The sequence below is a fragment of the Scyliorhinus torazame genome, chromosome 3 (genome assembly GCF_047496885.1).
Source record: "Scyliorhinus torazame isolate Kashiwa2021f chromosome 3, sScyTor2.1, whole genome shotgun sequence".
Taxonomy (NCBI): Eukaryota; Metazoa; Chordata; class Chondrichthyes; order Carcharhiniformes; family Scyliorhinidae; genus Scyliorhinus; species Scyliorhinus torazame.
In genome coordinates, this window is record NC_092709.1 from 183,321,986 (window position 1) to 183,610,343 (window position 288,358).

The 288,358-nt window shown below is 49.2% G+C and overlaps 1 protein-coding gene across 1 annotated transcript; it reads left to right on the forward strand.

The window, feature by feature from the left end:
* The first annotated feature begins 2,277 nt into the window (after positions 1-2,277).
* nwd2 (NACHT and WD repeat domain containing 2) lies at positions 2,278-243,441 on the forward strand. The gene is made up of 7 exons (XM_072496551.1): positions 2,278-2,942; positions 122,308-122,396; positions 129,214-129,330; positions 147,351-147,554; positions 192,761-192,905; positions 205,812-206,401; positions 226,832-243,441. Exons 1-7 carry the CDS (start codon positions 2,792-2,794, stop codon positions 230,768-230,770), a joined length of 5,235 nt encoding a protein of 1,744 aa, XP_072352652.1. The 5' UTR covers positions 2,278-2,791; the 3' UTR covers positions 230,771-243,441.
* The last annotated feature ends 44,917 nt before the right edge of the window (positions 243,442-288,358 follow it).

A 288,358-nucleotide genomic window follows, 5' to 3' on the forward strand; every position in this document is an offset into this window, starting at 1 on the left:
AGAATGTGAATGTTTCCGAGCACACAACTTTTTGAATTGAGTTTATTTTTTCAAAGTTTGTTCTTCAGTTTTCTCCCCTCCCCGCTGTTTTCCTGTGAGAGAGGTCAGAGGTGGGTGCAATTCCATCGCTACAGGAAGCTTTCAATGTCATTCCCAAATGGTGGATGGTGAGCAGGGACACTCTGTGGGCTTTTTATCTGTGGCGAAGCGTTACCGAGGAAGAGTCCATGTTGCACTAGCAGTGTAGAGTTGAGAGTTCAAATCCCGCCATTGCAAATCGGGCACCAAATTCACTGAATCTGGCAACGGGCTAGCACCAGAATAAAATGATGCCCATATCTGAAAGAAGAACATTGACACTTTCCAGTGCCTCTTCGACTCCAGTTTTTGCTGCAGTTGTCACCGATGGATACGCAATATGTACATTTCAAAGTAGGTTGCAAAATAGTCATTATTGAAAAATGTTAATTTGTCCAGCATTGCAATGAAATCTTAATACAGCAGTAAAGGCAAGTTCAGATAATAGTGGGAGAGCTGACGTTTTTTAAAAAAATGGAAATAACGGAATTCCCGGATGAGTAAAGTACAATAAATTGCTAAAATAAAACACTTGCATGTGCACTGGAGTTGGTGGATACATTTAGCACATTTGATAAAATCTGTACTGGGATAGCGAGGAGAGTTTAGAAAACGCATAAGGATTCGACGTCCAAGAAAGTACACGCTTCATATTGATGGTGATGATAATCATAACTGTGTTAATTAACCAATTCACCGATTCATCTTCCATGTGTATCTTCCTATCCTGGTATCTGGAAAAAGGGTGACTGTTCCGCTATTTCCCCCTTGCGTCTGTCCAACCGGGACTTCGTGGAGAAATAACACTGGTTAGAAATAATGAATCATTTGATTGAAATCTGCAGCGTCAGCGAGGGTGTCCATGCACGACTGGGTCACACACTGGCCCCATTTAACTCGAGTTAAAGAAAAGCTCGTGATGGTGTGGATCGAGCATCTCTGCAGGAAGACAGTTCATGTGATTTGGTGACAGTGAAAGCAACCTAAAGAAGCTGATTGGGATCGTTCAAATTCAAGTCAGTTTTAGCACCTGCCAGTAAATGTACATTTATCGGAGTAAATATTACCCCTTAACATCAGTACAGATACTCCCGTTTCCCCCAGATGTTGTGATATAATCATGACCTGGAATGAAGGTCTGATCTAGGTTTAACAGTCACAGTGCGCACGCAGGTTACTGCCCTGGAAGAGACATGGGTTTCAGGTGATACAATTTTCTTTGGCACCATTGAGATGATTGTTTTTGCCTTTATTGATCACCTCAGTGTGGTTTTTTTAAAAAGCACTGGCAGATGTTTGAACTAGTTATTCAATATTTTTCCTGTGACATTTAACTCAAAGCTGCCATCTGTGTCCCACAGTTCTCATACTGATTACGTTTATTAAAAATTAAATTTGACTGGAATGTGAGCCGGAGATGAAGAGATTTCAAAGGGATCTGAATGCGAATATTAAGCGCTCTGGATGATAGATGTGGCTATCCACAGTGGTGCACCTGCTGGGTTCACATGTGGCTTTGCTGCAGCCGATCGCATTTATACCGCGCGTTCGTGCTCAGCGAAAGCTCAGTCTACTCTGAGATCCAGTATCTATCTGCTCACTCGGAGAGGTTTGCACCGCTCCCTCAGCCCGCTGTGAAAGAACTGGAAATGTAACTGCTCTCAGCCATCCGACGAGTGATCCAGGTGACCTTCTGCTCACACGCAACATCTGTGCATTGGCCGCTCCTCATAAGGCGTTCAGAGATTGTTGGAGGAGGCACCTCGGCTGGGCTCCAAGCTCCGGCAACCTCGCTTTCTGCCGAGACTCGACCAAAAAAAAATACAAGAGACAGACCGGGATATTTCTCCAAGCAAAGTACCTGCCCTCAGAAATCAGGCAGGCGGCGTTTTATCTCAACTCCCTGCTTCCCGACCCACATCTCCGGGGCGGAGGAGGGAAGAGCCGTGTGCGAGGGAGGGGAGAGGGAGGCTGAACGGGTTATCGATCAGAGACAGTGGCGACCGCAAGCGGCCGGGAGGAGTGAGGAGCGGCTCAGTGCTGCTATCCGCGGGAGGGTCACCTGCTCCCAGCTCTCCCGCCCCGCCGCGCCACTCGCCCTCCTCTCAAAGCCCCGCGGTGATGAAGCTCCTCCTGGCGGGGGGGCACAGGGTGTCCCGTCATGTCCTGTGAGAGATTCCTGCCCCCCCCCCCCCCCTCTCTGAGCTGTCATCTACTCACCCCCGCCCTCAAGTCAAGTTTCTGGCTGTTTTCCTTTTGAAAACCATGAGGTAACTGGACCCGGCGGCACTTTGAAAGTCGAAGTGATTGCTCATGACAAGAATTTGATTTCCTTTCATTTGTAGCATTGGGCTGAAATTATTGGAACCCCCCTCCCCCCACAAAAAATCATGCTGCTCTGAACTGGCCCTTTCCTGAATTATTGTCCTGCTCTTGCCGCTGGTATCGGTCACAAATGAAGTGAGATTTTGGACCAGTCGGACCTGTTGGATCTTGCCTGGGTTTGCCCGCTTCAGTACTGGGATGGCGGCTGGGGAGCCCCCCGGCAGCTTCCAGCCCCAGCAGTAGCCGCCGCCCCAGCCTGCCTGCACTCGCGGGCTCTCTGCCACCCAGCCTGCCGCGGCTGGCGTCCCTTTCCCTGCATCCTTTTTTTTGGTTTTAAAACCCCACATTTCGCCCCCACCGCCTTTTTTTGTTTTAAATCGCCGTGAAGATGTTGATGTGGTCGGTGCCAGGCTCCAGGCTGCCCTCTCCCCGGGACTCGGCGCTCCGCCGGGCGGCACTGACTGGAGCAGTGGCCGCTCTCCCCCAGCATCTGCCGGGCAGCAGGAGCATCAAAGTCTTCATCAGCTCCAATCCCGAAGGTAGGAATTCCAGCTTAACTCTTTCAAACTTCACAAACAGCACTTGCACCATCGTTTTAAGCCCTTCAAAAAAAAAAGTTTCGTGTCCAAGTTTAACATTTTAAATTTTAATTATGTTGCCCAAGTTTGGACTAAGGATCATCAGTTAGACAGAAGACATAGGAGCAGAATTAGGCCACTTGGCCCATAGAGTCTCGGTCATTCAATCATGGCTGATATTTTCTCATCCCCATTCTCCTGTCTTCTCCCCATAACCCCTGATCCCCTTATTAATCAAGAACCTATCTATCTCTATCTTAAAGACACTCAGTGAATTGGCCGCCACAGCCTTCTGCAGCAAAGAGTTCCACAGATTCACCACCCTCTGGCTGAAAAAAATCCTCCTCATCTCTGTTTTAAAGGATTGTCCCTTTAATCTGAGGTGGTGTCCTCTGGTTCTAGTTTTTCCTACAAGTGGAAACATCCTCTCCACATCCACTCTATGCAGGCCTCGCAGTATCTTGTACGTTTCAATAAGATCCCCTCTCATCCTTCTAAACTCCAACAAGTACAGACCCAGAGCCCTCAAACTTTCCTCATATGACAAGTTCTTCATTCCAGGGATCATTCTTGTGAATCTCCTCTGGACCCTTTCCAAGTTGTTGTTTGGCCGCTACCATCATTACGTTTAAGTCGCTTTATTACAGATATCAGTGAAATCTGAGTTGTGGTATCAATATTATTTGTTGCTCTTACAGAACTGAAATTCAGTTGGCTTTAACTCCATCAAATTATGAAACATTTACCAGCACGGTTTTGTTTTACGTAATTCAAAACTTTAGTGAATCACGCACTGTAAACAAAGTGATTTATGGTTTTAAAAATTATTTTTCGTACTGGAAATTTCACTGAGGAAAAAGTCATTGAAAGATAGCTTAATTAATTATATACCTGCTTATGAATTATGTTTGACCTGTCTTAGTCAGCCACTGTCAAACAAAGCTGAGTGCAACCTGTTCTATTTATTAAATGCAGCAATTGGGAATGCGGTTGAGTGAAAGGTTACGTGTGCTAGTAGCTGTATAGGAGATCCTCCCTACAAATTAAACTATCCCACCTCTTGGACAATGCCATCTTCCACCATTATTTCACATTACCAGTCTTCTTCCATTCAGTCTCAAAACTGTGGCTGCAATTTTGTGGGTTTGATTCTTTTCCACTGCAAAGCTGACTGAACTTGAAATTGTCCATGGCTTGTTGCTATCATTTTTGTCTTAAGAGGCAAGTTATCAGGTAAATTGACACTGGTGAGTGTAATGACATGACTTAACCCAATCCTTTCCAGGCACCACAGTCAGGCTGCAGGCTGGCTGGAATGGCCAGCTGCTGCATGTGACCTCTGCCCAACTGCACAATGGCAGCCCTGGCAGGGCAGCGAGGGTGGTGTTTTGCTTCCAATTTTTCTTAACCTCATATTAATATTTGATAGAGTATTAATAACACCACCAGTAATCATTTAAAAGAAGTAGCATTGAAATATATTTATGTGAACATTATGGATTGGGAAATTGGAACTATGTTTTTAACACATGAAATGTTTGTCATGAGAATGTCACATGATGTCTCGAATGAGAGGAGAAATGATGGGGATAGAAAGCACTGCTTATTACATGAAGCTGAGAGAAATTGGTCTCTTAATCTGTAATAGATAAGGTCATGCGAGAAATATATAGATCTGCTTCACGAGCACTATTGTGTTCCCATTTTATACATTGTGCGCGCACTTTTTAAATGTATTTTTTCTGTTTGGGGTTTCAGGACTCAAACATGAGCCTGTAGATGATGTGATAATGATGAGGATTGTGAAGTGTAAATGTTTATGGAGTTGAGTGCAATTCAGGTGTTTGAGAGCATGAATGCTGTTAATTGTTTCCAGATTGAAGTATGAAGTTAGTTTTTTTATTTATAAAATCAAAGATTGTTCAAGAATTAACATCTGTAAATTAGCATCATATAATGTAGATTTAAAATGTTGATAACATATTAAGAATTGCACATGTGGTTAAGAAGGCTCAAGTAAAAAGTTCAGTTTCTGCAATTTGGCAATGTTACATTATCAATAATTAGTTTTAGGGTAAAAATATACCAAAACACTCCTAATTGCACTTACAAAATGTTATCATCAATTGGAAATTTCCAGTTTGCTCGACCTGAGTGTCATGCTGCAAAATATTTTAACCATTTTTCCACAGAAAGGTATTGGGAGGGAAAAAGTTGCATTTTCATTTTTTTTAGCCAAAGCGTATCCTCACAAAGTTTAAAAAATAAATAAAATGGATGGAAACTAGTTAATATACTAACGGGGAGTTGTTTAACCCAGAGGGTAAAGAACAAACAGTTCATCCAAAAATAAATCTTACACCGATTTGGATAACTTTGGCATTGCATAATTGTGTAGTCAATGGAAATAAAAGTCAGGCAGATTCAACACAGGCTGCTGATGCACTATTGCACAGAGTCACAATTACTCCGATTGTGTCGAGAAGTCTTTGATCCCTCTGTACCTGAGAAAGGATCTACTGTGGACCCAGATTTATCACAATGGGATATCGTCCTCTCTGCTAAGATAGTTATGTGCCTTTTTTCTTGGAATTTTACAATCCACCGACTAGCAAAATAGTGAGCACTCGGAGTTTTAAACGGTTGATTCAAACTGATTTTTAAAAGCATGAACAACACAAACCACTTAACTGCAATGCACTTGTATTAATGGTCCTTTTTGTAGCTAATGCGCTATTTAAACAGTGAAATGGCAAAGTTTTGTAACATAAGATATGTGATGCTGAGCAATGAGTCTGAAATGTGCATTTGATGTATGAGTCTGTTATGGCCAGGTAAGAAATGGTAGAGTGGCTCCCCTTTCTTCCGCTTCTTGCTTGACTGCAGCAGTTATTTCTAAAATAATGCACTTGTCAATTTAGTGAGTATTTAACGGTAAAGTGCTTTGTCTGTACAAGACATACGCAGACAGGTTTTCTTGTAAGTTTCAAAACAAAAAGAATTGTTATTTATTGTCTTCAACATCCAATTGATGGGGACTTCCAGTGGTGGCATGCAGGAGGAAGTTGCACGCTGGGTTTCTCCCACCGGAGTCCTGAGTTTTAGGCCCCTTTCATCTGTTTTTTGTGGGGAAATTTGCATGAAAAGCTGTCCTTGTCGAGAGCGGTTGGTGGAGGATGGCCAAGAAACAACGGAGAATCAGGGGAGGAAGGATTCGAGTGCTAGTCCTCCAGGAGGTTCGAGCACAGTGAAGCATGTGTAGGCAGGGAAGATAACGGATGCAAATGGACCAGATGGGATTGCCTATATAATGGTGGATATACTGACAAAGGTGATGGCAGTGAATTTCGAACGGCAGTTCAAAAATCACTTTTGAGAGGAAAGAGAGGAAGATGCTGGAGTCCCTCAAGCGTTCGGTGGAGGACTTGCTGGCCCCCATAAGGGAGACACTCGGAAGAACGTTGGAGACAGTGTGGGAGCAGGACGAGGTATTGAAAGGGGTGGAGGAGGCACTGTCGAGGCACAGTAACCAGCTCACCTTGCTTGAAGCCGAAATGACCAAGATAGAAGATCGGAATAGGAGCGTGAGAGCAAAGGTGAAGTACCTTGTGAACCGGACTCAGAGGTAGAACTTACGGATTGTGGGGCTGCTGGGGGACGTGGTGGCTCCGAAGCCAACAGAGTTCACAGCAGAGATGCTGAGGAAGCTGATGGAGGAGGAATAAAATGCTTCCCCCGCCCCCCCCCCCAACTCTGGGGCCGAAGCCGCGGGTGAATGAGACACCCTGGGATGGGCCAAGCAGACGCAGAAGACAAAAAGTGGGAAGACACAGTGATTCGAATTTACCAGGATCTCATGGTGGATTTGGTGAAAAGGAGAGCTGCCTTCAATAAAGCAAAGCCAGCACTGTAGAAGAGTGGAGTGCGCTTTGGGGTGGTCTACTCGGTGAAGTTGAGTGTCATGCACAATGGGAGAGACCATTATTTCGAGACTGCAGATTCATTCAAACAGAAGGGCTGTGACTTGACTATTCATGGTGGACAAGAGACATTGATGGTGGGTTGGGGCTGGTGAGGGCTAATGTTTTGATAAATGTGTGTGTTTTTATTTGCCTAGCTGTTCTAATACCCGTAGTTGGAGGGGGTAAGAGTTAGGGGCTGGTCCTTGAATGTTTTTTGTTTGGGTGACAGGGTTGGTGGGTGGGGTGGAGAAGTTTTGGTCCCTTTGTTTGAGTGGGGGAGGGGACTCTGGCGGAGGGGCGTCCACACTAGAAAGCTTTGGTTAGATAGCAAACGGGAGTGGAATGGAGGGAGAGGCTGCGGCCTGCTAAATCTGTTCAGACAGCTTTCGGTGAGCCTCGGAAGTGTGAATAGTAGGCGGATGGGTGATGTTGGGAAAGAGGTGATTTTGAGAGGAAGTGGTAGGAGGGTTTCTGGGAAGGGGTGATGTGTTAGTTTATTGACAGTGACTGGGGGGGAGTGGGTGTACCACCCATCGGGTGGTGTGAGGTGCCACCTTGTATGGGCCCAGCACGTTGAAGATGAAGGGGAGGTGGGAATATCCCCCAGATGGATGATGGCGGAAGGTGAGAGCCACACGATCTGGTTGGTGACCTGAAATGTCCGGGGGTTAGGAGGCCTGGTGAAATGGGCAAGGGTTTCCGCGCACTTGAAGAGTTTGAAAGCTGATGTGGTGCTGTTGCATGAGACCCACTTGCAAGTAAAGGACCAGGTAAGGCTCCGTAAAGGGTGGGTTAATCAGGTGTTCCATTCGGGCTTTGATAGCAGGGTGCAGCGTGTGGCAGTTCCAATAAACAAAAGAATCCGGTTCCAGATGAAGAAGGTGGTGGAAAATCGGGGTGGAAAGGGATATATGTGATGGTGATGGGAGTGCTGGAGGGTAAATCGGTGGTTTTGGGAGTGTTTACACATCAAATTCGGATGACGTAGGCTTAATGAAAAGGAAGGTGATGGTGATCCTGGGCATGTACACACACCAGTTGATTTTGGGGTGGTGATCTTGAACCGGAAAGAGGACCGCTCCAGGCAAAAGTCGCTTACCGCTCTGGGTGACGAAGGTATTGGCGGAGTTTATGGCAGAGATGGGACACAAGGCGATTCTGACATCTGATGGGGGAGGAAATTTTCCTGCTTTTCACTTGCACATACAGTCTACTCGCAGATCAATTTTTTAATAATGGGGTGGGCTCTACTGCCGGGGCTAAGGAAAGCAAAGTACTCTACGATTGCAATTTACGACCATGCTTCCCACTTGGTGGTTGTAGTTTTAAAGGAAGGAAAGCTGGATGGCTGGTGCGAAGTTTGGATGTGGGGCTGTTAGTGGACCTGGGTTTTGTGTAAAGATGGCAGAGAAGGCCTTTGATAGGGTGGAGTGAAGGTATATATTCGCGGTGCTGAAGCAATTCGGGATAGGGCCGGGCCGAAGTTTCTTCAGTGGGGTAAGTTGTTGGACCAGGAGCCAAAGGCTAGTGTCCAGACAAATTATGTAAATCTGGGCTACTTCCGAATGTATAGGGGAATGAGGCAAGGGTGCCCTATGTCCCCTCTCCTATTTGCATTGACTATTGAGCGTTTGGCCATCGTCTTGAGGAGCTCGGATAAGTGGAGGTGGAGAGTGAGGGTCGGGGGACAATAGGGTGTCTCTGTATGCTGACGACCTGCTGCTGTATGTCACCAACCTGGTCCCGATAATGGGGATACTAAAGCGGTTTGGAGCTTTTTCCGGGTACAAACTGAATTGGGACAAACGTAAATGCTTTCTGGTCACCCCGCGGGAATGCAAACTAATTTGTGAGTGTTGCCATTCAGACTAATGCACTCTCATTTCAGGTACTGAGGGGTACAGGTGGCAAGGGATTGGGCGCAACTTCAGAGGCTAAATTTTACAAGCTTGGTGAGCAGGGTGAAAGCAGACCTATTGAGATGGGATAGTCTCCCACTGTCGTTAGCTGGGCCAGTGCAATCGGTGAAGTGATTATTTTGCCACGGTTTTTGTTCCTGTTTCAATGCCTGTCGGTGTTTCGACCAAAGGGGTTCTTTGTAGGGGTGAAAAGCATGAATTTGTCTTTTATATGGATAGGGAATGTGGTGAGGATCCAAGGAGTGGCCTGCAAAAGGCAATCAGGAGGGTTGGGGCTGCCGAACCTGCTTTACTACCATTGGGCGGCAAATGTGGCGAAGATGTTGGGTTGGTGGGGGGGTGTCAGTTTGGGTAAAGTTGAAGTCAAGCTGTGTAAGGGGACAGGATTGCGGGTGCTGGACTTCCGTTTGAGCTCTGTAGGAGAAAGACATGCACGGGGCAGCTCCCGCTAAAGGACTAAACGTTTTGGGTTTTTTTGTGTTTGTTTAGTCCCGGGGGTATTTTTGTAATTTTGATTTTTGGATTTTTTAATGAAAAAAAAAGAACCCACACAGTGCTCCCCCAAAGGTACGAGCAGGAAGCAAAAAGCTGCAAGGAACCGGACCGACGGTAAGCTGAGGCCCGGGGGAGAGAGAGAAAAAAAACAGAAAAAAGAAAGTGTGCGAGAGGAGCCGGAGAATTTTTTTTTCAAGCGCGGGAGGAGCCGGAGACTCCAAAGCGGCTGAGGAGAGTCGCGTCCCATTCCCTGAACAGAATGAACAGAACTTGTGCCTAAGAGCGCAAGCTTGCCCGACCGAGCCCCTTCCCCCCCCCCGCACAGAGTGCGGCGGAGAAGAGAAGCGGCAACCCGGACCGCAAAGCTAGAGATGCGAGCTCAGGAGCAGAGCCAGCGACCAGGAGAGAGAGACTTCCTCCCTTCCCACAGACCGACGGTAACTACGTGGTGAGCATCGAGACAAAGAGGGACTCCCGTCCAGACCAGGAAACTTCTCTCACGAACCCCCCTGACCCAGTGAGAGGGTAGGGAAGAGAGAAGGAGTAGGGAGAAAAAAAAATAAAGAGAAAAGGAAAGAAAGAAAGGAAGGGAACTAACCACAACAACCCCCCCACCAAACAAAACAAAAGGAAACCGAAGCCTGAGGCAGACCCTGCAAGAGCAGAGGAGAGGGGGAAGGAAGAGCAACCTCAGGGTAAGGAACAGCAGCGGGGAAAGAGAGAGACAGACAGATGGCTGGAGGAAAGAAAAACACCAAAGCGAAGGAACGGCGAGACGCCAGCGGCAGCAGCAGCGAGGGTGAGGTGCATGAGCGGCGGACGCACAGGCAAGCGGCCCCACAAGACGGGACGGACGTTTAGGCGAGCCTGAAAGGGAAAACTATGGCGGACCAAACAGCTGAGAATGGGCAGGACACAGCGACCAGCATAAAGGAGGCGCTCTGGTCGGAGCTCCAAGCAATGATGAAGGAGGCGCTGGCGGAGACGACGCACAAAATGCAGCAGACCATCGAAGGCCTGGAAAGGGAAGTGAAGGCACATGAAAAAACAATTCTGTAGTTGGAGAGGGCCACCTCGGACCAGAGCGACAGGGTGATAACCCAAGAAGCCGAGGTGAAAAGGTTAGTAACGACCCAGGGGAGCCTAAGAGGGAAAGTGGAGGACCAGGGAAATTGGTCCAGACGGCAGAACATTAAAATAGTGGGTCTGCCAGAGGGGATAGAGGGCAGAGACCCAACAGGCTGTGCCACCCAAATGATGGGCAAGCTAGTGGGAAAGGAGGTATTCCCAAACCCACCAGAAATAGACAGGGCTCACAGATTGCTCCGACACAAACCCAAAGCTAGGGGACCAGCCCAGAGCGATTATCGCGAGGCTACATCGGTTCCAAGACTGGGAGAAAATCATAAAGTGGGCCCGGCAAACGAGACAGAGCACGTGGGAAGGGAAGATCATAAGGGTGTATCAGGACATTGGGGTGGACCTGCCAAAAGAATGGCTGAGTTCAACAAGGCAAAATCAGCACTGCACCACATACGTTTGAAGCGTTGCGCAGGTCAAAGAGACACAGACAGAGGGAGAATTTGAAACTTGGTAATTTGGTGCAGTGAGGTAATTCGGTGCAGAGTGGGAGAAGGTGCTTTTTCCCTACTGTCTGGTTCTCTCTCTTTCTTCGGGCCTAATTTTGGGAGCCGTTCGGAGTAGGAGGAGCAGTCTCTGTGAGTATAAAAACCTAACGGTAGCTTCCTGTTTTCCAGTTTTTTTTACCCAAAAGTGACGTCAGAGGGAAGCTGTGATCTGATTGGTTGATAGCAAATCTGCCCCAAATTTTAAAAAAAACTGCTAAACCCGTAAACTTAAATTAAGCTAATTAATTAATTAGAGATGGCTGGTCAGGTGATGTGCTTGAGCTGCTTGATGTGGGAGCTGGAAGATCCCATTGCGAGCTGCAGCGACCACATCTGCAGTAAGTGTTGGCTGCTCGAAGAGCTCCGGCTCAGAGTTGATGAGCTGGAGTCTGAGCTTCAAACACTGAGGCACATCCGGGAGGGGGAGACTTACCTGGACACTGTTTCAGGAGGCAGTCACACCTGTCAGAGTAAGTAGTTTAAGTGCTGCCAGTGGCCAGGGACAGCAGGGTGTGACTGCAAGTCAGGCAGGTAAAGGGAACGAGCAGTCAGGAACTCAGGAGCCTCAGCCCTTGACCCTGTCCAACAGGTATGAGGCACTTGCTCCCTCATCCCATGTGGATGGCGAACAGGGCTGCAGGAAGGATGAGTCAGCTGACCAAGGCACCATGGTTCAGCAGGCCATTCAAGAGGAGGGAGTAAATAGGCAAGTTGTAGTTGTAGGGGATTCTATTATCAGGGGGATAGATAGTATCCTTTGTGAGCAGGAAAAAGCGTCCCGCATGGTATGTTGCCTGCCCAGTGCTAGGGTGCGGGACATCTCTGACCGGCTTGAAAGGATACTGGAGAGGGAGGGGGAGGATCCAGTTGTTGTGGTCCCTGTCGGTACCAACAACATAGGCAAGTCTAGGAAAGAGGACTTGTTTAGAGATTATAAAGAGCTAGGATTTAAATTTAAAAAACAGGTCCTCAAGGGTCATAATCTCTGGATTACTGCCCGAGCCACGTGCAAATTGGCATAGGGAGGCAAGAATAAGGGAAGTTAACACGTGGCTGAAAGAGTGGTGTGGGAAGGAGGGGTTCCTTTTCATGGGACACTGGCATCAGTTTTGGGACAGGGGGGGACCTTTGCCGTTGGGATGGTCTCCACCTGAACCGAGCTGGGACCAGTGTTCTGGCGAAAAGAGTAAATAGGGTGGTCAATAGGACTTTAAACTAGAGATTGGGGGGGGAAGGGAAAGTCAGGGAACCAAGAGGTGAAGTAATCAGTGGGAAGCGTAGCTGCTTAGGAATACAAAAAAGCACGAAAAGACAGAACTCAGGAGAGGTTACAATAGTCCCCATCTCACAAAATATGACACAGTGTATGGAAAGGCTCAGTAAACCAAGGTCCACCACACGAAGAAAACAAAAAGGGACCGTCAATAGAGAATTAAAGGTGCTATATTTAAATGCGTGCAATGTACGGAACAAGGTCGATGAGCTTGTGGCCCAGATTGTGACTGGCAGGTATGATGTGGTAGGCATCACAGAAATGTGGTTGCAGGGGGTTCAGGACTGGCATTTAAACATCCAGGGATTCACAACCTATCGAAAAGACAGAGAGGTGGGCAGAGGGGGTGGGGTTGCCTTGTTAATTAGGAATGAAATTAAATCAATAGCACTAAACGACATGGGGTCAGATGATGTGGAGTCTGTGTGGGTAGAGTTGAGGAACCACAAATACAAAAAAACCATAATGGGAGTTATATACAGGCCTCCTAACAGTGGTCAGGACCAGGGGCACAAAATGCACCACAAAATAGAAAGGGCATGTCAGAAAGGCACGGTCACAGTGATCATGGGGGACTTCAATATGCAGGTGGAATGGGTAAATAATGCTGCCAGTGGACCCAAGGAAAGAGAATTCACTGAATGTTTACAGGAGGGCTTTTTGGAACAGCTTGTGATGGAGCCCAAGAGGGAACAGGCCATTCTGGACTTAGTGTTATGTAATGAGCCAGACTTGATTAAAGATCTTAAAGTAAGGGAACACTGGGAGGCAGTGATCATAATATGGTAGAATTCAATCTCCAATTTGAAAGAAAGAAGGTAGAATCAGATGTAAAGGTGTTACAGTTAAATAAAGGTAACTACAGGGGCATGAGGGAGGAACTGACGAAAATTGACTGGGAGCAGAGCCTAGTGGAAAAGACAGTAGAACAGCAATGGCAGGAGTTTCTGGGAGTAATTGAGGACACAGTACAGAGGTTCATCCCAAAGAAAAGAAAAGATATCAGAGGGGGGATGAGGCAGCCATGGCTGACAAAGTAAGTTAGGGAATGCATCAAAACAAAAGAGAAAGCCTATAATGTGGCAAAGAGTAGTGGGAAGTCAGAAGATTGGGAAGGCTACAAAAACAAACAGAGGATAACAAATAGAAAAATAAGGAAAGAGAGGATCAAATATGAAGGTAGGCTAGCCAGTAACATTAGGAATGATAGTAAAAGTTTCTTTAAATACATTAAAAACAAACAGGAGGCAAAAGTAGACATTGGGCCGCTCCAAAATGACGCTGGTAATCTAGTGATGGGAGACAAGGAAATAGCTGAGGAACTAAATAAGTACTTTGCGTCAGTCTTCACAGTAGAAGACATGAGTAATATCCCAACAATTCAGGAGAGTCAGGGGGCAGAGTTGAATATGGTAGCCATCACAAAGGAGAAAGTGCTAGAGAAACTAAGATGTCTAAAAATTGATAAATCTCCGGGCCCAGATGGACTACATCCTAGAGTTCTAAAGGAGATAGCTGAAGAAATAGTGGAGGCGTTAGTTATGATCTTTCAAAAGTCACTAGAGTCAGGGAAAGTCCCAGAGGATTGGAAAATCGCTGTTGTAACCCCCCTGTTCAAGAAGGGAACAAGAAAAAAGATGGAAAATTATAGGCCAATTAGCCTAACCTCGGTTGTTGGCAAAATTCTAGAATCCATTGTTAAGGATGAGATTTCTAAATTCTTGGAAGTGCAGGGTCGGATTAGGACAAGTCAGCATGGATTTAGTAAGGGGAGGTCGTGCCTGACAAACCTGTTAGAGTTCTTTGAAGAGATAACAAATAGGTTAGACCAAGGAGAGCCAATGGATGTTATCTATCTTGACTTCCAAAAGGCCTTTGATAAGGTGCCTCACGGGAGACTGCTGTGCAAAATAAGGGCCCATGGTATTCGAGGCAAGGTACGAACATGGATTGACGATTGGCTGTCAGGCAGAAGGCAGAGAGTTGGGATAAAAGGTTCTTTTTCGGAATGGCAACCGGTGACGAGTGGTGTCCCGCAGGGTTCAGTGTTGGGGCCACAGCTGTTCTCTTTATATATTAACGATCTAGATGACGGGACTGGGGGCATTCTGGCTAAGTTTGCCGATGATACAAAGATAGGTGGAAGGGCAGGTAGTATTGAGGAGGTGGGGAGGCTGCAGAAAGATTTAGACAGTTTAGGAAAGTGGTCCAAGAAATGGCTGATGAAATTCAACGTGGGCAAGAGCAAGGTCTTGCACTTTGGAAAAAAAAATAGAGGCATGGACTATTTTCTAAACGGTGACAAAATTCATAATGCTGAAGTGCAAAGGGACTTGGGAGTCCTAGTCCAGGATTCTCTAAAGGTAAACTTGCAGGTTGAGTCCGTAATTAAGAAAGCAAATGCAATGTTGTCATTTATCTCAAGAGGCTTGGAATATAAAAGCAGGGATGTACTTCTGAAGCTTTATAAAGCATTAGTTAGGCCCCATTTAGAATACTGTGAGCAATTTTGGGCCCCACACCTCAGGAAGGACATACTGGCACTGGAGCGGGTCCCGCGGAGATTCACACGGATGATCCCAGGAATGGTAGGCCTAACATACGATGAACGTCTGAGGATCCTGGGATTATATTCATTGGAGTTTAGGAGGTTGAGGGGAGATCTAATAGAAACTTACAAGATAATGAATGGCTTAGATAGGGTGGACATAGGGAAGTTGTTTCCATTAGCAGGGGAGACTAGGACCCGGGGGCACAGCCTTAGAATAAAAGGGAGTCACTTTAGAACAGAGATGAGGAGAAATTTTTACAGCCAGAGAGTGGTGGGTCTGTGGAATTCATTGCCACAGAGGGCGGTGGAGGCCGAGACGTTGAGTGTCTTTAAGACATAAGTTGATAAATTCTTGATTTCTCGAGGAATTAAGGGCTATGGAGAGAGAGCGGGTAAATGGAGTTGAAATCAGCCATGATTGAATGGTGGAGTCGACTCGATGGGCCGAATGGCCTTACTTCCGCTCCTATGTCTTATGGTCTACACAAAAGCCAGGTGAAATTTGGGATGTTATTCCCGGCCATACTCTGGGTAACATTTCAGGGGAAAGAGCTGTATTTCTTTATAAATTTATAGTACCCAATTTATTTTTTCCAATTAAGGGGCAATTTAGCATGGCCAATCCACCTACCCTGCACATCTTTGAGTTGTGGGGGCGAAACCCACGCAGACACGGAGAGAATGTGCAAACTCCACACGGACAGTCACCCAGAGCCGGGATCGAACCTGGGACCTCGGTGCCGTGAGGCAGCAATGCTAACACTGCGCCACCATGCTGCCCAAAGAGCTGTATTTTAACACCCCAGTGGCGGTTGATGAGTTTGTTAGAGCAAACAAACTGGGGGTGGAGCAGATGCAACTGCGATGAATGCCATGGGTACGGAAAAGGGAGGGAAAACCAGAACAAAGAACGGAGGACAGGCCGCAAACAAGGACAATGAGATCATAAACTGTGCACATGTGTTTTATGTCTTGCACGGGACTGTGCTGTCTCGTTTCACAGCTTATCTCCTTTCTCAATGCAATGGGGGGGGATTGGAGCGAGGGAAATGTGGATGAGAACAGCAGACAGGAGGGAGGGATAAGGGCCAGTAGGAGGAAGGTTGAACAGGGCCAGAACTGGGCGAATACTGGGAGGAGGACCACCGTACAAGCGAGGAGGGCCAGCCCGGGAGGGCAGGAAGGAAGAGGGGCCATGGCCCATCTCTCAGGGGAGATGGAGCGCCTGGCACCAGGAGGAGAGAGGGGGGGGGCAGAAGGGGGGGAAGAACACAAGTGGGGGACAGAGACTCAGGGGCTGGGAAGGGGGAGAGGAGTCTGGGGGAGAGCGCAGAACAAAAGTGAAGCAAAGAGAAGGGTGAGATAGTGAAGCAGTACAGACATAGGCCTCGGCGGGCAGGGAGCAGGGCGAGGAACCAGGAGGGCACTGCAAACAGCCACTCGGGAGGGCATCAAGGCGGAGGGAGACCCTGGAGTGCAGGGGCGCACCCACATGGCATACACACAACTGGTGGCCACATTGGGTGCCCCCTGGACAAAAGGAAACCCCGAGCGCTGGGGCCCAACCCCTGGTGAGAGCGGCGACCCTGACCATTTTGGACGGCCTCCTAGCAAAGGGAAACCCCAGAGTGCAGGGGCGCATCCACCAGGTAAGTATGGGTGATCCCGCAGGACGGGGAGGGTCGAAAACCCGCCACCAGGATTGTTACCTGGAATGTAAGGGGACTCAACAGCCCAGTGAAAAGATCCAGAGTCTTCGCCCACTTAAGAAGCCTAAAAGCAAACATAATCTACCTACAAGAGACACACCAGAGGGAAAAGGACCGACTGCTGGTCAGGAAGGGCTGGGTGGGCCAGACGTACCACTCATGCTACGGGACGAGGGCTAGGGGGGTAGCAATATTAATTAGCAAAAGGACGAGTTTTACGGAAACCAAGACAGTTACGGACCCAGGGGGACGGTACGTCATGGTCAGCTGTGTCCTGGAAGGGGCACCGGTTGTACTGGTAAATGTGTACGCTCCCAACTGGGACGACACAGAATTCATAAAGAAGACCATGGCGGAAATCCTCGACCTTGACACACACCAACTGATCATGGGGGGCGACTTTAACTGCGTGCTGGACCCACTGACCGACCGATCAAACCCCAGAACGGGGAAAACATCTGGCATGGCTAGGGAGCTAGGAGCCTTCATGGAACAGATGGGGGCGGTGGACCCATAGAGGTTCCTGCACCCGGGAGAAATGGAGTTCTCGTTCCTTTCACGGGTGCACAAGATATACACCCGTATCGACTTCTTTGCAGTAGGGAAATCGATGCTTCCAGGGATCACGGGAACGGAGAACTCCGCGATTGTTATCTCTGACTACGCTCCACATTATATGGATGTGAGGTTGGAGACAGCGCCACTCGTGGAGGCTGGACACGGACCTCCTGACCAACAAGGCCTTCTGTCAGAAAATATCGCGGACCATAGACGATTACGTTAGCAACAACCAAAACAGGAAGGTCTCACCCTCCACGTTTTGGGAGGCACTGAAGGCCGTGATCAGAGGAGAGATCATAGCCGACAATGCAAGCAGAGATAGGGAAGAGAGGGTAGCCAGGCAACAGCAAGTGAACTCCATTCTGTAAGTCGATAGAAAATACTCCGAGGCTCCGACTGTCGAGCTGCTAGCGGAGAGGAAAAAGCTGCAAATGGACTTTAACCTGGTATCCACTAGGAAAGCAGTGTACCAACTCCGTCAGACACGGGGGACCTTTTGCGAACACGGAGACAAGGCTGACCGCTTATTGGCTCACCAGCTGAGAAAGCAGGGAGCCACAAGGGAAATAGCGCAGGTTAAGGATAGCAAAGGCAGACTGGTAACAGAGCCATAGGAGGTCAATCGGGCATTTGACACACACTGATGGACAGGCAGTTGGACCAACCAGCACACACATAACATTGCAGCCAATCACCAGTGAGAGCACACGCACTATAAAACAGGGAACACCACAGTTCCCGCTCATTCTACCAGGAGATAGCTCAGAGCACAGAGCTCACAGCATGCCACTCAGACATAGACCATGTGCTGTGTGCCTCACTAAGATAGTGATAGGGCTGGGTCCACAGGTTAGCTGGTGAAGCACGTACCCAAGCCAGCAGTTAGTTGTAACCGTTGTTAAGATAATAAAACAGAGTTGTACCATCTACAGCCGTGTTGGATCATTTGTGCAGCAGAACACCCAACACGACAAGATACCAGTAGTGGACGCTAACCAGCGACTGTGAGACCTACCTACACCTATTCAGAAATCCGCCATCCTGCTCCATGGAAATTATCAGCCCGCCGCAGCCGCTCCGAATCGCTGGAAATCTTGGTGTCAACTGGAAGCTGTTTAAACAGCACTTCCAGCTCTTCCTAGAAGCCACAGACAGGGAGAATGCATCGGACACCAGGAAGATCGCCCTCCTCCTCTCCACGGCGGGGCAACACGCCATCCACATCTATAACTCCCTGGCATTCCGGAAGGCAAGGACAAAACAAAATATAAGACGGTGCTTCTCAAGTTCAACGAACACTTCAGCGTGGAAGTCAATGAGAGCTTTGAGAGGTACCTCTTCCAGCAGCGCCTGCAGGGTAAAGATGAGCCTTTCCAATCTTACTTGACACACCTCCGTATCATCGCGCAGTCCTACGGCTATGAGGCCACCTCCGACTCCATGATACGGGATCAGATAGTTTTTGAGGTCATCTCGGACACCCTACGCCAGCAGCTCCTTAAAATAAGGCACCTCACCCTAGCAACTGCCATCGAGACCTGCGTCCTCCATGAGAACGCGACCAGCCGGTACTCCCAAATCCAGACGGCTGAAACGGCACGGCACAGGTCCTACGAGGCAGAGCGGGTCCAGTCGATCGAGTTCCTCCCGGCCCGTGTCCCGGACGAGGGCGGCCATTTTGCACACTTTCCAAGGCCTCCCGTGCTTGTACGCGCCAAAAGAGTGGACATTGACGCAGAGGGACGTGATGCGCAGGCGCGCTCTACGCAGGACTGCACCGCACATGCGCGGTGGCGCAATGAACGCCATGACATCACGACATGCGGCAACTGTGGCTCCCCCCACTTAAAGCGCCAATGTCTGGCCAAAGCGCGACAATGCCTCCGCTTTGCAATGGCTTTGCAATGCCTCCGACAATGCATCCTGCCTGGCAGGATGGGCCACTACGCTGCCTGCTGTCGAGCAGCTCAACCTGCCAATTCCCAACAATTCCGCCAGCCTCGCAGGGACGTGCGGGCGATTCAACCCCCCTACACTGAGTCATATCCAGATAGTATGCAGACCAGCGATACCGAAGACAGGGAGCCCTTCCGCGTTGCGGTAATCCACAAGAACCGGATGTCTCCAAGTCGGGACCACCAGCCGCTGCCAGTGCACAGCATTGATCCGGGCGATGGGCGGTGTGCCACCCTAACGGTCAACCGATCACAGATCACATTTCGACTGGACACTGGTGCCTCCGCCAATCTCCTCGCATGGTCAGCCTTCCAGACCTTGAAGGTTATACCACCGATTCTGCCATGCCACTGTCAGCTGGTTGACTACAATGGAAACGTCATCCCGGCCATGGGGTCCTGCCAGCTCGATGTTACACACAACTCACACAAAGCCACATTATCATTTGAAATCGTTGGATCCTCGAAGGACTCTCTGCTAGGCGCACAGGCGTGCAAGATCTTCCACCTCGTTCAGCGGGTACACACTCTGTCTCCAGAAGGCACGTCCGATTTCCCGGATGCAGACTTTAGGGTGCAGCTCCACTCACTCCTCGCGCACAACCAGGAGGTTTTCGAGGGCATGGGCACACTGCCCTACACGTACAAAATACGGCTCAAACCGGACTCCACGCCGGTCATTCACGCACCTCGTAGGGTCCCAGCACCACTCAAGGACTGCCTCAAGCAGCAGCTGCAGGACCTGCAGGACCTAGGAGTGCTTTCCCGGGTCACGGAGCCAACGCCATGAGTCAGCTCCATGGTGTGTGTAAAGAAGCCCTCCGGCGAGCTCCGGATCTGTATCGACCCAAAAGATTTGAATCACAACATTATGAGGGAACACTACCCCATACCCAAACGAGAAGAAATCACGAGCGAAATGGCCCGGGCAAAAATATTTACCAAGCTTGATGCCTCCAAGGGCTTTTGGCAGATTCAATTGGATCAGTCCAGCAGGAAGCTGTGCACTTTCAACACTCCATTTGGCAGATACTGCTACAATAGGATGCCATTCGGCATCATCTCGGCCTCCGAGGTGTTCCATCGCATCATGGAACAGATGATGGAGGGCATCGAAGGGGTACACGTCTACGTAGACGACATTATGATCTGGTCCACCACACCACAGGGGCACATCAGTCGTCTCCAGCGTGTCTTTGCACGGATACGAGATCAGGGCCTGCGCCTCAACTGAGCCAAGTGCTCTTTTGGCCAGACCGAGCTCAAGTTTTTGGGGGACCACATCTCCCGGTCGTGTGTGCGGCCGGATGCTGACAAAGTGGCAGCCATCGCAGCCATACAGCAGCCGTCAGACAAGAAGGCAGTGCTGCGCTTTCTCGGGATGGTCAACTTCCTGGGGAAGTTCATTCCTAACCTTGCTTCGCACACGACTGCTCTTCGCCACCTGGTCAAAAAGACAACGGGATTCCAGTGGCTGCCCGCACACCAGAGTGAATGGGAGGAGCTCAGGGTCAAGCTCACCTCCGCCCCGGTACTGGCGTTTTTCGATACCACACGGGAAACAAAGATCTCCACTGACCCCAGCCAGTCCGGCATTGGGGAGGTACTCCTGCAACGGGACGACACCGCACCATCGGCCCCGGTTGCCTATGCGTCGCGGGCCATGACCCCCACTGAACAGCGCTATGCGCAGATTGAGAAGGAGTGCCTAGGCCTGTTGACTGGCATCGACAAGTTTCACGATTATGTATATGGTCTTCCGCAGTTCACTGTTGAGACCGACCATCGCCCCCTGGTCGGCATCATTCAGAAGGACCTCAACGATATGACCCCTCGCCTGCAGCGCATTCTGCTCAAGCTCCGGAGGTACGACTTCCAACTTGTCTACACCCCAGGGAAGGATCTCATCATCGCAGACGCTCTGTCCAGGGCGGTCAACACACCGCCCGACTCGGAGGGGTTAGTTTGTCAGGTCGACGCACAAGTAGCCTTCACATCGGCCAATCTGCCGGCCACTGATGCACGTCTGGCCCACATTCGCCGTGAGACTGCGGCTGACCCCCTTCTACAGCGTGTGATGAGCCACATGACGGAAGGATGGCTCAAGAGGCAGTGCCCACAATTTTACAACGTCCGGGACAACTTGGCCGTCATTGATGGTGTCTTCTTGAAGTTGGACCGGATCGTGATCCCACACAGCATGTACTGGCTTGTCCTCGAACAACTGCACGAAGGCCATCTCGGAGTTGAAAAGTGCAGGCGGAGGGCCCGAGAGGCTGTATACTGGCCGGGCATCAGCGACGACATCGGCAACATGGTGCTCAACTGCCCCACCTGCCAAAGGTTTCAGCCGGCGCAACCCACTGAGACCCTTCAGCCCCATGATTTGGTCACGTCCCCCTGGGCGAAGGTGGGCGTGGACCCCTTTCATGCGCTCAGCAGGGACTACATTATTCTGATTGACTACTTCTCAAATTATCCGGAGGCCATACGCCTGCACGACACAACGTCATCAGCTGTCATCCGGGCATGCAAAGAAACCTTTGCTCGCCATGGAATTCCGCTCACCGTCATGTCTGACAATGGGCCTTGCTTTGCGAGCCAAGAATGGTCTTCCTTTGCCACTTCATACACACGACGTCCAGTCCCTTGCATCCTCAGTCGAATGGCAAGGCGGAAAAGGGCATCCACATTGCGAAGCAGCTCCTCTGCAAGGCTGCTGATGCCGGATCTGACTTCGATTTAGCCCTGCTGGCCTATAGCCAGCCCAGCTGTTGATGGGTTGCACCCTCAAAACTACTGTGCCGTCCATTGATGCTCCTGACCTCGACCATGCTCCAGTATTGCCAAGGATGCAACAACAGCGTGCTCAGCAGAAGGTGGCACATGACGCTCGGGCGACTGATCTTCCTGCCCTGGCGCCTGGAGACAACGTCCGCATACACCTACCGGAGGGTGGCTGGTCGGCAACAGCCGAGGTTCTCCGCCACATGGCTCCCCACTCGTTCCTGGTTCGTATGCCTGATGGCTCCATTCGCCGCCGTAATCGGTGGGCCCTTCATCTGGTTCCGCGCTCGCTACGAGATCATGCACTGGTGCCACGCCCTCCTGCTGTCCCTGATGTTGACTTCGTTGAGCTTCCTGCCACTCTGCCTCTTCGTCTCTCGCCGTGGCGAGGCCCATTCCTCAGCCAGTGGATCCTGACCCACACTTGAGGCGGTCAACCCGAATTCGTCGCCCACCTGATAGACTTGACTTATGAACCTGTTAGCACATTGGACTCACTGAATTGTTTTACTCTTAACGAGTTTCTTTTCTTGTCGTTCATTGTTCCAGAAGTTTTCTCTTGTCGTTTGTTGATTGCATTTGTTCTGTTATTGGTACAACCTCGTTGTTTTGTTGCACCTGACACCTTCCTCTGTATATAGTTTAGCCTCATGTACATGTTGTAAATACTGCACACACATACTCTGATACACTCAGTACACATTTCTATTTATTAGCATGTAGGCACATATCCTTTGTGAAAGGAGAGGATGTCATGATATCCACATCAGCATATCATGGTGCAATCACACACACACTGATGGACAGGCAGTTGGACCAACCAGCACACACATAACATCACAGCCAATCACCCTGAGAGCACACGCACTATAAAACAGGGAACACCACAGTTCCCGCTCATTCTATCAGGAGATAGCTCAGAGCACAGAGCTCACAGCGCGCCACCCAGATGTCGACCATGTGCTGAGTGCCTCACTAAGATAGTGATAGGGCTGGGTCCACAGTTTAGCTGGTGAAGCACGTACCCAAGCCAGCAGTTAGTTGTAACCGTTGTTAAGATAATAAAACAGAGTTGTACCATCTACAGCCGTGTTCGATCATTTGTGCAGCAGAACACCCAACACGACAGACAGGGCTGCCCCTTGTCCGCACTCTTGTTCGCGCACGCGATCGAACCACTGGCGATAGCCCTGCGGGACTCAAAAAGCTGGAAGGGAATCAGGAGAGGAGACAGAGAGCACAGAGTCTCACTCTATGCAGATAACCTGTTCCTCTATGTCTCAAAGCCACAGGAGGGACTGAAGGCAATATTGCAAATGCTGAAAGAGTTTGGAACCTTCTTGGGCTACAAACTTAACCAGGGCAAAAGCGAGGCATTCCCAGTGATCCCAAAAAGGGGAGGGACAGAGCTGAAGGGGCTCCCGTTTAATACGGCCCAGAACAGATTCCGTTACCTGGAGATCCAAATAGCCAGAGGCTGGACACAGATCCACAAGTGGAACCTGACCAGCCTGGTGGAGGAAGTAAGGAAAGACCTTCAACGGTGGTGTTCACTCCCACTCTCCGTGTCGGGGAGAGTGCAGATGATTAAGATGAACGAATTGCCAAGGTTTTTCTTTCTGTTTAGATCCATCCCGATCTTCATCCCCAAGGCCTTTTTCCAAAATGTAGACAGTCTAAGCATGGCGCTTGTGTTCAGGGGGGGGGGGCGATAAACACCTGAGAATTTCCATACCGACACTGAAAAGAGGATAAGTCAGAGGGGGCTTGGCTTTACCAAACTCTACAATGCTACCACTGGGCAGCAACGGCAGAAAAAGTGAGGGGATGGGTACAAGAACCCAACACAGATTGGGTACAAATGGAGGAGGCATCCTGTAAAGGAACGACCCTCCGGGCCCTGGCTACAGCAGCTCTCCAATCCCCCTCAACAAGATACACAACAAGCCCAATGGTAGCGGCCACGCTGAGAACGTGGACCTAGTTGAGACAACACTTAGGGATAACTAAAATGTCCCCCATGGCCCCCATCTGCGGCAATCACATATTCCCCCCAGCCATGCTAGATACCACCTTCAAAAGATGGAGGCAGACTGAGGCACACTGACGGTCGGCGACTTCTACATAGGGCACAGACTGGCGACACTGGACGAACCGACGAGGAAACTAGCAAAAGGACAGGAATTGAAACACCTCCAAATAAAACACTTCCTCTGCAAAAAGACAGTAGGCGACCCTGGGGCCCCAGAAAACACATTACTAGAGGACCTGATAGGCACAAGCAGCGATAAGGGGGGGGCTATGTGGGAAAATATACGGTCAGCTACTGGACAGAGCCCGAATACCACTGGACGGGGCCAGACAGAAATGGGAGGACGAACTGCCGACAGAGGTAGGGTGGGGACTCTGGAGCGAAACACAGAGCAGGGCGAATTCCACCTCCTCCTGCACAAGGCTAGGCCTAATGCAGCTCAAAGTGGTGCACAGAGCACACCTGACCGGAACCCGAATGAGCAGGTTCTCCCGGAGGTGGAGGACAAATGTGAACAGTGCCAGAGGGGCCCAGCCAACCACACCCACATGTTTTGGGCTTGCCCCAAGCTTGCTGGGTTCTGAACAGCCTTCTCCGAGGCAATGTCCAAGGTTAGAACATAGAACATACAGTGCAGAAGGAGGCCATTCGGCCCATCGAGTCTGCACCCACCCACTTAAGCCTTCACTTCCACCCTATCCCCGTAACCCAATAATGCCTCCTAACCTTTTTGCACACGAAGGGCAATTTAGTATGGCCAATCCACCTATCCTGCACGTCATTGGACTGTGTGAGGAAACCGGAGCACCAGGTGGAAACCCACGCACACACTGGGAGAACAGACTCCGCACAGACAGTGACCCAGGGGGGAATCGAACCTGGGACCCTGGCGCTGTGAAGCCACAGTGCCACTTGTGCTACCGTGCTGCCTTAGGTTGTGGGGGTGATTGGTGAAGCCATGCCCAATAGTGGCAATCTTCGGGGTATCGGAGCAGCCAGAGTTACACATGGAGAAGGGGGCCAACACCCTTGGTTTCGCTTCCCTAATCGCACGCCGGAGAATCCTGCTTGGCTGGTGATCGGCAGCACCACAATAAGCTGCAGACTGGCTCGCTGACCTCTCGAAATTTCTCCGCCTGGAGAAGATTAAGTACGCCATCCGAGGGTCAGAGGAAGGCTTCCTGGACACTTGGGGACAGTTCGTCGTCCTGTTCCAAAACCTTTTTGAGGCAAGCTACGAGGAGTAGGCCAGGGAAGAAAAAAAGATGAAGAACCAAAGGACTACACAACCCCAGGGGGGGTATCATAGACTGATCCAGAGGGCAACAAAATGTACATAGAGTTAGTTAAGTTAAGGACACAACAAATCTCTCTGTAAAATAAAGTAAATTAGCATGGACAAGAAAAATGTAATGAATATACACAACAACTGTTTATAAATATAAGAAGAGCCAATAAAAAGATTTTTAAAAATAAAAGGATTGAGGGAGCTGGTGACGGCCCTGCTCCCGCTCTCCCTGAGGAAGTTTTCAGGTAACCCAGTGGTGGTGGCTGCGCTAAAAATATGGAGACAATTACGCAGCACTTTAAAGCTGGGAGAGGGTTGAAGATGATATTAATCAGGGACAACCATATGGTTGAGCCTGTTGGGGAGGACACCAAGTTTAGGGGATGGGAGGATAAGGGGGTGGCAGTAATGAAGGATTTGTTCCTGAAGGGACGGTTTGCAAGTTTGGAGGAGTTCGTGGAGAAGTATTGGCTCGCGCAGTCAGAGGAATGTTTATTTGAGTTTTCCGGTTGTGCCGCCGGCGCCATTGGCGGAAATGGTACTGTTACTGGCCGGGTTGAAGGATTGTAAAACTTCAGGTATCTACGGGAGGCTGCTGGCGGTGGACGGAGCATTGCCGGAAGGGATTAAGGCAAAATGGGAGAAGGAGCTAGGGACCGAAGTGGAGGAAGGGGTGTGGTGTGAGAACTTATGGAGGGTGAATACCACGCCATCGTGAGCGAGCCTCGGGCTAAAGGTCGTGCATTGGGCGGACTTAACGTGGGCAAGGATGAGTCGTGTGTTTGAGGGGGTAGAAAATAAGTGCGAGCAGTGTGGGAGGGGCCCAGCGAATCACGTACCTATGTTCTGGGCATGTCCTGAACTAGTAAACCTTTGGGGCTTTTTCTTCAGCACTATTTCGCCGATCTTAAGCAGCGAGCTGGAGCCTGGCCTCCTAGAGGCCATATTTGGGGTGTCAGAGCTGCTGGAATTGCAGGCAGGAGTGGGGGCAGATGTTTTAGCCTCCACCTCACTGATTGCTGGCAGACAGGTTCTGCTGGAGTGGAGGTTCTGATGATATGCATAAAGCAATTCTGTATATCATATTATATACGACCTCTGACCACCAGGTGACAGTGTAAACCTACCAAGTGACTCTGTGTCCAGGGAGGTGGGAGTAAGCCGTGTTGGTGGATAGCCTTATTTTGCAGTAGCTCTATAATAGTTAGTTAGTGTTAGTAGTTTGTTATTTATTTATTCTAGTTATTTTTGCAACGCAGTTGTTTCGTAATATATTATTTAAACTAGATGTTCTGTAGTGCATTATCCCTGTCAGCCAGTCTACAGAACATGACATGGTACCAGGATTGATGATCGACTAAGAACCAGAAGATTCTGCAAAAATTTGAACTAGTAAAGATAACTTTGAAGAAGAAGAAAGAAAACATATATTTTCTACTAACCCCTGCAAGCCACTGGCAACGGGTGCTCAAAGCGCGATAAAACTTTGAAGCCCAGGATGGAATGTATCAAGGCACCTCAACAGCTTCAGATTACCAGTGATGTAGATAAGAATTGGCGGGTGTTTAAACAACAGTTCAAACTCTATGTTGCAGCCCTTGCTCTGCAGGCACAGCCTGACGAGAGGCACATAGCATTGCTGCTCACTGTAGCAGGTCCCCAAGCAATTGAAAATTTTAGCACGTTTGTCTTTGAAAGTGAGGCAGACGCAAGAACTTCAACGAAGTTCTCAAACAATTTGATCGGCATTACTTTCTTTTTAAAAAAAAGAAACCTTCGAGCATTATAGATTTTGTATGCGCACTCGACGCAGGTGAGGCATTTGATAGCTTTCTCACCAACTTGCCGTTGAAGGCACAGTCATGCAATTTTGGTATCCTCTAGTTGTCAATGATCCATGATCAGATCATTTTCGGGATCACAAACGAAAAGGTGCAGGAGAGACTTCTAAGGGAAACAGAGCTTCAACTCGAAAATGCTCTCCAAACATGTCAGGCGAGCGAGCTTGCAGCAAAAAAGATCAGCAAATTGGATCTGCGGCATTTTGGCACAAAGGTAGAAGAGGCGGCCAACGCCATTAGTATGATAACACAATCGAATGAAAAACATGCTCCCAGTGCAGGCGGCTATTTTGAGCAGCCGACCCGATCCTCCATTTTATGCCCGCAATGTGGCAAACGGCATTTGCCACGATAATGTTCCAACAGTTATGGCAGATATAATTTTGCGACACTATGCTTTTCCAGGAAAAGGCCGGAACAAACAAAAGTTATCAACACAGTTGATGAAGTGTGCCTCGAGGACACATTTCTTGTAGACATGATTTCCAGTGAAGACAAGGAGACTCAAGTTATGCAAAATGACAATGCGTTTTTAACAATTTGCAGCGATAGCGAATTAAAGGCAAATAATCAAAAGGATAAACGGACAGTGCCATTAAAGATAAATGACACAGTTATAATAGTCAAACTTGACACAGGTGCGAGGGCCAACCTCATCAATTTGTCTGATGTCAAAAAGCTGCGAATTAAACCTCAAGTAGTAAACAAAACCCTATTAAGAGATTACAATGGAAATTAAATCACAATGTTAGGAGCATGCAAGCTAGATGTCAATGTAAAAAAACAGAATTTAAGTTGAAATTTCACGTTGTGGCGGCGGAACATGAATCTTTGATTGTTGTAGAAGCCTGTGAGAAAGCTAGTTAATGGGTCTACAGTGCAGACAGCTCTGCAACAACCCTCATGTCTTAGGATACTCCATACTAAATGATTTCCCAGAGATTTTCCAAGGTTTTGGTACTTTACCATACATGTACAAAATCCAATTAAAGGAGAACGTGAAGCCAGTGATTCACGCACCTAGACGTATACCAGCTCCATTTAGAGATACGTTAAAGGCTGAGCTGGAGAGGATGACAGCTTTAGGCGTAATTAAACGCATAGAATAACCTGCAGACTAGATAACCTGTATCGCTTGTGTCAGAATAAAAGAAGAAACCACCAAGGACGCGGTCTTGCAATGGTGAGAAGATATCTCCATGAAGGATGGCCCAGAGAATCCTGCTCAAGCTTTTACAACATAAGAGCAGAGTTGAGTGATGCAGATTGATTTTTGCTGCGAGAAAAGAGAACAGTAATTCTGAAATCTTTAAGATCGGTGGTTCTGAGTAAAATCCATGAAGGGCACACAGGCAGAAAACAACGTAATAAACGAGCCAAAGACACGGTTTATTGGCCGGGTATTATCCAAGATATTGAGGCAATGTAACAAAACTGCACATGGTGCAGGAGGGTGAACACTGTCTGCACACAGTGCAGGAAGCAAACAAATGCACATGTTGTAGAATGCTTCACTTCCAATTGTCGAAATAGTCCATTACTCCAGAAGTAGAGAGGCAACCACTCTTTCAAAAAAGGAGGCAAAGGAGAGATTTCAGGCCAAATCCACAAAGCGGTTTGACGATGAATCATTGTAATGCAACCACCCGAAGAAGCATGCAACAGTCCTAAAACAGCTGAAGAACATATAGAGCAGCGTATGGAGCAACAACAACAAGATCAAGGCACCACGATACATGAAGAACAACAAGCAGAATCCACAATTACAAAGGAAGATGAAGTAACTTCACAAGGTTAGCAGCCACTCAAGATCAACAAGGCGAAGACGCAAACCCAAAAGACTGAATTTGTGACAGACTGTAAATACTTTAAAGATGTAAATAGTTATGCATATCATATTGAATTGTAAAAATGATCTAATGAATGTAAATAATTACATTTTCCAAAGAGAAGGGGATGTGATGATATGCATAAAGCAGTTCTGTATATAATATTATACACGACCTCCGACCACCAGGTGCCGGTGTAAATCTACCATGTGACTCTGTATCTAGGGAGTTGGGAGTAAGTCATGTTGGTGATTAGACGTATTTTACAGTAGCTCTATAATAGTGTTAGTAGTTATTTATTTATTCTAGCTATCTTTACCACGCAGTTGTTTCATAATAAATTATTTAAACTAGATGTTCTGTAGTGCATCATTTATATTGGCCAGTCTACAGAACATGTTAGCTTCTCCACCTCGTGCCTCAGTCTGGTTGGGGGGGGGGGGGCTGCTGGAATTTTTGTATTTGGATAAAGTTAAATATAGGTTGAGGGATTCGATTGGGAGGTATTTTTACGCTGACAACCGTTTGTTATGTATTTTAAAGAGCTGGTCACTGTCAGCTTTTAGGGGTGGAGGAGGGGTTTAGTGGGCTTTTCTTGCTTTTGCATTCTGTCTTTTTTGTATATAAATTTTAAAATGTTCAATAAAAATATTTGCAAAAACAAAACAATCGACAAAAAAAGAATAAGTGCTCCAACTTGCATGTGCATTAAAGAGACACTCACACAAAGGTAAGTTATAAGGAGTGAAAGTAGAGTAAATTGTTTAAGAATGTCCAAAGGAAAATCAGTCATTTGTGGATCATCGGATGGTAGGCCATGTTCGGTTATTTTTCCTGATTTTTCACAGAGACAGTTTGTGGTCTTTACAGACAATCTCTGTCTTTTCCTCTGAATTCAGCAGCTATTGAAGACACTGTCTGTCGTGTTTGACTGCCTAATATCTGAGACAGGGCTCATGTTTGCAGAATGGCTGGAAAGACAGAGAGGGGAACCATGAGTTCTCTTCTATCTATTACCCACTTATGGTCTGTCTGTCTCCAACCCTGGAAAAATAGTTTCTTTTTTATCTCAAGGGGTTAGCCCCGATATCACACGATCTCCATTCACAAACTTGCCACTTACCAAATATGCAAGCTAGGGAACCTTCTCAGCTTGGGTCCATTGCCCTAAGTGATTAACAGTTCAGCTGGAAAAAGATTATGTCAGGAGGTCTGAGGATAGACCGCTTACATTCATTTAAACTGATTTGTTCTGGTGGGCTACTTCCAGAGTGATGGCATTGCAATTTGTAGTGTGAAGTTATGTACATATTTGGCCATTTTAAGATCTACTGCTTGGGTCATTTACAAAATGCTGCTGACCATTTTAAAAACTTATCCTGTGGGTTCAGTGCACTCAATAAATAAAGTTATTGATGTAAAACATGGTTTTATAACAAGATTCTCAATTGAAAGTTGCAATTAAAAAATAAACGACAAAGAAAAGTTTTACTTTGGTGCAAGACCAGGGTGAAAGTATGAAATAATATTAGCCCAGGTTTTGCAGAGAGCAACAGTGCCGCGCGGTCACCGCTCACCATGATTAAAAGTGAGCCCGATCCTTTTCTCGCTGTTGCAACAGGGATTTCTTGCCCCAGAGTGAGGAGCAAGCCAAAGTCGCAGTGATCCATGAGCAGGACTGGCATGGAGAAGGGGTGGCAAGGCCATACCCTGTTTTGATGTCACCAGCTCAAGTACTTCCCGCCCCAGAGTGAAGAGCAAGTCAAAGTCGCAGTGATCCATGAGCAGGAGTAGCATGGAGAAGGGGTGGCAAAGCCATACCCTGTTTTGATGTCACCAGCCCAAGTACTTCTCTTAAAGTCAGCATGTTGGCAAAGTTATGGTGAGTTTTTTCTGTGAAGTGCTTGAGGCTTTTTAAAACACAATTTCAACATTTCAAAGACTTTTAATTGCTGTGAGTTTGTGGTGGGCCAGTGATGTTACTTGTATAGTGTTCAATAAATGTTTATGGCTTCCTCATGCAGCTTCTACTGTTAATCACTGTTAACCCAGGTGCTACACCTGTGGTTAACAGTTGGAGTATGCTGGTGTAAATTTTTGGGTAAAGCTACGGGCATTAAATCCAAATTTCCAATGCTCAGTGTCATGACGTGGACATTCTTGGAGTGGCTGTGCAATGTAATTCAGCCCATCGAATGTTTCAACGTTTCGGTTAAATACCATGCATGTGCCATGGGTCAGGGTTTCCTCAGTGATGTCAGAAGATCCAGACCATTACTTCCACAATAATACATATGTTTTTAAAGATGTTAAAACCTCTTGGCCGGGATTCCCTGTTTCAGAAACTTGACACTAGGACTGAATCGTTGGACTTCCACGACAACAAAACTGGCGCCATTCCCAGACAATTTGGGAACCGTTAATGGGCTAGCACCGGTGTCACGTGGAACACGATTGATTCCAATGCAGTTGGGATCGAGACGCAAAAGGCTGACAAGCTGCAGCCGCATATTAGCAGTCCCCTCCCCCACACACTCATCCCAGCCAGCAAGATGGCAGCAAGAAGAGTGGCATGCCAGTTCACAGATGCTGATCCCGAGACCCTGCTGGATGCCCTGTGTCCAGAGGTGGGAAGGAGGTTGCCACCCACCACCGAGCACTGAACCTGAGCGCAGGTGGCAGAGGTCATGGATGCCGTGGGCAACACCGCCAGGACAGGCCAGCAGTGCAGGAAGAAATTGTATCACCACCTCAGGGCAGTCAGGGTGAGTAGGCAGCACTGTGCCACTGGCACCAACCCCCATCACCCACACCCGTAACCCCACCCCTCCACCACCCACCCAGAGGGCGACCAAACCCCACTCTGCACCAGTGCCTAGCACCCATACCGGCCACCATGGCTGGGCGCCCTGGTCATGATTTAATATTTTAGCTACCCACACCCTGTGCTGCATGCATCCGACTGCCTAACTATCTTCCACACCCCCTGACACCCCAGGGGAAGGCGGCCCTCAACTGCCGGGAGAGGGAAAAGACCAGAGGGGGACAGCGGGACCTGTGGCCCCTCACCGCAGCACTGCACTGAGCACTGGACCTTGCCGGTGGGCTCAGAGCGAGGTCAGTCACCGAGCTGAATGTTGACATCGGGCGAGCCAGCGAGACCTTACTGAGCTGTGGTTCCTCATGGCACGTGCGTTGCCATCCCCACAACCACCCCCACACCACCCATCCACCAACCCTACCCCACACCCTCCCTCCACCAGCACTCACCACCCCAACCCACGATCCAATCATGCGTTATGTCTCATGTCTTGTAGGATCTCCCGGCAATGAGGCAGGCCCATCTGGTGTTCTTCGACCCCAACCACAATCCCAGCCCAAGTGGAGAGCAGCGAGGAAGAGCTGCATTTTTAGCTACAGTATTGGTGTTTAGTGCAGTTAAGCGACTCGTGAATTGTGACAGCACTACCCCCCCAGGATGTTCATGGTAAGGGATGCAGTGAAGATAATGCTGTTGAACTTTAGGGAAAGGTGGTTAGACTATTTGCTTGGAGTTGGTATAGCCTGCCACGTATGTGTTACTTGCCACTTATCAGCATAAGCCTCCTTCTTGTCCAGGTCTTGTTGCATGCGGGCACAAACTGCTTAATTTGTGGAATTACTAATGGTGCTGAACATTGTGTAATCATCAGCGAACATCACCACTTCTGACCTTGTGATGGTGCGAAGGTAGCTGATGAAGCAGCTGAAGAGAGTTGGGCCTAGTACACCCTGACAAACTCCTGCAGTGATGCCCTGGGGTTAGAATGGTTGGCTTTCAACCACCAGAACTATCTGCTTTTGTGCCAGGTATGAGTCCAACCAGCACAGAGCTATTCCCTTGATTTCCATTAACTTCAGTTTGCTAGGACATCATGATGGACATGTAACAGATGCCCCATTGAAAGCATCCTATCTGGCTGCATCACAGCCTGGTATAGCAACTGCTCGGCCCAAGACCGCAAGAAACTTCAGAGAGTCGTGAACACCGGCCAGTCCATCACACAAACCTGCCTCCCATCCATTGACTCCACCGACACCTCCCTCTACCTGGGGAAAGCGGGCAGCATAATCAAAGACCCCTCCCACCCAGCTTACTCACTCTTACAACTTCTTCCATCGGGCAGGAGATACAAAAGTCTGAGAACACGCACTAACAGATTCAAAATACGCTTCTTCCCAACTGTTACCAGACTCCTAAATGACTCTCTTATGGACTGACCTGATTGCTATTGCATCCCTGTATGCTTCACCCAATGCAGGTGTTACGTGTGTCATGCGAATGTCGCTTTAAGAAATGTTTGGCTGCTCATGTTACTGCAGTGATGTCAGAATGTGGGTGGAGCTGAGCTCTGGCTCTGCTTTTTAGTTTCACTTTGAGAAATGCTTGGGAGTGTCTGTGTCTTTTTGGTTTCATTTTCAGTGTTGGAGCTGAAGCCAGACAAAGCAGCTGTACTGCTGTTCTCTCTGCCATGAAAAGACTGTCTCTTGATCTTTTGGTGAATTCAGAATTATAAATGTTCTGAATAGTGACTTTAACCTGATGTGCTTCTGTTAAAGGTTATGTTTTTTGTAAGTCTTCTGGATGTTAAAAGGACAGCGTACGCATTACTTAGTGTTGTATTCTTTGGGGGTTGTATTTGAATTAATGGTTGCTAAGATGTTCATTGTTTGTTTTAAAAAGGTTAACTTGAATTAATAGAATAAACATTGTTTTGCTTTAAAAAATACTTTTCCATTTCTGCTGTACCACACCTGTAGAGTGGGCCGTGTGCTCCCCATACCACAATCTAGTAAAAGTTGTGGGTCAGGTGAACTCCATGATGCACTTTGGGGTTCTCTACATCCTGGCCCATAACAAATGTTTACATTGTGTACCTTGTGTTGCCCTATTATATATTTCCTTTTCTTTTATTTTCATGTACTTAATGATCTGTTGAGCTGCTCACAGAAAAATACTTTTCACTGTATGTCGGTACATGTGACAATAAACAAACAAATCCAAATCCACATATGTTGGCTCGGTGTCAAGGGCAGCTGCTTTCAACCCCTTTTGGAATTCAACACTTTTGCCCATGTTTAGACTAAGGTTGTAATTTTGCTAACTTTGTGGTCCTGGTGGAATTGTTGCACATTACTTTTTAATGGCTTTCTTGAGGTTGTAGAAGTACGAGCTATTGGGATTTGCATACCATTGGTGAAAACTTCAGGGAATGGTTTTGCACAGTTTTGCAAAGTGTTAATGGCTACTGCAAGGCCTCCGGCCAGACAGCCTACTCCCATCAGGATGCTATCAGGGTGCCATAAGTAGCAGTTCCTCGTGGGCTGCAGCATGGTGGGAAATGAAGCAGAATAAGTCAAGGAAAAGAAGCTGCGGGGAGGAGGGCAGTAGAAGTTTTCAGATTTACTATTTCACTCTCTGATCTGACAGGAATACCGATCTTAGATTTCATGACCTCAGTCTGAGCTTCCACTGCACTGGGATAGTTAGTGACCTGCTTGTGCTGAAATGGAAGCACAGACATTGCCCATCAAATCCCATATCACGGTGCCTCCTTAAGTGTTTTGACAGATTTGTCTGCCACTTACATGTTGGAAAGGTTGGGCAGCAAGCTCTGAACAAAACTCTGTGCCATGTGCCACATTAAATCTGTTACAGCAGTGTTTCTGGTAAGCCCGCCAATGCACCAATCATTTTTGTGTGCATGCCAGTCAGATATTTTCTGTATGCTGCCCAATAATGTATAACCTTGCACAACAGGAAGCTGGCAACCAGTTGCTTTTCCACTTGGCTTGGCTGCCTAATTGATGACTTACCAGCTGCATATACTACCTCTATGCCAACCTCTAATGTGAGCACATCACCAGTATCTGAGCTGCTGCCTGCTAGGACTAGTGACTGAGTATAGAGCCTGAATTTTTGCAATGACGGAGACTGTCTCCACCTTAGTAAAAATGGCTCCAGAGCCCCAATTCCGGAAGTCCAACGCTCAAACCCGGACCCATCATTTCCGCTGGGGATGAAGGTGGGGAACGGGGGTGGTTTGCTGTTTGCACATCCATGGTTCATGGAGGCAAATACCTTCAAACAGGTCAAACTTTCATAAGTGGGCTGTTTAAAACATAATTTGTGGACTTTAGACTTTTAAAGGAAAGGTCTATACCTACCGGAGTTCTTTGGCAAGGTAGGGTACCCTTCTCGATAGATATAGGGCGCCTTTGGGAGAAGTCAGGTGCCTTTTGGGATTGTTAAACACAGATATGAATGTGTGCAAAAGTTGATAAACTCATTGGAACTTTTTGTCAAGGCATATCCTGACCTTTAAATTTTAAAAAGTCTGTAATTGGGGAAATAATCTGTGCTTGCTATTTCACTCTCTCGACATAAGTTTGAGGGTTGTCATTCTAGAATTTATGCTGCATGACTTATTCCACAACCTAATCATTATCACAGTGGGGTGCTTGCCATTTCAAGTTTGGTTAACAGATGCATGTGGTTATAAATTCTTTAATGTGGGGCTATGCTCATGGAGGGGTGTGGGGTGGGGCGGTGGTGGGTGAGGGGGAGTGAACGCATGCAGTTGTTCCTGCACACAAAATGTCCACACACCCTGCTCCAGGCTTTTTGCTGCTCATACCTGTTATATGCCACATTGTCTTGCAAAAGAGAGGGAAATGTGTCAGTGAATGCGGTACAATGTGTTTGGGTGATGCATCTGCCATAGTTGTTTAGCTGGCAGTGTCTGCAAGCTCTGAGATGTAAGTGTGTGACCAACAGCAATGTGAATATGTGAGGGTGAAATGAGATATGAATGTGACGCATGGTTACGATTGATGAGCGAGGTCATTGAGGTTATGTGAGGTCATTAAAATTATTTGCCACTGCATCCGTGTCCTCTGGATTAGACTACTGATATTGATCTCAGCAGCTAACTGCTCCCACTGTCTTATGAGTAAATACCTGACTGGAGAGTCTCCTGACCTCATGAAAAAGAAACCATTCTCTACATGGGTACCCCCTGCGCCAAGGCTTCCAGTGTAGGATCAAGGAAAACCCTAAAGCTTTCTATAGGTATGTCAGGAATAAAAGAATGGCTAGGGTAAGAGTAGGGCCAGTCCAGGACAATAGTGGGAAGTTGTGCGTGGAGTCCGAGGAGATAGGACAGGCGCTAAATGAATATTTTTTGTCAGTATTCACACAGGAAAAAGACAATGTTGTCGAGGAGAATACTGAGATACAGGCTACAAGACTAGATGGGATTGAGGTTCATAAGGAGGAGGTGTTAGCAATTCTCGAAAGTGTGAGAATAGATAAGTCCCCTGGGCCAGATGGGATTTATCCTAGGATTCTCTGGGAAGCTAGAGAGGAGATCGCAGAGCCTTTGGCTTTGATCTTTATGTCATCATTGTCGACAGGAATTGTGCCAGAAGACTGGAGGATAGCAAATGTTGTCCCCTTGTTCAGGAAGGGGAGTAGAGACAACCCCGGTAACTATAGACCAGTGAGCCTTACTTCTGTTGTGGGCAAAGTCTTGGAAAGGATTATAAGAGATAGGATTCATAATCATCTAGAAAGGAATAATCATCTAGCAAGGAATAATTTGATTAGAGATAGTCAACACGGTTTTGTGAAAGGTAGGTCATGCCTCACAAACCTTATTGAGTTCTTGGAGAAGGTGACCAAACAGGTGGATGAGGGTAAAGCAGTTGATGTGGTGTATATGGATTTCAGTAAAGCATTTGATAAGGTTCCCCACGGTAGGCTATTGCAGAAAATACGGAGGCATGGGATTGAGGGTGATTTAGCAGTTTGGATCAGAAATTGGCTAGCTGTAAGAAGACAGAGGGTGGTGGTTGATGGGAAATGTTCAGCCTGGAGTTCAGTTACTAGTGGTGTACCACAAGGATCCGTTTTGGGGCCACTGCTGTTTGTTAATTTTATAAATGACCTGGAGGAGGGTGTAGAAGGATGGGTGAATAAATTTGCGAATGACACTAAAGTCGGTGGAGTTGTGGACAGTGCGGATGGATGGTGCAGGTTACAGAGGCACATAGATAAGCTGCAGAGCTGGGTTGAGAAGTGGCAAATGGAGTTTAATGCAGAAAAGTGTGAGGTGATTCATTTTGGAAGTAGTAACAGAAATACAGAGTACTGGGCTAATGGTAAGATTCTTGGTAGTGTGGATGAGCAGAAAGATCTCGGTGTCCATGTACATAGATCCCTGAAAGTTGCCACCCCGGTTGATAGGGTTGTTAAGAAGGTGAACGGTGTGTTAGCTTTTATTGGTAGAGGGATTGAGTTTCGGAGCCATGAGGTCATGTTGCAGCTGTACAAAACTTTGGTGCGGCCGCATTTGGAGTATTGCGTGCAATTCTAGTCGCCGCATTATAGGAAGGATGTGGAAGCATTGGAAAGGGTGCAGAGGAGATTTACTAGGATGTTGCCTGGTATGGAGGGAAGATCTTATGAGGAAAGGCTGAGGGACTTGAGGCTATTTTCGTTAGAGAGAAGAAGGTTAAGTGGTAACTTAATAGAGGCAGACAAGATGATCAGAGGATTATATAGGGTGGACAGTGAGAGCCTTTTTCCTCGGATGGTGATGGCTCGCACGAGGGGACATATCTTTAAATTGAGGGGAGATAGATATAGGACAGATGTCAGAGGTAGGTTCTTTACTCAGAGAGTAGTAGGGGCGTGGAATGACTTGCCTGCAACAGTAGTGGACTTGCCAGCATTAAGGGCATTTGAATGGTCATTGGATAAACATATGGATGATAATGGAATAGTGTAGATGGGCTTTAGATTGGTTTCACAGGTCGGCGCAACATTGAGGGCCGAAGGGCCTGTACTGCGCTGTAATGTTCTATTGTCTATGTTGTCTATTGTGTGTCATCTAAGAACCTAAGAGCACACTTCTTCGCCAGTGGTGCCATTTCTGTAGGTCATCCTGGTCTTCAACTCTTAGTGACCATTTCTAGTCCCTGCTACAGGCAGAATGCACCTTGCCTTTAACAATTGCTTTAAGTGATACCAGACTCACATGGACCTGGCATCCTCCTTAGGCACACAGCTACTCAACAGCACATTCAATACTGGGCTGGACACCACCATCACTATAATTAACATGCATCATGAGGTTTGTCACTAGCCTCCTTCATCCTGTGCACCGTGAATCGCGCATCGTGATCTCTGCACCCAATTTCGGATGTTATCCATTTTAGCCCATCACTATCAGAGTAAATAAGCAGTTGCTATTATTTTCTGTTAATATTTAATTTCCCTGTTTTGAATTCCATTTTGCACCAGTCTGATTTCTGACTTTTTAGGAACCCGCCTGGGCGTCATTCTCCGACCCCCCGCCGGGTCGGAGAATGGCCGTTGGCCGCCGTGAATCCCGCCCCCGCAGAAGTCTCCGGTACTGGAGATTGGGCGGGGGCGGGAATCGGGCCGCGCCAGTTGGCGGGACCCCCCGCTCAATTCTCCGGCCCGGATGGGCCGAAGACCCGCCCAGAAATTGCCTGTCCCGCCGGCGTAAATCAAACCTGGTATTTACTGGCGGGACCAGGCGGCGTGGGCGGGCTCCGGGGTCCTGGGGGGGGCACGGGGCGATCTGACCCCGGGGGGTGCCCCCACGTTGGCCTGGCCCGCGATCGAGACCCACCGATCCGCGGGCGGGCCTGTGCCATGGGGGCACTCTTTCCCTTCCGCCTCCGCCACGGCCTCCACCATGGCGGAGGCGGAAGAGACTCTCCCCACTGCGCATGCGCGGGAAACTGTCGGTGGCCGCTGACGCTCCCGCGCATGCGCCGCATTTCCGCGCTAGCTGGCGGGGCACCAAACGCCATTTCCGCCAGCTGGCGGGGCAACAAACGCCATTTCCGCCAGCTGGCGGGGCGGAAATCCCTCCGGCGCCGTCCTAGCCCCTCAATGTTGGGGCTCGGCCCCCAAAGATGCGGAGCATTCCGCACCTTTGGGCCGGCGTGATGCCTATCTGATTGGCGCCGTTTTTGGCGCCAGTCGGCGGACGTCGCGCCGTTGGGGGAGAATTTCGCCCAGGTCTCTTCTCTCTGTTAATTGTGGCAGAAATATAATGGAGAGAGAAGCCTTCTAGTCTGGAGGACTGAGTGGGTAGAAGCTTTAATGCCATATGGATGATGTAATTGTGAAAACAGCCTGTCAGACCAAACCAGATTCTTTCTAATATTGTGATGAATGATTTTCATATTTTTCAGTTTGCACAATATGGAAGAATCAAAACAAAGCTGGAGTAGTTATTTTTGTATCTGCCCCTGGAGAATAGTGAGAGGTTCCTGAATGATTCACTGGTTGGTGAACAGACTGGCAAGGACGGAACCATTCTATATAGCATAGACCTTTAAAGTGATTTTTTTAAAATACCTTTGGCAGGATGAGGACATCGCTGGCTAGGTCAGCATTTATTGCCCACCACTAAAGAAGGAAGCCCTTCAGCCCATCATGTATATGAAAGCTCTTTCGTAAAACTATCCAGTTATTCCCATCTCCTTGCTCTATCCCCATAGCCTTGTAAATGTTTCACTTTATATATTGAACCAGTTTGCTTTTGAATGTTATTTTGAATCTGATCCACCACCACCATGGTGGTGCATGCCACCTCCCAATGGCTCGCTATGTTTCTTTGTGTTGTCTCAGTTCTTTTGTCATTCACCGTAAATCTAGAGCTGGATTCTCTGCTCCCCGACGGCAAAATCGCGTTTGTCGACGGGGCGGAGAATCCGTTTTGGCACCAAAATCAGGAGCCGATTTTTGAATTGTCCGCCCTCTGAAAAGCGGCGTACTCTAGGAGTACTCCATGCCGATTATCCACCGCCTCAGGCCATTGCCTGAGATCTGCCCCACGATGCTCCATGCCCGACCAGCCGTGTTCCCAACAGTGTGGGACTCTCATGGTCCCAGCTGTTCGGGACTCTCGCGTGGCTGTTGCAGACTCAGTCCGGGGCCGCCACAGTCAGGGGAGGGCTGATCCGCAGGCGGGGGGGGGGGAGCTTTATTCGAGGCTGGGAGCACTGTCGCCGGTGCGCGTGAGCGACTAATGGGGGCACTACTTTGATGGTCCAGGTCCGTGGCTGAGTCCGCCATTGAGCACTGCAGGCCGCCGACGTGCACATGTGCGGCCTCAGAACCGGCAGTGCTGGGGGCTATATCGGCATCTCGAGCTGGCCTCTACACTGCCTCCCTGTTAGCCCCCAGCAAAACAGGGAATTGGTGGCCATTTTTTGCCAGATTTCCTGGTGTAAAAGACCACCGATTTCACGTCGGCGTGGGAACTTAGTCTCCAAAATGGAGAATCCAGCCCCTGTTCTTTGGCTGCTGCTCTCTCTGATTTACTGCATCAACAATTTCTCCTGATTTCCTCTATCACCATCCTCCAATGATTCTGAACACCTCTATCAAATGTCCTATTGACCTCCTCTGCTGTAAGGAGGACAGCTTGGTCTCTCCACATAATTGAAATTATTCCAAATTTTAATCCTACATCCTAATAAATCTCTTCCGTGTCCTTTGTCATCCTTCCTAAAGAACACAGAATTGAACACAAATTACCATCTGAGGCCTAACTAGTCATTTTTAAAGGCTCAGTATAGCTTCCTTGCTATTATACGTTCATTCACCATTAATAAAACTAGGATTCTGAATTTTTTTTTTTTTAAATAGCCTTCTCAACTTGTTCTGTCACCTTCAAAAATTTGCTTATATCCCCCTATGTTCCTGGACCCACTTTAGAATTGTACCCTTTATTTTATATTCTCTCTCCCTATTCTCCCTAACAATTTTCATCACTTCACACTTCTCTGCATTAAATTTCATCAATCATCTGTCTGTCCATTTCATCACTCTTTGTCCCTTTGAAGTCTGTGACTATTTTCCTCACTGTTTGCCACATATCTGAATGTCATCTTCAAACTCTGAAATTGTGCCCTGTATATCAAAGTCCATGTTATTAATAAGTAATGATCCTAATATATCTGGACCAAATCACAATATATCCCTTCCCATCTGCAAAACAACCATTCATCACTTCTCTCTGATTTCTGTCCCTGAGCCAATTTTGTATTCATGCTGCCACAGTCCCTTTTGTCCCAAAGGCTTTAATTTTGCTAACAGCTCTATTATTGTGGTACTTTGTCAAACACCTTTTAGAAAGTCCACACATAATTCAACTGCATTACCCTTATCAACAATTTCCATTACTTCATTGAAGGATCTGATCAAGTTAGTGCTAAAGACCCTGGAGGCTGAGTAGTTATCATAGATCAGAGAATTTACAGTGCAGAAGGAGGCCATTCGGCCCATCGAGTCTGTACCGACTCTTGGAAAGAGCACCCTACTTAAGCCCGCACCTCCACCCTATCCCCGTAACCCCAGCTAACCTTATTTTGGACACTAAGGACTATTTAACATGGCCAATCCACCTAACCTGTACATCAATGGACTGTGGGAGGAAACCGGAGCACCTGCAGGAATCCCATGCAGACACGGGGAGAACATGCAGACTCCGCACAGACAGTGACCCAAGCCGGGAATCGAAACTGGGACCCTGGGGCTGTGAAGCAACTGTGCTAACCACTTTGCTACCGTGAGAGAACCGAACCATCGCAGTATCTAACCATCGTTAGCAACGCTGAATCCCCCACTGTCCACTTTGGTAGCAAAAACAGGAAGGCAGACTATTATCTGAATGGCCATAAATTAGGAGAGGGGAATGTGAATAAATAGCGTTTACTAAACTGTGATCCAAATCAGTGCCACTTTAGGGGCCATGATGCAATTCAGCTGCATCAAGTCATCCTCCTCAGGGTGGGCCAGATAGAAGGACCTGGCTCGACCGACCTTATCGTCTGCCCAGGGCGGTGTGTTCTTTGCCGATTCTGGGGCCTTGGTTACCGCATGTTCTGCAACCACAGGCTTGGCAATGTCGCTGGTATTCCCCATTGACCTTTGGGGAGGTGTTGCGCTGGTTTGTGGTGGCCCCTGACCATTGAGTCCAGACGCGGCATTGCGCAGTTGGTTGCTGTTTTGGTGGTTATCTGGTCATACGAGCAGTGCCCTGAGAGGACGCTGGATTCCTACATGGGGGTCAACCAACACTATGGATGCTGTAGTCAATGGAACCCTGGAACTCCTGAACACCCTTCTCAGCATTCCCGCAGGGCTGAGCTTGCTCAATGGCTCTCTTCATGTCCAGTGTGGGCTCCGCCAACAACTTTTTTTGATAGATCATGTTCATCCCTCACACAAAGCGGTCCCTTAACATCTCCTAAAGGGATGGTCTGAACTCGCAATGCTCAGCCAGCCTTTGGAACCGAGTTCGGAAGTTAGTAACTAACTCCCCCCGGAGTCTGCACAGCAGTATTGAATTGGTACCATTGCATAATCATAGACGGTGTTGGGTCATAGTAATTAGATACCCAGTGATTAGATACCAACTCCACCAGTTCATTAAAGGACTTTGAATCCGGGGAAGCCTGGTGTACAAGGCTTTTAATTGTGTCAAAGATTAGAACCCGGCAGGCAGTCAGAAGGATTATCTTCGGTCGGTCCTCTACACTGATTGTCGTTAACCTGAAAAAAGTACCGCATTCACCCGGCGCATTGGGCCCAATCTTCCAGGCCTGCGTTACAGGCCTCTAACTTTCCAAGGATCAGGGGCTGGATTCTCCGTCGGCAGGATTCTCCGTTTCGCCGGCAACGCACTCATGCCCGCGGATTTCCTGACGGCATGGGGGCTCCCCCAATGGGAAACCCCATTCATGTTCACTTTCATTTATTTCCCATACTTTTCCAAACGCCAGTTAATTTTGACCCAAATTATTAGGCTGACTGCCTTGCAGTTAGGATTATCTGTCACCACCTTTAGAACTGGTGTGAAACATTTATTAGCCTCCACTCCCCTGGCACCATCCCTGGATCCAAGGAAGAGTGGAAAATTGTGGCCAAGGTCTCTACCTCCCTCAGTAACCCAGCATGCATTTCATCTGGGTCCAGTGAACTTTCTATTTTGAGAATTGTCAGCCTTCCTCTCTATCTATTTTTATCCCATCTCCTATCTGCCTCTTCCTTTGCTGCTACATTGGCAGAATCCCCTTCTTTACCGAAGAGAGATGATTCATTTAATACTGCAACCATGCACTCTGGCTCCACAAGGTGATCTTTTCAATCCCTAATCCACCCACCCTTCCTTTGACTGCCATTTTACAATTTATCAGAGGTTTTTGGATTTACTATTATTCCAAACACTAATCTATTCTCATAATTCCCTTTACCTCTCAACAATGTTGAATGTTGAATAACATCAACATTCCGTTATGTTGATCTCCTGTTTGGAACCCTCCACCTCAGAAGGCGGTTGAGGCAGTGTAATTGTAATTGAATATTTTTAAGGGGGTGGTAGATTGTTTCTTATTAGGGAAGAGAATCTAAGATTATCGGGTATAGATGGGAATGTGGAATTAGGAACACCAACAAGTCAGTCCTGATTTTAGTGAACGTGGAGCAGGCTCAATGGGGCCGAATGGCGTCCTTCTGCTCCTATTTCATATGTTTTGTGTTGTCTGTATGTCGCTTGGTCCTCTGCTGCATTATGAATCTTATATTTGCCATAAGCCTCCTTTTCTCTCTCTCTCATTTGAAGTTCTAAATTTTAGTCATCAGGGGAGCTCAAGCTTGGTACGTCCTTCATGGTCCCCCTCATACTAATATATCTATTAAGGCCTTCACTGCTAATTACCATTTTTGCCTACTACCTTTGATTTCTACCCACCTGGAACAGGTCTCTTTTCAACTCTCTAAAATTAGCCCTCCTCACACTTGATCATTCTTTATCCTTTTCATGTAACTGTTCTAAATCTGGTGCTGTTATTCTTAATCTTCATTACCCAGAACTAGATTTGTTTCTACTTCTTCCCTTGTTGGGCTGGGAACACAGTGACCCAGAAAGTTCTCTTGCACAGATTTCAATAATTCCTTTCCCTCGTTGTTCTTTACACTGTTACTGTCACAGTCTCCATTGGAACATTGAAGTTCCCCATTCTTGTTAGACTATCGTTCTTGCATCTTTCAGTTTGTTCCTCTAGCTCCTACATCCCAGTCTAAAGAATGCTTTCAGAGAGTCAGGCAGTGTCATTTGATCCATCAACATAATGGAGTTGTACCTCATGGGATTGGATCCAGGATTTTACACAGTGATTACACTCATTATAACTGGACTATTAAGCTGGCACAAAATGGGGAAAAGTTTCCCTGTGGGGAAAGTCTGAGTAAAATAATTAATACGTAATTATCACTTCCCCTCTCTATCAGCTGGTGAAAGAGAGCGTTTTAAAAGAGTTTTCACTATTGTCCATGGAGGGTCCCTGGCATTAATGGATGCCACCATGGCAACACAGTGGCACCTGCTTTCACAAACATGCCCCCCAACCACCCTCGTACTGCAGATTGGCTCTGGCACCTCCAGACTCCACCTACCTAGATGTGACCGCAACTTTCATCCATTGTGTCCTTTCCTCTAGTTGCAGTCCCAGTAATAGACACCGCTTCCTACTGCACTTGAAGTTGCTGACCTTCCAATTGGCTCAACGCAGTTGGGCCAGGTGGCCATCCTTAATGGGGTTAGGATTGTAGGTAATAAAATGCAGCCCTAGTTCTTGCAGATGGCCAAAGCAGGTTCGCAACCTGAGGTGCAGTTACCTGGACAAAGTGACTTCAGTAATGTTAATCGTTTCAGTACATTTATATATACATTATCCTGTGCATGATTAGCCTCTCTTATAGTGTAAGTTTCACAGGGCAGCATTCTGGAGGGTGCCACATGACCACCCTCCATGATCAAGTAGTTCACCAAAGCTGTGTTGGTTCATGGGACGCAATGTAATCATGGAGTTTGGAAGAATTCTGAGGTCTTGAGTGCGATCTGGGGGAGATTGGAAGGGTCGGGTGGGGAGTGATGATGTCTGATCACAGTAGGGAGGTGCTGGAAGAGGGGTGTTGGTGTAGGGTGTTGGTCAGCGAGGCACGCTCGATCTTGCAGGAAAGGCACTTAATTGCTGTGCCAGGAGTCCCTCACTGTAGCCTTGGGAAACCTGGGGCGGGATTCTCCAATAATAATAATAATCGCTTATTGTCACAATAAAGTTTTAATGAAGTTGCTGTGAAAAGCCCCTAGTCGCCACATTCCGGCACCTGTTCGGGGAAGGCGGTACAGGAATTGAACCCGCGCTGCTGGTCTTGTTCTGCATTACAAGCCAGCTGTTTAGCCCAGTCAATGGGGCTATATCCCCACTCCAGCCCCAAAATGAGGGAAGTCCTGAGTGATCCTCCTACCTGAAGGGAGCTAGCAAGGCCCCGGAGTACTCCACGCAGCTCTGCCTGCCGACACGGGGCCCTGCACTTCCAGCTGGGAGTCCGCGCATGCGCACGGCGGTGGCCTTCGGCAGCCTCCCTGCAGGACATGGCAGACTCGCACCGCGGCGCGGCCCCCAAAATATAGCCCCCCCCCCCCGAGAACGTGTGCGCCCGCGGATCGGGTCCCCCGATCGCTAGCCTGGGCATCCCTGAGGCCCCCCCCCCCCCCCCCAAGTGCGACTGAGCCCGCAGCCACCGCCGACCATTCCAGACAGGCAAAACATGGTTAGAACCACGCCGTCGGGAACTCAGCCAGTTTTCTTCGGTGAATCGGGGGGGGGGGACCTCTGTCAATGGCCCCCTACCCACGCCGCGTAGACCATGCACGCGCAATTTGCGACGACATGCCGGTTTTCGGCATCAACGCCCATTCTCCGCCCCCGCGCGGATCGTGATTTCGACTCTACGAATTCCGCCCATGGTCTTCAAACGGTGACTAAAAATGAGATACGCAGCCTCATTATAATCGATGCCAAACCACCTCCTGGGAATGCGTTGCCTGCCTGCACCCTGTCTTGCTTCTGTTAAAACTAGGAGTGTGCAGATTAAAGTGGGGATTCAGACGTTGAACATTATAAACCACCCCCACCTCTCCCAATTTAAACCCAACCATTTTGGGGATTAAAATTTCCCCTTTATGCTAATAAAATGTTCTAGTGATCAAGTTAATGTGTACTAATCCTTTCTCAGCATCCCTCTGCCTCCAGGCAGCATTCATTTCCCCATTTCTCTCTGTACTTCCTATAATCTTCCTGCTCAGGCCTAGTTAAGGATGTGTGAATGGGGGAGGGGGGATTTGGATGCGAACAAGCCTAACCATAGCTTGGACCCCAGAAACCTAGACATAATAAAAGAATGTTATTAGTCCTTTAACATGAGATGTTTTGAGGGATTCTGTCCAAACCGCGCCCCCCCCCCCCCCCCCCCCCCCCACCAACAAAAGGTTGGTTATGGGAACAGACAAGTGCTGGAGACTCACCCATATCAGGACATGTGTCTGCCAGCATGCATACAATTAGATAACTTCCTGCAAATTTCATCTGGCTCAGCACTGACGGCTATGCGTCAAACCGAACAGTTGGGATCACAGGGCCATATTTGTTTTAGTCTATTTTTCATGGTGTAAGTGCTCCTCTCTATACGCAGCTGGATGTAGTTGGAGTGTTCCAGGCTTCATGCCTATTCAGGACAGTTGCAAGTACGTCTTCTCACCTGCTATTAGAACAGGTGGTGAGCTGACTGGCAGAGCAGTGACCCAGAAGACTCCCTTACTACAGGACTGTGATGCAATTGGAGTTGGCGGATCTGAGTGCCAGACCTCCGAGGGATTTTAAGATGCAACTTCTGAAGTACCGACTTTCTCTGTGTCGTCCTGTTAAATTACCTTTTAATATTTCATTTTCCAACGGACATGGAAAAGTTGTATTTCTAACAAATTTAACAACTTGCGCAAGACTGGTTCACCAAACTGTTCAGAAATGCTGTCTGAGTATTCATTGTGCAGCGGTGTAGGATTCTATAAAATAAACAGAGTTGCAGATTAAAAGCAAAATACTGTGGATGCTGGAAATCTCAAATAGAAATGGAAAATTCTGGAAAAACTTGGCAGGTCAGAATAGCTAATGTTCCTTTGTTTAAGAAGGGTAGCAAGGATAATCCAGTAAGTTACTGGCTGGTGAGCCTTATGTCAGTGGTAGCGAAATTATTGAAGAGGATTCTTTGAGAAACGATTTACTCCCACTTGGAAGCAAGTGGACGTATTAACGAGAGGCAGCATGGTTTTGTGAAGGGGAGGTCATGTCTCACTATCTTGAATGAGTTTTTCGAGGAAGTGATGAAGATTATTGATGAGAGTAGGGCAGTGGATGTTGTCTACATGGACTTCAGTAAGACCTTTGACAAGGTCCCTCATGGCAGACTGGTACAGAAGGTGAAGTCACACTGGATCAGACGTGAGGTAGCAAGATGGGTACAGAACTGGCTCGGTTATAGAAGAAAGAGTAGCAGTGAAATGAATGAAATGAAAATCACTTATTGTCACAAGTAGGCTTCAAATGAAGTTACTGTGAAAAGCCCCTAGTCGCCACATTCCGGCACCTGTTCAGGGAGGCTGGTATGGGAATTGAACCGTGCTGCTGGCCTGCCTTGGTCTGCTTTAAAAGCCAGCTCTTTAGCCCTGTGCTAAACCAGCCCCTAAAAAGGGTGCTTTTATAAATGGAAGGGTGTGACTAGTGGTGTTCCGCAGTGATCAGTGCTGGGGCCTTTGCTGTTAGTTTTATATATAAATGATTTGGAGGAAAATGATTTGGAGGAAAATGTAACTGGTCTGAAGTTTGCAGATGACACAAAGGTTGGTGGAATTGTGATTAGCGATGAGGACTGTCAGAGGATACAGCAAGATATATATTGGTTGGAGACTTGGGAGGAGAGATGGCAGATGGAATTTAATCCTGAGAAGAGTGAGGTGATGCATTTTGGAAAGTCAAATACAGGTGAGAAATATAGAGTGAATGGCAGAACTCTTAAGAGGATTGTCAGGCAGAGGAATCTGAGTGTACAGGTCCACAGGTCACTGAAAGTGGCAACGCAGGTGGAGAAGGTAGTCAAGAAGGCATATGGCATGCTTGCCTTCATCGACCGGGACTTTGAGTATAAAAATTGGCAAGTCATGTTGCAGTTTTATAGAACCTTAGTTAAGCCACACTTGGAATATAGGGTGACATTCTCCGACCCCCGCCAGGTCAGAGAATCGCCGGGGGCTAGCGTGAATCCCGCCCCTGCTGGTTGCCGAAGTCTCCGGCACCGGAGATTCGGCGGGGGCGGGAATCGCGGCGCGCTGGTTGGCGGGCCCCCCCGCTCGATTCTCCGGCCCGGATGGGCCGAAGTCCCGCCCAGAAATTGCCTGTCCCGCCGGCGTAAATAGAACCACCTACCTTACCGGCAGGACAAGGCGGGCGATCTGGCCCTGGGGGGTGCCCCCACGGTGGCCTGGCCCGCGATCGGGGCCCACCAATCCACGGGCAGGCCTGTGCCGTGGGGGCACTCTTTCCCTTCCGCCTTCGCCACGGTCTCTACCATGGCGGAGGCGGAAGAGACTCCCTCCACTGCGCATGCGTGGGAAACTGTCAGCGGCCGCTGATGCTCCCGCGCATGCGCCGCCCGGAGATGTCATTTCCGCGCCAGCTGGTGGGGCAACAAAAGCTGTTTCCGCCAGCTGGCGGGGCGGAAATTCCTCCGCCGCCGGCCTAGCCCCACAATGTTGGGGCTCGGCCCCCAAAGATGCGGAGCAATCCGCATCTTTGGGGAGGCGCGATGCCCGTCTGATTGGCGCCGTTTTGGGCGCCAGTCGGCGCCATCGCGCCGTTTCAGGAGAATTTCGCCCCTGGTGTTCAATTCTGGTTGCCACATTACCAGAAGGATGTGGAGGCTTTGGAGAGGGTACAGAAGAGGGTTACCAGGATGTTGCAAGGTATGCAGGGCATTAACTATGAGGAGTGGTTGGATAAACCTGGTTTGTTCTCACTGGAACGACGGAGGTTGAGGAGCGACGTGATAGAAGTCTACAAAATTATGAGAAGCATGGACAGAGTGGATATCAGAAGCTTTTTCCCAGGGTGGAAGAGTCAATTACTAGGGAACATAGTTTAAGGTGTGAGGGGTGAAGTTTAGAGGAGATATGCGAGGGAGGTTTTTTACACAGAGTGTAGTGGGTGCCTGCTGGAGGAGTTGGTGGAAGCAGGTACGGAAGCAGGCAGTGCCGTTTAAGGGGCATCTTGACAAATACATGAATAGGATGGGAATAGAGGGATAAGGGCCCTGGAAGCGTAGAAGGTTTTAGGTTAGACGGGCAGCATGGTCGGCAGAGGCTTGGAGGGCCGAAGGGCCTGAAGCTGTGCTGTACTTTTCTGTATTTTTTGTCTGACAGAATCTGTGGGGAGAGAATAGAGTCTATATGGCTCTCCAGAAGATGTTTATTTAAGAAATATAGTTAATAATTATAAAACGTGGGTTTAAATCTAGACAATCTTTAAAAAAACAATGCACCCCTCCACTCCCGCTATCAGCTACATGGTTTTTGTTCCAATACTAACCAAAAGTAAAGCCTAGTTTTTGTTTGGAGTAGTGAAAATGCTTTTCTTTAAAGCATCCTTTGGTATCTTAAGGCCAATTCTGACTCCTGAAACTGAGGACTTTCATCATGACCTTTTCACTCAGCTCCAGGAAAATAATATGTGCTGCCAACAAGATTCAATGAATTGTATAAAGAATAAAGAGAGATATCAGAAGTCGCAAAGTTCAAATTTTGCCAGAGAGCAAAATAAGATTGTATTGTTTAAATATTGCAGTTTGACATTTTAAACCAGTATGACAAGACTTCCTAAAATCAATCTTTTCAGCGTAGCATCTGACAGGTTCTGTTATTACTTGTTATGAGATCGCAAGAATAGATAACCTGTCTAATTATTCACCAGTGAAATTAATTTTGATTTTTTTTACCTGATGAAGCTTAAGGAAGAATTGTCCACGCCCACATTCTCGCCATGAGCAGATATTGGAAATTCAGTGTCCACTGTGCGCAACTTTTAAGCACTAATTTAAATCATCAGAAGACCAGTTTTCATACACTCCAATAAGCTCTCGCATTGTTCGAGGTCCTCTGCCATGACTGTAAAATCAGAGATTATCCCCATTAGGTGTTTCCATTCTCTCAGAGATTTCTGAGTAATTCTATGAGCTCATTCTAAAAGCCTGCACTGCTGTCAAGAAGCCTCAAATTCTTATGCACGATGCCTGTGATTTTTATAATCATTTAGAATATTACATAGTTAGATTATATTTGCAACCCAGAAACAAGTCATCCAACCCAACTGTCCACACAGGTATTTCACACAGGTATTTATCCTCCCCACACTACTTCAACTAACTAAGATCCTGAAACATTCAATATAAATCCACTGTCATGTCCTTCTATTTCTTCTTCCCTCATGTGTTTGTCCAGCTCCCCCTTACATTGGATTGGATTTGTTTTAGTGTCACGTATACCGAGGTACAGTGAAAAGTATTGTTCTGCGTACAGTCCAGACAGATCATTCCATACATGAAAAAAAACATAGGACCTACATTAATACTCAATGTAAATACATAGGCATAGGCAACGGGTGAGCGTTCGAAGTGCAGTACTAGCAGTAGAGAAAATGTGTGAAGAGATCAGATCAGTCCATAACAGGGTCAGTCAGGAATCTGGTAAAAGCGGGGAAGAAGCTGCTATTGAACCTGCTGGTGCGTATTCTCAGACTTTTGTATCTCCTGCCTAATGGAAGACGTTGGAAGAGTAAATAACCCAGTGGGAGGGGTCTCTGATTGATTATGCTGCCCGCTTTCCCAAGGCAGCGGGAGGTGTAGACAGAGTCAATGGATGGGAGGCGGGTTTGTGTGACTGACTGGGCTGTGTTCATGACTCTCTGTAGCTTCTTACAGCCTTGGACTGAGCAGTAGCCATACCAGGCTATGATGCAGCCAGATAGGATGTTTTCTACAGTGCATCTGTAAAAATTGGTAAGAATCAATGTGGACATGCTGAATTCCCTTAGTTTCCTGAGGAAGTATAGGCACTGTTGTGCTTTCTTGAACGTAGCGTCGACGTGGGTGGACCAGGGCAGATTGTTGGTGATGTGCACACCGATGAATTTGAAGCTGTCAACCATCTTCACCTCATGCATCTATGCTCGTCACTTCAACCATTCCTTGTGGTGGAGAGTGCCTCATTCCAACCACACTCTGAATAAAGAAGGTTTTCCTAAATTCTCTAGCGAATTTATTAGTGACGATGCTATTTATCACCTCTAGTTCTCCCCATAAGTGAAATGTCTGTACATCTATCCAGTCAAACAGCTTCATGATCTTAAAGACCACCATCGGGTCATCCCAATTCTCTTGTTTTGATTCCACATGTTCTGCTCGTAGTCATGAATCTATTATATGGAATGTGATCACTGATATTAACAGTTCACTTTAAAAATGGTCAGAAGATTATGAGACAAATGCAACCAATTTTTAGAACTTTGTTTCCAGTGATTAGGTGATGCAGGAGACATTCATTGCAGATCTCAATTTTCCTGAAATGGTAGTATTGAGCTTTCATCGTGAAGTACAGCAGCTCTATTGCTTCATAGCAACTGATTACATAATTGCTTGGTAGGTTACTTTAGAAACTATTAGGAGTCAAGCAGATAGTGTGACTGGAATCACATGTAGGCCTGATCAGGTACATTGTAACTCCTAACACCGATCAGCCAGGCTTTTCTGCACATGCGCACAGTTCCACATTTATAATTAGCTTGCACTGCGTTTACAGGAAAATGTTGTTTCTTACACCACTGACAGCATTCAATGTGTGCTCATTTGCCGGTGCCAGTACAAGTTTGCGCCTGTGCATAGTGATATCATCACTCTTGCTGCCTGCCGTTCAGGGAGCCATTGTTTCTGCTGTTCATCCGCTTTTCTGCCTTCCTGAATGCTCACTGCCTCTCTCCCAAGCTGCAATCCCCATTTCTCCTTTATTAGCAGACGTTCTCTGACCAGTACTCATTTCTGTTCCATTCACAGATATTCCCTGGGAGTTCTCACAGCTTGCTATTGCCCCCTTACTTTTCTGGCAGACATGAATCTGGTAACCATTCGCCCTCCCTCCCTTTCTGTCTTCGTTTTGGCAACGTTTGACTACACTGCAGCATCCGAGGACGTCACTGGCTTTGACGTCACAAGCACAGCAGTTACATGTGCAGGTGGCATGCCATCTGCAGTTTCCCCAAACTCACCTGATCAGGTACTGGTGTGTCATAACCCGCAAGGGACTTATGACTAATGAAACTCCCCAAGAGCCTCGCCGAATATAAGCTCCCCTGTTAAAGGGGGCGGGGAACCCTAAACCATGTATAGTTAAACCTCTGTATAAAGTCGGCCAGTTTTGGTACTGACAGAAAGGAGAGACCCAGCTGGGATCTAAATAATAGTTATTGCAATAAAACTTTATTTCTTTCTACAACTCTGTGGGGACTCATTCGTAGTCTACAAAAGGGTGACATATAGAACATTATTTAACCAGTTGGTTTCATGAGTCACTAAAAGCTAGTGTGCAGGCGCCGCAAGCAATTAGGAAGGCAAATGGTATCTTGACCTTCACTGGAAGGGGATTTAAGTACAAGAATAAAGATGTATTGCTGCAATTGTATTGAGCCTCGGTGAGCCCTCACCATGAGTATTGTGTTCAGTTTTGGTCTCCTTATCTGAGGAAGGATATACTTGCCATAGAGGTAATGTAAAGGAGGTTCACCAGACTAATCCGAGGGTGGCGGTATTGTTTTATGAGGAGAGTGTTACAACACCCTGGGCCAGTACGCAGTCAATTCCAGCCCCACAGGCCCCGGAGTCCCAACACATGTGAATTAACCAATAATTTGCATAAAGGTTCGGAGATCTTTGGTCCTTGACTGATCTAATGACTTACAAGCACCCGAATTTTAAATGAAACAAAACAACTGTCTATTTGTAACAAATTTAGAGATAAGACACTCAATAATTATTTTTAAAAAATATATATTTTATTGAGGCAATTATTTTAACAGAATAAACAACCACACACCAAACAAAAAACAAAACCCAGCCAACATGGCTGACTAAACAACCCCCCAGCCACAATTCCCCACCAACCCCCACTGTTGACAGCTTAATGTTTCCCAAATAAGTCGATAAACGTCTGCCACCTCCAGGCAAACCCTAGCATCGCTCCCCTCAGGACGAACTTAATCTCCTCGAGCCGGAGAAACCCAGCCATGTCACTAACCCACATCCCCGACTTTGGGGGCTCCGAATCCCTCCATGCTAACAAGATCAGTGTCCGGGGACATGCAATAATTATAATAGAATAACGGCCAGCTAATGTATGACTCTCCCCATATACCGTCCCACCCTCTACCCAGACACACACAAAACAGACACACACAGAAGGAGGGGGAGGGTAAAAATAATAAGAGGGTTCACATGAAATGGAAGATGAGTGTCCTTGCTCGGATGTTGAAGTCGTTGCAGCTGCAGGCTGTGCTCCCAGGATGCAGAGTGATTGGAACCACTGGTTGGATTGCTAACTAGGATCTTTTGTCAGGAGCATTCAGTCAGAACCCCCAGGCTGTAGGGTTTCCTCTGGGGGAGTCATTTTAACTTTTATTACCCTAGGCCTTCACTCAAAAGTATAGCCTCAGGCCTGTGTAATTCTTATTTGTTTCCAAATCCACCAGAATGACCAGCAGCCTTTCTGAAATAAGACCGAGTTCCCCATATAAGATTTTTAAAAGGGCTTTTAAACAACTGACCCCGCTTTCAACTGGTGGCTTGTCTGGATTTCTTTAAGATTATCTTTGTCTCCCCTCAAACCCAGTTCGCAGCCTGAGTCTTACTTGGTTTCCAGACTCACTAGAATGTCCTCCAGCTGTACTGAGGAGAAAACAGTCTCCAATCAGGTATCTGAGAGAGACTCACCATTTCAGGGAGAGAGAAATTCACAAGAATCTCCTTCAGCTCAAAATGAAACTAAAAACCTGAAAACACAGTCTCACAGAGGAAGGAACATTCCAGAGTGGTCAGCACCAATCAGCATCGAGTATCAGTTTATTGTCCACCAGCCAAGTCCATCAAGCGGTGTCATCACTGATGTCAGGCCAAACATCACATCCTGCTGGAGTCGCCTTTTAAAAAAAAAATATAGGTGAAGTCTATCTTTAAAGGTATAGGTCCCATTAATTGTCCATGTACAAAAATTTAAATAGCAGAATAACAGAAATTAAAAGGAAAAACAAGGGACAGACAGGGATTAACAGTCGGATCCCTATAAGAGATTGAGTAAACTGGGCTGGTATTCTCTAGAGTTTCAAAGAATTGAGAGGTGATCGCATTGAAACCTACAAAATTCTTACAGGGCTTGACAGGGTGGATATAGATAGGCAGCGGAATTCTCCGTTGGCGGGATCCTCTGGTCTGCCGGCAGCCCACCCTTGCCCGCGGGTTTCCCGACAGTGTGAGGTGACCACAATGGGAAACTCCATTGGTCGTCTGCGGGAACGGAGAATCCCACTGCTGGTGGTGGTGGCCGCGGCAGAAAACAGGGCTGGCGGACCAAAGAATCCCGCCCAGGATGTTTCCACTGGCTGGTAAATCTCAAACCAGGTACACAGTATCAGAATAAGAGGCAAGCCATTTAAGACTGAAATGAGGAGTACTATCTTCACTCAGAGGGTGGTGAATCTTTGGAATTCTCTGCCCCAGAGGGCTATGTTACTTACTATTTTTTCCATAGCAAACTAGCAACTTGTATGGTCTCTCTTAGTTTCCTTGTACTAGCCTCCGTTACCTAGATAAATCGGGAGAATTTTAATCCCCTGCAGGACGTGCTGCTGTTGGGGGACGTTGTTGGCTTTATTGTTTCACAAATCAGAGAATCCCAATCTACCTCCGGCAGTTTTGGCAGGTAGCCTTGCATGCTAGCAACACATACTGAAAACTTCAGTGGGCATTGCATACAATTGCTCAACCAGTTTGTCGCCCGAAGTTAGAAAATATAAGGTTGCAAGTTAAAACTGATACATGAAATATAATCATCCAGTTTGGAGCACCAAGGTTGATGTGATTCTGGCAGCTCAGCATGCAGTCTTTCACCTTCGAGCAAAGCTGATGCATTAAGTTATACATTCAGTTGTATAGTTGGATTGACCTGCTGGAGATAAACTTTGAGAGATGCTCAAAATTTATTTATGGAGCTTTCTCATCTTGGAGGCTCAACGCTGAGCTTCTTAATTTCTCATGAGATTGGCTGCCAGTTTGCAAAGCACTTTGTCTTTCAGCTGACTAAAGGTGAAAATTAACTTAGCCCAGGTGGGTAACAGATGGAATATTCTCCTGTTGGGTTGTGGCTTAATCGTCTGTAGAAATGAAATGTGTGATGTGGATTCTTTGCCATCGTTTCACATTTATTCAAACTTGATTTTTCAATGGTTAGAAATGTCACTTCAGGGAATGAACAATGGAAACAAGAATGTATACCACTCCGAATGCTTGGAGTAACTCCAGGAGGGGCTGCACCAGGGCTACCAACACCTTGTTAATTTTGCATTGAAATGCTCATATTGGAAGACAGTGTGAGCCAGGAGTACAGATTCTAGCAGTCGTTTTTGTTTTAGAAAGTGCATGGTTGTTGCCATTCCTTTTAATTTATAATCTTGATTGACTGCTGTTCCAAGGAAAGAAAATTGAATTTAGTGTTTGGCTAGCAGCAGATAGATCTGTTTGTCTTCAGCACTATCAAAGCCAGAAAAATCGGTGCCATAGAAACCTTAAATTACTTTGCCCATCACAAATCATTTTATTCTGAGAAACCTGAAGCTGGGTTACCACCACACACTTCATGCAGCATTACAGCAGTAGAGCAAGTGCAGCTACAACAAAATCTCCAGCCTGTGTTCTTCGATAGTCATTAAGGTTTCATGATCAGAAACGTTTTTATAAGTTTCAAATGAGAAGTCTAAGATTCTATTTCCCCTCATTTGTTCAGATCCATGTGTGTCAATTGCCTTCCACTGCATCGCCAATCGTAGCTATTCTTAATATAAAAGCCTTTCTCCATTTAAATTCCGAAGTGATATCCAGCCACTTACTGTCAAGGTAGATTATCAGAAGTGAAATGAACCAGATACAATGGGCTGTATTTAGCCATAAGCTTTGGGGGCCTGATGCCTGGGTCAAATAGAGGCCCTGAGTCCGCACTTGCTGTCTTATGGGAGAGGTGAGCACTGCTGAGGCAGGTCAGGGACCACGAGGACAAAATGCCAAAAAGCCTGCGAAAATCACTCCTAATTTAGATCCGACAATGAAACCTGTCTGCCTGCTTCTGTAGAGTGGCAGCTGATCTGTACCCCAGCGTGCCCCAGGAAAGCTTCCAGGCAGCAGGAATGCACGTGGAGCAATCATAATATGTCCCCCCAACACTTCTTCAATTTTCCTGACACCCCATCCCCCAGGCCTGTCACCAAGGAGCCAGGAGATTTCAGCCCAATGAGGGATCCTTGTTTGAGCAGACTGGTGCCTTTACATGCCAGCCCCATTTTAAGCAACAAGAATGAATTACAAAACAGGAAATAAAACTGGCTCCATAAGTTTTAAAACATGAAATGGGATACCTGCACAATTTGCTTAGCTCTTTTACTGCATAATGGCCTGGACTTTGCAATCGGCAGCGATGCAGCAGTCCTCGCCACTGACCTTGAGGAAAGTTGCTACCAAAAATCTAGCGAGCTCTGCGGCATGGATTTCACCTTTTCCAATTTTAATTTTATTCCAGAGTCAGCTATAGGGAATTTCTGGTACCCAACAACAGTTATGCCCTCAAGCAGACTAACCATCCAATCCAGTGAAGAATTTGCACAGACAACAAACACGATTAAAAAGCACTGATTGTCCTTCACTTTTTAATCATTTTGCAAAGAGTAAAATGAAGATAGGGATTTACCCAAGGAATTAAGATCAAAGCCTAAATATCATAAACTTTAAAAATGATTTGTTATTTTAAAAATCTATAGGTTTTTTAACAAGGGGAAATTTGACAGCTGTTAGGAATTAGATATAACTTTAGAATATTTCTATTTGTATTTGTGTGTATTGGGCATAAGCTATAGCTTTAAGTTCACGCTTCATTTATAGTCGGTTAAGGAGACTTGAGTTTTCGTTCCACTTTTAAAAGGTGGCAGGTATTCCATTTCATGTTTTGAAACTTGAACGTGAATGGAGTTCATTTTATTTCTTGTTTTGTAATTCATTATTGTTGCTTAAAATAGGTCTGGCATGAAAAGGCACCAGTCTGCTCAAACAAGGATCCCTCATTGGGCTGAATTCTCCTGGCTCCGTAGTGACAGGCCTGGGGGACGGGGATTCAGGAATGAGGTTTTATAAATTTTTAGGGTAGGAAATCTATGACGTTGCCGAGCAACTGGGGTCCACAGAGACAGCAAAAACAGTCTTAGTTCAGTTGGTGATTATGCTCTTGAGGTGCAAGGAGCAGTTTAAGTCTCTCTATAACTGATTCACTGCTGAAAAAAATAAGGCTAGGAATCTTAGATGGGTTGCTCTAAAGTTGAAGTCACAGTGACTGCCGAGTGAGTTCTGGATCTCAAACGAGATATGATGTTGTCACAGTCTACTGGGAGAAGGAACTGAAGGGGGCAGGTCCTAAAGGAAGGTACTTATCTCCAAGAACTGGAATTTGGAACAGATCCTGTTCAGTGAAGTTAAGAGTGAGGAGCAGAACAAGACTCCCAAGTTAAAAGACAAAGCTGCACAAAGTAAATTTAAGCAATATAGGCAATATAAGGCAACCGAAGGTTGGTAGCTCCTTAATATTGGCCTGTGAAGCAGTGGTGGTACAGCAAGGTATCTGACAGTATGTGTGTGGAAGGTGAAGCTTGAAGGCATGTGGTAACCCAGGGGAGAGGAACATCGGAAGGAGAGATCAAAACCCTGGAGTTGGATCCTTGGTGAAGACAACTGTGAGAAAGTGTAATTTAGGAGAAGATTCCAAGGCATGCTCTTCGAGAGAGGAGATTGAAAACCCTTGTGTGAAGGTCAGAGTTCCGGTGAGACCAGTTTTTTCACAGTGTGACAAACATCTGAGGGATTGTTGGGGGAGTGGGGTGGGGTGGCGTGCAATGCAATTGATGAGAAATCTATAGACGTTGTCTTGGGTGACATCAATCACTTGATTTCAGAGCGTGGGGTGACTGACCACAGGTTGTCTATTGGCTTACATGGACTGTATACTTAGCATAAAATAGATTTGGTAACTTGTGTGGTCCTTATGACTGTATATATCTGGAAATATATTGTTGGGGTAAACCATAGAATAGAATTCTTACATTGCAGAAGGAGCCTATTCGGCCCATCTAGTTTGAATTAGCCCACCGAAAGAGCAACCTACCAAGGTTTGCTACCCCGCCCTATCCCCATAACCTCATAACCCCATCTAGACTGCACATATTTGGAATCCAAGGGGCAATTTAGCAAGGCCAATCGACCTAACGTGCACATTTTTGAACTGTGGGAGGAAACTGGAGCAACCGGAGAAAACCCAGGCAAACATGGGAAGAACGTGCAAACTTGAACCCGGGTCCTTGACGCTGTGAGGCAGCAGTACTAACCACTACCAGCGTGCTGCCCACAGAGTAGTGTTCATCATTTCTGGGTTAATAAATGATTTACACTTTTGTTAAAAGTTGCTCAGCAGCCTCTGTGACTCTGTTCAGTAGCCACCTTCCCTGTTTCTAAACAAAAAATAGAAGTTATGGGTTCCACTTTGGGATCTGACTCGTCCAGTAGTAGCAACATTCTGCAAAAATAAAATTAATCTTCCAGGGCCAGAGAAGTTGTTTAACAGTGCACCATTTTAAATCCCAGTTACATTTCATTCAACAAGATACAACCTTGTCAAGGGTCCTTACAATGGAATTAATAGGGTACAAGTGGAAGTTCATATCAAACCAAGTGTTTCTTAAGATTTCCATCTGCAAGGGCTTCAGCTGTACCCCCTGTGAAGGAGTGAGGGATCACTGACAGCAGCTTATGGTTTTCTGTGTTTAACAATGTTTGTGTGGATGGCAGAAGTTGCTGTCAGCCTCTCAGTTGTAATAATGGCAAACATTGATGGTTTCACCCTCGTTAAACCACAAGATCCAGGCTATTATATAATCGGTTGTTCTGAGTGCCTCATTATCTTGAATGTGTATCATACATTGGTCATACTGTTTCCAGTCTGCCACTATGTTCATACATTCTGATTATTTTCTCACCGAGTTGTGGGGTAACTTTACAATTTGATTATAAAGGAGCACAATGGTCAATGGTGTTCGTTTCCACAAGAAACTGATGAGACAGATTCAGGAGTTACACCACCAAAACATTTGAAATGTTTCTGATGGGTCCACTTGGTTGAAAAGCTCACGGCTAATAAATTCTCCAGTTTGGATCCAGAACCTTGAGGACAAAATCTGCAGCATGAAACTGTAGCTTTTGTCTGTGTCTGGGGTGTGAATTCTACATTCTGTCCTGGTGAACATGTATCCTTAAGACCATAAGAAATAGGAGCAGAATTTGGCCACTCGACCTATTGAGTCTGCTCCACCATTCAATCAAGCTAATATTTTCTAGGGGCAGCACGGTGGCACAGTGGTTAGCAGTGCTGCCTACGGTGCTGAGGACACGGGTTAGAATCCTGGCCCTGGGTCACTGTCCGTGTGGAGTTTGCACGTTCTCCCCGTGTTTGAGTGGGTTTCACCCCCACAACCCAAAAATGTGCAGGATAGGTGGATTGGCCACGCTAAATTGCGCCTTAATTGGAAAAAATAATTGGGCACTCTAAATTTAAAAAAAAAGAAAAAAAAGCTGATATTTTCTCAACCCCATTCTCCTGCCTTCTCCCCATAACCCTGATCCCCTTATTAATCAAGAACTTATCTATCTCTGTCTTAAAGACACTCAGTGATTTGACCTCCACAGCCTTCTGCGGCAAAGAGTTCCACAGACTCACCATCCTCTGGCTGAAGAAATTCCTCCTCATCTCTGTTTTAAAGAATCGTCCCTTTAACCTGAGATGGTGTCCTCTTGTTCTAGTTTCTCCTACAAGTGAAAACATCCTCTCCACGTCCACTCTATCCAGGCCTCGCAGTATCCTGTAAGTTTCAAAAAGATTCTCCCTCATCCAACGAGTACAGACCCAGAGTCCTCAACCGTTCCTCATACAACAAGTTCTTCATTCCAGGGATCATTCTTGTGAACCTCCTCTGGACCCTTTCCAAAGCCAGCACATCCTTCCTTACATACATGGCCCAAAACTGCTCACAATACTCCAAATGGGGTAGGACCAGAGCCTTATACAGCCTCAGAAATACATCCCTGCTCTTGTATTCTAGCCCTCTTGACATGAATGCTAACATTGCATTTGCCTTCATAACTGCCGACTGAACCTGCACGTTAACCTTAAGAGAATCGTGAACAAGGATTCCCAAGTCCGTTTGTGCTTCTGATTTCCTAAGCATTTAACCATTTAGAAAATAGTCTATGCCTAAATTCCTCCTTCCAAAGTGCAAACCTCACACTTTTCCATTTGCCACTTCACTACCCACTTTCCTAGCTTGTCCAAATCCTTCTGCAGCCCCCTTGCTTCCTCAATACTAACTGTCCCTCTACAGATCTTTTTATCATCTGAAAACTTAGCAACAGTGCCTTCAGTTCCTTCTTCCAGATCATTCATGTATATTGTGAAAGTTGTGGTCCCAGAACAGACTCCTGAGGCACACCACTAGTCACCGGCTGCCATCCTGAAAAAGACCCCTTTATCCCCACTCTCTACCTTCTGCCAGTCAGCCAATCCTCTATCCATGCCAGGATCTTACCCTTAACACCGTGGGCTCTTAACTTATTTAACAGTCTCCTATGCGGCACCTTGTTAAACCAACTTGTTATATTACCTTATGTAATACATATATTATTCTTTTGAACCAGCCGAGCTGTTGAAACTAATTTATTGAGTAATATAAATAAATATTGTGAGTTCTTTTATTTAATACTCAACTAGTAAAATAAAGAAACAATTGTAGAGATAACTAATTAAATTATGCAATACAATGCTTCTCTCTCTAGCTTTACTATGTCTGTTCTCTCTGCACTCCTGATACACATTCTCCTAAGAAAGAGCGGGTAAACTATTAATATAGGTTCTGATAGTGAGACCTCTAGTGTTCAATTGCCTGTACTGTACTAACATTACATATATTGATCATGTATATTGATATACAGAGGTCACTACACAACTCAGCTCAAATACTTGGGCCTCAGAATTCAGCCATTCTGCACCCATGTTATGGACACAAATGAAGCTGTTAACATTAAGCATTTCCAGTTAGAGATGCACTTCTGGTCATATTGAAAAAGGATAAAAACTATTCTGCTGGAAATCGGCATTTGACACTTTTAATCTGAAGATAAGGGGCCAAATGTCTCTTAGCAATCCCCATAATAAGAATGGTTTGCCCTGAGAGCAGCGAGCTCTTCACTTCTCATTGGCTTTATGAAAATGAAACCCAAAGATCATTGTTGCTGATTTTTGGGCTTTATTGTTCAGATGAGGAAAATATCCCTGCAGCACTTGTAGTTGTGCCTGAAGTTTTAGTTTTCTCTGACCATTCTTTGGAAATTTACATGCCACATTTCTATAGATTCCAACAGTTATAGAATCATAGAATATCTACTGAGCAGAAGAAGGCCATTTGGCCCATCGAGTCACTGACCTTCTGAAAGAGCACCCTTCCTCGGTAGGTCTACGCCTAGTTTTTAGCCCTATCCCCGTGACCCCAACTAACCTACACATCTTTGTGATACTAAGGGGCAATTTTAGCGTGGCCAATTCACCTTTCGTGCACATCTTTGGACTGTGGGAGGAACCCACGTAGACATGGGAAAAAAGTACAAACTCCACACAGCCAGTCACCCGAGATCGGAATTGAACCTGGGTCCCTGGTGCGGTGAGGCAGCAGTGCTAACCACTGTGCAATACTTGATTTCAACACATTTCAGAAGAAATTCATTGAAGTGCTCCAGGATATTCTGACATTGTGAGAGGTTTTGTATAAAATAAAGTTTTATTGCTTAATCAATATTTAAAATATTGATGTCTGAAACAGTGTTAACCGGTGTCTTTTGTTCAGAAATGATATGCAATTTGAACTGTTTAAAAACCAATTACTGTTTTTACTCTTTGATGCCCCATTTACTGTTTAACTGTTTACATGATGTGGAGATGCCGGCGTTGGACTGGGGTGAGCACAGTACGAAGTCTTACAACACCAGGTTAAAGTCCAACAGGTTTGTTTCGATGTCACTAGCTTTCGGAGCGCTGCTCCTTCCTCAGGTGAATGAAGAGGTCTGTTCCAGAAACACATATATAGACAAATTCAAAGATGCCAAACAATGCTTGGAATGCGAGCATTAGCAGGTGATTAAATCTTTACAGATCCAGAGATGGGGTAACCCCAGGTTAAAGAGGTGTGAATTGTACCAAGCCAGGACAGTTGGTAGGATTTCGCAGGCCAGATGGTGGGGGATGAATGTAATGCGACATGAATCCCAGGTCCCGGTTGAGGCCGCACTCATGTGTGCGGAACTTGGCTATAAGTTTCTGCTTGGCGATTCTGCGTTGTCGCGGGTCCTGAAGGCTGCCTTGGAGAACGCTTACCCGGAGATCAGAGGCTGAATGCCCTTGACTGCTGAAGTGTTCCCCGACTGGAAGGGAACATTCCTGCCTGGTGATTGTTGCGCGATGTCCGTTCATTCGTTGTCGCAGCGTCTGCATGGTCTCGCCAATGTACCACGCTTCGGGACATCCTTTCCTGCAGCGTATGAGGTAGACAACGTTGGCCGAGTCGCACGAGTATGTACCGCGTACCTGGTGGGTGGTGTTCTCACGTGTAATAGTGGTATCCATGTCGATGATCTGGCACGTCTTGCAGAGATTGCCATGACAGGGTTGTGTGGTGTCGTGGTCACTGTTCTGAAGACTGGGTAGTTTGCTGCAAACAATGGTTCGTTTGAGGTTGCGCGGTTGTTTGAAGGCAAGTAGTGGGGGTGTGGGGATGACCTTGGCAAGATGTTCATCGTCATCAATGACGTGTTGAAGGCTGTGAAGAAGATGACGTAGTTTCTCCGCTCCGGGGAAGTACTGGACGACGAAGGGTATTCTGTCGGTTGTGTCCCATTCATGTCGCATTACATTCATCCCCCACCATCTGGCCTGCGAAATCCTACCAACTGTCCTGGCTTGGTACAATTCACACCTCTTTAACCTGGGGTTACCCCATCTCTGGATCTGTAAAGATTTAATCACCTGCTAATGCTCGCATTCCAAGCATTGTTTGGCATCTTTGAATTTGTCTATATATGTGTTTCTGGAACAGACCTCTTCATTCACCTGAGGAAGGAGCAGCGCTCCGAAAGCTAGTGACATCGAAACAAACCTGTTGGACTTTAACCTGGTGTTGTAAGACTTCGTACTGTGCTCACCCCTGTCCAACACCGGCATCTCCACATCATGTAAACAGTTAAACAGTAAATGGGGCATCAAAGAGTAAAAACAGTAATTGGTTTTTAAACAGTTCAAATTGCATATCATTTCTGAACAAAAGACACCGGTTAACACTGTTTCAGACATCAATATTTTAAATATTGATTAAGCAATAAAACTTTATTTTATACAAAACCTCTCACAATGTCAGAATATCCTGGAGCACTTCAATGAATTTCTTCTGAAATGTATTGAAATCAAGTATTGCACAGTGGTTAGCACTGCTGCCTCACCGCACCAGGGACCCAGGTTCAATTCCGATCTCGGGTGACTGGCTGTGTGGAGTTTGTACTTTTTCTGAGGAGTTCGGTCCGGTTTTTCGCTGTGGCGCGTTGGAACTGTCGATCGATGAGTCGAGCGCCATATCCCGTTCATACGAGGGCATCTTTCAACGTCTGTAGATGTCTGTTACGCTCCTCCTCGTCTGAGCAGATCCTGTGTATACGGAGCGCTTGTCCATAGGGGATGGCTTCTTTAATGTGTTTAGGGTGGAAGCTGGAGAAGTGGAGCATCATGAGGTTGCTTCTTTAATGTGTTTAGGGTGGAAGCTGGAGAAGTGGAGCATCATGAGGTTACCTCATGATGCTCCACTTCTCCAGCTTCCACCCTAAACACATTAAAGAAGCCATCCCCTATGGACAAGCGCTCCGTATACACAGGATCTGCTCAGACGAGGAGGAGCGTAACAGACGAGGAGGAGCGTAACAGACATCTACAGACGTTGAAAGATGCCCTCGTACGAATGGGATATGGCACTCGACTCATCGATCGACAGTTCCAACGCGCCACAGCGAAAAACCGGACCGACCTCCTCAGAAGACAAAAATGGGACACAACCGACAGAATACCCTTCGTCGTCCAGTACTTCCCCGGAGCGGAGAAACTACGTCATCTTCTTCACAGCCTTCAACACGTCATTGATGACGATGAACATCTTGCCAAGGTCACCCCCACACCCCCACTACTTGCCTTCAAACAACCGCGCAACCTCAAACGAACCATTGTTTGCAGCAAACTACCCAGTCTTTAGAACAGTGACCACGACACCACACAACCCTGTCATGGCAATCTCTGCAAGACGTGCCAGATCATCGACATGGATACCACTATTACACGTGAGAACACCACCCACCAGGTACGCGGTACATACTCGTGCGACTCGGCCAACGTTGTCTACCTCATACGCTGCAGGAAAGGATGTCCCGAAGCGTGGTACATTGGCGAGACCATGCAGACGCTGCGACAACGAATGAACGGACATCGCGCAACAATCACCAGGCAGGAATGTTCCCTTCCAGTCGGGGAACACTTCAGCAGTCAAGGGCATTCAGCCTCTGATCTCCTGGTAAGCGTTCTCCAAGGCGGCCTTCAGGACCCGCGACAACGCAGAATCGCCGAGCAGAAACTTATAGCCAAGTTCCGCACACATGAGTGCGGCCTCAACCGGGACCTGGGATTCATGTCGCATTACATTCATCCCCCACCATCTGGCCTGCGAAATCCTACCAACTGTCCTGGCTTGGTACAATTCACACCTCTTTAACCTGGGGTTACCCCATCTCTGGATCTGTAAAGATTTAATCACCTGCTAATGCTCGCATTCCAAGCATTGTTTGGCATCTTTGAATTTGTCTATATATGTGTTTCTGGAACAGACCTCTTCATTCACCTGAGGAAGGAGCAGCGCTCCGAAAGCTAGTGACATCGAAACAAACCTGTTGGACTTTAACCTGGTGTTGTAAGACTTCGTACTGTAACTGTTTACAGTAATAGCTGCCACTTAATAACTCTTCTACCTTCTACCTTTTCACCAAGCCAGGTGAAACATAGAAATCACAGAATCTCTATAGTGCAGAAGGAGGCCATTCAGCCCATCTGAAAGAACACCTCACACAGGCCCCCATCCAATAACTCCAGCTGACCTGCACATCACTGGACATTAAATGGCAATTTAGCATGGACAATCCACCTAACCGGCACATCTTTGCACTGTGGGAGGAAACTGGAGCACCCGGAGGAAACCCACGCAGAGATGGGGAGAACGTGCAGACTCCGCACAGTCAGCCAAGGCTGGAATTGAACCCAGGTCCCTGGCACTGTGAGGCAGCAGTGCTAACCATTATGCCACTGTGCCTTCATTCTTGAGCAGCAGGTAATCTGTGCCTGGCATTTGGGATTGTCAATTAATTGTCAGTTGGGTTGGCACAGTGGTATAGTTAAGGTGGTTACGAGGATGGGGTGGGGGATTCGGCCCAGTTAGGGTGCTCTAATGGAGCAAAGGCCAGTGCAGACACGATGGGCCAAAAGGCCTTCTTCTGCACTGTAGAGATTATTATTTCTATTACCGCAAATCTTTTAATCACCACTGATTTGCTGAATCTCTACGCACTTCATACTTGCTAAATTGGATTCAAAACTTTTACACAACCATCTCGCTCAGGATCTGAGACCAGTGAGGTTGCATAATGCCCACATGTTTCACAACATGCACATTTTAGATGTTGTTGAAAAGTAATGGGATTAGAAGTACTGGCACTTTACACATTGCGGTGCAGAACACCAGTTAATAGCATAGGGATATCACACATCGGTTGCAAGAGAGTAAAGCATTTAAAAGAAAGAATTGATGTGGAGCATTTTCAGGTTGTTTCAGCTAATCGTTTACTGTGTGATGAATTGGTAGCATGGTGGTAATCCCTAATCCAGAGACGGAATGAATGCACCAAAGACTAGTTTAAATCCACCATGGGTACTGTGGAATTATCACTGAGCATGTTTACAGTTTATCATCTACAAGATGCATTATGGCATATGGGACACTTGCCTCTTTCAATAGGGGCATAGATTACAAAAGCAGAGAGGTCATATTTGAGATGGATAGAACTTTGGTGAGGCCACAGATGGAGTACTGTGTGCAATTCTGGTCATCACATTATAGGAAGGATGTGATTTCACAGTGGGGGGTGGGGGGGGCAGAGGCAATTCACCAGGATGTTGCCTGGGATGGAACATTTAAGTTATGAAGAGATGTTGGCTAGGCTTGGATTGTTTTCGCTGGAGCAGACAAGATTGAGGGCCGACATGATCGAGGGGAATGGATAGGGTATATGGGGAACAGCTGTTCCCCATAGTTGAAGGGTCAGTTACGAGAGGGCACAAGTTCAAGGTGATTTCAAACGTTTATCCAGAGAATAGTGATGGTCTGGAATGCACTGCATGGGAGTGTGATCAAGGTGGGTTGCTTCACATCCTTTCAAAAGTACCTGGATGAGCACTTGGTACGTCATAACATTCAACATTAGGATTATGGGCCAAGTGCTGGAAAATGGGATTAGGTAAGCAGGTCAGATGTTTTTCACGTGTCGGTGCAGATTCGATGGGCCGAAGGACCTCTTCTCTGTTATATTATGCTGTGATTCTTCTACAATGGCGCCTTCCTGGCCCATAACCTCTACTGCTTAGATGAACAAGGGCAGCAGCGGCATGGGAAACCATCACCTGCAAGCTCCCATCTAAGCCACACACCATCCCGACTTGGAAATATATTGCTGCTTCTTCATTGTTGCTGGGTAAAAATATATATAGATAATTGGTTTATTGAAAAATCATCATGCTAACAGGTGCTGAATTTTGATGGTGATACAAATAAAACAAGTAATCATAATTCAAAACATTTATAGGCAATCATTAAAACACAAAGATTACACAATTATTAACATTTCAATAGATACAAATTACAATATGTTGTAAATTGCAGGTCTCCTTACCTTACAGAATAAAAAGGAAAGATCTGCCACACTCTGTGTTTTGTATTAAAGTCCATAAATCTTATATTGTCAGATTGAGTTTGTTAAATTTGTATTTATACTTCCGGTGGTATAATGTAGGGGGAGGACATGCACAAGGTGGTTCCCACTGAAGTACCGTGCTTTTTGCCCCTTTTCTCAGTACCACAGATTTTTTACTCTCAGAAACCCACATAGTTATTGTAATGAAAATCTTGTATGACTGAGATGCCCAAAAATGCCAGGGGAAAGAAGGCTGAGAGCAGGAGTTTGTCGACGGAGTCTAAGGCCTCTCAGAGCTCGTCGGCAGGAAAAATGGTAGAGTTCATCTGTGGTACTCCAGCCGCTCTCCAGCCACTCCACTAATGGCTGAGGTGCTTTCTAGTACCTTGGCAAAGAAATTCAAAGAAACATCAATGAATTGTGTCGGAAGACCTCAGGGAATCAATTGAAGAGGCCGATGCCCCCATTAGAGTGGATCTGGGGGAAAGTAATCAAATCGTGGAATCCCATGGAGACATGATCAAACACATGGAATTGTCCATCTCGGGCCACAGTAATCGGATTGCCTCGTGAGAATCACAGCTGTCTTTGGTGGTCGAAGCGAATAAATCATTGAGGGCCAAGATGACTGACCGAGAGAAAAGGTCCAGAAGACAAAATATTCCATCCCCCAGAGGGGGTGGAAGAATCATAGAATTACCAGTCCAGAATAAGGCCATTTGGCCCATCGAGTCTGCACCGGCCCTTGGAAAGAGCACCCGACTTAAGTCCACACCTCCACCCTATCCCGTAACCCAGTAACCCCACCTAACCGTTGTGTACACTAAGGGTAATTTAGCATGGCCAATCCACCTAGCCTGCACATCTTTGGACTGTGGGAGGAAACTGGAGCACCCGAAGGAAGCCCATGCAGACACAGGGAGAATGTGCAGACGCCACAAAAACAGTGACCCAATCCGGGAATCGAATCTGAGACCTTGGAGCTGTGAAGCAACAATGCTAACCACTGTGCTGCTGTATGGCCCAATGCCCACAAAGTACTTATCAGACATGTTCGATAAGATACTGGGGCAGGGTGGATTCACATTGCCGCCTGAATTGGATCGAGCCGATCATACACTCTGACCGAGGCCTCGTCCTGAAGATCTTCCGCGTGCGGTGATGGTGACGTTCTACAGCTTTCAGGAGAAAGAGGCGGTTTTAAGATGGGTGAAGGAACACCGTAACGTTAGGTAGGATGGCCATTCTATCAGGTTCTTTCAGGGCATGGATGTGGTGCTGGTAAAGAAGAGAGCTGCGTTCGACGGAGTCAAGGCCGCCCTGTATAAAAGTGGACTCTGGTTCAGTTTGGTCCACCCTGCTCAGCTCAGCATAACTTTGGAGGGAAAATACTTGTTCGATGCAACAGAACAGGAGGACTCTTTTGTTAAAAAACACAAGTTGGGCGCGGTGTAATTGAGTTTTTGGTTCTGTTGATGGACATGTTGAACTGTTACGTTGTTGGTGTTTGAAGTTTATTCTTGTTTGTTTCTTGTTCTTGTTGGAGTTGAATTCTTATAGTTCTTGTTTAGATTTGAGGGTTTAGCTCTATGTGGGGGTCTATTTGTTATGATATTAAATAGCTCCCTTTCATAGCACAACGTACACAGGGTTTTGGTATTTTGTTGTTTCTAACCATTTTTCTCTATCTCCAGTCAGGAGCCCCCTTGTTAACTTAAAAGTTAATTAACGGGAGCGGTTTTGAAGGGTTCGGTGCAGCTCATTATAGGATTATTTTTTAGATAATGAGCTAAGAGTATTTGTTTTGATTGGGATTGTTAGAAGTAGACTTTAGGAAAGGGCGCAGACAATGAAGATAACAGTGCTGCCAAGGTTCCTGTTTATATTTCAGAACCTTCCAATCTTTGTTCTGAAGTCATTGTTTAAGATGGTTAACGTGTTGATCTTGGAGTTTGTATGGTCGGGGAAGACCCCACAGGTCAAGAGGGTTTTGTTGGAGTGAGGGGTGGGGGTCGTTGGCATTGCCGAATATAATGAACTACGACTGGGCGGCTAATATCGCTATGGTCAGGAAATGGATAGTGGGGGAAGGATCAGTATGGGGGCAGATGGAGGGGGCTTCTTGTAGGGAAATGAGCTTAAGGGCATTGTTAACAGCGCCTCTGCCGTTCTTGCCAGCCAAGTACTCTGTGAGCCCAGTGGGGGTATGGGGGCAGTGGAGGCATTTGAGCATTTGAGACTGGAAGGTGCCTGGGTGTGGGCACCGATTTGTGATAATCATAGGTTTGCACCGGGGGACGGGGGGTGGGGGGGGGACGTTGAATGCAAAGTTTCGGGGGTGGTGGCAGGCAGGGATTGAACGATTCGGGGACCTGTTCATAAAGGGCAGCTTTGCGAAATTAGAGGACCTGGAGGAGGAATATGAGCTGCCCAGGGGGAATGGTTTCCAGTACTTGCAGGTCTGGGATTTCATGAGGAGGGAGGTGCCTTCCTTTCCCGGGTTGCCGCCCTTGGAGCTGCAAGATAAGGTGTTGTCGAGGGAGGGGGTAGGGGAGGGGAAGGTGTCTGAGGTCTACAAGGAGCTGATGGATTGGGAGGGTGCCTCGATGGGGAACATTAAACGGAAGTGGCAGAAGGAGCTCGACAGGGAGGTGGAGGCCATGACATGGGAGGAAGCCCTGCGGAGGTTGAATGCATCCTCATTGTGTGCAAGGCAAAGCCTTATTCAGTTTAAAGTAATCCATAGGGCACATATGATGGCTGCGTGGATGAGTAGGTTCTTTGAGGGAGTAGGGGACAGGTGTGGGCGGTGCGTGGGGTGGCCCGCGAATCATGTCCACATGTTTTGGGCATGACCCAGGTATTAGGGGTGAAGGTGGCCCTGAGTCCAGAGGTGGCGATATTTGGGGTGTCGGAAGACCTGGGAGTCCAGGGGGCGAGAGAGACCAATGTCTTGGCCGTTGCCTGCCTGATAGCCCGAAGACAGATTTGCTTGGGTGGAGGGATTCAGAGCCGCCGAAAGTGGGGGGGTGGGTCAGCGACCTGGCAGAATTCCTGAGATTGGAGGTGGTCACGTTCGTCTTGAGGGGGTCAGTCGATGGGTTCACTCAGAGATGGAACCCATTCATTGACTTTCAGGAGGATTGAGGGGTGAGCAGAGGGGGTGGGGGGTGTTAAGGGAGTTAAAAAAGGGGGAAGGCAGGACGGAAGGAGCGGGTATGGCAAGTGAGGGAGTGGCTGTTGGTTATTTATTAAGTTGTACAATTTTACTTCAGCTCTCATCTGTTTTATTTGTTGTTTGCATCTACAAATGCATGAACAAAATACTTTTTTAAAAGTAGACTTTAGCGTCTTTTTTTGTCTCACTTGTATTTGTACTTGGGTGTAGTTGTGTTATAGAGGAGCAGGGGGCGGAGTAGTTTGCTGCAGTGTCTGTAGATTACTCTTTGCCCAGTTTTTTGACTTGGTTGACTTGGGGGCTGAGTGGAACGGAGGGCATGAGTGAGTGAGGGGAGGGGGTTTGAGAAGAGGGGCTGCTGAGTGAATGAATGAGGAGGCAAATAGGAAAGAGGGTCGACTGATGGTGTGTGTGCTAGGTGGGTTGGGAAGAGGGGTGAGTGTGTGTTGTGGGGGGTGCAAGATGAACTGGTTATGATGTGTGAGGCTGGCGGAAAGGGCCTTCGCTCAGTCTTCTGTCACCATAGAATATGACAAAGCACAGATTTCCATATTTATGTATTGTATTTTTATTTTGTGATTTAAAGTACGTGAACACACCCGAATATTACAATGCTGCTTTATTGTTGTTTAAATTTTGTCGGTGTCGGGGGTCATGTTAATGAGTTTCTTATATATTTGTTCATGGGGTGTGGACATCATTGGCAAGGTGAGCCTTTGCCTGACCGATGCCTAATCATCTTGAAGGTGCTGATGAGCTAGAATGGTCACACATTAGAAATCAGTTTGCAAAGCATTGTTGCAGTCCTGTGCTTCGTTTCATGGGCGTCATTCTCCGACCCCCCGCCGGGTCGCAGAACGGCCGTTGGCCGCCGTGAATCCCGCCCCCGCCCCCGCCGTAGTCTCCGGTACCAGAGATTGGGCGGGGGCGGGAATCGGGCCGCGCCGGTTGGCGTGACCCCCCGCTCAATTCTCAGGCCCGGATGGGCCGAAGTCCCGCCCAGAAATTGCCTGTCCCGCCGGCGTAAATTAAACCTGGTATTTACCGGCGGGACCAGGCGGCGTGGGCGGGCTCTGGGGTCCTAGGGGGGGCGCGGGGCGATCTGACCCCGGGGGGGTGCCCCCACGGTGGCCTGGCCCGCGATCGGGGCCCACCGATCCGCGGGTGGGCCTGTGGCGTGGGGGCACTCTTTCCCTTCCGCCTCCGCCACGGCCTCCACCATGGCGGAGGCGGAAGTGACTATCCCCAATGCGCATGCGCGGGAAACTGTCAGCGCCCGCTGACGCTCCCGCGGATGCGCCGCATTTCCGCGCCAGCTGGCGGGGCAACAAACGCCATTTCCGCCAGCTGGCGGGGCGGAAATCCCTCCGGCGTCGGCCTAGCCCCTCAATGTTGGGGCTAGGCCGCCAAAGATGCGGAGCATTCCGCACCTTTGGGGCGGCGCGATGCCCATCTGATTGGCGCCGATTTGGGCGCCAGTCGGCGGACATCGCGCCGTTGGGGGAGAATTTCGCCCCATATGTACATCATCCAGCAAGGTCATGTTCTGGTATTAGTATGGACTTCATCCTGTATTACATGCACTAACAACATTGAATGCTGAGACACTGGTGATTTGATACAAATATGTCAGTCCACATTCTTGACTGTAATAAAAGGTAAACAGGGAAAACTAATATTTTCACTGCCGCAGTGGAGTGTGCAGCAGCGGAGCCTGCCACAGAGGACCAGGAGGCAGCTGCCCAGGATGGAGAGCCAGCTGCCCAACAGGCCGAGGAGGAGGAGGTGCCACAAGATGCCTTGTATGTACCGGCAGCGGCTGTCATTCGAGAACCTGCCGGACTGGACATGCCATCGAACACTCTGGCTGAGCAGGGAGACAGTGTGACATATCCGGAGGGCACCATCAAGGTGATGCTCACCCTGAACTTTTGCGCAATGGGGTACTTCCAGGTGCCAAGTGGGGACCTGTACGGGATCTCACAGAACTCGGTGCACAGGTGCATCCACGCCGTCCCGGAGGCCCAACAGACCCAGGCTGCTCAATACAACCACTTCAATGTGGACCAAGCCCACCAGGATGCCTGGGCAGCGTGGTTCGATGGGATGTCCCGGGTTCAGGGGGTTATCGATGGGACTCGTGTCCCCCTACGAGCACCTGCAGATGACAGGCCGCTCTACAACCAAAAAGAATTCCACTCGATGAACGTGGAGCTGATATGTGACCATCAGCTTTGTATCATGCACGTCTGCCCCCAATAACCCAGGCAATGTGCATGATGCCGTCATCCTGGCACACGCGACGATTCCTGACCGATTTTAGATGCCCCCTCCCCCTTCCCCCCATCCCCGGCTGGGCGGTTGGCTCCTGTGGGCGACAGAGGTTATCCACTGCGGTCGTGGCTGATGACACTAACCGGAAGCCACAGACCGACGTGGAGACACGTTACAACGATGCCCATAAAGCAGCCAGGAGCATGATCGATTGATGCTTAGGCCTCCTGAAGGTATGGTGCAGGTGCCTGGACTGCTCAGGAGGGACACTCCAGTATGATGCTGAGAGGATCGCCCGCATCGTGGCAGATTGCTGCGTCCTCCACAACATCGTGCAGCAGAGGGGCGATATGCTGGAGGAAGAACGCCAGTCCTTGTCCGACTAGTAGGATGCGGGGGAGGGGGAGGATGAGCAGAACATGGAGCCCAGGCTGGCAAGGGAGGACACACCAGAGCCAACGCGCAAGGGACGCTCTGATCGCCTCCAAGTTTACCAGTTGTGGGGGGCACTGGCCAGGAACACGGACACCGGATCCCATCCCCACACACCTCCACCCCCCAGCCATTCCCTCGCCTGCAACTCCCTCCTTGATACATACCTGCCGCACTACGGGGTGGGGGCCCTGGGTTGGGAGTAACAGCGGGTCTGGTCCATGGAATGGAGGGTGATGACAGCCCACTTTGTGATGAACTCTGATGCTCTGCATCGTTTGACAGCATCTGACTCCTGCCCACGGTCACACGTTCCACCATCCACCTGGGTGATCACTGCATGCAAGCTGGTCATTCCATCACATGGTCCCATCGAATCCCTGGGGTGACGGTGGTGGGGACGGTCGAGAGGGGGGAGGGCGGAATAGGGAGCCCAGGCCTCCAACAATGTCTGTCCATTCCACCACCACCCAGCACCTCTGTCCGGCCTAGACCAGCCCACCCCTCAAAGCCATCTGACAGAACAACGAGACAGGTTGTAACAGTGTGAACAGATGTTTAATGTGACAAAATATATACAGATTTGTGTCCTAGCCCATATAACTAAACTATGCCCTGCACCGGTGCCAACTTAACTGGTGTCTAGCTTTCTGGCCTTACGGGCCCCAACGTTACGTCTTCATGGTGCCCAGATGGTACTGAAAGAGGTGGCCTGCTGTGATTCCTGCCCTACAACCTGGGTCCCCGTTGACGGGCATCCCAGGTGATGTTGTGCCACTCTGTTATGCCCGCTGCCCACCAGGCGGGGTGTGGGGGTGAGGGTGGTGTGGTGGTGAGGGTGGTGTGGTGTGGGGGTGAATGTGGTGTGGGAACGTGGTGGTCCGAGGGGGGGGGTTGACACACATGTCACGGGGAACTGTAACTCAGCAGGGTCTCACTTCCTCGCCCACGGCTGAATTCCACCCCGGCAACCTCCCTTTCCTCCGGATCACCAACCACGTCCAGGGCCCTCTGCTCTGCCAGTCAGGGGCCGCAGGTCTGGCGGTCCCCCTCCAGTCTTATTGAATTCTTTGAGGAGGTGACCAAGCATGTGGATGAAGGTAAAGCAGTGGATGTAGTGTACATGGATTTTAGTAAGGCATTTGATAAAGTTCCCCATGGTAGGCTTATACAGAAAGTAAGGAGGCATGGGATAGTGGGAAATTTGGCCAGTTGGATAACGAACTGGCTAACCGATAGAAGTCAGAGAGTGGTGGTGGAAGGCAAATATTCAGCCTGGATCCCAGTTACCAGTGGCGTACCGCAGGGATCAGTTCTGGGTCCTCTGCTGTTTGTGATTTTCATTAATGACTTGGATGAGGGAGTTGAAGGGTGGGTCAGTACATTTGCAGACGATACGAAGATTGATGGAGTTGTGGATAGTAAGGAGGGCTGTTGTCGGCTGCAAAGAGACATAGATAGGATGCAGAGCTGGGCTGAGAAGTGGCAGATGGAGTTTAACCCTGAAAAGTGTGAGGTTGTCCATTTTGGAAGGACAAATATGAATGCGGAATACAGGGTTAACGGTAGAGTTCTTGGCAATGTGGAGGAGCAGAGAGATCTTGGGGTCTATGTTCATACATCTTTGAAAGTTGCCACTCAAGTGGATAGAGCTGTGAAGAAGGCCTATGGTGTGCTCGCGTTCATTAACAGAGGGATTGAATTTAAGAGCCGTGAGGTGATGATGCAGCTGTACAAAACTTTGGTAAGGCCACATTTGGAGTATTGTGTACAGTTTTGGTCGCCTCATTTTAGGAAGGATGTGGAAGCTTTGGAAAAGGTGCAAAGAAGATTTACCAGGATGTTGCCTGGAATGGAGAGTAGGTCTTACGAGGAAAGGTTGAGGGTGCTAGGCCTTTTCTCATTAGAACGGAGAAGGATGAGGGGTGACTTGATAGAGGTTTATAAGATGATCAGGGGAATAGATAGAGTAGACAGTCAGAGACTTTTTCCCCGGGTGGAACAAACCATTACAAGGGGACATAAATTTAAGGTGAAAGGTGGAAGATATAGGAGGGATATCAGAGGTAGGTTCTTTACCCAGAGAGTAGTGGGGGCATGGAATGCACTGCCTGTGGAAGTAGTTGAGTCGGAAATATTAGGGACCTTCAAGCAGCTATTGGATAGGTACATGGATTACGGTAAAATGATATAGTGTAGATTTATTTGTTCTCAAGGGCAGCACGGTAGCATTGTGGATAGCACAATTGCTTCACAGCTCCAGGGTCCCAGGTTCGATTCCGGCTTAGGTCACTGTCTGTGCGGAGTCTGCACGTCCTCCCCGTGTCTGCGTGGGTCTCCTCCGGGTGCTCCGGTTTCCTCCCACAGTCCAAAGATGTGCGGGTTAGGTGAATTGGCCAATGATAAATTGCCCTTAATGTCCAAATTGCCCTTGGTGTTGGGTGGAGGTGTTGAGTTTGGGTAGGGTGCTCTTTCCAAGAGCCGGTGCAGACTCAAAGGGCCGAATGGCCTCCTTCTGCACTGTAAATTCAATGATAATCTATGATTAATCTAGGACAAAGGTTCGGCACAACATCGTGGGCCGAAGGGCCTGTTCTGTGCTGTATTTTCTATGTTCTATGTTCTTCTCCTGCTCCCGGCGGTTGTGAACAGCCTTTTCTTGGGCGGGAGGGGGCCTCAGTGGCCAGGGCACCATCCATGACATACAGTCTGGGGGCCGGCATGTGGTACAGAATGGAGGTTCACCCGCCCTCCGGGTGGGGGAGGTTGGAGGGTTATGGGTGTGTGGGAGGGGGGTTGGTGCCAGGGGCACAGTGCTGCCGACTCACCCTGGCCGTCCTGAGGAGGTCTCGCAGGTTTTTCTGGCACTGCTGTCCGCTCCGTGTGGTGTTACCGGTGGCACTGACCGCCTCTACCACCTTCGGCCAGGCATGGTGAATGGCGGTGGCTGGCAGCCTCCTTCCTGGGCCAGGGTACATGGTCATCTGCTTCTCCTCCACAGCATCCAGGACGGTCTCCAGCTCGGCATCCGTGAATCTTGGGCCGCTCTCCTTGCTGCCATCTTGCTGGCTGGGTGGTGTGTGTGGGGAGTGAAGTGTGTATATGCGGCTGCAGCTTGTCAGCCTCCTGAGTGTCAATCACAAAACTGGCAAACCCTGCACCATTTTTAATTGGATTTGATTGTGTTCCGCGTGGTGTCAGTGCTAGCCCCTTAACAGCAGCAGAATCAATCCAGGTGCGGCGGCGGTTTTGCTGTTGTGGAACTCCACAAATTCTGCGCCGGCATCAACACTTAGTCTCACAAACGGAGAATCTGCCCCTTGTATTACATCATATGAGTCGTATGATGGACCGTAACCTACTCGGACTGGCAATCACCATCGGATTACTATTCCGTACCCATGGTTGGGACGGGAATGAAAGTTAGGCCGCCAAGTGGGGGAAGAGGGGGTATGGAATATCGTGTGGGTTGGGTAGTCGGGGGAGGGGGTGTGCCCTGGGAGGTTACTGGGGGAGGGGGGGGGTTATGGGGGCGTGTGTCTTCAGGTTGTGGGGTGGGGAGGGTGGGGTCCTGTGGAGTGATTGGTCTGAGTGTTTTCAATCATTCCCCAGAAACTAAAAGAGGTTTTAATTCTTCTAACATTTTGGGAATAACTATTAATGTAACCCTGGTGGAACCATCCAAAATTGGCACAATTGTTCAGGAGAAGTTACACTTCTTGTCAATTTCCAAACAAACTCTTACTTGGGAAGTTCCAAGAGGGATTCCAATCTTTTGGGTATCCCCCAAATCCGATACTGGGGAACCCAGAGGTTACAGGCCATTAATGAACAGTAGCGAACATTCAGAATGAAGTCATAGAGTTTTACAGCATGGAAAGAGGCCATTCGGCCCATTGCGTCAGCGCCGATCAGGGGGTGAGGGAGGGCCTGACCATTGGCAGGGGTGAGGGAGAGAGTGACCATTGCCTGGGCGTGAGGGAGGGGCTGACCATTGTCAGGGGGTAAGGGAGGGGGTGAGGATTATCAGGGGGTGAGGGAGGGAGTGAGGATTCTCAGGGGGTGAGTGAGGGAGTGAGCATTGTCAGGGGGTGAGGGAGGGAGTGAGCATTGTCAACTGTGATGCTACAGGCTTAGCTGCTGTTGCTGTCCCCCGAGAGAGCCCCCTCCCTCCCCCCCGCCAACAGTATCCAAAACGGTATATTTGTTTTGCAGGGGAATGGCCACAGAAGCTCCCTGCACTGCCTGACTAGCCCTCTTGCTCTGCCTGGTGGCCACCCATTCCCTTCCTGCCTGCGATGTGACCACCACTCAATACATGCTATCCACTATACTCTCCATCTCCACAGTGTCCCCAGACCTCGCTCCAGTTCTGAAACTCGGGCTTCCAGGACTTACAGCTCAAGACATTTCCTGCACACATGCTGGTCCTAGGAACTGGAAACATTCCTGGTGTCCCACATGGAGCAAGAAGAGGACACTACAGCTTGGAGCTCTCCTGTTATGTCTTACCCCTTTAGGCTAAATCAATCCCGTGATATCAAATAATATTATCCAGTATTAACTAATGTACAATAATTATCACCATATTCTCCTTTTTAATGTAAAAAAAAATCTATATTCATAAATGTAGATTTTTTATTCATAATGCACAATGTTTATTTTCAAATTTAATTGGGGATTGGGGGGAGGGACACCAGGCTGCAGATTTGAATAGTGTACCTAATACACTCCAGATAGTTACTTCAAAGAATTAGAGGGCATGGAATTTTAAATACCTTGACAGCTCCCTTTCATGGTTCAACTTGACACTTTGACAGTTGTTTTTGATTGTTCCAGTGAGATTCACAGTTCCAATGAATTTGTGCACTTTTTACACATATTCTTGGCTACTTTTAGAATTCCTAAAAGGCACCTGACCTCCACAGGACTGGACGAGATCCGAAACGGCACATTCCCTCTCCAAAGGGATGTCCTAGCTATGCAAATGAATCCACAGAGTTCAAACCTGCTCCTACTACGTTTAATCTGCACATCTATAATACCAGAATCACATATGATGGGGACAGCTGCTGATTTCTATGAGCAGTTGCCTCAGAAAATTCCAACCTGGGCCCATTCCAACCCTCTTGAAAGTGGTAGGTGCTGTATTCGATGGCAAGACTTCTCGATTCCAGTCACTTCTGCCATTTTCACCAGAGTAGAACGCTGTCTGTTATGGCATAAATCCAAGCCATGGTCTTGGCCTCAATGGAAAATGTAATAGCAAATAGCTTATACTTTCATTTAAACGGATAATTCTGTGATTTTATTTCCCCGTATCATGTGACATGAATGGATGTTGTGAAGTGTCCTTGTGTAGCTGAAGAGGCAATTACAATGTGTGGGACATTGTGTCCTATTATGATACAGTACGATTTATCAGGTCAGCAAAGTACAGTTCAAGCGGCATTCAAATTCACATTTCTTTTAGACATTGCTTTATCAAGTAGTAGATACAAGAGTGGAGAAAATAAAAATGCCACACTGATTTGGAAATAATTTGTCCAGTAATAATGTTGCACATTTGTTTGGTGACAAGCATGGCTGCTATGAGACTTCTTAATGTAAGACCGTTAGTTACAGTGCTAATAATATGACGTTAGGCTACTTATAAGTTTGGGGGCATTTTCAACAAAATTACATATTTTCTGTGCAAATGATTGTTCTGTAATCTCTTTGTTGAGTACTCATATACTCTGCATAATCCTGGAATAAATTACTTTTGGAAACGCCAATATACAGTGGGCGGGATTCCCCGATCCCCCAGTCGCGTGTTCTCTACGGCCTGTCATTCGCTGGCAACAGAATTCTGTCTGCCCGCCGCTTGTCAATGGAATTTCTCATTGTAGTCAACCCACGCCGCTGGGAAACCCGCGGGATAGGGGTGCTCTGCTGGTGGGAAAAGTGAATCACAACGGCCGGAGAATTCTGGCCAGTATTTTTATGGGGCGATGAGGACTTTTCTTTTCCCAACATTTCCTCAGCAAAAATACATTTTATTTCAACATCCATTTCACAAATATTCTACAGATTATTGGTCTTAATTTTGAGAAATACACAAGTGGAATATAATTGTGTACAGTATAATTTATGGCACAAATCATTACACAACAGGGGAACAAAATCATGAGGGGACTGGACAGCGTAGACATGGTGAAACTATTCCCGCTCGTAAAAGGATCAAGAACAAGAGAGCACAAATTTAAAGAGGTTTGCAAAGAAAACCAATGCGATGTGAGGAAAAGCTTTTTCACACAAGTGGTTCGGGTCTGGAATGCATCGTCTGGAAGTGTGGTGGAGGAAGGTTCAATTGAGGCATTCAAGAGGGCACTAGATGATTGTTTCTATTCAAGTAATGTGCAGGGGTACAGGAAAGGGCAGGGGAATGGCACTATGTTTGTTGTTCGGTTAGAGAGCCAGTGCAGACATAGTGGGCAAATTGGCCTTTCTGCGCCAAAACAATTCTCTGATTCTGTGAACAAGCAGACAGCAACATGAATAAATGTGTAATAGAATGACATGGTTTACTGTCAGTGGTTCATTCTAAACCCTTCATTGGCTGCCGTGGTATTCGTTACACATTTAATAAAATAAAAATCCCAATTTGTTTGAAATTAATAAAAGCAGCTAATTTGATTCAAATCTGGACCCTTGATCTGCCCCAGCTAAACAGCATTGTTTCCATTAGTATCTCACATGAATTTAAATTAGCTTTGATTGCACGTCTTGTTGCAAATTGTGGAATTGTTTTAATTGATCTATTTATATTAAATGTTAGCTTAAATGTAAATCTGTGAGAGAAGCAAATCTTGTGTGTGCTGTACAGTTAATGATTTTGAAAATTGCTGGGAAACACATACCTCCACATTTAAAAAGGTCAGTAGGCATCTAAGTGCCTTTCTGACACCAAGTTATAAATGAGCCAGTACTTTTCTTAACATAGGCAATGTGGTGTTGGGTGTTCTGACACACAGATGAGCCAACACGGTTGTATATGGTACAACGCTATTTTATTTAAACTTACTATGTACAGTTTTGTCTTGACACTCTGCACGTGGGGATTCCCTGTTTGTGATTTTGTAACAGCTCTTCTCCGTGTCTTTGTCCCCAGACCTACTGACCACCAGGTGTCGTGCTCGTGCTTTTTATGTGGTTGGTGTTCTTGTGTGTGATTGGTTGTGGTGTTGTGTGCTCTGATTTGCCTGTTGGTGTGTCCATCATGATGTGTGTGTTTGAATATCATGACATCCCCCCTTTTTACAAAGATATGTGCCTACGTGGTAATAAATATGATCGTGTCGTGAGTGCATCTAAGAGTGTGTGTGTGTCGTGTACAGCATGTGCATATGACGGAACTATTTACATGGGGCGATGTCGGGTGCGTCACATGAACCAAGTTGTACCATAACATAACATGAATGCGAACGAGAGAAAAAAAAAACTTGAACAGTTGTCCAGTCAGACGATATCTGGAACGATAAACAACAACAGGTTATCATGTAAAATTGTGCAACTTGTTAGACATATGAACGGTATTATAAGTCCAGTCTAATGGGCTTGTGACGAGTTCGGGTTGACCGCCTCAAGGGTGGATCAAGAACCACCGGCTGCTGTGCAGGCATGGCCATGGGTGGCGATGGAAAGGGCGTGATGTGCGGCAGCTCCACAAAGTCATCCTCGGAAGCCTGTTGAGGATCTGGCGTGTGCGTACTGTGTGGCTGTGAGCGTGGAAGTCGGCGAAGGGCGCGCCGATTGCGGCGACGCACTGAACCATCCGGCATGCGAACCAGGAACGAGCGGGGAGCCACTTGTCGGAGGACTTCGGCCGATGCTGACCAGCCACCATACGGTTGATGGACGCGTACTTTGTCTCCGGAGGACAGGGGGGGCAGGTCCGTCGCTCGTGTGTCGTACCGACTTTTCTGGCGATCACGCTGCATTTGCATGTTCCGAAGAACCGTCTCATGGTCTGTTGTTGGTGCCAGGATGGAAGGTACCGTCGTCCTGAGGGAGCGACCCATTAGTAGCTGCGCTGGCGAGAGACCCGTGGATAGCGGGGCCGATCGATAGGCCAGCAAGGCGAGGTTAAAGTCCGATCCGGCAGCAGCCGCCTTGCACAGGAGCCGCTTGGCGATGTGGACACCCTTTTCAGCCTTCCCGTTCGATTGTGGATGTAGAGGGCTGGATGTCACATGAGTGAAACCATATGCTGCGGCAAAGGACGACCATTCACGGCTGGCGAAACAGGGTCCATTGTCTGACATGACAGTCCTTGGAATGCCATGGCGAGCAAATGTTTCCTTGCAGGCCCCAATGACTGCGGACGACGTCAGATCATGGAGAGGCATGACTTCCGGGTAGTTTGAGAAGTAGTCTATAATAACGATGTAATCTCTGCCGAGCGCGTGAAATAGGTCAACACCCACCTTCGCCCAGGGGGACGTCACCATCTTGTGTGGTAGAAGCGTCTCCGGAGGATGCGCCGGCTGAAACCTCTGACAGGTTGTGCAGTTGAGCACCATGTTGGCTATGTCTTCATTAATACCCGGCCAATATACCGCCTCTCGGGCCCTTCGTCTGCATTTTTCGACGCCCAAGTGGCCTTCGTGTAGTTGATGAAGAATCATCTGGCGCATGCTGTGCGGAATAACGATCCTGTCTAATTTCATAAGGACCCCGTCTATGTTGGTAAGGTCATCTCGCACATTATAAAACTGGGGGCACTGCCCTTTGAGCCACCCTTCCGTCATGTGGTGCATCACTCGCTGCAGAAGGGGGTCAGTCGCCGTCTCTGCGCGTATGTGGGCCAGACTAGGATCATCAGCTGGCAGATTTGCTGCTGTCAGAGTTACGTGTGCCTCAATTTGACGCACGAACCCCTCCGCATCTGGTGGTGTGCTCACTGCTCGGGAGAGAGTGTCCGCCACGATGAGATCCTTCCCCGGAGTGTAGATCAGTTCGAAATCATACCTCCTGAGTTTAAGTAAGATGCGCTGGAGGCGAGGGGTCATGTCTTTCTGGTCTTTGTTAATGATGTTGACCAGGGGGCGGTGGTCAGTTTCAACCGTAAATCGTGGCAGGCCATACACATAGTCGTGGAACTTGTCCAGTCCAGTTAACAAGCCCAGGCATTCTTTTTCTATTTGCGCGTAGCGCTGTTCGGTAGGGGTCATGGCTCGTGAAGCATATGCAACCGGGGCCCATGACGACGTGCTGTCTTTTTGCAGGAGTACCGCTCCAATACCAGATTGGCTGGCGTCTGTTGAGATCTTTGTAGGGCGAGTCGTGTCAAAGAACGCCAGCACTGGTGCTGTGACCAGTTTGTGCTTGAGCTCCTCCCATTCCCGATGATGCTATTGGTGCCAGTTGAATTCTGTCGATTTTTTTACGAGATGGCGCATATTCGTTGTATGAGAAGCCAGGTTGGGAATGAACTTCCCAAGGAAGTTGACCATGCCCAGGAATCTTAGGACAGCCTTCTTGTCAGCCGGCCGTGGCATGGCTGTGATGGCGCTAACTTTGTCTGCATCGGGACGGACCCCTGACCGTGAGATGTGGTCCCCGAGGAATTTCAGCTCTGTCTGGCCGAAGGCACACTTCGCACGGTTGAGACGCAGGCCAGTTTGTCGTATGCGGGTGAAGACACGTCGTAGACGATGCATGTGTTCCTGCGGAGTGGTGGACCAAATGATGATATCGTCCACATATACAGGTACCCCTTCGATGCCTTCCATCATCTGCTCCATAATGCGGTGGAAAACTTCAGATGCTGAAATGATGCCGAATGGCATCCGGTTGTAGCAGAATCTGCCAAAAGGGGTGTTGAATGTGCATAGTCTTCGGCTGGCCGGGTCCAGTTGGATCTGCCAAAATCCTTTGGACGCATCCAATTTGGTGAATATTTTGGCTTGCGCCATCTCGCTGGTGAGGTCCTCTCGTTTCGGGATGGGATAGTGTTCCCGCATGATGTTGTTATTCAGATCTTTAGGATCTATACATATGCGGAGCTCGCCAGAGGGCTTCTTTACACAGACCATGGAGCTGACCCATGGCGTGGGCTCCGTGACCCTGGATAGGACCCCTTGGTCCTGAAGATCCTGCAGTTGTAACTTGAGGCGGTCTTTGAGTGGCGCAGGAACCCTGCGAGGTGCGTGAACGACAGGGATGGCGTCCGGTTTGAGTCGAATCTTGTATATGTATGGCAATGTCCCCATGCCTTCAAAAACCTCCTGGTTGTGAGCAAGGAGGGAATGGAGATTTGCGTGGAACTCAGCATCCGGGAAGTCGGATATCTCATCTGGAGAGAGAGACATAATGCGCTGTACCAGGTGAAGGACCTTACACGCCTGTGCGCCCAGTAACGAGTCTTTTGATGAGCCGACAACTTCGAAGGGGAGTGTGGCCATGTGCATCTTGTGAGTTACCTGTAGCTGGCAAGATCCTATGGACGGGATGACGTTCCCGTTATAGTCAACCATCTTGAGCCGGGATGGCGTGATGGGTGGTTTGACCTTCATGGCCTGGACTGCAGAATATGCAATCAGGTTGGCGGATGCGCCGGTGTCCAGACGGAAGGTGACGCGCGATCGGTTGACCGTCAGGGTGGCACACCACTCATCGGCTGGATTGATGGCATTGACCTTGTTGACATCGATGACGGAAACGCGGAAGGCATCCTGGTCATCTGCATCACTTAACTGGAAGTCTTGATGCGTGGGCTGGACGGTCCTGACTTGTCTGCGAGATTGTCGGGGATGTGCCGGATCCATGGGTTGAGCCGAACGACAGTGGGCAGCGTAGTGGCCCATCTTGCCACATCTGAGGCACTGTCGGTTTTTTGCAGGACATTGCCCTTTTAAATGTAGAGCTCCACAATTGCCGCACGTCATGACGTCACGGCGTTCGTTGCGCCACTGCGCATGCGCAGTGTGATCTTGCGGTGGGCGCGCCTGCGCAGTGCGTCCCTCGATGTGGCCGTTATTTTTGGCGCGCACCAGCGCGGGAGACCGCGAAAAGCGCGGGAAGCGGCCGCTGTCGTCCGGGCCGTGGGTCGGGAAGTAATCGACGGCCTGGATGCGTTCGACGTCGTGGGCGGCCTGGCTTGCCGATTCGACGGCTGGGGACCCCCTCCGTGCCAACTCGGACGCCTGAAATCGGGCAAAACGGCAGGTAGCATTTTCGTGGAGGACACAGGCTTCCACAGCAGATGCTAAGGTGAGGCTTTTTATTTTAAGAAGCTGCTGGCGTAGGCCACTAGAGGCAACGCCAAAAACAATCTGGTCCCTGATCATGGACTCTGTGGTGGTGCCGTAACCGCAGGACTGCGCTAGAATCCGGAGGTGCGTCAAAAAGGGTTGAAAAAGCTCCTCCTTACCTTGCAGGCGTTGCTGAAAGAGGTATCTTTCAAAACTTTCATTTACTTCAACTTTAAAGTGCTGGTCCAGTTTGAGGATGACCGTGTCATATTTGGATTGGTTTTCGCCTTCTTCGAACACCAGTGAGTTGAAGACGTCGAGGGCATGCTGACCTGCGTAGAAGAGGAGCATTGCAATCTTCGTTTCATCCGAGGCACTCTGTTTTTCGGTGGCTCGGATGTACAGGTCAAATCGCTGCCTGAAGAGCTTCCAATTGGTACCTAGGTTCCCCGCGACTTGCAACGGCTGCGGTTTGTCGGTGCGGTCCATGTCCAGAATGGCAGGTTAGTTGGCAGGTATCGATCCACTCCTGTACCATGTGGTGTTGGGTGTTCTGACACACAGATGAGCCAACACGGTTGTATATGGTACAACGCTATTTTATTTAAACTTACTATGTACAGTTTTGTCTTGACACTCTGCACGTGGGGATTCCCTGTTTGTGATTTTGTAACAGGTCTTGTCCGTGTCTTTGTCCCCAGACCTACTGACCACTAGGTGTCGTGCTCGTGCTTTTTATGTGGTTGGTGTTCTTGTGTGTGATTGGTTGTGGTGTTGTGTGCTCTGATTTGCCTGTTGGTGTGTCCATCATGATGTGTGTGTTTGAATATCATGACAGGCAACACTGAAGCTATCACCTCTAAACTCTTACTCAGAGGCAGCACTACCACAAAAATGGATTAACTGGTCATTCCATTTATGGGGTGTAAAACGGCTGCCACATTTTCACAAGAATAGTAAAGCACAATGCAATTTGTTCGACCCAAGGGATTTGGGACATTTCTCAGACATGCACTATATACATACAAGTTCTGGTTCTCTTTTTTATTTCAGCTTCATCCCTGTTCCTTGCTCAGACTACAGATGAAGGTGCACCATCTGTATCCTGTCTGACCCAAGCAGGGGACAAAGGAATATGAGTTTACTATAGGCGAGTGGTGATCAGGGAGCTAGGAACATGGGGCGCAATTCTCCACTCCCGCGCCGGTTGGGAGAATCGCCTGGGCCGCCAAAATTTCCCGCGACGCCGGTCCGACGCCCTCCCGCGATTCTCCCAAGCGGCGGGAACGGCCCCGTCGAGCTCCGCGCTGTGCAGGCCGGAGAATCGCCCGAGACACCCAAAACGGCGATTCTCCGGCACCCCTGCTATTCTCAGGCCCGGGTGGGCCGAAGTCCCGACGGCGTGACCCCAGTTCACGCCGTCGCCGTTCACATCTGCTTTTTAAAGTCGTCAGCCAGTCGTGCTGGCTGACGCTGAGCAGGGAGGAGGTGAGCGGACTGTTCCACAGCGCCTGGAGACGGCTTACCCGAGAAGGCTGCAGCCAAAGGGGGGTGCGGGAGAGTGTGCAGGTGGGGGGGGGGGGGGAGCGTGCAGGTGGGGGGGGGGGGGGGGGTTGGAGAGCGTGCAGGTGGCAGGGGGGGTGGGAGAGCGTGCAGGTGGGAGGGGGTGGGAGAGCGTGCAGGTGGGAGGGGGTGCGGGAGTGTGTGCAGGTGGGGGGGGTGGGAGAGCTTGCAGGTGGGAGGGGGTGGGAGAGCGTGCAGGTGGGAGGGGGGGTGGGAGAGCGTGCAGGTGGGAGGGGGGGAGAGCGTGCAGGTGGGAGGGTACAGGTGGGAGGGTGGGTGGGAGAGCGTGCAGGTGGGAGAGGGGGGATGAGGGAGCGGCGTGCAGGTGGGAGAGGGGTGAGGGAGAGTGTGGATGGTATCGTCCATCCACGGATGCCACAGGTCAGCCGCCCTGATATGGCAGGACGGTGACAAGGACACGGCCGCAGGGTGCGTGTGGCTGATGGGCACAGGAGAGTGGCACACTGGTGAGCAGTACGGTGTGAAGTGACCGTTGGGCGCAGACAGTGACCAGGTGTTAGGCTGGCTGCGTGTCTGCAGCGCGACCAGGCCACCGGGGCACACAGGTATCCCATGCAGCCCGGCTGACGAGGTGTGGAAGAACCTCCGTGTAACATGTCGTTTCTCTGCCCCCCAACACCATCCTGCAGGTCACCATGTGTGCCAACCAGACAGCGATGTTCACTGCCGTGGTTGGAGCAGCAACTCTGGAGTTTGCCATCCGGCAGCATAGAGTCGGACGGCCCACAGTGGCTGCAGATGCAGCGGTCGCCAGTGCAGCAGAGGGGATGGCCGCGGAATGGTCCGTCATCGCCGCGCAAGCCGCAGGCGCTCAGAACCCGAATGTACAGGGGGATGCTGAGGGGACCATTGACCGCCAGACGGCGAGGAATGCAGAGGAAGTGCTTGTGGGGGGGAGCAGGAGGAGGAGCAGGAGGATCCACTGATGGTGGTGCCAGGGCGCCACAGGCGTCCAGCAAGGCCAAGGGTGTACCGTGACAGAATGTCGTTCGAGGCCCTAACGAACATCACATGCAGGAGGAGACTACGGTTCAGAAGGGAGACGGTCGCACATATATGCCAGCTCGTGGCGCACCTCGCACCATGTGGAATGGGAGGAGGACACGCGATACCAGTCTCCGTCAAGGTGACGGTGGCCCTAAACTTCTATGCGACCGGTTCCTTCCAGGCGCCGAGCGGGGACCTATCCGGGATATCACAGGCATCGGTCCACAGGTGCATCAGGGCCGTCACTGACGCCTTGTACGCCATCGCGGACAGGTACATTCAATTCCCCGAGGACCGAGCACAGCAGGAAGCACGGGCATGTGGATTCGCCAAGGTGGCCGGGATACCGATGGTCCAGGGTGTCATCGATGGTGTGCACGTCCCCATGCGCCCGCCTGCAGACAGCAGGGACGTGTTCATGAACAGGAAGGGCGCATACTCCATGAACATTCAGGTGGTGTGCGACCCCCACATGAAGATCATGCACGTGTGTGCAAAGTACTCCGGCAGTGTGCATGACGCCTACATTCTGGCACAGTTGTTCATCCCCGCAATGTTCGATGGATCCCCCCCCCCCGGCTGAGGGGCTGGTTGCTGGGTGACAGGGGCTATCCATTGAGGTCATGGCTGCTGACGCCAATACGGAGGCCTCACACCAACGCGGAGAGCCTATACAACGAGGCACATGCAGCAACCAGGGGTGTGGTGGAGCGGTGCTTCGGGCTGCTGAAGATGCGCTTCAGATGCCTGGACCGATCAGGAGGGGCCCTGCAGTACCAACCCAACAGGGTCGGTCGCAATGTTGTGGTCTGCTGTGCGCTGCACAACATTGCCATGCAGAGGGGAGATGACCTGGTGGAGGAGCCGGAGGGAGGACCCGACGGCACCAGAGTCAACGCAAATGAGGAGAATGGGGAAGAGGAGGATGCGGAGGATGAGGATGATGGGGCGCATCAGGGTGGGGGGAGGGGCGCGGGTCGTAGACACTGCCCGGCTGCTCGTTACGTCCAGGAGGCTGCGCGACGGCACCGCCGCGGACAGCGGGCACGCGACGCGTTGGTGGCCGCACGGTTCACGCACTGTGGGGGTGGGATTCGCTGAACACTGCCACTTGCACCGTCACTCCTGTACACGGGCACCACACAGCGCCCACCACCCCCCCCCCACCCCGCACCCACACCGCGTTCACGGCAACAATTCCACATCACCTTACCACTGCGGCACTACGGGATAGCACAACATTGATGATTGTGTAAGCGAGTGTGATCAGTGCCATGTTGAATGATGACAGCCCGCTCTGCGATGAGCTGTGTGCTCAGATTCACCAGCCGAGGTCTGACTCATGGCTATAGCTGAACCATGCACTCCGGTGGTCACAGCCTTCGTCACGGATATTTCACCACATGCCGATGGGGTGGCTGGCGTCGGTGTACCGAGGACAACGGTGTCCGATTATGGGAGGGCGGGAGGGGGGGGGGGGGGGGGCGGGAGAGTCAGCACATCCGGAACAGACCTTGAACGGCTCGTATACCACTACGCCAATCGGGCACCCTCACGTGCCCCCTGGCACCGGACATAGCACACAGTCTTACAAGTCAAATTTAACAGTGCGTTTATTCGTGTGGTAAACATAGGTGCCCTACCCATTACAACTAGACTGTGCCCTGCATCCGTGCCAATTTATTACGTGCCTAACGACTTTGCCTTACGGGCCCTACCACTACGTCTAGGTGTGTTCCCAGATGGTACAGCAGGAGTGGAGGTGGACTGCTGTGAATCACGCCCTTCGACATGGCTCCCCGTCGGCACACGTTTCCTGGGGCGGCCCAGTTTCGATGGGCCAGGCTGCTCTGCGGGCGTGCTGGATGGCGTGGTGCCACCCTGACCTGCCCGCTCCCCACCAGATGCGCCAGGGATGGAACGGGGGGAGGCCGAGTGTACCGGGACGTCCCTTGATGGAGCTACCGGGACGGGCCCCAGAACCTCCTCCTCCCTCGGGGAGCCCGGTGGCCTCACTGTGGGATGGAGATGCGCTCGGAGACATGCCCCGTCGCACCCCCGACACCTGGCGCTGCCAGTCCTGGAGGCCTGCAGTGGTATCGACCACGGTCCGAATGTTCGCCGAGACGGGGCCCAGGGAGTGCCACATTCCTGCCAAGGTCTGTGCGATCTCGACCTGTGAGTGCGCGACGCCATCCATCACGTGCGCCAGGCGGTCAATGCTCTCCGTAACCGACTGCTGGGACTGTGCCATCGCTTGCTGGGGCCGGGCCATGGCATGGTGAGACTCAGCCAGGGCCCGGAGAGCGGAGGCAATGTCGTGTTGGCTCTGTGAGATGGCTGCCTGTGAGAGGGCAGCCCTCTCCTGGGCCATGGATGACGCGTGCACGTGAAGCCCAACGCCTTGCAGAACCTGACCCATGGCCGAAACCCCTTCACCCATTGCCTCCACCGCGGATGCCACCCATGCGGTGTCGGCTTGGGTGGCTGCGATGAGCGGCCCCACTCCCTGCTCCTGGACGCGGATAGACTCCTCCAGCTGCGTGTGCAGGTCCTGGAAGATGGCCCTCATCCCGTTACTCAGTCCCTGGGTGTCCACACGCACCGGTTGTCCGGGTGGGTCAATTACATCCAGGAACCCGGGAACCGTCTGGGTGGCAGCTGGTTGCTGGGCCTGGGCTGCCCTCCGACCGTCCAGCCCCTCGGCTGCTCCAAACTCCACCTGCTGTACCGGTTCGGCTGTGGGGTGCGCACCAGACAGTGACCTGGGAGCCTCATAACTTATATGCCCAACCGAGGTGAGTGTCTCTGCGATGGTGAACGGTGTGGGAGACAGCAGTGCCGCAAGCTCGAGGTCATCATCCGTCAAGAAGACTGGTGTGTATTGTTCCCCCTCATGGCCCGGCGCAAGCTCCATGCGGGCCATGTCGTCTTGACCTCCAGTTCGATCCAGCGGGTGTGTGGCCGTGATGTGGGCTTCGGCATTACTGTCCACCCCGTGCCCCTGACTAAAGTCTGTCGTGGTGGTCTCAGCGTTCTGGTCCTGTGTCCCAGACTGTGAGGTCTGCCCTCCTGTCCAACCAACTGCCAACCTCTGGCGTGCGTCTCTGGGTGCAGTTGTGGTGGGCGGCGTTGCGCTGCTTCCTGGGCGAGACGTCCCTGAAGGTTCGGCGGATGGCCCTGGGGAACATAAAAAATTTGGGGTTCGTTAGACACGGGTGTATGGTGGTGGGTGCACAGTGTGAGGGGGGATGGGATCGGGGGTGCAGTGGCCAGAGTGTGAGGGGGATGGGATCTGGGGTGCAGTGGCCAGAGAGTGAGGGAGGATGGGATCGGGGGTGCAGTGGTCAGAGTGTGAGGGGGGATGGGATCGAGTGTGCAGTGGCCAGAGTGTGAGGGGGTATGGGATCGGGGATGCAGTGGCCAGAGTGTGAGGGGGGCGATGACGGGTTGGGGGTGGAGAGGACATGCAGGGTTCTCTCACTTGCTTCTGCGCCTCCAACCTGGCATGGCGCGACCTCCCGGGTGGCGGATCCCCCAGCGAGGTCCAGGGCCCTCTGCTCGTGCGCAGTTAGGGGGTGCAGGACCGGAGAACGCCCTCCAGTTCTCATGCGCTCCAGCTGGTTGTGCCCTGGCTTGTCCTGGGGGGAGGTGGGGGGTGGGGGTGGGGGGGGGGGGTGGATAAAGCATCACCATTAGGCGGGTATCATCAGGGCTTGCAGGTATAGACAACATTATTGCTGGTTCAGGAGACAGCACGCCATGGCTTCCCTCCAGGGGTGGTCCCGGGGCTCATGTGGGTCGAGTAGATAGTTGGGCATCGTGACCCCCCCAAACCCCCCTGACCCCCCCCCAACATCGCCCCTGATGCCCCCCCCCCCCCCAACACTCCCAACCACCCCCCCCCCCGGCAGCAGTGCCGGTGGGGGGGGGGGGGGGGCCTGGGGCACCCTCATGGCACTTACCCTGGCAGCCCGGGTGAGGTCGTGCAGCTTCTTGCAGCACTGCTCCCCTTCCGGGGGGTCTGCCCCACAGCACTGACTGCGGTGCCCACCTCCCGCCAGCCGCGCCTCACCACGCTGGATGGCTGGCGGTGCCCACGTCTTGGGCAGAGGGTGCCCCTTCTCCGTTCCACCTCATCCACCAGGGTGTCCAGGTCCGTGTCCCGGAACCTCGGTGCGGCTCTTCGGGGCTCAGCCATCTCCTCTCTTCTCCTCCGGGTCCTCTGTGCGCGGATCGCGCAATTTATGACGCAGCGCTGCGAAATTCGGGCGTCGCGCGGTGACGATGCGGCCTTTGCGGCACGCCCCCCCGAGGTTCTTGCGGCCCCGATCCTAGCCCATTTTCGGGCCCTGAATCGGTCGGGATCGGGTCCGTTTCGCTTTGTCGTGAACCTCGACGGCGTTCACGATGGCGCGGCCACTTCGGCGCGGGAGTGGAGAATCGCGCCCATGATCTTCCATGATCAATCTGCATTTTAGAGCAATCTCAAGGTGCAAAATGGTGTTTGTGCTCCTCATCACCTCCTCACTGTAGACCTAGATACATGGGTACTGACTGATAAAGCTTTCTGCTATGGCCTGCTACCCCATTCGGAGTAAGTGTGAGGGTGACATCAATGCATCTCAGTCAAGATTAGATTTTATATTGCTTCCAAGTTGCCATGCGTATGGATTTGTGCAGATAAAATATCTAAATTCTACTTATAGGAACCCAAGGTCACGAGAGAATGGAATGCTTTGCTGGGTCTAATACGCACATTTAGCGTCAGAGCTCTGTATGTCAGCACAGTTTAGCGCAGGCAAAGAATCAAATCACCAGCAGGGTAGACGTTAAGTGTTAAGTGGTACAATTTAATTCCGTGATCAGAAATCAAGGTAGTCTCTCGTCTGTTACCAAAAAAAAGTTGGGCTGCAACCAGCAGAGGATAGAAAACCAAACAGTAAAGGAAATGTCTCAGCAGCTTATTCTGCCTGCAAACTGTTAGTTACCAGATTGCCACAGCCCTGCCTGTCACGTCATACCCTTCCAAGGCCTCTGCATATGCCTTCCCAACATCCTGACCCTCATCATCACTATCTCCTTCACCATTTTCATCTTTGGAAGAGATTTTTTGGTTTTTCATGTTTCTCTCAGGCAAGAGGCAAGCCTTAGTAGCAAGAGGTTATGCAGGGTACAGCAGATCGATCATCAGGTGAGTGAGTATTGGAGAGCACCGCTGGAGTGGTCCAAACATTTGAACCTCATCTTTAGGAGCCCTATCATCTACTCAATTGTGGACCTTGAGGCAGCATTATGCCTCTCCTTAGCAGCACTTTGTGGACAGTGAGCTGGCATAATGATCCAGGTCTTTTGGGGTATCCCTTATCCCAAGGAGCAAGCCCTGCAATCACCAAAGTCCTGAAAACCTTGTGGCACCTCGGAGTTGTTCGGAATGTAGGCATTGTGAGAGCTCCCTGGGAACCGAGCACAAACATGAAGGATTTGTCACATACCAGCTGCATTTCAAAGAGTGGAAACCTTTGTTATTGATGAGTGTGATTGGCCATTGCCAGGAAGTTCTCAAGCCCAGTCAATAGACCTTTGCACTTGTGGGAAACCTCTGATTGCTGGAGATGGGCTGGATTCTCCGATTTTGCGGCTATGTCCAGAGGAAGCGTCTGGTCTTACGACCAAAATGTTGGCGCCTCCACCCCTGCCAGCAAAACGGCTCCCCACCACCCCGCCCCCCCCTTCGACTGTGGCGGCACTGGACACATTCCGCAGCCGCTAAGCTAGGTCCTCGAAAACTGAGGACACGCGACCAACGCCGTCGGGAAGTCGGCCCATCAGGGGCGGAGCATCGGGTGAGGGCCTCAGGGGACGTCCTGAGGCCATACCAATGGTGTGCGGCATACTCAGCGCTTATGCCATTTTTGAAGGGGCGGAGCATCTGAAAAACGGCACCACCCCCCGATTTCAGCCTCGCATTCTCTGGCCAATCATGGAACGTGATTTCGGCATTGGCAATCGGAGAATCCAGCCCAATGTTCTTGCAATCTGGCTTTCCAGAATCAAGCAGAATTGCTGCACTCTCCTGGACATGGGCTCTGTCACCTTCCTGATGCGATTTTGTGTCACTGATTGGGGGATGCCGCACAGGTCCTCCTGGCCAAGGGCTTGATATGGTGGACACAGATTCTTTTCTGCTGATCCAGGAACCTAAAGCACAGGGACACAGTCTCTTAGGCCAATCATTCTGGACGGAGATGAGGAGAAATTACTTCATTCAAAGGGTTATGAATCTTTGGAATTCTCTACCGTAGATGATGGAGGATATTCCATCATTGAATATATTTAAGGCTGGGGTTGACAGATCTTTGGTCTTTCTGGTGTGATGAGATGTATATTTTTATATTTTTGTGATTATGTTTTCTGTGGAGTTAAAGAAAACTGTGTTATGTATGTATGGCCAGGGCTAATTGAACAGTGGAAAGACTATTAGATACATGACCTTCACAGCCATCACCCCCAACCCTCGCAGGCATTGAGGCTCTCCCCTCATCCCTCGCCCCCATGCAAATAAGGGGTACCCACCCATGAAGGAGAGTTACCCTCCTGCCAGAGCCCACTTGGCACTGTCCCTTCCTGCACACCTTGGCACTGCCAGAGGCATTGCCATGGTTCCAAGGGGCAATGCTCAGTCTTGTCCCTTAACCTCCGGGCACTTCAGGCACCTCCACACTCCTGTAGTGGTCATCACGACTAGTGTTCGCTTTTAGAAACCAGTAATGATTCATGCGCGATGTCACACCGCCGGGGGAGGATACGTCGTGGACGGACGTTACAGTATAAAGCCCTTTAATTATATTAACATTTATTTAAATGCATTGAAATCAGGTTTGCAACCTCGCTGGGCATAAACCTGACCACATCACGGGATGGAATGATCTCAAATTTGATCACACCGGCGCAAATCCCATTTCGACCCTCTCGAGAGATTTAGCAGCCATAACAGGATTTGCACCCGTGGAGAACTGGGCCGTTAGATCATGCCCAGATTGTAAGAGATGACAGACTAAAGATTTTATGCTGCTGCATTTGTAATGAGAGGTTATGGTGGCTTTGAGTTGCAGGCGAGTAGTTTGGATCTGAAATTTGCATTGTAGGACGAATGTGGAAATTGTTTTTTCAGCTGTTGAATTGCAAAAGGGAGTTCCGAGGTGACGAGAAACATTTACATCCTACAGGGGTCCCATGAGTAAACAGGGGAAAGGATATTAAATTTTCTTGACCCAAAAGTAAAGGCGAAATAGAAAACATGGAAGATTTTTATATTTGGAGAATTTGAGTTCAAAGGACAATGGAACCTGAGATGACTCCGTTTCATCTATTTAAGAAAATGGATATTTAAATGAATGGGGTTGTATAAGGGAAAGCCCTGATGATTACCAGTCTCTTTGTGTGGGATGCTGAGAAGCTGTGAAAGGTTTGAGTTGGAGGTAGCCACCCAATGTTAAGCCAGGAAGAGTCGTTTGAGGAAACAGTTTGTTTCTGAACCTCCTTTTGGAATTCTACAAAAGAGTGGAAGAGTGGCGGCACGGTAGCACAGTATAGCACAGTTGCTTCACAGCTCCAGGGTCCCATGTTCGATTCCCGGCTTGGGTCACTGTGCGTGCGGGGTCTACACGTTCTCCCCGTATCTGGGTGGGTTTCCTCCCACAGTCCAAAGATGTGCGGGTTAGGTGGATTGGCCATGCTAAATTGCACTTAGTGTCCAAAAAGCTTAGGTGGGGTTACTGTGTTACGGGGATAGGGTGGAGGTGTGGACTTAGGTCGAGTGCTCTTTCCAAGGGCTGGTGCAGACTTGATAGGCCGAATGACCTCCTTCTGCACTATAAATTATATTGTATTCTATTCTATTCTATTCCATTCTATTCTGAGAAGTTGTGAGGTGTACCTTTATTAAAATGGCAACAATTCCTTGACTTGGATAATATTTATTGGATTTTTATAGCTAAGAATCTATGAGAGGTTATTGCCAAAAAGGTAGTTTCATTGTGCTCTTTTGGCCAAGCATGTTTTCTGTTGAGGGTTGTTTTAGCTGTTTTAACCATGTAACTTTCATCTTATCTGCTGAAGATTTTCTTTTTAATATTTTTTTTTAACATTCTAAAGGTGTTACTGGAGTCCTATGCTTTTTAGCTCTTCCTAATCATTTTCGCAGTTTAAAAAAGATTTTAGATCAGTGAGACAGACTTCACTCTGGCATCTGGCTTGCTCAGCAATAACATCAACCATGGTTGCAACACTGGGAATCAAGAGGTAAGGGGAGCAGGTGGGAAAGTGGATGTAAGCTCAAGATTAAACATGGTCCTATTGAATGGAGAGAGGCTCCATTATTTAAATGCATGGAAATCAGCTTTGCAACCTCGCTGGGCATAAACCTGACCACATCACGGGATGGAATGATCTCAAATCGAGATCACACCGGCGCAAATCCCATTTCGACCCTCTCGAGAGATTTAGCAGCCATGACGGGATTTGCACCTGTGGAGAACTGGGCCGTTAGATTACGCCCAGGTTGTAAGAGATGACAGACTAAAGATTTTATGCTGCCGCATTTGTAATGAGATGTTATGGTGGCTTTGAGTTGCAGGTGATGATTCCACCTGCAATCATCAGGTCTTGTATTCAACAATTACAAACCTCTTCCTTTCCCCTCGCTACATGTGGCTCCAACGAAGGGTTTTCTTCCCAATTCCCATTGACCTCAAATTTACCAGGGCTCCTTGATGCCACATTGTTGGTCCATTGTTGCCTTGATGTCAAGTGTAGGCATTCTCACCTTACCCATGGAATTCAACTCTTTTGGCTATGTTTGGACCAAAGCTGCAGTGAGGCCTAGGTCTGAGTGGAACCTAAACTGAGGAGGTTATCGGTGAGTATATACCTTTTGATAGCACCGTTGCGGACACCTCCATTACTTTCCTAATGATTGAAAGATTGATTGGGCAATAATTGGCTGGATGGAATTTATCCTGCTTTTTAGGGATGGGCATACCTGAGCAATTTTCAACATTCTGGGATAAATGTCAGTGCTGTAGCTGGACTGGAACAGCTTGGCTAGAGGAGCAGTTAGATCTGGAGCATCAGTCTTCACAGTATCCAATGTGTTCAGCTATTTCTTGATATCTTGTGGAGTAAATCAAATTGGCTGAAGACTGGACATCTGTGATACTGGGACTTCAAGGAAGAGTCTGATGCATCATCTAGTCAGCACTTCTGACTGAACTAGTTGCATATGCTTTAGCTTTTGTCCTTCGCACTTATGTGCTGACATGTGCCATCATTGAGAATACATCTCTAGGTGAACTAGCTACTTCGAGTTCTGTTTTAAATCTATCCCATTTAGCAAGATGATTAGTGCCTCATAACACAATGAAGGGTGTCCTTTGTGTGTGACTTTGTCTCACCAGGGACTGTGCAGTGATCACTCCTACTAATATATCCATGGGTAGATGCAACAGCAGCAGGTAGATTGGTTTAGAATTACAGAATACCGACAGTGAAGAAGGAGGCTATTTGGTCCATTGAGTCTGCACCAACCGCCCGCCCACTGAAAGCACCCCACCCAGGCCCACTCCCCCGCCCCATTCCCACAAACCCACCAAACCTGCACACCTTGGACACTAAGGGGTGGTTTAGCATGGCTAATCTACCTAACCTGCACATCTTTGTATTGTGTGGGGAAACCGGAGCACCCGGAGGAAACACATGCAGACACAGGGAGAAAGTACAAACTCCACAGAGACAGTCACCCGAGGTCGGAATTGAACCAGGATCCTCGGTGCTTTAAGGCAGCAGTGCTAATCACTGTGCCACCATGCCGCCCCAAGATGAGGTTTGGTAGGTTTTTGCTTCATGATGTTTCTCTTGCAACCGACACAAGATAGCAGATATGTCCTTCAGGGCTCAGTAGCAGTGGCACTACTTGGCTTTTTTGAAAGATAATTGGGGGAAATGTGACACAGGAAGTGTGATACAGGATGTGTAAGGTGACAGGAGCAAGTTCATGTACTATTTTGTTTTAGTTTTAATATTTAGGACATTATTAGAAGAGGCTTGGAGAGGTAAGGCTGTTAAATTAACCATGATATGGAGATGCCGGCGTTGGATTGGGGTGAGCACAGTAAGAAGTCTTATAACACCAGGTTAAAGTCCAACAGGTTTGTTTCAAACACTAGCTTTCGGAGCGCTGCTCCTTCCTCAGGTGAATTAAGTGGTAAGTTCCAGAAACATATACAGAGACAAAGTCAAAGATGCAAGACAATGCTTTGAATGCGAGCATTTGCAGGTAATTAAGTCTTCACAGATCCAGTGATAGGGGTAACCCCAGGTTAACGAGATGTGAATTGTCTCAAGCCAGGACAGTTGGTAGGATTTCGCAAGCCCAGACCAGATGGTGGGGGATGAATGTAATGCGACATGAATCCAAGGTCCCAGTTGAGGCCGCACTCATGTGTGCGGAACTTGGCTACAAGTTTCTGCTCGGCGATTTTGCGTTGTCACGCGTCCTGACAACGCAAATGGAGAACGCTTACCCGGAGATCAGAGGCTGAATGCCCTTGACTGCTGAAGTGTTCCCCGACTGGAAGGGAACATTCCTGCCTGGCGATTGTCGCGCGATGTCCGTCCGTCCGTTGGCGCAGCATCTGCGTGGTCTCGTCAATGTACCACGCTTCGGGACATCCTTTCCTGCAGTGTATGAGGTAGACAACGTTGGCCTAGTCGCACGAGTATGTACCGCGTACCTGGTGGGTGGTGTTCTCACGTGCAATGGTGTTACCCATGTCGATAATCTGGCACGTCTTGCAGAGATTGCCATGGCAGGGTTGTGTGGTGTCGTGGTCGCTGTTCTGAAGGCTGGGTAGTTTGATGCAAACAATGGTCTGTTTGAGGTTGCACGGTTGTTTGAAGGCAAGTAGTGGGGGTGTGGGGATGACCTTGGCAAGATGTTCATCTTCATCGATGACGTGTTGAAGGCTGCGAAGAAGATGTCGTAGTTTCTCCGCTCCGGAGAAGTACTGGACGACGAAGGGTACTCTGTTGGTTGTGTCCCATGTTTGTCTTCTGAGGAGGTCGCTGCTGTTTTTTGCTGTGGCGCGTTGGAACTGTCGATCGAAGAGTTGAGCGCCATATCCCGTTCACACGAGGGCATCTTTCAGCGTCTGTAAATGTCTGTTACGTTCCTCCTTGTCTGAGCAGATGTTATATTAACAACAGTGGGGATAGTAAGGATTTTAGCAAGGTAGTCTTGCAAATGATAAATGACCTCACGCAGAATTCTTCTTCTCTAATAGAAAAATTGACCCATTTATTTTAATTGCACTGCTATCCTATTTGATTTACTTTAAAGTGTGCTAAGATTGCCAAGTAATTTTCACCCTATGATTATTAAGGTAATTGCATCTGTGCTAGTCAACTATTTCAACTGCACCATGCTTCCTGTATGAAAACATTTCTTGTACTTTGCTCAACATGAACTTGCAAAAGGCAATTGGAAATCTCTTTCAAAGAGACGCACAGGCATTATGGGCCGAATTGCCACCTCTTGTGCTTAGTCATTCTACCATTCAAAACCTGGGGCGAAATTCTCCCGAAACGGCGCGATGTCCGCCGACTGGCGCCCAAAACGGTGCCAATCAGACGGGCATCGCGCCGCCCCAAAGGTGCGGAATGCTCCGCATCTTTGGGGGCCGAGCCCCAACATTGAGGGGCTAGGCCGACGCCGGAGGAATTTCCGCCCCGCCAGCTGGCGGAAACGGCCTTTGTTGCCCCGCCAGCTGGCGCGGAAATGACATCCCCGGGCGGCGCATGCGCGGGAGCGTCAGCGGCCGCTGACAGTTTCCCACGCATGCGAAGTGGAGGGAGTCTCTTCCGCCTCCGCCATGGTGGAGACCGCGGCGGAGGCGGAAGGGAAAGAGTGCCCCCACGGCACAGGCCCGCCCGCGGATCGGTGGGCCCCGATCGCGGGCCAGGCCACCGTGGGGGCACTCCCGGGCCAGATCGCCCCGCGCTCCCCCCCAGGACCCCGGAGCACGCCCACGCTGCCTTGTCCCGCCATTCAAAAGGTGGTTTAATCCACGCCGGCGGGACAGGCAATTTATCAGCGGGACTTCGGCCCATCCGGGCCGGAGAATCGAGCGGGGGGGGCCCACCAACCGGCGCGGCCCGATTCTCGCCCCCGCCAAATATCCGGTGCCGGAGACTTTGGCAAACAGCGGGGGCGGGATTCACGGCAGCCCCCGGCGATTCTCCAACCCGGCGGGGGATCGGAGAATGACGCCCATGGTCTCCCGCACCCCACCACACATGGGCAGGGCACCACCGGGCCCGATCCCTGTTGTGGGAAAAATGCCAGCCTGGCAGTGCCCCTGCTAGCCAGGCAATGCCACCTGGAAATCCTGGCAGTGACAGGGTGGTACCCAGGTGGAACTACCAGGTGCCCAGCTGGCACTGCCATGTTGCCAGGCTGGCAGTGTCAAGGTGCCCAGGTGGCATCACCAGTGCCAGGGTTCCACCCTGCCCAGAGGCTGACCACCCGGGGGACTCAGATTGCCTGGGTGAGCCCCCCCCAATCCCAAATGCCGTTCCGCTTGGTGCCCATTTGCGGGAACCAATGCTAAACAGTGCCCAGCTGAAGTCTCCTTGGTGAGGCCAGTAGATTCCGGGTGGCCATTCGATTTGTCGTAGATAAAGTTAAGTGGGCTTCTAAGGTGTCATCGCCCAGGAGCCAATCCCCTAGCCGGGGGCGCGTGTCAAACATGTCAGGAATCATCAAGTGTGCCAAGATGAAGGTGTTGTGTACACTGCCCGAGTGTCGGGCGCAGATGTGTTTGATGCACAGCTGATGGTCACATATCCCCTTTCGCTATGTGTAGAATGGCCTGTCATCTGCTGTTGCCCTTGGGGGCCATGCATCCCGTCAATCACCCCCTGGACCCGGGCATCCCAGCGATTGTGGTGAATCTCGCTGCCCGGGCATCCTGGTGGGCTCGGTCTACATTGAAATGGATGCATTGAACTGCCTGGGCATAGAGGGCCTCCATGACGGCACAGATGCCCCTGTGCACCGATGTCTGTGAGATCCCGGACAGGTCCACACTCAGTGCCTGGAAGGACCTCGTGGCATAAACATTCAAGTCGACCGTCACCTTGATGGCCATCGGGAGTGAGAGTCCTCCCTCGCGGTGCCAGGTGTGCCATCATCTGGCAGATATGTTGCACTGTCTCTCTGCTCAGCCGGATTCTTCGACGGCATGCCCGGTCCGGCAGGTCCTCAAATCACAGGCGGTGCTGCACACACAAGGCCTCGTGCGGCACCCCCTTGGCACCTCCTCCTCCTCGACCTGTTGGGCAGCCGGCTCTCCAACCTGGGAGGCTTGCCACCTGTCCCTCTCTGGCACGCTCCGCTGCTGCACTCTCCGCTGCTGCAGCTTCCTCCTCCTCCTCGGGCAGCGCCTACTCGTATAACCACAGGGCAGCCCCCAGGGCTGCGGTGGCTAGTAGGAAGGCCACCACTGCTGGGGTAAAAGGCTGAAATGTTAGCATTGTGCTAACTCCCATGCCCAACCAGATCCACCAGACTACATGGTGGTCCCCATTAGCACTGCGGGCTCTGCCCACTCTTCCCCCCCCCCCCCTCCCCCATGTCCCGCCCCACCCCACCGCCCCGTCCCCATCACCGCACCGCTGGCCCAGTCGGTGGCCGGCACTGTGGAGGCCTCTAGCCCTGGTGCCCATCTCTGATGCCAGGGGCAGCGTCAGCAGGCACTGCCCTTGCCAGGGGTATGCACCGTGGCCCCCGTAGGGATTATTGTGGGTGTTGCCCTGGGTGTGCCGCCGGTGGGTGGTGGCCGGGTGGGGGGTTGGGGTGGTGGAGGGTGGGGGGGGGTGGTGGTGGGGGGGGAACCCATATGGCTGGTGTTACTCTGCAGAACCATGGGCCAAGGTGGGTGGTCAGTGGGTGCGCAGCAAGATTGCCGTGGTAATAGCGGTCCGTGCCTGGATACTGCTCCAGTCCTATGGGGGGCAACCTGCCCACTCTGCCTGTTACCCCATTCCCCTCTCCCGTGGCCTTGACAGGGCAACCCCCCTACCCCAGCCAGCCAGGCCAGTATCCGGCCCGGATGCTCACAGTCGCTCCTCTCCGGGTCATGCTTCCTGTCTCTCCCCTTCATCAGCCACCATGTCGGTTTCATGATTTTTGAAAGCACAAGTGAACCGCGCCATTGGAAACTTAGCCCATCAGAGGAGGAGAATCACGGAGGCCCCGGAGAATACCTGGTCGGGCCCGCTCATGATATGCAAATGGTGTTTACTGTCCGTGTGTTTTGGTGCCTATTGACGCCGCTTTTGAGGTGACAGAAAATTGCGATTTGGCATCCAATCGGCACCCACCGTGATTTTGGCCTCGGAACCTTTTCTCTGCCCAATCGCATTTCGCGATTTCACCATCAGCAAACGGAGATTCACGCCTCATTTTCTCCCGCTGGAGAATTGCACCTATTTTACCATTCCCCTGGGATTTCCCATTGAAGCCACCCCATGCTACCGGGATACCAGAGAATTCCGGCCCATATCTTTGTGAGTTTAGAATGACTGCAGTGTAATTTTCAGTGCCGATGAAGTGTCAAAAATTCAACACGGCTGAGACTTGCTGTTGGCAAGAATAGTGGATGAATGCTTAAGAAATTTCTCAATCTGCTATTCTAGTAGAGGCATTAACCCATTTATTCCAAATTTGTATTTGAGCCAAGACATCTACTTTATTTTTAGATATTTAAAATGCCTGTAACCCTTGTTGGGTTCATTGGTCAGGCCCCAAATAGTGGCAAACGCATCACAAAAGAGCAAATTTGCATCTGTGGCTGTGACACTGCTGGATTGCATTATTTCACAAAATTTAGCATGAGTTAAATTTGAGTTTAGTCGTTGGTGAAAACTGCATTTGATAGATACACGCTGTTATTGCCCTTCAGTCACAAGTTAATGGCTCTTTTTCGTTTGTTTCAAATAATTATAGAATTTTTTTGTAATTCTATTACACAGTGGCTATTTCATGTTTGCTATTGAGATAACCTTTAATTATTTTTCTTGTCAATGGTCATAGTACTGCCTAGCCTGTTCCAGTGAAGAACATTACGTTGTGTTCATCCCTTACCAGCTGAGTTATTCCTTCACCTCCCTTCCTCCCACCTGACCAAACTGCTCACCCAAACTGCTCAAGTGCTGTTGAACTTGCTGCTGATTATGAACTCCGCATGCCAACACAAACCAGTCATTTGTTACCTGTAGTGGGCCAAACTCACTGTAGAAACCATCTAGCGATTGCTAAATTTCCAGCATTCAAAGAAAATATGACTGAAAATTATTTTGCGCAATTTCCCATTATAAAGGTTATTTTAATTTAAAAAACAGGTTGACATTAAAAAAATTAATAATCAGCAAGTTTTGTTCAAACAAGTGATTTGACCCTTGGCTCACGCTAACTGTTGCATCTCGCTAAATAAGGATTCCACCTCGGCAACAAATAAAGGTGCCTTGAATAATGTAAAAACAGCTGTTTAGCACTTAAGGTGAAATTAATTTGTGAATATCTAGTAGCTGGTGTGAATTACATTGAAAAACAGATGGTTTCTGGTTTCACTGCATATGAATGAAGACAGCAATTGTTGTATCATGCGCATGAACCGCATGGAGTATTCCCTGATGCACAGGCACCTTGGCAGAATAGATTGATCCAGCAACCAGTTTTCTTTTACTGTTTATGTAGATTCATATCAGCACTGTGACAGCCTCAGCCTCTTTTCGATTCTGTGTAAATTTGTTCTCCTATGTTCCACTGGGATTTTCATACCAAATGTTCTCTGGTGGAGGCAGACCAGCCAAGAGAGACTTGGGACTCTGGTTTAATCACCTTCATTCACCCTACATTCAGAGTTTTCCTACCACAAATTCAATCTGTGACGGATTATAATCCAATATAATGAAAGAAACTAAACATTGAAATTTTCAGCATTTAATAAATTAATTTTACAAGATTTTATTGAATTTATTGAACAGACAAGTACAGGGATAGCCTGGATAGTGACTAAAAATACAGAAATCTGTGGGCAGGATTCTCCGTTGGGAGACTTGTGGGTCTGGATTCTCCGATTTCCAGACTAAGTGCTGATGTTGGAACAGTGGCGTTTTACGCCAAAATAAAAGGCGCAACAGTTGCGCCAACCCTCCGTCTGGTGGGGGGCTAGCAGCCTCGCAGTGTAAAGGTTTTACCTGTGGATACGGCCGGAGAATTGCCGGGTCCGTGGCCGCACATGCGCATGGCGGCGGCCATGCCTGGACCCGATCTAACAGATAGTGCCCCCCTGTAACATCCCTGGCCTCCCCCACCAGTCCTGCCCCCCCCCCCCCCTCCAGCCCTCACCAAAGCCCCACCCCCGGACAGCGGCACGGCACCCCTCCCAACTGTGTCGTCGCTGGACACAGTCCACAGCCATCACGCAGGGTCCACAAAATAAAATACAATACATGTTCCGCGCCGTCGAGAATTCAGCCCATCGGGGAAGGAGCATCAGGAGGGCCTCAGGTGTCGTCCTGAGGCCGTCCATACGGTGTGCGGCGTACTCCCCGAATAAGTCGTTTTTGAGTGGGCGGAGCATCGCAAAAGCAGCGCCGCCCCCAATTTTGGTGCAATAGGGGATTCTCCGGACGATCGCCGAACGCGATTTTGGCGTCAGCAACTGGAGAATCCCGCCCAGAGGAGAATTGGAACTGAGTGAAAAGCATGAAGCAATTCAGTACCCCTTGCCATGCAAATTTATGCATGGCATGGAATACGAGGGACTCCCGAGGGAATCTCAACAAATGGTAGCCCGATAGTGAAGTCCTGCAGCTGGCCACATCCCTCCCACACCGCAAATCAGCTTCCCACCCTCCCATCCCCACACAACGCATCGCAAAGCAGCCCCCCACCCCCGGATTTTCTGGGTGCTCCCCCTTCCTCCATGTACGGGGTTGACCCAACCCACCACCCACCAGGGGCCCCCAAAATAAGGAGACCCCCACAGGCACCCCATAAATATGGAGACCCTCCACAGGGGCCCCACCCCCTACAGAAGCCCCCCCCCCCCCTCCCCGAAAAGAGATCTCTGCCTTGAAGCTACAAAGGGAGTGAAAACAATTACAGTTGTAACACTCACCTGGAAACACCACATGTACATTCCTGGAAAAAGAACCAGTGTGGCCCGTGTATTAACCCCTCAGATCCCTTAGCTGCAAGCTATTTCATAGAGTCTTCATAGATTTTACAGTGCAGAAGGAGGCCATTTGGCCCATCGAGTCTGCACCGGCTCTTGGAAAGAGCACCCTTCCCAACTGCACACTCCACCCTATCCCCATAACCCAGTAACCCCATCCAACACTAAGGGCAATTTTGGACACTAAGGGCAATTTTGGACACTAAGGGCAATTTAGCATGGCCAATCCACCTAACCTGCACATCTTTGGACTGTGGGAGGAAACCGGAGCACCTGGAGAAAACCCACGCACACACGAGGAGACTTATTCATTTCTCATCTGTGATTTCCAGCTGCAACAAAACAGCTGTTAGCCATGCTTCATTCATCTTCTTCACTCTAAGTGCTGTACCCACAATATTTACAAACATCAACTACATCAAAGAGAGTTAAGTGTATTCCAATCACACCCCTTCATGCTTGAGTGATTTTGAAGTGCTGAGCTGCAAGTTGACAGCACTTAACTCTCTTTGATGTGGTTGACATTTGTAAACATTGTTGTCTGTTAAGTGTTTTTAAATCTCCCACTTTTTGAACTACATTATAAAAAACTGGCTGCAGCTGTCAACAATTTTTTAAAACAAAAACCACTGCAAGACTGCTTTGGTAGATAGACCAGCTGGGTGAGCATCAATTTGAGCAGTTTCAATTTTTTCTCTTGAAATTTCCTTAAGGTTTATTCATTACAAATGCTTGGCTGAATTTTAAAAGCTACAAATATCTCAACAGAGGGCTCTAGGTTCACAGCCTGATTCACAGTTTAATAGATTATTAAAGGATTAGTGATGAGAACAGAGGCTTGTTATTGTACGAGATTACACCTGAGGTTTAAAAGCTTTGCAGACAGGAATGGGAGTTTTTTTCATAATTGAGTCTGTATAATGAGCTGTATTAACTTTTTAGAAGTTTTTATTTAATCTCCACATGGTTCCTGATGCCTTTCAATGGTGGAAATTAGGTGAGTTGGCATGGGTGGTATCATTGGCCACGGTGCAGAAGTGTGGGTCATGGGGGTGGGGGTGCACTAGAGGGCCTAAAATCTTCTAAAAATAATGGGACCAAATCCCAGAAAATTGATGCACAATTTCTAACCAGCCTTCCTCGGCACTCACTAGCCCCATAATCTCCTCGTATTTGCTTCCAGGTTTAGTGGGCCAAATTCAACCGGTACGCAACCTATTTCTGTCTGGAGCGAAAACCTTGTGATTTAGGTACTTATTTCCAACGTGGGTCCGTCAGGTTGGAAAACTTTCTGACTTGAGTTTCCTGCCTTAAGGGATATCCACAATCTGGCGCCGACAACACAGGGGACACTTGTGCCTCGATCTTGTGATTTGCCTCTAATTATTTGCAAATTAACTGATACTTCCATTATAAGTAAGTGCAAGGTAAACAAGTTAAAATAGAACAGCACATAAACAAACCTGTTGTACACTCCTAATCAGTCATTTGTGCCAGTAATTAAGCCAGCTGTAAATCATAAAGGTGAGTTAAAGGTCAGATCATGTGCTCCCAGCTGGGAGCCATGATTGCTGGCAGAGCAGTGTGAGAAATTCTGGGTGCACAGCCCATGATTTCAATAGGTAGAAAATCACAGGCCTCTCACTCATGATTTCCTACAATGTGTCTGCTGTGATCATGACATAACTTTCCACTGGAAGCAGTGGATCATTGACCAAATATACATAGCAATTACAGCATGGACATTTGTCAGTGTTTCTGCTCCACACGCACCTATTTCCATTCCATTTGCTCAGTGTATCCTTCTCTTCCTTGCTCTCAAGAAAACGCCATTTAACCACATTTTCCTCTCCAGATGTTTTCTTCTTTGCTCTGGCACTTTGTTGAACCTGGTGGCTTATTCCACAGTTTTGTTTCATCAATGGGAGCAGACTGAAGTAAACGGTGATTATTGGCGTGCCACTTAACCTTTTAAGCATCACAGCTAATCCTTCAAATCCTTTTGTTGCCAGGGGAAGGATTTTCCATATGTACCTGTGTAATAAAATTGTAAATTTATTTTTTTAAATTTAGACTGCCCTATTTATTTTTTCCAATTAAGGGCCACTTTAGGATGGCCAATCCACCGACCCTGCACATCTTTGGGTTGTGGGGGCGAAACCCGTAAATGGATTTCTAAAGGGCACACGGATTTGTACAGGCACTTTACAGCATGGCCCAAAGGAGGGAGCTCATACATCAGAAACTTTTAATGTCTTTATGGCTGCCCAAGCTAATATCAGCGAATTCCACATACACCGATTAATTCTGGGAACTTCTCATTAGCTCATTAATAATATTATAGTTTAAAGGTGAACAAATATCTGTAAGAACAGCTAATAATGATGCACATGAAAGGGTTGGGGATGCTGTTCATCGTCATGAATGCATACTGGCTAATAGCTGATGGACATTTTGCATAATGTCATAGTTATACATCCCAAAGTATTTTGGTTACGAAGATGAATATCATTCAACAAGTGACATATCACTGGAACTGCTCTCTGTGATAAATGTCTGCCTTATTTTCAGGCATGCTCAGCGTTCATACTCACTCCTAGACATGGCCATTTTTTGAATTTGCTATTTCCCTTTGTCCTACTTAAGGTGTAAACTTATTAAGGTTCATTTCTGAGTCCTTGCTCACAGCCACCATTTCTTAATGAATGTCTACAGTGTACGCATGGAAATCCACCATTTTGAGATATAACCAAATTATTTGGGGAGGTAGAACTACAAAAAGATACACCCAAGGAATCAATAAGAGAAAATTCCAAAAACCTTTAAGTAATAAAGTTCATGTCAACCTGACCCCTGGGCCCAGCTCTACCATTGGGCGGTAAATTAAAGATCTATCACAAACTTTCAAAAAAATCTCAACTTTCAGTGGTGGTATGATGTTGCAACTCATTGAAAGCTTGAACATACGGTGTTACAGAGTGTTGGATTTCACATCATTCCTGATTTAGCTTTGTTGTTTGGAGTTTCAAACAGCAGTTATATGTTTTCCCCACTGAGAATGAAGCAAAGGGAGGTTAGAAACAGGAAAGGAGAGGTCACCCTGTTGGGAGTTTTCTCTAGGCCTCCAAATAGTTCTAGGGATGTAGAGGAAAGGATGGCGAGGATGATCCTGGATAAGAGCGAAAGTAACAGGGTAGTTATTATGGGAGACTTTAACTTTCCAAATATTGACTGGAAAAGATATAGTGCGAGGACATTAGATGGGTCGTTTTTTGTACAGTGTGTGCAGGAGGGTTTCCTGACACAGTTTGTTGACAGGCCAACAAGAGGCGAGGCCACATTGGATTTGGTTTTGGGTAATGAACCAGGCCAGGTGTTGGATTTGGAGGTAGGTGAGCACTTTGGGGACAGTGACCACAATTCGGTGACATTTACGTTAAGGATGGAAAGGGATAAGTATACACCGCAGGGCAAGAGTTATAGCTGGGGAAAGGGAAATTATGATGCCATTAGACGTGACTTGGGGGGGATAAGGTGGAGAAGTAGGCTGCAAGTGTTGGACACACTGGATAAGTGGAGCTTGTTCAAGGATCAGCTACTGCGTGTTCTTGATAAGTATGTACCGGTCAGGCAGGGAGGAAGGTGCCGAGCGAGGTAACCGTGGTTTACCAAAGAAGTGGAATCTCTTGTTAAGAGGAAGAAGGAGGCCTATGTGAAGATGAGGTGTGAAGTTTCAGTTGGGGCGATGGATAGTTACAAGGTAGCGAGGAAGGATCTAAAGAGAGAGCTAAGACGAGCAAGGAGGGGACATGAGAAGTATTTGGCAGGAAGGATCAAGGAAAACCCAAAAGCTTTCTATAGGTATGTCAGGAATAAGCGAATGACTAGGGAAAGAGTAGGACCAGTCAAGGACAGGGATGGGAAGTTGTGTGTAGAGTCTGAAGAGATAGGCGAGATACTAAATGAATATTTTTCGTCAGTATTCACTCAGGAAAAAGATAATGTTGTGGAGAAGAATGCTGAGCTCCAGGTAAATAGATTAGATGGCATTGAGGTACGTAGGGAAGAGGTGTTGGCAATTCTGGGCAGGCTGAAAATAGATAAGTCCCCGGGTCCTGATGGGATTTATCCTAGGATTCTCTGGGAGGCCAGGGAAGAGATTGCTGGACCATTGGCTTTGATTTTTATGTCATCATTGGCTACAGGAATAGTGCCAGAGGACTGGAGGATAGCAAATGTGGTCCCTTTGTTCAAAAAGGGGAGCAGAGACAACCCCGGCAACTATAGACCGGTGAGCCTCACGTCTGTAGTGGATAAAGTCTTGGAGGGGATTATAAGAGACAAGATTTATAATCATCTAGATAGGAATGATATGATCAGGGATAGTCAGCATGGCTTTGTGAAGGGTAGGTCATGCCTCACAAACCTTATTGAGTTCTTTGAGAAGGTGACTGAACAGGTAGACGAGGGTAGAGCAGTTGATGTGGTGTATATGGATTTCAGCAAAGCGTTTGATAAGGTTCCCCACGGTAGGCTATTGCAGAAAATACAGAGGCTGGGGATTGAGGGTGATTTAGAGATGTGGATCAGAAATTGGCTAGCTGAAAGAAGACAGAGGGTGGTGGTTGATGGGAAATGTTCAGAATGGAGTTCAGTCACAAGTGGAGTACCACAAGGATCTGTTCTGGGGCCGTTGCTGTTTGTCATTTTTATCAATGACCTAGAGGAAGGCGCAGAAGGGTGGGTGAGTAAATTTGCAGACGATACTAAAGTCGGTGGTGTTGTCGATAGTGTGGAAGGAAGTAGCAGGTTACAGAGGGATATAGATAAGCTGCAGAGCTGGGCTGAGAGGTGGCAAATGGAGTTTAATGTAGAGAAGTGTGAGGTAATTCACTTTGGAAGGAATAACAGGAATGCGGAATATTTGGCTAATGGTAAAGTTCTTGGAAGTGTGGATGAGCAGAGGGATCTAGGTGTCCATGTACATAGATCCCTGAAAGTTGCCACCCAGGTTGATAGGGTGGTGAAGAAGGCCTATGGAGTGTTGGCCTTTATTGGTAGAGGGATTGAGTTCCGGAGTCAGGAGGTCATGTTGCAGCTGTACAGAACTCTGGTACGGCCGCATTTGGAGTATTGCGTACAGTTCTGGTCACCGCATTATAGGAAGGACGTGGAGGCTTTGGAGCGGGTGCAGAGGAGATTTACCAGGATGTTGCCTGGTATGGAGGGAAAATCTTATGAGGAAAGGCTGATGGACTTGAGGTTGTTTTCGTTGGAGAGAAGAAGGTTAAGAGGAGACTTAATAGAGGCATACAAAATAATCACGGGGTTGGATAGGGTGGACAGTGAGAGCCTTCTCCCGCGGATGGAAATGGCTGGCACGAGGGGACATAACTTTAAACTGAGGGGTAATAGATATAGGACAGAGGTCAGAGGTAGGTTCTTTACGCAAAGAGTAGTGAGGCCGTGGAATGCCCTACCTGCTACAGTAGTGAACTCGCCAACATTGAGGGCATTTAAAAGTTTATTGGATAAACATATGGATGATAATGGTATAGTGTAGGTTAGATGGCTTTTGTTTCGGTGCAACATCGAGGGCCGAAGGGCCTGTACTGCGCTGTATTGTTCTACGTTCTATGTTCTAAAGTGGCTGATTGTCTGGCCAGGACACAGCTATTCATTTCTGCGTGACTGATTACAGATTGACACTGCTAAAGGCCTGAGCGGAGACACTCACCATCAGAAAAGGGAATTTAAAGAGGAAAAATACCAAATAGCTCACATAGCAGGAAAATTATTTCACAATTAGACATGGGCGTGATTTAATGTTGCACCCGGCAAGGATCCATGCAGGCTAGTTAGATCACGGGAGAGGCCAAATCGGGAACCACACCGGGCGCCGTTCTAACCATCTGTGGCCGGGTGTGAATATCAAGAGCACACCTGGCTCGGTGGATAGCACTGTGACATGAGGCGGGGCCCGTAAGGGCAGTGGAGGGCTCTGGGGATTTGAGGGTCCTGGAGTGGATGCCCTAACTCATTGTCAGTCTCTCTCCTTCTCACATTCCTTCCAGATATAGCAATATGGATGGTATTGTTGATCCTGCAGCAGCTGCCCTTGTGCTGCTGCAGCCCATCCGGCCAGACGTTAAAGAAGGTGGCGGCAGCAGCGTCAATGGAAGCTCAAGGCAGCACCTCATGTGCAGGGGTCTGCAACACACACTGAGAGCCCATCCGTCCATCAGGACAGGGAGGGACCCAGAAGGGACGCCGGCGACAGTGATGTTGGTCGTTTGAGCAGATGACGAACAGTGTGTGTCGCAGGAGGCTCGACCTCAGCAAGGAGACAGTGCGGCACCTGTGCCAAGTTCTTACAGACTTGGCACACCGCAGAGAAAGTGGACGTCCACTTCCGGTGGCTGTCAAGGTCACAAGGGGTACCCGCTGAAGTCTTGACTAATGACGTCAGTACGGAGGCCTATGACTGATGCGGAGACCCAATATAAGGAGGCCCATGTTGCCACCTGTGCTGTCATTGAGCGGTGCATCGGGCTGCTGAAAATGCGGTTCTGATGTCTGGATCGCTCTGTTGGTGCACTATAGTACAGCCCCAGAGGGTTGCCTGCTTTGTGGTGCTCTGTTGTGCCCTTCACAACCTGGCATTGCCATGAGACAACATACTAGAGGAGGAGATGGATGAATATGCAGCCTCGTCTGAGGAGGGGCCGGACCAGGAGATGCTGGAGGTCGAGCCGGGGAGGCGCACAAGCAGCCAGAGGATGGAGGACAGGTGGTGGCGAAGATGGTCTGGCACACCCTGTGGACTAGGGAGGCCATCATCCATGCATGCTTCTCATTGGACGAGGCTTTGTCAGCCTTCTCCCCTCTTCCCCCACTTTCCCTCCCCCCACTCCCCCACCCCCCTCCCCACACCAACTCCCCCCCCCCCCCCCCCACCCCCCCCCACCCCCACTACCCTGTTGCTCTCTCCCAGGATCTGTATAACATCACTCCAGTGTCTTCGGGCTGTGTCGGCAATGTCAGCAGGTCAATATACAAGGCAGAAGGGTGATAACCCGTTTGAGGAAGGCCTGGTGCTCCTCAGTCACCCTCCTAGCACCACCCCTCCCACCCCTATTGTCTGCACTATGGTGTTGATGCCCTCAGCAATGCTCCTCAGTGACTCGGACACGTTCTGGAGAGCCCCAGCAATGTCCACCTGCATCTGCGACACGTCCCTCAGTGACTGGGACATGCTCTGGATAGCATCGGCAATGTCCACCTGCATGTAGCTCACGTCGCCCAGCGACTGGGACATATTGTCAAGGCCCACATCCATGGTCGTCACACCTTGGACACCACCACTCAAGGTGCTGACATTGTGCTCCAGGCTTTCCACTGCGGACGCCAACCTAGTGCCGGAAGTATCTCCTGTGCACCTAGCCTCTGGGATCCTCCAATCAGTTACGCATACGCACCCGCTGGAATGTCACTGACATCCCCTCCTGAATCTCACGACCTCACCCAAGCGCTTGTATCAGCTCTGGGATAACCTTGTCCAGAGGCTCAGCGTCAAATGGCCCAGTCCCATCGGGTGGAGTTCTTACAAAAGAATAGACATGTGGTCAGTGCAAGGGAGGGATCATTTTGTCTGACATGAACAACTCACTTGAGGCAGGACAGCTGGGTGAAGGGGCAATGCCTCCTCACCTCTGTGATGGAGGCCACCCTCGCTGACAGTAACCGCTCTGTCCTCGGCCAACCCCACAATCTCACCGTGGCACAGTGGTTAGCACTGCTATCTCACAGCGCCAAGGACCCAGGTTAGATCTGGACCTCAGCCGATTGTGTGGAGTTTGTATATTCTCCCCATGTCTACGTGGGTTTCCATCGGGTGCTCTGGCTTCTTCCCACTGTCCAAAGATGTGCAGGTTAGTTGGATTTGCCATGCTAAATTGCCCCTTAAGGTTAGGTGGAGTTATGGGGCTAGGGCAGGAGTTTGAGCATAGGTAGGGTTCTCTTTTGGAGGGTCGGTGCAGATTCAATGGGCCAAATGGTCTCCCTCTGCACTGTAGGGATGAGGACTTTGATGGCAAGGACCCCTCTGCCCTTCTGGGCTCTTTTCCACATGTTATGGGCTAACTTCTGTGAGGACAGAGAGGGGGCAGCATGAGTCGATTGCTTGATGCATCAGGGGGCTTACGGCAGTGGCATGTGTGGGTATTGCAACTGGACATGGAGGGGTTGTGCTGGTGGGTGCCAGGGTGTGCTGGGGCAAGGGTGAGTGGGGGATAAGGTGCCAGCTGCTGACGTCTTGGGGGGAGGGATGGCAGGGGGCAGGGGAATGGCAGGCGGGACTGGTGCCAGGGGGCCCGTGTTCACTTAACCTCGTGACCCGGTGGAAGTTGTTGCTTTTCTTATGACATTGGACAGCGGTCCTCCTCGTGACACTGCCTGAACTGACAGCCACTGCCCCTGTCTCCAAGGCGGCCCTGTGGCTGGTCCTCCGACTCCTTGGGGGGAACAGTGTGTCCTATCTCACCTACATGGCATCCAGCAGCCTAGTCAGGGCATTGTCTCCAAAACGTGGAGCTGGTCTCCGTGGTTGGAGGGAGCATTTATGAACAGCGGGGAGCTGCCGGATGTGGTCCGGAGAATCAGCTGGAGGGATGGACAGCTCTGGCATGGGGACCGTGGGGGATCATTTCTGACATTAAGTCCCATTATCCATTTTGGTAGGAATAACAGCAAAAGGGATTATTATTTAAATGATAAAATATTAAAACATGCTGCTGTGCAGAGAGACCTGGGTGTGCTAGTACATAAGTCGCAAAAAGTTGGTTTACAGGTGCAACAGGTGATTAAGAAGGCAAATGGAATTTTGTCCTTCATTGATAGAGGGATGGAGTTTGACTAGGGAGGTTATGCTGCAATTGTATAAGGTGTTAGTGAGGCCACACCTGGAGTATTGTGTTCAGTTTTGGTCTCCTTACTTGAGAAAGGACGTACTGGCACTGGAGGGTGTGCAGAGGAGATTCACTAGGTTAATCCCAGAGCTGACGAGGTTGGATTACGAGGAGAGGTTGAGTAGTCTGGGACTGTACTCGTTGAAATTTAGAAGGATGAGGGGGTATCTTATAGAAACATATAAAGTTATGAAGGGAATAGATAGGATAGATGCGGGAAGGTTGATTCCACTGGCGGGTGAAAGCAGAACTAGGGGGCATAGCCTCAAAATAAGGGGAAGTAGTTTTAGGACTGAGTTTAGGAGGAACTTCTTCACCCAAAGGGTTGTGAATCTATGGAATTCCTTGTCCAGTGAAGCAGTAGAAGCTCCTTCATTAAATGTTTTTAAGATAAAGATAGATAATTTTTTGAAGAATAAAGGGATTAAGGGTTATGGTGTTCGGGCCGAAAAGTGGAGCTGAGTCCACAAAAGATCAGCCAGATCTCATTGAATGGCGGAGCAGGCTCAAGGGGCAAGATGGCCTACTCCTGCTCCTAGTTCTTATGTTCTTATTAAATACAGGGCAGCACGGTGGTGCTGTGGTTAGCACTGCTGCCTCACGGCGCCAAGGATACGGGTTCGATCCCGGCTCTGGGTCACTGTCCGTGTCGAGTTTGCACATTCTCCCCGTGTTTGCGTAGGTTTCGCCCCCACAACCCAAAGTTGTGCTGTGCAGGTGGATTGGCCATGCTAAATTGCCCCTTAATTGAGAAAAATGAATTGGGTACTCTAAATTTATATATTTTTTAAAGTGCCATTAAATACCAGCAACGGTCACGCCGGCTGGCCTGTCGGGAGGCACCCACGAAGTCCTGCCCGCTGAGGCACTTAGAACTCCCCCTGTTAAATCACGCCCATGATAAAGGCTCCAGGTTAACTTTATCAATCGTCTGTCTCTGAAAAGGTAATCAGCAGATTTTACCTATCGAAATGCATTATTTAATCTTTTTGAAGTCCTCAATTAGATTCATGTATTTTTAATTTATTTCTATTTACTCAGTGAAAAAGTTCAAATCCTGCTTCAGGTGTACTTGGAGACGATGGCCAGAATTCTATGGCCTGCCCCTGCTGGTGCGTTTGCAGGCGGAGGGCCTGTAAAATTATGGAGAAGGCCTTTCCAACACTTTCCTGCCTGCCCAACTTCTCTGCAATTTAACAGTGCGACGAGCAAGGTCTAGGCTAGCCCACCCACTCTTACACCAATTGAGGCCCTTAAGGGTGACTTCGAACCTGGCCTCAATTTTCAGGCTGATGGGAAGAGTCCAAGAGTGGGAGGAATCTCAGAAAGTGACCCTGCGCAGGCCTCAGACAGGAAGAGGGTCGACATTGGGCATATCCTATATGTTCTGCCCCCTGTGGGTGCTCCCTCTGCCCCAGGCCTCACCATCAACACCCCTACCATCACTCTGCCCAACCCTCCAGGCCTCATCACGCCTGCCCGCCCTGGTCCTGGGACTTGGACTCTGGGGACTTATTGTAGTCCGAGCAGTGGCCACGATTGCTTCTGCCGCTGCTAAGACTACAGATTGTCCAGTAAACGGCGAGACCTCCTCCCGAGTGAGGTTTTGTCTCCAGCATTAAATGGCTGCAGGGCAGACAATATTGTTGGGGATGTGTTCCCCACTGAGGGTGGCAGGATGGGAAATCCTGGTCTGTGGTGTATGTACCACCAAGCATGTGGACAGGAGGTTACAGCTGACTTTCTTCTATCTGTTTAACTCAATTGAGAGAAATTGAGAAGGTTTCATCAATTGTCTGAGAAACATTATAGAGAGGTCTTGTGGCACAGTGGTAGCACCCCTACCTCTGGGCCAGAAACTCTGGATTCAAGTCATACTTAAGGACATGTTGGTCACAGAAGTTGCTTTCAAAATGTGGCCAAACAGTTTGATTGTCAGCTTGTAAATCCTTCCATTATAGTTGCTGGCAGGCAGTAAGAGAGCCTATAATACCAAACCATTGCAGTACTTTGCCAAACATAATCATGGATCAATCCATTGGGAATCCAAAGTCACCAGCCCCCTCTTAGGGCATGGACCAGAAGGAGGAGAGATAATTCCCCCTGTTCAATTTTCTCCTTCAAGCTCTGTCCAGTCAACACTTTACTCCAAGTGGTAACAATTTCCAAAAGATTAAACAACTTTTCAACCAGTCATGTTGTTTTGGATCAGAATTCTCATTTGCTTCCTGTTGATTGCTCTCCGTTTGAAAAGTATTTTCCATAACTCCACACTTGGAAGAGATGCAGTCTGGAGAAAAAGAGCTACAGTGCTGTGTTACCAGTTCTCCAGCTTACATTCCGCACAAGCTGCACTTTCTGGCAAGATCAGTACTCGCGTTGCTTTGTAGGAATCAAATGTCAACTAACACCAGCTTGCAATAATATACAGATATAAAAATTTTATTTTAGATATACAAAATGTAAAGAAGATCTGAAATTGCTTACCTGGTCGAAATCACGGAGAAATAATAACCCAATAATAACTTTGTTTATTGTCACGTGTACCGAGGTACAGTGAAAAGTATTTTTCTGCGAGCAGCTCAACAGATCATTAAGTAAATGGAAAGAAAAGAAAATACAAAATAGGGCAACACAAGGTACACAATGTAATTACATAACATTGGCATCAGTGAAGCATACGGGGGTGTAGAGTTAATCAGTTCAGTCCATAAGAGGGTCGTTTATGAGTCTGGTAACAGCGGGGAAGAAGCTGTTCATGTGTGTTCTCAGATTTTTGTATCTCCTGCCCGATGGAAGAAGTTGGAAGAGTGAGTAAGCCGGGTGGGAGGGGTCTTTGATTATGCTGCCCGCTTTCCCAAGGCAGCGGGAGGTGTAGATGGAGCCAATGGATGGGAGGCAGGTTCGTGTGATGGACTGAGCTGTGTTCGCGACTCTCTGTAGTTTCTTGCGGTCTTCGGCCGAGCAATTGCCATACCAGGCTGTGATGCAGCCAGATAGGATGCTTTCTATGGTGCATTTGTAAAAATTGGTCAGAGTTAATGTGGACATGCCAAATTTCCTTCGTTTCCTGAGGAAGTATAGGCGCTGTTGTGCTTTCTTGGTGGTTGTGTCGACGTGGGTGGATCAGGACAGATTTTTGGAGATGTGTACCCCTAGGAATTTGAAGCTGCTAACCATCTCCATCTCGGCCCCATTGATGCTGACAGGGGTGTGTACAGTACTTTGCTTCCTGAAGTCAATGACCACCTCTTTAGTTTTGCTGGCATTGGGAGATAGATTGTTGTCGCTGCACCACTCCACTCGGTTCTCTATCTTCATCCTACATTCTGACTCGTCGTTATTCGAGATCGGGCCCACTATGGTTGTATCGTCAGCAAACATGTAGATGGAGTTGAAACCAAATGTTGCCACGCAGTCGTGTGTGTTCAGGGAGTATAGTATGGGGCAAAGTACACAGCCTTGCGGGGCCCCGATATTGAGGACTATTCTGGAGACAATGTTGTTGTTTATTCCTACTGATTGTGGTCTGTGGGTCAGAAATTCGAGGATCCAGTTGCAGAGTGAGGAGCCAAGTCCTAGATTTTGGAGTTTTGATATGAACTTGGTTGGGATTATGGTGTTGAAGGTGGAGCTGTAGTCAATAAATAGGAGTCTGATGTAGGAGTCCTTGTTGTTGAGATGCTCTGGGGATGAGTGTAGGGCCAGGGAGATGGTGTCTGCTGTGGACCGGTTGTGGCGGTATGCGAATGGGTCTAGGCATTCTGGGAGTGTAGAGGTGATGCACTTCATTACGACTGAAGTCAGGGCCACTGGACAGTAGTCATTGAGGCACGTTGCCTGGTTCTGCTTTGGCACCGATATGATGGTGGTCTTCTTGAAATAGGTGGAGACCTTGGAGCGGAATAGGGACAGTTTAAAGATGTCCGTGGCCAGCTGGTCCGCGCAGGCTCTGAGTGCATGGCCAGGTATCCCGTCCGGACTCGTCGCCTTCCGAGGGTTCACTTTCAGAAAGGCCGATCTGACTTCGGAAGCTGTGATGGTGGTTTTCAATGAACACTACAATGCAGAGTTATTTAATTCTTATACTATTGCGATTTTATAAAAACCTATTGTTGCCCAAATCGTAGAAATTCGTATAGCCTCAGTATTCGTGGTCTTATCCTATTTTTGAAATGCAGCTTTAATTTACACTCCATAGTAAAACAATGCAATTTGGAATACCTGTTTGTAGCAATAGGCTAGCAAACAGCACGGTAGCACAAGTGATTAGCACTGTGGCTTCACAGCGCCAGGGCCCCAGGTTCGATTCCCCGCTGGGTCACTGTCTGTGCGGAGTTTGCACGTTCTCCCCGTGTGTGCGTGGGTTTTCTCCGGGTGCTCCGGTTTCCTCCCACAGTCCAAAGACGTGCAGGTTAGGTGGATTGGCCATGCTAAATTACCCGTAGTGTCCATAAGGGTTGGGAGGGGTTATTGGGTTGCGGGGAAAAGGTGGAAGTGAGGGATTAATGTGGGTCGGTGCAGACTCGATGGGCCGAATGGCCTCCTTCTGCACTGTATGTTCTATGTAAACAGCAAAAGAGGGGGAAGGTGTCAAAAAAAAAATTAATGAGCAGTGTAACAACAGAGGAACTATCAGGACATGGGCGTCAGAGTGTTACAAACACAAAGACTGGAAAAAACAGATGGAATGGAAAAGGTGAGGATGAGGTGTAACAAACATTATTTGAGAACAGAATGTTGAGAAGTAGATATTGGAGAAATGAAGATTTAAAGACAGCAAAGTAGGAGTTGGAGCTGAAAGCAGATGTCAGGGATAGTACCCAGATTTCAGGAGTACAGAAATAGGTTTGATTGAATGAAGGACCCCTTCTTGATTGATTGGAGAAAGGTGTACAAGCTTTAAGCCAAGCTACAAGGAGAGAAGAATGGTCTAATAAGGTCTTGACCATAGATCAAAATAGTGGGGCAGGACTGATGACTTAAGTGTTGCCCTTACTATCCACTGGATAGGTACAGTAAGACGCTGACTGGCGAAATATAATGTGAGGTTAAGCCAGTCAGGTAGCAACACAGGCATTCAGCTACAATCAGCATTCTCTATCATTTCAGCTGTCAAATCGGAATATCAGCCCAAAACCTCACTTTCCTTCTGAGCAAGAAAACCTTAACCCCCCCCCAACATCACCCCTCATTAGAGCAGGCTGGGAGGCAGCATGATCGTATAATGGGGAAGGAAGGTACAAAGTCGAAACATCATCACCTTCCCAACCCCCCAGCTGCAGTGAGGTCTGGGGTAAAAATGGTCCAGGACAGCCACTTAAGGGTCTTAACCCGCAGCCGATTGTATTCAACCAGCAGCAGACAGGGGACCATGCCACGTGGTTAGCACTGCTGCCTCACAGCTCCAATGACCTGGGTTCAATTCCAGCCTCAGATGACTGTCTGTGTGGAGTTTGCACATTCTCCCCATATCGAGTTTGCACTTTCTCCCCGTGTCTGAGTGGGTTTCCTCCGGCTGCTCTGGTTTCCTCCCACAGTCCAAAGATGTGCAGGTTAGGTGGATTACCCATGATAAAATTGCCCCTCAGTGTCCAAAGATGTGCAGGTTACATGGGATTGTGGGGATAGGATGAGGGAGCGGGCCTAAGAGGGGTGCTCTCTCAGAGGGTCGGTGCAGGCCCGATGGGCTGAATTGTCTCCTTCTGCACTGTAGGGGTTCTCTGGATTCTGTGTGTACAAACCACATGGTGGACATGCCTGCAGCCTAGTGCGGGGATTGATGGTTCTTCCCTCTCAGGCATCTTGTGCTGAATGGAGGGATCTGCCGGTGGCAAGGGAAAGACACTCAGGAAGACACTCCCACTCTTCATAATTACGCTTTCCTTTCTGGCCCCCATTATCCTGTCACTACCCACCTGCGTTTGGGGGCTCCAGCAATGATTTTCATCCTCGGATCTCCAGTAGTATTTAGCTGCGGCCACTGCTTCTGATGGCAATGCCAGCTTCTAACGGGCTGGTAGCTCTCTGAGGTGGATCATCGGCGTCACACCAGAAAGCAGGGCAGTAAGTTGCTCCTGGGGGAGCCAGGAATCCTGATGACAGCCAGAGGGCTTCCTAAATGAAATTTATTCCTGATAGGACTCCTGGATATGACAACAGGGCTGCCACTGATTCTCCTGCTGGCAGACAGGCCCAGTGCTTTGACTATTAAATTCTGTCTATTGCGTGTATACATTTAAACACATTTTGTGTATGTTGTCTAATGGAAAAGTTAATGATTGAATCTATTCTGCAGAAATCACAGGAAGGGTCAATAGAATCAAAGAAGGGTGACAGCACAAAAGCTAGTTATTCTAACTGACGCATCTGAGCTAACTCGCTCTGTCTGTCTTCACCCCCGCACAAATCTAAAGCGTTTTTGTTGTTCTCAGTAGATAACATGATAAATTTGATAAAATATTTGAATTTATCGTTAAACTTCCAAACTGCTGAGTATACAAAGATCAAGAAAGTTCCACAACCACTTCTACTAAGTGACTGTTGTTCAGCAAGTCACAAACCTGTCCTGCCATAAATATTGGACAATATACAGCTGGCAGCCAGATTCAAGGCTGTAATTGCATCATGACCACTAGCCTGAAGAAGGAGCAACTTGAATATCAGCAAAACTTTAAACCAGTTAGTGCCTTAAATACACTGCCGCATGTTTGTCTTTGATTGTGTCGTACAGATCTTGCTTATTTCTTACTATTATGCAGTAGAAATAACAGGTTCAAAGACGGTTGGGCTGATGATGCAGGATATTGTTATGAGCCAGGGTTTAGAGAACCCCAAAGTGTATCATGGAGTTCACATGACCCACAACTTTTAATAGATTGTGGTATTGGGAGCACACGGCCCACTCTACAGGTGTGGTACAGCAGAAATGGAAAAGTATTTTTTAAAGCAAAACAATGTTTATTCTATGAACTCAAGTTAACCTTTTTAAAAACATACAGTGAACATCTTAGCAACCATTAATTCAAATACAACCCCCAAACACTACAACACTAAGTAATCCTTTAAGCTTTCCTTTTAACATCCATAAGACTCAAAAACATAACCTTCAACAGAAGCACATCAGGTTAAAGTCACTACTGAGAGCAGTTATTAGTTTTAAATCACCAAAGGATCAATTTACAGTTTTTAGATTACAGAGAGAGAGACTCATACACCTTCTGGCTGTGACTGCAGCTATTCAGCTCTAAAAATGAAACTAAAACACACCCTGCAGCAAACAGCCTAAAACTAAAGTAAAAAGCTGACAGACAGCCCAGCTCCACCCACTCTCTGACATCACTGAAAAACACCCATTTCTTAAAGGTATATTTCTTAAACACCCATTTCTTAAAGGTACTCTGACATGATAATATGGAGACTCTTGGTGTTATGTAAATCAGTTATGCAGTGCTAATTTTCTCTGAACCTAGTCTTGTTTACCCTGTCACTTAGGTTTGGGACTTTCCCTTTTTTTTTTCAAAACTTAAAATCACAACAAATCGAGAAAGCTTAGAGTACAAATTCTTTTCAGTTTGTAATGAGAGTGCTAGGTGAACATTGAGCTGTTATTGTTAAAATATTGTCCGGAATGCTCCAGCTGTTGGGATTCACTTTTCCCCCTGGCAGCGCACCCCCACCCGTGGGTTTCCCAGCGGCGTGGCTTCAATGGGAAAGCCCATGGACAAGCAGCAGAAGTGGAGAATCCCGCCGCCAGTGAATGGCAAACCGTGAGAAACAGGCGGCTGGGGGATCAGAGAATCCTGCCCGTTGTCGGCTTTTCAACATTGTATTAGCAATAATAGAAATATTCAAGGCAGCAGCCCGATGGCACACTGGTTAGCATTGCTGCCTATGGCGCTGAGGATCTGGGTTCAATCCCGACCCCAGATCACTGTCTGTGTGGAGTTTGCACATTCTCCACTGGGTGGGTTTCACCCCAGAACCCATAGATGTACAGGTTAGGTGGATTGGCCACGCTAAATTGCCCCTTAATTGGAAAACTTTTGGGTACTCGAAATTTATAATAAGAAAAGGAAACAAAAATAATTATTCAAGGCATATTAAGGGGCAATGTTGTGAATTTGTACATCTGACTTTGGTGTTTGATCTGCCAGAAGTATGTCTACATTCTGAATGTGTACCTATTGTGATACACGGTCATTTAGAAAAACTACCTTGATGGAGGAATGGGTGCTGTTTCTATTAAAAAGGCACAATGCAGTAATTTAAACCCAGAACCAAGGCAAGCACACAAATAAATAATGCATCTCTCAAGATATTTTTATTGTTTGTCACTATATATTTTAGCACCTGCCTTCTAACAGGGAAATGAGGTTCCTGTAAGAATGTGATGATGACAATAGAATGTGATAGTTTTGACTGAGAAACAATTGATGGGTGGTGTTGTCCGTGTGAAAATATGGAAAACCTGTCGGATCTTGTTCTAACAACAACGCAAACAACATGACAGATTTTTGATAATGGGAAAATGTTTTGGAAACTTTCGGGAGAGTGGATGATGTGTTTGTTTTAACCAAAATAACTTTGGAAGCTATGGAAAATAAAGAGTATGAAGTATCTGTTTCAGTCTTGATGTGTAGCATCTACAATACATTGGTACACTTGAGATCTATGACCTGCTCCAAGTTCAAAATAACTCCCACAGATCAAATGGTGACAGAAATTCAAAAGTGACAAATTCCCTGGCAGCCTTTAGGAATTCTGCTTGCATTCTTTTACAAATGGAAACAAATGTGAAACATTTCAGACCCTCTTGTAGATTCTCTGCAGTTTTGTTCCCACCTATTCATATTTGTTGAATTTATAAATACAGCAGTGATCTAAGGAATGCTGTGTGTGATTTTACCAACAGCTGAATGTAAGAGCTTCCCCTGTAAAGATGCATGTTGACAGCGACCAAGATGTGCACAATGTTTTTCTCCTGCTAGGAGACGTATCTCTTTTTGATGTAATGATGTGGGATTACTCATGACATTTTGATGCATGTCTCCTCGCAGATACAGAAGCAGAAAGGAAATCACTGAAGGAGCATGTGTATCCCAAGTTGCGGGAGTTCTGCAGGGAAAACTATGGACTTGAATTCCAGGTAATGGACACAACGTGCACTCCTGGCGTGGGCACATGATGAGTAGATAATCAAATTCCACCAGTTTTCCAACCGCTCCAGCAGCTGAAACTGAAAGTTATATCTCCGTTTCTTAGGACCAATTCAAGCCAGTGGGACGTCCTGCCAGGGGTGCTGGAGCACCCCAGGAGGCCGGTGAATCGAGCGTCCTGTCTGATAATTACATTCAAATTAGGTATAATGAGCTGTTTGCATGTTCCCTCAGGGTCTGGGCAGGAACCTCGTTGGGACTGGCAGGGCGGACCAGGAGACTTGCAATGGCTTTGATGCACAGTGTGAAACCTGGGGCTGGATTCTCCCGAAATGGGACTGTGTCCCCACGCCGGCGTAAAAACACTGGTGTTTCACTCTTGAGTTTCCTATAAAAAGATCAGCCAATTTGCTCACCAGCAGGGGGCTGGCAGGGCCCCAGAGTGATTCACGCAGCTTAGCTGGACCGCATAGGCAGATGAAGAGTGTAGGCCCTCCTGATCGGCCGCCGCCCGAATATCTGACCGCCCCGATCTGTCCCCAGGCCGCCCAAAAGGCCCCCCCCCCCCCCCCCCCCCCCCGGCCGGTGTCCTATCTCCCCGCCCCCACCAGGGCAGCAGTGGACTAAGTCCATAGCCGCCACATGAGCTTTCCGAACGGTGATAGGTGGATAGAACCACGCTGTTAGGAGCTCGGCCAGTCAGGAGCGGAGGATCGCTGGGCAGGCCTCTGGCAATGGCCACCCAGTCGCGCGGAGTACTCCGCCAACACGCCGATTTTGGAGAATCACCAGACCGGCCCCGAGCCCGATTTCGGCATGAAATTGGATTCTCCGCCCCCACGCCAAACGTAATTTTGGCGCGGGCCTGCAGAGAATCTAGCCCCTGTTTTTTTCCTCCCACCCGATTCACATTATATCCAATCACTGCATGGGACCTATCCATAATCGAAGAAATTGTGTAATGTTACAACTCATGCATTCACTATCTTTGCAGTCACTTTATTTAAGACCTTAGGATGCAGGCCATCAGATCCAGAGCATTTTTGCAGTTGGGGAAGGCACCGGGGCCGGATGGTTTCCCAGTGGAATTTTATAAACAGTTTGTGGCTTTGTTGCTCCCACACTTATTGGGGATGTTTAATGACTCGATTGGGGGCTGCCGGCCATGTTGGCGCAGGCATCAATCTCTTTGATCTTGCAGAAGGACAAAGATCCCGTGGAGTATGGGCCTTACAGGCCTATCTCACTGTTGAATGCCGATGCAAAGGTGTTAGCTAAGGTGCTGGTGGCGTGTCTGGAACGGGTCTTGCCAGAGGTGATTTCTGAGGACCAGAGAGGGTTTGTCAAGGGCCAACAGTTGTCAGCCAATATGGTCCTGTCACCCTCCTTGGGGAATGTTCCGGAGGTAATCATCTCCATGATCGCAAAGAAGGCAATTGATTGGGTGGAGTGGAGAAATCTCTTTGAGACTTTGAGCCAACTTTTATTTCCCGGGTGCGGCTAGTGGCTGGACCAATGTGGTGTGTTCAGGATATGTCCAGTTGTGCAGGGGCACATGGCAGGGATGTCCGCTGTCCCTGTTACTGTTTGCGTTGGCAATTGACACACTGGCCATCGCGCTTAGATCATCAGGTGGGTGGAGGGGTATAGATAGGGGTGGCATGGAACTCAGTGTGTTCCTTTACTGCGCCAACTTCTGCACTGTAAATTCTATGAAATCTATGAAATCTATTTACACGATGATCTGTTGTTATATGTTTCAGATCTTCTCTCTAGCATGGGAGGATAATGGAGCTTTTGAGCAAGATTGGGTCCTTCTCAGGGTACAAATTGAATGTGTGTAAGAACAAGATCTTCCCGGTGATTCCCCTGGGGAAGGAAGCGGAGTTGGGGACGCTGCCATTTAGGCTAAGCTATGGTTTAAGTATTTAGGCATTCAGGTGGCTCATGACTGGGGCTTGCTGCATAAATTTAACCTGGCCAATCTGGTGGAGGGGGTGAAGGGAGTTGGAAGAGGTGGGTTGCCATCCCATTGTCCCTGGTGGGTGAGTGCATACAGTCAAAATGAACATTCTCTGAGGTTCTTATTTGTGTTCCAGTGTCTCCTGATCTTCCTCCCTAAATATCTTTTTGTTTGGGTTCATAAATTAATCTCGGCCTTGCTGGGTGGGTAAGACTCCCAGGATTCGAAGAGCTGGGGCCGAGGTGGGGACGAATGGAGGAGGTTTCCTGTGTAGGTTTGTGTCAAAGAGCATTGGTTAGGGCCCTCTTCTGTTCTCTCTGGCCAGGTTCTCTACATGGTGGTGGTGACGTCTCTAAGAATTTGGAACCAATTTAAGCTGCATTTGATTTTGAGGGCAATGTCATTACTGTCACCAATTTGTGAGAACCATAGATTTGTGCCGTCCGGGATGGGTGCAATGTATAAGATATGGAAAAGGGAGGGGGTCAAGAGGTTCAAGGATTTGTTTGTGGGGGGTAAGTTTGTGGGAGGAGAAATTTCAACTTCTGAGGGGGAGTTCGTTCGGGTATCTGGAGGTGGAAAACTTTGTTCATAAAGAACTGTCTTCATTTCCTCTGTTACCGGAACCTATACTTACGGATAGGATGCCTTCTCAAGATGAGATGCGGAAGGAGAGCTATCCAATATCTTTGGAGGGTTGTTGGAGACAGGGAGAGCACCATTGCAACAAGTAAAGGGGAAGTGGGAGGAGGACGTGACCCTGGGGTTGGAGGAATAGGCGTGGAGTGAGATCTTGCATAGGGTGAATTCCACCTCTTTGTGTGCCAGGCTGAGCCTGATACACTTTAAAGTAGTTCAAGGGTGCAGTTGACTAGAGCGCACGTGAGTGGGTTCTTCCCTGGAATAGAGGATAGGTGTGAGCGTTGTCTGAGCGGGCCGGCGAACCATTCACACATGTTCTGGTCCTGCCCTAAGTTGTTTGAGTTTTTCATTTCCTTTTTTGACATTATGTCGGAGATTGTGTGGGTCAGGCTGGAGCAGTGCCCATTGGTGATGATCTCTGGCTGCTCTATGGCTCACCTTCCGGGACCCTCGGGGGAGTGGGACATCCCTCCTGGCCTCCACGGCATCTAGCAGCCTCCCAGGTCAGCATCCCCGGTCTCCTCTGCGCCATTGTTGTGGGCCGGCTGGGATTGGCTGAACAAGTGCAGCTTAAGTGCTGCTCGACCTTGTAGGCGGAGGGCTGGTGAGTGCAGTCCCGGTGAATCAGCTGGCGAGCCTTCATTTGCGACAAGAAGCCCGTGAGGCCTCGTTTTAGTGGACCAATTAACATTGAATTCCATTGCCTGCCTCACTGGGCTGAGCACCAGGAACTCGTGGCAATTCCCGCTCGCTACCACACTTAGAAATTTTTCCGGAGAATTGCGTTGGGTCAGAAAAGGACATTCAGACATGGGCAGCAGAGCTTTAGATGACCCGCAAGCTTACAAAGGATAGAATGGGGGTTAGGAGCGAGGAGTTCATCCTCATCTAAACCTTGACTGCTGTTTCATTGCATATGCATAAGTTCCTTTATCGTCAATTGGTGATATTCAGCAGGTGTCAATGGACACGCGTGCACAATCATTTATTGATGTTTGTCACCTGTTCTAAATTGTTTGGGATTCAACTGTGAAGAAATCTGGGCGCAGTATAATATTTTCAGCCCACACCATGCTCTTGTTGATTCTGTGTGGCAAACCCATTTTTTTTCCATTAAGAAATAAATATGACAAATAAATACTTTAAAGTTTCAAATTATGATGCTCAAAGCCTTCATCTTAAATTTATTAAATGGTTAATGTCATCACATTAGTGTCTGATTATGTAAGTTTTCACCTTCAGTGGCTGGGTGGTGATCTGGCAGAGTAGATTGCCCGCCCATTTTGGGGGCAATTATCCAAGTGCTTCACTTTTCCCTCATAAATTATCCCCTTTATTTTCCGTCTGTCTAATTGTAGGTTTGCTTTGTGCCTTTTCCCAGCATGAATGCTGAAGCAAAATAAATATCCGGTTGCGGTACGAGCATGGCTTTTGAGAATGGTTGTTGGAACATGTTAATCCAAGCTAAGAGCGACTCGCCCTTGGGCTCCTATTAACTTCAAACACATCCTTTAGCCACCTGCAGAAAATGACTTTCCCTTCGATCAAGAATGATGGGAACTGCTATCTGTTTGGGAAACCTGAACTGAACAGCTTCTTTCCATTACATCAGTTAATGAGCGTTGGTGCAGAAAAGCAAATTGGGCATCAGTGTGGAAAAACAATTTTCAGCACAGTATGTTTTCTTATTAAGCTGATACTGTCATTAAATGTGTGCTTCCATAATGATGTATGAAGTGGGGTTTGAATTTCACAGTGTCTTGGGCACATTGGACTGGAGCACCATGCACTGTGTTGCTATTCCATTCAGTTCACTAAACAATCCTGCTGCAGCCCTTCAATTCTGCTGACTCCAGGTTTTTTCCATCCACTTCGCCTGCTGGTTGTAAGGTCTTTAATATCGCCCCTTGGAGGGCAATAGGACAGCAGAAGGATGGACCTTAGGGTGTTTGTGAGTCATACAACAAGCAGGATATAATCACACTTGTGACAATCATCAACAGTTTGAGCTCCTCCTTATTTAATCTTTACTGTTTCACAGTCTTTCACAGCTCGCTGTCACTTGGCAGCAACAACAGTTATTTAGGCCAAGTACCAGAATGTGAGATTTTAATATTACTTCTGGTATGCCAGACTCACCAGGTTCAGCTTTAACCCCACTGAGTCTCAAATTTAGCTCATGGAGACCTTGCAGTTCCAAGTGTGGTGTGGCCACCTGCTTCAGCGCTATCCTTACACAAAGGCTTTATTCACCTCAATAATTGTAACTTGGATATGATCACACACTCATTTAGCTGCATGAAATAGTGAGATTGTGCTCACCTAATGTGAACATCGGAAACTAAAACTCCTCTCCTCTGTCACAACTATCAGCTAACGTTTGACAGTAGGTTTTACTTCTAAGCATATGTTCCCTAGCACATTGGGTTGGTTTGGGTAAGCAATTTGTTGTTGAACAGTGGGAGAAGATGTTTGAGGGGACATTTGTAGCTCATAGAGGAGAATTAAATGAATTAATTCTCTTTATATAGCATTAAGGAGGCGGAGACGTAGTGGTATTGTCACTGGACTAGTAAACCAGAAACCCAGGGTAATGCTCTGGGGACCCGGGTCTGAATCCCAACACTGCTGATGGTGAAATTTGAATTCAATAAAAATCTGGAATTAAAAAGTGTAATGATGACCATGAAACCATTGGTAATTGTCGTAAAAACCCATCTGGTTCACTAATGTCCTTTCGGGAAGGAAATCTGCCATCCTTACCCAGTCTGGCCTACATGTGACTCCAGACCCACAGCAATTAGGGATGGGGGGCTGGCACAGCCTGCGACGCCCACGTCCCATGAACGATTAAAAAATAGATATCACATGGAAATATCTCAGAGCTTCAGACAGGCGGTGATTATTGTTAATGTTGAGGAGAAGGTTTTATGTAATGGAACAATTTGTGAAAACAAGATAGAATTGTTGTATGTATTTCCGTATTATTTATACGTATGTTACTCCACAGAAAAGCAGTTCTGTTATTTATTGTAATTGGTCCATGTTTCTCCCATTAACTTCATTTATCTCACCCTGCAGAATCCAAAACCTTTTCCTGTGACTTTTCCTTATAGCCAAAGGGAAACTTACATTTTGTACAAATGTAATTAAACAGGGAAATTATGTCACCGTTCCAGCCAAATGTGAAGAGCTATGTGCAACCATAATGGACCACATCAATACCAAATATTTTGTCAAAACTTAATGATAAATTTACACCCACGACTTCACCAGCACACTCTCATTACATGAGGTGAATTTTACAGAGCGATGGACTACCACGCCACCAAACCAACACAATCTGAAATCTGCCTGTCCGGCAGCAGCTCATGCAGTGACATCCGCCTGACTGTGTGCCTTGCTGTCACCTTCCCCTGCTGCAATTATTACAGAATGAGGCCCTTGGGTGGCTATTAATTTGTTACTTAAGGGTCCCAATAGACCCAAGTGGGGTCTGGTTTAGCACAGGGCTAAATAGCTGGCTTTTAAAGCAGACCAAGGCAGGCCAGCAGCGCGGGTTCAAGTCCCATACCAGCCTCCCCGAAAAGGCGCCGGAATGTGGCGACTAGGGCCTTTTCAGTTAATTCTCCTCTATGAGCTACAAATGTCCCCTCAAACATCTTCTCCCACTGTTCAACAACAAATTGCTTACCCAAACCAACCCAATGTGCTCGGGAACATATGCTTAGAAGTAAAACCTCCTGTCAAACAGTAACTTCATTTGAAACCTACTTGTGACAATATACAATTTTCATTTCATTTTTTTTTCAAGAGCAGTCAGGTTGACTGACACTTTACAGCCCACCCTAATATGATAGAGAGGTTGGGGGTTGGGCAAGAAGGCAGCGACCAGGCCATCCCATCTTCAAACATACCTGTGAGGATGGTAAAATTCACCCCTATGTTACTTTGTACCTCTGCATTTAGAAGTTGAAATTAGGCACAAATCATTATTTGCAGAACCAGAATTGTTGAAGTGTGCATTCGGCCATGCACTTCGGGGTTGCCCAATATGTGTCAATACCAATTCTCTTAACATTTAAGTCACCAAGCTACCAGATCTTTCCTCCCTGCGGTTGATTTCTGCTTTACTGTGCTATCACATGATTTAGGCCTTTCAAATAATATGTAGTAATTGTTATTGTACACTTAAATTACAGGTAATAGATGTTTACTGGGGATTGGATCCAGAAGAATGGGACAACCCAGAGCTGCATAGGATTCGGATGAAGCTTTTAGAAGATTGCCTGAAAACATCTGCTGGTCCATGTTTTGTTGTGGGTATATAACTATTTACATATAACCCTAGAAATTGTATGTATGCTTCATAGCCTGAAAATATTTTTGGTGATGGTGTGCTTAATCTTCTGTCTCCAGGTTATTGTACATCAATATCTCTGAGCTTGAACTATGAAGTTGAATACTGCTGAAAAGAGAGACATGTTGCTGAAAGTTTTCATCTTGCCCTCATCAGGAGAGACACAAAAATGCCAAATTTCAAATGATGACAAATTATATAGGGTGGAGGTTGGTTGACGAGTCAACTTGATTGGCCGAGGCAGTGCTATGAAGGAAACAACTGGGAATGGTAGGCTCCCCAATCTCCCGGGTAATTCAAAAAAGGTACGAGGATTGAACAAGTTCCTTGTGTTTGCAGAGAATGGGTCCCTGCATTTGAATGAATATCACTTCTTGCAAGCATAAGTGAGCCACATTATAAGATCAAATAATTATCTTAAACTGGTTGTTCTTTTAACTATCAGCACATTTAGATTGTTCAGCAAAGCGCTGCCAAAACAATCTATCATAACAACAGACATTTTGTTTTGGGTTTTGCAAGTATGGATTAGTTGATTACAGCTTATACCCTGCCTATTGCAAACAACAGAAGGAATGCGCTGTTTGATTCCATCAGGCGACTGCTAGGACATACAACCTACAAACGTAGCAACGCACCGGCACTGAAATTCATACACAACATTGCTCACTGCTTATTTCTTTTTCCCTGTTGCTTTCACCATGGCAATGCCTCCGCCAACCAATCAGCATCTTTTTCTCATGCATCATAAATTGGTTGTGATTGTTTGAAATTTGGCATTCTTATGTGTTATAACCTGCCTGCTTACCATTGGCTGGGGACTAATGACAATCCCACAATCCTGTGGGAGTATGAGCTTCCCCAATGAGGGGGGCGGAGAAACCATTAGTAAACTCCATGTATAAATAAAGCTGGCCGGTTTGGAACCAGCAGGAAGGAGTGTGCAGCAAGGGAAATTGCTGCTGCTGTTTTATATATATATATATATTATATAATATATATAATATATATATGTTGTAAATAAATGTTATTACTTTGTATCCTTAAAACTCGTGCTGGATTCTTCGTGGCCCTCAGAAAACTGGCGACGAGGGTTAAAGTGAATAGCTGTCTACACTGCTGAAGCCACCTCTCTGGATTTTTGTTGGATACAGGTTGGAAGTTGTTTTCTATTATACCATGCCTCTGTACGGACGTTTGGATGTTTTTGATGCTGCGCTGTAAAGCTGGAACCAGTACGCACAACGGATGCCTTACTATTTCCAGGCAAACAATATCACCAAAAACGAGCGCCAGGTTGTCATATTGCTCACCGCCTGCGGCCCGCATACGTTTGGGGTGATTAGGAGCCTTACGTACCTAGCTGCGCCGGACACCAAAACGTTTGATGAACTTGTGAATTTAGTGGGGCAACATTTTAACCCAACCCCGTCCACGATAGTCCAGCGTTACCGGTTTAATACCGCTGAGAGGACCCCAGGAGAATCCCTTGCCGACTTTCTATCCAGGCTACGCAGGATTGCGGAGTACTGTGACTAGGGTGAGACCTTGTCAGCCTTGTCAGAAATGTTACGCGACCGTTTGGTTTGCGGTATTAACAATGCGGCCATCCAGAGAAAGTTGTTAGCTGAGCCAACATTGACTTTTCAACAGGCCATTCAAATAGTATTGTCCCGAGAGAGAGCAGAACGAGGAGTGCAGGAGCTACAGGGAATGGAGATGCATGCCTTGGGGCGCAACCCATTCTGTCCGAAAACGTCCTCCTGCGGTACCTTGGGCGAGGCGACATCCGGATCGACGGCAGTGGCCGTCGGACATTCCTCCCCAAAGGGAGCCTTCTCCAGAACCAAGAGATGAGGAGCCATGTCCGTGTCAGCCTTGTAGGCGCCGACCCCGTCGCGGACGCCGGTCCTGGGGGTGCCAGAGGCACCGTCGTTCCGACCGAAACTGGGACCAGCCCAGGGGTCGTACCTTCCATGTGGATGAATCTGCGGCGACTACTCCTGAGGACATGGAGACGGAGGACGACTGCCTGCAGTTGCATTGTGTGGCAGCTCCCCGTGTGGCCCCCATTAAGGTGACAGTACGGATCAATGGTCACCCGCTTGAGATGGAGTTGGACACTGGTTCAGCGGTCTCCGTGATCGCCCAGAGGACATTCGACTGCATCAAGCAGGGTATACAGACCCTTACATTAACCGACTCACAGGCCAGGTTGGCCACCTATACGGGGGAACCACTGGACATTGCAGGAACTACAATGACCCCTGTTGTTTATGGACGCCAGAAAGGGCGTTTCCCACTTATCGTGGTGCGCAGCCATGGGCCCAGCCTGTTGGGTCGGGACTGGTTGCGCCATTTGTGGTTGCAATGGCAGCACATCCTCCAAACAGTTTCTGGAGGGTTGACTGAAGTGCTGGACGATACCCAGATGTATTCCAGCCCGGTTTGGGGAAAATAAAAGGGGCCGTAGCCCGTATCCAAGTCGAACCAGGAGCCACGCTATTTCCAGGCGCGCCCGGTGCCTTATGCCTTGCTCGAGAAGGTAGAAGTGGAGCTCACTCGTTTGGAGAGTTTGGGTATTATCAGGCCCGTCCGTTTCGCTGACTGGGCAGCACCAATTGTACCTGTAATGAAGCCAGGTGCCACAGTTCGCTTGTGTGGCGACTATAAACTTACAGTGAATATGGCTTCCCGACTCGACCGATATCCAATGCCTCGCATAGAGGATCTCTACGCGAAGCTTGCAGGCGGACTCTCGTTCACAAAATTAGATATGAGTCATGCCTACCTACAGTTGGAGCTGGACCCTGCCTCCCGACCATATGTAACGATTAATACACACCGGGGCCTGTATGAATATACACGGTTACCCTTTGGAGTATCCTCTGCCTGCGCTATTTTTCAACGTGTTATGGAAGGCATTTTGAGAGGTTTACCGCGTATGGCTGTCTACTTAGATGACATTTTGATTACAGGGACGTCGGAGCAGTAACATTTGGAAAATCTGGAGGCTGTCCTTAGATGCTTTTCGGAGGCTGGAGTCCGTTTACGTCGCAGAAAGTGCGTATTTCAGGCAAATGAAGTAGTCTACCTAGGTTATCGGGTGGACCGCGAAGGTTTGTACCCCGTCACAGAGAAGGTGCGTGCAATTCAACATCCCCCGCCCCGACTGACACTTCGCATCTTCGTTCTTTTCTCGGTCTCGTAAACTATTACGGGAAGTTCCTCCCCAATCTGGCAACTACAGTGGCCCTGTTGCACCTTCTGCTAAAGGAAAATCACACCTGGGTTTGGGGTCAGCCGAAAGAAACCGCTTTCCGGCGGGTAAAGTAACTATTGTCGTTGTCTGGGTTACTAACCCACTATGATCCTGGAAAGCCTTTGCTCGTCACATGTGATGCATCGCCGTATGGTATTGGGGCCGTCCTGTCCCACAAGATGGAGAACGGGGCCGAGCGACCGATAGCTTTCGCCTCCCGCACATTGACTGCAGCGGAGAAAAAGTACGCGCAGATCGAGAAGGGGGGCCTGGCAGTGGTTTTTGCGATGAAAGGCTTCCACCAGTACGTGTATGGCCGCCATTTCACTATCGTGACTGATCATAAGCCTCTGCTGGGACTTTTCAGAGAGGATAAGCCAGTACCACCCATTGCTTCCGCACGGATCCAGCGCTGGGCTTTGTTGCTTGCTGCATACGAGTATTCTCTGGAGCACAAACCAGGAACGCAGATAGCGAATGCCGGCGCACTGAGGACCACCCCCTATGCGGTGACTGGGGTAGCTCCCGCAGAACTCCTAACGGGCCGGGGTTTTCGCACCCGCCTGAGTATGGTTTTCCCGGACATTGGCGCAAAAGTACGCCGCACACAAGAACGGCAGGGACAGGGTTTTCCTCGGCATCGGCTGATTCGGCAGTTTGTGCCCGGTGACCCAGTGTTCGTTCGGAATTTTGCTGGTGGTGCCCAGTGGGTTCCTGGTGTAATCATTCGGCAAACGGGCCTTATATCTTACCAGGTGCAAGCCCAGGGTCGTCTCCAGCGCAAACATGTAGACCATGTTTGGTCCAGAAGACTATCCCTTCCAAAGATTCCCCGCCCCCGGAGCTCATTGCTACAGTCACAGAGACCAGAGACAATGGAAGGCAGTCCTCACAATCTTCCTCTGGTGCCTCACTCAAAGCCTGCGCAGGTCGTTACAGAACCGCGCAGAGATACAGGCGCCGAGATGACAGAGGCAGCAGACTCTGACACCGAGATGGAGACACAGGACGCATCAGAGGGGGAATCCTCGGGCCCACGGGCCGTGGATGTACAACCGTTACGCCGTTCATCACGGAAGTGCCGGTCTCCGTCTCGTTACCCGCCGCCTGATTCAGCGCCGCGTGCAAATGGTGTCCGGCCTGCGGCAAAACGAGTCCGACGCCCTCTTTCACCAGGGTCTTCGGTGGATTCCTTGGACTTGGGGGGGGGGGGGGGGGATGTTATAACCTGCCTGCTTACCATTGGCTGGGGACTAATGACAATCCCACAAGCCTGTGGGAGTATGAACTTCCCCAATGAGGGGGGGGCGGAGAAACCATTAGTAAACTCCATGTATAAATAAAGCTGGCCAGTTTGGAACCAGCAGGAAGGAGTGTGCAGCAAGGGAAGTTGCTGCTGCTGTTATATATATATGTTATTGTAAATAAATGTTATTACTTTGTATCCTTAAAACTCGTGCTGGATTCTTCGTGGCCCTCACAAAATTATGTTTGTCCAGTTGAGTGGAAAACAAAAAGGTTTGGCAAAATATCACTCTTTTCAGGAATATTCTAGATTTGTACTAGAGTATTATGAAGTTGTTCGTTTTTGAGCGGGCAGGTAAAACGGTGGCGCAGGAGAATGGAAAAAGAAAGAAACATTTGAGGTGAAATTACAAAGCTTATTGGGAGATTGTAATGTATATGATGAGGGGCGCGATTCTTCGATCGCGGGACAGAGTGTCCGTGCCACGACGGCACAAAATGGGCGCGGGCAGTAGCGATTCTGTCCCCCACAGAGGGCCAGCAGGACGCTGGAGCAGTTCATGCCGCTCCAGCCTTACTTCCTGGCACGCACTGGGGGCAGCGCCAATCCGCGCATGCGCAGTGGCCTTACTGAACACTCCGGCCCCCGACGCAACATGGCGCGGGGGTTCTGGGGCCGGACACGCAACAAGATAGACCTGGGGGCGGAGAGGCAGGCCCGGGGGGAGAGGCCAGTCCGCCAATCGGTGGGCCCTGATCGCGGGCCAGACCCCATCGGAGGCCCCCCCCCGGGGATGGAGATCCCCTCCACCTCCCCCCCCCCCCCCAACACGCCGCCCCCTGACCCTTCGCGCAGAGTTCCCGCCGGCATCAAACAGGTGTGGACGGCGCCTGCGGGACTCTGCTTTTTCCGCGCGGCCGCACGACCCATCCGGGCCGGAGAATCGGCGGCCCGCGACCGGCGCCGTGCCAAATGCGCCGGCGTAAATGGCACCAATTCTCCGTACCTCTGAGAATCGTGCGCCGGCGTCAGGGCGGCCTGTCGCGGTAGCGCCAATTTTCTGCACCCAAGATTCATTTCCTCAGTTGAAATTGACATTTTTTTAGCCAATTTTAACCATTAATTTGGGAACTCAAGCTGAAAGCAAGGTCTTTAACGTCAGTAATTTGGGTCAGCCACCAGGGCCTCGCATGCAGCAGAGGAGGTGGTAGATTGAAAGTGTTTGGAAAATCATGGGCTGTGCACATATGAGTTTTCAGTAAACCACGTACTGCATGTCGGGTCCTAACACTGGTTGATCATATTTATCGAGGGATCATGTGGTACACAGACGAACATAACTAGGAGCCCCCTCGAGCCTGCCCGCCATTCAATAAGATCAGGGGCGTCATTCTCCGACCCCCCCGCCGGGTTGGAGAATCGCTGGGGGCTGCCGTGAATCCCGCCCCCGCCGGTTGCCGAAGTCTCCGGTACCGGATATTCGGCGGGGGGGGGAATCGGGCCGCGCCGGTTGGCGGGCCCCCCCTGCTGGATTCTCCGGCCCGGGTGGGCCGAAGTCCCGCCGATAAATTGCCTGTCCCGCCGGCGTGGATTAAACCACCTTTTGAACGGCGGGACAAGGCGGCGTGGGCGGGCTCCTGGGTCCTGGGGGGGGGCGGGGCGAAATGGCCCCGGGGGGTGCCCCCACGGTGGCCTGGCCCGCGATCGGGGCCCACCGATCCGCGGGCGGGCCTGTGCCGTGGGGGCACTCTGTCCCTTCCGCCTCCACCATGGTCTCCACCATGGCGGAGGCGGAAGAGACTACCTCCTATGCGCATGCACGGGAAACTGTCCGCGGCCGCTGACGCTCCCGCGCATGCGCCGCCCCGATATGCCATTTCCGCGCCAGCTGGCGGGGCAACAAAGGCCGTTTCCGCCAGCTGGCGGGGCGGAAATCCCTCCGGCGTCGGCCTAGCCCCTCAATGGTGGGGCTCGGCCCCCAAAGATGCGGAGCATTCCGCACCTTTGGGGCGGCGCAATGCCCATCTGATTGGCGCCGTTTTGGGCGCCAGTCGGCGGACATCGCGCCGTTTGGGGAGAATTTCGCCCCAGATCTTTTTGTGGACTCAGCTCCACTTACCCGCCCACCTACCGGAACCTTTTATTGCTTTACTGTTCAAAAATCTATCTTTGCCTTAAAAACATTTAACAAGGTAGCCTCAACTGCTTCACTGGGCAGGGAATTCCACAGAGTCACAACCCTTTGGGTAAAGAAGTTCCTCCTCAGCTCAGTCCTAAATCTGCTTTGCTTATTTGAGGCTATGCTCCTTAGTTTTAGTTTCACCCGCCAGTGGGAACAAGCTCCCTGCTTCTATCCCCTTCATAATGTTATATATTTCTGTAAGAGCCCCTCTCATTCTTCTAAATTCCATTGAGTATAGTCTCAGTCTCTCCTCATAAGCTAATCCTCTCATCTCCGGAATCAACCTAGTGAATCTCCTCTGCACCCCCTCCAGTGCCAGTACATCCTTTCTCAAGTCAGGAGACCAAAACTGTACACAGTACTCCAGGTGTGGCCTCACCAATCTATACAGCTGCAACATACCTCCCTGCTTTTAAACTCCATCCCTCTAGCAATGAAGGACAAAATTCCATTTGTCTTCTTAATTACTTGCTGCATCTGCAAACCAACTTTTTGCGATTCATGCACAAGGACCCCCAGATCCCTCTGCACAGCAGCTTTTTGTAATTTTTTACTATTTAAACAATAGTCCATTTGCTGTTATCCCTACTAAAATGGATGACCTCACATTTGTGAACACTGAACTCCATCTGCCAGACCCTTGACCACTCATATAAACTATCTATATCCCTCTGCAGACTTTCAGTGTTCTCTGCACACTTTGCTCTACCACTCATCTTAGTGTCATCTGCGAACTTTGACACATTACACTTGGTCCCCAACTCCAGATCATCTATGTAAATTGTGAACATTTGCAGACCCAAAACTGATCCCTGAGGCACACCACTAGCCACTGATCGGCAACCAGAAAAACACCCATTTATCCCCACTCTTTGCTTTCTGTCAGTTAACCCAGTGTTTTTCAAACTTTTTTTCCAGGGACGCATTTTTACCAACCAGTCAACCTTTGGGACCCAACCCGACCGACCTTCGTGGCCCACGCCGGCCGACCTTTGCGACCCACGCCGGCCGACCATCGCAGCCCACGCCGGCTGACCTTTGCGAACCACCATTTTCTCTTACCTTGCTTATTGCTGACAAAATGGAGGAAATGGTTTTGGTTCCCTTGAGTCCACAAACACGCTCCTCCAATGGAACCTGTTGAATGAAGGTGAAGCCTTCCTGTGTCAGAAAGTATGCAGTCACCGTCTGTCCAAAGTTAAGCACCACAGCACAGTTGTGGCACAAAACATGCAGAAATAAGGCTCTGTCGGCGAGACTTTCTTTCCCAATCTTAAATGCGACACCCAGATCCTGACCATTCTTGGAGTAAGAGATTTCCACTTCCACAGCATCAAAGTTCAGAAAGCAACCAATCACATCATTCTCCCTGAACTTTTTGCAGCCGGCTTTTAACAATGCCGGCTGCGAGCGGCTTTCAAAAAGGCTGGGAGCATATAAAAAAATGTGGCCGCACTGCGCATGCGTGCCTGTTCATCGGTGCGCATGCGCAAACCTCAGCTCTAGGCCCCCCACCCCCCCACCCCCCCCCCCCCCCCCCCCCCCCGCAGCGATTCTCTGCCCGGGATGAGTTGCGCGGCCGAACCAAGAAACCCGAGTCCCGCTGGCGCCGTTCTAACCTGCTATTAGCCGGCAGGACCTCGGCATGGAAGGATCTGAGGGTGGCCTGTGGGGGTGTCCGACCCCGGGGGCCTCTGCTGTGGCCTGGCCCGTGATCGAGGCCCACCGATCGGCAGGCCGGCCTCCTTTCTTCCTCAGCGGCCCCTGTAGCCCTGCGCCATATTACATCGGGACCGGGGCGGAGAAGGGTGCCACTGCGTATGCACGGACCCCGCGGCACCCAGTTGACGCCGGGATCGGCAGCTGGAGCATCGTGGGTCGCTCCAGTGCCGTGCTGGCCCCCTGTAGGGGCCAGAATTGCAGATCCTGAGGCCATGTTGACGACTTCGGGAAATGCGACGGCGTTTACAACAGCGTCAACACTTAGCCTCAGGATTAGAGAATCCCGCCGACCACATCCACCAGTTCCCCGTTGTCCACCGCACTCATAATACCTCAAAGAATTCCACTATTCCACTAAATTAGTCAAACATGACCTGCCTTTCATGAACCCATGCTGTGTCTGCCCAATGGGACAATTTCATAGAATCATGGAATTTACGCTGCAGAAGAAAACCATTTGGCCCATGAAGTCTGCACCGGCCCTTGGAAAGAGCACCATGCTTAAGCCCACACCTCCACCCTATCCCAGTAGCCCTACCCAACCTTTTTGGACACTAAATTTAGCATGGCCTATCCACCTAACCTACACATCTTTGAACTGTGGGAGGAAACCGAAGCACCCGGAGGAAACCCACACAGACATGGGGAGAAAGTGCAAACTCCACACAGACAGTCACACGAGGCCGGAATTGAACCCGGGTCCCTGGAGCTGTAAGGCAGCAGTGCTAACCATTGTGCCACCATGCCGCCCCAAAATTTTGATCTAGATGTCTCGCTATTTCTTCCTTGATGACAGATTCAAGCATTTTCCCCACTCTGAACTTAAACTAACCGGTCTATAGTTACCCGCCTTTTGTCTACTCCTTTTTTCATAGAATTTACAGTGCAGAAGGAGGCCATTTGGCCCATCGAGTCTGCATCGGCCCTTGGAGAGAGCACCCTACCCAAGACGACACCTCACCCTGTCCCCGTAACCCAGTAACCCCACCCAACCTTTTTTGGACACGAAGGACAATTTAGCATCGCCAATCCACCTAACGTGCACATCTTTGGACTGTGGGAGGAAACCAGAGTACCCGGAGGAAACCCACGCAGACACGGGAAGAACGTGCAGACTCCGCACAGACAATGACGCAAGCCGGGAATCGAACCTGGGACCCTGGAGCTGTGAAGCAAATGTGCTAGCCACTGTGCTGCCGTACTACCCTGTTTTTTTAAACAGTGGCGTCCCATTTGCTGTTTTTCAATCTGTCGTAATTGCCCCAGAGTCCAGTGAATTTTGGTAAATTACCCCGAGCTCATTTGCTATTTCCCCCGCTACCTGTTTTGGTACCCTGGGATGCATTCCATCAGGGCCAGGAAACTTGTCTACTTTTAGCTCCATTAGCTTGTCTATCACTACCTCCTTAGTGATAATGATCATTTCTGTGTCCTCACCTGCCATAGCTTCCTTGCCCACAATTATCGGCATGTTATTTGTGTCTACCACTGTGAAGACCGACACACAATACACCATCACTGTAGTTTGCAAATATTATTGCACTTGCAATAATGCTCAGATCCCCTGGAATTGAGTAATTTTGCTAAGGGCGGGATTCTCCTGCCATGTCCGCCCGGCGACTAGAGAATCCTGCTAGAGGTCAAAGGACGCCCTTGGAGTTCCTGCGACGGGTGGGATGGGAGAATCCAGCCTTAAGTTTTTTTCCTTCTTAAGTTGGTATTTTCAGGGCTAGAGTGACTGGTCATGGGAAAATTCCAGCCTGGAATAAACACACTGGGCGTGAATCTTCTGCCGCGTTGCATTCTCTCTTGAGTGCAACACGGCCGGAGAATGCCAGGAAAGGGCTGCAGCGAGCCTCTCGACAGACTCTGCGCCTCCCGGGATTCTCCGAAGCCCCGCAAGATGGGCGTGACCGAATCACACTCGCGGAAGTAGGTTGTAAACCTACTTACGACCTACCTGCGCAGAATCCAGCGACCTCCCTTGATTCTTCGACCTCCCCAGGGAGGGTACAGCCGGACGCCGATCAGTGCTGGTCCAAAGGTGCACCAGGTGGAATGGCACCCGAGCCACTGGAGACCTCTGGGTGGTCAGGATGAGTGCAGGGTGGTTCCCTGATCTTCTTCCTGGAATGCGGGCACCTTGGCACTGCCCAGCTGGCACCTTGGCACTACCACCCTGGCACTGTCAAGGTGCTTGGATGGCACTGTCAAGCCAGCAGGAGCACTGCCTGTGTACCAGGGTGGCTATGCAAAGGTTTCCAAGTGCGAGGGTGGCACTGCCAAGGGCCAGGGGGTGAGGGCGCCATGCCAATAAAATGATGGTGGAGGGGGGGTTCGAAGGGTGGGGGAGTGCTGGGCTTGTAAGTAGGGGCCTCGGGGAGGTTGGATGGGTGGGGGTCCTAGAAGGAAGGGGATGCTTTAAAGGGGCCTCGGTGGGGGGGGGGGAGACTGAAGATTGGGACCTCCAGGGACCCCATGGCGGGCTGTCCTCACTTGGGGTGTGTGGGGCAGTGTCCATGTGTGTGGGGGGTGACATTGCCCATGGGTGGAGGGGACCCACACACTTACTTAAAGATCGGGGCACCCTTTCAAAATGGCGGCACAATCTCTGAGTTCAGCTCCCAGTGCTAAAAACAATTCTAAGTGTTGGCTAAGCGGGTGAGAAACTCCCCAGGGCCCAAAAAAGTGACTAAGTGTCATTGAATAGTGGTGGGAACCCGCCGGAAGAGCCAAAGGGAAACTCCCTGAAAAACACGCCACAAATTAACTTTGAAATTTTATGGGAGAATCGGGCCCACTGAGTCCTGGATTTTCCTCCTCAAGATGGGTACAGGAGTTGTGAAAATTTCAGGTTCAGCATGCCCAGAAAATGCTGCAAAGATGGGATCTTCATTGGATCCTTATGGGATCCGGGTGCAAATGGAATTGGGTCAGCCAACCTGGGAAGAAGTGTGGAGGCTGCCACAGGGTATACATAGATACAGAGAAGATAGGAGCAGGAGGAGGCCTTTTGGCCCTTCGAGCCTGCTTCGCCATTTATCATGATCATGGCTGAACATTCAAATCAATAGCCTAATCCTGCTTTCTCCCCATAGCCTTTGATCCCATTCGCCCCAAGGACTATATCTAGCCGCCTCTTGAATATATTCAATGTTTTAGCATCAACTACTTCCTGTGGTAATGAATCCCACAGGCTCATCACTCTTTGGGTGAAGAAATGTCTCCTCATCTCTGTCCGAAATGGTTTACCCCGAATTCTCAGACTGTGACCCCTGGTTCTGGACACACCCAACATTGGGAACATCTTCCCTGCATCTACCCTGTCTAGTCCTGTTCGAATTTCATAAGTCTCTTTGAGATTCCCCCCTCATTCTTCTGAACTCAGGCGAGAACAATCCCAACCTAGTCAATCTCTCCTCATATGACATCCCCGCCATCCCTAGAATTAGTCTGGTAAACCTTCGCTGCACTCCCTCGAGAGCAAGAACATCCTTCCTCAGAGAAGGAGACCAAAACTGCACACAATATTCAAGGCCCTGTACAATTGCAGCAACACATCCCTGCTTCTGTATTTGAAACCACTCGCAATGAAGGCCAACATACCATTAGCCTTCTTTACTGCCTGCTGCACCTGCATGCTTACCTTCTGCGTCTGGTGCACAAGGACACCAGGTCCTGCTACACACTCCACTCTCCCAATTTACAACCATTCAGGTGTAATCTGCCTTCCTGTTTTTGCTTCCAAAGTAAGTAACCTCACACTTATCCACATTGTACTCCAGGATGCTGGGTGCTGAGGTGGACATTGTCCTAGTGAAAATAAAAACACAAAGCCCCCTCCCTCACCCTTGCCACCCCCCTCACTCTCCTTGCCACCTCATGCCCTCATGCCAAGCCCACCCTTCTGCACATACCCATATCCCCTCATGTCCCTCCCATGCCATGCTCTGCCCTTCCACACCCATTGTTTATCATTTAATCCAAAATGGAGGCAGTTCTGTAATCTTTTGAATAGAATAGCATTGCAACAATTAATGCCCAGAAGAGGTTTTTGTAGCAGTGTTTATCTGAAAACTAGCTGTCATTAACATTATTCACCTGTTATTCAAAACCAGTCAAGGTCCATTAATGATAATCCTGCATTCATATTTAATTACCAAGTGGGAGACCACAAGTTCAAATGCACTCATTGCTCATAGTTTTTTTTCAGTCTAAGAAAAATGGAAATAATCTGAGAAGCTCACTTCACGCATTACTCCCGTTTACTTCCCTCAGCCATGACAAAGGGCGGGATTCTCCGACCCCCCGCCAGGTCGGCTGCTGTATTCTCCGGCCCCGGAATTCCCGCCACGCCGGTCAGGGGCTGTTGGCAGCGGCTCCCTCAGCGATTCTCCGGGCTCTGATGACGAGCAGCCGTCCATTTTTGGCCCGTCACGCCGGCGTGAGTTACGTATGGTCCCACACGGTGGGACCTGGCAGGTAAGTCGGCCTGGGGGTCCTTGGGGGGGCGCAGGGGGATCCGACACCGGGGGGGGTAGGGCCCCCACGGTGGCCTGGCCTGTGATCGGGGCCCACCGATCTGCGTGCGGGCCTGTTCCGTGGGGGCACTTCTTCCTTCCGCGTGGGCCCCTGTAGGAGAAGAGAACCCCCCGCGCATGCGCCAAAATAAGACAGACAGACTGCGCGTGCGCGGAATCACGGCGGCAGATCCGCGCATGCGCAAGATCATGACTGCCGTTCTGCGCATGCGCGAACTTGCGCAGTCCCTTCGGCACCGGTCAGAGCGGCACCAGCCACTCTGCCATCCACCTAGCCCCCTAGACAGGTGAGAATTCCTCACCTTGGGGGCCCGTTGACGCTGCAGTCATTGGCGCCGGATTTCCCGCCGGCGTGGGACATAGTCCCCGGAAGGGAGAATCCCAGCCAAAGTGTTTCCATGAGCACTTCCTCTCTGTTAATTATAGTATTAGGGTGTTCAGGACTGTAACAGTTAATGTGGCACTGGGGAAACAGTACCATCCACATGTTGTAGATAATCACATGGGTGCAGTAGATTGTACTGGTGAGTCTCATAGAAGTCAGCATGAAGATAGCACCTAGTCAGGATTGTATCCTGTACATAACGTATGTGTTATTAATAAACAGTTGTAGTTCAACCATACAAGCCTCTAGACCACTTCCTGAGACAGCATTCAACCATACAACATTAATTAAGCCTTTGCCAGTGGACTGAACTCCTCTTTGGCTGGTCTGCTGAATTAAGTCATTATTAGCACATGACAGGGATGACTGATCAGTCTCAATGTTCCTGGCGCAGCGGTGGGCTACCTGCAGCCCGAGGGCCACATGTGGCCCATCTGGTTTCTGAGTGTGACCCACGAGCCATTTAGCTGCCTGTTGCCCACGCGCTGAGTTGCCATGTTCCGTTGGTTTCCACCTCTGTACCTTTTTTCTTCCCAGTATCACCGAAGTGATGCACACGTAAAACAAGGGCAAGTGAGGTGAGGTACATACTGACTGCACACAACATTGACTGTGAGAGCCTTGCACTCCCTCTGTGTCTAATCAAGTATAAATATTTCTTTGGTTTTTGCATTTGAAGTTACGGGGATAGGGTGGGGTCGTGAGCCTAGATTAGGGTGCTCTTTTGGAGGGTCGGTGTAGACTCGATGGGCGGAATGGTCTCCTTCTGCACCGTAGGGATTCTATGATTCTAAGTTGAAGACTGTTTTATTAACATGAATGATTAAGCATTTTCAATAACTGATTATGAAATATTTGGTGCATATTTATTTTTTCTCTTTATTCGTTCACGGGAAGTGGGCTTCGTTGGCTGGGTCAGCATTTATTGCCCATCCATGAGGGCATTTCAGAGTGAGTCTGCTGTGAGTCTTCATTGCTGTGAGTCTGGAGTCACGTGTAGGCCAGACCACGTAAGGATGGCAGATTTCCTTCCCTAAAAGGACATTAGTGAACCAGATGGGATTTTACGACAGTCGACAATGGTTTTGTCATCATCATTCGACTTTTAATTCCAGATTTTTATTGAATTCAAATTTAACCATCTGCAGTGGTGGGATTTGAACCCGGCTCCCCAGAGCATTACCCTCGGTGTCTGGATTATTAGTCCAGTAACAATGCCAACATGTCTCCCCCGATTAAATATATTCAATCTTATTCAAGGGTCAATAGTTAGTGAACAAACCCGATTTCAATCTTGCAGCTTACTGAGTTGAAGGGCTACTCATGTGCCCCACTTATTAGCCTAAGTTACCCATCACGGTAAGCTTGGGCAGCACGGTAGCACAGTGGTTAGCATAGTGGCTTCACAGCTCCAGAGTCCAAGGTTTGATTCCCGGCTTGGGTCACTGTCTGTGCAGAGTCTGCACGTTCTCCCCGTGTCTGCGTGGCTTTCCTTCGGGTGCTCCGGTTTTTCCCACAATCCAAAGATGGGCAGGTTAGGTGAATTGCCCATGATAAATTGTCCAAAAAAAGGTTAGGTGGGGTTACGGGGATAGGGTGGAGGTGTGAGCTTAGGTAGGGTGTTCTTTCCAAGGGCCGGTGCAGACTTGATGGGCCAAATGACCTCCTGCACTGTAAATTCTATGATCACTTTCCAGGAACATGAAGCTCGGTATCTGCAACATGGAAGAACAGTCACCCAATTGGTTAAAGAAAAATATTCTTAAAATCCAATGGGTAATTGTAATAATTATCATATCTTTGATTTTGAATTTGCTGCTGGGATTTAAGCTGTCTCTTCAAACCTAATTTCAGCTTCTACACAAGAGTTCATTTAATACATGGCCAACAGGTTAAGGTGTCACAGTATGAATTTCTCCCTGTCACACGGTATAAAATGCTTAAGTCTGGCATGCTTGGTTTGTTAGGCATTTGAACAATTTCAGGCATTCTGGCTTATATACCTTAAACTATTAAATCTTTACTGGAATTTCATCAGACAGAACAAAGGTCATAAATAATCATATTGGACTTTCCTGACAGAACAATTGGCCTTCATTGATCCCTGCTATGTACATCTAGTTTGATGGATGATGCTCTCCAGCTCCTGGAGATTCTCATTGCACTGTACATAAATAATTGCATTTCACCGGCCTTTGCATGCACTTCAATCTACATTTTTCATGTTCCAGCAGAAAATGGCATTGGTTAGGCAGATGAAGTGCACCAGTTACAAGGTCTAGTTAGACTGCCATCCAGTGGAATGTTTGTAGAATGCAATAATTTTTATCATGGGTAAGGCCAATTACATAGAATCCCAACAGTGTAGAAGAAGGCCATTGGGCCCATCAAGTCTGCACCAACCCTCCAAAAGAGCACTCTACCAAGGTCCACTCCCCCGCCCTAACCCCATAATTGATCTTGGCCAGTCCACCTAACTGTGCATCTTTGGACTGTGGGAGGAAACCTGAGCACCCGGAGGAAACCAACGCAGACACAGGGAGAACGTGCAAACTCCAAACAGTCACCCAAAGCCGGAATTGAACCCGGGTCACTGGCGCTTTGAGGCTGCAGTGCTAACCACTGTGCCGCCGCACTGCGCATCTGATTGCAGTTTTGCATACATGATGGATTTGCAGAATATGGGGTGGGATTCCCCGTCGGCCGACGCCAAGAATTGGTTTTGACGCCAAAATCGTGTCATTGCGTTCCACTCCACACGTACAGTAAATGCCGTTGGCATATCATTAGCGGGACTGATCCAGTATTCTCCGAAGCCCCAGAGGTTCTCTGCCATACACTGGGGGGAATTCCCAAGGGCGAGGTTCACTTGTGCTTTTAAAAATCGAGAACCAAGCGCCGTGGCTGAAGACGGAGAGAGAGGAGGTAGGACACAAAGAGGTGAGACAGTGCGCTGCTGGTCCTGACACTGGCCAGGCTGGGTGGGGTCGGCCTCTGCCGGGCCGGGGGAGGGGGAGTGACGGGGGCACGCGCCATGGGGCTGGGGTGAGCCCCACGGTACTTGGGCGGTGTCCAGGCATGAACCGCCATTGCCGCAGTCTACAAGGCAGCCATCTTGCTGCACACCCCACTGACCACCCACCTTGGCCCCTGGCTCTACAGAATGACACCAGCCATATGGGTGCCCCCACCCCATCAACCTGCACCCACCCTGTGCCATACCAACCCCCCCCCCCCCCAAACAGCCGTCACCCACTGGCTGGGCATCACGTGGCCCGCCCAAGCTCAAAGCCCACAGTGGCCCCCTACAGGGGGTAAATCTTTGTCCTCACCACTTGTCCTGTAAGCTGGTGCAGCAGATCTCATTGATTTAATTGAAATGAAAATCAGACAGATTCTGAGGATTGTGCGATCCAATCTCTCAGATTACTATACAGATGGTGACAAAACTTTGCTTCAATGTATCTGAATTTGAATAGGACAGTCCTGTAACGGAAATGGTAATTAAATCTAGGCAAGTCGAAAGGCCTACACTTGCTCCTATTTCTTGTATTCTATAGGTTTAATTCAGAAAATTACATGTTCCGTCTGTGGAATCGAAACTTTGACTTGCCACAGCAGATGTAAACCTACATTAATGCATTATTCAATCTTTTTTCACTATTTGAATATATAATTAAAGTGTTCACTATGACCAAGCTGTTCAAAGCTCATTTTCAATTCACTGTTGAGATGATTGAATGAATGCGAGAAAATAATCAAAAGCAAATGATGACCATGGGAGAAACCAGTGCCTTCATTCCCCCCCAACCCCACCCTTCCAATTCCATGTTATTCATGGCCAGAATTTACATCGACCTCCCCTTTTGAATCAAGGCTTGCAGCTTGCCTGGTAACTCTCACATTCCCCCATCTGCATGTACTGATTCTTGGTGCAGTGTTTTCCTGCAAGAAAACATAAAATATGGTGGAAAGATGAATATGAGAGAAGTTACGCGCAACCTAAATGACCAGGACACCATCTGTTTTGTGTGTGTGGGAACATGCAACTTTGCTATTCCTTGTATTTTCAACAAATGCTTGCTGAATTTTATGGGCCACAGCATCAGCATATTGATGTGACAATACTATATCCTGGAACATGAGCATTCCTGCGTCAAGAAAGATAAATGATTCTCAAAGTACGAAGGATGTGAGTGCACCAAGTTTAGAATGAAATGCATTGTGATTCTATGTTGGAAAATTAAGGGCAAATGTCTTTCTTCCTACTTCCGTTTTCAGGCCACGAGTGAGGCAATATTCACTCACCCTTGTCAACTGCATCCATGGCGGCTTCTTTTTTTAAAGAGTATCCCTTGCCTCCAAACATTAGCATACACCTCTCTGCAGGAAGGCCAAAGCACGGTGACTGAATGATGCTGCCCTTTAACTTTATATAATATGCTTCAGTTACCTTTTACCCTGATGGGCAGGATAACTTTAGACATTCATTATAAAGAGCTGATCAAAGTCCTTCAGTACACGATAGCAAATTTATCAAAAACGTAAAGAGTGAGCAATGAGATTGAACTTGACATCTAATCAGCTTTTGTAGTCTTGATATGACAATTTTAACACTCAAATGTCTCTGTTGTTTCACAGGGATTGTTTGGTGAAAAATATGGTAGCATACGCTTACCTGGGGAGGTTGAGACTTCTGAATTTGAAATGATTCTGGATGCTGCTGTGGAAGCGCAGCTGGACACAAAAGTCTTGGAGGAGTGGTACTGTCGAGATGAAAACTCTGTCCCACCAACATACTACCTCAGACCGAAGTCTGAAATGCTGAAAAATTACCAGAATGTGGTACAGTTTAAAAGCATTCCAAATCTTTTCAGTATACTGGTTTATTCCTTTGTCTCAGTTCCCTGTGAATATTTTAGAATTTTTGAGTCCATTTTATTTTTCTCGACAATATTCTTCAGTTCATGATTTCAGGGCGGTATACTGTTTAACATTTGTTGCAATGGAAAATGATGCTAACATACATACAATGCTAGATTTACTCAGGGCTCAACCATGACGGTGAACCTCGCCCCCAGTGAGTTATCATAGAATCCCTACAGTGCAGAAGGAGACCATTCGGCCCATAGAGTCTGCACCGACCCTCTGACAGATCACTCCATCAAGCTCACTTCCCCACCCTAGCCCAATCACCCCTTAACCTAACCTACATATCCCTGAATACTAAGGGGCAATTTAACATGGTCAATCTACCTAACCTGCACATCTTTGGATTGTGGGAGGAAACCGGAGCACCCGGAGGAAACCCACGCAGACACGGGTAAAAAATGCAAACTCCACACAGACAGACAACCAAAGCTGGAATTGAAGCTTGGTCCCTGGTGCTGTGAGGCAGCAGTGCTAACCACTGTGCCGCCGTGCCGCTCCTCACTTATGGTGAACTATGGTCTTTGTTTCCTGCTACCTTTGTATTTGGACTTGTCCTTGAACAGTAGAAATGAGTGAAGTTATATGTTAGATGTTTTTTGGAAACTAACAGATTCGAAAAACAATCCCACTACAGCTCCCCAAAGCCATTTTAGCCCATTATCTAAAGCTAGGTACAAATCATTTCGAGGTAAATTGATTTATTTTCAAGGCAAAAAGTGAATCAATCCTGGATAAAAAGTACATGATCAAATGGACAGTTAGGAATCTATAAAACAGCCACCAGGGGCTGTCAAATCGGCCTCTGCATCTCAGCAGTGACTCAGTGGCCTTCATTTTTTGCAGTATGCAGTGTCTGTGTGGAGTTTGCACATTCTCCCCGTGCCTGCGTGGGTTTCCAGCGGGTGTCCCGGTTTCCTCCCACAGACCAAAGATGTGTAGGTTAGGTGGATTGACCATGGTAAATTGCCCCTTAGTGTCCAAAGATGTACAGGTTAGGTAGGGTTACAGGGTTGTGTGTATAGGGCGGGGGTGTGGGCCTAGGTAAGGTGCTCTTTCGGAGGGTTGGTGCAGATTCTATGGGCCGAATGGCCTCCTTCTGCACTGTAGGGATTCTATGGACTCTATTGATTCTGCAGATTTTACATGACACGCCTACTGTGTTTTCGGCAGGTGAGGCAAGTGAACTAGGCAGGAACCACCATCGCGTATTATGGGTGTGAGCTCAAGGCTGATGCGGGAATGAAATTGGCAGCTAGTACACTATATTTAAATAAATGTTTCATAACATGCTGCCCTCAGCACAGGGCTAAATTGCTGGCTTTGAAAGCAGACCAAGGCAGGCCAGCAGCACGGTTCAATTCCCATAACAGCCTCCCCGAACAGGCGCCGGAATGTGGCGACTAGGGGCTTTTCACAGTAACTTCATTTGAAGCCTACTTGTGACAATAAGCGATTTTCATTTCATTTTCATAAAACAGTTATGCAGGAGGCAGTGAGGCAGGAGTGGGCAGGCCACGTTTAAAAAAATCTTCTTCAAAAGGGCAGCAAGGAAAGGGGGTACATCCTGAGATGCGGGAGGGCCTTTTTGCATCAGCGGACAGTCCCCCTAAGATAGTGAGATCAGTTTGCCTTCAAAGAACAATACAGCACAGGAACAGGCCCTTCTGCCCTCCAAGCCTGCGCCGACCATGGTACCTGCCTAAACTAAAACCGTATGCACTTATGGGATCCATACCCTTCCATTCCCACCCCATTCATATCTTTGTCTAGATGCCCCTTAAATCCCACCATCTCCCCAGGCAGCGCGTTCCACACTCTATGTAAAAAACATTTAACCTGTATTGAATTGCTACAAAAGGATTCTTGTTACCATCCCTTTTTAAAATACGCAGGACTGGCCAATTATTGTGATCTGCCAATATTCTCAACCATCCCTTCTTAGTTTCCCCCAAACACAATGTACATGCTTGTAACATCGGACTCAAACAGCCATGTGTCTACTTAGAAGCCTGGCTTCCTTTCAACAACCATTTACATCCATTATTGTCGGCAAGATATCCTTTAATTGGGATCTTCACATCCAACATTTTTAGGCTGTATCAAGGCTGAACATTCATTTTTATTCCATCCCCACCCTCTGCACACACCCTTCTGAATGCCCCAGCAAAGGATTTGACTGCCTGCCCAATTTACATAGTGCCCCTGCCCCTGGGAGGTAGTCAGACACATGACTACTGGGTAGGTAGATATTCTCGCCCACCCACTATTCAACCCCTGGGACTACCAGCAAAATGTCAGGCCCCAAAGGCCAGTGTGTGCCATTGTTTAACAATCTATGGAACAGTAATCATGTCAGGACACTTGTATTTATTTTCCTGAAAACATGTATTGTTGATCTGCAAAATTGAACTTTCAACAGATCACAGCATTTATATTATTCACATAATTGATGTTTCCCACTTTTAATTACCACCACCATCTCAAAATAATGTGCTGTTTGCATTGAACCACATTACCAGACACACAGCAGAAATATCACATTGTTATTATGTTAAATATTTAAAATGCCATCAGAAGAAGACTTTATTAATGCGGTTGCAAAACTGCCTTGCTTTGGCATGTTAAATGTGAGTGGTTGAATTCTGCTGAAAACCACATGATGTGGAGCTACCCAGAGCATCTGAATCCTAAACCAAATTCAATCTCTGTTTCTTTGTACAAACTTCAAAGTACCTGGTACAGACAGACCATCATTGAGATTGTCCCCATTTCCTTCCATATTCTGGTTGCACTGCCTAGCCTGTACATCAGTAAACTTCTTCATTACAATTATGTTTTGTAAGAAAATGAAAAATGAGGCAGGTGGAATAGTGCAATAATATAGAATATTCCTAAATTGTATGGACTCTGGGTTACCCAGAAGACACAAAAGATAAACATACGGTTTATCTACAGTGTAGGTTGGTTTTAAGCTGTTCAAATGGACAGAGAATGAAGGTCCGTCTATAGGTGAAACCGGTACATCAGTCCTCCCATATCAAACCTTCTCTTTAAATAAGACACATTATTATCATTTTCCTCCATTTTCTGGTGACTTTTATATGTAAACCTGAAATATGACTACAAATTAACTACGAAAAAATGGAAGCTCAGACTTGTACCAGTTTCTCAACATAACATCTGGAACCAGGAAAACGGGACATTATTCCATTCTATCTCCTCTTCCTATGACCAATCCTAAGATTTACAATTAGAAGTGAAAGTGGAAGTTGCATACTCCACCCTAACATGCATTGACAAATGCAAATCATATGTTGATGATAGAAAAGTGTTGGGAAAATTGGTGTGCTCTTCTCCAGCAATATTGAGGTTGTGAACAAAGGGTAATTTGAAATTTAAATCTGCGCAAGATAGTGCAGTTGATCGCTTGAACCAGAAATATTAAAGTTGAAGCTCCCCTAACTTCAGACAGCCTATGGAAATATAGAAAAGCTGGAAAGATTGTATTTATAGGCAATCACTAGTCGACTTGAGAAAATACTGGTGGACCTTCTCTTTGATGATGATGGGGTTAAGTAGGGAATTCTCTAAAGTTTTGAGCCAGTGATATTAGGAATGCATGTTCCTTGGAGGTGTTGATATTTCATAACATTGAATTATAGGAACATACAACACAGAGGCCCAAATTGCCTTGGAGACAGATAGTCTTCTTGCCTTAACCAAAATGGCACCAGAGGCCCGAATCAAAATGGCACCCGGGGCCCGAACCTAGAAGTCATGTTCCTATATTCAGCATAAACCATTTTAATTGGGGAATGCCGGGGGTTGGGGTTGGGGGGTATAGAGCGAGAGAGAGAGAGAACAGGCGAGACATGTTTCACTCATCCACGTTCATGAAGGTTTGAATACCGAGCAAGTCCCGACCCAGTGGGCTGCTTTTGAGCACTCCAACTGTCATACACTCACTGCAGCCATCAAGGTGGCTCGGAGAAAACCTGCACCCCCCCGCCCCCCCCCCCCTCCCCCCCCCAAACAAGGTCGGGAGACTGACGTGGACCCACTGCCAGTGTGGAGCGGAAGGACACCCTCTTCCCCTGTGTAGGCCGCAGACTCAAGCCTGCCCTCCTGAACGCTGTCTGTAGGTGGTGACAGAGGCAGTCAGCACTGCCAGTCTCACCAGAAGTATCACAGTTGTAATCCCCACCCACCAACAGCACAGAGACACTCACCTTGGCGGGCAACTGTTGTGGACAGACTTCTGGGGCACATTCTGGTGAGCACCACACAGTTGCTGATGATGCACATCAGGTAGAGGCAGGAACCCCCAGATAAGACAGCAGTCAGAGGGATGCTGGATCCCAGGATTGACTGATATTTATTGTCACATGTACCGAAGTATAGTGAAAAGTATTTTTCTGCGGCCAAGGGTACGTACGCAGTACATACATAGGCGACAAAAGAATAATCGACAGAGTACATTGACAAATGGAGAGCAGCATAGGGCATGGTGAATAGTGTTCTTGCAGGGAACAGATCAGTCTGAGGGAGAGTCGTTGAGGAGTCTAGTAGCTGTGGGGAAGAAGCTGTTCCTGGATGTGCGGGTCTTCAGACTTCTGTATCACCTGCCTGATGGAAGGGGCTGGAAGAGGTCAAGCCTGGGTGTGAGGGGTCTTTGACAATACTGTCTGCCTTCCTAAAGTAGCAGGAGGTGTAGACAGAATCAATGGGAGCATGGCAAGCTCGTGTGATGCATTGGGCTGAGTTCACCACACTCTGCTGTTTCTTGCGATCTTGGGCCGAGCAGTTGCCATACCAAGCTGTGATGCAGCCGGATAGGATGCTCTCTATGGCACATCTGTAGACGTTTGTGAGAGTCGATGAAGACATGCTGAATTTCTTTAGCTTCCGTAGGAAGTAGAGACATTGTTGGGCTTTCTTGACTGTTGCATCGACGTAAGTGGACCAGGACAAACTGTTGGTGATGGTGACCCCCAGGAACTTAAAGCTATCGACCATCTCCACTTTGGAACCATTGATGCAGGTGGGAGTATGTGTCGCGCTACCCTTCCTGAAGTCGATGATCAGTTCCTTGGTCTTTCCGACATTTAGAGAGAGGTTGCTTTCGGTACACCATGCAACCAAGTGATCTATCTCCCTTCTGTAGTCTGATTAGTCATTGTTTGAGATACGACTCACCACAATCGTATCATCCGCAAATTTATAGATCGAATTGGAGTTAAATCTTGCCGTATGTGTATAGGGAGTACAGTAGAGGACTGAGCACATATCCTTGTGGGGTCCCGGTGTTGAGGACTATTGTGGAGGAGATACTGTTACATATCCTGACAGATTGGTGAGGAAGTTGAGGGTCCAGCTGCACAGGGAGGGATCAAGTCCAAGTTGCAGAGTTTGGTTATTAGTCTTGTCGGGATAATGGTGTTGAAGGCGAAGCTGTAGTCTATGAACAGCAGTCTTACTTAGGTGTCCTTGTTGTCGATGTGTTCGAGTGTTGATTGTAGAGCCAGAGAGGTAGCATCTGCTGTGGACGGCTGCAGCGATAGGCAAACTGGAGTGGATCGAGACTGCCTGGGAGGCTGACATTGATCCCTCTCATGACTAGCCGCTCAAAGCATTTCATGGCAACAGATGTCAGGGCCACCGGTCGGTAGTCGTTGAGGCACGCCACCTTGTTCTTCTTTAGTACTGGTATTATGGTGATCTTCTTGAAGCAGGTGGGGACCTCGGAGTGGGGAAGTGAGGTGTTAAGGATATCTGCGAATACACTCACCAACTGGTCAGCGCAGACTCTGAGTGCTCATTCAGGGACTCCGTCGGGGCCCGTCACTTTCTGCGGATTCACTTTCAAGAAGGCAGCTCTTACCTCTGAGGCTGTAATAGTGGGTATGGGTGTGTCCAGGGCTGCTGGGCTGGGTGGCACTAATGTATTGGCTGACTGTTCAAAGTGTGCATAGAACTTGTTTAATTCATCAGGGAGGGATGCTCCAGCCCCAGAGATTCCACCTGGCCTTGCTTTGTAGTCTGTGATCTTGTGTAAGCCCTGCCATAGATGTTGTAGGTTTGTGTCGTTGGCCTGGGACTCTAGTTTGATCCGGTATTGTCTTTTGGCATCCCTGATGGTTTTCCATACGTCGTACCTGGGTTTCTTATATAGGTCAGGGTCGTCAGACTTGAACGCCTCCGTTCAGGACTTCAGCAGGAAGTGGACCCTTTGGTTGAGCCAGGGTTTCCGATTGGGAAACACCCATATCGGTGACCTAGCTGGGTCCCAGTCAGACGCTGAACCTCTGGACCAGATTTATCTGGAGCTGATGCAGATGCGAGGGTGCAGCTCTGAGATTCATAAGGGGATGTTAGCGACACTCCAACAGGTCCATAGCCAATTTGGGATGTCCCAGAGGCTAGGGTTCAGGAGGTGTCGCCGGCAATGTGTGGCACCAAGGCCAACACTGCTAGGGTGGCGAACGCAGTGGAGACCCTGGTGCACAACGCCGGCATCATGAGTTGAAGTGTCCCAGGCATGGCTCAGTCAGCGACGACAATGGTTGAGAGCCTCAACAGCATACCCCACTCACTAGGGGAGGTCCCCAGTCCCATGTGGACAGAGCCGAGGCGTTGCCAGACATGTCCTTTTCTCAGGTGGGCATTGCCGGGGCTCTCCAGAGCATGTTCCAGTCACTGAGGAGCATCACTGAGGGCGTCAACACTGTGCTGCAAACATTGGGAAGTCGCCAGGGCTGGCAGAGCGAGACGATGCAGGGCCAGCCGGGGCTCGAACCAGCCAACCCTCCACCCCGAGGTGAACCCTAGGGCCCTATTGGCACAGACCAGTAGGAGGGGGGCACTGGGTGCCAACCCAGAGCAACCCTACGGAGTGGCAATGGAGCCCACCCAATCCCCCGAGACCCACCCCACTTTCCAATCCCAGAACCCCAGAGGCCGCCAGCTAGAGGCATCAAAGGCCATGGGAAGCGGTAGGCAGCAGGCTGCCGCCACCTCTGATGTGCATCCTGGGATACATCTAGATGCAGCTGCACAGCACGGAAGGCAGGGGGAGGGGGAGGCTGGATACATTGTGGGGGGGGGGGGGAGGTCTTGGAGTGATGGGGAAGGGGAGGCGGCACCATCAGGGGAATGGGACAGTTGGGGACACATTTCTTAAATATTAAAAATCGTTGACCTCAACTAATGCGACGCCTCTGGAATTTTCTTCCGCAATGTGGACCGAGCACCAACCCCATGCCCCATCTCTCCAGACTCAGAGGTCCTGGATGCCTCTTCCATCCACCCGCCTGCACGCTGGACCCACACCCCCCCAGCCGCAGCAGGGCCCCTGCTCACCGGACCACATCCTGCATCCCAGACACCCGTACCTAACGTTACCTGGAACGGGCGCTGGTCACCTTCCCTGTGCACACATCCACCCTCTGCTCACCAAAATATCCCCAGTGCTGGGGCCCAGCCCCCGGGTGTTTAGATGTTGACCGTTTCATCTGTGGTGCTGCCTCCCGCTGTGTTCATCACGATATGATTGGGATGCTGGGCAATAACCCCCACATGCTACATGGCACGCCTGTCCACGGGAATCAACTTGGGAGGTGTAAAGTGCTCACTCAAATACGGTTGCCAATTCCCTATTAGCAATAGCCTTCAGCCACAAGGCCAAAGGCCTCTGCGATCAGTGGGAATGATGGTGGTCTGTGGGACTGGTAGACAGGGGTTGGGGTTGTCGTCCCGTCCGCTGCACTGAGGAGCTCCGCTCGCCTGAACTCTTTAGTGCAGGGAGAGATTGGGATGCCATTTAAAAATGGCATCCCGATCTCTCGAGCCCCTGGTACAAGCCCCGAACACCCCCACCCCCAACTCATGTATTAGGGGGTCGTCGCACCCCCCCCCCCCATGCACCCGCGCAGGGACCCTCAGGCCCAATCCCCGCCGCCGTGCAGAAAATGCCAGCTTTGCAGTGCCAACCTTGCACCCTGGCAGTGCCCCGGTCACGAGCAGTGGTACCTGGGCACCCCGGCAGTGCCATGTTGACATCCAGGCGACACTGCCAGGCTGGCAGTGCCTGGATGGCATCAGCAGTGCCAGGGTGCCACCCTGCCCAGAGGGCAAGCATCTTGGGGCATTTGATCCCCTGGGAGACACCCACGAGTGTTGTTCCATCTGGATCCCGTTTGTGGGGACGAGCACTGAACGGCACTCATCCGAGGTTCTCCAAGACAAGGGGATTAGATCCCACACCTTGGTTAGATCTCGGGACCACATATTAGTAGTGAGATAGTCTCACATAATATGCAGATCCCACCCACAATGGGCAAGATTCACGTTGTGACACCTCACAAGATCACATTGGATCTCACGAGGTGTGGCGAGCCAAGTAGATCCAAGAAGTGGGGGTCTCCTGGCATCTACTAGCCGCGATGTGCAACTTTTTGGGCACAACGCAACTGGTAGATCTTTTTCATTGTTGGGGAGCTGAACCCGCTGGCCAGACCGGCTCCTCAGTGATTGGTTCACCATTTTGAAAGATCCCCCCCCCCACACACATTGTGGATGGAGAACCCTGGTCACGAGGCCTCTTGAGATCTGGTTAAATTTTGCGAGACGCAACGGCTGTCGGGAAGCCCGGAGGAGGCTTCCCCTGGCATCTAACGGCCATGTTGCATTCAGGTAGATTGCACCCATCATGTATATTATAATAATATTCAAAACCTTTCACTCCTCCTAATACAATTCAAACCATATAGATTAGTGGTGCTCGTAAACTTCTGTTAGTTTGGGCAATATTGAATGGGGCAGAACTATTCCCAGCTGTGCTTGCCTTATGGCAACAATTGTAAAGTTAAGTGAAGAGACTTCAGCATCTTTCACTGTACAGTAAATGAGGCAGTGCTACAAAAGCAGTTTCTTCTCCACATCTTATGTTAGCTGCTGCCAGTGGCACAGTTATCACATTGCTGGCTTGTATAGATAGACCACCGGGGAACTTCGGCATTCTATAAATTGAATTTGCAATTCAAAAGTTTTAATAGCTACATATGTATGGGCTTGCTCACCTATGGCTGTATTTGTTACCATTTCTGCCTTGGAATCAACTTGACAGATGCCATGGCATCAGCAGCCAAAGAACAATTGTTTCTATTTGAAACCATTCTATGTGATGTAAAATGACATAAGCCTGGATCTCCTGGCACAATTTGTCCACTTTTGGAATAGCTATCAAACATCTGGGACTGGAAAATCAATGAAAGTGGCGCCCCAGCAAAATCTACAAAGGCTTCACGTCCATGCAGTTTTTGACAGCCAAAACTGGCACAAGTGCTTGCCTCAAGCAAGCAACTTCCTTGCCATTGCCACTAACCAGCCCAAGCCTGGATGTTGTCCAAGTCTTACTGCATGCATGCATAGACTATATAATTATCTGCTGAATTGGAAATGTAACTGAACACTGTGCAATCATCAATGAACATCCCCATTCCTGACCTATAATGGAGGCAAGATCATTGATGAAGCAGCTGAAGATGGCTGAAACTAGGATACTATCCTGAGATAAAAGCAAATTACTGCGGATGCTGGAATCTGAAACGAAAGAGAAAATGCTGGAAAATCTCAGCAAGTCTGGCAGCATCTGTAGGGAGAGAAAAGAGCTAACTTTTCGAGTCCGATGACTCTTTGTCAAAGCTAACAGACAGAGAATGTGGGAAATATTTAAACTGTGGAGTGGGAATGAAAGATGAGTCATAGCCACAGAAACCCTACTATCCTGCAAAACTCCTGGGGCTGAGTTAACTAGACTCAAACCGTCATCTTCTTTTGTGCTAGGTATGACTTCAACGAGCAGAGACCCCCCCCCCCCCCCCCAGCCCAACTGACTTCAATTTTACTCGACTTCTTGATACCACACTCGCTCAAATGTCAAGTGAAGTCACTATCACCTCACCTCATGAAATCCATTCTCTTTTCCAAGTTTCAAACAAGCCTGTAATGAATTCTCAATTTGAATGGTCCTGGCAGAACCAAACTCAACATTGTTGGGTAGGTTAAAGGTGAACAAGTGCCCTTTCATAAAACTTTCAATGGCACCCTCCATCATTTTGTAGATGATTGAGAATGTGTTGTTGGATTGGATTTGTCCTGCTTTTTGGAAACAAGACATATATGGACAAGCTTCAATCCACCATGTAGATCAGGGTTTTTCAAACTCAGGGTTGCGACCCGCCGGTGAGATTCGGAAGGGTCACTGAGCGATTGGTTGTGGCTTTCCCGATCGCGGGAGAAGCGCCCAATGGCCGCTACCAGCTTTTAAGTTGAGAATGCTGGCCGCAGCTGGCCTTTAAGTACAAACGATGGAGTCGTCCCACCAGAAAGCGGCAGCAGAGAGCAGGTCACGCATCCAGCATGTACACTGATATCACGCGCCCTATACGTGCGTGCTTTGGGTGTGAAATTATGGAGGAGAGATTCCTTCATTTAGCTGCCAGCAAGCAAGCAACAGAACTGTGTGAAGAACTGAAGATGGGTCATTTTGTAATAAGGAAGAGAGGGCCAGGATCTCACAACTGAATCTGCTGGAGAGAGCTTCTCAGGGGAACCCATGGCAGGACAAAGCAGTGCTGGTTTGAGCTGTATGCAGAGCTCCAGGGCCTCTGGTGAACAACTCATTAAGAAGAAACTGAAATCGGGAACAAAGCAGTATAAAGATAATTTCTTGAGGTATGGCTTTGTTAATTGTGCCAATGCAACTCAGGATGCAAAGTCCATGTGTGTTATATGCAGGGAAGTATTGGCAAATGAAAGTTTAAAACTCTCAAAACTTCAAAGGAATTGTGCATGGTGCGTTTGAGGACAAACCTCTTGATTTTTTTGAAAGGATATAGTGAGAACTTAAATCTTAAGCTAAGGTCCTTAGCAGAAATGTTACATTGAACGGCAAAGCAAGTGAGAGTGTGAGGACCAAGCAGACTCACCTGTCGCATTAAAGGTAAATCAATAACGGTGTGTCACCAAGGTCAGCCAGCGTGGCTCGCAAAGGTCAGCCGGCATGGGTTGCGAAGGTCAGCCGGAATAGGTTGCGAAGGTCAGATGGCATGGGTTGCGAAGGTCAGCCGGCATGGGTTGCGAAGGTCAGCCGGCATGGGTTGCGAAGGTCAGATGGCATGGGTTGCGAAGGTCAGCCGGCATGGGTTGCGAAGGTCAGCCGGCATGGGTTGCGAAGGTCAGCCGGCATGGGTTGCGACGATCAGCCGGTTGGTAAAAGTGGGCCCGGAGAAAAAAAGTTTGAAAAACACTGATGTGGATTCTAGTTTTGTAGTGGCACTGGAACAGCTCGGCTGGAGGTATAGCTGGTTCTGAACCATAAAAACGTTATGGTGCAGAAAGCGGAAATTCACCCCATCAAGTCTGTGCCAGCCAAAACAGAGAAAAAAATAAACTAGCCGCTCACTTAAATCCCATTTTCCAGCATCTGGTCCATAGTCTTGCAGGCTACAACAATTTAGATGCAGTTCCAGGTATCTTTAAAATGAATTAAGCATCTCAGCCTCAACTAGCAATTAAGGCAGCGAATTCCAGACACCCACCACCCTCTGGGTGAAGACATTTTTCCTCAGGACCCGTCTAATTCTTCTGCCAATCACCTTACATCGGTGCCCCCAGGTAATTGACCCCTCAGCTAGACGAAACAGGTCTTTCTTGTCTACTCTATCTAGACCCCTTATAATTATGTACACCTCAATTAGGTCATCCCTCAACAACCTCAGTTCCAAAGAAAACAACCCTAGCCTATCCAATCTCTCCTCGTAGCTGCAATTTTTAAGCCCCAGTATCATTCTTGTAAACCTCCTCTGCGCACTCTCCGGACCAATTATGTCCTTCCTGTAACATGGTGACCAGAACTGTATTAAAAATTCCAGCTCTGGCCTAACTAGCGTTTTATGCAGTTCCATCATTACATACCTCACCCAAAAAAGAAAGCATTCCATATGCTTTCTTGACCATCTTGTCCAACTGTCGTGCCACCTTCAAGGACCTGTGGACATGCACTCCAAGGTATCGCACTTCCTCAATCCCTCTCAATATCTTCTTGTTTATTCAGTAGTCCCTTGCTTTGTTTTCCCTCCCCAACTGCATTACCTCACACTGTTCTGGATTGAATTCCATTTGCCACTTCTCTGCCCACTCAAACAAACCATTGATAAAATTCTGGAGATTACAGCTATCCTCTTCACTATCAACTACACAGCCAGCTTTTGTGTCATCTGCAAATTTCCCATTGATGCCTCCCACATTCAAGTCTAAATCATTAATATATACAACAAACAGCAAGGCCATAACACTGAGCCCTGTGGAACTCACCGGAAACTGTTTTCCATTCACAAAAACATCCATCAACCATTACCCTTTGCTTCCTGTCAGAATTATATCGCGTTAATTGAGTCCTCTGTTATAGTATCACCAGTTTGGCAGCTCATGTTTTATGTTCACTTAGTGCTGCTTCTGGCATGATCTTCTGCAATCCTCAGTGAACCGTTGGTAACTTGACTTAATGGTAATGATCAAGCATGGCAGGCCTTTTCAAAATTGGGGTCATGACCCGCAGGTGGGTGTCAAAAGTGGCACAGTGTTAAGGGTCATGGTGTTACCCAAAGATCAAATTGCTTCTCGCTGCACCCATCAGCTGCTAGCTGCATTGAGCCTGAGAATCCCTGCATAATGAGCAGTACAGAATCCGAGTATAAGTGGCAATAGTGAGCAGGTCAGCATGCCCTGCACGTACACGTGGCACCAAGTGTCTTGTACATATAGTGTCTTGTACATATGTGCTTTTGGTCCAAATTCACTAGGAGGCGAGCTTCTTTCACTTGCGGGCAGGGCAAGAGGACTGTGGACATGGATTGTTTCATTACAAGAAAGAGACACTAATGGGCAGTTTACCTACTCCGATTGGAATCTGCTTGAGACAGCTGTTCTGGAGTGTCCACAACAGGACAGAACAGTGCTAGTGTTAGCTCTGCAGAGTGGGCAGCACTGCTGTCTCATGGCGCCAAGGTCCCGGGTTCAATCCTAGCCCCGGGTCACTGTCCGTGTGGAGTTTGCACATTCTCCCTGTGTCTGCTTGGATTTCACCCCCACAAACCAAAGTGATGTGCAGGGTAGGTGAATTGGCCACACTAAATTGCCCCTTAAATGGAAAAAAAGAATTGAGTACTCTAAATTTATTTTTTAAAAAGCTCTGTAGCGAGCACCTGGGCGTCCAGTGAACAGCCTGCAAAAATAAAATTGGGGAAAAAAACAGTAGAAAGATGATTTCATGAGGTGTGGTTTTATTAACTGTGCCAATGCAAATCAGGATGCAAAGCCCATGTGTGTTAAATACAGGGAAATACTGCCAAATGAGAACCCTCAAAACTGCAAAGGTATCTGAAGATAAAACATGGCGAGCACAAGAACAAACCATGTGATACTTTTCAAGGGATGCAGCTGGAACTGAAATCATCAGCTCAAGTCCTTAGCAGGAATTTAACATTGAATGACAACGCACAATTAGCCCCTTACTTGGTAGCTTATGTAACTAAAGACAAAATGCTGCACACTGTTGCAGAGAGATTAATTCTCCCTGCAGCATTAGACATGGATCGCACAGTCCTAAATGAGAGGTCAGCTGGAAAACTGAAATCCATCCCGCTTAGTTATAACACAGTGGGTGAGATTCTCCGGTTCCTCAGCTGCATGTTTCCCGGTGACTCATTCATTCAGGTTCTCTATAGGTTCAGGAATACATCACCTCAGAGTCTTTCTGAAGAGAGAGAAGAGAGGGCGAAGGTCCTTGTCCCTTTGTGCCCAGGTCTCAAATCTGCTTTCCTATGGTCTCTGGAAATTATTCCACTCAGACAGGATCCAATCACCACCTGTTACCTGGAAGAATACGGCCTTTTGCCCAATTCATTGGCCACCAGCCAATCAATCGAACCATCTCTTGGGTGCCGAAAAGTCTGAGTCTTGTTGTCCAAAGCTAGTAGCTTCGCAACTTCTTGAATTCCTATGTTGCAATTTCTTGGGCTGGATTCTCCGTCCGGCCGCACCAGTTTCCTGGTTCAGCACGCCAGCAGGATGCTCCGTTTCGCCGGCTGGTCAATGGGGTTTCCCATTGTGGGGCAGCCCCGGGCTGCCGGCAAAACGGAGCATCACGACGGAAGGGAATCCAGCCCCTTGTATTTCTCTTTCTCTCTGCTTCTTGACTGAAAGAGACATGTCCATTAAGCATCGATGGATCAAAAATGATAGTCTTTAAGACAGAAGTTGATAAATTCTTGATTTCTCGAGGAATTAAGGGCTATGGAGAGAGAGCGGATAAATGGAGTTGAAATCAGCCATGATTGAATGGTGGAGTGGACTCAATGGGCCGAATGGCCTTACTTCTACTCCTATGTCTTATGGTCTTATGGTCTTATAATGGCAAAAATATAGAAAGGGTAAATAAGGGAATCATCAGGATGGGCCCTTACAATCAGCACAACTGCATCTGCTCAGCACATTCAAGAAAATGGCCCACAAAATCAGTGGGACCAAACCCACAGGACAAATGGTACCTGGTCATGCCAAGGTCATTGAGGATGATGGTAAGTTGTTGCTGGTATATGCCTATTCTTCACTCACTTCTCACCATGAAAAGTACCACATCTTGGAAAATGCTGATGGAGTGTCAGTGGGACTGCTGCTTTCCTTCCCCATTTCCCTCAGCAACATTGGCCCCACTTCCAAAATAATGTAGACCTGTCAGCTGGTCAGTCACTGCACAGCATCATGAGAGAGCTCGAGAACTACACCAGACCTCTGAAGAAGAAGCACCAGCATTTGACTTTATGTTACCAGCTCAGATATTGGCACTGTGTGTACCTTAGAGGCAATTGTAGAGTTACAGATCTGCACATGGTGAATCACTAGGTAAGAGTGGGCTGCAGCCAGGACAGGGATAGATTGGCTCATGTCCAAACTCCTCGGAAGATGAGGTCGCAAATGGATTCTGCTGCAGGGGACTTGGATGAGGATATCAACGATGCAGGTTACGAGAAAACCCTGATGACAATGCATATTGAGATGCTTGGGGCATTGACATTGACAGTCCTGATGGGCAGCCTCCTGTCACTGGCTGGGAGCATGGAGGAGCATTAGAATCATAGAATTGACAGTGCAGAAGGAGGCCATTCAGCCCACCGAGTCTGCCTCAGCCCTATGAAAGGGCACCCTACATAAACCCACGACTCCACCCTATCCCCATAACCCAGTAACCCCACCTTACCTTTTGGACACTAAGGGGCAATTTAGCATGGCCAATCCACCTAACCTGCACACCTTTGGACTGTGGGAGGAAACCGGAGCACCTCGAGAAAACCCACCAGACACAGGGAGAATGTGCAGTCACCCAAGATCGAATCAAACCCAGATCCCTGGAGCTGTGAGGCGGCAATGCTAACCGCTGTGCCACCATGCTGCCCAGCCTTGCTCCAATGTGACACAAGGGATCACACAGAGCTAGGAACCCATCCTTCTCAGTGTGGAAGTGATGGGCAGCCCCATGGCAGTACTGCCATTCAACCCATGACGGAACATCTGCCGAGTGCTGTCTGCAGCACAGACAGAGGCCTCCTGATGTATCAGTGGGTAGCTCAGACAAAGCCATGCGATCCCTAGCTGCTTGCATGTAGGCATCGTGGATGTGGACCTCAGTACTCAAGTGGCTTGCAGGCTCTCACAGCAGTCCAGCAATCTATACACCAGCAGAGTACAAAGATTGCTGATGTGCCATCACAACATGGGGTTGGCAATGATGCTGTGGTGCACAAATCTGCTGTCCTGTCTCAGAATGACAGGATTTGCACACTGACATAAGCAATAGCAGGGTCACTGCTGGATTGCCTCTGAGCCAACCAGCCAGAACAGAGTGCTGCTGCCCTTGCTGATGTGGTGAAGTGTGAAGCTGGACCCTCAAAGCTCAGTGCAAGAAACAAGCATCTTGCAAGGCCATTTGCAGTCAACCTTCCATCAGCCATGTTGCAGCCATTGAGGTAGCATTATACATGATGCCACGCAAGCCTTGATTCTCACCACAGATATTATCACAGTGAAGACTAAGGTCAAACAAGGCTGTGTTATTCTATTGATTCTCTTCTCCATCTTCCACACTGCACCTCACCTTATCCACAGGCAAGGAAATCATTTTGAGAACAGACAGGAAACTGTTCAACTTACTCCGCCTTCAACACAAAACTGAAATAGTGCCAACCTCAATCAGAGCTTCAGTATGCAGGTGCCACTTGTGTGCAATCTCACTTTGAAACTGAGCTCCAGATCATTGTTGATTCCTTTTCAAAACATAAGAGAAAATGGGCCTTTCACGGATCGCCTGGAAAGCTGAAGTCCTTTTCCAACAGGCTCCCACAGCACAACCTGTCCTCCCACCAATTAAGGTTAGCAGCGAGAGCCTGGAAAATGTGGACAATTTCACATATCTTGGGAGCCTCCCCTCAGTAAAGGCCAAAATAGATGAATATATAGATGAGGGAATATAAGCAGCGAGGGGCTAAATTAAAAAGCAGAACCAAAAAGGTAATAGCATCCGGATTACTACCTGAGCCACGAGCTAATTAGCACAGGGTAAAGAGGTAAATGCAGGCTCAAAGGTTGGTGTGGGAGAAATGGGTTTGAATTCATGGGACATTGACATGAGTATGGGGGAAGAAGGGAGCTATTCCAATGGGATGGTCTTCGCCTGAATTATGCTGGGACCAGAGTCCTGGTGAATCGCACGGTGGCACAGTACTGTCTCACAACACCTGGGACCTGGGTTCCATTCCAGCCTTGGGTGATTGCGTGAAGTTTGCACATTCTCTCTGTGTCTGCGTGGGTTTCCTCCAGATGCTCTGGTTTCCTCCCACAGCCCAAAGATGTGCAGGTTTTCGCTTAGTGTGCAGGTAAGATTACGGGGTTAGGTGGATAGGGCGGGGTGGGCGGGGGAGTGCACATGGATAGGGTGCTCTTTTGTAGAGTCAGTACAAGCCAAATGGCCTCCTTCTGCAGTGTAGGGATTCTATAACCAGGGATGTAGATAGGGCTTTAAACCAAATTGTGGTGGGGTGGGTTTAGTTGCCTGGAAAACTAGAAAATCAAAGTTAAAGGAGAAGGTAGGAGTGTAGGTTACTAATGAGTCTGATTGTTACTCGAAAATAAAAGGAAGGAGTGTGAACGTCATATTGCACCGAGGAATGATACAAGAGTAGGTAAATTTGATAACAGAACAAACTTTGCAGGCTTTGTGTCTGAATGCACAGATCACTCTAAATACAATTAATGAGTTAACAGTGCAAATAGAGTTGCCTTTTGCCAACTAAAGTCAGCTAGGGAACGGAGGTGAGGTGACAGGAGGGCTGTGGACATTAGAGCCTGGTTCGATGGACCCATGAGGCGAGCAAGTGGGGGGGGGGGGGGGGGGTTCGATACTGGGTGAGATTTTTTTTGAGGGGAAGTGCAGGGGGGATTCTGGGAGGGGGGCAGTGGGTTCGATGTTAATAATGGGAAGGGACGGGTCAAGCTCGTGGGGCAGGGCCCGGTGGTATGATGATGGTGGATAAGAAGGGGGGAGGTGTGAGAGACCCCAGTTAGGATAGTCACATGGAACGTGAGGGGGTTGGGAGGCCCAGTCAAGAGGTCAAGGGTGTTTGCACATCTTAAAAGTTTGAAGGTCGATGTAGCAATGCTGCAGTAGGCTCACCTGAGGGTGAAGGACCAAGTGAGACTTAAAAAGAGCTGGGTCAGTCAGGTGTTTCATTCTGGATTTGACGAAAGGGCTCGAGGGGTAGCGGTAATGGTCAGCAAAAGAGTACGCTTCCAGATGGAGAAGGTGGTTGCAGATCAGGGTGGTATCTGATTGTGACAGGGGCGCTGGAGGGTAGGGTAGTAGCGCTGGTAAGTGCATATGGTGCCAATTGGGACGATGTGGGATTCGCGAAAGCGTGTGGGGCCATCCCCGATTTGGACACACACAAACTGATAGTGGGGAGGACTGGAATCTGGTGCAGGAGCCAAAATTGGACAGGTCACGGCCGCGCTTGCTGGTCCCGTCAGGGGGGGCGAAGGCGTTGGCTGGACTAATGGTGGAAATGGGAGGGATGGACCCTTGGAGGTTTCTGCACCCGAGGGACGGGAGGACTCGTTTTTCTCAGCAGTCCATAAGGTGTACTCGTGGATTAACATTTTCATGGTGGGGAAGGCGCTGCTGGCTGGGGTTAAAGGGTCTGAGTACTCGGCAATTGCAATATCAGATCATGCTCAGCATTGGGTGGGTATGGTACTGGAGAAGGGGATGGTACAGAGACCAGGGTGGAAATTAGATGTCGGCCTGTTGGGGGGCCGAGGGTTCTGTGACAAAATTGAAAAAGTAATCGAGGAATATGTAGGTTTTAACTGCATGGGTGAGGTGTTGAAGGTGGTTGTCTGGGAGGCTTTAAAGGCGGTGATGAGGGGTGAGGTGATCTTGTTTAAGGCTAAGCGAGACAAAGAGGAGAGGTTGGAACGTCAGAGGATAATAGATGAGATGCTGGAGGTAGACAGGAGGTATGCAGAAGATAGGGACCCAGCGAAGTTGGAAAAGATGAAGGAAGTCCAGGCGAGCTTTGACCGACTATCTACCAGGAAGGTGGTACGCCAATTGAGGCGAGCAAGGGGGGTAGTTTACGAGCATGGAGAGTAGGCGGGCCGTATGTTGGCAGGTCAGCTCCGTTGGGAGCCTACGGCAAGGGAAATTGTCCAGGTGCGGGACGGGCAGGGAAGTTGGTGGTAGCTCCAGATCAGATTAACAAGGTCTTTAAGGAATTCTATGAGAGGTTGGTACAGGTCAGAACCACCTGGGGGAGGCCGGGAGATGCAGGAATTTCTAGATGGGCTGGAGTACCCTTGGTTAGGGGAGGGTGACAGGGCTACATTAGAGGGGGCGATAGTGGAGCAGGAGATAAAAGATGCGATTGGGAGGATGCAGACAGGGAAGGTGGCAGAGCCGGATGGGTTTCCAGAGGAATATTATCAAAAATTCAAAAATAAGCTGGTACCGTTGATGGTGGGGATGTTTGAGGAGGCGATAGGGAAGGGGGTGTTACCATAAACTTTGGAACAGGCATCGATTTCCCTGTTACTTAAGAAAGATAAGGATCCGATGGAGTGTGGGTCGTATAGGCCCATATCACTTTTAAACGTGGACGCAAAGAGATTGGCGAAGGTACTGGTAAGTATGCTAGAGGAGTGCCTCCCGAAGGTGATAGATGAAGATCAGACAGGGTTTGTGAGAGGGAGGCAGCTCTTTTCAAACATTTGGAGGGTACTGAATGTGGTTATGGTACCGGAGGAGGGGAAGGAAACAGAGGTGGTTGTGGCATTGGATGCTGAGAAAACGTTTGACCGGGTAGAATGGGGGAACGTGATGGCAGTTCTGGAGCGGTTTGGAATTGGACCCAGATTTGTGAACTGGGTAAAGCTATTATATAAGGAACCGAGGGCCAGTATCCTCACAAATAACATCAGATCAGAATACTTTCCTCTCCACTGTGGAACTAGGCAGAGATATCCTATGTCCCCTCTGCTGTTTGCACTCGCAATTGAGCCATTGGCATCACATTAAGAAGTTCAGGGGCATGGAAAGGGATAGTGCGGGTGGGCATAGAGCATAGGGTGTCCTTATATGCCGATGACTTGTTATTATACGTGTCGGAACCGAGTGTGTCAATAGGGGGAATACAGGAGCTGCTTTGGGTGTTTGGGTCTTTCACGGGGTACAAATGAAATCTAGACAAGAGTGAGTATTTTGTGGTGTCTCGGCCAGGGGTGGGGGCAGGGATGGGGGGGTTGCCACTCCATAAGGTAGAGACTCACTTTAGATACCTGGGGGTGCAGGTTGCTCGCAATTGGTGGGGGGGGGGCTCCGTAGGTACAACATTTCTAATTTGGTGGGGAGGGTGAAAGCTGATCTGGCAAGGTGGGATGGTCTCCCTCTGTCACTGGCAGGTCGAGTACAGGCGGTTAAAATGAATGTGCTGCCGCGATTCCTGTTTATTTTTCAATGCCTGCCGATTTCCACGCCAAAGGGATATTGTAGAGAGATTGAAGGGATGATTACCTCGTTCATATGTGGAGGAAAGGTGGCCAGAATTAAAAAGGTTCTACTACAGAGAGGAAGAGAGGAAGGCAGGCAGGGGATTTGGGTCTTCCGAACCTGACGTATTATTACTGGGCGGAGAATATGGAGAAGGTATGGAGCTGGGTCATAGGGGTTGACTCCCAATGGGTCAGAATGGAGGAGAGTTTGGGTAGGGGGTCGGGATTGAAGGCGCGATGACAGCACCGCTCCCCACGGCCCCGGGAAAATACTCAGGGAGTCTGGTAGTAATAGGTTCATTGAGAATTTGGAGACAGTTTCGACAGCGCTTCGAGTAGGGGGCAGGTTCAAGGGAAATGCTGATTCGGGGGAACCATCGATTTGAGCCAGGGAAGTAGGATGGAAATTTTCAGAGATAATAATAATAATACTCGCTTATTGTCAGAAGTAGGCTTCAATGAAGTTACTGTGAAAAGCCCCCTACTTGCCACATTCTGGCGCTTGTTCGGGGTGGTCGGTACGGGAATTGAACCCACGCTGCTGGTCTTGTGCATTACAAGCCAGCTGTTCAGCCCACTGTGCTAAACTAGGCCCTATAGATGGGAGGAGAAAGGAATTAGGACACTAAAAGATTTGATTCTTGGGGGTTGTTTTGCGGGATTGAAGAAGCTGGGAGCGAAGTATGGGCTGGAGCAGTGGGAAATATTTAGATACATGCAGGTTTGAGACTTTGCCAGAAATGAGATACAGAGCTTCCCAGTAGAGCCGGCTTCCACATTGCTGGAGGAGGAGCTGACGACAGGGAGACTGGAGAAGGGGGTAGTATCGGCGCTTTACAGGGCTATTTTGGAGGAGGAGAAAGTGCCTCTAGAAGGGATCAAGGCAAAGTGAGAGGAAAAGTTGGGAGAGGATATGGAGGAGGGGTTCTGGTGTGAGGTGCTCCGGAGGGTGAACGCCTCCACCTCGTGGGCAAGGTTGGGGCTGATACAGCTGAAGGTGGTGTGTGGAGCACACCTCACAAAGGCGAGGATGAGCTGGCTCTTTGAGGGGGTAGAAGATGTATGTGAATGTTGCGGGGGGGGGGCCTCAAACCACGTTCATATGTTTTGGTCCTGTCCAAAGCTGGAGGATTACTGGAATGGGATTTTTAGCTAATCTCTAAAGTCGTGCACGTGAAACTGGACCCGGGCCCTCGGGAGGCCATATTCGGGGTGTCGGACCAGCCGGGGTTGGAAACGGGCGCGGAGGCAGATGTTGTAGCCTTCGCCTCATTGATCGCTCGAAGGCAGATTCTGTTAGGGTGGCGACCCTGTGCCATGGTGTGGCGGGGGGACCTGCTGGAATTCTTGATGCTTGAAGAGGTCAAATGTGAAATGGGGGGAAGGATGGAGCATTTCAACAATTCATGGGCGTTATTCATTCTGCACTTTTGTGAATTGGATCACATCGAATTTTAGGGGGGTGGGCTGGGATGGTTGGGAGGAGAAGGACTGTATGTGTTAATGGTGACTCTGGGTGATTCCTGATTCCTTTTTGTCAATTGTTTATGTTAACATGTGGGCTAATGTCTGGGGTTTGGTGGGAGGATGGGATCGTTGTTATTGATATGGGGATTGACATTACATTAGTTACTGATTATTGTTTATTGTTGGGTGTAAATTTGGGAGAAAATGTGAAAAAGAAGGAGAATAAAAAATATATTGAAAAAAAAATCCAGTGCAAATAGAGATAAAGGGATATGAGTTGGTGGCAATTACTGAGACATGGTTACTCAGTATTTCACAATACCGGGTCCTCAGCCCCATTCAGAAGGATAAACAGAAAGGAAAAGGAGGTGGTGCCGCTTTTTCAGGAAGGGATCAGTGCTACAATAAGAAATGATATAAGTAGGGCAGCACGGTGGCACAGTGGATAGCACTGCTGCCTCAGAGCGCTGAGGTCCCAGGTTTGATCCCGGCTCTGGGTCACTGTCCTTGTGGAGTTTGCACATTCTCCCTCTGTTTGCGTGGGTTTTGCCCGTGAGTCCCACACTCCTGTTCTGGAGTTAAATGAAAGTAATTACATGGGCATGAGGACGGATTTGGCCCTAGTGGACAGGGCAGGAAGGCCAAAAGGTAGGAGTTTTATTTTTAATTTTAGAGTACCCAATTCTTTTTTCCCAATTAAGGGGCAATTTAACGTGGCCAATTCACTTACCCTGCCCATCTTTTTGGGTTGGAGGGGTGAGACCCATGCAGACACAGGGCGAATGTGCAAACTCCACATGGACAGTGGCCCGGGGCCAAAATCTACCCCAGGTCCTCGGAGCCATGAGACAGCAGAGCTAACCATTGTGCCACCATGCTGCCCCTTAAAAGGTAGGACAGTTGATGAGCAGTGGCAGTTGTTTTATGAGATATTCAATTCCTCCCAACTAAAATATATTCCAGAGAGGAAGAAAGGTTGTAAGAGGGGAAAAAACATCCATGGCCAAGCACAGAAGTTAACAATAATATAAAGACAAAAACTAAGGCATACCATATTGCAAAGGTCAGTGGCAGGTGGAAAGATTGGGGAACTTTTAAAGATCAATAAAGGGTTAGGAAAAAAGTAATAAAAACAGCAACGGTAAGCTATTAAAGAAAACCAATGCAAAATATGAAAAAGGATAGCAAAAGCTTCAATAAGTATATATAAGGGAAGAGAGTAGCTAAAGTGAATATTGGTCCCTTGGAGGATGAATCCTAGGAGTTAATAGTGGGGAACACAGAAATAGCGGAGATGCTAAATCAATATTTTGCTTCAGTTTTCACGGTGGAGGACACTAGTACTATCCCTTTTTTCCTATAAATTTAGGATACCCAATTATTTTTTCTCCAATTAAGGGGCAATTTAGCATGGCCAATCTACCTAACCTGCACATCTTTGGGTTTTGGGGGTGAAACCCACACAGACACAGGGAGAATGTGCAAACTCCACACGGACAGTGACCCAGGGCCAGGATTTGAACCCGGGTTCTCAGCGCCGCAGTCCCAATGCTAACCACTGCACCACATGCCGCACTCACTCAGACTATCGCAATAGTAACAGGTAAGGCAGAGATAATAGAAAGGGAGGAACTTAGAGCAATCATCATCAATAGGGAAAAAGTACTAAACAAAGTGTTGAGATTGACCGCAGAAAAGTCCCCAGGGACTGATGGCCTACATCCTAGGGTCTTAAAGGAAGTGACAGTAGAAATGGTGGATCCATTGGTTAGAATATTCCAAAATTCCCTGGATGCAGCAAAGGTTCCAGGAGATTAAATGATTGCTAATGTAACATCCTTATTCAAAAAGGGAGACAGGCAGAAAGTCAGAAACTATAGATCAATTAGTTTAACATCTGTTTTTGTTAGAATCAATTTTTAAAGAGGTAATAACAGGACATTTGGAAAGTCAAAACGCAATCCATCAGAGTCAGCATGGCTTTATGAAGGGTAAATCGTGTTTGACTAATTTGCTAGTGTTCTTCGAAGCTGTAACAAGCCAAGTGAATAATGGGGTTCCTGTAGATATAGTATATATGTGCAGGTTAAGGTGCCACACAAAAGGTAAGATCACATAGGGTTAAGAATAATTTCTTAGCTTGGATAGATGACTGGCTAACCAACAGAAGGCAACGAGTAAGAATAAATGGGTCTTTTTCTGGTTGGCAAGATGTAATTAGTGGGCTAGATGTAACTAGTAGGGTGCCACAGGGTTCATTCCTTGGGCCCCAACTATTTATGATCTATATTAATGACTTGGATGCAGGGATAGAAAGTACTCAAGCCAACTTTGCAGTTGACACTAAAATAGGTGGGGCAATAATTGCAATGAGGAAATAAGAAATTTACAAATGGATAGGTTAGGTAAGTGGGCCAAAATTTGGCAGATGGGGTTTAACATGGATAAGTGTGAGTTTATCCACTTTGATCAGAAAAATAGAAAGGCAACTTATTATCTAAATGGAGATAAACTTCAGAGGGCTTCGGTGCAGAGGGATCTGTGTGTCCTCATGAATCGCAGAGAACTGGTATGCAGGTACAGCAGATAATAAGGAAGGCAAATGGAATTTTGGCCTTTATAGCTAAAGGAATAGAGTATAAAAGTAGGGAAGTGTTGCTGCAACTGTACAAGGCATTGGTGAGACCCCAACTGGAGTATTGTGCACAGTTTTGGTTCCCTTATTTGAGGAGGGCTGTTGCTGCATTCGAGGCAGTTCAGAGGAGGTTCATTAGATTGTTTCCAGAGATGGAACATGTAGGACTGGAGAATTATGAACAGAGATTGAGAAGTTTAGGTACTTTCTAGAGTTTAGAAGAATTAGAAGAGATCTAATTGAGTTTTATAAGATGACAAAAGGTAATGCCAAAGTAGACGTGGAGTGGATCAATCTAGAACAAGAGATCATAGTTTTAGGATAAGCGGTAGCAGATTTAAAACAGAGATGAAGAGAAATTGCTTCTCTCAAAGGGTCGTGAATCTGTGGAATTCATTGCCCCAGAGAGAGGTGGATACTGGGACATTGAGTAAATTTAAGGAGACAATAGATAGATTTTTAATTGGTAATGGGGTGAAGGGTTATGGAGTGCGGGCAGGAAAGGTGGGAGGCATGGTAGCACAGCGGTTAGCACTGTTGTGTCACAGTCCCAGGTTCGATTCCTGGCTTGGGCCACTGTCTGTACGAGTGCTCCGATTTCCTCCCACTAGTCCCGAAAGACTTTTGTTAGGTGAATTGGACATTCTGAATTCTCCCTCAGTGTACCCCACCAGGTGACGGAATGTGACGAGTAGGGGGCTTTTCACAGTAACTGCATTGAAGTGTTAATGTAAACCTACTTGTGACAATAAAGATTATTATTATAAAGTGGAGTTGAGACTAAGATGAGATCAGCCATGATCATATGTAATGGCGGAGTGGGGTCAGGGGGCTAAATTTTCTTCTCCTGCTCCTAGTTCTTGGCCAGGATTCTCCGAAATCCCGGCCATGTGTTGACGCCGGCTTCAGAATTGGCGCGAGTGACGCCGGCGTCAACAGGCCTCCAGGTCCAGTCATTCACTCCTTCCTCGGGGGCTAGAATGGCGCCGGAGTGCTGTGCGTTGCTCCAGCGCTGAAAGCCAGCCCTACATGGCTGGCACGGGGCCGAGCATGCGCGCCACGGCCGTCTCCGCGCCAGCCCCCATGGCAATATTGCGGAGCCCTACAGGGGCCCGGCACGGAGGAACATAGGCTACCCTTGGAATGAGCGTCCCGCCGATCGGTAGCCCCCGTTCGCGGGCCTGGCCACCATTGATGCCCCCCCCGGAGTCGGCTCCCCCCACCCCTCCACCAGGATGGCCCCCACAGCCAGAACGCCGAGGTCCCGCCGGGTAGGACCATACGCGAATGACGCCGACGGAACTTGGCGGGCATTCGGCCCGTCGAGTGCGGAGAATCGCCGCGGGGTCCTCTCCCCGGTAAACCTGCCTGTAGTACTAGGATGATCAGGGCTGAAAGGGTTAGTGTGGGCAGTACATAGGCTTGGTGGTTAGCACTGCCGCCTCACGACGCTGAGGACCCGGGTTCGATCCCAGCCCCGGGTCACTGTCCGTGTGGAATTTGCACATTCGCCCCGCATCTGCGTGGGTCTCACCCCACAACCCAAAGATATGCAGGGTAGGTGAATTAGCCGCACTAAATTGTCCCTTAATTAAAAACAAACTTTTTTTTAAAAAAGGGTTAATGTGTAGGACTGGAGAATCAGTACCACCCACATGATGATGTTAGAGACACATGACCAAGGGTCACAAAAGGGAATGCTCATGACTTAGACTGAGTAACACCTAATCCTGTATATCTCAATATAGTTTATCCAATAGCCTGTTATAGTTCAGATATACCTACTCCTCAGCAATTGTTCCTTAGCCAGTCACAACCAACTAGAACAATATCCAGCTTCAAGCACTAGTCTCTCAAAACCTGCTCTGCTAGGCAGAATATGTTGTTTATGTGCCTGACACTGGACCCCAGAAGCAACTGCTCTACTCGGACCTCACTTGCAACAAGAGACTCAGAGGAGGACAACAGAAATGCTTTCGGGATGTCATCAAAGCATTCCTGAAGAGGTCAAACATGCCTGAAGAGGTCAAACATCCCCACCAACCCATGGGAGTTCCTGGCTTATGACTGACCAAAATGGACAAGATTCATTCAGGAAGGCACCAACCACATCGAAGCATTTCACCAGGGATGTGCAAAGGCAAAGCTGAAGTGTCAAAAAGAGCACGCAGATCTCCAACTTACTCAGCCACCCAACCCTTCAAGTGCATCCCGCCCTGCATGTGGCACAGTCTACAGCTTGCACATTGGAGTTATCAACCATCTCAGAACCCTTCGTATCAGAGTGGAAGCAATTCATTCTGATGCTGAGGTGCTGTTTATAACAAAACCAGGTAAGTGCAGGATTCCAATCCATTATTGCCCATTTCCTGCTTTCACCAAAGACCAATTTCATCCCAATTTATTATAATAATTATTATAATATTCTTTATTGTCACAAGTAGGCTTACATTTACACTGCAATGAAGTTACTGTGAAAAGCCTCTAGTGTCCACATTCCGGCGCCTGTTCGGATTTATTTGACTCGCACTAAATTTTGCATTCTTGTTTCCCAACATAACAGGATGACATTTCCATTGAGATCTCCATGGGAAGTTAATATTTTACTTAGCTGAGAAACTCCAGAGAAATGATAGATGAGGCGGCAGGGAGGCAACCTAGGTTTCTGAGGGGTGGAAATTGCAGAGGTAGTGATCATAGTCTTCCAATCCTCCTCAGATACTCTGGTGGTGCCAGAGGACTGGAGAATTGTAAATATTTGTACCCATGTTCAAAATAGGTCTGGAGATAAATCCAGCAACACCAGGCCAGTCAGTCTAATCCCACTGGTGGGGAAACGTTTGAAAACTCTCTGGGGCAAAATTAAGAATCATATGGACAAGTGTGGATTAATTTAGGAAAGCCAATGGAGATTTGTTGAGGGCAAATCATGTTATAATTTGATTGAGTGTTTTGATGAGGTAATAAAGAGGATCGATGAGGGTAATGCAGTTGATGTGGTGCATAAGGACTTCCAAAAGGCATTTGTTAAAGTGCCACAAAACAGGCTTGTCGGCAAAGTTGAAACCGATGGAATAAAAGGACAGTGGATATATAATTGGTTAAAGGAGAGGAAACAGAGAGTAATGGCAGACAATTGTTTTGCAGAATAGTGGAATGTAAACATTGGAATTCACCAATTCCAAAATTTCAGATGACATAAAATTTGAAAGTATTCTGAACTGTGAGGAGGACAGTGATAGACTTCAAGAGGGCATAAACAGACTGGTCAATGGGTGGTCCTCTGGCAGATGACATTTAATGTAAAGAAACAAAATGATACATTTTGATGGGAAGAAAGACAAACAATATAAATGGTACAATTCTAAAGAGGGTGCAGAAACAGAGAGACCTGCGGATATTTGTGCACAGATCATTAAAGGGTAATTGAAGAAAGCATTAAAAATGTGAATGGGATCCTGGGCTTTATAAATAGAGGCCTAGAATACAAAAGTCAGGAAGATGTAAGGAAATTATAAAAAACATGTGTTTGACCTCCAATTCTGGGTACTGTACTTTGGGAAGGATGAGAAGGTATTCGAAAGGCTGCAGAATTCCTGGGATTAGGGATTCAGTTATATGGATAGATCGAAGAAACTGGAGTTGTTCTATTTAGATAATAGGTTGAGAGGAAATTTGATAAAGGATTTCAAAATTATGATGAGTCTAGACAGAGTAGATACAGAGAAATATTGGAGCAAAAATCTAGAACCAGGGAACGCTGACTTAAGGCGATTGGCAAAATAACTAAAAGCAGCATGAGATAAAAAGCCTTTTTGCATAGCAAGCCATTATGATCTGGACTGCACTGCCTGGCAGAATGGTGGGAGCAGATTCAATCGCGGTTTCAAAGGAGAATTTGCTAAAGCTTTTGAGGGAAGACAATTGCAGAGCTGAAGGGAAAGAGCAGGGGAGTGGGTTAGCTGAATTACTCTTGCAGAAAACAGACTCAACCGGCCAAATGGTCTCCTGTACGGTAACCATTTATGATTCTAAAATGGTATGAATGATATTTGCACTGTTTCTCCGGGATTACTGGGAAGCTCTGGAGAACCTCTGTTGAAATTTATCCCAGTGTAATTTATTTAACAGAGGACAACGTGCGCAGTGGAAATTTTGAAAGAATGAACCTCTACTTTACATTCCATAATTGTCCTGTTTAAAATAGATTTCAAGTAATTTAGTGTAAATTATTTCTAGTCGTCTTATTACTAAATACATACAATGGTCAAGTGTGACTGCTTACCCCTCCTCCCATCAAGCATGTCCCTGATGCTCAGTTTTGTTTAAGAACTATAGAGTCAGATTTAGCTGAAAAAGTAATGGCATGACACGCTCCCATTGCCCATTAGCTTGTAGCAATGAAGAGATATCCTGTGAATTGCAAATTACTAAAAATGCTGACTGATTTGAGCCACTCCACATTTAGTTAGCATCTTAATTGCATTTTAACCTCCCCATGATTTATGAAAAAAAACATTTGCATATTAATAACTATTAATTTCACTACAGAAAGTCAAGTATAGTAATTAACAGCCTTTTTTAACAATGTGTTAATTGCTAATGGTTGCTAATCAACCTCTTTTGCCCAGAAGGTAAACAATTATGAATGTGGAGGCTAATTCTTTTCCTGTTGAGTATTATTTGAGGAGGTTTTTAAAATGTTATTTTTTTTAAATAATTTTAATTTTCTTTTCAGTTTCTTTCCTCTCTTAATCCAATATTTCTTTCCCCACTGTTTTTCCTTCTGTACCTGATTTGAAATTGAATCCACCCATTCTAATTTTTCTTCCTCTATTTCCTACCCCGAAATTTCATTAGGTTCAGGAAATGCAGAGTTTGTCCTGTTGTTCAATCAGGGCCCAAACGACCTGTTGCCTTCAGATCACACTTCCAACAACTGTGTGAATAAACATTTTTAAAACCTAAACATGCGCAAGCTAGCCGAACTAATGGAGTATTAGGCGAGAAACCATGCTCCAGCAAAACCTGACATTGCCTGGTAAAATAAATAGTTCAGAGGAGGCACAGAAATATAAAATTACGTTTCCTTGGAGGAACAATCTATGCAGTGACACTTATCTACAGTCAGCTATGAGCTAAAAGTCGAGTTCAGGACAGTCCTGCATTTCTGCAGCATCACATCACTAATGAGAATCATAACAGCTTAAACGTAATGTGGACGGCTCGCTCATGTTCCTGCCATCTCAGCTCATCAAATGAAGCATCGAATGGCCAATTAGCGACCATCTGGCGGGCATGAGGCAGATGTGACATTGTGTATAATGTCTAGCACATTAAGGGTTAATGTAATACTCTAGCCGACCACTAGATGGAGCAGGGGAGCAACCTATAAAAAGGAATGCCTCTCAGACTTTTGGGAGAGTGTAGAGAAGGCCACTCGTGGCTAGAGAGAATAGGAGCAGAGCAGAGAACAATTTAAGATAGTGTGCATCAGACAGGTGTTAGTACAGTGTAGATTGTAGTTTAGTTACATTGCTTATTTTAGAAATAGTGATCGAACTGTATAATAAGTAGCGTAATAAATTTTAGCTTGGTTTATTTGACTTAGATTTTTGTGGCCTTTGTGTACACTACAAATCCATCCTGAGTATTAGCAACACAAAGAACACCACAGCAGGGACAGTGGGCCAGGGCGGCATGTGGCAGAGCGCCAATACAGTGAACAGGATGTTGGTTTTGGTGAAGAGTTTAAAGGCCCTCTGATTATCTTTTCCTATTAAAGGCTCAAAAAAAACCTCAGGAATTTGTTTTTCTAGGTTAAAGAAAAACACGCAGATGTCTATGTCACTTTCACACCAGCAGGATCTTCAGCCATGGTACCAGTGGCAGGAATATTCTTCTGCCCCTATGTCACCCTGTCACAGCTGCCATGAAACACCCAATGCCTGAAAAATGCAGCAGGCAAACAAAACATTGCAGATGATCAGGCTGTCAACGAGACATTACAAAATGTGGTTGGGCTGCTGAATTCCATGCCCACTCATGTTTTGTAACATCGAAGATTGGTGTGCTGATGTCATATTGCTGACGCTATCATGCCCTATTTTACGTTGGCGCGGGTCGGGCAATATGCCCAATTTGCAGCTGTAAAATCCAGTCCAACGTGACATATCCAGATATGTTTAGATTTTATTTTACTTTCCTCTTTTCTTCCTCTCCTTCGTTTCCGAATAAACTATGCTAACCATCAGGCCATTCTTCATATTTGAACCGAGATAATAAGTGCCTGCACAATATTCAACTGTGAGAGCATCACAACAGAGCCTACGCTCTCTCATCAGCCACACAAATACGTTCAGTAGTCAGAGTCATTAAATCTGGTGCGGCAGTCCCAATTATTTTTTTTCTTTTAAATATTTTTATTCTCCTTTTCACATTTTCTCCCGAATCTACACCCACCAACAATAAACAATAATCAGCAACAGATATGTCAATCCCCATAACAATAACGACAATCCCATCCTCTCACCAACCCCCAAACATCAGCCCCCATGTTTACATAAACAAATGACAAAAAGGAATCAGGGATCACCCATAGTCATCCTTAATATACACAGCCCCCCTTCCCACCAACCCACCCACCCACCTCCCCCAACTAACGTTCGATGTTATCCAGTTCTTGAAAGTGCATAATAAATAGTGCCCATTATAGAACGCCTCCAAGCTTCCCCTCAGTTCGAATTTAACCTTCTCAAGGGTCAAGTATTCCAAAAGGTCCCCCCACCACGCCAGGGCACAGGGTGGAGAGGCTGCTCTCCATCCCAGCAGGATCCGCCTTCGAGCGATCAACGAGGCAAAGGCTACGATATCTGCCTCTGCACCCGTTTCCAACCCTGGCTGGTCCGACACCCCGAATATGGCCTCCCGGGGACCCGGGTCCAGTTTCACATGCACCACCTTGGAAATTACCTCCTTCCAGTAATCCTCTAGCTTTGGACAGGACCAAAACATATGAACGTGATTAGCGCCCCCCCCCCCCCCCCCCCCGCAACGCTCACACACATCTTCTACTCCTTCAAAGAATCAGCTCATCCTCACCCTCGTGAGGTGTGCTCTGTATACCACCTTCAGCTGTATCAGCCCCAACCTCGCACATGAGGTGGAGCTCGCCTGTAGTTCCTTCATCTTTTCCAGCTTTGCTGGGTCCCCATCTTCTGCATACCTCCTATCCACCTCCAACATCTCATCTATTACCCTCTGCCGCTCCAACCTCTCCTCTTTGTCCACCCTGACCTTAAACAAAATTACCTCACCCCTCACCACCGCCTTTAGCGCCTCCCAGACGACTGCCTTTTACACCTCACCTTTACAGTTGAAACCTACATATTCCTTAATTACCTTTTCAATTTTCTCACAGAATACTTGGTTCCCCAAAAGCCCCACATCCAGTTTCCACGCAGTCACAATTATATTGGTCCTTTTTGTTCCCTGTTTTTTAAGAATTGAATGATTTCCTGCCCATTATAGCACCATTCCAATAGGTGGTGAAGTTGAAAATTATCACCGGATGCCTACACGATTACAAATCATCAGCTGGATTCTCAATCAACCGCATCCTCTTTCGCCGGCAGACAATATCCCCCAACGCCAAAACCACGGTAGGCGTCGGTCTGACGCTAAATCAGGATCCTCCAGCACCCCGAAATGGCATAAATGCATCGCTCGCCGTGCGGTGTTCAAGCACCATTGGCATATCATTAGCGGGCCTGACCCTCTATTCTCCGGGGTCTCGGCGATTCACCGCCACTGATGGGCTGAGTTCCCGACGGCACGGTTCACTTGTGGTCTCCGCGGTCGGGAACCCGGCGTGGCGGCTGCGGACTGTCCAGCGGCGCCACAGTCGGTTGGGAGCCGTGCTGCTGGCCGGTGGGGGCTTCCGCGAGGGCTGGGGAGACTGGTGGCGGGTGGCCAGGGGGCAGTATTTGGCTGGTCGGGTCCGTGCATGGCCGGCGCCATGGTTTACAGCGCGACCGCTGCAGGTTGTTGGCGTGCACATGCTCGGCCACAGACCCGGCCATTCTCCAGCCGGTTTTGTCGTGGCAGCCAGGCGTTTCACTCGGCGTGGCTGCTAGCCCCTCACCAGTCGCAGGATCGGTGAGGGTTCGGCGCCGATTTTTCTGTCGTAAAACACCACCGTTCCCACACTGGCGCCGGCACTTAGTCTCCAAATCCAGCCCTAAGTGTTGCTGCCCTCCTGTTGGGTATGTTATTTGGGAGCAAGTCAGGACGTGCAAATAGGCCAGCACTCTGCCATGTGAATCTGGAGCGATTCCCATTCCCCCTGGCATCTGATACGCTGTGGCCAGAATTAGCGCTGGAGAGCCTGATAAGCTGGCGCTGCTTATAAGCGTTCCACCTCCCGCATACTCTCATTCTAGCGAATAAGATGGCTGCACGGTGAACTGCCCCATGATTCACAGAGTCAGAGCTGGACAGAGTGCTGGACATGATGGAGGAGAGGAGAGACACCCTCTTCGCCAGCGGGGACGGGAGACTCAAGCCCACCATCCTAAACAGGGCCTGGGAAGATGTGGCAGAGACAGTCAGTGCTGCCACTTCACCAGGAGGACTGTGACCCATTGCAGGAAGAAGATAAATAACCTCCTTCGGACAGCTCAGGTGAATCACCAACTCTGTGCCCCTGGCATCACTGCTGTCCCTCATTCCTCACAACCTCCTTCCTACTCCTCAACAGGCCAACCAAAATCCCCAAGTCTGCATCTCCCTTGCATCCCACCCTCCACCAAACCCCAACATCTCTATTGTTCTCTCTGGCCAAGCGCCTTGCACACTCAAGCCACAAGCTACAGTGCCCCCCGCCCCCTCCCTGCCCCACTCCCCCACCCCCATAGAACTCGCCTCCAAGTGTCTCATCATGTCCTCGGACAAGGCGGCCCATAATCGAAGGGAGCTCAAGAAAACTGGAGTGGACATCGCAGATCTGTGAGACATCGCAGACCTGTGAGTGCAGAGCAGGGTCGATGGAGCTAGCGGGCAAGGCAGATGAGAGGGCAGCCTCAGAAGCGGAGGTCGGAATGTGGCAGTCTCGTGATCTCCTAATGCAAAATTATGTCCCTACAGAAAATGAGTCACCTCTCCCACACACCACTCCTTCCCAAGATCTCATCGTGTCACTTGTCTTGCAAGATTACCATCAGACCAAGCCCGGCCATCCGGGGTACCTTGGCCCCAGCCACAGTACCAGCACCTCCCAGAGCACCAATCCAGGGAAGACAATGACTTCTCGTCACTGCTGTCACCTGCATCTTTCACCATTGCACAGACAATCACCTCGGTGGAGCATTTTAGTGAACAGGCTCCTGGGTCACCTTTTGGTGTGCACGCCACACATACTGCAGCGCTTCAGGTGGAGGCAGGGACTCCCGAGGGAGAGGCCTGTCGGAGGGCTGCCCGATCCCAGGTAACAGCTGTAGTCTGGACAGGTATCGTGCTTCTGGAAAGTATGATCCCATCACTGGGACAGATGCGGACACAGATCCTGGATTTACTTTCCAGTGCCTGCAGGTGCAGCTGGAAAAGCCCAACCGCTTTCAGGTGCAGATCATGCCAACAATGCGTGGTACTCAGGTCAACACTGAATGGGTGGTGTCTGCGGTGGAAGCCATGGTCCAAGATGTCCAAGTGCAGTCGATGGTTGAAGCGCAGGACCGGGGAGCCCGGTCACAGGCAGACATATCCCGGGCCCACATGGGCATTGCTGCGGCGCTCCAGAGTTTGGCCCAGTCAGAAACGGTCATGACTGAGGATGTGGAGAGCATTGACCAGACGCTGACTGACCTTGGCCAATTACAGAGGGATATGTCACGGTCACAGATGGACATGACTGAGGCAGTGAGGGACATGTCTCACTCGCTGAGGGACATGTCCCAGTCTCATTGCTCCATCGCCCATATCAGAGCCTCCCTCAGCGGAGGTGCTGTAACACCTCAGTGTTTCCAAATCTCTCCCACCTGATACTGGCCCATTCAATGGGCAGCGGGCAGAACAAGATGGCACTTCATCACCTGAGACACCCACAAGTCGGCCAGACACATCCGGGTCCAAGTCTACCAGACGACAGCCCCCAAAGGCATCCCAGGTCAGAGAGCGAGAAGCTCAGCAGGCTGCCTTCATAACTGATGTGCTGTTTGGGTTAACACCTCGAAGGAGCAATAGGCCATGTAAACTTAAAGTTGTACCACTTAAGTTACAGATAGTTAGGGGTCAGGGCACAATAATGTATATAGTCACCAGTGAACATTTTTTCACCAACATTCCGATCTGCCTCAATCCTCTGCCTGAAGGTGTTGGGGTTGTGTTGGGGCTGGTCGTAGAGGGTGTTCTGGGTGGGGGAGGCATTGGGGGGCAGTGGGGTGTTGGCGTGGAGCAGGGCCCCCAGGACACTTGAACGTCCCACTTGGAGTCACCCTCAGAGAACGGTGGCCGGGAACGGGACAAGACTGAGGCTGCTTACATGACAGCTTACCCAGCGAGTGACCCATCACCACTCACCATCTCCATAACTGCCCCCCACCCATCCCACTCCCCAAAGGATAGATGGGCATGGTAAAATAGGACTGAGTCAGCACGGATTTGTCAATTCTTTGCGGAGAACCAGTGGATGTGATCTATTTAGATTTCCAGAAGACCTTTGACAAGGTGCCATTTAGGAGGCTGCTAAATAAGATAAGAGCCCATGGTGTTAGGGCAAGGTACTGGCATGGATAGAGGATTGGCTGATTGATAGACGGCAGAGAGTGGGGATAAAGGGGTCTTTTTCAGGATGGCAGCCGGTGGCCAGTGGTGCGCCTCAGGGGTCTGTGCTGGGGCCACAACTATTCACGATATACATGAATGATCTGGAAGAAGGAACTGAGGGCACTGCTGCTAAGTTTGCAGATGATACAAAGATATGTAGAGGGACAGGTAGTATTGAGGAAGCAGAAGGGCTGCAGAAGCACCTGGACAGCCTAGGAGAGTGGGCAACAAATTGGCAGATGGAATACACTATGGAAAAGTGTGAAGTTATGCACTTTGGAAGAATAGAGGCATAGACTATTTTCTGGATGGGAAAAGGCTTCGGAAATCAGAAATACAAAAGGAGTTAGAAGTCTGACCTTGGAGATTGTCCAAAGGAGGGTAACAAGAATGATTCACGGAATGAAGGACTTTTCATATGAGCAGTAGTTGAGGACTCTGGGTTTGTACTTGATGGAGTTTAGAAGGAGTTTAGGGGAGATCTTATTTAAATTCACAGAATGCTAGGATGCCTGGATAGAGTGAATGTGGAGAGGATGTTTACACTAATAGGAAAAGCTAGAACCCAAAGATACAGCCTCAGACCGAAGGGACGATCAATTAAAACAGAGATGAGAATGTGAGAGGCCTGAACGGGCCGGTCAAGAGGGCCCCGGTGTTCGCGCACCTAAAGGGACTGAAGGCAGATGTGGTTATGCTCCAGGAGACGCATTTGAAGGTGGTTGATCAGGTTAGGCTGAGAAAGGGGTGGATAGGGCAGGTCTTTCACTCGGGGTTGGACGTGAAGAATAGAGGGGTGGCGATTTTGGAGAGGAGATAGATGAGGGTCTGTGGGCTGATGCCCTGGGTAGAGTTAATTCTTCCTCCTCTTGCGCCAGGCTCAGCCTAATACAGTTTAAAGTTGTTCACAGGGCGCATATGACAGGGGCGAGGTTGAGTAGGTTTTTTGGGGTAGTGGACAGGTGTGAGGTGCTCGGGGAGCCTGGCAAATCACGCCCATATGTTCTGGACGTGCCCGGCGCTGGAGGGGTTTTGAGAGGACTATGTCCAAGGTGGCGAACACCCGGGTCAAGCCGAGCTGGAGGAAGTATTATTTGGGGTAACGGACGAGCCGGGAGTGCAGGAGGCAAAAGAGGCCGGTATTCTGGCCTTTGCGTCCTTGGTAGCCCGGCGGAGGATTCTGCTACTGTGGAAGGATGCGAAGCCCCCAAGCGTAGAAGCTTGGATTAATGACATGGCAGGATTCATTAAATTGGAGAGGATAAAGTTTGCTTTGCGGGGATCTGTACAAGGGTTCCTCAGGCGGTGGCAACCGTTCCTAGACTTCATGCTGGAACGTTAGGAGGAGGTCAGCAGCAGCAGCAACCCAGTGGGGGGAGGGGGGGGGGGTCTCAGGGTATGTTTATTTTGTTTCGGGGGGGGGGGGGCTTGTATATTGGGGGAATTCTCTGTATAATTTGGGCATACGGTGTCTTTCTGTGTGTTTTCTTTTTTCTTTCTGTAAGGGGGCGGTTTTGTTGAAAATTTGTTAAAATTGAATTTTTAAAAAACCAGAGATGAGGAGGAATTTCTTCAGTCAGAGGATTGGGAATCTGTGGAACTCATTGCCGCAGAAGGCTGTGGAGGCCAATCTTTAAGATAGGTTCTTGATTAATAAGGGGATGAGAAAAATATCAGCCATGATTGAATGGCGGAGCAGACTCGATGGGCCGATTGGCCTAATTCTGCACCTATGTCTTATGGTTTTATTGCCCGTGAGATGGATTGCCCAACACACACACAACACACCCAAGTGGACAGTGTAAGGTGATCCTAAAGGCAGGAGTTAGACTTGGTCAAATGGTTAGGAGCATCAGAGCTCATCTCACAGCGAGTCGTCATCATCCTCTGCCTCTGGACAAGACCCGCTGATACTGCCAACCCAGGGCCAACACCATGTAGTGATGCTGGTAGGTCTCTTGAAGGGGGAGGGGGAGCTGGGGTGCTGGGATGGAGTGAAGGGCAGTGGGACAGTGAAGGTTCAGGGAATGGAGGAGGGACAGGGAAGGTGTGAGCAGCTATGGGGAAGGGGGGAAGTGTATGAAGAGGTGGGACAGGGCATCGGAGGACATCCTCCTCGTCAGATGAGTCTGGCTCCCCCTCCAACATAGCCCTCCTCTGCTGCGCGAAGTTGTGCAATGCAGCAGGCCAACATGATGTTAGAGATCCTCTTGGGGCAATATTGGAGAGCCCCTTCAGAGCGGTCCAGGCATCGGAAGCGCATCTTGAGGAGGCCGATGCACCGCTTAATGATGCTCCTGGTTGCTGCGTAGACGTCACTACAAAAAGTCTCCACGTCAGTCTGGGGCCTTTGGAAAGGTTAATTAGCCAAGACCTCAGCGGGTAACTCTTGTTACCCAAGAGCCAATCTCTCACCCACTGGAGCGCCTCAATGTAGCCGTGAAACTCAGTGTGCGCCAGGATGTATGCATTGTGCATGCTGCCTGGGTGCATTTGGCATGCCCCCCGGCACACTGCCCCATTATGCAGATGTGCATAATGTGCAGCTGGTGGTCATACACCAACTTCACATTCAGGGAGTGGAAGCCCTTCCTATTAATGAAGGGCACCCCCTGATGAGCCGGTGCTCATGGGGGACACGCATGCCATCAATCATTCCCTGGACCTGGGGCATGCTATCGATGGCAGGAATCCTGCTGCCCGGGCATCCTGGTGTACATGGTCCAGAGTGAAGTTTATATAGTCAGCAACCCAGGCGCATAGGGCAACTGTCACAGCCCGGATACACGTGTGCATGAATGTCTGTGAGATCCAAAACAAGTTCCCGCTCGGCCTCTGGAAAGACCCAGGGAAAAATGTCCAGGACAACTGTCATCTTGATGGCCACAGAGATCTGGAGTCCTCCTCCAAAACCCTGCGGTGCCAGGTGCACCACCATCTGGCACAGGTGGCGCATGATCTCAGTAGTTAGCCGAAGTTTTCGGCGGTACACGCGGTCCAGCAGTTCCTTGAAGGATAGGCGCTGATGTGCCTTCATGCGGCGCCTACTTCGCACTTCATTCATGGCCTGTTGGACGGCCAACACTTGAACCCGACTGGCTGGTCCATACACTTCTGGGGCAGGCTCCTCCTGTGCAGGGTCCTCCCTGAGCAGGCCCTGTGCCTCCAGCCAGGTGGATAAGGAGCACTGATGGCTCACCTGTGAAATTAATTCTCTGCAGGGGGAGAAAAGAGAAGACATGTTAGCATGATGAGTATTCCCTTGTCCATCCAAATCCAACAGGCTACATGGTGACCCTGAGTTGTATTTCAGATCCACTCTCCACATGTTCCCCTCCCCCAATCACATCCTCACCCCTCAGCCATTCCTCCCGATCTGTGCCCTTCCACACTGCACCCTTGTTTCCATCAGTGAGTGGCACTTGGCCTGTGATGTGGGGAGCCTCTATCCTCACCACCCATCCCTGTCAGAGGTAACAGTGACTGCCTTAACCTTTGTCAGCGATATGCTCTGTGGCTCCTCTCCTGTTTCCTCAGTGGCGTCTACTGTGGCTGTCCTCATTGGGTGGGCCGTGTGTTATCCCGACAGCAGAGTGGCACCTGGTTATGCAGTGTAGAGGGACATGGTGTGCCAGCAATTGCCTCCATGATAGAGGTTTGTGTCTGGGTAGATCCTACAGGTGGGTGTCGGTGAGGGAAATGTGATTAATCTAGGAGTTTAGCTGCAGTGTGATGCGGTTCTGGGTGTGACACACAAGTTTTGACAACCTGTCTGGGGCCAGTATGGATGGAGCAGGGCTAAGGTGGGCAGGCAGCACTTGGCGACAACTGGTGGTCCTGAGAAGTGAGCTAGCTGATAATGCCATTGGTGAGGCCTCTGCCCTGAGAAGGACAGTGTGCCAGGGAGGTTGCCAAATGCATGTGTCCTTTGTTTGGGGTAAGCCCTGCTATTCCCCTGCAGTGGGGCTGTGCTTCCGATGAGTGCACTGAGGAGTGGCAACACCTGGTGGGGCACTGATTGAGTTTGGCCACACCCATCCAGTTGATTCTGCTGGAGTTTATGAGTTTCCAGAGGGCAGGGTGGGCTCCCAAAATTACCAGAGGTTCTCTACGCATTTACAGGACAGAATGAGCAGTAAGAGGAGTAAACAGCCAGGGGCCTTTAAGTAGCACCAAAGGGGTGTGTTTAAAATGCAGATGGCAGCAGTGGTGGTCTGAGCTTGGTCACCCCGATCCCGAGGGGGACACCCCGAGTCCACAAACCTGTGACCAAGTTATTTCCCGCAACTACCCCCTGATGTGTTGGGTGCTCTGGATCCGTGGAACACATACAGGCCACCAACACTTAAAATAGTGCAACACTATTTTATTAAGTTAGAAACTGTTGAACATACTTTCACTGTGAGTTAACACGATGTTAGATTAAACTAAAGACCTATGCCTGTCCTAACCAGTCTATGCACTCAGCACATGGTGGGGACCTGTGCTGTAAGCTGTGAGCTCTGTCCTTGTAAGAGGCTGCATCCCGAATGAGTGGGAACACTGATGCCCCCTGTCTTTATAGTGAGTGTGCTCTAACTGGTGATTGGCTGTGGTGTTGTGTGTGTTGATTGGTTTTGCTGTGTGTCCATCAGTGTGTGTGTATCTGCACCATGATATACTGGTGTATATCATGACACCCCCTTTTATAAAAGAATGTATGTGTGTGGCAATAAATAATGTATGGTGAGAATGTTCCTAACTAGGTGTGGGGTGCGAAGACATATTTACAGGACTACGTACATGAGAACTAAGCTATTTACATGGGAAGGTGCCTGGTGCAGAGAAGGAGTATGCAACAAGAATAACGAGATCAACACTATATACAAACCAGGGAAACGATCAAACAAAGCAACAAAACAATTCAGAGAGACTATAAATCCGCGAAGTTCATAAATTAAGTCTCTGAGGTGGGCGACGAATTCTGATCGACTGTAAGGGTGGCACACCACTCATCGTCTGGATCGATGCTGTATACCGATAGAGGTTGGATTCTTTGCTTCGGGGACACCCTGTTTTTTGTAACGATACCGATTTGAAAAGGTGTCTTCAGGTCCTCGGTGTCAATATCGGGTAGCAGGTCTGCATCGGACTCGGTGACCGTGGGTTGAATGGCCCGGACATTCTTGCGAGTCTGGCCGGAGCGATACGAATTGGCAGGCCGAGCTGATCTGCATAAAGCAGCATAGTGTCCAAGTTTGACACATCTCAGGCATTGTCGGGATTTGGCAGGGCATTGCCGCTTTAAGTGGGCGGAGCCACAGTTGGCGCACGTTGTAGCGTCAGTACGCTGCGCCACTGCGCATGCACGGTGCGGCCGTACGTGGTGCACGCCTGCGCAGTACGTTCGTCGACGTCCCCTCGTTCGGTGCGCACATGGGCTGTTTAGCACAGGGCTAAATCGCTGGCTTTGAAGCAGACCAAGGCAGGCCAGCAGCACGGTTCAATTCCCGTAACAGCCTTCCTGAACAGGTGCCGGAATGTGGCGACAAGGGGCTTTTCACAGTAATGTCATTGAAGCCTACTTGTGACAATAAGCGATTTTCATTTCATTTTCATTTCACAAGCGTGGGAGTCTGCGAAGAGCGCGCAAAATGGCCGCCCTCATCTAGGCTGCGGCCCTGGAGTTGCTCAATTGCTTGGACCCGTTCTGCCTTGTGGGGACCTTGCCGCGCCGTTTCAGCCACTTGGATGTGGGAATACCGACTAGTGGCATGTTCGTGTAGCACGCAGGTCTCGATGGCGGTCGCTAGGGTGAGCTGCTGTACCTTGAGGAGCTGCTGGCGTAAGGGGTCCGACTGAACACCAAAAACGATCTGGTCGCGTATCATGGAGTCAGAGGTGGGCCCGTAATTACAGGACTGCGCAAGGATGCGGAGGTGGGTGAGAAAGGACTGGAAAGGTTCATCCTTACCCTGTAAACGCTGTTGGAATACATAGCGCTCAAAACGTTCATTCACCTCTATGTTGCAGTGAGTGTCAAACTTGAGGAGGACCGTCTTGAATTTTGATTTATCTTCATCATCAGCAAAGGTGAGAGAATTGAAAATGTGGATGGCATGTTCCCTGGCCGTGGATAGGAAGAGACCGATCTTCTTGGTGTCCGAGGCATCTTCCCGGCCTGTGGCTTCCAGGTAGAGCTGGAAGCATTGTTTGAATATCTTCCAGTTGGCCCCCAGGTTACCAGTGATGCGGAGCGGCGGTGGCGGGCGGACGCTGTCCATTTTGCAGGATGACTGTCTGCTGGTGGAAGGCAGATCACTTGCAGGTAGGTCTGAGAAGTTCTAATATCCCTCAACTCCTGGTATCATGATGTGTTGGGTGTTCTGGATCCGTGGAACACATACAGGCCACCAACACTTAAAATAGTGCAACACTATTAAGTTAGAAACTGTTGAACATGCTTTCATTGTGGGTTAACACGATGTTAGATTAAACTAAAGACCTATGCCTGTCCGAACCAGTCTGTGCACTCAGCACATGGTGAGGACCTGTGCTGTAAGCTGTGAGCTCTGTCCTTGTAGGAGGCTGCATCCCGAATGAATGGGAACTCTGATGCCCCCTGTCTTTATAGTGAGTGTTTTCTAACTGGTGATTGGCTGCGGTGTTGTGTGTGTTGATTGGTCCCGCTGTGTGTCCATCAGTGTGTGTGTATCTGCACCATGATATACTGGTGTAGATCATGACACCCCCCCGGCCCAGGCAGCTCAACAATTTAGGAGTGTTTTTAAAAGTTTCTTACCTTCTCGCTCCCCCTCAGCAGCCATGGCGCCCAGGCCCCTTTTGCAAATACTTGCACCAATTCCTGCCCACGTGGCCTCTGTCTGAGAGGGACAGTGCATGGTGGAAGCTGCCCCTTCCACCATGCTGTGTTCAACCCACTAAGTAGATTTAAATGCATTCAAATGACGGTTGTGCATGGCCCCACCAGTGCAGGGCACAAACCTCGTTTTCACCGCCTGTGAGGGACCGGAATCCGGGCCGGGTGCAAACCTCAATTTTCACATGATGCCCGCTTCTCCCCCCGATTGACGTTTCCGGCATTGCAAGGTGGAGAATCCAACCTGAGACGTGCTTTGTGGAGTTGTTGTGATCTGGACTGCACTGCCTGTAAGGGTGGCTTTAACAGTAATTTTCTAAAAGGAATTAAACAACGCTTGATGGGAAAATATTTATGTGGAAAGAGCTGGGATAATTGGAAATCTCTTTGAAAGAGTCAACACAGATACAGTGGGCTAAATGCCCTCTTTCTGGGCTGCACTATTCTATGAACCTATATACTTCTATCCAGTTGCTGCCATCATTGTAATTTCTTGTCAAAATAGTTAAACATTGAAATCTATTCACTCTAGCCTCTGAGGCCTACTTGCTGAACATCTTGGTGTATCACTGTTCCATTGAACAAATACGGCTTTTTTTGATTCCTTAATCTAATACAAATTATTTTTGCATAGATATATTGAATTGCAGCTGCCTCTCACTGGTCCGATTACTAAAAGATCCCAAATCTCCTCAAGTGGGTTGTGTCATTTCTCACAATGTGAATTATGTGCTATTTAGCTGTCATCTTCCATCTTGGGAATCCCCAATTATAGGGTCCTCCTGTTTCCTTGTTTCCAAGTTAAATATCTACCCAATGCTCTACTTTATGTCCTATTCCATAATATTTTACCTTTGCCATCAATCAGCAGTGTGGAACCTTGTCAAAATCTCCCTGATGATCCAAGTATAAAATATCAATCACATTTGCCTTGTCCACTATGTTAATAATATTTCAGAAATACACCAGCATATTAGTTAAACATTGGCTCCCTTTCCTGGATGTCCTTTAACAAGCTATGTTTTTCCACATATCCAACTATTAGACCCCTCAAAATATTTTTTAACATTTCTCCCAAAGCTGGTATTCAATTTCATTTCTAATCTCTTAATTCATTTTCTTTGCATATTGGAGATTCTAGTAGTGACCAGGGGTGGGATTCTCCGACCCCCCGCCGGGTCGGAGAATCGGCGGGGGCTGGCGTGAATCCCGCCCCCGCCGGTTGCCGAATTCTCCGGCACCGGATATTCGGCGGGGGTGGGAATCGCGCCGCGCCGGTTGGCGGCCCCCCCCCCCGGCGATTCTCCGGCCGCGATGGGCCGAAGTCCCGCTGCTGGAATGCCTGTCCCGCCGGCGAGAATCAAACCACCTCTCTTACCGGCGGGACAAGGTGGCGCGGGCGGACTCCGAGGTTCTGGGGGGGGCCGCGGGGCGATCTGGCCTGGCCCGCGATTGGGGCCCACCGATCCGCGGGTGGGCCTGTGCCGTGGGGCCACTCTTTTCCTTTCGCCTTCGCCACGGTCTCCACTATGGCGGAGGCGGAAGAGACCCCTTCCACTGCGCATGCGCGGGGATGCCGTGAGCAGCCGCTGACGCTCCCGCGCATGCGCCGCCCGGCAAAGTCATTTCCACGCCAGCTGGCGGGGCACCAAAGGCCTTTCCCGCCAGCTGGCGGGGCGGAAATCAGTCCGGCGCGGGCCTAGCCCCTCAAGGTGAGGGCTCGGCCCCTCAAGATGCGGAGAATTCCGCACCTTTGGGGCGGCGCGATGCCGGACTGATTCGCGCCGTTCTTTGTGCCGGTCGGCGGACATCACGCCGATTGCAGAGAATCCCGCTCCAGATCAGTAACACGAATAAAGTAGTAGCTTTATACCTAGGTTGTACTACGGTTTACAAAATCTGAGTTGTAGATGAGGGACAAAGCAGTTTGTCAAGAAGTCATTTACAGCACTAAAGGTGGACAGTCAGTCCATTGGGTCTATGTCGGCTCTCCATGGAGAAAGACAGTCAGTCCCATTTCCCTGCTCTACCCCTATAGCCCTGGAAATTAAATTATTTCAAATGCCCATCCAATTTCCATCTAAAATTGTTGCTCATCTCTGCTTCTAACATCGTCATGTGCGGCGAGCTCCAGGTCATTACTGCTCACTGTATAAAAAACATTCTTCCTCACTTTCCCCCTGCAAATTGCCCAAAGCCTTAACCTGTGTCCCCTATGCCTTGAACAGATGGATAACAAGAAAAGCTGTTCCTTGTCCACCTTATGCAAAACTGCCATAATCTTGTACAGTTCTATCAAATCTTCCCTCAACCTCCTTTGCTCCAAGGAGAGTGTTCGCAGTTCTCCAACCTAAACTTGGAGCTAAATTTCTCATTCTTAGGAACCATTCTTGTAAATCTCATCAGCACCCACTTATGACCACTCACATCCTTCTTAAATTGTGATGACCAGAACTGGACGCAATATTCTAGTTGGTGCCCAACAGGAGCTTTATAAAGGCTTAGCATAATACTGATGTTTTTGTTTTCAAGGCCTCTGTTTATGAAGCCTAAGATCCCATATACTTTACTGACCAATTTCTTGAAATGTCATCCACCTTCAAAGGGCTATGCACATGCACACCCAGGCCCCTCTATCCCTGCACACTCTTTCGAACAGTGCCATTAAGTCCAAATTGCCCAACAATTTAATTTCACGCATGTTGAGCAATATAATGCATCCACAACTTACACATCAACCAAAGTGGTGTGGGCAAGTCTGGAATCAATGGCAATTGTACCTTAAAAATTCACTCCCATCACCACCAGTGCATATGTGTCCCACCAGTGCAATGTATACCATCCACAATATACATTGCAGCAACTCACCAAGGATTCTTCAGCAGTACACTCAAACGACTGACCTCTACGATCTGGATGGAGAAGGGAAGCAGGTGCATGCAGGGAAACCTACACGTTTTGCCCTGAGTCACACACCCATTCTGACTTGAAAGTTTATCACCATTCCTTTATCATCCTTGGAAATCTACACAGGAATACCTAACCATCAGAAGTTCCGTGGTTCAAGAAGGCAGCTCGGCACAATCTTCTCAAGAGAAAATAGGGATGGGCAGTAAACACCCACATCCTACAAACAAATAAACAAACTAAAAATACCTTTCACTTTGTGTTGTGTAGATGGATATAACTGTAAATTCTCCTGATATCAAAAAATGGATGAAAATATCAGAAGAGATCAAGAACCTTTTCAAAACTGCTGTAACCTTACTCCAGCAACGAGGAACGATGGATAGTAGCAAAGCCAAGAAATATCTCTGCTCAGGTAAGAATTTTGTTTTGTTTTTCATTGCTACTATGAGACAAAACTGTAAATTGAAGTCATATTATTAGAAGGAATGTACTTTTAAAATACCAAACTTACATCAGCATGTCAGTAATACTTAATTCTTACACTTAACAAACTGAATTTTCACAGAAATAAATGAAGTAACATTTTCTTCAAAGTGTCACATTTTACTCAGTAATGTGCAGGAAGCATTTTAATAATTACCATGCAATTTCTAAAGTAGTATCCTGTTCCAAAACCAGATATCAAAATATCGAAATATTTTTGAATATGTCTGGAGATCAGTTTGAAGGTATATCTGAAGAGCAAGATAAAATTAGCTTGTGCTGTAGGTAACTCCTTAAACTTGTGTTTCCCTGATGACCAAAACGAGATTGTAGATTTAAGTCAGCAAAGCAGTTCCTTATCTCAGGTGTGAAAAGGTTCAATAGCTTTTCTCTTTCTCTCACGCAGACAAAAGAATTGTGTGCTGCAAAACACAGGTTGGGTATTGCTCCTACTTTCACCCACGGCTGCGACTTCAGCCAGAAATGGTGACTGCAGCACATGCACACAACTCTGGTGCTGATCGCACCTGATGCCATTTTATTGAGGTTGTTAGTGCAGATGCTGGAAATATGTAGAGTAGGCAGATCATGAGTTACTCAACACGTAATGCTGATTTGACTCCAGTGATGCCATTGTTGACCTGAATGTTCCAGTTAATGCCTTCTCTTAACTTTGCATAACTGAACATGCAGCATGACAGGCAGAACAAGCAGAGTAGACACAGAGGAAGACAAGTCACTCAAAGTGGAAGGAGAGGAAGAGAGAAAAAAAAGTGCTCTCAACAGGAAGTCCTATCCACTCAAGGTCTTCAGGGAGTAATTCTCCTGCCTCAACCTCAGCAATGAACAGTGTACACAGTCTCCATTTCACTGAGGCTTCCTTCCCAACTGAGGACCCTGGGATACGACATCCTGCCTGCCGTGAACTGCTGGTCAATCAGGGGCAAGCAGCATTTGAACTCAGCAGTGGCACAGAGGAGACCATGGCTGCTACCGGCGTTAGGTGTCAGTTGCGATGCCAACCCACCTAATTTTCAGATCTTCCTGCCTCTTTCATCATCTCCTGGCAGGGCCAAAATGATTCTGCCCCAATGCCTGTTTTAGGTCACTTGTCCTTAATCCCTGATTATAATCGCCCCATCATTGTTGGCCATTCCTTCAGCTGCCTCGACCCCTAAGATTCTGAATTTGCTGCTTAAAGCTTTCTGCTTCTTTCTCTCATTTTTACCCTTCAAGAGGCTCCAGAAAACCTACCTCTTTGTCCAAGCTTTTGGTCAACAGTTGCCATATCTCCATAGGTGCTTCAGTGTAAAAATTTGTTCATTAATGCTCCTTTGGGCATTTTACTATATTACAGGTACAACATAAATATAAGTTGTTGTCACTGACATAATGACAGAGATGAACAGGATAGGTACTGCAGTCATCCACAAGGGTCATTTTTTTAAACTTACACATTTTTTAAAAACTTTCGCACTGCTGCCTCACGGCGCCGAGGACCCGGGTTCGATCCCGGCCCTGGGTCACTGTCTGTGTGGAGTTTGCACACTCTCCCCGTGTCTGTGTGGGTCTCACCCCAACAACCCAAAGATGTGCAGGGTAAGTGGATTAGCCACGCTAAATTGCCCCTTAATTGGGAAAAAAAGAATTGGACACTCTTTAAAAAAAATAATAATTTGAGGACTTCCGGGTGCGGCGATGACCAGCTGAGTCGCACGTTTCGGCAGCTCCCGGTGAAACGGACTTTTGGGCTCTTGATAGGAGCCCCAACGGCTAAAAACACTGTGCGGTAAACCAGAAGGGAATCCCCCCTGGATACGGATGAAAAAAGGAGGAGAAAGTGGCCGGATTGCAGTGGATCCTTTAGAACAGCGGCAAGGAAGGCAAGCAAAAACCAAGATGGCGTCGGAAGGTGGCAGTTTAACATGGGGCCCTGAACAACAAGAGTTCTTGAAATGCTGTGTGGAAGAGCTCAAAAAGGAAATGAAGAAAGAGCTGTTGGCCCCGATACCACAGGCAATCGAAGGGCTAAAGGAGGAACAAAAGACCCAGGAGCGGGAGCTTTGGGTCGTGAAGGCAAAGGCAGCCGAGAATGAGGACGACATACAGGGCCTGGTGGTGAAGACGGAGACGCATGAGGCACATCAGAAACGATGTGTGGAAAGGTTGGAGGCACTGGAGAACAACGCAAGGAGGAACAACCTGAGGATTCTTGGTCTTCCTGAAGGTGCGGAGGGAGCGGACGTCGGGGCATATGTGAGCACGATGCTGCACTCGTTAATGGGAGCGGAGGCCCCGGCGGGTCCGTTGGAGGTGGAGGGAGCATACCGAGTGATGGCGCGAGGACCGAGAGCAGGAGAAATTCCCAGAGCCATAGTGGTGAGATTCCTCCGTTTTAAGGATAGAGAAATGGTCCTTAGATGGGCAAAGAAAACTCGGAGCAGTAAATGGGAGAACGCGGTGATCCGCGTTTATCAAGACTGGAGTGCGGAGGTGGTGAGAAGGAGGGCGAGCTTTAATCGGGCCAAGGCGGTGCTTCATAAAAAGAAGATAAAATTTGGAATGCTGCAACCGGCAAGACTGTGGGTCACATATCAAGGGAGGCACCACTACTTTGAGACGGCGGATGAAGCGTGGACTTTTATTGTGGAAGAAAAACTGGAATGAGCGGGTTATTAAAAAGAACGTTTGAACAAAGTGGTGGGGCGAATGTGGGGGGCGAAGAGGGGGGTTAAAAAGGGGGGAAAGAGGAGTTGTATGTACTAATCCTGCGATGTGGTAACTTTTCTCTCTTCCACAGGTGGTGATGGGGGGAGGAGGGGAGGTGGAGGAGATGGGGCGTTGGCCATTGGGGGCGGGGCCAAGGGAGAAGCGCGGGCTTGGTTCCCGCGCTATGATAATCATGGCGGGAATAGAGAAGCAGGAAGGAGGGGGCGTCATACGGTGCGAGCCGAGGTCACGGGGGGAAGCCGAGGTCGGCCAGAGTTTGCTGACTTCTGGGAGCAACATGTTTCCTCCCCTATCTCCAAGTCTACCCAGTGTGGAGCGTGATCCGAAATGGCTATAGCCGTATACTCCGTTCCCCTCACCTTCGGGATCAACGCCCTTCCCAGCACAAAAAAGTCTATTCGCGAGTAGACTTTATGGACATAGGAGAAAAACGAGAACTCCTTACTCCTAGGTCTGCTAAATCTCCACGGGTCTACACCTCCCATCTGCTCCATAAAATCTTTAAGTACCTTGGCTGCTGCCGGCCTCCTTCCAGTCCTGGACTTCGACCTATCCAGCCCTGGTTCCAACACCATATTAAAATCTCCCCCCCCATTATCAGCTTTCCCATCTTTAGGTCCGGAATGCGTCCTAGCATCCGCCTCATAAAATTGGCATCATCCCAGTTCGGGGCATATACGTTTACCAAAACCACCGTCTCCCCCTGTAGCTTGCCACTCACCATCACGTATCTGCCCCCGTTATCCACCACTATAGTCTTTGCCTCGAACATTACCCGCTTCCCCACTAATATAGCCACCCCCCTGTTTTTTGCATCTAGCCCTGAATGGAACACCTGCCCCACCCATCCTTTGCATAGCCTAACCTGGTCTATCAGTTTCAGGTGCGTTTCCTGTAACATAACCACATCTGCCTTAAGTTTCTTAAGGTGTGCGAGTACCCGTGTCCTCTTTATTGGCCCGTTCAGCCCTCTCACGTTCCACGTGATCAGCCGGGTTGGGGGGCTTCCTACCACCCCCCCACCCCCCACCCCCCCCCCCCTTGTCGATTAGCCATCCCCTTTTTCCAGCTCCTCACCCGGTTCCCACGCAGCTGTATCTCCCCCAGGCGGTGCCCCCCCGCCCATCCCCTCCCATACCAGCTCCCCCCTCTCCCCAGCAGCAGCAACCCAGTAATTCCCCCCTCCCACCCCCCCCACCCCCCCCCCGCTACCCTGGAGAATGGACATGGAACTAATGGCAGATGAGGGGGTGTGTCTAAGGGTGAGGGGGTGCATTGAAAAGTACTTGGAACTCAATGATAATGGGGAGGTCCAGGTGGGAGTGGTCTGGGAGGCGTTGAAGGCGGTGGTTAGAGGGAAGCTGATATCAATAAGGGCACATAAAGGGAAGCAGGAGAGTAAGGAACGGGAGCGGTTGCTGCAAGAACGTTTGAGGGTGGACAGACAATATGCGGAAGCACCGGAGGAGGGACTGTACAGGGAAAGGCAAAGGCTACATGTAGAATTTGACTTGCTGACTACGGGCACTGCAGAGGCACAATGGAGGAAGGCACAGGGTGTACAGTACGAATATGGGGAGCAGGTTGCTGGCACACCAATTCAGGAAAAGGGGAGCAGCGAGGGAAATAGGGGGAGTGAGGGATGAGGAAGGAGAGATGGAGCGGGGAGCGGAGAGAGTGAATGGAGTGTTCAAGACATTTTATAAAAAATTATATGAAGCTCAACCCCCGGATGGGAGGGAGAGAATGATGGGCTTCTTGGATCGGCTGGAATTTCCCAAGGTGGAAGAGCAGGAAAGGGTGGGACTGGGAGCACAGATCGAGGTAGAAGAAGTGGTGAAAGGAATTAGGAGCATGCAGGCGGGAAAGGCCCCGGGACCGGATGGATTCCCAGTCGAATTCTATAGAAAATATGTGGACTTGCTCGCCCCGGTATTGACGAGGACCTTTAATGAGGCAAAGGAAAGGGGACAACTGCCCCCGACTATGTCTGAAGCAACGATATCGCTTCTCTTAAAGAAGGAAAAGGACCCGCTACAATGCAGGTCCTATAGACCTATTTCCCTCCTAAATGTAGATGCCAAGATCCTGGCCAAGGTAATGGCAATGAGAATAGAGGAATGTGTCCCGGGGGTGGTCCACGAGGACCAAACTGGGTTTGTGAAGGGGAGACAGCTGAACACGAATATACGGAGGCTGTTAGGGGTAATGATGATGGCCCCACCAGAGGGGGAAACGGAGATAGTAGTGGCGATGGATGCCGAGAAAGCATTTGATAGAGTGGAGTGGGATTATTTGTGGGAGGTGTTGAGGAGATTTGGTTTTGGAGAGGGGTATGTTAGATGGGTGCAGCTGTTGTATAGGGCCCCGATGGCGAGCGTGGTCACGAATGGACGGGGATCTGCATATTTCCGGCTCCATAGAGGGACAAGGCAGGGATGCCCTCTGTCCCCATTATTGTTTGCACTGGCGATTGAGCCCCTGGCGATAGCGTTGAGGGGTTCCAAGAAGTGGAGGGGAGTACTTAGAGGAGGAGAAGAACACCGGGTATCTTTGTATGCGGACGATTTGCTACTATACGTGGCAGACCCGGCGGAGGGGATGCCAGAAATAATGCGGATACTTGGGGAGTTTGGGGATTTTTCAGGGTATAAATTGAACATGGGGAAAAGTGAGTTGTTTGTGGTGCATCCAGGGGAGCAGAGTAGAGAAATAGAGGACCTACCGTTGAGGAAGGTAACAAGGGACTTTCATTACCTGGGGATCCAGATAGCCAAGAATTGGGGCACATTGCATAGGTTAAATTTAACGCGGTTGGTGGAACAAATGGAGGAGGATTTCAAGAGATGGGATATGGTATCCCTGTCACTGGCAGGAAGGGTGCAGGCGGTTAAGATGGTGGTCCTCCCGAGATTCCTCTTTGTGTTTCAGTGCCTCCCAGTGGTAATCACGAAGGCTTTTTTTAAAAGGATTGAAAAGAGCATCATGGGTGTTGTGTGGGCCGGGAAGACCCCGAGAGTGAGGAAGGGATTCTTACAGCGTAGCAGGGATAGGGGGGGGCTGGCACTACCGAGCCTAAGTGAGTATTATTGGGCCGCTAATATTTCAATGGTGAGTAAGTGGATGGGAGAGGAGGAGGGAGCAGCGTGGAAGAGATTAGAGAGGGCGTCCTGTAGGGGGACTAGCCTCCAGGCTATGGTGACAGCCCCATTGCCGTTCTCACCAAGGAACTACACCACAAGCCCGGTGGTGGTGGCTACACTGAAGATTTGGGGACAGTGGAGACGGCATAGGGAAAGACTGGAGCCTTGGGGGGGTCCCCGATAAGAAACAACCATAGGTTTGCCCCGGGGGGAATGGATGGGGGATATGGAATGTGGCAAAGAGCAGGAATAATGCAACTGAAAGATCTGTTTGTGGATGGGAAGTTCGCGAGTCTGGGAGCGCTGACCGAGAAATATGGGTTGCCCCAAGGGAATGCATTCAGGTATATGCAACTGAGGGCTTTTGCGAGGCAACAGGTGAGGGAATTCCCGCAGCTCCCGACACAAGAGGTGCAGGACAGAGTGATCTCAAAGACATGGGTGGGGGATGGTAAGGTGTCAGATATATATAGGGAAATGAGGGACGAAGGGGAGACTATGGTAGATGAACTAAAAGGGAAATGGGAAGAAGAGCTGGGGGAGGAGATCGAGGAGGGGCTGTGGGCAGATGCCCTAAGCAGGGTAAACTCATCGTCCTCGTGTGCCAGGCTAAGCCTGATTCAGTTTAAGGTATTACACAGGGCGCATATGACTGGAGCACGGCTCAGTAAATTTTTTGGGGTGGAGGATAGGTGTGCGAGGTGCTCGAGGAGCCCAGCGAATCATACCCATATGTTTTGGTCCTGCCCGGCACTACAGGGGTTTTGGATGGGGGTGACAAAGGTGCTTTCAAAAGTAGTGGGGGTCCGGGTCGAACCAAGCTGGGGGTTGGCTATATTTGGGGTTGCACAAGAGCCGGGAGTGCAGGAGGCGAGAGAGGCCGATGTTTTGGCCTTTGCGTCCCTAGTAGCCCGGCGCAGGATATTGTTAATGTGGAAAGAAGCCAAGCCCCCGGGGGTGGAGACCTGGATAAATGACATGGCAGGGTTTATAAAGCTAGAGCGGATTAAGTTCGTTCTAAGGGGGTCGGCTCAAGGGTTCACCAGGTGGTGGCAACCGTTCGTCGAATACCTCGCAGAAAGATAGATGGAATGGAAAAAAGAAGGCAGCAGCAGCAGCCCAGGATCGGGGGGGGGGGGGGGGGGGGGGAGGAACCAGAAGGACTCTCAGGGTTGTTAATATATACTGTATAATATGTATAGGTCGTTGCGACAGATAATTATATATTGGATTGTTAAATTATATTTTTGGAGAGTGTTACTTGTGATAAGGCAGTTGCCAATTAGGGTTAGTTTTCATTTTTGTTATTTATTATTTATTCATTTTTTGTTTATAAAATAGGTCATTGCTATTTGTGTTGTTATAATATTGTGTAAAGGATGCACAATGTACTGTGTTGGTTGACCAAAAATTTTCAATAAAATATTTATTTTAAAAAAAAATAATAATAATAATTAAATTCTGAAAAGGCAATCTGTGGAACTAGAAGACGAAGGAATGCATCTTAAGTCCACAGTTGCTGCAGGCACTTTCCTACTACATTGTCCGTTCCAGCCACGCCACCAGACAAACCTTTGGGCCACCACGAGAGGCTGGACTGGGAGTGTGGTGTTTGTTCCAACAAAGCTGCTAGGTCTTTGGCTCCGAGGTCAACCAGAAACTTATGTAAAGTGAGTTCTAATGGAATTAATGTCTAAATCGGAATCTGCTAATGTGAACAGGGACCTTGGGCTGGACTCTCCGCCCCGCCCCGCCATATTTCCATTTTACCCCGCCGCCGGGATGCTCCGTTATACCGGCTAGTCAATGGGGTTTCCCATTCTGGGGCAGCCCCACGCCATCGGGAAACCCCCGGGCTGCCGGCAAAATGGAGCATCCCGCGAGTGGAGAATCCAGCCCCTTGTTTGAATTTCAAAGCAGATACTGCAATGTGTTGCCAGTATAAAATTCCTATCGTATACACAGGGGCTGGTTTAGCACAGGGTTAAATTGCTGGCTTTGAAAGTAGACTAAGGCAGGCTAGCAGCACGGTTCAATTCCCGTACTAGCCTCCCCGAACAGGCGCTGGAATGTGGCGACTAGGGGCTTTTCACGGTAACTTCATTTGAAGCCTACTTGTGACAATAAATGATTTACATTTCATTTTCATTTTCATTCATATAAAAGAAAAAAAACATTAATCTTTGAATCATGATAATCATCAATTAGCTAGAAAACTGCACTCTACCCAGACTTTTGAACAAATATTTTGTTTTATTAACAGAGTGCCTGTTTAGTCACTGCTTTTACCCTTTGCTCAAAATTACCTCTGCCTGATACTTAGCCAAATATTCCTGCACCTAGTCATAGTCATGTATTGAGAGAATCTGGCCGAAGGTGTATGGGTTCTTCACTGAGCAAACGGTCAAAGTGATTCACCTATGAGTGGCTGTAGTCTCTGAATCCGGTCAGTTTTCCAATATTATCTGTAATCAACAGAATTGGTTGATGTTAGTTGCCTAATGTTCATTTTATTTTTTAGAATAGCTATTCATTGTCTCACCCTTGAAGTCCCTTTCTGGGATAAGCACACATTCAAACCAGAAATTTTCTTTATCTATGCACAGGAAGCCATTGTGGATTCATATACCAAACCTTGACATACTGTTGACCATGTATGTATATATTTCACAGACATTCTGTCCACATTTTTCCTTTTGATGTTAAAATAATTATTGGAATCTATAGTTTATTCCCATTGCTGGCTAGCCCCCACACAAATAATTTGGTGACTGTCAGTTATCTGGGCTGACATTAAAGAATGAATATTTGGGCAATTTATTGGAGCATAAAATGTAGTTTCAAGCAGGGTGGGAAGAAAGTCTAGAGATAATCAGTCGAGTTCAGAATGCCAGAAGCACATTTATAGGCTGGCACTCGTTTTCTGAGGACAAAAGGAATATGTTCAAGCCTTGCACTTTTCTAAACTACCCAGGAACTTTGGGAGCCTATGGTTGTCTGTTGCTTTCTACATGATAATAATAATCTTGATTCATGTCACAAGTAGGCTTACATTAACACTACAATGAAGTTACTGTGAAAATCTCCTAGTCGCCACACTACAGCGCTTGCTCAGGTACACTGAGGGAGAATTCAGAATGTCCAATTCACCTGACAAGCACGTCTTTCGGGACTTGTGGGAAGAAACCGGAACGCCCGGAGGAAACTCACGCAGACACTGGGAGAACGTGCAGACTCCACACAGACAGTGACAGAAGCCAGGAATCGAACCGGGGTCCCTGGTGCTGTGAAGCAACAATGCTAACCACTGTGCTACTATGCTGCCCTCAGACAGTGCCTCAGCCAATCAAAGTCAAACCAATCAGTGCCCTTTACTCCTGTAGGATAAATTGTTGTGATTGTTTAAAATTTGGCATTCTTGTGTTTGTCCTGATGAGTGAAAGATGAAAAATGTCTCTCTTTTCACTTTAGCATGACTTCTAGATGCACATCAAACTAACATCCATAGACATTCCCATGTCCATTAATTTAATCACCTCTTCAAAAAATTCAGTTTCATCAGACATGGCCCAACCTTTACAATTCCATGATCTCTCTGATCAGCTGAACATTTTCAAGGTGTTCAGCCAACCTATCCTTAGTTATAGGCTGTAGTGATTTCCAAACAACAAATACTAGACAAACAATTAATAATTGCCTGGTTACCCTCTCTTCCCTTTCTTAAATAGCAGAATGACATGCAGTTTTCCAATCTAAAGGGACAGTTCGGGAATCCTGCAAGGAGGAAGAGAGCTATGTGTGACAGAAATGGCATTTGGATATAGAGTATTTGTTGAGGGTGAACATGAGGGAAAGGCGTGATATTTGCAAACAATCAGGGCGAGTCTTATTGATGGATGGATACATGGGGATATAAGAACGTGCATAGACAAAAGGGATGGGTATACCTGCAAGGTATGTTGGCAAGAGGAATGATGTGCTAGTGTAGATTGGGAGGGTTTGGTGAAGTGGGGTACAGCTCATGACTATCTACCTTCCTTGGCAGCACTCCTTTCACTCTCCATCCCAATACCAACTGTTTCAACTTGCATATTCGGAGCATCTGTAAAATACTGGATATTGAGCTCTGACTGATGTGAATTTGATGGGGTACCTAAAAATCAGACGTTAATGAAGGGGCTATGTTAGAAAACTGTTAGACACACTTCACATTTTTCCAGCATTCCAATGCACTATCAGGCCACCCCAGCTGCATTCCGCAAACTTGACCCCCAAACTAATTTTGCCACTCTGGTTTGTCAAGTCTTATAAATATTAAAGTCCCCCATGATCATTGCATTCCTCTTGTTGCATATTCCTCTCTAATTTCATGGTTTATACATTGTCCAACTCGATAACTACCATTTCGAAGCTTGAAACTAATCCCACCAGTCATTTCTACCCTGTGTTATTTCTTAGCTCCTCCCATAATGATTCTGCATCATGAATATCTGTGCGCAAAACATTGCCTTGTTGATTTTATTAAGGATGATATATTGACATCTGAATACTGAAAACAAAAGATTAAGAACATTCCCCCTTGATTTATTTTGGCATTTTCTACTCACACCAACATTTGCTTCCATCCCCTTAATCCAATAGCTGGATGACAGTCATACAGAGACAGAAACTGCCAGCTGAATTCTAACCCAGGGCAGAGGAAACCTTTATTAATACAATTGTGCAATACCCATGACTCTAAATGTAAATGGCCAGGATTATTTTGCTCCCATAGTTTTTGGGTGGATTTGGCAAAGTGAGCAAAAAATCTTGCAAGAGTCCCAAATCGCATTTCACACTGATGTAAAAGCATGAGCGATTCTCCCCATGACCCCGACAGAATTGAAAGTGTGACTTTGTCATATGAGAGTAACTTTAAGAAATGGGTGTTTAAGAAATGTACCTTTAAGAAATGGGTGTTTATCAGTGATGTCAGAGTGTGGGTGGAGCTGGGCTGTCTGTCAGCTTTTTAACTTTTGTTTTAGGCTGTTTGCGGCAGGGTGTGTTTTAGTTTCGTTTTCAGAGCTGGATAGCTGCAGTCACAGCCAGAAGGGGTATCAGTCTCTCGCTCTGTAAGCTAAAAACTGTAAATCGATCTTTTGGAGTTTTAAAACTAATAACTGCTCTCAGTAGTGACTTTAACCTGATGTGCTTCTGTTTAAAGGTTTTTTAAGTCGTATGGATGTTAAAAGGACAGCTTCAGGATTAGTTAGTGTTGTATTCTTTGGGGGTTGTATTTGAATTAAGATGTTCACTGTATGTTTTAAAAAGGTTAACTTGAGTTCATAGAATAAACATTGTTTTGCTTTAAAAAATACTTTTCCATTTCTGCTGTACCACACCTGTAGAGTGGGCCGTGTGCTCCCCATACCACAATCTATTAAAAGTTGTGGGTCAGGTGAACTCCATGATACACTTTGGGGTTCTCTAAACCCTGGCCCATAACAGCTTTTAAAAGTGGAACTTGAAATCACTCATGTGGAAGTCAGAGTTCGATGAGACAAGGTGGCTCATGGTATTAGATTAATCTGGGGGATTTTAAGGAAACATCCACTGAAATTCACTTGGGTTCAGAGAGGAGTGTGTCTTCTCAGAGAGGAGTTTGTCTTGCCACAGTCATCTTGTGTGCTTAAAAGGAACTTTGTGTGTTAACAAGACCACTGTGGTTTGAGATGTACTTTGTAATCCGTGTCAATCTTAAAATCTATATGTAATTGTTAAGCTAAGGGGGAAGTAAAGGAGTATTGTATAATAACCCAACCGTTTATGTTTAATAAATGTTTTTTTTCTTATTGTTAAAAGTAATTAGTGGTCCTGTGACTCTGTCCCTCCACATTTTGTAAAAAAAAAGTAATTGTTGTGGTCTTTTGAGGCAGCGTTCCCGTCCAGTTATAACACCAACTGGGATTGTAACAGGAACATCATTTTCATACATTGACATCTCATTATCAGGCCTCTAAGCCTGAACCAGCCCCCCCACCCTCCCCAAAAGAAAGTCCATTCATGTCGGCATGAGGGTAAACTGGCGTGAATCACGACTGGTCACGCAAGGCATGCACCTGGCGAGCAGACCTCCCAGAGGAGCTCAGGTGAGTGCATCACTCAAGGGAAGGGGGTTATGCCCAGACACTGTCTGCTGGCACTGCCCCTTGGCAATACCCGGGCAATGCCTGGGGGCAGTGCCCAGGCAATGCCATGGGGGGCTACAAAGGAGGGCAGGGGGTTCCTGTTTAACTTTTGTGCACTAGTGCAGCCTTTAGAAATGGCACCCAAACTTCAAAAATCTAAGTTGCTGGCGGGCGGTCTCAGTCAGAACCCACCCTGCCTGTGTGACATTGTGGGACCTTCCCCTTGCCATCTTTTTACTATGCGGCGGATGAAATGACAGAGAAAGTCACCATTGGTGCCCGCGGTTTCAACGCCACTTCTCCTGCCTGCTATCAGCCTTTCCCAATACGCGCGTAAATTCCACCCATCAGAGATTGTAAAACAAAATCACACTCAGCCAGTATGTTCACTTAGTTACATTAAACTTGCCAAGATTGAATTGACATTTTGTTAATTAGTATGTTATTCTATTCATGAACTGCTAGTGCAGAACATTGTTAACTCTGGACAAGAGTACTTCAATCTAATTTCTCGTATTTGTACACTCAATTATTTCCCTCCTTGCTTAATTATTGCTGGCTTTGCATCAGTGTGGAAGGTTTGACATCTTGTGATGTAATTTTCTGTTCGCAGAGGTTCTTCCACTTCAGGGTTCTTCCATATAGGCAGGAGTCAGAAATCTTCCTGCAAGCTCCTTAGGTTGTCTTAAGGGCAAGAGTCCTTTAATTATGTTGGTAAAGTTCATCATTATCAAATAATGACTTACTGTGACCCTATGTTCAAAAGATACTGATGTTGGTTTTCTTTTCTTAAAGCAATCGAGGACGAGTTTGAGTTTGCTCTCGGAAACCAGACGCCGGCATTTCTAAGAAAGTGCGTGTGTTACATCAGGAAAATTGCGCACATTGACCGCCACGTGAAGAATCCGGATATGGGCCGATACACAGATATCATAGAGGTCAATGGAAAGTTTATACGAGACCCAGTTGCAAACAAAAAGCTTGAGAAGCTCAGGGACGAGTTTATTCCTACAATTGTTGCCTCATCCAACTTAAGAGTATACACGTCCGTTACCCACTGCAATATGAAACTTGGATATTCAGAGGATGTGGAGAACCACTATGTTGAAGGTCTTTGTAAACAATTCTACGATGATATGATTGATATTATCCAGTCTACAGTTCAACAAAACTTCGACATCGAAACGGACACACTTTATGATGAGGTTCTGCAGCACTTGTCCCTTTGTAAAATATACTCCTCTCTCTACCAACACCAATGTGAGGCTCTGAACCTCATACACAAATACGTACTGCCTTGTAAAGCAGCACACATCAGCCCACTTGTTGTCTATGGTGGACCATGCACAGGCAAAACACTTCTACTGGCAAAAGTGGCAGAAGAGGTAAAAGCAGCTTATTAATGTGTTGTAATACCTGATGATTTTATTGGATCAAAGTCCATTTACATATCATTCTAAATCCATGTTGGATTGAGTGAAAATAAACAGTAAAATAGTCTGAAATGTCAGCATAAAGAGTTCCACCTTCAAATATCATAAAAGTCGGTTCATGCCAGATTGTGGATGTAGTTTGGTTTAAATCTCTTTCACTCATCTATGATTTCTTAAATTTGTTAGGTCAGGCTAAAGATTAGCATTCTCATATTACTTCCAAATTTTGGTCTTGTCCAGATAGATTTAAATTGTAATAGCATTTCCTTTTTAAAATGGCCTTAGTTAAGTTCGTAAAAGATTAAGTTAGAAAAAAAATGTTTCAGATCATTGACCTTGCACCAGAACTGGAAAAAGTTAAAGATGTAACAGGATTTAAATACAGAGAAGGGCAAAGGAGGTGGCCTCTGCAGTGCTCCAATGAAACCCAATGTAAGATCGAGGAACAGTGTCCCATCTTGTGATTTGACATTCTGGATTCAATATTGACTTCAATTTCAAGTAATAACTTCTCTTCTCTAATTTATTTGTTTATTATTTCCAGGTGGATTGCAGCTGCTGGTGATAATTCTGATTGTCCTATTTACACTTCCTCTCGAACCATCTTTTGTTTCTTTACTTGCCCCTTTTAGCATCTCCTCTTGCCTTACACCATCATCCCTTTTGTCATTTAATCTCTCTTGCCCTCCCCAATTGAGACCTTCCCCTTTTCTGCTTTCTGAGCTCTCTCCGTGCCTTTGTACTTGCTTTAAACCTGTTACATCTCTAACGTTTTGCAGTCTTGATGAATGATCATTGACCTGATATGTTAACTTTGTTTCTCTCTCCACCAATGTTGTTAGACCTGCAGTATTTTTCGAACATTTTCCGCTTTAAATTATGTTTTAGTAACCATAGATACCAGTTGTTTTGCCCACAGCATTTATTGTTTTGCTGACAACAATCATAAGGCAGTCTTAAGATTTTTTTAAATAAATATCAGGGAGATTCATTAGCACAGCTGCATTTAGTCCAATCCTTAAACTGTCTTTCAGGTGTACTTGAGGATAAAGTGAAAGTGACATTATATAATATAAAACACACAGTAGCTGGAGACAGCTATAACAATGAAAGTTGTCACACACATTAGAGCCACTTTGTGGATTCTATTGTTTTCTGAACATGAAAAATCCCCAAGGCTATTGGATGGAATCGCCAATTTTTCAAACAGCTACTAATTTTGCTCGGTACCTATCGAGCGATCCTTCTAGCTGCACCAATTTATAAAACAATTAATCCTATGTTTCAGGATTCAATCACCCTTTTTTCATTTTTTATCCCTTCAACCCAAGACTATTAGAAGTAGGAACATTGGAACACAGGAGTAGGCAACTTAGCTCCTTAAACCTATTCTGCCAAAATGAGATCAAGGCTGATCTGCAACGAAGTTGCAGATGCGTTGATGTTAATTTTCCCAAATTAGCTAGATTCTGGTAAGGTTCCATCAGATTAGAAAGTATAAAATATAAACCCTCTATTTAAGAACAGAGGAAGGCAGAAAACAGGGGCAGGATTCTCCCCTACCCGGCGGGGCGGGGGGTCCCGGCGTGATGGAGTGGTGGGAACCACTCTAGCGTCGGGCCGCCCCAAAGGTGTGGACATCTCTGCATCTTTAGGGGCCAAACCCTCACCTTGATTTCTTCTGGCAGAGTTGAGAGATGTTCACTCCCCGAGATCCTGTCTCCAAGTGCAATCAAATTAGCTCAATTAAAACGTAAAAGTTTCTCTAAGGCCAGGTTGCTGAGAAACACCACATACCTCTACTGGCCTATTTATTTACTGTTCACGCCTTAGCCCTCTCTAAGCACAATAGAAACACATTGGAACTTGACTGACCCCCACACATACAAACACCTTTGTCCAGCATGAATCTATCTATAGGTTTTATCCTTCCAGACACAGAAACATTACATTTCTTTTAATTATTTTTTTAAAATTTAGTATACCCAAGGGCAGTACGGTGGCACAGTGCAGTCTCACGGCGCCAAGGTCCCAGGTTCGATCCTGACTCTGGGTCACTGTCCGTGTGGAGTTTGCACATTCTCCCCGTGTTTGCGTGGGTTTCACCCCCACAACCCAAAGATGTGCAAGGTAGGTGGATTGAACATGCTAGATTGCCCCTTAGTTGGAAAAAATGAATTGGGTACTCTAAATTTATAGTACCTAATTCATTTTTTCCAATTAAGGGGCAATTTATCGCGGCCAATCCAGCTACCCTGCACATCTTTGGGTTGTGGGGGCAAAACACACGCAAACACGGGGAGAATGTGCAAACTCCACACGGACAGTGACCCATAGCCGGGATCAAACCTGGGACCTCGGCGCCATGAGGCAGCAATGCTAACCACTGCGTCACCGTGCTGCCTGGAAACATTAAAATAAACCTACTTAAAAATATACCTTATTTCTAATGTATACGAAATATAAATCCCTTAAAGCTACCTTTGATTTCCGAACGGAAAAAAAAACTATTTCCCATAATATCTTGTAAACTTCAATCAAACCATCACTTAACATCCAAAATGGCAGGGAATTCAATGCAGATTGTGTAACCTCATCACACAATTTAGCCTGATTAAATCGATGATGTACTCCCTGCAAAGTCACTATATCTTTCTGAGGGTGTGGTGCCTAGATCTGCCCACAGTACTCCAGGTGTGCTCTGACCAGGGATTTGTACAGCTGGAGTATGACTTCTATCTACTTTTATTTCATTCTTCTGGAAGAAAAGCCAAAATCACATTAGCCCTTTTGATTATTTTCTGTAACTGTATGGTACTTGTAGTTGTTTATGTATCTGGACCACCAGATCTTATTGTATCTCCACTGTTTTACTTTTTCATCATTTAGAAAGTTCTCTGTTGCATTCTTTTTAGTTCCATTGAAATTCATTTTGGCATCAAAGTAAATGACCTCACATTTGCCTACGTTGAAATCAATTTTCCAGTCATATCAATTATCCTATTAATAACACTCTAATTTTATGCTTCTATCCAATATGTAGGAACAGTAGTAGTCCAGCTAACCCCTCAAACCTGTTCTGTCACACCATTCAATTGGTTCATGGCTAATCTACACCATGTACTGCCATCTATCATTGTGTCGTCAGCAAATTTGGATCCATGGCTTTCTATTCCATCATATAAGTCATTAATAAATACGGTGAATAGCTAAAGTCCCAACATAAATCCTTCCATGATACACCAGTGACATCCTGTCAATTAGAGTACCTATTCATTATCCCCACTATCCAGCATTTGCTGCTCAACTAGTGTCCTATGTAGAGCAATAATTTGCCTTAAATTCCATGAGTTTCAAATGTAGTTCACAGTCCCTTGTGAGGGACTTTACCAATTGCCTTCTGGAAGTCTATTTAAATAACATAGACATTACCCCTGTCTGTTATTTTAATCACCTCTTCAGAAAAGCTAATAAGACTCATGGCCTATCCTTTGCAAGTCACCCTCATACCTACTTGAACAATTTCCCAACAAAATATTTTATGCTAACCAGTCCATAATGTCCTGGTTTCCCTCTCTCTGCATCATACACACATAGAGTCAGAGAGCCAAAGATGTTTACAACCTGGAAACAGGACCATTGGCCCAGCTGGTCCACGCCGCCCAGCTTCTGTCACTAAGCTAGTACCACTTGCCTGCATTTGGTCCATATCCCTCTATACCCATCATGCCCATGTAACTGTCTAACTGATTTTTTAAAAAAAATCTTTTATTGGCTTTTCTCATATTTATAAATAGTTGTTACTTATATACATTTCATTTTTCTTGCCCGTGCAAATTTGCTTTATTTTACAGAGAGGTTTGTTTTGTCCTTCATTTGACTAATTGTATGTACATTTTGCTGCCCTCTGAATCAGTCTATGATATCCCCCCCTTCCTCCCCCCCTGACCCTCGGATGGCGTACTTAATCTTCTCCAGGTGGAGAAATTCCGAGAGGTCAGCGAGCCAGTCTGCAGCTTTGGGTGGTGCTGCCGATCGCCAGCCGAGCAGGATTCTCCGGCGTGCGATTAGGGAAGCGAAAGCAAGGGCGTTGGCCCCCTTCTCTATGTGTAACTCTGGCTGTTCCGATACCCCGAAGATTGCCACTATTGGGCATGGCTTCACCCTCACCCCCACAACCTTGGACATTGCCTCGGAGAAGGCTGTCCAGAACCCAGCAAGCTTGGGGCAACCCCAAAACATGTGGGTGTGGTTGGTTGGGCCCCTCTGGCACCGCTCACATTTGTCCTCCACCTCCGGGAAGAACCTGCTCATTCGGGTTCTGGTCAGGTGCGCTCTGTGCACGACTTTGAGCTGCATTAGGCTTAGCCTTGCACAGGAGGAGGTGGAGTTCACCCTGCTCAGTGCTTCGCTCCAGAGTCCCCATCCCACCACCGTCCCCAGTTCGTCCTCCCATTTATGTCTGGTCCCATCCAGTGGAGTCAGGGCTCTGTCCAGTAGCTGTCCATATATTTTCCCACATAGCCCCCCTTTCTCGCTGCTGGTGCCTATCAGGTCCTCTCATAGTGTGCTTTCTGGGGCCCCGGGGTACCCTACTGTCACTTTGCGGAGGAAGTGTTTTATTTGGAGATGTCTCCATTCCTGTCCTCTTGATAGTTTCCGCTTCCTCGGCAGTTCGTCTCGTGTCGCCAGTCTGTGCCCTACGTAGAAGTCCCAGACCGTCAGTGTGCCCGCATCTGCCTCCATCTTTTGAAGGTGGTATCTAGCATGGCTGGGGGGAATCTGTGATTGCCGCAGACGGGGGCCATGGGGGCCATTTTAGTTATCCCGAAGTGTTGTCTCAGCTGGGTCCATGTTCTCAGCGTGGCCGCCACCACTGGGCTTGTTGTGTATCTTGTTGAGGGGGATGGGAGTGCTGCTGTGGCCAGGGCCCGCAGGATTGTTCCTTTACAGGATGCCTCCTCCATTTGTACCCAATCTGTGTCGGGTTCTTGTACCCATCCCCTCACTTTTTCTGCCGTTGCTGCCCAGTGGTGGTATTGTAGGTTCGGTAGATCCAGGCCCCCTCTGACTTTCCCTCTTTGCAGTGTCGGTTGTGAATTCTCGGGTTCTGACCACCTCGACACAAACGCCATGATTAGCCTGTCTATGTTTTGGAAAAAGGCCTTGGGGATGAAGATCGGGATGGATCTAAACAGGAAGAGGAACCTTGGCAGTACGTTCATCTTGATTGTCTGCACTCTCCCCGCCAGGGAGAGTGGGAGTGAGCCGCACCTTTGAAGGTCTTTTCTTACTTCCTCCACCAGGCTGGTGAGGTTCCACTTGTGAATCTGTGGAAGTATTCAGAGCTGGTGGTGTTAGTTCGGACACTCGCTTTGGGAGCGTTGTACAGGAGCCTCACCCAGACGGTGAATCCCGCTCCTAGCCCAAACCGTTCCAGTACCTCGAGGAGGTAGCTCCATTCGACTCTGTCAAAGGCCTTTTCTGCGTCCAGGGAGATGATCACCTGTGGTGTTCTCTCCCCAGAGGGGGTCATTATTACGTTCAGCAGCCGCCTGATGTTCGCTGTGAGCTGCCTACCCTTGACAAAGCCCGTTTGGTCCTCTGCGACCACCTCTCGTACGCAGCCCTCCAGCCTTTTGGCCAGGACCTTTGCGAGTATTTTCCCATCCACGTTCAGCAGTGAAATGGGTCTGTATGATCCACATTCTGTCAGGTCTTTATCTTTTTGGGGTATTAGTGAGATTGTGGCATGCGCTAGCGTTGGGGGCAGGGTGCCCCTTGCCAGTGAGTCCGCGAACATGTCCCTTCGGTGTGGGGCCAGGACTGGTGCGAATGTTTTGTAGAAGTCCGCCGGGAACCCATTGGGTCCCGGTGCCTTCCCCACCTGCATGGAGCTGATGCTCTCCATGATTTCTCCCAAATATATTGGTGCTTCCAGCTCCCCCATCTGTCCTCCCCCACCATTGGCAGTTCCAGTGTGTCTAGTAACTGTTTCATTCCCACATCCCCGTTGGGGGGCTCAGAGGTCTAGTCTCCGGTAGAAGGTCTCAAATGCCCGATTGACCTCCTTTGGCTCTGTTACCAATCTGCCTATGCTATCCTTAACCTACGCTATTTCCCTTGTGGCTCCCTGCTTTCTCAGCTGATGAGCCAATAGACGGCCAGCCTTGTCTCCATGTTTGTAGAAGGTCCCCCGTGTCTGGCGGAGTTGGTACACTGCTTTCCTAGTGGATAGCAGGTTAAAGTCCATTTGCCGCTTTTTCCTCTCCGCCAGCAGCTCTACGGTCGGAGCCTCGGAGTATTTTCTATCGACTTCCAGAATGGAGTCCAGAACCTGTTGCTTGGCCACCCTCTCTTCCCTATCTCTACTTGCCTTGTAGGCTATGATCTCTCCTCTGATCACGGCTTTCAGTGTCTCCCAGAACGTGGAGGGTGAGACCCCCCCATTTTGGTTGTTACTAAAGTAATCGCCTATGGCCTGCAATATTTTTTGGCAGAAAGCCTTGTCGGCCAGGAGGTCCGTGTCCAGCCTCCACGTGTGGCGCTGAGCCCGGCCTATCTCCAGCCTCACATCCATATAATGTGGAGCGTGGTCGGAGATAACGATCGCGGAGTACTCCGTTCCCGTGATCCCTGGAAGCACCGATTTCCCCACTGCAAAGAAGTCGATACTTGTGTACTTGTGAGAAGTATGAAAATTCCTTCTCTCCCGGGTGCAGGAACCTCCATGGGTCCACCGCCCCCATCTGCTCCATAAATGCTCCTAGTTCCCTGGCCATGCCAGACTTTTTCCCTGTTCTGGGGTTTGATCGGTTGGTCAGTGTGTCCAGCACGCAGTTAAAGTCGCCCCCCCATAATCAGTCGGTGTGTGTCAAGGTCGGGGATTTCCGCCATGGTCTTCTTTATGAATTCTGAGTCGTCCCAGTTGGGAGCGTACACATTTACTAGTACGACAAGTGCCCCTTCCAGGACACAGCTGACCATGACGTACCGTCCCCCTGGGTCCGTAACTATCTTGGTTCCCGTAAACTTTGTCCTTTTGCTAATTAATATTGCTACTCCCCTAGCCCTCGTCCCGTAACATGAGTGGTACGTCTGGCCCACCCAGCCCTTCCTTACCAGCAGTCAGTCCTTCTCCCTCAGGTGCGTCTCTTGCAGGTAGATTATGTCTGCTTTTAGGCTTCTTAGGTGGGCGAACACTCTGGATCTTTTGACCGGGCCGTTGAGTCCCCTTACATTCCAGGTAACAATCCTGGTGGTGGGTTTCTGACCCCCCGGTCCTGCGGGATCACCCATATTTACCTGGTGGACACACCCCTGCACTCTGGGGTTTCCCTTTGTTAGTGGGCCGTCCAAAATGACCAGGGTCACCACTCTCACCATGGAGTCGGGCCCTAGCGCTCAGGGGTTTCCCTTTGCCCAGGGGGCATCCAATGTGGCCACCAGCTGTGTGTACACCAGACGGGTGCGCCCCTGCGCTCTGCCTCTGCCCTGATGCCCTCTCGAGTGGCTGTTTGCAGCGCCCCCTTGGTTCCTCGCCCTGCTCCCTGCCCGCCGAGGGCTATGTCTGTACTACTTCACTATCTCACCCTTCTCTTTGCTTCTTTTTTGTTCTGCGTTCTCCCCCAGACTCCTCTCCCCCCACTAGCCCCTGTCCCTTTGTCCCCCCTCCCTGCATTCTCACCCCCCTTTTGCCGCCCCCCTCCCCTCCTTGTGCCAGGCGCTCCCCCTCCCCTGAGAAGGGCACCGCAGCCCCCCCCCTCCTTCCTGCCCTCCCGTGCTGGCCCTCCTCGCTAGTACGGTGGCCCTCCTCCCAGTATTTGCCCAGTTCTGGCACTGTTTAACCTTGCTCCTACTAGCCCTTGTCTCGCCCTTCTGTTTGCTTTCCTCACCTTCATTTCCCTCCCTCCACTACCCCCCCCCCCCACCCCCATTGCATTGAGGGAGGAGACAAGCTCTGAGACAAGACAGCACAGTCCCGCACAAGGCATAACACACATGTGCAAAGTTCATGAGTCCATTGTCCTTGTTTGCGGTCTGTCCTCCGCTCTTCGTTCTGGTTTTCCCTTCCTTTTCCGTCCCCATGTCTTTCATTACGGTTGCATGTGCTCCTCCCCCAGCTTGTTCGCTCTAACGAACTCACCAGCCGTTGCTGGGGTGTTAAAATACAGCTCTTTCCCCTCAAATGTACAGCTCTTTCCCCTCAAAAGTTTGGCCGGGAATAACATCCCAAATTTTACCTTGCTTTTGTGCAGTGCTGATTTGGCCCTGTTGAATTCAGCCCTTTTTTTGGCCAGGTCCACCCCAATGTCCTGATACACCCTTATGGTCTTCCCTTCCCACATGCTCTGTTTCATTTGCCGGGCCCACTTTAGGATGCTCTCCCGGTCTTGGAACCGGTGCAGCTTCGCAATAATTGCTCTGGGCTGGTCCCCGGCTTTGGGCTTGGGTTGGAGCGACCTGTGCGTCCTGTCTATTTCCGGTGGGTTTGGGAATACCTCCTTTCCCACTAGCTTGCCCATCATATGGGTGATGTAGCCTGTTGGGTCTCTGCCCTCTATCCCCTCTGGCAGACCCACTATTTTAATGTTCTGCCGTCTGGACCTATTTTCCTGGTCCTCCACTTTCCCTCTTAGGCTCCCCTGGGCCATTACTCACCTTTTCACCTCGGCTTCTTGGGTTATCACCTTGTCGCTCTGGTCCGAGGTGGCCCTCTCCAACTCCAGAATCGTTTTTCCTGCGCTTTCACTTCCCTTTCCAGGCCTTCGATGGTCTGCTGCATTTTGTGCATCGTCTCCTTCATCATTGCTTGGAGCTCCGACCAGAGCGCCTCCTTTATGCTGGTCGCTGCGTCCTGCTCCCGCTCCGCTGCTTGGTCCGTCATCGTGTACCCTTTCAGGCATGCCTGTACCTCCGTCCCGTCTTGTGGGGCAGCCTGCCTGCACGTCCGCCGCTCATGCGCCTTACCCTCGCTGCTGCTGCTGCTTGCGTCTCGCTGTCCTTTCACCTTGGTGTTTTTCTTTCCTCCAGCCATCTGTCTGTCTCTCTTTCTTTCCCCGTTGCTGTTCCTTCCCCTGGGGCTGCTCTCACTTCCCCCGCTCCTCTGCTCTCGCTGGGTCTGCCTCGGGCTTCGGGTGTCCCTTTTTTTTTTGTTTGGGGGGGGGGGGCGTTGTTGGTTACCTTCCTCCCTTCCTTCCTTTCTCTCTTTCCTTGTCTCTTTGTTTATTTATTTATTTACTTTTATTTTTCCCCCCTTCTCTTTTTTTCCCCCCTTCCTTCTCACTGGGTCAGGAGGGTTTGGGAGAGGTGTTTCCTGGTGCAGACCGGTGTCCCTCTTTGTCTCGCCACTCACCATGTGGTCGCTACCGGTCCGTTGCCGGGGGGGGGTTCCCTCTCTGAGGCACGATCAATTTGGCTGGAGACGAAGTTGAATTCAAACTGAGGCTTTATTAGTATCTGAAGTGTGGCCTCCTACAGCAGCTGACGAAATGGCTGCTAGCTGAAGGCCACGCATATTTATAACCCGGCTCCTGGGCGGAGCTAGCATGCAGGGGCCCACGTGAACCTGTAGTGCAGGTTCTACCGTACATCCCTTAATATAGGAGCACAGTGGTTTACCACATTCACCCCCTGTTAAAATTGAGTCAGGCGGGGGTGGTGGATAACTATATACAATTCGCAATCTTTAATATTTACAGAACAGTGAAAAAAAAATGTCTCTGGTCATCCGGTGGGCCGGTCAGAGGTTCAGCCGGTCCGGCGCCTTGATCGTCCTCTGGGATCGACGAAGTGGAGCCGGCGATGTTGGTGCTGTCGTGGACGAAGTTGACTCCGGGAGCGTGCCAAAATTCTCTTCATCAACGGGGCTGGGCATGGGGAGGACGGACGGTCCTAGGGGGTGGTGATGGGGGCGGCGGGGGAAGGGGAGAGTGGCGCCGGGGGCAACGGGGATGGTGTGGGGGCGGAACCTGCTGGTGCCAGGTCCCTGAGGGAGACGGTATCCTGGCGGCCGTCGGGGAACGCCGCGTAGGCATACTGTGGGTTTGCGTGGAGCAGGTGCACCCTTTCCACCAAAGGGTCCGCCTTGTGGAGCCGCACATGTTTACGGAGAAGCACAGTTCCCAGAGCTGTGAGCCAAGTTGGGAGTGATACGCCGGATGTGGACTTCCTGGGGAAGGCAAAAAGGCGTTCATGCGGTGTACTGTTAGTAGCAGTGCAAAGCAATGAGCGAATGGAATGTTGTGCATCAGGGAGGACCTCTTGCCAGCCGGAGGCCGGGAGATTTCTGGACCGTAGGGCCAGCTGAACGGCCCTCCATACCGTCCCATTCTCCCTTTCTACCTGTCCGTTTCCCCGGGGGTTGTAGTTATAGGCAGAGAGCTCGATTCTCCACCGCAAGATTTTGTCATTTTTGATCTTGCCCCGTTGTGTGTTGTTGAACATGAAGGGTACCGACCGAGTGAATCTCCTGCCGGCCAGGTAATGCCTCCAATGTCGCACAGCCTCAACGATAGCCTGGGCCACCTTTTCGACGGATGAGTGCCGAATTTCGGAGGCTTGGAGGGTGCGGGAAAAGAATGCCACGGGCCTGCCTGCCTGGTTGAGGGTGACGGCAAGGGCGACGTCCGATGCGCCGCTTTCTACTTGGAAAGGAAGTGTTTCATCTACAGCGTGCATTCCAGCTTTGGCAATATCAGCTCTGAGCCGGGCAAAAACCTGTTGGGCCTCGGCCGTCTGGGGGAAATGAATTGACTGTATGAGTGGGTGGGCCTTGTCCGCATAGTTTGGGACCCACTGAGCGTAATACGAGAAGAACCCCAGGCAGCGTTTGAGGGCCTTGGGCCAGTGGGGAAGGGGGAGCTCCATAAGGGGGCGCATGCGGTCGGGATCGGGCCCCAGAACTCCGTTCTGGACTACGTAGCCGAGGATGGCTAAGCGGTTTGTATGGAACACACGCTTCTCCTTGTTATACGTGAGGTTGAGGAGAGTGGCGGTGCGGAGAAATTTAGCGAAGTTGGCGTCGTGGTCCTGCTGATCATGGCCACAGATGGTCACATTGTCTAGGTACGGAAACGTGGCCCGTAAGCCGTACCGGTCGACCATTCGGTCCATCTCCCTTTGAAAGACCGAAACCCCATTGGTGACGCCGAAGGGGACACTAAGGAAGTGGTATAGCTGGCCGTCAGCCTCGAAGGCGGTGTATGGCTGATCTGATTTACGGATGGGGAGCTGGTGGTAAGCGGATTTCAGGTCCACCGTTGAGAAGACCCGGTACTGTGCAATCTGGTTAACCATGTCAGATATCCGTGGAAGGGGTACGCGTCGAGCTGCGTGTACCTGCGGAGAAATTTAGCGAAGTTGGCGTCGTGGTCCTGCTGATCATGGCCACAGATGGTCACATTGTCTAGGTACGGAAACGTGGCCCGTAAGCCGTACCGGTCGACCATTCGGTCCATCTCCCTTTGGAAGACCGAAACCCCATTGGTGACGCCGAAGGGGACCCTAAGGAAGTGGTATAGCTGGCCGTCAGCCTCGAAGGCGGTGTATGGCTGATCTGATTTACGGATGGGGAGCTGGTGGTAAGCGGATTTCAGGTCCACCGTTGAGAAGACCCGGTACTGTGCAATCTGGTTAACCATGTCAGATATCCGTGGAAGGGGTACGCGTCGAGCTGCGTGTACCTGTTGATGGTCTGGCTGTATTCCACGACCATTCGATATTTCTCCCCAGACTTAACCACTACCACTTGAGCTCTCCAGGGGCTGCGCTGGCCTCGATGACTCCCTCCTGAAGCAACCGCTGGACCTCGGACCCGATGAAGGCCTAATCCTGGGTGCTGTACCGTCTGCTCCTGGTGGTGACGGGTTTGCAATCTGGAGTTAGATTGGCAAAGAGGGAAGGAGGATCGACCTTTAGGGTCGCAAGGCCACACACAGTGAGGGGTGGTAAGGGTCCGCCGAATTTAAGGGTCAGGCTCTGGAGGCTGCACTGAAAATCCAGGCCAAGGATAAGTGCAGCGCAGAGGTTAGGGAGGACGTAGAGGCGAAAACCGTGGAACTCTACGCCTTGGACTGTGAGCGTGACCGTGCAGTACCCCCGGATCGCTATGCGATGGGAGCCGGAAGCCAGGGAGATACTTTGATTGGTAGGGTGTACGTTAAGGGAGCAGCACCTTACCGTATTTGGATGTACAAAGCTCTCGGTGCTCCCGGAGTCCAGTAGGCAGGAGGTCACGTGGCCGTTGACTTTCACGCTGGTGGATGCGTTGGTCGGAGCGTGTGGTCTGGACTGGTTGATTACCATGGATGCGAGTCGTGGTTGATCGTCGGGTAGTGAGGCGGCCGCTGCGTCGGGGTCCTGAATTGCCGTTGGTCTCCGTGTACTGCGGGGTGGACAAGATGGCGGCGCCCGGAGGTCCTGGGGGTCACAAAATGGTGGTGCCCATGGAACGCACGTTGCGGGATTGGAGCAAGATGGCGGCGCCCATGAAATGCACGTGTTGTGCGGGGGAGAAGATGGCGCCACCCATTGCGCGCACATGGCCTGGGGAGGAGGGGAGGGTAGCGGCGCCCATTGTCCGTGACCGGGGGGGAGGTTGGGGCTGCCGCTGAGCGGGCCTGGTGCGGGGGAGAAGATGGCGGCGGCCATTGCTCGCACATGGCCTGGGGAGGAGGGGAGGATAGCGGCACCCATTGTCCGTGACCGGGGGGGTGGGGGCGACCGCTGCCGCTGAGCAGGCCTGGCACACCGCTGCGTAGTGGCCCTTCATCCCGCAGGCCTTACAAAGGGCAGCGCGGGCCGGGCAGCGTTGGCGGGGGTGTCTTTGTTGGCCACAAAAATAGCATTGGGGCCCCCCAGAGATCACTGGCTGGCGCGTAGCGCAGGCGTACTGGGTGGGTAGTAGGAGGAGTGGGCCGCCCGGTTGGGGGCGTAGGACTATACATTGCACAGGGCGACCGTCATGGAAAACGCTAGTGTTTTAGTCTCTGCGAGGTCGCGCGTGGCCCCTTCTAGGAGCCGCTGCCTGATAACATCAGACCCAATCCCAGTTACAAAAGCGTCCCTCATAAGGAGATCTGAGTGCTCCTTAGATGTAACGTCCTGGCAGTCACAGTCCCGAACTAGTGGGATGAGTCTGGAGTACAAGATTTGAATCTTCAGAGCCTCTGGAACAGGGGTTGGTGCCGCGTTGATATACGCTTCGAAACAAGCTAGCCAGTGCTGAAAGTCCTTTCTGGCGTCACTTGCGTGTGGAACCAGCTGCAGTCGATCTGGTTTAATCCGGAGGTCCATCTTCTGAATCAGATACTAATAAATTGAGGCACGATCAATTTGGCTGGTGACAAAGTTGAATTCAAACTGAGGCTTTATTAGTATCTGAAGTGTGGCCTTCTACAGCAGCTGACGAAATGGCTGCTAGCTGAAGGCCACGCATATTTATAACCCGGCTCCTGGGCGGAGCTAGCATGCAGGGGCCCAGGTGAACCTGTAGTGCAGGTTCCACTGTACAACCCTTAATATAGGAACACAGTGGTTTACCACACTCTCTCTCTTCTGCTCGTTGGCCCCGCTGGCTCTGCTCCCGAGCGCGTGAGTCTCTGGCTTCGCGGTTCGGGCTGCCGCTTCTCTTCTGCCACCCACGTTCTGCTGTGCGGGGGGGGGGCGGGGGGGTGAGGTCTCAGTCGGGCTGGCTCGCAGGCGTGCGGGGGGGGTGGGGGGGGGTGGCTTGGTCGGGCAGGCTCGCCGGCTTGCGCTCTTAGGCGCTAGTTCTATTCGGGGACGCGACTCTCCTCGGCCGCTTCTGAGCCTCCGGCCCCGGTTCCTCCCGCACCTTTTTTTAAACTTATGTTTTTTGTTCTTTTATTTTTTATTTTATGTTTTATATTCTCCGGCTCCTCTCCCACGGGCCTCAGCTTACCGTCGGTCCGGTCCCTTGCGGCTTTTCTTTTCTTCCTGTTCATACCTTCGGGGGAACGCTGGGTGGGTTCTTCAAGAATAAAAATACCCCCGGGACTGATCAAACGAAACAAAAAAAAATCCTGCAAGTTTAGTCCTTTAGTGGGAGCTGCTCCGTGCACGTCTTCACCCTACAGAGCGCCACCGCAAGTGTAACTGCTTTTTAAAGGGGCAAAATTGTACCCGCCTCTACTACTGCCGCTGGCAGCCCGTTCCAGATGCTCACCACCCTCTGTGTGAAGAAATTTCCCCTCTGGTCTCTTTTGCATCTCTCTCTTCTCACCTAAAACCTATACCCTCTAGTTCTAGACTCCTCTACCTTTGGGAAAAGATGTTGACTATCTACCTTATCTATGCCCCTCATTATTTTACAGATCTCTATAAGATCATCCCTAAGCCTCGTACTCTCCAGGAAAAAAAAGTCCCAGCCTATCCTGCCTCTCCTTATAACTCGGACCATTAAGTCCTGGTAGCATCCTCGTAAATCTCTTTTGCACTCTTTCTAGTTTAGCAACATCCTTCCTATAATAGGGTGACCAGAACTGAACACAGTATTCCATGTGTGGTCTTACCAATGTCTTGTACAACTTCAGCAAGATATCCCAACTCCAGTATACAATATTCTGACCAATAAAACCTAACATGCTGAATGCCTTCTTCACCACCCTGTCCACCTGCGACTCCACCTTCAAGGAGCTATGAACCTGTATTCCTAGATCTCTTTGTTCTGTAACTCTCCCCAACCTCTGCCATTAACTGAATAGGTCTTGCCCTGATTTGATCTACCAAAATGCATCACCTCACATTTATCCAAATTGAACTCCATCTGCCATTCATCGACCCACTGGCCCAATTGGTCAAGATCATGTTGCAATCTTATATAACCGTCTTCACTATCCACTGTGCCACCAATCTTGGTGTCTTCTGCAAACTTACTAACCATGCCTCCTACATTCTCATCCAAATCATTTATATATATCACAAATAACAGTGGATCCAGCATCGATCCCTGAGGCACACCGTTGGTCACAGGCCTCCAGTTTGAAAGACAACCCTCCACAACCACCCTTTGACTTCGGTCGCCAAGCCAATTTTGTATCCAAATGGCTACCTTGCCCTGGATTCCATGAGATTTAATCTTTTGCAACAACCCACCATGCACTACCTTGTCAAAGGCCTTGCTAAAGTCCATGTAGACAACATCAATTGCACTGCCCTCACCTACCTTCTTGGTTACCCCTTCAAAAACCTCAATCAAATTTGTGAGACATGACTTTCCGCTTACAAAGCCATGCTGACTTTCCCTAATTAGCCCTTGCCTGTTTAACTGCCTGTAGATCCTGTCCCTCAAATTACCTTCTAACAACTTAACCACTACAGAAGTAAGACTCATCGGTCAGTAGTTCCTGGGCTTAACCCTACAGCCCTTCTCAAACAAGGGCTGACATTTGCTACCCTCCAATCTCCTGTGGCTATTGATGATTTAAATATCTCAGCTAGGGGGCCGGCAATTTCCTCCCTAGCCTCCCACAACGTCCTGGGATACATTTCATCAGGTCCAGGGGATTTGTCTATCTTGATGCGCTTTAATGCCTCCAGCACCTCCTTTTCTGCAGTATGTACACTCCTCAGGACATCACTTTTTATATCCCCAATTTCTTTAACATTTGTGCCTTTCTCAACAGTAAATACTGATGAGAAATATTCATTTAGGACATCTCCCATCTCTTGTGGATGCGCACATAGTTTATCCTTAAGAGGCCCTACCCTCTCCCTAGTCACTCTTTTGCCCATGTATCTGTAAAAGCTCTTTGGATTTTCCTTTGCCTTATCTGCCAAGACAATCTCATGTCCCCTTTTTGCCCTCCTGACTTCTCTCTTAATTCTACTCCGACAAGCCCTATAGTTTTCAAGGGATCCACTTGATCCCAGCTGCCTATGCATGTCATGTGCCTCCTTCTTCCTTTTGACCATGGCCTCAATATCCCGAGTCATCCAGGGTTCCCTACGTCTACCAGCCTTACCCTTCAATCTAAGAGGAATGTGCTCAGCCTGAACCCTTTTGAAAGGGTTGAAAAACCCTTAACACACTTTTGAAAGACACCCACTTACCAGCTGCCCCCTTGCCTGTAAACAGGCTCCGCAAATCAACTTTTGAAAGTTCCCTAATACCATCGAAATTGGCTTTGCCCCAATTTAAAATTTTAACTTTTGGGCCAGAACTATCATTCGCCATAGTTATCTTAAAACTCATGGAATTATGGTCACTGGTCCCAAAGTGATCCCTCACTAACACTTCTGTCACCTGCCCTTCCTTATTCCCCAAGCGGACGTCAGGTTTTGCCCCCTCTCTAGTCGGGCCATCCACATATTGAATGAGGAATTCTTCCTGAATACACTCGACAAATTTCTCTCCATCCAAACCCCTAGTGCTGTGGCTGTCCCAGTTAATGTTGGGAAGGTTAAATCCCCCCACTTTTACCACCCTGTTTTTCCAACAGCTATCTGTAATCTCCTTACATATTTGCTTCTCAATTTCCCGCTGACTATTTGGGAGCCTATAGTACAGTCCTATCAAAGTGATCTCACCAGTCTTCTTTTTTAGTTCTACCCATATAGACTCAGTGGGCGAACCCTTGGATATATCCTCTCTCTGTACTGCTGTGATACTGACCCTAATCAAAAACGCAACTCCCCCTCCTCTCCTACCTCCTAGTCTATCTTTCCTTTAGCATCTGTACCCCGGAACTGCCAATCCTGCCCATCCTTTTTAGCCATGTTTCAGTAATAGCTATAATATCCCAGTCCCCTTGGGGTCAGCTTCTCAAATTAAATTTGGGCAGGTTGATAGAGCAAATGAAAGGGGACTTCCAGAGGTGAGATGTGCTCCCGCTGTCATTGGCGGGGACGGTACAGACAGTGAAAATGACAGTCCTTCCGAGATTGCTGTTCGTGTTTCAGCATCTTCCAATTTTCATCCTGAAGGCATTTTGTAGGAAGATGAATGCGGCGATCTCGGGTTTTATATGGACCAGGAAAGCCGCACTGGTGAAGAAGGTCCTACTTGAGCAGCGGCGCGGGGAGGGGAGGTTGGCCCTTCAGAACTTTATTATTACTGGGAGGCTAATATATCGGTGGTTAGGAAGTGGGTAGTGGGTGAGGGATCGGTGCGGGAGCGAGTGGAGGCATGCCGCCAGGGCATGCGTCTGAAGGCTTTATTAACGGCACCTCTGCCATTCTCATCGGCTCGGTACTCCACAAGCCCAGTGGTGATAGCAACCCTGAGAGTCTGGGGGCAATGGAGGCAGCACATGGAACTGGAGGGGGTGCCAGTGTGGTCACTGATCTGTGGCAATCACCGATTCGCTCCGGGGGGTTGGACGGGAGCTTCAGGAGGTGGCAGTGGGCAGGGATTGAGAGATTTGGAGATCTCTTCATTGCGGAGGGTTTCCCAAGCTTGGAGGAGCTAGAGGAGGAGTTTGAGTTGCCTGGGGGGAATGGGTTCCGGTGCTTACAAGTGCGGGATTTTGTCCGGAGGCAGGTTCTGGTCTTTCCTTGCCTCCCACTAAGGGGACTATAGGATAAGGTGATATCAAAAACAGGGGTCGGGGAGGGGGGGGTCTCGGAAATATATAAGGAACTGATGGAGTGGGAAGGGGTTCCAATAGGGGAGGTGAAGAGGAGGAAGAATTGGGAGGGGAGTTGCAAGTCGGGTTATGGGAGGAGGCCCTGAGGGGATTCAATGCATCCTCGTCGTGTGCCAGGCTTAGCCTGATCCAGTTCAAGGTGGTCCACAGGGCTCATATGACTGTGGCCCAGATGAGTAGGTATTTTGAGGTGGTGGAGGACAGGTGTGGGCGGTGTGGAGGAAGTACTGTGAACCATGTACATATGTTTTTGGCGTGTCCGAGGCTGAGGGGATTTTGGCAGGGAATTTCAGATGTCATGTCGGAGGTCCTGGAAGGGAGGGTGACTTTGAGTCCAGAGGTGGCAATATTTGGAATGTCGGAAGATCCGGCAGCCCAGGGCGGGAGAGAGGCCGATGTTTTGGCCTTCGCCTCCCTGGTGGCCCGGAGATGGATTTGTTGGGATGGAGGGACTCGGAGCCTCACAATTTGGGTCAGTGACATGGGTTCGCTCAGAGGTGGCAGCCATTCATCGATTTCTTCAATGAAAATTGACCGTCAGCTGGGGGGGGGGGGGGGGGTGGGGGGGGGGGGGCGCGGGGGAGGCATGGAAGTGACGAATAAGGATAGGGAATCTGATGTATGGATAGTTAGGGTCTATGCTTTGGGGGGGGGGAGGGGTTGGGTATGTTATTGTGGGGTTTTTGTGTGTGTTGGATCTCTTTGTTTAAAATGTTCAAATTATAAATGCCTCAATAAAATATTTTCTAAAAAAAAAAAATATCCCAGTCCCATGTACCTATCCCTGAGTTCATCTGCCTTGCCCATTAGGCCTCTTGCATTGAAATAAATGCAGTTCAATCTGTTTCTCTGCCTTCCACTTTTCTCCTTACTGGCTTTTGTTTCTATCCCTTCTTTACTACCCTCTGACCTCCTGCATTGGTACCCATCTCCCTGCCACATTAGTTTAAACCCTTCCCAGCAGCGCTAGTTAACAGCCCCCCTAGGACATTGGTTCCAGTCCTGCCCAGGTGTAGACCGTCCGATTTGTAATAGTCCCACCTCTCCCAGAACCGGTTCCAATGTCCCAAAAATCTGAATCCCTCCCTCCTGCACCATCTCTCAAGCCACGCATTCAACTTGGCTAGCCTGTCATTCCTACTTTGACCAGCACGTGGCACTGGTAGTAATCCCGGGATTACTACCTTTGAGGTCCTACCTTGTAGTTTAGCTCCTAACTCCCTAAATTCAGCATGTCAGACCTAATTCCGTTTTTTACCTATAACGTTGGTGCCTATATGCACCACAACAGCTGGTTGTTCACCCTCCCCCTTTAGAATGTCCTGCAGCTGCTCTGAGACATTCAGGACCCTTGCACCCAGGAGGCAACTTACCTTCCTGGAGTCTTGTTTGCCATCTGCAGAAATGCCCGTCTACTCCTCTTCCAATTGATCCCTTATCATTATAGATCTACCACTCTTTTTCCTGCCCTCGTGTGCAGCAGAGCCAGCCACGGTGCCATGAACCTGGCTACTGCTGCCTTCCCCTGGTGAGCCATCCCCCTCAACAGTATCCAATGCGGTATACTTGTTTTGGAGGGAGGTGACCGCAGGGGAACCCTGCACTGCCTTCCTATTCTTCTTCTGCCTGTTGGTCAAACATTTCCTATATCCCTCAGTACTCTTTATCTGTGGAGTGACCAATTCGCTAAATGCGCTATCCACGACTTCCTCAGCATCGTGGATGCTCCAAAGTGAGTCCATCCACAGCTCCTGAGCCGTCAAGCAGTCTAACAGGAGCTGCAGCTGGACACACGTCTTGCACATGAAGGAGTCAAGGACAGTGGGCGTGTCCCTGAACTCCCACATCACACAAGAGGAGCATTACACGGGTCTGGGATCTCCTGCCATGTCTTAACCCTTAGGTTAAATATAGACAGATAAATGGAACTAAAAGAAAAACTGCTTGCCAATCTCCACTACTAACCAAATAAATTCAAAGTTAGCAGGTCCCCTCTTGGCCAATTAAATCTATGGCTCCTTTCCCACTTTTAAACCTCCGGCTCCTCTCCCGCGCTTTTAAATCTCCGGCTTCTCTCCTTAGCTTTTAAATCTCCGGCTCCTCTCATAGAACATACAGTGCAGAAGGAGGCCATTTGTCCCATCGAGTCTGCACCGACCCACTTGAGCTATCACTTCCACCCTATCCCCATAACTCAATCACCCCTCATAACCTTTTGGGTCACTAACGGCAATTTATCATGGCCAATCCACTTAATCTGCACGTCTTTGGACTATGGGAGGAAACCGGAGCACCCGGAGGAAAGCAGACTTTTAAACCACCGGCTCCTCCCACGCTTTTAAATCTCAGGCTCCTCTTGCTCTTTTAAATCTCACTAATTTCAATCTATTATAGAACTTTATGCATTTTTACAAAACATTAAATAAGTACATGGTACAAAATTTCAAAATCTGTTTCTAAGGATTATTCTAAGATTGAATGTGGTACATCCCAGGGAAAGTAATTTGAAGAAGTGGAGAATGAGAGACAGTAACATCCTGTTTTGTCTCAATACACTAATCAGAATGGAATCTTCTCTAATCTGAAGAATTGATGATAATTGCTATTCCGTTTGTGACTAAAGATAATGGGGCGTCTGTCTGTACCCAGCAATTCAGACAAATTTAATGTATATCTTCCAGTAGCATCACATTTTAATTAATGACAATGAACATTAAATCATTTTACGTGTCACCAAATGTCAGTTCAAATCTTGTAATATTACTTTACATTACAGGCCTATTCTTGGCTTCAGAAGGAACTGGGCCCTAATTCTGAACCAGTTGTGACTGTGAGATTTTTGGGAACAACAGACTTAAGTACAGAACTCAAAACACTGCTGCAAAGCCTCTGTGAGCAATTAGCCATTAACTATCGATGTCTCATACACAATTATCCTCAAAAAATACATGACCTGAGGGAACTATTCATCAATCTTCTGAATGAGTCTTCATTTCATCGACCACTGGTGTTAATTTTTGATGCTCTTGAGCAGCTCTCAGACTGCGAGGAGGCTCGCAAATTGTGGTGGCTCCCCATTCATCTTCCTCGTTCAGTTCGTGTAATATTGTCAACTCTACCAAATAAGCATGGCATTCTACAAAAGCTGAAGTGCTTGATTCAGGATAATGATAATTACATTGAACAGCCTCAACGTGACAGGAAGATGTGCAGCCAAATTCTTAAACATCAGCTTCTACAGGTGAAAAGAAAGGTCACTTCAGGCCAGCAGATCTATGTCAATGAAGCACTCTCAAAATGTACCCTGCCTATGTTTGTTAATCTGATTTGCCATGAGGTCAAGCAGTGGAGATCACACAAGGATGTCGATGACACTTCACTTTGTGTGACAGTGCATGAAAGTATTGAGCACCTTTTCTGGTCTCTTGAACGCAATTGTGGTTCTAGGCTGGTCTCAAGGGCTCTTGGCTTCATCACAATGGCCAAAACTGGACTGAGTGAAATGGAACTGGAAGACGTCCTTTCACTTGATAATTATGTTCTTAATGAAATCACAGCAAACTCTGAGCTTCAGAATCCATTGCGGATACCATATTATTTCATCGCAAGACTGAAGGAAGAGCTACACGGTTATTTAGTGGAGAGGCAGGTGAGAAGTGTCACACTCCTAGTATGGGCAAATCGCCATCTTCATCTGATCGCTCAGAAACTGTACCTGCAGAATGAGGAAGAAATGCATGAAATGCATAGTGCCATGGCTGATTATTTCTTAGGAGTGTGGTCTGGTGGGAGACCGAGGTTGTTTCATCCTGAGAAAAGCCATAACCAACCTCTAGACATTAATGATAAAAGCGTTAATGATGAAAAACAGACTGTCGAGAAAACCTTTGACAGGCAAGTCCCTGAGCAGCCATGGGTCTTCCAGTGCAACTCATTGGAGCCAGATATCTTTTTTGTAAATCATAGGAAAAGTACCGAACTACTGCATCATCTGACTAGAAGTGGGAGGACAGATGATCTGATGTACAGTGTCATTATGAATTTCAGTTGGCTGTATACCATGATCAAAATTGGTCACCTCGACAAAGTCCTTTCCGACATCGATCTTGCTTACAATTATTCACAGGAGAAAGAACTGAAATTTCTGGCAAGAACACTGCGAGGCATCAAGCTGAAAGTTTCAAAGAACCCAAGTTCATTGTCTGCTGAGCTACAGCAAAGGCTTCTACCTGTTGTTAGCTCTTTACCAAAGCTGAGGCACCTTCTATTAGAGTGCGACAAAGATGGCCCAAAGTATTGTTCAATAGTGCCTTTGCATTCCTCTTTGGATGTGACATATAGCCCAGAAAGACTCCCGCTAACCACCAGCTACATCCATGTGATTGAGGTGCTGCCTACATCGAGCCCCAATGTTATCATTGCTGCATTGGAAAATGGTTCCATTACTACCTGGGATGTGGAGACACGACAAATTCTGCGCCAAATTACAACTGCAAACTCGGCCGTGCTCGGGATGAAACTTACTCACGATGAGAAGTACCTGGTTGTGTCAACAACAAAAAATACATTGTTGATATATGACAATCATAATTCATGCCTATTATCAGAGGTGGAAGTCAAGGGCTCCAAGCATTGCATTGCAGGCGGAGGCAACTGTTTTATTTATGGCTTCACATTATCAATTAACCACGCCCTTGCATGGTTGCAGGGGAGTAAAGATGTGCACGTGATCGATTTAATTTACGGCTGGCCACTCTACCAGTTCCATTGCTGGTATGAAGTTACTTGTGTCCAATGTTCTCCAGATGGAGTGTATGCATTCTGTGGACAATACCTGAACACAACCACCATTTTCCTCCTGGGAAGTGGTGAAAAGCTCTCCACAGTGACATCCGAGTTTTCTGGCGGGTATGTGAAATCTCTTCTCATCCTGGCTGCAGCTCAAGAAATGGTGATGATTGACAACGAAGGCAGCCTGTCTGTCTGGAATATGGATGAAATTACGAACCCTCAACTTATTGAGGATTTTGACTGCAGGGGAAAGGATAATGAAGTGGTGAGTTTAGAGCTGTCAGAAGACCAAAGTGCAATCCTCATATGTAAGACTTTCAGTATTGAAGTATTGGACACCAGCATCTGGAAAGTGGCTGAAAAGTTCAAAGCAAAACGCAATGAACGCTTCATATCGGCAGTCCTCTCCAAAAATGGTGACTCAATTATTGCTTCAATGGAGCACATGTCATCGATATTTGTGTGGCGGAGAGACACTGGACAGTGCATGGCAAGTTTGCAGGAAATCTCAGGGGCCATTGTAAAGTTGATCAAATCAAATCAACACAATTTGTTACTGTCTTTGACAACCAATGGTATTCTTTCTGTCTGGGATATAGACATCATAACCGCAATCTCAAACATAGATAAAACAGGAAAAGCGATTCAAAGTCTTCTCCAGCCAGGCAGAGGTGAACTGATCTATACACTGGATGGCTCTGAATCGGTTCATAAATGGAGCTTCAGCACAGGATATATTGAAGCTATATTTAAACATGACGGCATTGTGGAAAACTGTGTTCTCACATATACAGGAGAGCTGATGATCACTTCCGATGACAAAGGAATCCAATACATCTGGAACACCATTACCGGGGACAACATTTTTCGCATCAATGGGCAGCGGGTTTCCCAGCTACTGATTACACACAATGACCAGTTTGTAGTCTCACTCTGTAACCAGGGTGTCTCTCGGGTGTGGCGACTGTCCACTGGTCACAAAGTCTGCAATATTCTGGTTCCCATGCAGAATGCGTTTATCACATACCCTAACACCTTCGTAATTGGTGTTTCAAAAAACAAGTTGCTGGCCGTTAGTTTGTGGACAGGAAGCGTGACAAAGAAGTTCTGCTGTGACGATGGCACCGTCATTGTAAATTTCAAGCTTATCCCTGATTCTCCAGACTATGTGGTTTTCATTACTTCCACTGAAACGCTGTTTGTTTGGAGTGTAACTGAGGAAGCAGTATGCAGACGTGTGCAACTCCCTAATAATTTCCTGAAAAACCTGGAGGATTTCCAGATATCTCCCAACGGGAAACTGGGAATTTTGTCCCGGGGCGATGACAACATTAACATCATGGATCTGCATAATGGAAAGCTGCGCCTCGTTCCTGCCACTGGGATCATCTGGCGTCAGAAATTATCATGTGACGGCCGTTACCTAGTGTACATTTGCTTCAGAAATAGCAGCGAAGAAAATGACAATGGGGCTGTGTCCAGTTTAATAGTGGTCAGGTTGGCTGATGGCAAAAACATTGGAGCATGCTCACTTTATAAGACTCCAGCTTTTCTTAGTCTGTCACCACGACACCTGAACATTATTGTGGGTTTTGATGATGGCAGCATCGGGACCTACACCGTTGTAGATCGAGTGGACGCCGCCTTAAAAATTAAAATCGCCACTTCAAACAGTCGTCAGATTTTTAACAACGCATCTCAGCGAATCAGGCCGAAGCGTGCTAATTTTACGTGCAAGTTCACAGCAGACTGCATATGGAGAGAGTCTTCGGAGGTGTTTTCCAGGGACAGTCCAATTACAGTCTCTGATTCAAGTGATACACAGGACACGGCGCTGACCAAAAAACAACCTTACTGCTCCGACAAAGCAGGTTCAACACTGCAAATAGACTATAAATGTCAAAATTTCACAGCAGAAAGCTAAGCCATGTTTTTGTGTGTGCAAAAAGAGTCACGTATACAGAAAATATTTTAATATGTGGAGTGCCATTTTGGAGGTCACTCAAGGATATTTCTTTTATGCTTCTGAAGAATTATACAGTTTTGTCACTTTAAAAGAGATCTTCACTATTTCAAGGGGACTGATATCTCAGGGGTAAAGTAATATATTCTATTCCACATATTTATTTTCATTTAGTTACTGTGACTATTCCTAGTTTTGTTTAATTCTTTAGTTGGAACTCGGCATGCTCACTTATTTACATTAACTTACTTATAATGTTTCACCTCTAAAGGAAATTTGAGTGAACAATGCTATTGCAGACTCAGATATCTTTTAGGAACATCGACTCATGGTATGAACTGGACTCCAATAACTGATATGGCTTGTTTTAGGTGGACTTTAACTGGAACCTCATCATTTATCCAATTTCTCAGCAGGAAAAAAATGCAATGGGAGCTGGATAAAATAAATGAAAGAGCTTATTGAAATCTGATCAGGTATTAGATGAAAAGAACAATAAGTAATATAATGAAAGTGATTATTTTACTCCTTGGGTGACATTCCTTTTTAGCAGAGAAATTCCACCCTCCCCCTCCCCCACACCACCAGCACCCCCTACCATGGTTTCAGCAAGGGTGCACGTAAAATGCAAGGGGTGGCAAATCCACCACCTTCTTGCCCACCCCCAAGTGGTTACCCATAATATGGCAGGGTGGAGAGTCCCGAAGTCAGCAGGCCACCCATCATATTTAAATAAATAATTAACAGTCAATTGAGCTTGTTCCAAATAATACGTTGCCCATGCCACACCACTGTTGGTGTGGGCAGGCAGGAGGGAGTGAGAAGGCCGTCTTTTTAAGCAAACTGATCAAAAAGCAGAAAGGAAGGTGTACATCCTTTTGGGGGTGCCCTGTGAACATCAAGGGGGACTCTCCCCAAGATACCCTCCCCACCCCGCACCACACACTTTTTCCCTTCCGCCGCCCGTCGTCGCCCTCGGCTCCCCGAACCTTCCCCATCCAAAATCCGGAACTTGTCTGGGGACAAGGCCATTCCTCTCTTCATCCTGGGCCTTGCTTGACATAACGGCAGCTCCCACTACGCTGGCACTGCTGGAATTGCTAGAGCAGCTCGCCAATCAAATTGGCCAACAGCTCTCGAGGATGGGACTTCCTCCCACTGATGGGTGAGACTTCGACCCGCTGAGGTGGCTGAGGTCCCACTCCCACCTTATTAATCCCACCTGCAGAATATTCCTACTGCGGAGCAGCCATGTTTAACATGGGTTAGCTGGCATCTGACATTTCTACTGGGAGGATTCAACAATCCCCCCTCTCCCAGAAAATTCAGCTTATTTTTACACACAACAGTTATCTGTCAAGTGAATGATGTTTCGCTGTGCTGTGAAAAAAATCCAGTGCATAACATCATTTTTTTCTGCTTAAAGTGCTGTGTACTGTTGTACAGAAGCTTGGCCTCATAAATAAAACTATTATTTCATTAGAAAAAATTGTGAGAAAACTACTGTAAGCCACAGTTTGGTAATTCACATATTCAGCCAGAGCCTAGCATGATTCCCCACATCATTTGACTGTTCAAGACAATTTATATTTTAGAGCGGCACTTTCCAATGTTTTCTCTGGCTATCCACATTATGATGCATCAAAGCTGTCAAGAGGTTGAACATCTAAAATATAAAGAAAAATGAAGATTATAATATGTAAACCACAACAGGTGTGATCACATGGCAGAAGTTTGCAGCGCACATACTTCCCAGGCAGTCATTGTGGTATCTTCAACTAAGCTACAGAGCATCACTCCTGGGTGTTTACAACTCTTTGAGCATGAATTTGAGAAAGTAGCCAATCTGTCAAAGAATAAACAGCTTAACAATGGGCAGATACTTCAGTGAAACCATAAACTTTATAGATATTGTCCATGTGTGGGGCTTTCCCTCTATTTTGAGTAACACAAATAACCAAGGAAACCAAATCAAATTAACTAAGGGACAAATTAAAGGGACAGTCCCTTAAAGGGAAACTGCCTTGAACAAAAAGTAAATCACAAATGAACCACCAACAAACTGCAACTCTATCATTGGGTTTCTATTAGTAACAAATAGAGACTGTTATAAATTGGTTATCTCAGTACACCGAAGAGATGCACAAAATATTAGCCAATCACAGAGACGAGTGACACGATTTAATGGGGAAAAAAAAGAGTTCCATTTTGGGCGCCTATAGAGAGGTGTTTCTCGACATAGCCCCCGCTATCTAATGGGACTCTGCCAGATTTCATTTACCTCGGCAGCGAGATTAAATGGCCATGTCACATGACCAAGTCGGGCACAACGAGGCCATTAAATTGCACCCAATTTTACCCCAGAAAACTGGAATGAAATGTATCTGGTGGTGAAACATGAGTGTTACAAGTTGCAATGCTTCACCTGCCTAGCTGCATTCAAACAATGGGTGGAGGATTGCATTTGTCATCGAGTTAATGAAGATCATTTCTCCTTGAATAGATAGTTCTTTTTTTAAAAAGATATTCGCAAAACAAACTTACAATGTCTAGATCAGGGACCATTCTGAAAGTGCGAGAAAGAAAATGTGAAGATTTTCTATCATAATAGCTGGATTTTTAAAACAGCTACATTTTGGAAAGCTATGAAAACATATTTAGAAAAATTTTCTATCAAAGCCAACAGAAATGGAGAATAACAAGGGGATATTCTGTTGAGAGAGTACATCGTCTACTGCACCATTTACAAGTGCAGAATTATTGCATGGTATTGAACAGAGGCACAGTAGCACCATCAGCAACTGATCCAACACAAGCATTATCCAAGAAAAGTACTGAAAAGATTTTTGTTTGTTTAAAAAATAGCAGATGGGATTATACAACATAAAAGTGATGCGACCATCAATTCACTCGAAGACATGTGGAAAAGTAAACCGTGGTTTTAATCAGCTTAGAACTGAGCCTGCCTGTGACCGGTGGCGGCCCCGCAGGTCGGTAGCTCTTATACTTCCTGTAAAGGGGGTGGAGCCCTGGGCAGAGCCCGTACATGCCCCAACATATCCCCTGTGGGTGAAGCCACACAATGGCCCATAGGTAGAGCCCACAGGGTTAATAACATAACACAGTGCACTGGTGAATTATCAATAATTAGACTTTCACCCCCTGTTGAAAAATGAAGTCCGGCGGGGGTGACGGGCTCATAGATTCAGTCGGTCCGATGCCCGGATCGTATGTTGCGACCGCCGAAGCACTGGTGTTGCAGCCGCTTCGGGTGGAGGTGGAAGTGGGTCCGGAGCAGGCACAGGCATGGACTCCGGGAGCGGCTCGTCCGGAGCTTCATTCCTGTGGACCGGTGCGACGGGTGGGTGGGAGCGCTGAACATGGGAGGTTGGACGGGACATAGTGTGGGGGATGCAGTAGTGGGAGTGGTGTTGGAGACTGCGGGCGCCAGGTCCCGGAGGGAGGCGGTATCTTGCCGGCCATCGGGGTGTTTGACATACGCATAGTGTGGGTTGGAGTGCAGGAGCTGGACCCTCTCTACCAGGGGGTCGGTCTTATGGCCCTGAACATGTTTTCAGAGGAGGACTGGACCCGGTGTCATCAGCCAGGGCGGAAGCGAGGCCCCTGAGGTAGCTCCCCTAGGGAAAACAAACAAACGGTCATGAGGAGTCTGGTTTGTGGCCGTGCAAAGGAGGGACCTAATAGAGTGAAGCGCATTGGGGAGGAGCTCCTGCCAGTGAGAAACTGGGAGATTCCTGGACCGCAGGGTCAGTAGGACGGTCTTCCAGACCGTCGCGTTCTCCCTCTCCACATGCCCGTTTCCCCTGGGGTTATAACTGGTAGTCCTGCTCGAGGTGATGCCCTTACTGAGCAGGAACTGACGCAGTTCGTCGCTCATGAACGACAAGCCCCTGTCGCTGTAGACATAAATGGGGGAACCAAACAGGGTGAAAACACTATGCAGGGCTTTAATGACAGTGGGGGTGGTCATATCGGGGGATGGCAAAAGTGGGAAAACTCATCTATGATGTTAAGGAAGTACGTGTTGCGGTTATTGGAGGGGAGGGACCCTTTGAAATCGATACTGAGGCGTTCAAAGGGCCGGGATGCCTTTACCAGGTGGGCCTTATCCGGTCGATACAAGTGCGTTTTACACTCCGCACAGATTTGGCAGTCTCTGGTAGCTCTGACCTCCTTGGTGGAGTAGGGCAGGTTGCGAGCCTTGATGTAATGGGTGAGCCGGGTGACCCTCGGGTGGCAGAGGTCATTGTGGATAGCCCGTAGTCGGTCATCTTGCGCGCTGGCGCATGTGCCGCGGGACAGGGCATCTGGGGGCTCATTGAGCTTCCCAGGACGATATACTATATCGTAGTTACAGGGGGAGAGTTCAATTCTCCACCTCAAGATCTTATCATTCTTGATCTTGCCCCGCTGCGTATTGTCAGCGAGGTAGTGCCTCCAGTGCCGCACGGCTTCCACGATGGCTTGGGCTTCTTTTTCGACCGAGGAGTGTCGAATTTCGGAGGTGGTGAGGGTGCGTGAAAAAAACGCTACCGGTCTGCCTGCTTGGTTGAGGGTGGCAGCGAGAGCGACCTCTGAGGCGTCACTCTCCACCTGGAAGGGGAAGGACAAGTCCACCGCGCGCATCGCAGCTTTGGCGATGTCCGCCTTGATGCAGTTGAAGGCCTGGCGGGCCTCGGCTGCCAGTGGAAAGAGGGTGGCCTTAAATAGTGGGCGGGCTTTGTCCGGATACTGGGGGACCCACTGGGCGTTGTAGGAGAAAAAATCCAAGGCACCTCTTCAGGGCCTTGGGACAGTGAGGTAGACGGTGTTGTAGCAGGGGACGCATACGGTCAGGGTCGGGCCCTAGGACCCCGTTTTCCACGACGTAGCCGAGGATGGCTAGCCTGGTTGTGTGGAAAACGCATTTCTCCTTGCTGTAGGTGAGGTTGAGTTTTGGGCGGTTTGGTGAAATCGGTGGAGGTTGGCGTCGTGGTCCTGCTGATTATGGCCGCAGATGGTGACATTGTCCAAGTACGGAAACGTGGCCCGCAGCCCGTACTGGTCCATCCATTCGGTCTATCACTCGTTGACCCCGTTCGTGATGCCAAAGGGGACCCGGAGGAAATGGAAAAGGCGGCCGTCTGCCTCAAACGCCGTGTAGTGGCGGTCCTCCGGGTGGATTGGGAGCTGGTGGTATGCAGACTTAAGATCCACCATGGAGAACACGCGGTAGTGAGCGATCTGATTTACCATGTCTGCAATCCGGGGAAGGGGGTATGCATCGAGTTGCGTAAACCGGTTAATGGTCTGGCTGTAATCAACCACCATCCGGAACTTTTCCCCGGTCTTGACGACCACCACCTGAGCTCTCCAGCGGCTATTGCTGGCCTCTATGACCCCCTCCCGCAAGAGACTCTGGACCTCGGACCTAATGAACGTCCTGTCCTGCATGCTGTTCCGCCTGCTTCTGGTGGCTACTGGCTTGCAATCGGCGGTGAGGTTTGCGAAGAGGGGGGGGGTTTGATTGTTAGGGTCGTGAGGCTGCATATGGTGAGCGGGGGCAGGGGCCCCTCGAACTTAAGAGTTAGGCTCCTGAGGTTGCACTGAAAATCGAGTCGTAAGAGGAGAGGAGCGCAGAGGTCTGGGAGCACATATAGTTGAAAATTAGTGTACTCAGCGCCCTGTATCGCTAGGGTTGCAGTAGTGCACATTTGGATTTGCACCGAATGCGACCCAGAGGCGAGGGATATGGTTTGTTGCGTCGGGAATATTGGGAGCGAGCAGCATCTTACCATGTCCGGGTGAATGAAGCTCTCTGTGCTCTCGGAGTCGAAAAGGCAAGGTGTCTCGTGCCCGTTAACCCGGACGGCCATCATGGAGCTCCGGAGGTGCTTAGGTCGCGACTGGTCCAGGGTGACCGCGCTGAAGTGTGGGTAGCCGGCGGCGTGATCGGAGGTGCTGGAGCGGCCCCACGATGGCTGTCCGTGTAGGTCGCATGCGTCGAGCGTTGTAGCAGATGCCGGCCAAGATGGCGGCCCCCGTTGGTCGAGCGTGGCAGGCGGTGAGGAAGATGGTGTCCAAGATGGCGGCTCCCATGGATCGCACGTGGCCGGCCGCGTGGGGGAGGATGGCCAAGATGGCGGCCCCCATGAGTCGCACATGTTATGCGGAGGCGGAGTCGGCAGACACGCTGCCACCTTGCGGGGTCTGCGGGCCTGTGAGTCTGTGGATCGGGTCTGTGAGTTCGAGTTCTTAGACCTGGCCAGGCAGACCTTGGCGAAGTGTCCTTTTCACCCGCAGCTGCTGCAGTTCGCGTTGCGGGCCGGGTAGTCCCGGGTGTTGGGACTGACCGCAAAAGTAGCAGGGTAGCCCCCCATGATGGGTGGGCGGCCGCGCGGCACAGGCCTAGGGTAGTCTCGGGTCGGGGCCCACGAGGGGGTCGCGTGATCGGCCGGGAACGCAGTAAGGCTCTGAAAAGCGGCCTCCAGAGAGGTAGCCAGTTTTACCGTGTCGTCCAGGTCCTGGGGCCCTTTTTCGAGCAGGCGCTGTCTCACATAGCTCGATCGGACCCCCGCCACGTGAACCTCTCGGACAGCGAGCTCCATGTGCTGAGTGGCCGTAACGGCCTGGTAGTTACAGATGCGCGCGAGGGCTTTGAGGTCGCGTAGGTAATCATCTAGCGACTCCCCGGGGTGCTGGTGGCGAGTGGTGAAGACGTGTCGCGCGTATACCTCGATCACAGGCCGCACATAGAGGCGTTCGAGTAGTGCGAGGGCCTTTGTATAGGAAGCGGCTTCGTCGAGCTGGACAGAAATGCGATGGATCACCCGTGCGTGGAGGAGGCTCAGCTTCTGTTCGTCAGTGACGGATTCGTAGACGACACGGCGAGATAGGCCTTGAAGCATCGAAGCCAATGTGAAAACATTTCTTTCGCCTCCGCAGCCAGTGGATCGAGTTCCAGTCTGTCAGGTTTGAGGGCTGATTCCATAGTAGTATTTTAAGCTGATTAAATTGACGCGACCATCAATTCACTCGAAGACACGTGGAGAAGTAAACCGTGGTTTTAATCAGCTTAGAACTGAGCCTGCCTGTGACCGGTACAACACTGAAGGCGGCCCTGCAGGTCAGCAGCTCTTATACTTCCTGTAAAAGGGGTGGAGCCATGGGCGGAGCCCGTACATGCCCCAACGTATCTCCTGTGGGTGAAGCCACACAATGGCCCATAGTTAGAGCCCACAGGGTTAATAACATAACACAGTGCACTGGTGAATTATCAGTAATTATACATTCACCACATACAGTATTGCACTTATTGGGTTAGATCTTGACCTTGTGCGTTAGTGTTAGATAGATTACAGTTAAGTCAACAGCCCAATTTATATCTACTATTTTTATTTCCGTTGACTTCTATGGATATAAAAGTTGAAAGATGTAAAATGGGGCCAGGTGCACGATGACACATGGTGAAGTGCTGGGTTGTGTGGAGCCCGCTAGAGTGGACAGGATGGCGGGCAGACACAGGGAATGGTGCAGGAAACCACACATCAGGTACCTGGCTCTGGGAAGCCTATGTGATTAAGTCAACGCAGGAAGGTAACAAAACATGAAACCACCTGTAGTCAGCGAAAGGAAAGCTCGTTGATATGCTAAATTGCATATAATTTAAACGTGATTTAGTCCTGTCTTCCCAATTTAGTGAAACTCGCAGGTGTTTCATGTGCTTTCAGCAGCCCGCCCAGTGAAAGCTGGCGAATTAAATGTAGCTTCCATGGCTCACCGAAAGAATCCTTTGGACTTCCAAGAGACTGAGTCACGGGTCACTGGATCAATACACGAGATATTTTCTTTGTGTAAAAACTTACTGAGCTAACACTCTGAGGGGTGGAGTCTCAGGCAAGAAATTCAGATCTCAGAAGTACTGGGCCCAAAATTTAAAGGAAAAACACACAATTGAAGGGGTCATCTCTTGAAGTGGTATCACAGATCTGAGCCCCTAAGGGAGGACATTTAGAAAGCTCCCGCACTAAAATGGAGATGTAATGACAGCGTGGGAATCATCCACCCTGTCACTCTTCATCCTCAAGCCCTGGAGGGGATATACTGCTGAACTCTGATAACTCAGACCTCAATTGAACCCTTTGATGTCACCACATGATCTTGTGTAATAATACAGGAATCTTCTCCCTGGACTTTGGAACATCTCTTTTTCTACCAGAGCATCAGAAATACAGATGCTGGAGACTTAAATTGCAGACCTTCCGTAAAACAAGCCTGTAAGAACATTTCCACGGGGTTGGCAGGCGAAACCTTATGGAGTCAGCGGGAGACACATGCAGGCTCAGTGGGGATGCAGGACCAGTGCACGATGCCCACAGGGTCAATAGATGATATCCGCAGGGTCTGTAGGTGATCGATAACGGTGGGGTCAGGGTCAGACAGCTCTGCCCCCGCCTCCCCCATCACTTTCAAATCGCAAGCTATAACTATCAGATTGGAAGAATAAGCATCTTTTACATATTTGCGTGTGTTCATAGTATAAAATAGGAAAATCCATTTCCAACACTAAATTCCTCACTAAATTTGAACACGAATCAGAGAGAGCAGACTTAATTTTCCAGCTGGAGTCATGCTGTCAAATTTCCAGCAGCCAGCCAATTAACAGCTGACAGGTGAGGCTGCCACCCAGAAGGGAAAGGAGGCACTGGAAGCAGTGTGATATCACAGGCAGACCACCTGATCAAGCAAGCCTCGACAGAGAGGGTAGAAGAAGTCAACAGCCATAGGTCATCGCTAGATCCTGGCTATAGTGCCACATGTTGGTGAATGACCTTACTTGTTCAACCAAGGTGGGGTACTGCACATTTCACTCCCCTGAGAGGCTTACATGTGGCAGCGTGAGAGGGTGAGGTTGGTGCAGAGAGAATTCCCATCCAGTCAGCGGCAATGGGGTCAGGCAGCAGCAGATCCTTTCAGAGACATGGCTGCATCTTGCTTAACGGTGCCCATCTCTCAGTGTTGACCCTGGCAAGGTTTCTGCAGTGTGGCTTGTGTGTTGTGCTTGGCTTTGTAAGGAAGCGTTGTTCAGATTCTTGGCTTCAGGAGAAGACAGCTCACAATGTAAAAGCAAGAGTGGAGTCAGTGGCAGGGTCACCATCCTGGTCATCCTCACCCAATGGGGACTGCACAGGAATTGGCAGAAGGGGGGCACTTCATTGCAGGTGGCAAGTTAGGAATGCTGATAAAAGAGGTGCAATGGATGGGCAAGGAGGTGATGGAAAATGCCCTTTAATCTAGCTTTCGCCTTATGCCGGCCAGGTCCAAGAACAGAGCACTCAAGTGTCTGGGAGATAGCCACCAACCTCAGAGGAGGAGGAAGGATCCTCAGAGCGTGCACCACCACATCATTCCACAACACCTCCCACCAATACAGATACCCTAACTTCAGTGAGTATGCATTCGCACATAGATTAAAGGTCACAAACAGGTGACCACATCCTAGACACACATGAGTAGCTGAACAAGACTGACAGAGGCATGAGTAGCCATGTCTAAAATGAGCAACCCTGGTCTCCCAGCATCCATCCCTGAATGCACGTGGGACCCAGAAAACCTCGGGCACCTGACAGTGTCTTAGTAAGGAGTGAGAGTGGTTGCTTCCTGGGTACCGTGCACACACCTGAAGGATCCATTTGCAGTGGTCACAAACCAGCTGTGTATTGAGCAAGTGGATGTACCTACACCACATAGACTGCAGCGGTTCAAGAAGGCAACTCACCACCGCCTTCTCAAGGGTGACTAGGGATGGGCAACTGCTGGCCGAACCAGCGAAGGAAGCCCACATCCCGTAAAAATAAATTTTAAAAAGTGGAAGCCCTTCCTCTTAATGAAGGCCACTGGCAGATTGGTGGGAGACAATAAGTGGCATGCAGTCAGTCAGAGCCTGCAGCAGGGGACATCCAGTGATGGCCATGTAACTAATGGTTCATTTAGCTTGACTGTCTGGATAGCTGCAAAAACTGGCCCTCTTGAACAAGTCACCAACCACCAATTGATGCATTAATGAGCCACAGACGACGAGGTCCCACACGTATCTGTGGTGGGTTGCTGGAAAGGTCTAGAGGCAGAGACGTAGAAGATCACAACCACAGTGACCTTCCCCAACGCCACTGGGGCTCAGCTCATTCTCCATCATGTCTCACAAACCAGTGACAGCCTCCCTAGAGTGGCTTGGTCTTTGACAACATTGCCCATCGAACATGCAAAGATAACTAAACCTCTCACAATACTCACTCTTCTGTGTGCCCCATCCCAAGACTGCTGCTCCAGTTGGCCTTGAGGTTGCTGCTGTTCTGCTGTCCCGAGCTGCAGCACTCTCCCTCTCTACTGCTCCTCTTCACTAGAGTTAATCCCGCTTGACCGAGACCCATGACAAGTGGTCGCTCTCTGTTTCCAAGAGCTACTATCCAGACGCCTTCCTCACCAATCACCCCACTCCCACTTTCTCCTTATTCAATCAACACAAGTGCCAGTTCACAGATGGGACTCTGGCAGCATTCCACTACAGTGCTGGAACTTTTTTCCCTGCTCATGGCTGCAAATGGCAGTGTCCATGCTGCTTCACCCTCCTTGCCAAACCATGGCTGCCAACTGAAGCCAGCACTGAGCTTCCACTTGCTTGCCACCTCCTTACACCTGGTAAGGTTTTTAAGCCCCATGGTTCCTGTGCAGTCTTTCTAAAATCCTTGGTCAATTTGTTGTCAATTGGCTTAATTAACTTTGCGTCTTGTAGTACAAGGTCATCCCGCCATTCCAGACATCCCTCAGAATGTCCGGTTGCAATATGATGAGGTTGGGCCTTCGTCCCAACATCTTCCATCCCAATATTCTTCCCTTTCTGCTTTCAGCCCAGTGTTACAACAATAACCTTTGTGCCCACACTTCTAATTTGGAACCAGAGTCCTATAATTTCTGGCCTCATGTATCGAGCAGCAGAGGAGGATGGAGGGGTATTCCTTATTTATTTGGGACTAGTGTGTGCTTATAATTTTGATACTGACACACAGACCACTTCAAAAGCAACTTGGGGATTGTCTACAACTTAGCATTTCTCCTCTGACCAACATTATGCTCCATAATAACATTTTCTAAAGAATAAGAGATAAAGTACCCTGTGTAAATTGTATTAAATCCTTTACAGATATTATCCAGAGCCTAGGGATCTGTTACTACCCTGAACTTAGTCCCAGTCATTCTTATTTGTTTGAATATTGCCTTTTGATGAAAGGCTCCTCTCTGTCTCTCAAAGGCTGCATTCAGAGCTTGTTATTTACCTGCCACTTTCCCATGCAACTGTTCACCACTGGTAGGATGATCAGATAATGATCATCCTAGTAACGGCCTCCCATAAGAGCCTCCCCGAACAGGTGCCGGAATGTGGCGACTAGGGGCTTTTCACAGTAACTTCATTTGAAGTCTACTTGTGACAATAAGCAATTTTTTCTTTTTCTTTTTTTTTCTTTAATGCTTATTATGAGTTTACATCACATGATGAGGAGAGGATTTTATTCAGTTTTAACCATAGAAGTTTATAGGGAAATAAAACATCTAGCACATGGTATAAAGAGAGCATTTTCTTGAAAAATAATACCATTTTGCTTCTATTATAAGGCAGTCATTTGTTCTAATGTTGCACATTAGGTATTGCGATCGTAACACAGTTTGCTAAAATATTTTGAATTGGTGCGTTCATCAAACTAGTGGCATTTAACCCTCTCCTGAATGGGCAGATTGTTCCTATCTTCATATCTGTGTACCTGACTGGGCCAGATACTTTTTTTAAATTGGTTTGTCGAATGTGAGCAAGGCCAGCATTTGTTGCCTATCCCTTGTTGCCCTTGAGAAGGTGGTGGTGAGCCACCTTTTTGAACCACTGCAGTCTCTGTGGTGTAGGTACACCGACAGTGCTCTTAGAGAGGGAGTTCTCGGATTTTGACCTAGCCACAGTGGAGGAACAGCGATATATTTGCAAATCAGAATGGTATGAAGTTGAAAATTGATTTTCTGATCCACTTTATGGAAAGCTTCTCGACTTTAATTTAGTCCGATAGAGATCTCAAATTCCACTGCAGCTTAAGAAATCCTTCAGCATTGTTTTCATTCCCTTCGATTTCTGCACAGAGGACCTTTTTTTGGTTTCTTTCCCACCCTTGTCCCCATCCCCAAATTTTATGTCCAGATCTCCTGAAGTCACTGATTCAAGCTGGGGCTACAGTTTGATAGCCAGTACTGAATAGTGACTGAACTTTACCAGCAAGCACCAGCAGTGAGTGCCAGCTGCCTTGTTGACTGCAAAGAGGCATCAAAACTGTGATTGATTGTGACCTTGCTTGATGTTCACTCACAGTAGGGGGTCACTGGGGTCAACAACAGAAACCCTGGCTACTTTTATTTGAGGTGACCTAACTCATTATCAACCTGTTTCTTCACAGTCATTATGGTGTCACATAACACGAGGCAGTGCTTTTAACCACCGAGGAAATAAGTGTCCTGAAATATTTTCATCATGGGAATTTTAAGCTGGTAACAAAAGGGTACCTTTCATTCGAAATAAAACCATGACTTCTTAATTTGTCACTGTGCTGGGTCTTTTCTGTCTATACTGTAAAGGTGGCACCAAAATAAAAACATTAAATAAGTAAAGCCGGCGACTATTCCTCCAATTAAATTTAATTGGTAGAATTTCACAGCCACGCACATGTTAATGAACAGTAACGTGAGCAAGTTCAGGGAAATAATCATACCGTGTAAACACATTTTTAAGTTCAAAAACGATAGTGCTTTTCACCGTATAAACAGAAATGCAGATGATGCAGGGCGGCAAAGTGGTACAGTGGTTAGGACTGCTGCCTCACAGCTCCAGGGACCCAGGTTCAATTCCGACCTTGGGTGACTGTGTGGAGTTTGCACTTTCTCCCTGTGTCTGCGTGGGTTTCCTCTGGGTGCTCCGGTTTCCTCCCAAAGATGTGCAGGTTAAGTGGATTGGCCATGCTAAGTTGCCCCTTGTGTCCAAGAGGATAGGCCAGGTTACTGGGTTATGGCGATAGGGTGGCGGGGTAGGCTTAACTAGGGTACTCTTTCCAAGGGCCGGTGCAGACTCGATGGGCTGAATGGCCTCTTTCTGCACCTTAAATTCTATGATTCAAATATTGAACTCAATGGAAATCATTGGCAACTTCAGAGCTGAAGGGTATAACAGTCACTGCACATTTTTCTGACACTCAGTTGCCTACAACTAACTGTTTGTCTTACGTTCAAATCCAGTGTAGAGTTCAAGATGTAATGTACTTTACTATGGGCTTTACCAAGCCAGGTCACAAAAAAACAAACCAAAGATCACTTAACTGCCAATTGGATTACAAAGGCACTTCCACAGATTGCCTTGAATTTTAACTTTAGAAAATGGGTTTGTTTGGGTTGGGTGAGAAGGTTAAAGTCTGAGAAATACGTTTCCCGACCCAACTTTCCCTTTTCCAGCTTTAACTGAAGCTGGAAGGGTATGGGGTAGGTAGCCACCCCAATCCAAGGAGGCGTATTGCAACTTTAAATATGATAATAAGGTGGCAGCCTTTCATTACTTTTATTGTTGTCAAGCTTCCAGGAAACCTGCCAAGGGCTTGGTGGTTTTCAGGAGGTAATTGCCTTCAAACCTACCATGTGGATCCAGATGTTTGTCTGAGAAGGCTTTGAGATCAGGGGCAACCTCGAATGAGGCCTCTGACCACTCCCCCCAATCCAGCTCACTGCATGAAACCCTGATCCTGCCCTCAACTCTCCAAGGCCACCAATTCCCCCATCCCCGCTCCAGTCTCCAATTTCCCTCAAGGCCTCCAAGCAGCGTGCTTGATTGGCACTCCATCCACCACCTTAAATATTCACTCCCTCCACCACCATACAGTAACAGCAATATGTACTATCTACAAGATGCCCTTCAGAAACTCACCCAGGCTCTTTTGATAGCATCTTCCAAACCCACGACCTCTACCACCTAGAAGGACAAGGACACCAGACACAAGGGAACACCACCACCTGCAACTTCCTCTCCAAGCTACACATCATCTTGACTTCGAAATGCATTGCCATTCCTTTACGGTCGCTGAGTCAGAATCCTGGAACTCACTTCCTAACAGCACTGTGGGTGTACCTACCTGGGCCACAACAGTTCAACAAGGCCGTTCACCATCGCCTTCTCAAGGGAAATTAGGAATGGGTAATAAATGCTGACCTAACCAGTGACAGCTACAAGCTATGAACAATTTTTTTTAATCCTCAGAGGCCTCTGAACTCGTGCCGCTTGCCCCCTGAAATAATCCGATCAACTCCTCCCTCCAAACCACCACAACGCCCATATCCCATAAATCAGGCTGGGCCTCCAGGTGGGGAACCAATCAGTGACATCTTTGATAAACTGTGGAGTTAAATCTCCATCTTGTGTAGGGAAATCCTGAATTGGAGATTCCCCAGATATTTCTTACAGACCTGCTTTCTGCAGGTCAGGTCAGTAAACAAATTTGTCCATTATTTTGGTAACGTGCTTAGTTCAAATATGTCCGCAGCACTGTTTTCTCCAGAATGCAGTTGGCGAGCTTACATTAATCCACATAAAATACCAGTAGAGCTATTTTATTAAATTTCTAGCAGTTCCTGAGTCTGCAGCTAGCTGTTTACATTAGAGTTAGATTTAAAGAATAACACTTCTCCAGAACATTACCCTGGATTTGTCAGATGGTTGGGTTTCATTTCCCGCCATCCAAAGAGTTGGCAGGGAACAGATCCACACGAGTGCCCACAGCCATTTCACACTTGAATGAACATCAAGTGACTGCAGGTGAGAGTTCTGCCCCTCACCCAAGAGTAAGTCCCACCTTAGTGAGCAACCAACCTCAGGAATTGGACTTCACCTCTCCAATCCCTGCTGCAGCAGACAGAAGAAGAAATGCAGGCAGATGTCGAAGCCTAAGCCCTGGCACCAGAGGCCCAGTTAAGTTCAAGTGCTCCCAAGGCTGAAAGGGATCAGAGGGGTGGGGGCAGGGGCAATTGCAGTCTTGGCAGGGGGGGTGGGGGGAGGGGGGGGGGGAGAGGAGGAAGGTCCGGATGCTACAGGACCTGAAGGGAACTTCTCATCGAGTCTCATTCTGCCCAAGGTGCAACTCTTGATTTTCAGCCTTCCCCCATCCAACTTCAATCCTCCTGCCAGCCTAAAAAATTGAGGCTGGGTGGGAAGTGACCCTTAAGTGGTTAAGGGCCTCAACTGGCTAAAGGGCAGGCTTTCTGTCTGAGACCTTGCCTGCTCCAGGCTAAAATCGTCTGGTGGTTGGGTACGGGGAGGAATCCTGATTCTACAATTTCATGTTTCCTAACCCTCCCACTCCAACAACCCCCCGAGGCGGGGGGCGGGGGGGGGGGGGGGGGGGGGGGGAATTCAGGCCACGACCTTTGGAACCCATACAAAAGATTGTGTTAGAGTGAAAGATTGTTTCACTAAGAGATCCATAAACAGCATCTGCCCAACAGAGTTTTATTGAAGTGTCTTAGTTACAACAAAGAAAAATCAAACTATTGTAGCAAAGTCAAAGTGCATTAACCTGAGGGAATATTGGAGAATGTTTTGGGACAGACTTCTGAATTGTGTCTGCGTGACAAGTGCCAATGAGACAGAGGTTTGTGCGGTCCCACATTTGATATCAAAATTATGCTGGCAATGTGTCTTCAAACTGGGAGCCCGATATGACCGGCCTAAAATTGGGCCTCAGGACCTATCATGATTTTATTAACATTATCTCTATGTGAACTGCCTAACATGTTCCTCCCCAACATGTAGTTCACCCATTTCTCTTAGGATTATCTTCGTGCAGAAGGTTGGTTTCAGGAGGGTGGTGGTCTGACAACAGGTAGGGGAGCATATGCCGGTACTGCAGTCAAGACAATATTCCTGTTGATCCTGGCTCCACAAAGATACCCAATCACGTTTTTAAAAAATGAACATTGCTGGGAAGCTGAGGATTCCTGAACAGAGCATGCCAGCTCCTGTTCCACTGATCAGCAGTTCATTTCCATTATGAGATATAAAGCAGCTGTGAGGAGACTTAACACTTGTTTTAGCCAGTCACTTAGGGAACACCCACCAATGTGGTGGTGCCCATATCACAGGCACAGATCAAGTGTGGGACATTGAATCTTGAAATTGGTCCTGTTTACTTGAACGTTTGCGTGTAGAGAAACCAATGTCCAATCAAAGTGTGTTGTAATAAAATACCATAACAGATCAACAGAAAGGGGAAATACAGAAATCTTTAACATACTCTCCATAGACTTTATGAATAGTTTTATAAATTGGTTTTGTTGTGTCATATTATTTACAACTCAAAATTCTTAAAAGCAAATTAATTTAAGGTTACAAATTGTTATGGAAATGTTTGCCTTTCGTATCAGCATCGTTAGTGATATGTCAGGTGTTGAACAGCTTTTTTGATTGTGGCCCTAGACATACAGAATGTTTTTTAATGTAATAATTTGTACTGTTGAAAGTAATCACCCTATATGCTTTGCAGAGATTTATATTTTTCATAAATGTTCTATTTATTTAAGAGTTTTGTTACAAAGTTGCAATTTATTAGAGAAAATAATATTGAAAACGTGATGAGCAATAAAATGAGTTGTGGATGCATTGTTTGTATTAATAAAATTCAGTATGGAACAGACATTTCTTGAGTCCTATAATGTTTATAATGAAGATAAGCTTCTAAATATCGATCATAAAACTTGTATTTATACACCGCCTTGTAACACCTAAATAGTTCATACAGCAAGTTACTTTGAAGTGCTGCAAGTGTTGTGTAACATGCTACTTGAATTGCTGAGGCTCACAAACCTACACATTTTGTCCTAATCCTTCCTCCCTGTTTGCTTATAATGAACAAAAACACAGTAACCTGACAGTCATGGCTCTGCGAGAAATCAATCTGGGCAATCCATTCCATTTCGAGATGGCCATGAGCTAATAACACAATAATGCCTTTATTTCAGCGCTAATTGGCAATCTCATTCAAAAAGGATCAGAATGTCAGGTGAAGCAAATGGGAGGATTTACGTTGGTGCACCAGGGAGTGCTCTTCACAGACTTGAGCTGTTTGAATAAATTAAAGAAAGTGTTGCTGTAATATATTTGATCTGGAGGACATTCATGCTGACAGCGTGTGCCCAATATGAATCCCACAACACAAAAGTTCACAAATAACAGTTGAAGGGAACATGGTACAGTAAAATTCAGGATTAAAAAAAAGGTTTACAAGAACACAAGAATTGGAAGCAGGAGTAGGCCACCAGGCTCTTCAAGCCTGCCCTGCCATTCAATACGATCATGACTGATATCTGCCGGCCTCAACTCCTTTCTGTGCCATTTCCCTGTAGCCCTCTATTCCTCGATTTATCAAATATTTATTGCTTCCACCTCCCCCCGGAGCATAGAATTTCAGAGATTCACCACCCTCTGCGAGAAGAAATGTAAATATGTCCCTTTGTTCGAGACTCTCCCACTCATGGAAATATGTCACCGCCTACCCTCAGCATCTTATATGTTAGAATAAGGTCACCCCCTCACTCTTCTAAACTTCAAGGAATACAGACCCAGTCGATAGGACAATCCTCTCATCCCAGGAATTAGCCTGACGAATCTCCTTTGGACTGCCTCCAATGTTACCATATCCTTTTTTAAGTAAGGGGACCAAAACTGTGTGCAGTATTCCAGGTGAGACCTCACCAACACCCTGTACAATTGCCAACAAAACCTCCCTGTCATGTTCTGTAGACTGGCTGAAGTAAATGATAAACTACAGAACATCTCATTTAAATCATTTATTATTTAACAACTAGATAACTAAGATAAATACAATAATGAACTACAAACACTAATTAACTAATGTAGAGCTACTGCAAAATACGTCGTCTCCTAGCAGGATCTACTCCCAACTCCCAGAACCAGAGTCACCTAGTGGTTGGAGGTCATGCATAACATTATGTACATAACTGCTTTATGCATATCATCACAACCCCTTTCCTTCAGAGAGTGAAATTGTTTACATATATTGGAGTGTTCTTTACATTACATCATGATATGCATAACTATTTACACATTCAAAATTCCTTTTACAGTCTGTCATAAGTTCAGTCTTTCTGTCTTGCGCCTGATTCTTGACGACCTTCTCTGCTGAACTTGCAATGGTTCTTCATTTTCTGAATTGGTTGAAGGTTGGGTTTGATGTTCTTCGTGTATTGATAATTCATCCTTTTGTTGCATTTGTTTTGTGTGTTCTTCAGATGTTTTAGGACTGTTGCATGCTTCCTCTGATGGATCCATATAATGGTTTGAGGCATTTCGTAGACTCATCAGCAAACCTTTTCGTGGATTTGGCTTGAAATCTCTCCCTTGCCTTCTTTTTTGACAGAGTGGTTGCCTCTCTGCTTCTGGATGAGCCTATTTCTCCAACACTTGGAACTGAAGCAGTTTGCACCGTATGCCTTTTGTTTGCTTCCCGCACTGTGTACAGATGTTCATTCTCCTGCACCGTGTGCAGTTTCGTACCATCAAGTCTGCTGTCGCACTGGAGCAAGATTCTCTGGGCCAATCTTCATGAAGGTTTCTTCTCACTTTCTGCATCGTTGTTTGTTTCTTCTCTTAGTTTGACACCATCAGTACAGGTCATCCTTGTGGAGGTTCCTTATTACGCTTCTTTATACATACCATTGAATTAACCCAGTATGTAAGGACCTAAATACGCTTGATGACACCCAAAGCAGACATTCTCTCGAGCTCTGCCTTTAGTTTGTCCCTTAATGGCGCTGGCACACGTCTGGATGCATGAATCATAGGCTGTGCATCTTCCTTTAATTGAATTTCGTACATGTATGGTAACGTACCAAAACCTTGGAACTTTTCAGGGCAATCATTCAGTATGGAGTCTCCTGAAGGATGAGGGCCTGTTGCAGCACTGTCTGCACTACAGACTCATCGGACTAGATACAGATCTTAACACGCCTCAACTCCAATTAGAAACTCGCGTTCCTCCACCACCACAGAGAATTTAAGCTTGTTCCTCCAGCTCACAAGCTCCGAAAAATGAGATTTTGTTACCATTATAATCTCTCAGCAATAACGATCGGGTGACTATTTTTGGTGTAACCAGCAGTTTTTTTTACGTCGGAAAGGTTGATGAGGTTGGCCCCGCGCACCAGCGTCGAGCTTGACTGTTATCACTGTACCATTTATCTTTAATGGCACTGTCCATTTATCCTCATGCTTCTCTGCCTTCAATTCACTATTGCAGCAGATTGGCACAAACACATTGTGATTTGGTCTGAATTGAGTCTTCCTGTCTTTGCTGGAGGTCATGTCCATAAAGAATGTGTCCTCTTGGCACACTTTATCAATGACGCTGATACTTTTTGTCAGTTCCGGCCTTCTCTTGAATTGCATTGGTTTGCAAAATGAGTTCTGCCATTTCAAAGAGCACCTGTTTTTCCAAACGCAGGGCATTGCCGTAGCAAATGCCGTTTGCCACATCATGAACATAAAATGGAGGATCGGGTCAGACGCTCAAAATAGCCGCCCGCACTGGGAGCATGTTTCTTAATTGGCTGCGTCACCACACTGATGGCATCTGCTGCCTCTTCTGCTTTTGTGTCAAAATGCGTTAGATTCAATGTATTGCACCCATTTCACTAGCATGACATATTTGAATCGCACTCTCAAGTTGCAGGTTTGTTTCCTGCAGAAGCCACTCACGCACTTTATCATTAGAGATTCCAAAAATTATTTAATCTTGTATCATCGATGCCTGGAGTGTGCTGAAGTTGCACGACTGCGCCTTCAATCGCAAATCAGTAAAGAAGCTATAGAACATAGAACATTACAGCGCAGTACAGGCCCTTCGGCCCTCGATGTTGCGCCGACCAGTGAAACCATCTAAAGCCCATCTCCACTATTCCCTTATCGTCCATATGTCTATCCAATGACCATTTGAATGCCCTTTGTGTTGGCGAGTCCACTATTCCACGCCCTTACTACTCTCTGAGTAAAGAACCTACCTCTGACACCTGTCCTATATCTATCTCCCCTCAATTTAAAGCTATGTCCCCTTGTGCTAGACATCACCATCCGAGGAAAAAGGCTCTCACTGTCCACCCTATCCAATCCTCTGATCATCTTGTATGCCTCAATTAAGTCACCTCTTAACCTTCTTCTCTCTGACGAAAACAGCCTCAAGTCCCTCAGCCTTTCCTCATAAGATCTTCCCGCCATACCAGGCAACATTCTGGTAAATCTCCTCTGCACCCTTTCCAATGCTTCCACATCCTTCCTATAATGCGGCGACCAGAATTGCACGCAATACTCCAAACGAAATGAAATGACTGAAAATCACTTATTGTCTCGAGTAGGCTTCAATGAAGTTACTGTGAAAAGCCCCTAGTCACCACATTCCGGCGCTTGTTCGGGGAGGCTGGTACGGGAATCGAACCGTGCTGCTGGCCTGCCTTGGTCTGCTTTAAAAGCCAGCGATTTAGCCAGTTTTGTACAGCTGCAACATGACCTCATGGCTACGAAACTCAATCCCTCTACCAATAAAAGCTAACACACTTTATGCCTTCTTAACAACCCTCTCAACCTGGGTGGAAACTTTCAGGGATCTATGTACATGGACACCGAGATCTCTCTGCTCATCCACACTGCCAAGAATCTTACCATTAGCCCAGTATTCTGTCTTCCTGTTATTCCTTCCAAAATGAATTACCTCACACTTTTCTGCATTAAACTCCATTTGCCACCTCTCAGCCCAGCGCTGCAGCTTATCTATGTCCCTCTGTAACTTGTAACGTCCTTCCGCACTGTCCACAACTCCACCGATTTTAGTGTCATCTGCAAATTTACTCACCCATCCTTCTACCACCTCCTCCAGGTTATTTATAAAAATGTCAAACAGCAGTGGCCCCAAAACAGATCCTTGTGGTACACCACAAGTAACTGGACTCCAGTCTGAAGATTTCCCATCAACCACCACCCTTTGTCTTCTTCCAGTTAGCCAATTTCTGATCCAAACTGCTAAATCTCCCTGAATCCCATGCCTCCGTATTTTCTGCAGTAGCCGACCGTGGGGAACCTTATCAAACGCTTTACTGAAATCCATATACACCACATCAACTGCTTTACCCTCATCCACCTGTTTGGTCACCTTCTCAAAGAACTCAATAAGGTTTGTGAGGCACAACATACCCTTCACAAAACCGTGTTGACTATCTCTAATCAAATTATTCCTTTCCAGATGATTATACATCCCATCTCTTATGAACCTTTCCAAGATTTTGCCCACAACAGAAGTAAGGCTCACTGGTCTATAGTTACCGGGGTTGTCGCTACTCCCCTTCTTAAACAAGGGGACAACATTTGCTATCCTCCAGTCTTCTGGCACTATTCCTGTAGACAAAGATGACTTAAAGATCAAAGCCAAAGGCTCAGCAATCTCCTCCCTAGCTTGAATGCCTTTCCTGCATTCTAGGTGCATGTACGGAATATATAGCTCTCAAAGGTTTAATTTTTTTTTAGGGGAGCAGTTTCAATCAAATTGTTTAAGCACTTCGTCAAAGCTTTTGCTGTCAGCCTCGTTTTCAAAGACAAAAAGTGTTGAAAATTTCAATCGCTTGGGAACCTGCTACTGTGAGCAGCAACATGATACACCTCCCATCGGGCTGTGTCTGCAGACAAAGACTGCAACATGGAGTTTAAACTGTTGCTAAAACACTGTCCAATGCTCGTCGATGTTACCGGTAATCCAAAGCTGTTGAGGTGCCTTGATGCCTTCCATCTCAGACTTCAAAGTTTTATCGCGCATTGAGCATGAGATGCCAGCAGCTAGCAAGGTTAGTAGAAAAGATGGGTTGTCTTCTTTTTTTTTCTTTGAACGTTATCTTCTGTGGGTCGGATTTGTTCTTGTTTCTCCCAGTAAATCAACACTCTTAGTACCATGTCATGTTCTGTAGACTGGTCAAAGTAAATGATAGACTACAGAACATCTAATTTAAATAATTTATTATTTAACAACTAGGTGATTAAGATAAGTGAAATAAGGGTAGCACGGTGGCACAGTGGGTTAGCCCTGCTGCCTCACGGCGCTGAGGTCCCAGGTTCGATCCCAGCTCTGGGTCACTGTCCGTGTGGAGTTTGCACATTCTCCCCGTGTTTGCGTGGGTTTCGCTCCCACAACTCAAAGATGTGCAGGGTAGGTGGATTGGCCACGCTAAATTGCCCCTTAATTGGAAAAAATTAATTGGGTACACTAAATTTAAAAAAAAGATAAGTGAAATAATGAACACTAATTAACTAATGTAGAGCTACTGTGAAATACGTCTGTCTCCTAGCACGATCTACTCCAGCTCCCAGAACCAGAGTCACATGGTGGGTTAAAATTGACACCTAGTGGTCAGAGGTCGTGCATAACATTATGTACATAACTGCTTTATGCATATCATCAACAACCCTATTTTTAAACTTCAACCCCTTTGCAATAAAGCCAAAATGTTGTTTGCCTTCTTAACTACATGTTGCACCTGCCTGCTAGCTGTTTGTGATTCATGCTCTGGAACACCTAGATCCAGTTGTAATTTGACTGAGGAGACAATAACCTTCACCTGCACAATGCAAAGCAGTTGTTGACAGTAAACATCTTCTCTGTTGTGATTAAGTATGTGGAATGTTCTTTTGTCAGATCCGCAAAATCTCTCGTAGATGTAACAGCTTCAGTGGTGGATCCTACAGCACTGCCAAGAGGGCAGGAAAATCAAGGACTGCGACAGGCCTCCAACCTTCTGGCTGCTGATGGTGATCAAATTATTCTCTTAAATTTAGACTGCTGGGCAGGGTACAGAAAAATGAAACAGGTATCCTACCTACAAATCATTGGATACCGTGGGCCTGCCCCATCCCCCGATCATCTAGTCAGTGGAGGTTAAGGGACCGGTCACAGCACCATCTGTTCCAGGTGCCCTGCGCTTGGGTGGAAGAGGAGAAATCAGGCAGGAAACCTGAAGTGTTTTGGCCAATTTACAATAGGTGAATCTGCAAGCACAGATCAAAATTCATTCCGCTCAGAAAGGTCTGAAAATCCCGACACTGCATTGACTGAATCACCACCCTTTCACTGGACCCTTGAACCTATGGGCCTAAGCAATTCCCAGACCCCTAATTTTCAAAGATTAACTGTTGAAGCCTGGCACTGTTCTGCTGTTTAAAATGTTGTTAAACAGTTTCATGGAGCAGCCAATTACAGGTATCTCTTAACATCCCAGAAGCTATTCTATAAATTGCACTCTGAGCAGATAGCTGCGCAAGCACCATTAGGACACTGAGGCACCGGTGCCAGAAAACCTAATCTGCCGACTGGGTATGTCCACAAATTGGGGATACTTTGCCTGGGGGCACACAGTTTCCTGCCTGTGGTAAACCACTGTTGTACCTATATTAGAGGATGTACGGTAGAACCTGCAGTATAGGTTCACCTGTGGCCCCTGCCTGTTGGCTCCGCCCAGGAGGCGGGGTATAAATATGCGTGTCCTCCTGCTCGCAGCCATTTCGCCAGCTGCTGTGGGACGCCACACATTAGATAGCAATAAAGCCTCAGTTTGGATTCAACTTTCGTGTTGAGTCAAATTGATCGTGCCTCAATTTATTGCTATCAGTTTCGAAGGATGAACCTCCGAATTAAACCAGATCGCCTGCAGCTGGATCCGCACTCAAGCGATGCCAGAAAGGACTTCCAGCACTGGCTAGGTTGTTTTGAAGCGTATATCAACGCGGCGCCGACCCCTGTTCCGGAGGCTCAGAAGATCCAGATCTTATATTCCAGACTGAGCTCCAAAGTCTTCCCACTAATCCAGGATGCGCCGAACTATGACAAAGCCATGACTCGACTCAAGGACAACTACGAGCAGAAGACAAACACGCTCTTCACCAGGCACGCGCTCGCCACTCGCTCTCAACTACCTGGTGAGTCCATTGAAGACTTCTGGAGGGCCCTAATCCCACTAGTCCGGGACTGTGACTGTCAGGACGTTACAGCCAAGGAACACTCAGACCTCCTTATGTGGGACGCTTTGTGGCTGGAATTGGGTCAGATATCATACGCCAGTGGCTCCTAGAAGGGGCCATGCGCGACCTCGCAGAGACTAAAACGCTAGCGCTCTCCATGACAGTCGCCCTGCACAACTTCCAGTCCTACGCCCCCTACCGCGCGGCCCACCCCTCCTACGCCTCATGGACCCCACAGACAGACGCCCCAGCGGGGGCGCTGCCCACCCAATACGCCTGCGCTACTCGCAAGCCAGCGAACCCCGGGGGGGCCCCAATATTATTTTTGCGGACTGCAAAAGCACCCCCGGCAACGCTGCCCGGCCCGCGCTGCTCTTTGTAAAGCATGCGGGAAGAAGGGCCACTTCGCCGCAGTGTGCCAGGCCCGCTCAGTAGCTGCGATCGCCCCCACCCCCCCAGTCACATACAATGGGCGCCGTCATCTCCTCCTCCCCCCCAGACCACGCGCGACCAGTGGGCACCGCAATCTTACCCTCCGCGCAACACGTGCGTTTCATGGGCGCCACCATCTTGTCCCACCCACGCAACGTGCGTTCCATGGGCACCGCCATTTTGTAACCCACAAGACCTTTGGGCGCCGCCATCTTGTCTACCCCTCAGCACATGGGCACCACCAGCGTTCCAGGTCCTGAACTCAACGGCCGCCCCATTACCTGACGACCAACCAAGGCTCGCCTCCATGTCACTCGACCAGTCTCACCTGCATAACCTGACCAACGCATCCACCAGCGTGAAGGTCGACGGCCATGTAACCTCTTGCCTGCTGGACTCCGGGAGCACCAAAAGCTTCATACACCCAGATACGGTAAGGCGCTGTTCTCTCACGATACACCCCACCAATCAAAAAATCTCCCTGGCCTCCGGATCCCATTGCGTAGCGATCCGGGGGTACTGTAAGGTCATGCTCACAGTCCAAGGCATAGAATTCCACGGCTTCCACCTCTACATTCACCCTAACCTCTGCGCTGCACTAATCCTCGGCCTGGATTTCCAGTGTAACCTCCAGAGCCTAACCCTGAAATTCGGCGGACCCTTACCACCCCTTACTGTGTGCTGCCTCGCGACCCTAAAGGTCGACCCACCTTCCCTCTTTGCCAATCTAACTCCAGATTGCAAACCCGTCGCCACCAGGAGCAGACGGTACAGCACCCAGGACAAGACCTTCATCCGGTCCGAAGTCCAGCGGCTGCTTCGGGAGGGAGTCATCGAGGCCAGCAACAGCCCCTGGAGAGCTCAAGTGGTAGTAGTTAAAACTGGGGAGAAACACTGAATGGTCGTGGACTACAGTCAGACCATCAACAGGTACACGCAGCTCGACGCGTACCCCCTCCCACGCATATCTGACATGGTTAACCAGATTGCACAGTACCGGGTCTTCTCAACGGTAGATCTGAAATCCGCCTACCACCAGCTCCCCATCCGTATATCGGACCGGCCATACACCGCCTTCGAGGCAGACGGCCGCCTATACCACTTCCTTAGGGTCCCCTTCGGCGTCACTAACGGGGTTTCGGTCTTCCAAAGGGAGATGGACCGAATGGTCGAACGGTACGGTTTACAGGCCACGTTTCCGTACCTAGCCAATGTCACCATCTGCGGCCATGATTAGCAGGACCATGACGCCAACCTTGCTAAATTTCTCCACACCGCTACTCTTCTAAACCTCACTTACAACAAGGGGAAGTGCGTGTTCAGCACAAACCGCTTAGCCATCCTCGGCTATGTGGTCCAGAACGGAGTTCTGGGGCCCGATCTGATGCCCGATCCCGACCGCATGCACCCCCTAATGGAGCTCCCCCTTCCCCATTGCCCCAAGGCCCTCAAACGCTGCCTGAGTTTTTTTTCATATTACACTCAGTGGGTCCCAAACTATGTGGACAAGGCCCTCATACAGTCCACCCGGTTTCCCCTGACGGCCGAGGCCCAACAGGCCTCCACCTGGATCAGAGCTGATATTGCCAAGACCACAACGCACGCTGTAGATGAAACACTGCCCTTCCAAGTAGAAAGCGACGCATCAGACGTCGCTCTTGCCGCCACCCTCAATCAGGCAGGCAGGCCCGTGGCATTCTTTTCCCGCACCCTTCATGCCTCTGAAATTCGGCACACATCCGTCGAAAAGGAGACCTAAGCTATTGTTGAGGCTGTGCGGCATTGGAGGCATTACCTGGCCGGCAGGAGATTCACTCTCCCTCACTGACCAACGGTCGATAGCCTTTATGTTCAACAACACACAGGGGCAAGATCAAAAATGATGAAATCTTGCAGTGGAGAATCGAGCTCTCCACCTATAATTACGAGATTAAGTATTGCCCTGGCAAACTCAATGAGCCCCCAGACACCCTATCCCGAGGTACATGTGCCAGCGCACAGGTACAGACTCCGGACCCTGCACGACAGCCTTTGTCACCCAGGAGTCACACGGTTGTACCACTTCATTAAGCACAAAATTTGCCCTACTCCATCGAGGAAGTAAGGACAATCACCAGGGACTGCCAAGGGACTGCCTGGTGAAGGCCTCCCGCCCCTTTGAACGCCTCAGCGTGGACTTCAAAGGCCCCCTCCCCTCTACCGATCGTCACACATATGTCCTCAGTGTGATCAACGAATACTCCGGTTCCCCTTCGCCATCCCATGCCCCAGGACATGACGTCTGCCACCGTCATTAAAGCCCTCAATTCGATCTTCACTCTGTTCGGTTTCCCCGCCTACATCCACAGTGACAGGGGATCCTCATTCATGAGTGATGAGCTGCGTCTGTTCCTGCTCAGCAGGGGTATCGCCTCCAGCAGAACGACAAGCTATAACCCCCGGGGAAACGGACAGGTAGAAAGGGAGAATGGGAATGTATGGAGGGCCGTCCAGCTGGCCCTACGGTCCAGAAATCTCCTGGCCTCCCGCTGGCATGAGGTCCTCCCTGATGCACTGCACTCCATTCGCTCATTGCTTTGCACTGCTACTAACAGTACACCGCATGAACGCCTTTTTGCCTTCCCCAGGAAGTCCACATCCGGGGTATCGCTCCCGACATGGCTCACAGCTCCGGGAACCGTGCTTCTCCGTAAACATGTCCGACTCCACAAGGCGGACCTGTTAGTAGAGCGCATACACTTGCTCCACGCAAACCCACAGTACGCCTAGGTGGCGTTCCCCAACGGCTGCCAGGATACTGTCTCCCTCAGGGATCTGGCACCAGCAGGTTCCACCCCCACACCACCCCCGTCATCCCCGTTCCCTCCCGCCATCGCTCACAACACCACTCCCCCCCCAGGACCGTCCATCCCCCCATGCCCACGCCCGTCGATGAAGAGGATTTCGGCACACTCCCGGAGTCACCTTCGACCAGATCAGCACCAACATCGCCGTCACCACTTTGTCGCTCCCGAAGTACCATCAAGGCCCTGGACCGGCTGAACCTCTGACCGATCCACCGGACATCAAAGGACATTTGTTTTGCTTTGTAAATATTTAAATCATTATTGTATATAGTTATCCACCACCCGCCGCCAGACTCAATATTAACAGGGGGTGAATGTGGTAAACCACTGTTGTACCTATATTAGAGGATGTACGGTAGAACCTGCACTACAGTTTCACCTGTGGCCCCTGCCTGCTGGCTCCGCCCAGGAGGCAGGGTATAAATATGCGTGTCCTCATGCTCGCAGCCATTTCGCCAGCTGCTGTGGGAGGCCACACATCTGATAGCAATAAAGTCTCAGTTTGGATTAAACTTTCGTCTTTAGTCAAATTGATCGTGCCTCACCGGCCACATGTAAATACTTGGAAAATTATTCATGTTAACTCAATCTTAGAGAATGAACAGCCAGTTGGATAATCAAACCGGAGATCTTAAGAGTTAAAGTTCAGGCTATACTGCTTCACTACTCGATAACGCTGTTGTCTGCTCCTTTATCTTCTTTTCATTTATTAAGGGTGTCATTTTCTGATTAAGTTGAAACATTATTTTTTAAAGTAACCTGAGGAGCAGCTGGTATTACTTGCTAATCTTTAATGCAGTGGTCAATGGGCCGTGTAAAGTGCGATTCAGAACTAAGCACATGGGAAGGTGCTTATAATCATCACTTTAATACAATGATTACTCAGGCTACAGACTCACTCAATAACAAGATTCCGCTGCATTATTTCACAAGCAAGGAGCCACAGTAATGCATTTTGTTTCCTATACTAATCAGCCATTTGTTGTATTATTTTCCATGATATTTCATTTCTTTTTTACATACAATTTCTCTACCTAACCATCTCTGGGTCATCAATACTGGAACCCAAGGCCCACTCCTTCCTTGGGAATGACAAGGCCAAACCAACTAATAATGACTGTTATGCACACCTGGGCCAATCCCTACAGTGGCTAAGATACTGGACCAGAACCCCAACGTTTTTTTAATTTTTAAGACTGTGCGGAAAGACCGATTCATCCCAGGAGTGATTGCATAAGAAATAGGGTTTGGTTATTTTTACAAACAAAACTTTATTAAAACAAAAGAAAAAAATCCAATATTTGAACTTTTAAACTTCAAACCTAACAAGAACAGCTTACATGTATCTGTTAACCCTAACACACGATTTCTCAATAAACAGCTTGTAAAAATGAACATACAGCTCTCAACTCCACTGGGCAGGCAGGCAACAATGATACTTGCTTCTATAGAATATATTCCAGTTGTTAGTGGGACTCTTTCAGGCCCCTTTTCCCAAGTCTGTCTCTGTGGCACCTGTTCAAACAGGATTCTTTTCTCTCTCTAAGCTCCACCCAGTCCCTCAGACAATGGTTCTGTCCTGGGGTGTCCAAGTCTGAACTCATCATTGCTGTGTCGGCTGTTGATTTCCCACTCCTGTTTACACAAAATAACAGGGCCATGCTATGAATATGAAATTAACCTCCAATTTCCAGACAAAAGAGGCCATCCAACTCTAATGGGCTAATAACTGGTCAGATCAGAGTGTGCCGGAGGACAATGGATCTTGAGTGAATCACCCTGGCTGAGCAGGGGTATCCTGTTTATTCCCACAAACACATTTATGTCTGAATAGGACAATATAACTCAGGCCAGGTGTGGGTGTATACTCTGACTCAGTGCTACAATTTTACCCTCAGTCTGTTAACCCCTAAATTATCCACCATGTCTTTGATTCCATTTCCAAATCCAATTTCCGAGCATCTCCCAATCGTAACACAAGAAACATTTACTAAAACATAAAGGATGGCAGCCAGCCAAAAGTAAGTGAGGAAATTGTGTCCATTTTATGAAATGTAATCATAATCAGGGTCATGGTCCATACAGAGGATGATCATAAAGTTAAGAGACAGCTGCCCTCTCAAGTGGACGTAAAAGGCATTACACGTAGGTATTGTATGAAGAAGACCAATCAGTTCTCCTGGAGTCCTGACCGACATGAATCCCTCAACCAAAATCTTGAAAATAAATGATTTGGTCATTTACCTCATTGCTGTGTGTAATATGGCTGTTGGGTTAATTACATTGTAACAGCGGCCAAGTTTCAAAAGCACACTTCATTCTTTAATCTATTCTTGGGGTGTGAGCATTGCCATCAAGGCCAGCAGAAGTTGCCTATCTCTAATTGCCTTTGAGAAGGTGATGTTGGGCCACCTTCTTGAGCACTATGACCTCTAAGTGGTGTAGGTACCTCTGCAGCACTGTTATGGATGAGGTTCCAGGAATTTGACACAGTGGTGATGAAGGAACAACGATAAATTTACATATCAGGTTGGTGTACAACTCGTGAGTGAACTTGCAGCTCTTGTTTAGGTAGTAGAGATTTTCACCCTGGTTGCTTTTGTATGCAGGTACGACACTTGTAATACTTTTTTTAATAAAACATTTTTATTCTCCTCATTTTCCAGTTTCATCAAATACACAACAAAAGATAACTAGCAATAAGAAACACAGTATCAATCCCCCAACCAGCATCCCCTTCAACAAACAAACCCAAACATCACCGATACATTCCAAATACAACAAAACAAAAAGACCAAAAGAGAATTGACGGTTATCCCATACACAATAAACAATGTACTCAACCCCCCCAATATCCCTCTTCCGCCCCCCCCCTAATGTTCGATGGCATCCAATTCTTGAAAGTGCAAGATAAACAATGCCCATGAATTGTAGAACCCTCCCATCCTTCCCCTCAACTCAAACCTCTCCTTCTCGAGCGTCAAACGTTCCAGCAGGTCCCCCCACCAAACCGAGGTACAGGGCGGAGAAGATGACCTCCACTCCAACAGGACCCGCCTCCGGGCAATCAACGAGGCGAAGGCTAAAACATCTGTCCCCTCGCCCGCCTTTAGCCCAGGCTGGTCCGACACCTCGAAAATGGCTTCCAGAGGTCCTGGTTCCAAACTCACATGTATCACACCCAAGATACCACATTGTAATTCAAAGTTCAAACTGAAATATATGACATAAAATGTGAAAACCAATAACAACATTTATAAAAAAGAGATTAGGTGGTAGAGATTGTGGGTTTAGAAAATGCTGTCAAAGAGGCCATAGCAAGTTGCTGCAGTGCATGCAGTGCGCCTTGCAGATGGTATTTACTGTTGTCACTGTACACCAGTGGTGGAAGAGCCCATTATGCTTTTTAAAAAAAAATCTTTTAAAAAAAAAATTTAGAGTACCCAATTCTTTTTTCCAATTAAGGGGCAAGTTAGCGTGTTCAATCCACCTACCCTGCACATCTTTGGGTTGTGGGGGCAAAACCCACGCAAACACGGGGAGAATGTGCAAACTCCACACAGACAGTGACCCAGAGCCGGGATCAAACCTGGGACCTCGACGCCGTGAGACTGCAGTGCTACCACTACACCACCGCGCTGCCTAACCCATGATGCGTTTGCACACCGTTATCAAATCCCCTCTTAACTTTAGTACTCTCCAAGGAGAACAGCCTCAGTTTCTCCATTCTATCCACATAACTGATGTCACTCATCCCTGGTATATTTCTAGTGAATCTTTTCTGCACCCTCTCATATCCTTCATATCCTTCCTGAAGTGTGATGCTCAGAACTGGACACAATGCTCCAGTTGAGGTCAAACCAGTGTTTTATAGAAATTTAGCATAACTCTCTTGCTTTTGTACTCTATGCCCCTAGAAATAAATCCCCAAATCCCTTCAGCTTTATTCACTTATTTCTCAACCTGTCCTGCCACCTTCAATTATTTGTACACATATACCCCAACGTCCCTCTACCCTTCCGTCCCTTTTCAAATTGAACCCTTCATTTTATATTGTCTTCCCTCATTCTTTCTACCTGATCAATCATGTCACATTTCTCTGCATTAAGTTCCAACTGCCACTTATCTGCCCATTCCACCAGCCTGTCAATGTCCTCTTGAAGTTTATCACTATCCTCGACACAGTTCACAATACTTCAATATTTTGTGTAATCTGTAAATTTTGAAATTGTGGCCTGTGCACCTAGGTCCAGTCACAATATATATCTGGAAAAGTGAGGTCCTAACCCCAACCCCTGCGGCTTCCCACCATAGAGATTCCTCCAGTCTGAAAATCTACTGTTCACTGCTACTCTGTTTCCTGCCACTCATCGAATTTAATATCCAAGGTGCTACTGTCCTTTTTATTCCATGAGCACCAACTTTGCTCACATTTTCTAAAGAAAAATCATATATACCACATCAACCACAGTACCTTGATCCACCCTCTCTGTTACCTCAATAGCTAACTTTTTTGGGAAAATATTTTTATTAGAATTTTAGCAATTTATATACACAACATTAAATTTTTTTTAAAATGTAAGTACCTAATTCTTTTTCTTCCAATTAAGGGTCAATTTAGAGTTGCCAATCCACCTATCCTGCACATATTTAGGTTGTGCGGGTAAGACCCACGCAGACACGGGTTTTCCTGCAAATTCCACACGGCCAGTGACCCGGGGCTGGGATCGAACCTGGGAGTTCATTGCCGTGAGGCAGTAGTGCTAACTACTGCTCCACCATGCTGCCCTCACAAAGCATACAATATCACAGAATAATAATTAAGCAGTAATAACAATCAAACCCCCTCCCTGTCTGCCTTTCTCTGCAACAGTATAACTTAGTTACTAATTCCACCCCCTACACGATTTCCCTCCCCCCTCCCCTAACAGCTAACAGTGACCAGCTCGTTAAAGTATATTTTAAACGGTCGCTACCTGCAGTAAAACCCTTCCTCTGATCTTCTCACAGTAAACTTAACCTTCTCGGAGTGCAAAAATTCCATCAAGTCACCCAGCCACTCTGAGGCGTTTGGCGGTGACCTCCAGCCCAAGAGGATCAGCCTCCTTGCCACCTGTGAGGCAAAGGCCAGGATGTCTGCCCGCCCCCATCCGGAACACCGGCACAACCAAAACCCGAGAAATTGCCACTAATGGGCAAAGTTCCAATCAAATGTTCAGGACTGCCGACATAGTCTAAAAATGGACCTCCAGAAGTCCACCAGTTTTGACCATGACCAGAACATGTGCGCGTGGTGCGCCAGGCCCCCCAAAATCAAACACATCTATCATTCACCCCCTCAAAAAACTGACTCATTCTAGCCTTCGTGGGGTGCGGCCCGAACACCACTTTTAGCTGGATGAGACTCAACCTCGCACAGTTCACCCTCCTCCGCGTCTCACTCTAAACCTCCTGCTCCAAGATCGGCCCCAGTTCCTCCGCCCACTTTGTCTTCATACCCTCAACCGAGCATGGCACCTCCCCCCTATCCGCTGGTATATACCCAACATGTTGGCTACCTCCGAGCCTGAGGAGGATAAGATCCTCTTGAGCAAGGTAGAAGGCTGCTCCACCGGGAAGGCTGGATAGCACTTTTGACCCAGCTACGCACCTGGAGAACCCTGAACCAATCAGCGTCTGTTAGCCCATATTTTTCCATCAGTTCCCCCGGGCAAGCAAACCAACCCACTAAAAATAAATCTCCCACCTTTTCCAAACCCTTTCCATTCCACTCCCTAAACATCACATCCGACCTAGCAGGCTTGAATAACTGGTTTCCATAGATGGGGGGGTTAGCCTTGGGCAGCCGCCCAAATTAAAATGTTGACCGAGTTGCTCGAAATTTTTAATGTGACCACTATCACCAGGTTAGTTGGTTATTTCTTTCGCACCACCAGTAACGTAGCCGTTACCAAGGCTCCTAGGCTTGCTTCCCTCACAGACACTGCTTCCATCTGGACCCAAAACTCTCCTGAATCCCCACACCACTCTAGCACCTTTTCCGCATTAGCTGAAAGTTTGGCATGGCCAAGCATTCTACTGGTCTCTTCCTCTGGAGGGTTGGGACAGATCCGATGGGCTGAATGGCTTTCTTCTGCACTGTCAGGATTCTATGATTCTTGTCCCTCTCTGCCCTTAACACTATTACTATCCCAGTCACTATCAGCACAATTAAAGACCCTATTATAATAACTTTATCATTCTTACAGCACCCTGTTATTTAAGGGGCAATTTCTGCCTCAAAAGCATTTCTCCTGCATTGGGGATATTGCCAGTTGGGGAGACCACCCATCCAAACCTGGCTCTGGTGGGGAGCCCGCCTCAGACCTCCAAGGATGGGTCCTTGGTGGCAATGGCTGCGACAATGGCATTGTTTGTGCGCCATGTTCACCCCACTCGAGAAGGTAGGCCCTGTAGTACCCAAACTATCCCCACCTGAGGTTGCCTTGGCCATTTAGTCGCCCACTCCTTTCAGCTGCAGTCTCAACAATGGTTACTACTAACGATGGCCCTGCTGAGCTGCCATCCCTCTATTGGGCCAGAGTTCTTAATTGGGATGGCGATCCTGAAGGGAAAAACTTAATTGTCACCTTTGGGAATATGTCTCTCAGGATCCCATCACTGGACAAAGCAGGATCTTTTCCCACGTTTGGCTCTGAAAGCAGGAATTCTGCTACCTGCTCAAAATCCAGCCCCAGCTTTACAGCCCCAGGAATTACATAGAACATACAGTGCAAAAGGAGGGCATTCGACCCATCGAGTCTGCACCGACCCACTTAAACCCTCACTTCCACCCAATCCCCGTAACCCAAAAAAGACTCCTAACCTTTTTGGTTGCTCAGGGCAATTTATCATGGCCAATCCATCTAACCTGCATGTCTTTGGACTGTGGGAGGAAACCGGAGCACCCAGAGGAAACCCACGCATACATGGGGAGAACATGCAAACTCCGCACACACAGTGATCCAGCAGGGAATCAAACCTGGGACTTTTAAAGTATTTTCCAGTAACATTCCAGGGTACTTCACAGCTGTGTTATAAAACACATTTGATACTAAAACACCGCAGAAGATATTCGGAGAACAGACCAAATGCTTGCTCAAGGAGGAAGGATTTAATGAGCGCTTTACTGGAGGACAAGCGAAGCAGAGAGATGAAGAAGCTTAAGAAGGAAATTCCAAAGCTGAGGACGTCAGCATTCAGTCATTATGGCACAGAAGGAGGACACTTGGGAGGCTGATGAAGGAGCCAAGAGCCCAAGGGATCCAGGACAATTTGGCAAATGGATCCATAACTGGCCTAGTGGTAGGAGGCAGAGGTGATGGTTGAAGGTTGTTTTGTGACTGGAAGCCTGAATCAAGTGATGTTCCAAATGATGGAGGTATGAAAAGTAAGCTCGCAGATGACACAAAAATTGGTGGTGTGGTAAATAGTGAGGAGGAAAGCCTTAGATTACAGGACGATATGGATGGGGTGATTAGATCGGCAGAGCTGGGGGCTGGTTTAGCACGTTGGGCTTAACAGCTAGCTTGGAATGCAGAACAAGGCAGCAGCGAGGATCCAATTCCCGTACCGGCCTCCCTGAACAGGCGCCGGAATGTGGCGACTAGGGGCGTTTCACAGTAACTTTATTGAAGCCCACTTGTGACAATAAACGATTATTATTATTAAGAAGATTGGCAAATGGAATTTAACCATGAAGAGTGTGAGGTAATGCGCTTTGGGAGGTCTAACAATGCAAGGGAATATACGATGAATGGCCGGACCCTAGGAAGGATCAAAGGGACCTTGGTGTGCATGTTCACAGATCTCTGAAGACAGCAGGACAGGTAGATAAGGTGGTTACGAAGGCCTTTGGGACACTTGCCTTTATTAACCACGGCACTGAATATAATAGTGGGGAGGTTATGCTGGAGCAGTATAAAGTGCTGATTCGGCCCCAGCTGGAGTACTCTGTGCAGTTCTGATCACTACACTATAGGAAGGTGATTGCACTGAGAGGGTGCAGAGGAGATTCACCAGGTTGTTGCCTGGGTTGGAGCGTTTCAGCTATCAAGAGAGACTGGATAGGCTGGGGTTGTTTTTCCTGGAGCAGAGAAGGCTGAGGGTCGGACCTGATTGAGGTGTATAAAATTATGAGATATATATGTAGGGTGGGTAGGAAGATACTTTTCCCCTTGGTGGAGAGGTCAATAACCAGGGGGGCATAGATTTAAGGTAATGGGCAGGAGATTCAGAGGATATATGAGAAAAAACGTTTTCACCCAGAAAGTGGTTGGAATCACTGCCTGAAAGGGTGGTAGAGGCGGGAACCTTCACAACTTTAAAGAAGTATTTAGATGAACACTGGAAGTGCCATTGCATGTGTGTTAGTACCAGGTATTGCGGTACCTAAGAGGTGGATGAACATTGGTTAGACCCAGGAGTCTACCATTGGCTGTTGTACATAGCTCCGCCCTGAGAGGCAGAGTATAAGAACCGGTGCCGTCCCAGCAGCCTTCACTTTCTGCATCGAAGCTGCTGGGGAAGAGTTCTAGCAGATTAAAGCCTATTAGTTATGAATCACTTCATCTTGAGAGTAATTGATTGTGCATCAGCATGCAAGGCAACCAAGTGCTAAAAAGGGATTTGAATAGTTAGGCACCGATGTGATGGGCCGCAGGGCCTCTTTCCGTGCTCTACAATTCTATGGCTCTATGATATTTGGCCCATCGAGACCATGTGGGCTCCTTGTGGAAAATGCAATCGGTCCCATTGCCCAGTCCATCCCTATAGATCTGAAAGATGATTTCCCTTATGTGCCCACCTAATTTCCTTTTGAAATCATTCATTGTCTCTGAATTCACCATTCTTAAAGTCTCTAGGTTGTTGCAATTCACTGCAAAAAGAAATGCTTCTTCAGACCCCAGCATGTTTTCCCAAAACCTTAGACCTGTGTCCCCTCCCCCTGATAATGCTCACTCCCTCCCTCTCCCCTGACAATGCTCACTCCCTCCTTCTCCCCCTTACAATGCTCACTCCCTCCCTCTCCCCCTGACAATGCTCACTCCCTCCTTCTCCCCCTGACAATGCTCACTCCCTCCCTGTCCCTCTGACAATGCTCATCCCCTCCCTCTCCCCCTGACAATGCTCACCCCCTCCCTCCCCTCCCTCTCCCCCTGACAATGCTCACTCCCTCCCTCTCCCCCTGACAATGCTCACTCCCTCCTTCTCCCCCTGACAATGCTCACTCCCTCCCTCTCCCCCTGACAAAGCTCACTCCCTCCTTCTCCCCCTGACAATGCTCACTCCCTCCCTCTCCCCCTGACAATACTCATCCCCTCCCTCTCCCCCTGACAATGCTCACTCCCTCCTTCTCCCCCTGACAATGCTCACCCCTCCCTCTCCCGCTGACAATGCTCACTCCCTCCTTCTCCCCCTTACAATACTCATCCCCTCCCCCTCCCCCTGACAATGCTCATTCCCTCCCTCTCCCCTTACAATGCTCACTCCCTCCCTCTCCCCTGGTAAAGCTCACCCCCTCCCTCTCCCCCTGACAATGCTCACTCCCACCCTCTCCCCTGACAATGCTCACCCCCTCCCTCTCCGCCTGACAATGCTCAATCCCTCCTTCTCCCCCTGACAATACTCATCCCCTCCCTCTCCCCTGACAATGCTCATCCCCTCCCTCTCCACCTGACAATGGTCATCCTCTCCCTCTCCCCCTGACAATACTCATCCCCTCCCTCTCCCCTGACAATGCTCACTCCCTCCCTCTCCCCTGACAATACTCCCGCCCTCCCTCTCCCCCTGACAATGCTCACTCCCTCCCTCTCCTCTGACAATACTCACCCCCTCCCTCTCCCCGACAATGCTCACCCCTCCCTCCCCCCTGGCAATACTCACCCCCTCCCTCTCCCCCGACAATCCTCACTCCCTCCTTCTCCCCCTGACAATACTCACTCCCTCCCTCTCCCCCTGACAATACTCATCCCCTCCCTCTCCCCTGACAATGCTCACTCCCTCCCTCCCCTCTGACAATACTCACCCCCTCCCTCTCCCCGACAATGCTCACCCCTCCCTCTCCGCTGACAATTCTCACCCCCTCCCTCTCCCCCTGACAATACTCATCCCCTCCCTCTCCCCTGACAATACTCCCTCCCTCTCCCCCTGACAATGCTCACTCCCTCCCTCTCCCCTGACAATACTCACCCCCTCCCTCTCCCCTGACAATACTCACCGCCTCCCTTTCCCCCTGACAATACTCATCCCCTCCCTCTCCCCCTGACAATACTCACCCCCTCACTCTCCCCCGATAATACTCATCTCCTCCCTCTCCCCATGACAATACTCAACCCCTCCCTCTCCCCCTGACAATACTCACCCCCTCCCTCTCCACCTGATAATGCTCATCCCCTCCCTCACCCCCTGACAATACTCACCCCCTTCCTCTCCCCTGACAATGCTCACTCCCTCCCTCTCCCCTGACAATGCTCACCCCCTCCCTCTCCCCCTGACAATGCTCAATCCCTCCTTCTCCCCCTGGCAATACTCACTCCCTCCCTCTCCCCCTGACAATACAATACTCACCCCCACCCTCACCCCCTAACATTATTCACCCCCTCCCTCTCCCCCTGACAATACTCATCCCCTCCTTCTCCCCTGACAATACTCCCTCCCTCCCACTCCCCCTGACAATACTCACTCCCTCCCTCTCCTCTGACAATACTCACCCCCTCCCTCTCCCCGACAATGCTCACCACTCCCTCTCCCCTGACAATACTCACCCCCTCCCTCTCCCCGACATTACTCACCCCTCCCTCTCCCCTGACAATACTCACCCCCTCCCTCTCCCCCTGACAATACTCATCCCCTCCCTCTCCCCTGACAATACTCCCTCCCTCCCACTCCCACTAGACAATGCTCACTCCCTCCCTCTCCCCTGACAATACTCACCCCCTCCCTCTCCCCTGACAATGCTCACCCCCTCGGTCTCCCCCTGACAAGGCTCACCCCCTGCCTCACCCCCTTCCAATACTCACCGCCTCCCTTTCCCCCTGACAATACTCATCCCCTCCCTCTCCCCCTGACAATACTCACCCCCTCCCTCTCCCCCTGACAATAACTCACCCCCTCCCTCTCCACCTGACAATGCTCATCCCCTCCCTCTCCCCCTGACAATACTCACCCCCTCCCTCTCCCCCTGACAATGCTCACCCCCTCCCTCTCCCCCTGACAATGCTCACTCCCTCCCTCTCCCCCTGACAATGCTCACCCCTCCCTCTCCCCCTGACAATGCTCATCCCCTCCCTCTCCCCCTGACAATGCTCACCACCTCCCTCTCCCCCTGACAATACTAATCCCCTCCCTCTCCCCCTGACAATACTCAGCCCCTCCCACTACCCTGACAATACTCACCCCCTCCCTCTCCCCCTGACAATACTCACCCCTCCCTCACTCCCTGACAATACTCATCCCCTCCCTCTCCCCCTGACAATACACAATCCCTCCCTCGCCCCCTGACAATACTCACCCCCTCCCTCTCCCCCTGACAATACTCAACCCCTCCCACTCCCCGTGCAAATACTCACCCACTCCCTCTCCCCCTGACAAAGCTCACCCCTCCCCCTGCCGCTGACAATACTCACTCCCTCTCTCTCCCCGTGACAAAGCTCACCCCTCCCCATGCCGCTGACAATACTCAACCCCTCCCTCTCCCCCTGACAATACTCATCCCGTCCCTCTCCCCTGACAATGCACACCCCCTCCCTCTCCCCCTTACAATGCTCACCCCCTCCCTCTCCCCCTGAAAATACTCAACCCCTCACTATCCACCTGACAATACTCACCCCCTCCCTCTCGCCCTGACAATGCTCACCACCCTCCCTCTCCCCCTGACATTACTCAGCCACTCCCTCTCCCCGGACAATGCTCACCCCCTCCCTCTCCCCCTGACAATTCTCAACCCCTCCTTCTCACCCTGACATTACTCACCCCCTCCCTCTCCCCCGAGAATACTCACCCCCTCCCTCACCCCCTGACAATACTCACACCCTCCCTCTCCCCCTGACAATGCTCACCCGCCTCCCTCTCCCCCTGACAATACTCACCCCCTCCCTCTCCCCCGAGAATCCTCACACCCTCCCTCTCCCCCTGACAATACTCACCCCCTCCCTCACCCCCTGACAATACTCACCCACTCCCTCTCCCCCGAGAATCCTCACACCCTCCCTCTCCCCCTGACAATACTCACCCCCTTCCTCACCCCTGACAATATTCACCCCCTCCCTCTCCCGCTGACAATACTCACCCCCTCCCTCTCCCCCCGACAATACTCACCCCCTCCCTCTCCCCCTGACAATGCTCAATCCCTCCCTCTCCCCCTGACAATACTCACCCCCTCCCTCTCCCCCTGACAATACTCACCCCTCCCTCTCCCCCTGAGAATCCTCACACCCCCTCCCACTCCCCCTGACAATACTCACCCCCTCCTCACCCCCTGAAATACTCACCCCCTCTACACCCCCTGACAATACTCATCCCTCCCTCACTCCCTAACAATACTCACCCCCTCCCTCACCCCCTCCCTCGCCCCCTGACAGTACTCACCCCCTCCATCTCCCCCTGAAATACTCACCCCCTCCCACACCCTCTGAAATTCTAACCCCCTCCCTCACCCCCTGACAATACTCACTCCCTCCCTCTCCCCCTGAAATACTCACCCCCTTCCTTCCGCCTCTGAAATACTCACCCCCTCCCTCTCCCCCTGACAATACTCACCCACTCCTCACCCTCTGACAATACTCACTCCTTCCCTCAACCCCTGAGAATTCTCACTCCCTCCCTCACTCCCTCCCTCACCTCCTGGCAATACTGACCCCCTTCCTCACCCCCTGAGGATCCTCACCCCCTCCCTCACTCCCTCCCTCACCTCCTGGCAATACTCACCCCCCCCCCTCACCCCATGAGAATCCTCACTCCCTCCCTCACCCCCTGGCAATACTCACTCCCTCCCTCACCCCCTGAAATACTCAGCCCTCCATCTTCTCCTGACAATGCTCACCCCCTCCCTCACCCCTGAAATACTCACTCCCTCCCTCACCCCCTGAAATACTCACCCCCTCCTCACCCACTGACAATGCTCACCCCCTCCCTCACCCCCTGAGAAACTTCACTACATCCCTCACTCCCTCCCTCACCCCCTGACAATACTCAGCCCCTCCCTCTTCCCGTGACAATACCCACCCCCTCCCTCACCCCCTGAAAAACTCACCCCCTCCCTCACCCCCTAAAATACTCACTCCCTCCCTCTCCCTGTGACAATCCTCACCCCCTCCCTCACACCCTGACAATCAACTTCCCCTCCTTCTCCCCCTGACAATACTCACACCTCCCTCACCCCTGACAATACTCACCCCCTCCCTCACCCCCTGACAATACTCACCCCCTCCCTCACCCCCTGACAATACTCACTCCCTCCCTCTCCCCCTGAAATACTCACCCCCTCCCTCACCCTCTGAAATACTCACCCCCTCCCTCTCCCCCTGACAATACTCACCCACTCCTCACCCCCTGACAATACTCACTCCCTCCCTCACCCCCTGAGAATCCTCACTCCCTCCCTCACACCCTCCCTCACCTCCTGGCAATACTTACCCCCTTCCTCACCCCCTGAGAATCCTCACTCCCTCCCTCACTCCCTCCCGCACCCCCTGGCAATACTCACCTCTTCCTCACCCCCTGACAATACTCACCCCCTCCCTCACCCCCTGACAATACTCACTCCCTCCCTCTCCCCCTGAAATGCTCACCCGCTCCCTCACCCTCTGAAATACTCACCCAATCCCTCTCCCCCTGACAATACTCACCCACTCCTCACCCCCTGACAATACTCACTCCCTCCCTCACCCCTTGAGAATCCTCACTCCCTCCCTCACTCCCTCCCTCACCTCCTGGCAATACTCACCCCCTTCCTCAACCCCTGAGAATCCTCTCTCCCTCCCTCACTCCCTCCCTCACCCCCTGGCAATACTCACCCCCTCCTCACACCCTGACAATACTCACTCCCTTCCTCACCCCCTGAAATACTCATCCCCTCCTTCACCCCCTGAAATACTCCCTCCCTCCCTCACCCCCTGAAATACTCACCCCCTCCCTCACTCCCTCCCTCATCGCCTGGCAATACTCACCCCCTCCCTCACCCCCTGAGAATCCTCACGCCCTCCCTCACCCCCTGGCAATACTCACTCCCTCCCTCACCCCCTGAAATACTCACCCCCTCCCACTCCTCCTGACAATGCTCACCCCCTCCCTCACCCCCTGAAATACTCACTCCCTCCCTCACCCCCTGAAATACTCACCCCCTCCTCCCCCACTGACAATGCTCACCCACTCCCTCACCCCCTGAGAATCCTCACTACATCCCTCACTCCCTCCCTCACCCCCTGACAATACTCAGCCCCTCCCTCTTCCCGTAACAATACCCACCCCCTCCCTTTCCCCCTGACAATGCTCATCCCCTCCCTCTCCCCCTGACAATACTCACCCCCCCCCCTCTCCCCCTGACAATGCCCAGCCCCTCCCTCTACCCCTGACATTGCTCAGCCCCTCCCACTCCCCCGGACAATACTCGCCCCCTCGGACTCCCCCGACAAGGCTCACCCCCTCCATCACCCCCTGACAATACTCACCGCCTCCCTTTCCCCCTGACAATACTCATCCTCTCCCACTCCCCCTGACAATACTCATCCTCTCCCCTGACAATACTCCCTCCCTCCCCCTCCCCCTGACAATACTCACTCCCTCCCTCTCCTCTGACAATACTCACCCTCTCCCTCTCCCCGACAATGCTCACCCCTCCCTCTCCCCTGACAATACTCACCCCCTCCCTCTCCCCCTGACAATACTCATCCCCTCCCTCTCCCCTGACAATACTCCCTCCCTCCCTCTCCCCCTGACAATGCTCACTCCCTCCCTCTCCCCTGATAATACTCACCCCCTCCCTCTCCCCTGACAATGCTCACCCCTTTGGTCTCCCCCTGACAAGGCTCACACCCTCCCTCACCCCCTGACAACACTCACCCCCTCCTCACCCACTGACAATGCTCACCCCCTCCCTCACCCCCTGAGAATCCTCACTACCTCCCTCACTCCCTCCCTCACCCCCTGACAATACTCAGCCCCTCCCTCTTCCCGTGACAATACCCACCCCCTCCCTCGCCCCCTGAAATACTCCCTCCCTCCCTCACCCCCTGAAAAACTCACCAACTCCCTCACCACCTAAAATACTCACTCCCTCCCTCTCCCTGTGACAATCCTCACCCCCTCCCTCACACCCTGACAATCAACTTCCCCTCCTTCTCCCCCTGACAATACTCACACCTCCCTCACCCCTGACAATACTCACCCCCTCCCTCACCCCCTGACAATACTCACCCCCTCCCTCACCCCCTGACAATACTCACTCCCTCCCTCTCCCCCTGAAATACTCACCCCCTCCCTCACCCTCTGAAATACTCACCCCCTCCCTCTCCCCCTGACAATACTCACCCACTCCTCACCCCCTGACAATACTCACTCCCTCCCTCACCCCCTGAGAATCCTCACTCCCTCCCTCACACCCTCCCTCACCTCCTGGCAATACTTACCCCCTTCCTCACCCCCTGAGAATCCTCACTACCTCCCTCACTCCCTCCCGCACCCCCAGGCAATACTCACCTCTTCCTCACCCCCTGACAATACTCACCCCCTCCCTCACCCCCTGACAATACTCACTCCCTCCCTCTCCCACTGAAATGCTCACCCGCTCCCTCACCCTCTGAAATACTCACCCCCTCCCTCTCCCCCTGACAATACTCACCCACTCCTCACACCCTGACAATACTCACTCCCTCCCTCACCCCTTGAGAATCCTCACTCCCTCCCTCACTCCCTCCCTCACCTCCTGGCAATACTCACCCCATTCCTCACCCCCTGAGAATCCTCACTCCCTCCCTCACTCCCTCCCTCACCCCCTGGCAATACTCACCCCCTCCTCACCCCCTGACAATACTCACTCCCTTCCTCACCCCCTGAAATACTCATCCCCTCCCTCACCCCCTGAAATACTCCCTCCCTCCCTCACCCCCTGAAATACTCACCCCCTCCCTCACTCCCTCCCTCATCGCCTGGCAATACTCACCCCCTCCCTCACCCCCTGAGAATCCTCACGCCCTCCCTCACCCCCTGGCAATACTCACTCCCTCCCTCACCCCCTGAACTACTCACCCCCTCTCTCTCCTCCTGACAATGCTCACCCCCTCCCTCACCCCCTGAAATACTCACTCCCTCCCTCACCCCCTGAAATACTCACCCCCTCCTCACCCACTGACAATGCTCACCCCCTCCCGCACCCCCTGAGAATCCTCACTACATCCCTCACTCCCTCCCTCACCCCCTGACAATACTCAGCCCCTCCCTCTTCCCGTGACAATACCCACCCCTCCTTCACTCCCTGACAATACTCATCCCCTCCCTCTCCCCCTGACAATACTCATCCCCACCCTCTCCCCTGACAATACTCACCCCCTCCCTCTCCACCTGACAATGCTCATCCCCTCCCTCTCCCCCTGACAATGCTCACCCCCTCCCTCTCCCCCTGACAATGCTCACTCCCTCCCTCTCCCTCTGACAATGCTCACCCCTCCCTCCCCCCCTGACAATGCTCATCCCCTCCCTCTCACCCTGACAATGCTCACCGCCTCCCTCTTCCCCTGACAATATTCATCCCCTCCCTCGCCCCCTGACAATACTCACCCCCTCCCACTCCCCTGACAATACTCACCCCCTCCCTCTCCCCCTGACAATACTCACCCCCTCCCTCTCCCCCTGACAATACTCATCCCCACCCTCTCCCCCTGACAATACTCACCCCCTCCCTCTCCCCCTGACACTACTCACCCCCACCCTCTCCCCGTACAAATACTCACCCACTCCCTCTCCCCCTGACAAAGCTCACCCCTCCCCCTGCCGCTGACAATACTCACCCCCTCCCTCTCCCCCTGACAATACTCACCCCCTCCCTCTCCCCCTGACAATACTCACCCCCTCCCTCTCCCCTGAGAATGCTCACCCCCTCCCTCTCCCCCTTACAATGCTCACCCCCTCCCTCTCCCCCTGACAATACTCAACCCCTCCCTGTCCCCCTGACAATACTCGCCCCCTCCCTCTCCCCTGAGAATGCTCACCCCCTCCCTCTCCCCCTGACAATGCTCAATCCCTCCTTCTCCCCCTGACAATACTCACTCCCTCCCTCTCCCCCTGACAATACAATACTCACCCCCACCCTCACCCCCTGACAATACTCACCCCCTCCCTCACCCCCGACAATACTCACCCCCTCCCTCTCCCCCTGACAATACTCATCCCCTCCCTCTCCCCTGACAATACTCCCTCCCTCCCACTCCCCCTGACAATACTCACCCCCTCCCTCTCCCCCTGACAATACTCATCCCCTCCCTCTCCCTGACAATACTCACCCCCTCCGACTCCCCTGACAATACTCACCCCCTCCCTCTCCCCCTGACAATACACCCCCCCTCCCTCTCCCCTGACAATACTCCCTCCCTCCCACTCCCCCTGACAATACTCACCCCCTCCCTCTCCCCCTGACAATACTCATCCCCTCCCTCTCCCCCTGACAATACTCACCCCCTCCCACTCCCCTGACAATACTCATCCCCTCCCTCGCCCCCTGACAATACTCACCCCCTCCCACTCCCCTGACAATACTCACCCCCTCCCTCTCCCCCTGACAATACACCCCCCCTCCCTCTCCCCCTGACAATACTCACCCCTCCTTCACTCCCTGACAATACTCATACCCTCCCTCTCCCCCTGACAATACTCATCCCCTCCCTCTCCCCCTGACAATACTCACCCCCTCCCTCTCCCCCTGACAATACTCAACCCCTCCCTCTCCCCGTGCAAATACTCACCCACTCCCTCACTCTCCCCGTGACAAAGCTCACCCCTCCCCCTGCCGCTGACAATACTCACCCCCTCCCTCTCCCCCTGACAATACTCACCCCCTCCCTCTCCCCCTGACAATACTCACCCCCTCCCTCTCCCCTGAGAATGCTCACCCCCTCCCTCTCCCCCTTACAATGCCCAATCCCTCCTTCTCCCCCTGACAATACTCACTCCCTCCCTCTCCCCCTGACAATACAATACTCACTCCCACCCTCACCCCCTGACAATACTCACCCCCTCCCTCACCCCCGACAATACTCACCCCCTCCCTCTCCCCCTGACAATACTCATCCCCTCCCTCTCCCCTGACAATACTCCCTCCCTCCCACTCCCCCTGGCAATACTCACCCCCTCCCTCTCCCCGTGCAAATACTCACACACTCCCTCTTCCCCTGACAAAGCTCACCCCTCCCCCTGCTGCTGACAATACTCACTCCCTCACTCTCCCCGTGACAAAGCTCACCCCTCCCCCTGCCGCTGACAATACTCACCCCCTCCCTCTCCCCCTGACAATACTCACCCCCTCCCTCTCCCCCTGACAATACTCAACCCCTCCCTCTTCCCTGAGAATGCTCACCCCCTCCCTCTCCCCCTTACAATGCTCACCCCCTCCCTCTCCCCCTGACAATACTCAACCCCTCCCTGTCCCCCTGAAATTACTCGCCCCCTCCCTCTCCCCTGAGAATGCTCACCCCCTCCCTCTCCCCCTGACAATGCTCAATCCCTTCTTCTCCCCCTGACAATACTCACTCCCTCCCTATCCCCCTGACAATACAATACTCACCCCCACCCTCACATCCTGACAATACTCACCGCCTCCCTCACCCCCGACAATACTCACCCCCTCCCTCTCCCCCTGACAATACTCATCCCCTCCCTCTCCCCTGACAATACTCACCCCCTTCCTCTCCCCGACAATGCTCACCCCTCCCTCTCCCCTGACAAAACTCACCCCCTCCCTCAACCCCTGACAATACTCATCCCCTCCCTCTCCCCTGACAATACTCCCTCCCTCTACCCCTGACAATGCTCACTCCCTCCCTCTCCCCTGACAATACTCACCCCCTCCCTCTCCCCTGACAATGCTCACCCCCTCGGTCTCCCCCTGACAAGGCTCACCCCCTCCCTCACCCCCTGACAATACTCACCGCCTCCCTTTCCCCCTGACAATACTCATCCCCTCCCTCTCCCCCTGACAATACTCACCCCCTACCTCTCCCCCTGACAATACTCAACCCCTCCCTCTCCCCCTGACAATACTCACCCCCTCCCTCTCCACCTGACAATGCTCATCCCCTCCCTCTCCCCCTGACAATGCTCACCCCCTCCCTCTCCCCCTGACAATGCTCACTCCCTCCCTCTCCCCCTGACAATGCTCACCCCTCCCTCTATCCCCTGACAATGCTCATCCCCTCCCTCTCCCCCTGACAATACTCACCCCCTCCCACTCCCCTGACAATACTCACCCCCTCCCTCTCCCCCTGACAATACACCCCCCCTCCCTCTCCCCCTGACAATACTCACCCCTCCTTCATTCCCTGACAATACTCATCCCCACCCTCTCCCCCTGACAATACTCATCCCCTCCCTCTCCCCCTGACAATACTCACCCCCTCCCTCACCCCCTGACAATACTCACCCCCTCCCTCTCCCCGTGCAAATACTCACACACTCCCTCTTCCCCTGACAAAGCTCACCCTTCCCCCTGCTGCTGACAATACTCACTCCCTCACTCTCCCCGTGACAAAGCTCACCCCTCCCCCTGCCACTGACAATACTCACCCCCTCCCTCTCCCCCTGACAATACTCACCCCCTCCCTCTCCCCCTGACAATACTCACCCCCTCCCTCTCCCCTGAGAATGCTCACCCCCTCCCTCTCCCCCTTACAATGCTCACCCCCTCCCTCTCCCCCTGACAATACTCAACCCCTCCCTGTCCCCCTGAAATTACTCGCCCCCTCCCTCTCCCCTGAGAATGCTCACCCCCTCCCTCTCCCCCTGACAATACTCACTCCCTCCCTTTCCCCTGACAATACAATACTCACCCCCACCCTCACATCCTGACAATACTCACCGCCTCCCTCACCCCCGACAATACTCACCCCCTCCCTCTCCCCCTGACAATACTCATCCCCTCCCTCTCCCCTGACAATACTCCCTCCCTCCCACTCCCCCTGACAATACTCACTCCCTCCCTCTCCTCTGACAATACTCACCCCCTTCCTCTCCCCGACAATGCTCACCCCTCCCTCTCCCCTGAAAAAACTCACCCCCTCCCTCAACCCCTGACAATACTCATCCCCTCCCTCTCCCCTGACAATACTCCCTCCCACTACCCCTGACAATGCTCACTCCCTCCCTCTCCCCTGACAATACTCACCCCCTCCCTCTCCCCTGACAATGTTCACCCCCTCGGTCTCCCCCTGACAAGGCTCACCCCCTCCCTCACCCCCTGACAATACTCACCCCCTCCCTCACCCCCTGACAATACTCACCCCCTCCCTCACCCCCTGACAATACTCACTCCCTCCCTCTCCCCCTGAAATACTCACCCCCTCCCTCACCCTCTGAAATACTCACCCCCTCCCTCTCCCCCTGACAATACTCACCCACTTTCACCGCCTGACAATACTCACTCCCTCCCTCACCCCCTGAGAATCCTCACTCCCTCCCTCACACCCTCCCTCACCTCCTGGCAATACTTACCCCCTTCTTCACCCCCTGAGAATCCTCACTACCTCCCACATTCCCTCCCGCACCCCCTGGCAATACTCACCTCTTCCTCACCCCCTGACAATACTCACCCCCTCCCTCACCCCCTGACAATACTCACTCCCTCCCTCTCCCACTGAAATGCTCACCCGCTCCCTCACCCTCTGAAATACTCACCTCCTCCCTCTCCCCCTGACAATACTCACCCACTCCTCACACCCTGACAATATTCACTCCCTCCCTCACCCCTTGAGAATCCTCACTCCCTCCCTCACTCCCTCCCTCACCTCCTGGCAATACTCACCCCATTCCTCACCCCCTGAGAATCCTCACTCCCTCCCTCACTCCCTCCCTCACCCCCTGGCAATACTCACCCCCTCCTCACCCCCTGACAATACTCACTCCCTTCCTCACCCCCTGAAATACACATCCCCTCCCTCACCCCCTGAAATACTCCCTCCCTCCCTCACCCCCTGATATACTCACCCCCTCCCTCACTCCCTCCCTCATCGCCTGGCAATACTCACCCCCTCCTCACCCCCTGGCAATACTCACCCCCTCCTCACCCCCTGACAATACTCACCCCCTCCCTCTCCTCCTGACAATGCTCACCCCCTCCCTCACCCCCTGAAATACTCACTCCCTCCCTCACCCCCTGAAATACTCACCCCCTCCTCACCCACTGACAATGCTCACCCCCTCCCGCACCCCCTGAGAATCCTCACTACATCCCTCACTCCCTCCCTCACCCCTGACAATACTCAGCCCCTCCCTCTTCCCGTGACAATACCCACCCCCTCCCTTTCCCCCTGACAATACTCATCCCCTCCCTCTCCCCCTGACAATACTCACCCCTCCTTCACTCCCTGACAATACTCATCCCCTCCCTCTCCCCCTGACAATACTCATCCCCACCCTCTCCCCTGACAATACTCACCCCCTCCCTCTCCACCTGACAATGCTCATCCCCTCCCTCTCCCCCTGACAATGCTCACCCCCTCCCTCTCCCCCTGACAATGCTCACTCCCTCCCTCTCCCCCTGACAATGCTCACCCCTCCCTCCCCCCCTGACAATGCTCATCCCCTCCCTCTCCCCCTGACAATGCTCACCCCCTCCCTCTTCCCCGGACAATACTCATCCCCTCCCTCGCCCCCTGACAATACTCACCCCCTCCCACTCCCCTGACAATACTCACCCCCTCCCTCTCCCCCTGACAATACACCCCCCCTCCCTCTCCCCCTGACAATACTCACCCCTCCTTCACTCCCTGACAATACTCATCCCCTCCCTCTCCCCCTGACAATACTCATCCCCACCCTCTCCCCCTGACAATACTCACCCCCTCCCTCTCCCCCTGACACTACTCACCCCCACCCTCTCCCCGTGCAAATACTCACCCACTCCCTCTCCCCCTGACAAAGCTCACCCCTCCCCCTGCCGCTGACAATACTCACCCCCTCCCTCTCCCTCTGACAATACTCACCCCCTCCCTCTCCCCCTGACAATGCTCACCCCCTCCCTCTCCCCTGCGAATGCTCACCCCCTCCCTCTCCCCCTTACAATGCTCACCCCCTCCCTCTCCCCCTGACAATACTCAACCCCTCCCTGTCCCCCTGACAATACTCGCCCCCTCCCTCTCCCCTGAGAATGCTCACCCCCTCCCTCTCCCCCTGACAATGCTCAATCCCTCCTTCTCCCCCTGACAATACTCACTCCCTCCCTCTCCCCCTGACAATACAATACTCACTCCCACCCTCACCCCCTGACAATACTCACCCCCTCCCTCACCCCCGACAATACTCACCCCCTCCCTCTCCCCCTGACAATACTCATCCCCTCCCTCTCCCCTGACAATACTCCCTCCCTCCCACTCCCCCTGACAATACTCACCCCCTCCCTCTCCCCCTGACAATACTCATCCCCTCCCTCTCCCCTGACAATACTCACCCCCTCCCACTCCCCTGACAATACTCACCCCCTCCCTCTCCCCCTGACAATACACCCCCCCTCCCTCTCCCCTGACAATACTCCCTCCCTCCCACTCCCCCTGACAATACTCACCCCCTCCCTCTCCCCCTGACAATACTCATCCCCTCCCTCTCCTCCTGACAATACTCACCCCCTCCCACTCCCCTGACAATACTCATCCCCTCCCTCGCCCCCTGACAATACTCACCCCCTCCCACTCCCGTGACAATACTCACCCCCTCCCTCTCCCCCTGACAATACACCCCCCCTCCCTCTCCCCCTGACAATACTCACCCCTCCTTCACTCCCTGACAATACTCATACCCTCCCTCTCCCCCTGACAATACTCATCCCCTCCCTCTCCCCCTGACAATACTCACCCCCTCCCTCTCCCCCTGACAATACTCAACCCCTCCCTCTCCCCGTGCAAATACTCACCCACTCCCTCACTCTCCCCGTGACAAAGCTCACCCCTCCCCCTGCCGCTGACAATACTCACCCCCTCCCTCTCCCCCTGACAATACTCACCCCCTCCCTCTCCCCCTGACAATACTCACCCCCTCCCTCTCCCCTGAGAATGCTCACCCCCTCCCTCTCCCCCTTACAATGCCCAATCCCTCCTTCTCCCCCTGACAATACTCACTCCCTCCCTCTCCCCCTGACAATACAATACTCACCCCCACCCTCACCCCCTGACAATACTCACCCCCTCCCTCACCCCCGACAATACTCACCCCCTCCCTCTCCCCCTGACAATACTCATCCCCTCCCTCTCCCCTGACAATACTCCCTCCCTCCCACTTCCCCTGACAATACTCACCCCCTCCCTCTCCCCGTGCAAATACTCACACACTCCCTCTTCCCCTGACAAAGCTCACCCCTCCCCCTGCTGCTGACAATACTCACTCCCTCACTCTCCCCGTGACAAAGCTCACCCCTCCCCCTGCCGCTGACAATACTCACCCCCTCCCTCTCCCCCTGACAATACTCACCCCCTCCCTCTCCCCCTGACAATACTCAACCCCTCCCTCTCCCCTGAGAATGCTCACCCCCTCCCTCTCCCCCTTACAATGCTCACCCCCTCCCTCTCCCCCTGACAATACTCAACCCCTCCCTGTCCCCCTGAAATTACTCGCCCCCTCCCTCTCCCCTGACAATACTCACCCCCTCCCTCTCCCCTGACAATGCTCACCCCCTCGGTCTCCCCCTGACAAGGCTCACCCCCTCCCTCACCCCCTGACAATACTCACCGCCTCCCTTTCCCCCTGACAATACTCATCCCCTCCCTCTCCCCCTGACAATACTCACCCCCTACCTCTCCCCCTGACAATACTCAACCCCTCCCTCTCCCCCTGACAATACTCACCCCCTCCCTCTCCACCTGACAATGCTCATCCCCTCCCTCTCCCCCTGACAATGCTCACCCCCTCCCTCTCCCCCTGACAATGCTCACTCCCTCCCTCTCCCCCTGACAATGCTCACCCCTCCCTCTATCCCCTGACAATGCTCATCCCCTCCCTCTCCCCCTGACAATACTCACCCCCTCCCACTCCCCTGACAATACTCACCCCCTCCCTCTCCCCCTGACAATACACCCCCCCTCCCTCTCCCCCTGACAATACTCACCCCTCCTTCATTCCCTGACAATACTCATCCCCTCCCTCTCCCCCTGACAATACTCATCCCCTCCCTCTCCCCCTGACAATACTCACCCCCTCCCTCACCCCCGACAATACTCACCCCCTCCCTCTCCCCCTGACAATACTCATCCCCTCCCTCTCCCCTGACAATACTCCCTCCCTCCCACTCCCCCTAACAATACTCACCCCCTCCCTCTCCCCGTGCAAATACTCACACACTCCCTCTTCCCCTGACAAAGCTCACCCCTCCCCCTGCTGCTGACAATACTCACTCCCTCACTCTCCCCGTGACAAAGCTCACCCCTCCCCCTGCCGCTGACAATACTCACCCCCTCCCTCTCCCCCTGACAATACTCACCCCCTCCCTCTCCCCCTGACAATACTCACCCCCTCCCTCTCCCCTGAGAATGCTCACCCCCTCCCTCTCCCCCTTACAATGCTCACCCCCTCCCTCTCCCATGACAATACTCCCTCCCTCCCACTCCCCCTGACAATACTCACTCCCTCCCTCTCCTCTGACAATACTCACCCCCTTCCTCTCCCCGACAATGCTCACCCCTCCCTCTCCCCTGAAAAAACTCACCCGCTCCCTCAACCCCTGACAATACTCATCCCCTCCCTCTCCCCTGACAATACTCCCTCCCTCTACCACTGACAATGCTCACTCCCTCCCTCTCCCCTGACAATACTCACCCCCTCCCTCTCCCCTGACAATGTTCACCCCCTCGGTCTCCCCCTGACAAGGCTCACCCCCTCCCTCACCCCCTGACAATACTCACCGCCTCCCTTTCCCCCTGACAATACTCATCCCCTCCCTCTCCCCCTGACAATACTCACCCCCTACCTCTCCCCCTGACAATACTCAACCCCTCCCTCTCCCCCTGACAATACTCACCCCCTCCCTCTCCACCTGACAATGCTCATCCCCTCCCTCTCCCCCTGACAATGCTCACCCCCTCCCACTCCCCCTGACAATGCTCACTCCCTCCCTCTCCCCCTGACAATGCTCACCCCTCCCTCTATCCCCTGACAATGCTCATCCCCTCCCTCTCCCCCTGACAATACTCACCCCCTCCCACTCCCCTGACAATACTCACCCCCTCCCTCTCCCCCTGACAATACACCCCCCCTCCCTCTCCCCCTGACAATACTCACCCCCTCCCTCACCCCGTGCAAATACTCACCCACTCCCTCTCCCCTGACAAAGCACACCCCCCCCTGCGCTGACAATAATCACTCCCTCACTCTCCCCGTGACAAAGCTCAACCCTCCCCCTGCCGCTGACAATACTCACCCCCTCCCTCTCCCCTGAAAATACTCACCCCCTCCCTCTCCCCTGACAATGCCCACCACCTCCCTCTCCCCCTGACAATGCTCACTCCCTCCCTCTCCTCTGACAATACTCACCCCCTCCCTCTCCCCGACAATGCTCACCGCTCCCTCCCGCCTGGCAATACTCACCCCCTCCCTCTCCCCCGACAATCCTCACTCCCTCCTTCTCCCCCTGACAATACTCACTCCCTCCCTCTCCCCCTGACAATACTCACCCCCTCCCTCTCCCCTGAAAATACTCAGCCCCTCCCTCTCCCCTGACAATGCCCACCCCCTCCCTCTCCCCCTGACAATGCTCACCCCCTCCCTCACCCCATGACAATACTCACCGCCTCCCTTTCCCCCTGACAATACTCATCCCCTCCCTCTCCCCCTGACTGTACTCACCCCCTCCCTCTCCCCCTGACAATACTCATCCCCTCCCTCTCCCCATGACAATACTCAACCCCTCCCTCTCCCCCGACAATACTCACGCCCTCCCTCTCCACCTGACAATGCTCATCCCCTCCCCCTCCCCCTGACAACACTCACCCCCCCCTCTCCCCCTGACAATGCCCAGCCCCTCCCTCTACCCCTGACAATGCTCACCCCCTCCCTCTCACCCTGACAATACTCATCCCCTCCCTCTCCACCTGACAATGGTCATCCTCTCCCCCTGACAATACTCATCCCCTCACTCTCCCCTGTCAATGCTCACTCCCTCCCTCTCCCCTGACAATACTCCCGCCCTCCCTCTCCCCCTGACAATGCTCACTCCCTCCCTCTCCTCTGACAATACTCACCCCCTCCCTCTCCCCGACAATGCTCACCCCTCCCTCTCCGCTGACAATTCTCACCCCCTCCCTCTCCCCCTGACAATACTCACCCCCTCCCTCTCCCCGACAATGCTCACCCCTCCCTCTCCGCTGACAATTCTCACTCCCTCCCTCTCCCCCTGACAATACAATACTCACCCCCACCCTCACCCCCTGACATTTATTCACCCCCTCCCTCTCCCCCTGACAATACTCATCCCCTCCTTCTCCCCTGACAATACTCCCTCCCTCCCACTCCCCCTGACAATACTCACTCCCTCCCTCTCCTCTGACAATACTCACCCCCTCCCTCTCCCCGACAATGCTCACCACTCCCTCTCCCCTGACAATACTCCCTCCCTCTCCCCCTGACAATACTCACACCTTCCCTCTCATCTGACAATACTCACCCCCTCCCTCTCCCCGACATTGCTCACCCCTCCCTCTCCCCTGACAATACTCACCCCCTCCCTCTCCCCCTTACAATACTCACACCCTCCCTCTCCCCTGACAATACTCCCTCCCTCCCTCTCCCACTAGACAATGCTCACTCCCTCCCTCTCCCCCTGACAATACTCACCCCCTCCCTCTCCCCTGACAATGCTCACCCCCTCGGTCTCCCCCTGACAAGGCTCCCCCCCTGCCTCACCCCCTGAAAATACTCACCGCCTCCCTTTCCCCCTGACAATACTCATCCCCTCCCTCTCCCCCTGACAATACTCACCCCCTCCCTCTCCCCCTGACAATACTCAACCCCTCCCTCTCCCCCTGACAATAACTCACCCCCTCCCTCTCCACCTGACAATACTCACCCCCTCCCTCTCCACCTGACAATGCTCATCCCCTCCCTCTCCCCCTGACAATACTCACCCCCTCCCTCTCCCCCTGACAATTCTCACTCCCTCCCTCTCCCCCTGACAATACTCACCCCCTCCCTCTCCACCTGACAATGCTCATCCCCTCCCTCTCCCTCTGACAATGCTCACCCCCTCCCACTCCCCCTGACAATGCTCACTCCCTCCCTCTCCCCCTGACAATGCTCACCCCTCCCTCTATCCCCTGACAATGCTCATCCCCTCCCTCTCCCCCTGACAATACTCACCCCCTCCCACTCCCCTGACAATACTCACCACCTCCCTCTCCCCCTGACAATACACCCCCCCTCCCTCTCCCCCTGACAATACTCACCCCCTCCCTCACCCCGTGCAAATACTCACCCACTCCCTCTCCCCCTGACAAAGCACACCCCCCCCTGCGCTGACAATAATCACTCCCTCACTCTCCCCGTGACAAAGCTCAACCCTGCCCCTGCCGCTGACAATACTCACCCCCTCCCTCTCCCCTGAAAATACTCACCCCCTCCCTCTCCCCTGACAATGCCCACCACCTCCCTCTCCCCCTGACAATGCTCACTCCCTCCCTCTCCTCTGACAATACTCACCCCCTCCCTCTCCCCGACAATGCTCACCGCTCCCTCCCGCCTGGCAATACTCACCCCCTCCCTCTCCCCCGACAATCCTCACTCCCTCCTTCTCCCCCTGACAATACTCACTCCCTCCCTCTCCCCCTGACAATACTCATCCCCTCCCTCTCCCCTGACAATGCTCACTCCTTCCCTCTCCTCTGACAATACTCACCCCCTCCCTCTCCCCGACAATGCTCACCCCTCCCTCTCCGCTGACAATTCTCACCCCCTCCCTCTCCCCCTGACAATACTCACCCCCTCCCTCTCCCCTGAAAATACTCAGCCCCTCCCTCTCCCCTGACAATGCCCACCCCCTCCCTCTCCCCCTGACAATGCTCACCCCCTCCCTCACCCCATGACAATACTCACCGCCTCCCTTTCCCCCTGACAATACTCATCCCCTCCCTCTCCCCCTGACTGTACTCACCCCCTCCCTCTCCCCCTGACAATACTCATCCCCTCCCTCTCCCCATGACAATACTCAACCCCTCCCTCTCCCCCTGACAATACTCACGCCCTCCCTCTCCACCTGACAATGCTCATCCCCTCCCCCTCCCCCTGACAACACTCACCCCCCCCTCTCCCCCTGACAATGCCCAGCCCCTCCCTCTACCCCTGACAATGCTCACCCCCTCCCTCTCCCCCTGACAATACTCATCCCCTCCCTCTCCACCTGACAATGGTCATCCTCTCCCCCTGACAATACTCATCCCCTCCCTCTCCCCTGTCAATGCTCACTCCCTCCCTCTCCCCTGACAATACTCCCGCCCTCCCTCTCCCCCTGACAATGCTCACTCCCTCCCTCTCCTCTGACAATACTCACCCCCTCCCTCTCCCCGACAATGCTCACCCCTCCCTCTCCGCTGACAATTCTCACCCCCTCCCTCTCCCCCTGACAATACTCACCCCCTCCCTCTCCCCGACAATGCTCACCCCTCCCTCTCCGCTGACAATTCTCACTCCCTCCCTCTCCCCCTGACAATACAATACTCACCCCCACCCTCACCCCCTGACATTTATTCACCCCCTCCCTCTCCCCCTGACAATACTCATCCCCTCCTTCTCCCCTGACAATACTCCCTCCCTCCCACTCCCCCTGACAATACTCACTCCCTCCCTCTCCTCTGACAATACTCACCCCCTCCCTCTCCCCGACAATGCTCACCACTCCCTCTCCCCTGACAATACTCCCTCCCTCCCTCTCCCCCTGACAATACTCACACCTTCCCTCTCATCTGACAATACTCACCCCCTCCCTCTCCCCGACATTGCTCACCCCTCCCTCTCCCCTGACAATACTCACCCCCTCCCTCTCCCCCTTACAATACTCACCCCCTCCCTCTCCCCTGACAATACTCCCTCCCTCCCTCTCCCACTAGACAATGCTCACTCCCTCCCTCTCCCCCTGACAATACTCACCCCCTCCCTCTCCCCTGACAATGCTCACCCCCTCGGTCTCCCCCTGACAAGGCTCCCCCCCTGCCTCACCCCCTGAAAATACTCACCGCCTCCCTTTCCCCCTGACAATACTCATCCCCTCCCTCTCCCCCTGACAAAACTCACCCCCTCCCTCTCCCCCTGACAATACTCAACCCCTCCCTCTCCCCCTGACAATAACTCACCCCCTCCCTCTCCACCTGACAATACTCACCCACTCCCTCTCCACCTGACAATGCTCATCCCCTCCCTCTCCCCCTGACAATACTCACCCCCTCCCTCTCCCCCTGACAATTCTCACTCCCTCCCTCTCCGCCTGACAATGCTCACCCCACCCTCCCCCCCTGACAATGCTCACCCCCTCCCTCTCCCCCTGACAATACTCATCCCCTCCCTCGCCCCCAGACAATACTCACCCCATCCCACTCCCCTGACAATACTCACCCCCTCCCTCTCCCCCTGACAATACACCCCCCCTCCCTATCCCCCTGACAATACTCACCCCTCCTTCACTCCCTGACAATAGTCATCCCCTCCCTCTCCCCCTGACAATACTCATCCCCTCCCTCTCCCCCTGACAATACTCACCCCCTCCCTCTCCCCCTGACAATACTCACCCCCTCCCTCTCCCCGTGCAAATACTCACCCACTCCCTCTCCCCTGAGAATGCTCACCCCCTCCCTCTCCCCCTTACAATGCTCACCCCCTCCCTCTCCCCCTGACAATACTCAACCCCTCCCTCTCCCCCTGACAATACTCAAC

What these genes read in the sequence shown, in the direction of transcription:
- nwd2 (XM_072496551.1), top strand. Translation starts at nt 2,792, where the DNA reads ATGTTGATGTGGTCGGTGCCAGGCTCCAGGCTGCCCTCTCCCCGGGAC. An exon ending in ACTATGGACTTGAATTCCAG is followed by an intron (nt 122,397 to 129,213) that starts GTAATGGACACA and finishes CTTAAATTACAG; the next exon opens with GTAATAGATGTTTACTGGGG. An exon ending in CAAGAAATATCTCTGCTCAG is followed by an intron (nt 192,906 to 205,811) that starts GTAAGAATTTTG and finishes CTTTTCTTAAAG; the next exon opens with CAATCGAGGACGAGTTTGAG.